The sequence below is a fragment of the Marmota flaviventris genome, chromosome 10 (assembly GCF_047511675.1).
Source record: "Marmota flaviventris isolate mMarFla1 chromosome 10, mMarFla1.hap1, whole genome shotgun sequence".
Classification (NCBI taxonomy): domain Eukaryota; kingdom Metazoa; phylum Chordata; class Mammalia; order Rodentia; family Sciuridae; genus Marmota; species Marmota flaviventris.
Window position 1 is genome coordinate 100,518,235 of NC_092507.1, and position 224,743 is coordinate 100,742,977.

The window sequence follows — 224,743 nt, forward strand, 5'->3', positions numbered from 1 at the left end:
GAATATATGTTAGGTATTGTCTCTTGGCATTTGGTATTAGGTCCCATACCTCCCACCAATGTGAAGCTTTGCAGACTTGTAGGTTCTGAAAAGTTTAGATTCTATCAATAATATACATTTGGTCAAGATTTGGAAGATAGAAAGGAGATAGAGGCCATCTTCTTCTGTGGCTGTGCAAGTGTAGACAGTTGTTTGTAGCAACCAGATTCCAGGTTAGTGTCTTGTCACCTGCTTCCTGGGTAAGAGGTAATGCTGTTGGTGGTGGCAGCAGCATTAGCTTTCTGAGTCACAGATGGTAGTATGACCTTGAGTCTCCAGTTTCTGCTCCTGCAACTTTTTTAGCAATTTAGTTAAAACCCAATTCTATTAAATCCCTTTCTACTTGAAGTATCTAGAGGGGTTTATTTCCTGCACAGAACCCTCACTCATGCAGAATTTAACACAGATCCAACTTTATTCCTTTCTAGGCAGATGTTGTACCACATTTTATTGGGTAATCTCTCTTTCCTCAACTAATCTGAAATACCATCTTTATCATAGAATAAATCTATTTCTGGATTTGTCTAAATTGACTTGTAGTTTGTGTTTCTTTTTCCCTATTTCAACATATTGTATGTTTTTTGTTGTTTTGTTTTGCTTTACTTTTTTTGTGTTGCTGGAGATTGAACCCCAAATCCAAGGCTTTGCACTTGCTAGGCAAATGGTCAACCATTGAGCTATATCTCCAGCCTTCATGATATATGTTTTAATACGTAGTGGTAGTAATCCTTAATATTTAAAAAAAAAAATTCTGTTTTTCTAGATGAATGTTAAATATCATTTTGTTGAGTTCCCCAAAATGTTATTTTGATATTTTCATTAAATTCATAGATTAACTTAGGAAAAATTGAAATCTTTGTTATATTTTAACTTTGATACAAATAATGTGGATGTTAGGACTGAGAATGTAGCTCAGAGCAAGGCATGCCTAGCATGTGCAAGGCCTGGGTTTAATCCCCAGCATTGCAAAAAAAAAAAAATGTAGAATGTCTTTAAATCTTTTTTTTTCTTACATTTTTTAACATTGGTGCATTACAGTTGTACATAAAGGTGGGATTCATTGTTATATATTCATATATAGGCACAATATTTTTGTCTAAATCTTTAAAAAATCAAAATTTTTCTTTATATAGGTACTGCACATAGTCTTATCTTTTTTGGTTCCATTGTGGGTTGGATCTTCTATTCTTTTTAAATAGGTTTTTAATATATAGAAATTTTTATTTATTTTTAAGTTTTTGAAAATTTTTTTGATATATTATTTTCCTAATTTGCTATTTAAGTACTGATAATAAAATAATATGTAAATGTTTACTTAGTGTTTTCTATATTCCAAACACTGTTGTTGTTGTTTTTAAAATTCTTATACAGTTCTAATATTTTTTCCTATTTCCATTTTTTTTTTTTTTTGATACTGGGGCTTGCACTTACGGACATTCAACCACTGAGCCACATCCCCAGCCCTATTTTTTATTTCATTTAGAGAAAGGGTCTCACTAATTGCTTACAGCCTATGCTTTTGCTGAAGCTGGCTTTGAACTGGATCATCCTGCCTCTGCCTCCTGAGCTGCTGGGATTACAGGCTAGGCACAGTAGGCAAGCACTCTACTACTGAGCTACAACTCCAGCCCATCATCTCCATTTTTAATTTGACAAAACTGAGGCACCAAGAGAGTTATGTAACTTGACAATAGATGTGAATATAGAGAGGAAAGTCTTGGCATTAATAAACAGCCCTTTTCTTTCAATATCTGTAATAAGAATAGTACTTTTCCAGTGAGAGAATTATTTCTGATGTTTTCATTTTACCTGAGAGTCTTGAATGCCTTGGTTACTCTCTGCCCAGAGTTGGAATCTGTGTGGAATATTTAGACTAACCTAATGCCCAGTGACAAATGGAATTGAAAATGTGATGCCAGCAAATACTGGCCTGTTTATATATACTTAAGTGTAGAATTAGAGAGATACTTTAATGATCTCATAAGCTTTTAATATTTAAGTTGACTTTTTTCCCCAGAGTATTAGCAATGATGGGTTCTGATATCAAGTCCATGAAAAAGACTTTTGTTACTGCAACTAACTGAAATTATTTATTCACTATCTCTTAACGCTATAATTTTTTATTATTTATTTATTTATTTTTAACATGAGCTCTCTTTTATACTTACTTCCTGTTGAAATTCACTTGGTAGTTTTGCTTCCTGTTGAAATTCATTTGGTTTATAAAATACAGTGAATTCACATTGTTCATACATATTGGCAAAAAACAAATAAGAAAAATATCTTCAGTAATTCTGTTCTTAGGCCCTTGGCATCTACTGCCCCAGGATCAAAGAAGTAATTCACAAGGGCACAAAATTCTTGGATTTGAGCCCTAGAGGAATTAATTCTAGCAGTTTATTGTATAAGATGCAATGCCTCCATAATTCAGTTCTGCACTAGATATTTTGTAACCTTTGTTGAGTCCTGTCAGGATATAAGGATTTCTTCTAAAACTGAAGGAGCAAAAAATGCCTTCCTCTTACAACAAAATTACTACCAAAATAATTGTGATTTTAAACATAAATATATATTCATAAGTATATATTCATATTTAGTGTAAATTAGGTCTATTTTATATAATTCATTAACAAGATTACAATAGAAAGGAATAACAGAAAGGTGAGTTTTCTTTTGCATGGTTTAATTATTAACTAAAGTAGATGGCCCTAACTTTTTCCTAGAAAAACTTTCTACAGATAATCTCTCCCTCTTGGCAGCCCAACAGGCAGAACACTGCTTACTCCGTGGAGTAAGTGCACAATGAAGACTGCCAGCTGTTTATATACAGCACCACTGCCCTTAGGCAATCCTGAGCCCCTTGGCTCACAGCAATAGGGATACAATTTTACTTAACAAGCTGGTTTTTCTGCTTTATTACTGGAACAGAATTAGAAGAAAGGTCTGTAAGAACTGACACACACATACATGAGAGAGGAGACAGCCAAGGTTACAGGATCAGTAAGTATAAAATTATCCTTATAAATCAAGGCCTGTAACTTTAACAGAACTCCTAAATGACATTGCCCTATTTCTTTATTTCTTGAATTAGCCACATTGCAGTGATTGCTGGTAATGATTCACAGTCATCAAAAAGCTGTAAAATGACATTTAGAATATGGTTTAATAGGCATAGATGAGCCATGTTTTTAAATAAAAATGATTACACTTGCAAGTTTCTATAAAGGTCGGTTTAAAGAATTAGGAATATTCATCAATGGTAGTTATTTCTAACCATAGTTCCATGGGTTTGTTTCAGTGTAACCATGAACTTTTAAAAATTGTGTATATGCACATATTTCTATGGGAGGGCAGAACATGGGGGAAGGGGAACTCCATATCTTTCATCAGATTCTCAGAGATGAACCCAAAAAAAGATAAAGGAGTAGCTGGATGCAGTGGCAAGCACCTGTAATCCCAGAGATCACAAATTTGAGGCCAATCTCAGCAATTTAGTGAGAACTTCAGCAAATTAGCAAGACCCTATTTGAAAAAAAATAAAAAGAACTGGGATGTAGCTCAGTGCCCCTGGATTCAATTCCCGATACCCCCCCACAAAACATTAAGGACTAATGAATCATCTAAGAACACTTCAACCAAACCAAATTTGGAGATAGTGATACTTAGTATATAAAACACTATCAAGTTATGATTAAGTTTAATTATGTTATGAAGCTAGAAGTCTGTTAGAGCTACTAGAAAACGAAATTCCAAGAAATTGAATTTATATACATTGCCGGTGGGACTGCAAATTGGTGCAGCCAATATGGAAAGCAATATGGAGATTCCTTAGAAAACTTGGACCAGAACCACAATTTGACCCAGCTATCCCACTCTTTGGTCTATACCCAGAGGACTTAAAAACAGTGTACTGTAATGACACTCCCCCATCAATGTTTATAGCAGAACAATTCAAAATAGTCAAACTGTGGAACCAACCTAGATGCCCTTCAAGAGATGAATGGATGAAGACACTGTGATTGATATATGTATATATAATGAAATATTTTTTAGCAATAGAAGAATAAAATTATGGCATTTGCAGTAAATGGATGAAGTTAAGAATATCATGCTAAGTAAAGTAAGCCAATCCCAAAAAAACCAAAGGTCGAATGTTTTCTGATAAGTGGATGCTAATCCATAATGGGTGGCAGGGCATGGGATGAGTGGAGGAATTTTGGATCAGCCAAAGTTCCCCATAAAACTGAGGAGAGGGGGGGACATGGGATAGTAAAGATAGTGGAATGAGACGAACATCATTATGCTAGGTACATGTATGATTGCACAAATGGTGTGACCCTACTTTGGGTTTAACCAGAGAAGTGAAAAATTGTGTTCCTTTTGTGTACAATGAATTGAAGAATATTCTGCTGTCATGTATAACTGGTTAGGATAGATAGATAGATAGATAGATAGATAGATAGATAGATAGATAGATAGATAGATAGTTGTACATTCTGCTATCATGTATAACTGGTTAGGATGGATGGATGGGTAGATAGATAGATAGATAGATAGATAGATAGATAGATAGATAGATAGATAGATAATTGAGTTTAATGATCCAGTTGGCTCCCCACCTCCTTTTATGTGGCACTAGGGATTGAACCTAGGGCCTCACACATGTTAGGCAAACACTGAGCTACCTCTCCTGTCCTATTTTTGTTTTGAGACAAGTTCTCAAGAGTTTCCCAAGGCTGGCCTGGAATTTGAGATCCTCCTGCCTGAGCCTCTGGAGTAGGTGGGAATACAGGCATACTCCACTGCACCTGGCTAGAAGGGACTGCTTTATGGTACCAGCTCATGTTGACTGGGCCCCTTCTGACTAGTTACTGTGAATCTTCTGGGGTATTTGTTTTTAAACTGAAAAAAGAGTTTTGGTTTTTTATGGGTGGGGGGGCGGGTATGTGCTGGGGATTGAACCTGGGGTCACTTTACCACTGAGCTACATTCCCAGTCTTTTTTTATTTTTTATTTTGAGACAGGGTCTCACTAAATTGCTGAGGCTGGACTTGAACTTCCAATCCTGCTGCCTCAGCCTTCAAGTCGCTGGGATTATAAGCATACATGTACCACCTTGCCCAACTAAACTATCGCATTTCGAAGTTTAGTCTGACTACATGGCATCTAGCAGGAGTGACTCCATTCTAGTTTGGTTTGGTCTACTACAGGAGCTTGAAACAAAAGGGAGCTATCACAAATTTTATGTAGTAGAATATATACAGCTTAAGCTCCCTTTTCTCTTTTACAATACTGCCTTAAGTCATTGCTGTCTTCTTATATTACCACAGCCAAAATTAAATTTAGCCACAAAGTCAGTTACTTTCCAGTTGGCCTTTTCATTATCTCTTCCATTGTATCCTAAACCAAGATCCAAGCCCCAAAGTTAAAAATAACCCATTGTCCAGCCTGCTAGACAAACAGCAACTGCCTTGGTTGGCACAAAACTTTAAAGTGGGAGTGCATTTAACTCCTTCCTCACTGCTGAACCAAATTCTAGGGGTTGGGAAACTTTTTGTTGAATGTTAAGAGTGCATGAAAATTTTCCTATGTTCATAAATGAATACATGGCCAGTGTAACTCCACACCATTACAACCACAAGAATGGGAAATTATACTCCTATATATATATAATATGTCAAAATACATTCTATTGTCATGTATAACTAAAAAGAACAAATTAAAAAATATAGAAAAAAATTTTAAAAAGAGTGTGTGGAGTTAGGAGACCTCAGGAATAATCTGCTGCTTTGTCATTAGGAGGTAATAAATCAACAGCTTGCTGTTGTTGGGTGCTGTGGTGCACACCTGCAATCCCAGCAGCTTGGGGGAGGCTGAGGCAGGAGGATTTCGAGTTCAAAGCCAGCCTCAGCTACTTAGCAAAGCTCTAAGCAGCTTAGTAAGACCCTGTCTCTAAATTAAAAAAAAAAAAAAAAAAGCTGGGGGATGTGGCTCAGTGGTTGAGTGCCCCTGGGTCCAATCCCCAGTACCAAAAAAAAAAAAAAAAAAAAAAAAAAGCTTGCCATAGCATTCTGTGGGGAATGTTATCAAATGTACTTAATTCCTGGTATGCAGTTTTGATTATCTTTTTCTAAAATTTCATTAATCTAGGACTTTTTTTGATTATTGACTTCAAAAAATTCTTAAACAGTAACTTTAATTCATAATATAAGCATATTGTAAGAATATCATACAGCATAGTAAATAAAGAAAAAGTGAAAATTCCTCTTCTCCCAAAACTCCCAGTTTTATTTCCTAGAGTCACTTAAGAATTGTGTGCATCTTTCCAGCAAATAGGTATATCCTGTAACAAAACATGCACAAATGTGGTCACACTAGATATACTGTTGGGTCACACTAGATATACTGTATATTTCTTCATTATCTGCCTTGCAGATAATCCACCTCTTTTCAGTGGCTGCAGAGTATCATTTGTTAATCATCATACAGAGTATTTAAGATTCGTTGTCCCTAAAGGTGCTACAATGATCCAGAGCCCTTCTTATACCTGTATGGTAACATATTGTGTGGATTATCTATAAATTCCAAGTCAAAAGATAAGTGCTTTTTGAATCTATAGATTTGGGTAGCTACAAACAGCCCCTGACTTGCAATTGTTGGATTGTTAATTCTTTCAACTTTATGATGGTGCAAAATTGATATGTATTCAGTAGAACTTGTACTTCAAATTTTGAATTTTGATCTGCATACCCTTTCTTACTAGTGATATGTGGCATAATACTCTGTTAATGCTCTTAGTGACAGCCAGCCACAGCTCCCAGTTAGCTGAACAGTCACAAGGGGAAACAAGTGATACTTTATCGTGTGTGTGTGTGTGTGTGTGTGTGTGTGTGTGTTGTTAAGCAATGGTTTTTTGGGTTTTGTTTTGGTATTGGTACCAGGGATTGAACCCAGGGACACTTAACCACTGAGCCACATCCCCAGCCCTTTTTTATATTTTATTAGAGACAGGATCCACTGAGTTGCTTAGGGCCTCACTAAGTTGCTGAGGCTGGGTTTGAACTTGCAATTCTCCTGCCTTGGCTTCCCAAGTCACTGGGATTACAGGTGTGAGCCACCACGCCTGGCTAGCAATGTTTGGTAGGTCAGGTGTTTCACATGCATTTTTAAAAAATATTTTTAGCTGTAGATGGACACAATATTTATTTTTTAATGTGGTGCCGAGATTCAAACCCAGCACCTCACACATGCTAGACAAGTGTTCTACCACTGAGCTACAACCCCAGTCTCTCACATGCATTTTTTACTTGGTATTTTCAGTTTACTATAGGTTTATCAGGATGTAAAATTTCCTTCATAATGGAGGATCATCTATATTAACAAACTGCTTTCCAAAAAAGCTTCACCAACTTATAATTCCATCAACGTTGTATAAGAACACCCATTTGTTTCCATCTTCACTGACAAAGTTTTTTCAAACTTTAATTTCTTCCATACTATTAATAGGTGAAAGTAGATTTTATTTCATTTTGTTTTCTTTATTATGAATTAGGAAGAACATAGATTTATTTAATATAAATATTTGTTGGTTGCTTTTGATTTTTAAGAATCAGAGGGTTTTGTTTTGTTTTGTTTTCATTAAACACTTTGTTGACCATTTCTTATGGTTTTGGTGCTTTCTGTAGAAAATAATCTTTCTCAATTGTGTAATAAGTGAAATACTTTTGGGGGCAGATCAAGTTTTCTTTATCTTTTTAACCCTTGGTTACTTTGTGTTGAACTAGTAGTATTTCAGTTGATTCCTCCATCTCTCTGCTTTGGCAAGATCTTCTGCAATAGCTTTAATCATTTGATCAGTAGTTTTTTTCAAAATGGTTGCTGTCTTTAGGGCATGATCCAAAGCCGAGTTTAAAATCTACAGAGGAAAAGTCCACATGTTTTAGTTACATAAACTTACTAATGTTTTTGGTAATTGGCTTCTTTCATTATTAAACATTGCAAGATGGAATTTTTGGAGCATTCTGTTTTCCACACAGTTTATTTCTGTTTTTGAGGGTTAGTTTCCTAGGAAACCAGTCAGATGGAATATATTTGTTAGGGAAAGGGAGAGAGAAAAGATCAACGTGTGACTGATGAGCATGAATCAGAGGGTGAGGTCAGCAACCTGCTGATCTGTTTCCCTGCTGCAGAGAAAGAAAAAAAGAAAAGTTCTTAGGGGGCATTAAAGGGGTCCCAATTAGGGGCCATACCACTGAGAGACCACCCAGGGAGACAGAGCACAAATGTGGAACATCTGAAAGTGGCCTGAGGATAAGTGTTACTGGCTTGAAAATAGGAAACTGCTGGCAATCCTAACCACAGTGTCACTGGAACACACTCCAGACCTTCAAGCCTGGGCCAGGGGAATCCTGCAGCATAGGCACCACCCACAAAACACTTTCTCCAGGAAATGTCCTTTGGAACCAATTTAGGAATGATACAAACCACATGGCAGGTCTCTAGGTTAGTACTGAGCACAAAATGCTTTTAACATAGCATTTTCTGAAAACCTATACTGTAATGACTTAAAAGCTAGTAGTTCTGTAGTTTTAAGATTAAACTTATGAGGTGCAAGAATCTAGAACCTTTTTTCTAAGTCCTCACCTTAGATTCTGTTTCTTCAGAGCCACATAAGGATTTGCTTCCAGGAATCCTGAAGGAGTGAAAAAGGAGTAAAGGTATTGCAAGTCTGAGCTGTAGGTCATGAAAGTCTTAAGATTTTAGATTTTTTTTCTAGAAGGCAAAAACACATTCATTGGTACTTGTGTAAAGTGCCACCCTCACGTATACCCTCCTGTTCCAGTCAGCACTGGTTTAGTAAAAGGCTCTTTGGGGGCTGGGGTTGTGGCTCAGTGGTAGAGCGCTGGCCTAGCACAGATGAGGCCCTGGGTTCAATCCTCAGCACCTCATAAAAATAAATAAATAAATAAATAAAATAAAGATATTGTGCACAACTATTATTAAATATTTTTTTAAAGGCTCTTTGGGGGCAAGAGGTTGGGACGATTCATACATGTGTGTACATACACACAGCCTTTCATAGCTCGTTTGTCCAGTGGACTTACCACCAACCACAGCTGACTTCGGAACAAGGTTGTTGCCATGATCAGGAGGGCACAATTCTTCTAGAATTGGCCTCCTTTTTCTTTGAAACAGACAGGCAAGACTCCAAAGGGATTTTTACCTCATTTTCATTCTTGGGGGGACCAGTCTTATACCCTGAATATTTATAAAACAAATACACATATAAAATTGCCAACCATAAGGCACCTTGGATAGAGTTTATCCTAGCACCAATGAGCTTACACAGTAAGGAAGCTGAGGCGGTAGAAAAATAAAAGAAGCATCTCTTTTAAGTCAATAGGCCCCCCTAGACTACTACACTATAATTATGGTTCTGTTGCTGAGGGATGGCCCTAAGTCTGCACTGGGTGACTGGAATGCCAGGGCCATTGTATTGTTCATTGTATTGTTCATAACTAGGGGGTTTATTCACATAGCATGTATGATGGGCAATGCAAGTAGTGATGCTTTTTTCAACCATGAGAAAGTAGCCCTGAGAGCTGCCATATAGACTTGCCTGTCCATCCTTGCTTCATCCCTCTACTAAGCCTTACTTTGGTACTTGCATTTATGAGCAATAACATCTCCAAAAAGACTTACTTCAGATACTTGTGACCTCAGAACCTCCCTTCATCCCTCTTTCCTTACCACATTAACATTAGTTGGTTCTGCTGTTTAGCACATTGGATCTGACCTCCACATAAGTGTTGTCCATTCTGCATCAGGGTCCCCTAGCTGATGAAAAATGGCTGGGGGTGGCAGTGGGCAGTGGTGCAGTGGGAAGAGCATGGGCTTTACCCTGTGTCCAGTTATCATTTTCAATAATATTAATAACAGCTGTCATTTGCTTAGTAATTTTTATGAACTGGGTACCATTCTCAATATTTAATGTATTGACTCAATCCTCAATGAATTTGCACTATTATTAATTTCCCTGTTTTACATATGGGGAAAGAGAGGCACCGAGAAGTCAAATAACCTGCCAAAGAGCACAACCAAAATGGAAACCCCAGAAGTCTTCAAAGACTACATTTTTAAGCCCAATGCTGTACTATGATAGTGGGTAGTAGATTCAGACTGAGTTAATCTGATCACAGAACTGAATTATTAGGCACCCTGCTTGCTATTGGTTCTGCCTCTTGAATGCACATACTTCTGTCTCCATGACTACTATTGTCCCACCTGGATCACTGCATTAGCCTCTTTATTTGGCCTCTTTGTTCCACCTTTGGCTCCTCGAGTCTATTTCAAAGTGAATTAATACATTACAAAACTCTCTTCCTTGGTTTCCCATCATTCCCAGATAAACACATTGTATGCATCTAACCAATGATAGCTAATTTTGTGACTTTTAGTAATAACAAAATGATACTTACTTTCCAGGTGTGGGCTCATGTTCACCTTGAAAGGATTTCGAATTCACTCTCTGGGAACAGATCCGTTTTGGTTTTGGACAAACTGAAAATGATTAGCTATGATTAAATTGAGAGGAAAAAAATGATCCCCCAAATTAAATAAACTTCATTTGAAAACAAAACAATTCCCGGATGATGATGTATATCATCTTCCTGAACTTTTCAATGTGAATAAAATATTTCATAAAATTTTAATAAATATGTAAATAAAGGAAACACAGAAAACAAGGAATTTTCTATCAAGTCTTCTGAATTCATGAAAAGAAGGGCAACTTTTAAAAGGAATTCTATTAACAGACAAGAGACCAAGAGTTAAGAATCTTAAGGTGTTTGCTGTTAACCAGGGCTTGTTGTCCAACTTCTGTGGCTCAAATACTTTATCTGATAAATGGAGAGATAATAGCTTCCAAGAGATTGGAAGTTCCTGAAATCCTCTCCAACTTCAGAGTGAGAAATCTAGGAGTCAAAAATTATCAATTATGTTAACACAATTCTGAGTTGGGCATGGTGGTACATGACTATAATCCCAACAACTCAGGAGGCCAATGTTCAAGGCCAGCCTTAGCAACTTACTGAGACCCTGCATCAAACTTAAAAAGGGCTGGGGATGTAGCTCAGGGGTAAAGTGCCCCTGGTTCAATCCCCAGCACGCACACACACACACACACACACCCACACACCCCAAAAAGATAATTTGAGACTAAACAGAAAAGAAGTATGTAGGGGGGCTGTGGTTGTGGCTCAGCAGTAGAGCGCTCGCCTTGCACGTGCGGGGCTCTGGGTTCAATCCTCAGCACCACATAAAAATAAATAAACGAAATAGAAGTATTGTGTTCAACTACAACTAAAAAATAAATATTTTTTTTTTAAAAAAGAAGTATGTAGGAAAGTCACCATGAAAGATAAGAAGAAAGAAAAAGGAAGAGGGACAAGCCATCAGCTAGCAAATCTGCTGAGGTCCCTTCTTCTCCATTCTTTCCCTGTTTTTCTCTTCCTCTTTTCTCTATCTTCCTGCTTTCTCAATCCTGGTCTCCTGCTGTATTCACTGGTGTTTAGTAGCCAGGCTTCACTTCCATCCAAAGGGTCCCACTGGACAAGGGAAACTGGAAGGGATTGTCCCTCAGACATGGAAGGCAGGACAGAAGCCAAAAAGTCCAGATTTTAGTCTTGCTGACCACCTGGCATTGGGTCATGATGAACGGAGGCACTAATGAGCTCAATCATAATTTTTTGGTAATCTCCAAATGTAACTTTGGATTTTGTTGGAAACATAGAAACTCAGAAAAGACCACAGGGTCATCAGATCCAGTTCTAGTCTAGTCCACAGATCTATAATATCGGACAACGTACATTGTCTCCCAGATGGGGCTCAAGGCTTGCAACAGCCCACTCCATTTTCTATCAGCTCCAATTACTGGAAGGTTCCTTTCCAACACTGGAAAAAAGCTGCCTCTACCCTCTTAGTCACTGTGACTTCTACCCTCTTAGCCACTGTGTTTACTAAGAGTTCAAGATCACATTTCAGTGGCTCAGGTGTATTCCTCATACATGTATTGGAATAACAGTTCCCAAGACTGAGGAGATGGTAAAGAAATCTGCTTCTGCAGGGTCTCAGTGACTTTCACTTTGAGAGAATACATCTCACTGGAGGATTTGGCAGCTGGCGGTGAGTAGGGGAGACACAGCTGAGGTCAGTCAGGTAAATGACATTGTTTAATTGGGCACTAGCAATAGGGAAAAATAAGAAAATTCTCCCTGGTCTCCTGTCCCCAGGGGAAGAGTTCTGAAGGGATGAAAGAAAGGATGTGGCCCATGTGGGAGAATTAAATGTGGCTGTCACTAGGGTAAAACAAGAAGTATTTTCTTCTGTCCTTCATGTTCCCATGGCGCACCACATTTTGCCTTGAACTTTCCTTATGTGCAGATAAGTTCCTTTCTGTAATTGGAAACCCCTTGAGAGGGAGGAGCCATGTCTTAGTCATCCTTATAAATAAATGTGGGATTTTAATTTTCTTGAAAGACAGCAAAATTTCACATTGAAAATGAGCTATATGATGTCTAAGAAATATAAAAATGTTCTATTTTTTTTTCTACATGCTTTTAGAAAGGATATATGTAAAGCTGTAACCACTCTGAATAGTGGTGATTATTCAGTCATTTGTTCAGCAAACATTTATGCTTTGTTACTGATTTGCACTGGTGTAACAATAACTTTCAAAGTCATTTATCGCTAGGATTTTATATTTCTCACCCCCCACTATCCTCTTGCCACCCAGGTGTAGGGCTGAATTTGGAAGTGTCAGGTGAGTGCAGGACACCTGGGCAGCAGACTGGAGAGGGCAAGGCTCTCCAGGGGGAAGCAGTGGCCAACGTCACAAGGGCAACCCACACAGACAGGATCCTGCAGGGGATGTACTTACGAGGTGAAGAATTTTTATTTTCATCTGAAGACTGGACAAAAGCACCTTTTCTGCTATGATTTAAGTAATTCTGTCCTGGGGTGTTATATCTATAATAAAATTCTAAGAAGAAAAGATTACAAATGCAATTCATTGCTTGGAAACAACTGCTCTCACTACTTAGCCTTGCAGAGGCCCCCAAGTTGGTCTCACCGTTCAGTGGTTCTTTACTGCAGACTTTTCGGTAGTTATGAATATTATTGCCACAGTCCTCGCATTTGTTCCTTTGCCACCCAGTGTCAGAACCAGAACAGAACCTGGGTTCTGTGTCGGAACCTAAGAAAAGCCCAAGTTACACAAAGGAGGTGTGAGTTTCTTGAGTATAGTCATTAAATGTGGTGTGGAGAGTAGGGTTGTAACACACAGGGTATGCATTAGACACCAAAGTGTTCACCTCCTCGGCTGTGTTTCCAAGGGATGTTGTCAGCAGGAGAGGAACATCTTGGATCCTCCTCTGACAACAGAGATATTTTGGTAAGTGACAGATCTGATAATGAAAGTCTCAAGATGTGCCTAGTACATATATAGATGCACGTCTGCTGAGTGAGTGGGTCTGTGGGAATTTGACCCAGTGAATTAGACAATGTTGCATTTGTAGGTTTTTTTTTTTTTTCCCCAGACTTACCCTGATACATCCATATTCTTAAACTCAGACTCTGCTATGGTCAAGAGCTTTTGTTTTGTCATCTACACAACTGAAAAGATCATTTTCCTGTATGTGGCATTCGTAAGTCCATGAGAATCTGAGTGATAACTTTACTCTCTTAGCTAAGAGGCTAGGTAGCAGCAGAGAGCTCCAGTGCCTGGTACAGATCTAGAACTTGCTGGGCGGTGGAATTCCCCAGGGAGGGCCAGAGCGTGAAAGCACAGGGCCAGACAGGGGAGTATGTAAGTATGAATCACCAATGGAATGAGTTTGAACGCCTGTGGTTAAACATGACTCTGGTACTTATTAGCTGTGATAGTTCAAAATATGTCCACAAATTCCTTGACACTCTCTTAAATGATGGATCCTGGGCTGAGGTGTAGCTCAATGGTAGAGCACTTGCCTAGCACTCAATCCCCAGCACCACAAGGGGAAATAAAGGAGCCTAATTCATCCCTGGGAGGGCTGGATTTAGTGACTCAATTCAAACAAATAAGTGATGATGGCTTATAGCATCCAAAACGAGACCATAAGAGACATCGAGGCTTCCACCCCTCTCCCCTCTCCCCTCTCCCCTCTCCCCTCTCCCCTCTCCCCTCTCCCCTCTCCCCTCTCCCCTCTCCCCTCTCCCCTCTCCCCTCTCCCCTCTCCCCTCTCCCCTCTCCCCTCCCTCTCCCCTCTCCCCTCTCCCCTCTCCCCTCTCCCCTCTCCCCTCCCTCTCCCCTCTCCCCTCCCCCTCCCCCTCCCCCTCCCCCTCTCCCTCTCCCTCTCCCTCTCCCTCTCCATCACTTGCTCCAGAGAAAGCTGGGCACCATGTCATGACCTGCAAGCAGCCTATTGCAGAAGCTCATTTGGCAAGGAGCTAAGACCTCCTGCCAATGACCACGTGTGTGAACCACCTTGGAAGCAGCTCCTCATGCTTCAGTTAATCCTTCAGATGACTGCAGCCCTGGTTTTTAGGTTTGAATGTAACCTTGTGTGAGCCTGAGCCAGCCAGCTGAGCCAGCTAAGCCGTTCCCAAATTCCTGATCCACAGAAACTGAGATATTTTAGATTCATTATTTTGAGTCATTAAATTCTGGGATACATGATTACACAATGATGGATAACCAATTACACTACTTCTTTGACCTTGATAAGCCACTTAATTTCCCTGAGCCTTCATTTCCTTATTAAAGATAATAATTCCTACCTTAAAGGAGAGTTGTAATCATTAAATGACACTATGTCAATGGCTCTCAAACTTTTGATTTCAGAATCTTTCACACTTTTACAATTGAGGACACTATACAACATGTGTTTATGTGGGGATTTTTAAAAATCTACCACATAATATATGCCAGTTTATATACCTGAAGTTAAATATATCCTTCTGATTTGGAGAAGAGCTATCATACAATATTCAGTCAACTGAGGATGAATTGGTAGAGATGTCTTTATATATAAATTGCAAATAATTTCTGTATTCAGATTTCCCAAGACTGAATGGACGCTTCTGGGGTTTTTGTTTAAAAGAATTTTAAACTGACACATTTTTTAAATTTTATTGTGTCATTTAAAAATAATAAGGGCTAAGACCAGGTATGGTGGCACATGCCTGTAATTCCAGCAGCTCGGGAAGCTGAGGCAGGAGAATCGCAAGTTCAAAGCCAGCCTCTGCAAAAGGGATGTGGAAAGCAACTCAGTGAGACCCTGTCTGTAAATAAAATACAGGGCTGGGGATGTGGCTCAGTGGTTGAGTACCCTGAGTTCAATCCCTAGTACCTGCCCCCCAAAATAATAATAATAATAAGGACTACTAGGGCTGAGGTTGTAGCTCAGTGGTAGAACTCTTGCCTAGCATGTGTGAGGTACTGGGTTTGATCCTCAGCACCACATAAAAATAAATAAAATAAGAGTATTGTGTCCTTCTACAGCTAAGAACAATTTAAAATGATAATAATAAGGGCTGAGGATGTAGCTCAGCATCACCAAAAATAACAATAAGCAGAGCTCTGTGGCTCGTGCCTATAGTCACAGCTATTTGGGAGGCTGAGGCAGGAAGACATCTGAGCCCAGCCATTCAAGGCCAGCCAGGGTAACACAGCAAGACTGTATCTCTAAAAAATAAATAAATAAAATAATAGGCTTATGTTAACAAAATAACATGTTTTTAATAAAAATAAACTATGTTCCAAATGTTTTAGAAATGAGAAGAGTGTTATTATTTTATATTTTGGCAAATTAAAGGTCTGGCTTAATAGAAGGCAGCTGAATTCCACAGCTGTATCTCCATCAATCTGTTACAATATTGGCCTTGCTGGAAAAGGGGTGGACCTCATGGCCTCTCTGAAAGGCCCTCTGACCACAGCTTGAAAACCCCTACTCTGTTGTAGCATCTGGTATTAAGTGTTAATCCATGAGACCTCTTAATTGAAAAATGTACCATCACAGAGAGCCCAGATCAGAACGGAAAGTGACCTAACAATACGGAGCTGAAGGCAAGGCTCTGGCAATAGGGTGTGTGATTGCAAGTCAGTCACACCAGCCATCTGGCCTCCAGCTTCCTCCAAGTTGGGCTCCAGCAGTGACGTTCAAGCTCAGGAGTGGCCTGAGCAGGCAGGCCTCTGGCCCCGCTTCTTCATTCACCAGGACAGTTCTGCCAGGGAATGCTTCTCTGCTTAAACTAGCCTGGGAGAAAGGGTCTTAAGACTAAAATCATTGAATTCCATGTACTTGTGCCCTCTGGGTCTCCTGCCAGTTCTAAACTTTATTTGCTTCTATGAAATATGTTTGAACAAGTCAGCAGCAACCCCCGTGATGCTGTTAACCTTCCCACGGACAGTTATGGGTCATGCTGGGCAAAAGATGGACAGATCGACCAGATTCCTCTGTGACTCTAGCTAGAAACAGGTGTTGGCACTTCATCCTACTTAACCACATCTTTTTTTCCACATTTTTTACTGATGCCTTATAGTTGTACATAATGTGGGATTTGCTGTTCATATTCATACATGCACATGATATAACAATATAATTGGGCCAATATGAATCCCCAGTATTTCCCTTTCCCTCTCCTCTTCCTTCTCCCTGGTCCCTTTCTTCTGCCCCACTATCTCCCTTTGATTTTCATGAGATCCCACCCCTCCACCTTCCTTTTCCTTTTTCCTCTCTAGCTTCCATATCCAAGAGAAAACATACAACTTTTGCTGAGTTTGACTTATTTCGCTTAACATAATGCTCTCAAGTTCCATTCATTTTCCTGCAAATACATGATTATCATTTTTCTTTATATTTGAATAAAACTCCATTGTGCACACATACCACATTTTAAAAATCCATTCATCCATGGAAGGACACTTAGACTGGTTTCATATTTGGCTATCGTGAATTGTGCTGCTATAAACATGTTAATCACATCTTTTTAAAAATCTACTCAATCATTCTTCACATTTTGGAAAAAAAAAAAAACACATACAACATCTTAGTGCAGAGCAATGTTATTTGAGTGGCAGACAGCAAGCTGTGGCCAGATGCCCCACAATGAAGAACCCCAAAGATTGAGCACCCACAGCCGCAGCCCCTCCACTCACCGAGAGTTGAACGTTGGCGCAGTGCCTTTTCATGAATGACAACTGAAAGCCTTCCACAGTGGATCTGTCTATGGCCTTTTTTCTCCATGTTTTGCTTCCTAAAAAAGGTGCATAATATCCCAGAAACTTTTAGTTTATTTCTCATAGAGAAAGGAAAAAGTACTAGTAAACTGAAATGTTAAATATATCAGAGCCTGGAATAATGTAGGAGAGGCCGGTCATCCTCAACACAGAGGTCCCCTCTGCCCTTCTGTTTGGGAACCTCCCTCTTAGAAATTGCACCCAGCACAATTTGGTCTGATAATAATATATTTACAAAACATTAAAAATGAATATTTTGTTCCATAAAGGATGATACCTAATCATCATATACACATATACAAAATAGAAAATTGAAGTATGGAAGTGTATAAATTGTTTTCCTCATAGTTATGCCTCAAAATCAATTCTTATCTGGGAAAGAAGCTATGCAATCCCTCAGCGCTGGGTCACATGGCTTTGGCTCTTAAGGACAAGCTGAATGTATCCAAGAAGTCCAGCAAAGTGGGATTTGTCAGTGTGTAGGGCTAAAGGCTGTGGCAGTGTGGAGTTCATTTTAGTTTTATAAGGCCACCAGGGGGCATCAGAAAAAAAGGAACTACAATTGGCATTTATCAGGAGACTTCTCTGACCTGTCTGTAGTGTGGGCCTCCCTCCTCCAAAGAAATTCTAACTAACTCCTCCAAAGGAAACAGTTTTTAACAAAGCTCTTGCTATGGCTGGGGATGTGGCTCAAGCGGTAGCGTGCTCACCTGGCGTGCGTGCGCCCTGGGTTCGATCCTCAACACCACATACAAAGATGTTGTGTCCGCCGAAAACTAAAAAACAAATATTAAAAAAAAAAAAAAAAACAAAGCTCTTGCTCAGCCTCTGGGATATAGTAGTAGTCCCCAGGGAACGGGAACGTTGCTCATTCTTGATGTGGCCTTTTGCCAAGGTGTCCTGGCACAACGGGAGGTCCAGGCCTGGGGTAGGAAGTGCGGGTGTTGCTGAGCCAAGTCACGAGTGTTGGAGAGTGTTGGACCGGCTGCTGGTAGAGCGGACACAGGGCTTGGGTCTGGGGCTGGTGGGGTTGGGCTGGGAAGCCAGGCCCCTTCCCTCCTCTTGGAAAACATGCTCTCCTCCTGAGTCACACATTTTCTCACACCTAATTTTTTTCTCTCCACCCTCTGCCTGTGGGGCATTTGAACATCTGCTCTCCAAAGTGGAAAACCTGGATCTCACTCAAGTGAGTGCAGTCTAACACATGACTTTTTCTACTTCTTTTAAACTCCTTTGTGCACTGAAGTCTTTTAAGTCAAACCTAATGGCCAAGGACAATTCTACAGGAGAAGGCAGTTTTTCAACAAGATAAAGTAACTAAAGTATTTTGTTAAATCCAGCGGCACTGTACCACTGAGCTGCATCCCCAGCCCCTTTTATTTTTTGAGACAGGCTCTTGCTATGTTGCTGATATCATAGCCATCCTCCTAGCAATCCTCCTGCCTCAACCTATACATTACAGATGAGCACCTCCAGCCTAACTTAAATCCAAATTTTTTTGCACCAGAAATAACATAAAGAGATATACATTTTACGTTTATTGGTATTTATATTTAGATGAATAATATGTATATAGAGAAATAAAATGTGTATATTTATCTACACATTTGTAACAAGTTAAAAATACCCTGAAAATAGTATTCACGTGAGCAAACTTCATAAAGAACACATCCCATCATAGAGCAATGTGATCTAACAACGAAGAGTGTACAGTGCTCCCTGCAATTAGTAACTCTGAGTATTGTATGATTTACCAAGATTTCATTTCATAGGTTATGCCTATCTCTTCATCACTCCCCAGCAGTGGATTCACTGGGTTTGATTTTACATTTGTTTGTGCTTTTCTTTCTATCTTGTCTGTTATAAATAAAAGAGCACATTTAGTCTGAAAATTGGTTCCTGTCTTGTTATTTACATGATTGTGTAGGATCTAGATGAAGAACTCAGAAGAGAAACAGTTAGTACCTTGAAAGCCTAATCAAAATGTTTTTTAAATGCCAAAATATTTTTATTATGCTTAAAACCTTTTTAAAAATAAAAAAAATCCAGACTTTGATTCAACAAGCAAAAATAGTAAGCTTGGGATGACTTGGTGAGCAAGCTTCATTAGTGTCCCTTGTATTTAAAGGAGCACTCAAAGCTGATGAGTGGCATGGTGGTTTGGAGTCATGGTCTGTACCAGATGACACATGGTAATTTTTAGTACAGACTCCGTGCTGTTTCTTTTTTTAGGTTTGGAAACTCAATGAAATACTCATGACAAGTGCCCATTCCCGTGGTGCAATGCTTTCTAACAGGAAACTTCAGTCTTTCAGACCTTGTCACCTGCTTCTATTAGAGTTCATTATGCACTTGTAATAGTTGTTGCTTAATAGCCGCTCCCTCCTTAACTCTTGACCTTTCAAAGGTAAATTAGCTAAACTTGGGCTGAGTGATAGTGAGCTGGGAAGTGGCACCCGTCACTAACTCATAGAGACACTACAAATGACAGAAGCCTTGTTTGTGATCGATACAATTGATGTTTAAACCATGAAGACCTCTCCTTAGTTTTGTTTGGGTTTTTGTTTTGCAGTGCTAGGGATGCAACCCAGGGCCTTGCATATGCTAGGCAAGTGCTCTACCACAAGGATTTCTCCTTAGGATTTTACATGATTTCCAGCTTGTTAGCTCTGGAAGAGTTCTCGCTTAGGAATGGAAAAAAGTCAGCCTGAGAAAAGTGGCTTGCTTCCAGTAGCCTGGGATGTGGTGGTGGGGACACAGGTGGGACCCTACAAGGAAGACTTTTGCTTATAAAGAGAGCAGTGAAAGGGAGCTTGTCTATGTGGGGAATGATCTCCCATATGACAATGTTCCAATAGTCCTCAGGACCACCCTTCTTGTTCTGTAGCTCTGATTCTTCACCAAGGGTGCCTTATCAGAATCACCTGGGGAGATTTGAACATGCTGTGCGTACCAGAGCTCCACTCCTGGAGATGTTGAGACTATGGGGGCTGGGTGTGCAGGGGCATGTGCATTACTTTAGAAACTCTCCAGGTATGTAGATGTTCTCTGGGTAAAGAGCCACTGCTAGAGGATTTGTAAGGTGCCCAGCCCTGAGATCCCTGCTTCTATAACTAACTGGCCAGTGACTTTGTAACAGGGACTTAGAAAGAATACCTTTGCTAAAAGCAGTAACTCTTTACCTAGATCTGCAGCTGCCCTGTGGGTAACTAAAAGCAGGATCAAGCCTGGCCTTTCTGCCTTTATTCTGCATCTATCTCCTTTGCTATCTAAAACTTTGAGTCAGGTCCCTGCTCGGCTCTATACGTAGGCATGTTAATCACTTAACGAGTGCCCATCCAAAATCTAGTAATACAAGGTTTCTTAACCCTAAATTTACCTAACCTATCTTGTACCCCCACTTCAAGACTGAGGCCAGATTTGCAGGGAGATTTGCAGCATCCTGTTTCAGACCCCTGAAGCAGTATCTGGAAGTCTCCTATCTTTGCCCCCATCCAGGATCACGGGTCTCATAAACATTCTGAGCAACAAGTGGAAATGTCCCCCTTGAGTGATAAAGACTTCTCTGGAGCCACTTCACAGAGAAGTGAGGTGGAATGATCAACCAGACCACAGTTTGGCCAAGATTGCTTAATTAAGCAGACCTCTCACCCACTGCCCTAGTTCTTCCTCTATTTAAACCTAAAGCCCCTGTCAGCACCTCGAAGGCAGTGCTGAGACATTGGATCTTGCTTTACCTTGCCAACATGGCAGTATTGATTAAAGTTACTTTTCCTGCTTTCCACTATAACCTTTTCTCAGTTTTGAGGGATGAGTAACAAGACCTGACCTGGTTAGTTGGGACCCCGAAGTCAGACCTCTGGCCTAGGATGCCAATAACAGCTTCAGTAAGCTGTCACCCACTGTTACTGGAGTTATTGTGCCAGGAACACCTCCAACCCATCCTGGGAAAGTAGCAGCAGGAAGCCCTCACCATTCAAGGAGCCGGCTGCAGAAGGCACAGCTTGGACTGGATGTCATCATCTCTGCACGTTTCTGCCTTCCCCGGGTGCTGCTGGGGTCCTCCTGCACCACAAAACACACACAGATGTGGTATGAGGGAGGATGTGACTCACCCCACCGCCGGGGACTGCAGCCCAGCCCAGTCTGCTGCTCAGACCCAGCTGAACTTGCCACATCAGGATGGGAGACATTCGCACACACATCACTGTACAGACTGAGAAGCAGAGGCCCAAGGAGATCAGGAAGGAAAAAAGAGCCCATCCTTAGTTCTGATGTCTGTCAGTGTGGTCTGAGCCTCTGAAGGCCAGGGTTTTTGAGAACGGAAGCTCTACCCTGGCTGGGCTTCTCTTCTTTAAAACAGGTTTTAAATCTAGGGTACAGATGCCTTTTTTTTTCCCCTCCTTTGTTTCAAATTATCTCACCCTCTACTAGAGAATGAAAGAATTTTGGAAGATAATTTTATTTTTGCAGCGCTGGGGATGGAACCCAGGGTGCAGGCCAGGCAAGCACACTATCACTGAGCCACACCCAGCCTGGAAGGTAATTTTAAAATCTTATCAATCTGATCACAGGTTAGTAGAGCTCTAAAAGCTTCTTCAAAGAAATCCATTTAACTATGAATTAAAACAAAAAAGGGTTTAGGGACTGTTCAGAGCCCTAAATGATTGATTTTATGTCTTCTATATCTTAACTTTTTTTTTTTTTATGGGGGTGGGTGCTTGGGATCTAACCCAGGGCCTCGCACATGCTAGGATGCTAGGCTGCTAGGCAAACACTCTACCACTGAGTTACATCCCCAGCCCTATACATCACTTTTTTGTTGTAGATAGATACAATATCTTTTTTGTTGTTGTTGTTTATTTATATGGTGCTGGGGATTGAACCCAGTGCCTCATGCATGCTAGGCAAGTGCTCTACCACTGAGCCACTACCCCAGCCCTATACATCGCTTTTTTGGGGTTGGGTGTTACCAGGGATTGAACTCAGGAGCACTCAACCACTGAGCCACATCCCCAGCCCTATTTTGTATTTTATTTAGAGACAGGGTCTCACTGAGTTGCTTAGCACCTTGCTTTTGCTGAGGCTGGCTTTGAACTCACTATCCTCCTTCCTAAACCTCCTGAGGTCCTAGGATTACAGGCGTGCGCCACAGTACCCAGCTTATACATCACTTTTTTTAAAAAAATTTTTTTTAGTTGTCAATGGACCTTTATTTTTTTACTTACTTATATGTGGTGCTGAGGATCGAACCCAGTGCCTCACACATTCAGGCAAGTGTGAGGCTACCACTGAGCCACAGCCTTAGCCCTATATATCACTTTTTAACACAAAACAATTGCACTACTGAACAGAAAGGGCTAACACCAGCCACTGTGTATTTTTGACTATGGCCTTATCCTTTGTGTAAACAGAAATCAATGTATTTTTTTCCACCATTACAAAGGATGCTTGCATAAGCATTATTATACACATATCTTTTTCCACATTTTGAATTACTTCCCGAGGAAACATCTGGGCCAAAGGTTGCGAACATGTTTGTGTGATGATACATTTTGCTGAACTGCTTTCCACAAAAGGTTCATGGATTACACAGCCACCAATAATGTGGATGGCCCAGTTGGACCACACCTTTCTCAGTACCAGGATTTATCTCTTGAAAATGTTTTCATTAATTTAAGCGGGGGGCAAAGAAGATGAGCATTTCCCCACATGCTTATTTATTGGTTGCATTTCCTGCTTGTGGCTTTTCAGTTCATATCTTTTGCCCACTGATTTTTTGGGAGGGCTTCATTATTTTTTTATTGATAGAAACAACTGCGGTATTTGTTGATTGTTCATTATGTGCCAGTGCTTCTCAGATAATCTTTATTACTTACCATCCTGGCATGTTGTGACAATTTAATGATGAATAATTTGAGGCTCAGAGAATTTAAGCAACTTGGCAAGATCACATAGAGAGTATCTGAGCTGGAATTGAACCTTTATTGTGTGACTCATTTGCTTGTGTTCTTAACCCCAATTCTGTTAAACTGTGCATTTGTCAGAGCACTTGATAGGATACCAATTTGAACAGTGAACATCCTTTTGTTTTTCATACATTCCCATTTTTCTGTCTTTAAAAATTTGACTGTAATTTGTTTTGCAAACATAAGTTAAAATTTTTGATATTGTCAGAGAGGAGGTACAAATGTCCAAGAAACAGATGAAAATGGGTTGAATTTCACAAATAGTTAAAAAAACAGATTGAGGCCAGGCCTGGTGGTGCACACCTGTAATCCCAACTGAGGCAGGAGGATTGCAGCCTCAGCAATTTAGTAAGGCCCTAAGCAATTTAGGGAGACCCTTTCTCAAAATAAAACATAAAGTAGAAAGGGCTGGGATGTGGTTTAGTGGTTAAGTGCCTCTGGGTTCAATCTCTGGTATTAAAAATATACATTGGTATAATAAGATACCCATTTTCACTTACCACTGTAGCAAAGCTTAGGAAAACATTGAGGTGAGCTCACGTCAGAGACCCTGATATTCCCAAGCACTAGCAAAGTGAAGGCTACAAATAGCCACTTTTCACAATGGTTTGAATCATTAACTGCAATGCTACGATTTTATTATCAGGAAATAATGGACAACAACAACAAAAAAGTTTGCACGTAATATGATGTTACCTGAAACCATGTTTATAATATCAAAGAACTGGGGAAAAACTAAATGTCCATCCATGAGATTGTTTAAATAAATCAGGGTACATCCATATAGTGAAATGCACCCATGGTGATGCTGATACAATAGGTGAGGTGGAGGCATATACATTATTTTAAAAGCTCATTAAAATGAAGCCATAGAGCTGAGCGTGGTAGTGCATGCCTGTAATCACAGCTACCTGGGAGGCTAGGCAGGAAGAAAAGTTGGAGATCAGCTAGGGCAACCCCAGATCCTCCCTCTCTCTCAAAAAGTAAAAGTCAGAAAAAATAGATCAGCGGTAGAGTGCTTGCCTAGCATGCTCAAGGCACTGGATTCAATTGAAAAAAAAAAAAAGTAGGTTTATTCTTAAGTGACGTGAAGAGATGTCCACAATATGTTAAATGAAAAAAAGTAGATCATAAAACAATACATATAGTAAGATTTCATTTTTGTAAAAATATATACGCAAGAGGTATCAGAGGTAGAGCACTTGCCTAGTATGTGTAAGGCACTGGGTTCTATCCTCATCACCACATAAAAATAAAAAAAAAATAATAATAAAGTTTTTAAAAAAGAGGGGAAAACTGGAAGGATATATACTAAAATGAATATACTAAAATATTAGCAAGGGCTGGGGGTTGTGGCTCAGTGGTAGAGCACTTGCTTAGCATGTGTGAGGCACTGGGTTCAATTCTCAGCACTGCATATAAGTAAATAAAGAAAATAAAGGTTCATCAACAATTTAAAAAAACTACTTAAAAAATTAGCCACAACTTGTCTAAGGAAAATTTTCTTCTTTACACTTCTCTATACTTTTTGATTTCTTTTGCAATAAATATTTATCACATTTATAACTTAAAAATGAAGGGTTTCCCCCCCTCCGATCTGTTCCCCATATTTTCTTTTATCACTACTAAGTTTACAGGGTTCCCCTGCACTTGACATTTCAAACAGATTTGCATTAGCAAAATGCAGTAGGTGTCCTTCCACTGAGTTGGAAGATAGAGGCTTTAATATCTTTTGCCCTGGGCAAGTTTCACCTTTCTAAGTTATTCCTCCTATGCAAAAAGTTTTTGCAAATTGTAAGGCTCTGAATCAACAGGGTTATCACTGCTTGTTATTACATCGATATCATTTTGGTCCCTTGGGCTTTTAATCCCAGTTTTTCCAATTTATTCATAATGAAATAATCTTTGGATTTTTGCTACTCTTTAAAAGGTGGTGTCCAGACCAAAACCAGCAACATTGGCATCACTTAGGAGCTTGTTAGAAATGCAGGATTGCAAATCACCCAGACCTACTGAATCAATTTAACAAGACATACTTGATGAACATAGATGCAAAATATTTTATTAAAATATTGGCAAATCACACATAAAAATACATTAAAAAAGAGAGTATACCATGATCAAGCAGGTTTCATCCCAGGCATACCAGGTTGGTTTAACATAAAGAAATCAATAAATGTAATTCATCACATAAATAGACTTAAAGACAAGAATCACATTATTGTCTCAATAGATGCAGAAAAAGCATTTGGCAAAATACAGCATTCATTCATGTTTAAAACACTAGAAAAAATAGGGATAGAAGGAATATACCTAAACATTGCAAACAAACACAAGGCTAACACCATTCTAAACTGAAAAGAATTGAAAGCATTCCCTCTAAAAATAGGAACACAGGATGCCCACTTTCACCACTTCTATTCAACATAGTCCTTGAAATTCTAGCCAGAGCAATTAGGCAAAGGAAAGAAATTAAAGGGATTCCAATAGGAAAAGAAGAGTTCAAACTATCTGTTTGCTAGTGACATGATTTATATTTAGAAGACCCAAGAACTTCACCAGAAAACTCTGAAAAATGAATTCAGCAAGTAGCAGGATACAAAATTAACATCCAGAAATCAATTGCATTCCTATACTATGAATCAGCTGAAAGAGAAATTAAGAAAACCATCCTATTCATAATAGCCTCAAAAACAAAACAAACAAACAAACAAAAAAACTTGGGAATCAATCTAACAAAAAAGGTGAAGGACTTCTGCAATGAAATCTACAGAAGAGAGCTGGGGTTGTGGCTCAGTGGTAGAGAGCTTGCACTGGGTTTGATCCCCAGCACCACATAAAATAAATTAATTAATTAATTAAATAAAGGTATTAAAAATGACACCATGTTTAAAAAAAAAACTACAGAACATTAAAGAAAGAAAGAGAGAAGACCTTAGAAGATGGAAAGACCATCAGTTGTTCTTGGATAGGGCAGAATTAATATTATCAAAATGGCCATACTACCAAAAGTGCTATACAGATTCAAAGCAATTCCCATCGAAATTCTAATCATGTTCTCCATAGAAATAGAAAAAGCAGTCATGAAATTCATCTGGAAAAATAAGAGACCCAGACTAGCCAAAGCAATCCTTAGCAAGAAAAGCAAAGCATCACAATCCCAGATCTTAAATTATACAACAGAGTTATAACAACAAAAACAGCATGGTATTGGCACCAAAACAGGCAAATCCCACCCATCATCTACATCCATAAGAATGGGGACCTAACTAGAATCAGATATATCCCATGCTTGGACAATTGTATCAAAATGAATTCTACTGTCAAGTGTCACAAAAGAACCAAGAAAAGAAAAAACAAAAACAAAACAAAAAAAAATACAAGATCTGCAGTTGATTTCTAGACACAGTGAAGTTGAAGAAGCCCTCATTTAGGTCCAGGTACCTCAATCAAGTTTCTCCTGAGAGCTGGAAGAATGGGAAACCCTTAGCAAGAGCCACAATCACCAGCCCTAACACCCAGCCTGCCAATTAGTCCAAGAGCTGGGGACTGGGGATGTAGCTCAGTGGTACAGCAGAAGCTTAGCAAGGGAGAAATTCTGGGTTCAATTCCCAGTAATGGGTGCACACACACAAAACCAGGTGAGGATTTGCATCTGCACTGCCAGCTCACAGAGCTCCTGGCTTGGGGCCTGCAGCAACCACCTCCCCACACCTCCACCGCCACCCTCACCCCCACCCCCATTCACCTTACTTCCCTGGGGGCCCAAAGGGCTCCAGAATGCTCCTTGGGAGCACACAGAAGGAATTGCCCTTAGGGCCAATTCAGATGTGACTCTAAATTAGGTCAGAATCCCCATTATCACTCCTAAGACACCATAATATGCCTCCAAGGGTCCCTTCCCAGACTCCTCACCAAGTAGCCTCCTTATCCCAGGACTCAACTCAAATGTTCCCTCTGACTATCTCTCCCTTAGTAATGCTGCCCTCTCACAGTTACCTTGGTCATGTCCCATTACTTAATAGTCTCAACAGCTAACACCGAAGTAATGCGCTGGTTTAAGTACTTTACATGTACTAACTCATTTAAACATCATAACAACCCGGTGAGACAGGCATTGATATCCCATTTTTCAGAGGAGGGAACTGAGACACAGGGAGGTTGCCTAACTTCCCCATGATCACAAAGCTGATAAGTAACACAGCCAGTATTTGAACCCAGGAAGTTTGGCCTCAGAGTCATGGGAGTGTTTTATCACTTCCTGCATAGTGCTTTTTACATTCTGTACTCCTATTCAATTCTCCCAGAAGTGCAAACATCTTGAGGGAGGGGGTGATTTGTCTGCCTTGTTTATGTTGAATCCCAAATACTTAGGAAAGTGCCTAGTAGAACAAATTAAAAAGAAAAAAATAGAAGGGAGACCGGTAGAATAGAAGAAGGGAATCAGGGGGAGGGTGCGGAGGCGAAAGGGGGGGTACTGGGGAATGAAATCGATCAAATGATACTGTTTTATTGTGTGCACGTATGAATATATTATAACAAATCCCATTGTTATGTATAATTATAATGCACCAATAAAAAGGAAAAAAAGTGCCTAGTATATAGCAATAAATATTGCTGAATGGATAAATGAATGAATGAATAATAAATACCAGCAGTAGATTTTTTCTTCAGTACTGATCATTACAAAGTGTGGAGTTTTCTTCATTTTACAACAGTTGCTGTAAACTTGGGACCTAGTAAAGCAGAGTGAATCCAGGCCTGAGGCAGCTGCTGCCGGATGGCTAGAAGAACCCTTAGGCTCCCTCACACCACCCCAGGCAAAGAATTCTGCCTGAGATGGGGGGCTGAGTATCCAGGATGCAGAAATTACCTGTGTCCAAAGTTGGGCCTGAGGGAATGAGGTTTTGTCAGGCAGCAAAGCGTTCTGAGGTGGTGAACACACTTCTTTGGAAGGTTAATATTTATATAAATCCTCTCATTCTTGTCCTTAGCTCGGACAAAAACCTCATTTGAATTTTGAATATCAGCCCTGGGGTTGTGTCTTCAAATACTGAATGACACCAGAGTCGACTTAAGGCAATTATTTAGATGATTCCATTTTTTCAAATTTTAATTTAGTCTGAGATGTTCTGACAGTTGAGGCAAAAAAGCCGTAGGAAGATAGTGGCGATTGATTTGAATTCCCAATCTGGTATATGCAGACAATCAAAAGAATTTAACTTGAGAGAAGGAAAATGCAGAAGTGGATTTAGAGGAAATAATTATTTCACTGAGTGTGCTAGTCTTTATTTAGAAGAAAGAGCACAAAACTATTGAAAAGAAAAATGTTCCCAGGCACGATCCACAAGTTTTGCTATTTATCCAGAAGAAATAGCTATTCTGTGGATCATCAGTTCACACTGAAATGTTGCATCCAAAATTAATGGGATGTTTCAAGACCAACACTTGAAATAGCATCCAATTTCTAAAAGCTGGTACCATTTTAAATATTATGATTCTTAGGGCTTTGGAAAGTTCAGTTTTCATTAAATATTAAAATAGAGTCCAGTGAATCCATGAGTTAGGAGTCCATACATGCATAAAAACCATTTTTCCTGGCACAAAATTAGGCTGTAGGTTGCTGCATGACCTCATTTGAGGACGAAGAGGCTGTGGATGCCAAGTCATCCAGGAAGATTGGAGAGCTCACAGGAAGACAGAGTGCTGAAGTACATTTGCTTTCGTCAATTTTCTCTCTAACATCTTCAAGTAGCACCTCCAACTTGAAGATTTTACCTTCCACTTTTCTGGGTAAACATAAACAGGCACCTCCTGGGCTACGTTCTCAGCCTCCTAACTGGTGACAACAGTAATTGAAAAGGGCACTGATCTACATTTTTAATGTGGCCTATCTATAGACGGAAAGGATAAGGGACCTCTGCCCTGATGCATTCTGTTTAGAGTTTCACTCCAAAGTCCTGGGCTCTGAGCCTTATTTGCTGTCTATTAGCTGTCTATCCTTTGGTAAATCATTTCATCTTTCTGAGCTTCCAGTATCTCAGCTCTACCTTGCTTTTCTGGATCTGATGACACCAGGATCCCTGACAGTTCTAAGAGCTGCAATGCCATGGAAATAATCATTATGCCAATTAAAAGAGAGGAGGAGCATAAAAGTATGAGAATAATTTAATGAATAAGCTCGTTATGATTACATGCACGTATATTTTAAAATATAGATTTTACCCAATTTTCTTTTCTTTTTTTTTTTAAATTTTAATATTTTATTTCTTAGTTTTCGGTAGACACAACATCTTTGTTTGTATGTGGTGCTGAGGTTCGAACCCGGGCAGCGCGCATGCCAGATGGGCGCGCTACCGCTTGAGCCACATCCCCAGCCCCCAATTTTCATCTAAATAATTTTGGGTTAAATATAAAATAGAAATGGGAGTGAGGAATAATTTATTAGCAGATGAAATTTGAGAGAAAAACATATGAAAATCAATCCAATGCAGTTAAAGCAGTAGTTTGAGGAAAATTTATACTTTTTTTTTTTTCTAAGAGACAAGTTTTCTGTGTTGCTCAGGCTGGTCCCAAATTCCTGGGCTCAAGTGATACTCTTGCCTTAACCTCTTGAGGAGCTGGAACTCCAGACTTAAACCACTACACCCAGTTTAGTTGAGTTGGGGGAGGGGGGGTTGGTATGTTTCTTTTTCATTCTGGATTGTTTTGTTTTGGTGCTGGGGATTGAGTCCAGGACCTTGTGTATGCTATGTTCCAAGATATGCCCCCTGCTTAGGGTCTTAAAGATGCATTATTAGAAGAAAAAGTTGAAAAAAAATCAATAAACTAAGTGTTCAAAACAGGAAGACAGAAAAAGAAAGTACATCTAGGAATTTTAAAAATTTTATCAATAAAATAAATTTCTGTTTCCAAAAAATCTGCAAAATAAACTGCTGGAAAGTAATGAGAAACATAAATAACATTAAGAAAAAGAAAGAAGCTGGGTGTGATGACTCCCAGTGACTCAGGAGGCTGAGGCAGGAGGATCATAAATTAAAGACCAGCCTCAGCAACTTAGTGAGACCCTGTCTCAAATAAATATTTTTTTAAAAAAATTTAGACGTGGCTCAGTGTGTGTGGCTCAGTGGTTAAGTGCTCCTGGGTTCAATTCCTGGTTACCCCCCACCCAAAAAAAGTTCTTTCACAAGTACTAATTATTCAATATTATTCTTGAAAACCTAGCAAATGAAATAAAGTAATAAAAAGAAATATATAAGAACTGGAAGGAAAAATAGAAATAAAGTATATAAATATTTAGGGAGGAAAAGCCTGTCATTGCTTTCAGATGCTACAATGTCATACCTTATAAATGAAGACAACCAAGTAAAAATCAACAAAATGCTAAGAACAGAAGTGCAGGACTGGTTGTAGCTCAGTGGTGGAGCTCTTGCCTTGCACTTGTGAGGCACTGGGTTCAATCCTCAGCACCACATAAAAATAAAGTAAAGGTATTGTGTCCACCTACAACTGAAAATATTTAAAAAAAAACATTTGGTTAATATAGAGACAGAAACAGATCAGTAGAATGAAATAGAAAAATGTCACAACTACATGCAGAGATTTTGTATTTGATAAAACGTCTTTTGCCATTGGGCACAGCGGTACACATCTATAATCCCAACTATTCAGGAGGCTGAGGCAGGAAGATTGCAAGTTGAAGGCCAGCCTAGACAATTTAGTAAGACTTTGTATCAAGACAAAAAATTTTAAAAGGCTGGGATGTACCTCAGGGGTAAAGCACTTGCCTAGCATATGCAGTTCTTAGTACTGAAAAGAAATTAATACATTTTTTAAAATGTCTTTTTCAACTAGTGGAGAAAGGCTGCTGTTTTTGATAAATGGCAGGACAAAGAAATGCTAAAGTGATAGTTGAATAAGATTGGAGAATATTTATAACGTAGAAGGCAGAAGAGAATGCAGCAGAGGACACTTAGAGGCTGCTGATTTACAAAAAAGGAGTGAAATGACCCAGCAAACTTCATGGCAGTCCAAAAGGAGGCGGGGCTCAAGGAGGTTGGAGGGTGAAGGAAGGAAGAAAAAAGAGGTGTCAGCATGGAGATTTGGAGATAGATAAGAGACATTTTTGAGGGAATTCATGATTTTTCCTGTAAAGCAAAGGACAAGATTGATGCTGAGAATATCAGAGATGATGGAGGTAGATCCCCATTTCTTTTTCTTCCTTCTTTTGGGTGGGGGCAGTACTGTAGATTGAACCCAGGGGCACTCTCCCTCCCTCCCTTTCTTTCTTTCTTTTGAGACAAGGTCTTGCTAAGTTGCCTAGGCTGACCTCGAACTTTCGATCTTCCTGACCCAGCCTCCCAGTTTCTGGGATTACCGGCATGTGCCTGGCAGTAGAATCCCATTTCTTGACTCGTTTTGGTTTCTGATGTTTGAAAGAATCAGACAACCATTGGGCATTCTGATGAACAAGAGAAATGAGATCCAAACAAATAATTCTGTATATTACCTTTTTGTGTATGTGGGAGGGGTCTGAGGTTTGAATACCTTACCACTGTGATAAAAAGCTTTTAATAAGAGCACAGCAGTCGATGGAAACAAGTGACTGCTCAATAAATCAGCAGAATTCTTGCCCCCACAGAAAGCTACCTATATCGGTTTTTGGACAAACACTTAGAAGGTTCTCAACACTTCAAGACCCTAAAGGTTATATGGGCTTCTGCCATTGCCTCGTTAGTCTATGTGAGAATAAGAGGACCAGTCTTGAGCTGATCAGCTTTGCTTGTCCTGAGGTGGCTCCAAGGGAGTTTTGGGAGAGGCTGGGTCCCTCCCTTTCCCCAGTGTTGAAAGTTTTTCCCGTATATGGGATATAATTGCAGTTAAAACCCTTTTGATTTATACTTGTGCCAGGCACAGTGTGGTTGCAACTAGGATATAAATAAGGCATTGCATAACTTCAGTCTCAATGCACACAGAGGCCTGTCTTGAAAATGACAGCTAAGAGATTCCTTGAAAATAAATATACTTACTCTATTAGTTTTTTAAAAAAGCAGAAGAATGTAGAGATGGTTCCCCCCCGCCAGGGAGAAAAAGCCATTGGGGAAAAAAAATCAATATTAAAACCTCATCCCTGCTGTTTAATTATACAGTATTGAAATAAAGGCAGACAGAGGTTCCATTCATTTTGAAAAAAAGTAAATTGTACCTCAGGGGGGAAAAAACATCTCAGGATGCTAGTTCTGAAACATAAATCATTAAAATATTTTGGCATCAAGAATGATTCCACATTAAAATGCTGTGAGTAGAAAGAGTTGAACTTCACAAATATTACTCAATGGTTTCTTTTAATTCGTACCAGGAAATTAAATAGAAACAATCTTAGCCTGGAGTTCTGGAATGGATCTTAAAATTATTTGGAGTGAAGCGAGAAGAGAATGATTCCATAAAAATGGCCAATTGGAAACTTCAAGAGGAGTGTGCGTCCAAGTTTCTAATGTGAATTAACTCAGGAATTGTTTTCCGTTATCAGGATTTTGAAGGTCCTTCACCTCCGCACAAATCAACTTTCCAATGATCCTCTCCTGCCACCGCCCTTCAGAACTGTCAGTGGATGGAAAAGGAAGGAGTAAAAAATGGACAGTAGGTAAGAACCAGCCAGAGATAGCAAAGTTAGAAGCAGAGAGAACTAGGAAAGAGCTGAGGAGGACAGGAGAGGAGAAGGCCCTCTGTCATGAGCACATGAGTTCTTCTGATATTTTCTTGTGCTCCTCTGAGTCTCAGAACCAATTAAAATAACCTCCAACAGAATATAAAGTTGTGGCATAGTATCTCTGTCCCAGGAGACAACTGGTCATTTGGGATCGATGCCCAGCATAGCACCTTACACATCACAGATGATCCATGCTACTTGTGACAAGAGAGAATGGTCACTTTTTTCCCTTTGGTGACACAGTTTTTGCTGACTCTAGACCAGTGGCTCTCCACATACTAAGCCAGTGGCTACTTCAGAATCCCACGTGAAAGAGGCCACCTTGGGCCCATGAACCTTGCACGGTAGGTGTGAACCTGACCTGTTGGGATCAAAGTCATCTACAGTTGGGCATTCATGCTTGTGGATTTGCTGCTGCAAGCCCAAATGTTTTTCCTTGGAGGCCAGCAACTCCTGTTCCAGCACTTCAAGGTGTTCCTGAAGTTTCTTCAGGACCTGTAGCAAGTGAAGTCATTGGAATCATCCACATGTAAGCTGTGTGTGTAGTTGTTTTCCCAAAAACGCAGAGTAGGTGACCCTACAGTAGTGTCAGAATCTGACATCTAAAATATAGACAACCCAAGAGTCATCTTGGCACTCGCAACCCCCTCACAGCACATGGCTGAAAAATACAGTCATTTCTGATTTCTCCCTCGGAACCCGCTTGGAGGCCTCTGAACTCCTAAATGGCATATTCATTATCCTGTATTTTGCAGAATGACTTTTACTTATAGAGCACTTTATCTTGTTTAATCTTCACATCAACGTTGTGAATTTGCAAAGGAGACTTCATTATCCTGGTTTTGTAGAGGAAGAAAACAGGAGCTCTAGAAATTATGTCTGAAGTCACATAGATCTTAAAAAGGATCTGAAGTTAGAGGTCCTGGGTTTCAGTCTATGGCAGCTGGAGGGTAAGATGGGGAAGGAATAGCAAAATTTAGCCAGAAAAGTGGGTGGGTCTTGCAGAAGTCACCTCGGGCTGCTTTGTATAAATGAATGTTTAAACTCTGCAGGTCAGGATCCTCTCTTGAAGATATGTAGAGGCTTCTGACCCAAATCCTCAGGTGCTAAACATTCCCTGAGTCCTGCTTATGTCTGACCCTGGGCCTGAGGCATGAGATTAAAAAACTATCTCAGGAACAGTCCTAGTCTAAATGATTTTATTCTGTTGAAAAGAGAGACTGTGTATTTGACTCCAAGACACAATGGAGGAAGTAAGTTTGAAGTCAGATTTAAAGGATGCTCAGGGAAGCCTAGACTAGGCAGTATTCATGAAAATGGAGATTAAAGGAGGAATTGAAGCTATGTTGCCAAGGGTGGGAATATTGCACAATGAGGTTACAATGCAGACAAAACAGGGTTCAAGTTCAGACTTTGTCCCTTACTAATTGAATTATTTGAGATAACTCAAACTCTTGAAACTTCAATTTTTCATCTGTAAAATTAATATAATAGCTCCCATCTTCTGAAAATTAAATAAGATAACCATGCCAGGAGCACAGTACCAGTGTTCCACTGCTCACAATGGGGCTACATCCTGAAAAAGTCATTGTAAATTGAAAATCGAAAATATCACATGTAGAAAAGCATTCATTACATCATAGCCTGGCCCAGCCTACCTTAAATGTGCTCAGAATCTTGCATCAGCCTACAGTTGGGACAAATCACCTAACACAAAAATCTATTTTATAAGGAAAGTGTTGAATAGCTCATGTGATTTGTTGAACACAGACCACTGTACAGTATTGGCTGTCTACTCTCATGATTGTAGGCTAACTCGGAGCTGTGTGGCTGGCTCTCGCTGCCCAGCATCTGAGAGAGTATCCTTACTGCATGTCCCTAGCCATGGAAAGATTCAGACTCAAAATCCAAAGCATGATTTCTACTGAATGGGTATTACCTGGCATCATCATAAAATTGAAATATTGTTAAACCATCCTAAGTCAGGTACTATCTATACATATACAAAAGATAATAGCTGCTAGTATTACGCATTCTTGTTAATATTAACAAATAGACAAGAGTTTAGAAACATATTGGCCATAGGGTTGAAAATGGCAAGTTTGGTGGCTGTTTTCCGTTTCCTCCCTGTATTCATCCTCTCTCTTTCTCTGTGCCCCAGTCAGGGGCTAACTTTGAGTCAACTGTATCAACAGGCTCTTTTCTACCCTGGCTTCAGTTGTTTCCAGCCAACAGTTGGCAGCAGCAGGAGAGAGGAGTTGGAGACAATGAGGTAGGAGTGAGAGTCATTATTTCCCTGATTTCCTTCTTCCTGCATAGATTGGCTAATGTCAGTCTATCAAAAGCCACAGAGCTTGTCCACTATTCCTACAGCTACAGCTCTCCCTGTAGGCTCCGGTGCCTGGTTTTCCTCTGCTCCTTTAAGCCTGCAGGTGAAGCAGCTCCCCACATTCCTTCCATGAGAGGCTTTCTCATCCTTTATTGGTTTTCCTTAATCTTACACTGTTGTAAAATAATGCCTTTATTAAACTCTCCTCGGTTACCCCATTTGAGCCAGCCATCTATTCCCTGCCAGGAAGAGATCCTGGTACTAAGAATCTAACAAACTAGAGAGTTTCTGGGTTGGGAGGTGGAAAGAATGTAATAGATTTGAGTAAAATGAGGAATTGGAGAAGGCTAGCAAGTTTGAGTGAAGATATCAAGGCTGAACTAGAGTTGCAGGGAGACCAGGAGACCCAGGAAGACACGCACCGGTGCTGGAACTATAGATGAAAAGCTAGGGGCTGGGGTTGTGGCTCAATGGTAGAGCACTTGCCTGGCGGGTATGAGGCACTGGGTTCAATCCTCAGCACCACATGAAAATAAATAAATAAAATAAAGGCATTGTGTCCACCTACAACTAAAAATATTAAAAAAAAAAAAAAAAAAAAAGCTAAGAACAGTGGTTTAGGAATTTGTAGCATGCAAATAAATGGCAATTAAAGCCATAAGAGGAAATCAAGTATTCAAAGGCCAGAGGATGAGAAGAAAAGAAAGCCAAGTATTAATTCTAATTTAGGATCTTGGAGTTATAAATCATGTTATATTCCAGAAGATAGGGCACAGTTTTCTAGACATAACTGTATCTCTTTTCATTCTCAGAACAATTCTGAGATGGGAGACGTGCCACAACATGTCTAAGCTGTATAACCAATAAGTAGAACTAGGATGTCTGCTCCAAAATCCAAATGCTTCCCATTATTGTGCTGCTCAAGTTGAGAAGGTTGGTTCCACCCTGTCTGGCCTTCTTCCAACACTGATCCAAATGGGCCTGGAACGCTCAGACCACAGGCTGAAACTTTCAGGAGCTAGTTTTCTGTTCTCCCTGTCTCAGCAGGAATTTCTACTTACCCTCTACCATCAGAAGGATCTTTCTGACTTGAGGCCTCTGAAGGCTATTGCCTTAAACCAGTTCTGCTTTGTTCTGCCCTCTAAAATTCTGTGTCCTGCAAGCTCCCCAAACTCTCGCCTTTGAGAGATCTCCTTTATCTCTCATTTAATCCTTAGCCTCTGCAATTTGCCTTCCCATCCACCACCTCAGTGAAACCAGGCTTGCCAAGTCCAATGCACTTTTTTTTTAATAGACGATTTTTCAACTTGTCTTTCTTTTTATTTTGTAGTGATGAGGATTGAACCCAGGACTTTGCACATGCTAGGCAAGTGATCTGCCACTGACCAATATACATCTTATTTTCCTTTGTTCCTTGAATGGTGTGGCCCAATTTCCTACATTTTTTTTTTTTTTTTTTTGTAGATGGACACAATGCCTTTATTTTATTTACTTATTTTTATGTGATGCTGAGGATCAAACCCAGTTCTTCACCCATGCTAGGCAAGCTTTACTTCTGAGCTACAACCCCAGCCCTAACTCCTTACTTCTTAAAAACCTCCTTCCTGGGGCTTCAATAGCTCTTCCTCTTCAGATCTGCTCCTGATCTTTTGGGTCTTTCCTCTTCAGTCTCCTTTTTGGGCCTCTCTGTTTTTTTTTTCCCCTGCCCTCTGCTTGCTGCTGACCAGTGACTCTCTCCTTGACCCTCTCCACTTCCCACTTGACCTGGACAACCTCAATCCCTCCATAGCTTCAACTCACGGCTATGCCAAATCTACATTTCTGGCCCAAATGCTTCTGAGGGCCAGACCCATCACACTAAGGGCCTACTGGACATCCTCATTTGAATGTCCCTAGGGACTTCATACTCAAAGGTGTCCAAACTATACTTGACATCTTGCCTTCTGCCTGCCTTCCACACCCCTTCTGAACTGGATCTTCCACTTTTGTTCCTGACCTTTGTGTCACCCAAGCCAGAAATCTGGAATTCATCCAAGCCGCCTCCTTTTCTTTATTCACTCCTTTAATCTGCCACCACTACCTTAAACACATAGATTTGTCTCCCTCTTCATCTTCCTCACACCAGCCTTCAAGTTCTCAAACTCGTCCTGCATTGGGTCTATGCCTACCATAGTGCTTGGTGCTTGCCATTTCTCAATTTTAAATCCTTCCATGTTGCCCCATCACTCAAACTCAGGGAAAAAATCTAAGCTCCTTAGCATTACTTAAAGGCCTTTCATGATGTACTGAGCTCCATCTGACAAATTACATGAGAGGCAGGTTTTGCCCTCACACTATTGAATCTGTGGTTTCCTTTCTTCCAGAAGACTTCTCTGCCTCCTATTCTGCTGAACTCACCCTTATTCCTCTTGAGATACACCAAGTTAAAAGTCACTTCCAGGAAGCTTTCCAAAGCATTCAATAGCCAGGAGGAGCTTCTCCTAGGCTGTCATGAGAATCATCTATAACCTTTCTCAAGATGCATTTTAACAATCTGTTCACCATCCTGTTTGTAGGAGACTATAAGCCATTTGAAAAGGAAGAATTTCTTCATTTCCAAATCCCTAAGGCCTGGTGCATGGTTTTTGAAGGAATGAATGATTTAATTAATATGATGAGTAAATGGATAATCCATGGTATCTTTTAGCATCTGGGTTCTCCTGGGTTTGGCCCATACTTTTAGGTTTCTACAGCACAGCCCGCCCTGGATCTTGCTTGTGCACACATCAGGACTCCCCACTACCTGCCTTGCTGCTGACTCGATGACCTGAACTACATCTTCCACTTCAGCCCATCTATGGTTCTCCCAGCCTCGGCCTGTTGCTTCATTGTCCACACGTTTCCCATAACCCTGTCACTGATAACAAGGCTGTTAGAGTGACAACATAAATGAGTGATTAAATATAACAACAAGCAAGGGTGTGAAAGTAAAAGATTTTGACCTGAAAAGCATTGCCTCAAGTTTGATCTTAAGTTTTCAAAGTCTTAAATGTTGAGTTGCCAGATACTAGCAATTTTTATAACCTAAATCCACCAGGACCCATCAACTAGGACAGGCACCCTCTTTATAATGGCTTCCATGTTCTTCTCTTGAGCATACCTCAGATTTATGAGTTGACTAGTGAGGTAAGCGATGTATCTATCCCCTGGAAAGGAAAGAGAGCTAAATTCTTATAGAAACAGAATTCTAAGCTCTTTTAGTCCCATAAACTAAGACAGTTTAATCTTCAGCCAAACATTTCCTACCAGAACATTCCACTCCCACCATTTTAGAGAAAACGGTGGTACCATGAAGTCATTTGTATTTACCCATGTCAAATTCTCTAATAAAGATTTTAAAAAACTAAATCAAATTCATTACCATTCTTTTTTCTTTCAAATGGCAGAAAGAGTCTTGTTTTATTTTTTTGGAAAATTCTTGTACCTGCAGTAAAAACACATGATATTTCATTAATAGTATGGTCTCCAGTGTTTAAATAATAAGTTTTAAAAAAATTTTTTAGATGTAGATGAACACACAGTATCTTTATTAATTTCTCTGTGGTGCTGAGGATCGAACCCAGTGCCTCACACATGCAAAGCAAGCGCTTTATCAATGAGCTACAGCCCGGCCCCTATATAATAAATTTTAAAAGTATCACCTTAGTCTTCAGTTGATCAGTCTGTTCTTTTAACTTTTGACACATCTGCTTGCCTTGGGATAGCTTTTGAAATATGTAAGTACTTGAGAAGGCCTCTTTCTGAGAGGCGGATGACAACTTCAACAAATGTGTCTCAGTTTTTATTTCTACATAAGAAAGAACAAGTTTTGGCATCCATGCGTTTCAACTCATCTCCGTCTTATTAAGTACTGAAAACAAAAATCTGTGGCAGTAATCAGCCTTGCTATTCTCTTCTAGAAATTTTCAAAACACATATCAAATCATATGATCATCTCAATAGATGCAGAAAAAGCATTTGATAAGATACAGCACCTCTTTATGTTCAAAATACTAGAAAAGCTAAGGACAGTAGAAACACACCTCAAGATTGTAAAAGCTATCTATGCTAAGCCAAGGCCAATATCATTCTAAATGGAGAAAAATTGAAAACATTCCCCCTAAAAACTGAAACAAGACAGGGATGCCCTCTTTCACCATTTCTATTCAACATAGTCTTTGAAACTCTAAATCAAAGAAGTTTTAAAACTCTATACCTGTAAGAAAGTCTTGATGTTTGTGTACTGTAGGCTCCATCTGCATAGTTAAAGAATAAGAAAACATTACTGTTGCAATTGACCAATTACACCATTATTCAGAATGATCAATGGGCTGCCTCCAGGACAACTGATGTGTTCTGGTCATCATGGAGGCAGCCCAGTTCTGTGGTCAAGAGCTGGGTCCATGGTGCTTGGGTTGGATTCCACTATGACACTAATTTGCTGGGTGACACAAGCAATTGCCTCATCACTGTAAGCATCAAATTTCTTGGTGGTGAAATGGAGATAGTAATAGAATCTACTATGAGAATTAAATGTTAAATATTTACCATAATATCAGGCATGTGCTAAGCATTCAGCAATACATCTTAGCTATCATTATGATCATGTTTGATACCAGAAGGTGGAATACCCAAACATTTCTCCTAAAATTATACTGTAAGCTCCATGACTCAGGAACCATTGTTGATCTTTCCAGCAGCTCTGTTGAGGTCCTTTCGCTAACACCAAACATGTTCTAGGAATTATAATGTGCCATGCACTCCAAAATATGTGTCAAGATAGTGGTTGTTTTATGCTCACCACAGGCTAACTGTTTTAATCCCACAATGAATCACCTTGAGGGTCTTCCCATTGCTCCCAGCATAAAGCTCAGAAATACACAGAGGCCAGAGAATGAAATGGCAGTGGTAAAAGTAGGCTGTGGTCATTAGGAATATCTCCAATATAGGCTGGATGTGAAACCTATAGCATTCAGTTCTCTAGCTTGAATTGACAGGCTGGGAAAACAAACAAACAAACAACAACAAAAAAAACCAGATGCCTGATCTCAAACTACCACTGCCAGAGAGAGATGAGCCTGATATCCATTCTCCTTCTACTAACACAGGAGACTGAGAACTGGGAACAATATTAATGTTATCCTCCTAGTAGAACAGGAACCCTGAGAAATGCAAATTAATCTACCTTGAAATTTCATCCCACTCCATTTAGAATGGCAATCATCAAGAATACAAATAACAATTGCTGGCAAGGATGTGTGGGAAAAATCGTACAATTATATTTTGTTGGTGGGGCTGAAAATGAGTACAACCACTTTGGAAAGCAGTGTGGCAATTCCTCAAAAGACTAGGAGTGGAACTACCATATGACCCAGCTATTCCACTCCTTTGTATTTTTTATTCAAAAGAAGTAAAATCAGCATACTATAGTGACACATGCCTACACATGTTTATAGCAGCACAATTCACAATAGGCAAGTTATGGAACAAGCCCAGATGTCCATCAATAGAGGAATGGATAAAACTGTGGTATATATACATAATGGAGTTTTACTCAGCCATAAAGAAGAATGAAATCATGGCATTTACTGGTAAATGGATGGAACTAAGTGACTAATCTCTACTCAGAAAGTCGAGGGTTGAATGTCTTCTCTTATATGTGGAAACTAGGGGGGGGGGAGCAAAAATAAATAAATAAATAGGATCTCACAAAAACAGAAGGGAGACCAGTAGAGTAGAGGAAGGGGTTAGAAGCAGGGGGTGGAAAGTATGGTAAGAGGAAATACTAGGGAACAAAATCTACCAAATTATGCTATATCCACATATAAACATACTATAATGAATCCCACCTTAGCTATATAATTATAATGCACTAATTCAAATAATAACAAAGGAAAGATCAGTAAAGTAGAGCAAGAAGATTGGGGGAGGGAGGAGGAAGGAAAAAGGAAAGTACTGGGGAATGAGATCGATCAAATTATGTGAATGTACAAATATAGCATAATGAATCCCACTATTATGTATAGTATAATGCACCAATTAAAAAAAAAAAAGAACAAGTAACCTTGAAACTTCCCAATACCATAAAGGTATAGATTTCTCCAAGACTTAGGGAAGCATTGCTGTCACCACCAGGTTGGCTGCTGGCTCCAGGTTGTGTCGGGAGGTTCCGGTTCAAATTTCCCAGTGCTGGGTTAAATGAGGGATGGAAATTGAAACAGGCAGACATTGCTATTCAGTCCAGGATGCCCTTCATAAAAGGCTGAAAAGAAATTTCATACTGTCCTGGCAAAGTGACAAAAGAACTAAAATGTTCACTTTGATCTTTTTATTTCTCCCAGTACTAAGGATTGAATCTAGGGCCTCACACATGCAAGGCAAGCACTCTACCACTTATCTATATCCATAATCCTTTTTATTTTTTATTTTGAGACAGGGTATTGCTAACTTTCCAAGGTTAGCCTTGAACTTGTGATCCTCCTGCCTCAGCCTCTCGGGTAACGGGGATTACAGTAGATGCCTCAGCACCCAGCCTACTTTAATTATTAATGTGAATTTGCCTTACTATTTATTCTCCCTCAAATGATGAGATCCTCAGCCTCATCACATTGGAAAGTTGGGTAAGGGATGAGAAGATGGGATGTGGGGCAGTGGGAAAAGGCATAGATTAAACATTAACAACGTTTTGTATTAAGTGGTTACCAATGTAACAGTTTGTATGGTTTGTTAGACAAAGTTTGTAAGGAAATTAGACAATGGAAAGAAGAAGATAATGTTGCTGCCCTCTGGAGTCTTAAACTCGAGTGGGAGAAACAGTTACCTCTAAATTATTTTGATCCAAATCAGGCTGAGATAAAAGCTCTGACAAAAGTACTAAATAAGCAAAGGACAGAAATAACTGTGATTTTGCAGATTTGAAAATTTACATGGTCCAGGGGAAATTGAAGGAAGCCATGAAAGGAGCAGGTCTTTGGCAAGTGGAGATGGGATGCTTCATGGAAGGTAGGAGGCTCAGAGAATTCAGAGGCTTAGAAGAGGTTTAGGCTGGCCAGGTAATGAAGCTGAGTTTAGAAGGTTAGGATGAAGTAAGATACTAAAGGGGATGCCCCGGCTTGAGGAATTTGGATTTCACCCTCTTGTATGCTGTTGTATATTTGGCCCATGATTCTTCTCATGAGAATACCACTGAGCTTCTGAAAGGTCAAGTCCCTCGCCCCCATGGTCCCAGGGAGCTGAATGAGACCTCAGAACCAGAACTAAGCCCCACTCACCCTCCAAAAACCCACCCTGACAGAGATGACCAGTAGTCCCAGTATATATTTACAGGAGACTCTTTTCATTTACCTGCATTTGTTGTGAAGGTTTTGTACTTTCCCTTTTCTGCTCCGGATGTTGTTTTTCAACATACTTTGACCTAAACATGGTTTCTAAAATATCTTGCATGATTGCTGATTTGTTTCTCAATTTAGGAGAAAAACTGGCTGGCTTAGTCATTGTAAGTGACTTATTCATTATGTGATTTTTAGGGATTTTCATTTTGAGAGCAACTTTAGAGAAATCTGGCAGCTGGCAATGAACTTCACCTTTTCTATATTTGAAGTCATTGCTTGAAGTTGCTTTTTCTGTCAACTGTTTCTGGGGTGTCTGCCGTTGGCAACTTTTTTGTTCATCCTGTGGACCCTTGATTTTAGTTAGAAAATTTAAATTTTCGTGATGGTTGCTATTTGCAGTCACAACTGGCTTTTCTAAATCACAGATATTTTCTTTTGTCATGATAGGAGAACCGGTGGGCTTACTGCTTTTTTTGACATCTCTTTTGGGGTTGAGTTGGTCAATGAATTCTGAGGTTTGTGCTTTTGGGAAAGAATTCTTAACATAACGTGAAATAATATTTTTAATAAAAGCTGTTTCATCAAAACAGTCACCATTACGTGCCTCTGGGAGAGTTTCAAAGTTAATACCTTGAACTCTTAGTAATTGCTCTTTAGAAAGATGATGGAGTAAAATATCAGAAACGTTTGACTTTGAAGCAGCTCCTTTAGTAGCTTGAACATGAAGAGTCATGGTGCGTTGATTCTCTTTATCACACTTTTTATTGGTAGCATTTTCAGTAACTTTATCCCACGTCATGGCCATGGCTGTATTTCTGTATGTTTCAACATGGGCAGCCTTTACTTTGGGGTCATCTCCTATTGGAATAACATCGAGGGTGTTAGTATTTCCGGTAAAATTGTAATCATTGCATATGTTCATTTGGGAGAGATCACCATCATAAGGTAAATCTTCCTGTTGCTTATAAGTTGTATCTTCTGAAAAATCGTTTTCGTCCATGATTGGGTAGCCTGATGTTTCTTGACCTCTGCTGCCTGGTCCTGCTGTCCTTGTCATGACAGTATATCTGGTTTTCATGGATTGTCTTCATTGTGCACCTTCTTCTATGGGAAATGAGAATAGCCACATTGTTAAATATATTAGAATAATGTACTATGATTAATTTGGTGTCTACGCTGAACGAAATGCATGCTTTTCATTTAGAGAAATTCAGTTATAAACATGAAGGCAGAAAACTCACCCAAGAGCTAACTCATCTTAAATATTCTATAATAGTAAAGGAAAACAATTTTCCCTCTTTTGTTTTTTTTCAGTGCTAGGGATCAAACCTAGGGCCTTGTGCTTGCTTTGCCACTGAGCTCCATCTCCCGTCCTCATTCATTAAATTTTGAAGGAGACATTGGTCTATAGTTAATGGCCAAATCTTTATTATTGTCCCTTAGGGAATATTATTTGTGTTTGTTCTCTCAAAATGAGAATTTTTTAAAATATTTTTTTTTAGTTGTCAATGGACTTTATTTATTTATATGCGGTGCTGAGAATTGAATTCAGTGTCTTATACATCTAGACAAGTGCCCCAAATAGGAATTTGGAATGCAAGGAAAGGAGGGATATTTTTTTCTTTTCTTTTCTTTTCTTTTTTTTTTTTGGAGTGGGGGAGACCAGAGGTGCTTTACCTCTGAGCCACATTCCCACATCCCCACCCTTTTTTATTTCTATTTTGAGTCAGCGTCGCACTAAGTTGATGAGGCTGGCTTTGAACTTTTGATCCTCCTGCTTCAGCTACCCCAGTTGCTGGTATTATCAGTGTGCACCACTATGCCCAGCTTAAAGGATGAATTTTACAATACCAAGGCCTTCATTTATCCACTCATTCCTGAGTAAGTCATGTGACATTGAAAGCCAGCTTAGCTTAAATATAACCACCCACCTTCTCTGTTCTGGTGGGATTTTTTTTTTTTTTAGTTGTAGATGAACACACATACTTATTTTTATGTGGTGCTGAGGATCGAACTCAGTGCCTCACACATGCGAGGCAAGTGCCTTACCACTGAGCTACAGCCTCAGCCCCTCTGGTGGGAGTTTTTTTTCTAAAGGTTTATTTTAAATTGACCCATAATAATTGTACAATATTTATGGGATACAATGTGATGTTTTGATATAAGTATATAAATGATCACTCCATTAGATGGAATGATCAAATGAGGCTAATTAGCATGTTTATTCCCTCAAACATTCACAACCATTTTGTGGGAGAACATTTAAAATCCTCTCTTCTAGTGATTTCAAAATATACAGTACGCCATTGTTAACCATAGTCACCCTACTATGCAAGAGAACACCTGGACATTCTTCCTATCCTAACTTTGCACCTATGACCAACCCCTACCTCCCCCTGCCATCCCAGACTCTTGGTAACAGCATTCTGCTTGCTACTTCTTGGGATCATTTTTTTTTTTTTAATTCCACAGTATAAGCAAGATGGTGCAGTACTGTTTTTTTCTCTATTTGGCTTATTTCACTTAACACAATGTCCTCCTCCAGTTCCATCCATGTTGCCCCTCATTCTGGTGCTTTTCCACTTGGGCTTCCAGACATTCTGGTCCCATCTCTCTGATTTTCCCTTGTATGTCTGAGAAGAGCAGAGATTGGGCAGAAATCTGACCAAGGGAGGACAAATAGGTTTTTTGAACTCCTGGAGGCCAGTCTGCAGCCAAATGTCCCTTTCTAATTAGAGACCAGGCAGGAGCCTGGTCAGAGGCCACCTTCCCCTGGGCAAGGCTGGCCGGCTGCCATAGCCCAGATGGCAGTGTCGTGGCAGCAGTGTCACGAGGATGCTCCTGAAAGTGGTCAGAGCTGTCAGCTCAGCTGCCATTTGGTATGAGTCCTTTTTTACTTACTTTCTTTCTTTTAAAAAAATTTTTTCTTTTTTTAGTTGTGGATGGACACAAAACCTTTATTTTATTTATTTTTATGTGGTGCTGAGGATCAAACCCAGTGCCTCATGCATGTTGGGCAAGTGTTCTACCACTGAGCCACAACCCCAGCCCCCCTTTTTTTCTTTTTTAAAAAGAAAATTTTAAACACCCATTTAAATATCTCTTCTTGATTTGTGGACTTTGTGTACAACTCCTTAGAAGTAGTAGAATTATATTCAGTTGTAGGTGGAGTGACTGAGGCTGTCTTGCCTGAGTACTTGCTAGGCTCTGAAGTTTTTCTAGCCCAGGATGACTATAGCCCCTGGCCACCCAATCTTGCCCGTCCAGTGATGGGTTTGGGAGAATGGATCTCCATGGTTCTTCCTCATCCAAATTTTTAGAAGTCTACCAACTTGTGATAGATTACTTACCCTCAAAAGCGAAAATAATATGTTTGAACAACAACAACAAAAATATTGAGCTGAGTTCTCCAAGAAAAATGAGTACAAACTAAATGTGGTAAAGGCATCTGCAAAACATTATACAGAGATCTTAGTTCATATGTAGATGCCAGTGTTGGAAAACTCAATTAAAAAAAAAAACACACTCTGTTTAGAGAGGGAGAAGGGGTGATTATCACTACTGAACTGCCTCAAATCACTTATAGAGGCTAATGTTTAAACTGAGGGAGGCATACCTTCATAACCAGAATTACAAGCTACTCCCACTCAAGTTGAAGATTAAGGGAAAATGCTCCCCAGGAAAGTCAAAGGCATAGCCTGAAAGTAGGAGTAGAGAGACCTGACTTGAATTTTGCCTTCTTCACTCATTAGTTGTATACCATCTGGCTGGCTTGTAGACTTTTCTTTTCTTTTTTTGGTACCAGGGGTTGAACCCAGGGGCACTTAACCACTGAGCCACATTCCCCAGCCCTTGATTTTATTTTTTATTTTTGAGACAGGGCCTCACTAAGTCTCTTAGGGCCTTGCTAAGTTTCTGAAGCTAGTGATCCTCCTGCCTCAGCCTCCCAAGTCACTGGGAATTCAGGCATGCACCACTATGCCCACCATCAGATTTTTAAACTTTTCTCAGTTTGCTCTTTGAAAAATTAGGGGAGAAAATAAAATAAAAACTCAATAGAAAAGAGAAAGAGAAAAAAGTATATAAGCAAGTGAAAAATAGAAACAATATTACCCAGTTCTCAGGATTACTAAATAATGAAATGAGATAATACATGTAAAGTACTTGGCATAGAGTGCTTGGCTCAGAGTGAGAATTCAGTCAATGGTAAGTTTCTGGTTTTGTTTTATTTTGGTACTGGGTATTGATCTCAAGGATACTCTACTTTTGAGCAACATTCCCAGTCCTTTTCGTTTTTTATTTTGAGACAGTTCTCTCTAAGTTGCTGAGGCTGGCCTCAACCTTGCAATCCTCCTTGCCTTAGCCTCCCCAAGTAGCTGGGATTACAAATGTGCAGCATCATATCCTGCTGTCAGTGGTAGTTTAAAAAGGAAAAAACAAAACCAGTCTTGGTTTTGCAATACTGAAGAACTCCCAGGTACAGAAAGCTGGGCATTCCTCATCAAGGTGATGTTTAAAGAATAAAGAAAGGAGCGGAGCGTGGTGGCACATGCCAATAATCCCAGGGCCTCGGAAGGCTGAGGCAGGAAGATTGCAATTGTAAAGCCAACCTCAGCAACTTAGATAGCCCCAAAACAACTCATCGAGACCGTCTCTAAATGAAATATAAAAAAGGACTGGAGATATGGCTAAATAGTTAAGCACCCTGGGGTTCAGTCCCCAGTACTCAAATAAATAAATAATAATACATTTTTTTTTTAAATAAAGGAAGGAGGGCCAGGATTGTGGCTCAGTGGTAGAGCACTTGCTTAGCACGCATGAAGCACTGGGTTCGATCCCCAGCACCACATAAAAATAAACAAATAAAATAAAGGCATTCTGTTTATCTAAAACTATAAAAAAAATTTTTAAAAATAAAATAAAGGAAGGAATTGCATTTATAGGACATAATCTCTATAAAGAGCCTGAAAACGATGTTTAAAATCTACTTATAAAATGGATATGTTGTTTGAAGGTTTAAAATATCACTAATTAATTTAAAACAAAACATTGTCTAATTTTTGAGGTTAAAAATACCCAGAATTTAAAAAATGCCTAGAGAAAAAACAGAAAAATAAGACAAGTTCTAGTTTTGCAGTGCTTTTAATGACCTAAGGTACAGGCCAAAGCCACCCTCCTGCTTTCTTTGTAGACTGAGGGCTTCATTGCTGGATGCTAAGCCCTTGTCATTAAGGAAAAAAGATCCTCTGGTGGCCAGATCAAAATTCCTAAAATATTGTTCCATTTAAACTGATAAAATTTGATTTCTGCTGTGACTTTTAAGAAAAAGAAAGGCACCCCACCAAGATGAGCCAGAAGCCTGATGAGCTCTCTCATTTCACGTAGAAAAACAGTTTCTGTTGTTATTATCACTACTATTATTATTAGTATTACTAGTATGTGTGTGTGTGTGTGTGTGTGTTTATACATTAAAAATATCAGGAGCTGGGCATGGTGGTGCAAACCTGTAATCCCCATGGCTCATGAGGCTGAGGCAGGGGGATGGCAAGTTCAAAGCCAACCTAAGCAAAAAGGGAGGTACTAGAATACAACAGACACTAGTATTGCTGTATGTATATACATGGCTGTATAACCAACGTGATCCTGCAATCTGTACACGTGGAAAAATGAGAATTCATACCCTATTTGAATCAAATGTATGATATGTCAAGATCATTGTATTGTCTTGAGCAACTAATAAAAAAAAAGGGAGGTACTAAACTCAGTGAAACCCTATTTCTACATAAAATTCAAAAGAAGGTTGGGGATGTGGTTCAGTGGTGAAGTGCCCCTGAGCTCAATCCCCGGTACCTCCCCCTAACCCACCCACCGCCCCCCCGCCCAAAAAAACAAGAGGATTATTTCTAGAAAAAGACAGTTCACATCCTTAGCATCATAATAGCCCCTTACAGATATTTGGAAAGAACAGGAACATCTTCCCACGTCAATACTCAGCTCAATCTTGGAATCCAAAGGCACCTCCAAAGAGATTCTGGGCGGAACCCAACAGAACCTTCTGTAGAACCCAATTTGATCTCCTGATGTTGGGGGGTCCATCTGGGGTCGTGACTGCTATGCAGCTGTACTGACCATTGTGTGCTCAGCAATAGCTCATAGTCACTCCTCTGAGCAGATGAGGTCAGGGCATTCCTGTGACGCAGGTTATGAAAACACTTCAGTCTGGGACCAAGGGGAGATGAACAACAAGGGGCTCACTATGTTGATGGCTCTTCCTTGTGTGGTTTACTTCATTATGAAGCCTAAATTTGGTGTTGAAGTGCTGACCTAAGCTCGATAACTAGCCTATTTAACACAAGAAGATAACCATGACTGAGAAGATTGGGGAACTGATGGAATCCATGAAGAATGTATATATAGATATGAAAAACAAAACTCCTTAAAGGTTAGGGGTGAAAGACGGTCAGCAAATCATTGTTTCTGGCTAGTAGGTGATATTTCTTTTATTCATTAGCCTGTTTAGTGGTGATACAATTTTGATTGGAGGACGGTTTTTATCACCAAAGAAAAATGGCAGGACCATGGGGGCTTGTAACCATCTTTCAACTTCATCCCCAATACCCTCTGTTCTGGTTTAGACTTCTGCTAGCCAGGTAAACCAGGAAGATGTCTACATCCTGCTGTGGAGAGAAATACAGACATTGTTCCTATCTGCTCCCACTCTCTCTGCTACTGTACGTACCAGTTAGCTCTGCCGCCTGACCCTTGGTGGTCCCAAACCCCACACTTCTGAGATCAGTCCTACTGGCTGTAAATGGCAGTGTATGTTGACTAATGGAAGCAATGATTTGACAATCCAAATTCTTCCTGCTCCTGTATGAATTTTTCACTTAGACTGTGACTATCTTATCATTAGGAGCTTTAAGGACATGATGGATCGCTGTTTTGTTCTGCACAAAGCAATCTGCTGCTGAGTCTCCAACCAATACAACATACAGGCAACACAAAGAGGTAACACAGTGGCAGCAACAATAGAAACTCACCTACATCTTGGGGTCTTGGCATCACTGGGTGAACAAGAGGAAGGGCCTCACAACACAGATGAGCCATCCTTTGACTCCGGTCTTTCTTTGTTGGTAGTCAGAAGTTGACTGCAATTGAATAATAGAACAAAAATGAAGCTTCAAAGTCATGGTGTGCTGCTGCTTCTGGGTCCCTTTAAGCAAGAAATAAGTGTTGAAGATTTTAATATGATCTAAAGTTTTATCCTTTTTTTTTTTTTTTTTTTTTTTGGTCTTTTAAGCGCATTCAAACACTCTTGGTTTGACTCTGTTGTCTTAATTTTCACATTCTCTCCCTCTGTTCCTACCTCTGGATTTCTATTAACCCACAAAGGAAAAAACAGGAGCTGGTTCAGAATCACACGTCCTAAGCCACACACAGGGGTCAGATACTCATGGATTTTGTATCCAGTGTATGGTGTCTCTAGATTAAATATTTTCAAAGGTAATGTGATGCAGGCTCCGATGCACAGGCTGTATTTGAGGATGCCTTGGTAATCCTATCAGCTAGCTTCATCTCCAAAATGCAGGCTGCCCACAGAAGTCGCGCCTGTAACTGTAACCAAATACCATTCGGTTTGGCAGCCTGGCTTCATTTTGTCATTGTGGAGTAACAGAAGGGAGACACTGCCATGGAACAACAAATCTATCCAATACTCCCTGGAGAGCCAGGTGGATGTATTATTTATAGTCAAGCTTAGGGTTGTGGTCCTTCCGGGAATGGGCATGAATTTGATGACCAGCTGTTACAAATTATTTATCCTGTAACTATTTTAAAAGCCAGTGGTGGGCGTCGGAGGTGTCTTTTTGAAAAACTGAGCAAACCAGTATCTGGAGAAGCACGGCTCAGTATTTTACCAGCAGCCTTCACTTGCTTTTCTTGCTGTTTGGTCAATGCTGTCTCTTTATCCACTGGTGGTCAGCAAATCCTTCTTTCAGCTGTGCTGATGTGGCCATGCCATCACCATCAAGGATGATCCAATTTGTGCTGTAAACCATGGACCTTGCTTGTGCTTTGGGAACACTAAGAAAACTCTTTTGTCAATTGGTCTTCTGAAAATAATTCTCATGATAAATTTTAAAACACCAATTTAAAGATATATAATTTAAAAAACAAGACTCACTGCTCAAACTTCCTCTTTTCCTAAACTTTCCATTTTTTATTATTAATTTTTAAAAATTTGTTCTGATTCATTAAACTTTCCAATTGAACTTTGACAACTTTTGCCCATCAATATGAAGGGCCAGAATATTTCATAGTATCAAATATTATCTACTTTTTCTAAAGACATGTCCTCCTCTCCCCTGTCCTCTACCCACTGCCAAAAGGAAGAATACTGATTTGAAAATATAATTTTTAAAAATAATAAGATTTTAAACCTGTGGTATATTGATACTTGATCTATGCTCTTCAAAATGATTTCTAAAAGTTATGATGTTGATAATAGTCTATCCACACATTAAGGAAAAAAATCAAGAATGAATTCCCCAAATCTCCACATGGTAGGATTACAGGTAAATTTTATTTTCAACTTAAAGTTGTTTCTTAAACTATTAAATATCTTTTGAGTATACCTACCAGGTGTAAGGCATTATGCTAGGTCCTGTAATCAAGGAGAAATAATGAAAATAACTAGGAGTGTGGACTTTAGTGCCAGGCTATTTTATAGGTGGGATCTACTACCCAGTAAACTGTCATCTTGGGCAAGTTCACTTAATTTCTCTGTTCCTCTGTAATATCCTCTATAAAATGAGGATACTAATAGCATTACCATATAGGATTGTTGTGAGCATTATCCAAGTTGATTTTTTTATATAAACACTTATAAACTGTATAAGTGTTTATATGGGGCACTTATTATGTGCTTAGTGCTGTTCTAATCACTTTACAAGAATTAATTGCAGAGAATCAAGAACACTGCATATTATTACGGTGATAAGTGCCTTGAAGGATAGGAAGAGACTACTGGGAGAAAGAAAGGAGGAAAGGGCTTTCTTGAGATAGGGTAGGCACGAAAGAGCTTTCTGAGGACTAGAATTTCAAGTTGAGCCCCAGTGATGCAAAGCCAGCCATGTCAAGAGTCAGGGCAGAGTGTTCTGGGCAGAGTGTTCTGGGCGGAGGGGACATGTGTGTGAGACCTGAGGCTGGGAAGGAACTTTGGGATTGGGGAAGTTGAAAATCTCCAGCATGGCGGTGGCAGTGGAGGTGAGAGAAACGGGGTGGGTGTTCCATACATATGACAATGGCAATGGACTTATGCTAGTGTGTGAAAGTAAGGAGGAATTAATCGTGATTCTTGGACATGCTTTCTGGTATTTTCCAAGTGTTTTAGAATAAAGATCACTCAATAATAAAATGACCCACAAAAAACAAAGGACGTGAATTAAATATACATATTACTTAAAAATATGAAAAGATGATTAGCTAAACATGAAAGGATGGTCGCCTCTGTTAGACTGTGCTGTTCTATGCTTTAAACACATTTGTGGTCAGCTAATGGTTATTGACTTTATGAACCACAGGTCATATTTGGCCACACCTCACACAGGAGCCTGTTCCTCCTGTGGCCCTAGGTCTAGAGAAAACCCAGAAAGTACAAAGGAGCAAAGACTCACTCAGATAACATGTATAGGAAGATACAGCTTCAGATTGGGCACCAAGACAACTGCTTTGTCTAGAAGATGCACTGTGCCCCCAAATTGAGCCTTGTCATAAATTTTTATATTTCATGCTATATGCATAGAAAAAGTCCCTAGTATGGTTCTAGTAAATGGAAAGATGCTCTGAAGTTTAGAACTGGGTGCAGAAGATGCCTGACTTTCATCCTCGTCTCTAGCGTGACCTCACCAGCTGTCTGCATGTGTGGGCTTGCAGATGTGCCTGTACACCAGTTTTTCAGAGTAACCCTAGAAAGGGAAGTCTTCTGGGCTTTGTACTTGGGAGAAGAGAAGCCTCCCACCACCACCACCACATCCTGAAGAGGTTGCATTCCCTTGCTTGTGGGAGAGAAAGTAGTCTTCAGCAATCTCTTGGCATCATTTAATAAGCACCTTAGAGCATAAATATAAGATTGGTTCATATTTGCTTGTCACAATTCTGTTTTTAAATAGTAACATCTCTGTATATTCTTTTATATAAAAAAGAAAATGAGCTGGGTGCAGTGGTGCACACCTGTAATCCCAGAGGCTCAAGAGGCTCAAGAGGCTGAGGCAGGAGGACCGCACGTTCAAAGCCAGACTCAGCAACAGCGAGGCCTTAAGCAACTCAGTGAGACCCTGTCTCTAAATGAAATACAAAAAAGGGCTGGAGATGTGCCCCAGTGTTAGTTAAGTACCCCTGAGCTCAATCCTCGATACCAAAAAAAAAAAAAAAACCAAAAAAGAAGAAAATGAAATGTCAATTGAAAGTTAATAAAACATCAAGCAGCAAAAGGCATGAGATCACCCAGACCAATACCCTCATTGCTGATTAAGTATTCTGGGGAGCAGAAGAAGGGAATGGCTTTCCCAAGAAGAAGGCAGTTCAATGTGTAGGGTAAAGCACATGACCTCACAGTCTTGGGGACAGCAGGACAAGAGTTTGAATCCTGGTACTGCCACTTTCTAGTTTCACAATCTGGGGCAAGTTACCTAACTTGTCTGATCCATATTTTTCTACTTTGTAAAATGTGAAATTTTTAAAAGATTGGTGTAAGAATAAAAAGAACGTTTTCTTAGTGCAGTATCTGTCATATCCAATAAATGGTACCCATTACTAAAGAACCTAAGTCCTGGGTCTATAAATCCTCCCCAACCCTCACCCCAATACAAACAATCCTGATGAATGAGTTACTTATATGGAAATTTATACAGTAGTGCTTTCTAATGTAGTAGCAGTGCTTTCTAATGTGATGTGGCTGGGCACAACAGTGCATGCCTTTAATACCAGCAGCTGGGGAGGCTGAGGCAGGAGGATCACAAGTTCAAAGCCAGCCTCAGCAACTAATAGGTAGAGCACTGGCCTAGCAAGCTAGCACAAGGCCCTGGGTTAATCCCTAGCACTGAAAAAAAATTACCTAAAGTCTCTCAGTATTTTAAAGATTGAGTATTTTTAGTTTTTTTTTTTTTTTGCTAGAGTTATTCAGCAGGATTTCTTTTTCTTTTTTTTTAATTAATTTATTTTTTTATTGGTTGCTCAAAACATTACAAAGCTCTTGATATATAATATTTCATACATTAGATTCAAGTGGGTTATGAACTCCCATTTTTACCCCAAATACAGATTGCAGAATCACATCGGTTACACATCCACATTTTTACATGATGCCATATTAGTGACTGTTATATTCTGCTACCTTTCCTATCCTCTACTATCCCCCCTCCCCTCCCCTCCCATCTTCTCTCTCTACCCCATCTACTGTAATTCATTTCTCTCCTTGTTTTTGTATCTTTTATCTCATATAGTTAAAAAATTGAAATGTAAGTGTGTTATAAGTTATCCCATGATAGAAAAATATTATTTATTAATACGTCCCTAACACCTTTCTTGTAAAAACCACCAAGCTCTTTAAATAGTATTAAATTAGACACCCCTACACACATGATTTTGAAGTAAATATTACTTAAGCTCATGCTGAAACGCCAACTTTCATTTGGCATTATGAATTGTGTTAAAATACCGGAAGTAACCATATGAAAGGTAAACAATCAACATTTAGACTTTTAAGATAGGCTTGGGTAGGCTTAATAAGCATTAATTATTTATGACTTGAAACACCTCAGTGAAGTATTTCTTTATCCTTTCAAGCAATGTCATCATCTCAGAGATGGAAACTCAGTACAACGCTAAACAATTTAGGACAGGAAACAATTACCTGCTTGAAAGATAACAGCACTTTGCATCTAATAACTCTTTTTCCACCAGGAGTACCTAGTCACATTACAAATTAATTAAGCACTCGGAGGGACATAATAAGTATCTCCCTTTAACTTTATGGAACAGATTGAGGAAGAGGAAGCCATTTAGATAAAATGACACAGCAGGTCACTGGCAGTGAGGATTTAGTCCCTTGAAATAGAATATTTGATGGGAAGTTAAGGAACATTTGTTGGAGACCTACTGTGTGCTAGGCACTTTGTATATATCACTTCTGCAATCCTCTCCACAGCTCCCAAGGGAAATAGCATTCCTTAGGGTAAGAAATGAACTTTTAGGAGCAGAGATAGGTTAGGTCAGTCTGATTCCAAAGCCACTGATTTCCACTCTGGTTAGACCATGCATTACAAAGAGGAAGAAGAAACAGAAGTCATGGGACTCATCAAAGTTATACTATTAAAAAAAAAAAAACTGGATTGGTTATTGTGTTAGTTTTTTATTGTTGCTGCAACAAATTGTTAAAGAACAAAATCAATAAGCTGAGTTTAAAGGTCTAATTGGCTTTTTTTTTTTCTTAACACCAAGATCCAACTGGATTTATTGTGCAAACAAGGGCAAATGAACAAAAGTCTCTTACCTTCAGATATTCTCCTTAAAAAAAAAAATGGCTGATCTCTATAAAAGGTACAGACAAAATGTTGATCTCTTGTTCTAATTGGCTTTTATTAGAGAGTCATCTGCAAAATACTGAGCTGGGTGGAACAGATGGGCTTTACAGGAAGAAAATACTAAAGAAAGTAGAAACAAGGAGCAAAAAATGGATTGGTCATTTCAAAGTTACTTTTCCTATCAGGTTAAAGCTGAGGTTGTTTGGGTCGCTTTGGATTAGTTCCTGTGAGTTTTCTGGCCCATTTCTAAAGTCACCTTGATGACATGGCACCTAGCATGAGTGACTCCATTCTGTTTTGGTGTGGTTTTCTGGAGCCCAACTGATGGAGCTCAGTACAAAATAATAGCCCCCCCATAAATTTTATTTAACAAAATTATTACAAATTGTGGCATAAAGCAACACAAATACATTGTCTTTCAGCACTGGTGACTAAAAGTCTAAAAATGGCTCAATGGACTAATATCAGGGTGTAGGCAGGGCTGTCTTCCTTCTGGAGGCTCCAGGGGGAATCCATTCCCTGTCTTCTCTCACTTCTAGAGACTGTCTGCATTCCCTTCCTCCATCTTTAACCTCTCTTCCTACCATATCCAAGCTCCACATTCACGCTGCGACAATCTCAAACTGCTGCTTCTTTTCTTTTTAGTTTTAGATGGGCACAATCACTTTTTAAAGTTATTTATTTTTATGTGGTCCTGAGGATAGAACCCAGTGCCTCACACATGCTGGACAAGCGCACTGCCACTGAGCTACAATCATAGCCCTAATCTTAGGCTTCTTATAGCTCCCCAGGCTCACCTGGTGTTTTATGTCCCCTTGTCTTTGAATATACTTCTGACTTCTCTACCTGGAGTGACCTTCCTCCCTGGCCTCCTTGACCTGGGGTAGCTATTGCTTCCTCCTCTGCCATGTCCCCACAATCTTGGAATTAATTGTTTCATATCTATGTTTGTCCTGAGCCTACCTATACTCCCAACCTCGGAATGTAGTGGGGATTCAACATTTATGTCACAGAATTGGAAATGTTCCTGAATGTATCATAGAGATGAACATTGGAGACATTAGAGGGTCCAGAGGGAAGGAGAATCCTCTAAAAGAGGAGTTTGGATGTCATTGAATGAAGGGAGGAAGCTGGTCATAAAGCTGGGGACCCTGACATTCCTCTAACCTGCACTAGGGCAGCTGAAGGGTGGAAACCACCCCCAGGGACTTCCAGAAATAAAGGGGGGAAAGGCTGCTGGCATTTAGGATGGCAGGTTGGGGAAGGAGTAAGGTAGAAAACAGTTCTGTTCAAAGAGAAATGATCTTGACAAAAATGTCAACAGGGTCCACATTAAGAAACACGGCTCTCTGAAATAAGCCAAACTCAGAAGGTCAAGGGTCAAATGTTTCCATTCATGTGTAAGCAAGAGAGGATAAAGGAAAAGAAAAGTGGAGGGAGAGAAGGGTCAGGGACTTCTGAAAATCAGAGGGAGATCAGTAGAGGAAAAGGGACCAGAGGATAGAAGGCAAGTGGTGCTGGCCAAGTTATATTGTTCTGTTGTGTGCATGGATGAATATGTAACAACAAATACCACCATTATGTACCACTGTAATGCACCAATAAAAAAAATGTGGAAAGAAAAAAAAAAACACTGCTCTAAAGATAGTTTGTTTTTTTTCTGAGAGATCACAAATAGTCTCTCTTTGGTGCCTCAGGTGAGTGTGAGGTACAGTCAGTGATGAGGACCAGCGTAGAATCCGCTCCCTGAAGCATTCACTGTACAAAATAGGGCTGGGTTGTGGCAGTGGTCGTGTGTTCCTGAGTTCAATTCCTGGTACCAAAAACAAAAACAAAGGGAAAAAAAACTGATATGGAACCAGGTGCCTTGGTGCATGCCTGTAATTCCAGAGACTCAGGAGGCTGAGGCAGGAGGATCACAAGTTCTAGGTCAGCCTTGGTAACTTAATGAGGCCCTAAGCAATTTAGTGAGAGACCCTGTCTCAAAATAAGAATTAAAAAGGGCTGGGGATGTAATTCAGCGGTAGAATGCCCCAGATTCAATTCCCAGTACCAAAAAACAACAAATTGAGTTGGACTTTTAGCTCTACTTCTTATTAATTGAGGACCTTGGATTAGTCATCTAAATGCCCTGAACCTCAGTTTCATCATCCACAAAATGGGGACAAAGGGTATTGTGGGAATTAAATGAGGTAAGTATATAAGCTTCCTGACTCATTCGTCTGACACAGAGTGGGAGCTCAATTTATGGTAAATCTTTTTTTCTTCTCTCCTTCTCTTCCCTTAATGAAAGGCATAAAACGGTGGATCTAAGAAATTTGAGAAAACTGACCTGAACAGAGCCTGTATACCTCAATTGATAGAGGGGAGACCATCTCTAATGCTTCCAGATGGTTTTACAAGGTGCTGAAGACAAAAATCTGTCTTAAAGAAAGCCTGTGGTCTGGGTGGAAGTCATATAGGTTGTAAGTACAGGAATGAATAGAATTATGACGTTGACATGTTAGTGCTGCTCAAATTCTCAAAAGTTCTACCCTTTTCTCCAGCATGTTAACAAGTATCTTTCAATAGCCACAAGTCCAAGGTCCTCTGCAGATACCAAAATCTACTGATGCTCAGGCCCCTTAGATAATGATATAGTGTTTGCATATATCCCATGCACATCCTCCTATAAATCACTTCTAGGTTACTTGTCACCAGCCGTCCATGAGTTGTGTGTGGGTCACTGCACATCAAAGCCTAATGGATAGAAACATCTGGTGTCTGGGAATGACCAGTGGACATTTTCTCTGATCAATTGCCCAGGGATATTGTGAACCTCTATCCTGCTCTGCCATGTCCCACACAGCACCTGAGATGGGCGTGACCTGCTAAGATGACAATCAGCCTGCTGACTGCAAGACCTCTGGAAGCAAGACACTGCCCTTGAAACCTTTTCCCTGCCTTTGATGTACCCCCTTAAATAAAACACATTTCCTTCGTCTAGTTCCAGTTCTTGTGTGGACTGGATGTATCAGGGGCTCTGCTTTTGTAAATATATTTCTGACTCTTTGTCTTTTGTTCTTCACTAATTATTTTAGACTTTAAGTTTTCAGGAGGCTTACACCCTCCTCGGCAGGAAGAAGAACCCCCCAATGAGACACTGCCCATCGACCCTCTTAGTTACTTATAATACCTAATGCAATGAACATACTATGTAAACAGTTGTCACACTATATTGTTTGGGGAATAATGACAAGAAAAAAAAGTCCATACATGTTTGGTAAAGACAAAAATTTCCCCTTGTAACATTTTCAATATATGATTAGTTGAATCTGGTTGATGCTGGATACAAATGCTGACAACATGCGTGGGATGACTATACCTGGCTTCTTGGGAGGAATTTGACCTGAGAAGTGAGTCAACTCTCAAAAGTTACTTAGTTCTTCATGTCTCTAAAACCAGAATCCTATCAAAGTCATATTGATAAAAAAAAATAAATAAATGGGAAGAGTCTTATCTGAGATGGTCTAGAGACTAAGGTAGAAAGAGTTCCATGGGATAACAATTTAGATTCGTATGATTTGCCTGTCCAAGGGAACCTCTGGGTACATTTGCAATCCCATAATTAAGACTGATAATAGCATCGTAAAACAGGGGCATAATCTTCAGAGATGAACACATCTGAGTAAGCATGCTATCCTAAAGGCAAACTGACTCTTAGAAATTAAGACACATGAAAGACTGCTAGCTAGTCATGAGAGGACCCAGCCTCCTTTCAAGCAATCCACCCCTAAGTGACCTTAGGAACAATAAGGTAGTAAAAAGGTTTAATTGGACAACTTGCAACTTCTTTTGCACATGTGAGTCAAGAGCACTTGATTGCTTTTGCTGACAGGTAGCCTCTAGATCTTCCCATTGATGTTTTAGTTTGTACTATTTAAATACTGTGAAGCTAAAGTTCGTATGTGGGCTCATCGGGGTCACTTGAAGTTCCATTGTATAGTGCTAATCCTTGGTTTTGTTTTGTTTTGTTTTTTTGAAAAGTTATTTTTAAATTTTGCAACTGTAAAAATATAAGCCAGAAGATTAATATCTTTCATGTGCTGAATGTAATGGAAATGTCTTTCAAAAATGAGAGTGAAATGAAAGCGACAGCCACCCCAGGTTAAGAAGGCCAGGGAGGAAGGTCACTCCAGGTAGAGAAGTCAGAAGTGTATTCAAAGACAAGGGGATATAAAACACCAGGTGAGCCTGGGGAGCTATAAGAAGCCTGAGATTAGGGCTATGGTTGTAGCTCAGTGGCAGTGCGCTTGTCCAGCATGTGTGAGGCACTGGGTTCTATCCTCAGGACCACATAAAAATAAATAATTTTAAAAAGTGATTGTGCCCATCTAAAACTAAAAAGAAAAGAAGCAGCAGTTTGAGATTGTCGCAGCGTGAATGTGGAGCTTGGACATGGTAGGAAGAGAGGTTAAAGATGGAGGAAGGGAATGTAGACAGTCTCTAGAAGTGAGAGAAGACAGGGAATGGATTCCCCCTGGAACCTCCAGAAGGAATTCAGCCCTGCCTACACCCTGATATTAGTCTACTGAGCCATTTTCAGACTTTTAGTCACCAGTGCTGAAAGACAATGTATTTGTGTTGCTTTATGCCACAATTTGTAATAATTTTGTTAAATAAAATTTATGGGGGGCTATTATTTTGTACTCTCTTTCTGCTTTTAAGATTGCCTCTTTGAGCCAGGCGTATGCCTATAATTCCAGCAGCTCTGGAGGCTGAGGCAGGAGGATCTAGGGTTCAAAACCAGCCTCAACACGTTATTGAGGCCCCAAACAACTCAGTGAGACCCTGTCTCTAAATAAAATATAAAAAAAGGGCTGGAGATGAGGCTCAGTGGTTAAGCACCCCTGGGTTCAATCTCCTGGTACCAAACAAAACAAAACAACCAAAAAACGATTGCCTCTTTGTCTTTTGTGTTTTGTATTTTCATTATCATAAATCTAGGTGCAAATTTCTTTTTCTTTAAAAAAATCCTGCTTAAAATATTGTTTGTTTCTCATCTTAGAATTTTGACTGGTTGTATGTTAGATCTTCTCAGTCTATATTTCTCTCTCATATGAAATTTTTTTTGAGTTCTGACTTACAGTTTACTACTTCTTTCTTTAGCCACATCTAGTTTGCTGTTAAGCATGTTCATTGAATTTCAAATTTCAACTATTATGTCTTTATTTCTTTTTTAAGTCTAGAAGTTCTATTGGGTACTCTTTTAAACCTGTTGGCTATTTTTTTCAGTACTTTATTCTTATATTTTTAATCTTTTATTTCTTTTTCTCTTTTGGTACTGGGTATTGAACCCAGAGTGCCTAACCACAGATCCACATCCATAGCTCTTTTTAAAAATTTTTATTTTGAGGTAAGTTCTCATTAAGTTGCCTAGGGCCTTGCGATCCTCCTGCCCTAGCCTCCTGAGTTCCTGGGATTCCAAGCTTGTGCCACTGTGCCCAGCAGATTTTTAAAAATATATTAAATATACTCATCAAAAATATATTAAACATACTTACCTTATAATCTGTGTTTGATAATTCAGTTACAAAGTCTTCATGGGCCTGATTCTGCCAGGTTTTTTATTTGTTTTTGTTGCCTGATGATTCTTGTTTATCATATCTTGTTGCTTTGCATGAATTGCAATTTGATTGATCAGTCACATTTTTTGGAACTTTTCCTGTGTAAATTTATTTGGTCCAAACAAACTGGGCTCCTCTAAGAGGTATTTGATTTACCTCTTACTTTCTAGCTCATTGACAAAATTTATAGTTTTTTTTTTTTTTTTTTTTTTTTAGTTTCTAAAGCATTTTAAGTTGTTTTCACTGTGAGAATTGGATGGGGCATATAATTAATTACTGTCAGAAATGGAAGCCTATGGGAGGATTTTCTTATTTTTCATCCTGAAAAATTCCACATTTCCAGAAAAGAGAAAATAATCATACACCAATAGTATATATAAGAATTATATACATCTCTCTCTCCATGTATCTTCACCCAGTCCCAGTTCTTAATATTTGGTTTGTATTTCTTATTCTCTCTCAGTTTTGTGCTGAATTGTCTGAATATAAGTTACAGAAGTCATGTTCTTTACCCTTAAATATTTAACCTGCATTTTCAAAATATTAATTCTCCTGTATAGCCATAATTCCATGTCAAACCTGAGATAATAACAGTATAGTAATTCTATAATATCATCTAATATATAGTATGTATTTAAATTTCTCAGTTATCTCTAATATGTATTTTATAGTCTTCCTGTCTTTCCCAAGACTCCATCAAGATTCATGTCCATTTTTTAATTTGTTTTTCGTGATATTGACTATTAAGAAGAGGCTGGCATAGATGTCTTAGAAAATGTCTCAAATTCTGGATTTATTACAGAGTGCTTTTTAAAAAGTATAAATCAGATGAAATTATTCTCATGTTTAAAACCTTTTGCTGACTTCCTTCAATGCTTAGAAAATAATGTCCAAACTCATTACCCTGCCTTATGAAGGCCTGCATGACCTCTTGCATGTTCTTCTCTTCTGCTCCAGTGGCCTTCCACAAAGCTTATCCTCACGGAACTTTGCATTAGCTGTTTCCTTTGCCTAACTTGCTTTTTCCCCCCGAAATTTGCAGAAGACTGGCTCCCTCTTGTAATTCAAATCTCAGTCTGGGTATCTCAGAGAGGCCTTGACCCTAAAATCTAAAGTAGTCTTTCACTCTGTTTTGCTCACAACTGTATTTTCAGTATCTAGACCATTTCTTCACCCACAGCAGAAACTCCATAAATGTTTGCCAAAAACCGTAATGCATAAGGAAAAGGCTGAGGAATGAATCCAAGCCAGTCTTTTAAAAGCTTGGGGAACAGCCTAAGTAGAGGGAGCTGCCAGGAAGGAGGTCCTAAGACCTTGAAGTTTGGTCTATTCCAGGGCCAGAGGAATGCCTTGTGTACTTGGAAAGAAGTCAGATATGAGGACAGGAGTAGAGAGGTAGGCAGGGCAAGATGGCTTAGGTTTTGTGATCCATGGTAGGCGTCTGGATTTTATTTAAAATCAAATGGGAAGTCACCAAAATTTTCAAGTAAGAGGATAACATCATCCGATTTATACGGCCTGAAAGATAATTTAAGAGATCAGGAAGATGGAGGTAACTAATATCAGAAATAGGAAGTCACGTCTGTAAGAAGGTTTGTGGTGGGGGTGGGGGAGGGGATAATGATTTTTTTGGACATGCAGAATTTGACATATTACACTTCCTTTGTGTCTTTCATAGTATCAATACCCTCAAAGAATTTATGAGTCAAAAGGAATATAATATATACCTCTGAAATAGTATAGCTAGTTAATTCAGCTATTGCTTTTAAGAACCTGATATTAAAGGTGGTTGTTGATATTAATGCTAATAGGTATCATGTATTGAGCAGTTTCTGTATCAGGCCCTAAGTCAACTACCTCATAAACCTTACCTCACTGAAGCATCATTAAAACTCTAACTAGAAGGGACCTTATCTGTGTTTTACAGGTGAAGAAACGAAGATTAAAGAAGGTATGTCACTTGTTCAAAGTCAATCTGCAGAGTTGGGCAGAGTTGAAATTCAAACCCAAGTCTAGTTTGAAGCCAATACTTTAAACAATTTGCCTAATAAGAAATGTTACTTGGATTACTAGATATGACCCATCATTCAGAAAGCTGTTTTTTTTTTCTTTTTAATATTTATTTTTTAGTTGTAGGTGGTGGACACAATATCTTTATTTCATTTTTATGTGATGCAGAGAATCCAACCCAGTGCCTCACACGTGCTAGGTGAGCACTCTACCACTGAGCCACAACCCCAGCCCCCCCCCCCCCTTTTAAGCATATCTCTAACCCTGTAAAACATTTCAATTTCATTTTAGTGCAGAAATACCCACTTGAGAAATAACGTAACATCAGATTCTTTACACCGGAGAGACTGTAGTGCCGAAGAATCTGAGACCTATTTTTTGGTCAATTCGATATGGAGAAGTGAATAGAAATAAAACGTATTCTTGGTGTATTTGGAATGCAGCTGCTGAAACTGACGCAAACTGCCAACCAATTTTCCTGGGAACCAGCGATCCTACAGCAAAAAGAAGTTTGCTTTTCCAACAGCTGGACACGCTAGAATTGTGACACAGAGAGTCAAGAACTGAGGATGCCTTGTTCAGACTTTCACACGGGTCCCTCTGTTCCTTTCACAGAAGTCCTTCTACATCCGGCATCTGCCACTTGGAATACTCTTTCTCTAGGGCGGGACCCAGACTTCAGGGAAGGAGGCACTTGCCTGGGGCTCCCATCCTTTAAAGGGGTCTAAGCTATACCCTATCTGAACTCCGCACGGTACTTATTGTTCCACTTTTCCGTGTCTAGAGAAGAACTAAGTGGAAAAGAAACTTCAATTTGGTGGTTGAGGAGAGGACCCCGGTCCGAGGGTACCGAGCCCCGCAAGTGCCGGTTCAGCCAGGCTCGCAGGTCCTGGGCTGGGGAGCCGGGAGCGGCGATCCGGGGGCCCGGGGCCAGGAGCTGGGAGCCGGGAGCGGGCGAAAGCCCCGCCCCACTCCGCCTCCGGCCATTGCCATTGGCTGGTCCGAAAGACGCGGGGCGTTGTCTGTTTGAATGGGAGCGCCTGAAGCTGGGGCGCAGGCGCAGAGGAGCGCCAGCGCCGAGGGCTGACGGCGTTGTGGGACCCCTGGGTGGCGGAGGGACGCACTGGGGAAGTGAGGGGCGTCCAGAACTCTGGCCCACGTGACCTTCCGGGGGCGGGCGCAGGGGGCGCGCGCCTGCCTCCCGCGGTGCCCCTGCCTGGCTCGCCCGCGGCGGCGCGCGGACCCGCCTGAGGGAGGGGCCCTAAGCCCCCGCCTGTCGCCCGGGGCAGCTGCTTCAGCTCCGCGGAGTGCTCCGCACAATAGTTACCTGCCGGCCGGCTGGAGGTGAGTTGTGCGGAGCTCTGGGACCGAGGCGTTGAGGGGCCCCACAGGGAGCGCGGGGTGGGGTGCGTGAGTGTGGGAGTTGGGGTAGGCTCCTGTGTCGGGAATCTGGGGGCGACCTTCTTTGTCCCTTGAGGGCCGAGCGCGGTGCGGGGCTGAGGGGGCGGGGTGGCTCTAATCTGTGGGCCCTGCGGGGGACAAGACGTCCCGAAAGCCATCTCCGGGTGCCGAGCCGCCCGCGCCAGTGCGGGAGCTCAGTTGCTTTCTTGTGTAAAAACTTTTTCCCCCCAATTTTAAAAAATTTGTTCTAATTAGTTAAACATGACAGTATTTTGACACATCATACACAAATGGAGTATGAATTCTCATTCGCCTGTATATAGAGTTACACAGGAAAACTTTTTAATGAGGGTAAGACTTGAAGAGCTTCGTTCCTTAGATTCTTTAAAATAAAAATTATGCCAGGGTACAGTGACTACTCGTGTATTCTGAGCGTAGTGGACAGTAGATTTGAAATACGAATCCCTTGGAATCTAATCGTAGGCGCGTCGCCGTCACTTGCAGTCGGGCGCTTGATAGCTAAACTCTTGAGCACCAACTGGTCAGTTTTCTGTTGAGAAAATGAAATTGGCAATTGCGGCAAACAAGTTTAAAATCTTAAGATAGCCTTTTCTTGAAATCTGCAGACTATCTTCAAAGGTTATGTTTTAAGGATAACCAGTTGGGTAATTTTAACTAGTATCACTTGAACTCTGTTAAAGAAAACGAGTGAGGGTGGAAATTGTATTTCCCTTAATGCATAATTTAACCGTGGTAGAATTAAGAGAAGTAGGTTCTTGGTTTTCCTCTCTGTTGGCTGGTGTTGGTGCCTCGCGTGTGTTGGAAGCGAACATGACCAGCCAAGCTGATTTTCAAATTGCCACTTTAGAACTATGCACCTAAGATTTCCGGACTGATAATAGCCAGTGTGTTGGCGTGGGTCCTCTCTATTGAGGAGCAGCTTTGGTTTATAAGTGAAATAGGGACCTACTGTTGGTCTTCTTGGTATGCGTTAAGGAAGGGTAGGAGTTTAGGGGTGAGGGAGGGTCTCAGACCTACTCTTCTTTACTCCTTTCCGTGGATTCCTTTCGGGAAGCAGTTTCTCAGGCTGTTGTTTATAATTTGAGGAGTGAACTGGTTGTGAAGTAAAGGATTGTGTGATATTCCCTTAGAGGCATATGCCTAAAATCCTCTTTGACAGTTTAGTCGTATTTTCTTCCTTTATTCGATCAGCCAAGTAGTGTTACAAACGTTTTAATTGAAATCTGAGACTTGGTAATAGGCTGAATTACAACAGTGATAGGATATACTAGTTTTCAAAGTTCTAGTTTTCAAAATGGCCTCTTCTTTAAGCATAAAATATTTCTAAGATTTACTTAAAAAGTGAAATTTGTAAATTTTTGCAGTTCTAAAGTTGAAAACTTGACATGGATTTAGACTATTCCAAATCTAATATATGTATACTATTTTATAATAATAACAACAGCTATTTCATTACTTTGTTCTTTATTGAGAATTTTTGTTATGTCCCAGAGCCAGGCACTGGGTCAGGTACTTTACAAATCCTATCTGTAGTCATCACAACACATTGTTAAGTATAATTATGCTCACTCCACCTCTGAGAATTTCACTTAAGATCATATAACTCTGTTCTGGGATTAAAACCATGGCTTGAACTCAAACATGTTGTAATGCTTGTATTTAAAGCTCAGCATGTGCCTGGATCCCATTTGTGGTACATAATTCTACTTAAAGATGTCTCTAGGTCTTGTGTTTTATTGTGAACGCTGCAGAAATATTTCCATCCTTCTTTTAGAACTACTGTCTTGCTTTCATTGTCATCTAAATTGCCTGACATTTTCAATATCCTTTTGTCATTTTTATTAAAAAAATTTATAAATTAAGAGTAAGACTTTTCTGAGTAATTTGCATGAATATGAATGTACTCTTTACCATAGAACAAGAAAGTATTAAAGTACAGTTTTCTGACTAGTATAGCATTCTTTGCTGCTTCATAGTTCCTATCTTTTTCCCAGACATGAAATCAATAAGTTCATTGGACGTGTGCAAAGCAGTGTGCTTGATGTTGTGCAGTGATAGGAGGCTTCCTCTTCAGTAATTGTTTTTAGTGTATATTTCTGCCTGTCTCCTCACCTGCTTTGTATGATGCTGCAGTTTATCTTCCTACTACAGATCCAATTTTCCTTTTTATTTGTTTAAAAAAAAAAAAAACTACAATGTTCCCCATTGTATAAATACAATGCCAAATATGTACTTCAGCCACATAGTCAGAGTCTTACAGTTTGGTACTGTTCTGTGTTTTCAGACATCACTTTGATTCCTCCTAACCCAGTATTCTTATCCTAAAACACAGTATATGTGTTCCTACCTTCTTGCTTTTGCTTGAGTTGTTTCCCTTGACTGGAATATTTGCCTTCCTTCATGGTGCAGTACAGATTTTCTTGCTTCCTAAAATCTTTCTCTGGTCCTTTTTCATTAGAATTTTTTGTTCCATATCATCATGTAACATTATTGAGCTGAATAGAAACATTTATTTTCTCACAGAATAATGATACTTTTTGAGAAGACAGGTATATTTTCCTATGAAGAATCTTTTTTTTGTATTGGGATTCTTTACCACTGAGCTATATCCCTTTGGAATGCATTATAATTCTTATTACATATATAGAGCACAATTTTTCATATCTTTTGTTGTCTATATAGTATATTCACACCAATTTGTATCTTTTAAAAAAAATTTGAAACAGGCTCTTGCTAAGTTGCTTAGGACCTCAATAAGTTATCGAGGCTGGCCTCAAACTTTTGATCCTTCTGCCTCAGCTTCCTGGGTTGCTGGTTGTGCACCACAGTGCCTGGATTCTATGAATGAATTCAAACTCTTTAGGGGCTCTTTTTTCAGCTTTTATAATTCTTTTGCATTTGAGATTGATTTCTGCTTAGAAATGTATTTGAAACCAGGTTTTACTTTTTAAAGCCCTTGTATTACAGAAACATATTTATGTCATTTACTGACTGAAAAACAATACTCAGTAGAAAGGACACTTCTATTCTATTTACCTATTTGGCTTTTAAATGATCATATCTGTGTATATTGAGTGATTGAAGCTGGTGGTTAACCAGTACAACAATCCCCAGTTGTCCATGGAGGATACTTCCAAGGCCTCTGTGTAGTGTTTGGTACTATCTGAGGTTTTAGGCATCTAAGGTGTGTGTGTGTAAATATGCTAATAAAAATCTTTATAAAACTATATTTTTTTCTGTATAGAAACATGTATGTAAACTTTAATTTATAAATTAGATGTAGTAAGAAATTAACATCAACAATAAAATACAACAATTATAACTATAATGAAATAAAATTGCCAACATCTCTACTCTTGCACTTTGGAACCAATATAAAGTAAAATAAGGGTTACTTGAAATCAAGGGGTGTAATACTGGGATAGTCAGTCTGATAACCAAGATAGCAGTTACTGAGTGATGGATGGGCAGGTAATATATACAGCATGGATACAGTAGACAAACTGATGATGATTCATAACCTGGGTGGAGCTAAAATATTTCATCATGCTACTCAAAATGGTGTTCAATTTAAACCTTATGAACTTCTGTTTTCTGGAGTTTTCCATTTAATGTTTTTGGGCTGTGGTTGATTGTTGGCAACTGAATCTAGGGAAAGTGAAATCACAGATAAGGGAGGACTATAGCAATAAAAGATCGTGGGTCAGTGGGGCACAGTGGTGCATGCTTGTAAACCCAGTGGCTCAAGAGACTGAGGCAGGAGGATCATGAGTTCAAAACTAGTCTCAGCAAAAGCGAGGCTCCAACAACTCAGGGAGAACCTGTCTCTAAATAAAATACAAAAGAGGATTGGGGATGTGGGTCAGTGGTTGAATGCCCCTGAGTTCAATCCCCAATACCCACTCCCTCCATAAAAAAGACTATGGGTCATGTTCTGTGGAGACTTGGTAACTAGTTTTTCTCAAAGTTGTATACTTCTCATTATTTACTAGTAGTTATTTCTCTTTTTTTCTGTTATAGTAATGTGTTCATAAGATTATTTATTTTGAATTTATTTTTTGAGCTGTTAATTGTATCATGTTTGTCCAATTTGTATAGGCCCTAAAAAGATAAAATTTCAATTCATTTTTATTTATTAACAAAATGATTATGGATAGGAAAATGGAATGACATAAATATGTATATATTTAGGTTGGTCTTTCTTTTTTGGTAGAAATTGGGCTTAGTTTGAATCCTTAGTATTTTTATAATCTTTTGTTTTTATACCAAATTGTCATTTTGATATTGACTATATAATCGGGGTTAACTAAAGTTTTGAATCTTTTTTAAAAAGTCATAGTATCTTTTTTTTTTTTTTTTTGTACCAGGGATTGAACCCAGGGACACTTAACTACTGAGCCACATATCTCTAGCCTCTTTTTGTATTTTATTTAGAAACAGGTTCTCACTGAGTTCCTTAAGGTCTTGCTAAATTGCTAAGGCTGGCTTTGAACTCTGGATCCTCCTGCCTCAGTCTCTTAAGCTGCTGGGAGTACAGGTATGAGCCACGGCACCCAGCTTCATTGTATCTTTTATAACTTTGATTTTCTAATACTTCTATGTATCCAATTTTATGTGCTAATAATTATCTAGAAATACGTGTGTGTGTGGGGGGCTTAAATCTACAATATTCTACCATTGAGTTACATTTCCAGTCATTTTTAAAAAAATTTTATTATGCATTCATTCACTGGCACTGTGGATTGAACTCAAGGCCCTCTACTACAGATCTAAAACCCTAGTTCCCCTTTGTTTTTTGTTTGTTTATGTTTTTTTGAGACAGTGTCTGATTAAGTTATCCAGGCTGGTATCTAATTTCCATCCTCCTGCCTCAGCTTCCCAAGTAGCTAGGATAATAGCACCTGTTTTAGAAATCATTTTTTTATTATGCAAGAGTCAAGTCAAAACTCTTTTCAAAAGATTATTCATTTTATTAATAGATTAAAAAGACTATTATCTATTTAAAATAGTTTTATAGGATATAAAATTAACACTGTTCTTACTCTGGAGTTCAGTTTGATGAGAAATAAAACCAAGGGAAAAAATATTGTTTACAAGTATAGTATAAGACCTTTCTCCTTTAGTTGAACATATGTGTATTATTTTTTTCTTTTTGCAGTACTGGTATCAAACCCAGAGCACATTAGGCTCTACAGCTGAGCTATGTCCAATATTAATATGTCCAAACATATTAATATTCCTTTTAAAAATATTTTTAGCTGTAGATGGACATAATTTATTATTTATTTATTTTTATGTGGTGCTGAGGATTGAACCCAGTGCCTCACATGTGCGAGGCAAGCACTCTGCTGCTGAGCCCCTTGAAGTACATTTTTTTAAAATATTTATTTTTTAGTTTTATGTGGACACAATATCTTTATTTTATTTTTATGTGGTGCTGAGAATCGAACCCAGTGCCTCATGCATGCTAGGCGAGTGCGCTACCACTTGAGCCACATCCCCAGCCCTTGAAGTACATTCTTTAGGATTATAAATTTGCTTAAGAATAACTTTAGTGATATAGTTTTTACAGCATAATATCTAGTAAATCTAGTTTTGCAGCATAATTTATAGGAAATCTCTATTTCTCCACAATGATGGAGAACAGGATGTTATATTTAAGTAAGCATTATGATTGCAGTTATTTTATTAATCGGGATTGTGTAAAGCAATGTATTTTTGGAATGTATGGTAGTTGTGAGTTAATACTAAAAATCATGCTCAACACTGCTAGATATAGATACATATATGTAATCTTTTTTTTTGGTACTGGGGATTAAACCCAAGAGTGCTTAACCACTGAGCCATAGTCCCAGCTGTTTTAATTTTTTTTTTTTTTTATTTTTTTTTATTTTGAGACAGGTGTTCACTAAGTTGCTAGGGCCTTGCTAAGTTGCTGAGGCAGGCCTCGAACTTGTGATCCTCCAGCCTCAGCCTCCTGAGTTGCTGGAATTACAGGTGTGTACTTGGCTACATATATATGATATCAAGTTCATCTTTAGTTCACAGTTTTTTTTTAATATTTATTTTTTAGTTTTAGATGGACACAATATCTTTATTTTGTTTTATTTTTTTATGTGGTGCTGAGGATCAAAGCCAGTGCCTCATGCAAGCCAGGCGAGCACGCTACCACTTGAGCCACATCCCAAGCCCCTAGTTCACAGTTTTAAAAAAAATTTTTTTAATTGTAGGTGGACAAAATACCTTTATTTATTTATTTTTGTGTGGTGCTGAGGATCAAATTCAGTGCCTCACATGGTAGACAAGTGCTCTACCATTGATCCCCAGCCCTATGTATTTTTGCCCCCCCCCATGGAATTTCTCTTTAAGTTTGCCAATTAATTACTGACATATTATATTTAGATCTTATTGGTGGTACTTTTTAAAATTTTAGTTTTAAAAGATGTGCAAAGATTCAGGAATATTACTTATTTATCTCCTTCCCCCCCAACCTTTTCCCATTTATCAAATTTTTATATCTGAAGCTTTATATCTTTATCTTTCTCTCAGCTGTTAACATATGAATATAGCACTTTACCAACTAGACGTTTGGTATAAGTATTCCATTGTTTTCTTTGTATAATAGCTCTCTTGTAATCCCGTTTGTCAATCACTGTGGGTATTGCTGCTGTTTTATCTCTTTGCTGGATTGGAAATCTTGAAAGCTCTCTGTTGCCAATTGATCTTTGCCTCTCCATTGATGGGTATTGTTTACATTTTTCTCTAGATATTCTTAGATTGCTTTATCAAGTGTCCAGCCATTCTTGGGCCCAACTGCCATTGCTTTAGGTGCTAGTTGCTCACATTAGTTACATATTCTAATGTTAAAATCGTTCTTTTTGCCTTTAGTTGCTTTATCAACATTCAGTTTAAATAAAGTCAAACTGAGTGTTTGTCTGTACATGTTTGCCTCATATTTTCCTATATTTCCTAGTCTTACCATCCTACTCTTAATTTTGCTTGTATCATTTCTTTTTTTTTTTTTTTTTGCCTTTATTTTTATGTGGTGCTGAGGATTGAACCCAGCGCATACTACACAAGCGCTCCACCACTGAGCCACAACCCCAGCCCCTGCTTGTGTCATTTCTTTTACTTGTCATCTTGTTTCTTCTCCTCCAGAGAAAATGTAGTCAGAAATAGAAATCTGGGGGGCTGGGAATCTATCTCAGTGGTAGAGTGCTTGAGTAGCTTGCTTGGGGCCCTGATTTCCATCCCTAGCACTGTGTGTGTTGGGGGTGGGCTGGATTAGGTGACAAGCCACCTTTAGTCCATCTAAAAATAAATTAGGGTTTACTAACAGATATGTGATAATTTGACAGAAAATAAACAGTTTACCTAAGATACGTTGAGTTCATTCTACAGGTGGATATTCTGGCATCCTAGTTTATTTACCCTATAATTTTTTTATACCTTAATTTTATTTATTTATTTATTTATGTGGTGCTGAGGATGGAACCCAGCGCCTGAGGCGCACTGCTAGGCGAGGGCTCTACAGCTGGGCCACAACCCCAGCTCCTCCCCCATGATTTTTATGTTTATTTGTTCCTATAACCTGTGCTCTGAAATTTAATATAGTAACTTTGTTTTAAATATATTCTTAGTTCTTCCTCATGTCTATCCCTACTCAGATTGATAAAAGACTGTGTATCTTACTTAAAACATTACAACTAAATGGTTTTGGAGAATTTGAATATTGTATCTTAGAGGGAATTATTCAGATATGAAAAGTTTAAAGGATTTAGATGATCTAACTTAGAGACAAGAAAAGTAAGTTATATTATATAATGGGTGTTGCCAGTTTATGTAAATCCTTGAATGAAAGAAGCAGACCAAAAGATATATTGTTTAAACTGCAATTAGGATCAGATGGTTTCAATAAATTCAAATAAGCACAATAGACATAAATGTAATTGTGTGTGCTTTGTTTTTCTTGGTCACTAGTTTGTTTGCAGACTTTTTTACTGCCAGCAGAGTAAAGCAGGGCTAGGATTTCTTGGATGAAGGGCCAGCCTTTCTTGCCCACTCTGATTGCATACTTTGTTCAGTGCTTAGAAGTCAGCCTAGCTATATAGTCTCCCGGGGCTGGGAGTGTGGCTCATTGGTAAAACACTTGCCTGGTTCTCATGAGTTCCTGGGTTCAGTCCTCCCAGTAGGTAGGTTATTATATGTGGGGTTCCTGGAAAGGGTTCTCTGAGAGCAGGGATGAGGATGGACTCAATAAATGCGAAACAGTGTACTAGTTATTTAATTGTTTGAGAGATGCTATTAAGGGATGAATTATGAAGTCTGGTTTATTATTAGGGATTAATAAATTGTGGGGACTAAAATTATTAGTGACTAATAATTCTTGTAAATAATTATTAGCTCTAACCCCTCCCCACCCCCATACTACGGTTTGAGCATAGAGGTGCTCTACCACTGAGCCACATCCCCAGCCCTTTTCATTTTTTTGAGAGAGGGTTTTGCTAAATTACCCAGATTGGCCTCAAACTTGTGATCCTCCTTGCCTCAGTCTCCCAAATCACTGAGATTACAGGCATGTACCATTCCCCTCCCCTAGCAGTTATAAATCTTAATGGAGGTCGGAGGTTAAACTTGATGAATTCTCAGTATTCTTTCAAACCTATAATTTCCATTACCAGTTCATGGTCCTGTCATTAAATTTTCTTATCCGAGTGAATCATTTTAAGATAAAAAATGCTACTGGGTTGGGGAATTGTGTAGCTCAGTGGTAAAGGGTTTGCCTAGCATGTGTGAGGCCTTGGGTTATTGATCCCCAGTGCAGTGGGGAGTAAAACACTACTTGATTGTTATAGATACTTTTTTTAAAATTATTTTTTTAGTTATTGATAGACCTTTATTTACTTATACATGGTGCTGAAAACCGAACCCAGTGCCTCACACATGCAAGTGCACTACCTACCACTGAGCCCCAGCCCCAGCCCTGTTATAGATACTTTTTGGTGTACTTTTTAGAATAGTATGACCATATATATATAATTTTTTTTTCTTTTGGTACCAGGGCTTGAACTCAGGGGCACTCAACCACTGAGCCACATTTCCAGCCCTATTTTGTATTTTATTTAGAGACAGGGTCTCACTGAGTTGCTTAGTGTCTCCATGTTGCTGAGGCTGGCTTTGAATTATGCGATCCTCCTGCCTTAGCTTCCTGAGCCTCTAGAATTACAGGCTTGTGCCACTGTGCCTGGCCAGTATAACCGTATTAAAAAGAGTGGTGACATAACTCAGTGAGAGTGTCCCTGGCTTTAAACAAACAAACAAACAAACAAAAACCCTGTCTGTAGTAAAATAGTGAATAGAATTCTCTGTCTTCTTGCTTTTTAAATTCATTTTAAGGCTGGGGATGTTGCTTGGCAGTAGAGTGCTTACCTAGCATGTACATGGGCCTGAATTTGATCTCTAGCATTAGGGGGGACAAATACATCAGAGTTAATTATTTTAAAAGTATCTCTCTATGTGGTTTTCATCAAGTAAGGTACTTTGCAACTTCTTTTTTATACATTTGTTAATTTGTTAAACATGTAAATGAATATATGTAAGCATTTAACATATTTACATTTTAATAAGTATGAAATTAACATTTTTTAAAAGATTTTATTTTTTTAGTTGTAGTTGGACACACCTTTATTTTATTTATTTATTTTTATGTGGTGCTGAGGATCAAACCCAGGTCCTCGCATGTGTTAGGTGAGTGCTGTACTGCTAAACAACAACCCCAACCCTGAAATTAACATTTTAAATGATTAGTAATATTTGAAATTTCATTATGATTTCATATATGAGAAAAATATTTAAATTAAACACAATTTAATTGAAGTAAAGTAAATTCTAGCACTTTTCCTTCTGCCCCATTTTATAAATAATAGGCTAAACCTCATAGTGGATAATGGAAGGCTGTTGAGTTGCCAATTTAGTTGCCAATCTAGGTGCACTTGGGAGCTGTTCTGAGTATCTATACCAATTCCTCTTACTAATGTTTTTTTATTAAGAAAAAAGAGGCCAGTAGAATTTGGAACAAAAGGAAATTTGTTGTATTAATCGTTGCCACCTGTCTTTATTGGATAAGAGAGGGACTAGAGGAATGATATTTGTGTGTTTCTTATCAAAACCTTATTTCCTCTAGGAGGCTTTGTCAGTATTCCCAAGGCTGGCCCTTTCCACCTTCCTCCCTCTTGCTTTACTGCTCTGTTCCCTGTTAACTGTACTTAATTAACCAAGCAATGGGTGTCAATTGTTTACATTCTGCTTTATGTTATAGCCAAAATATTTTTTTAATGTTATACGGAAGAAGAACTAGGCTTTCTTGAATATGGTGGCAGAAGGAAGAACCAGGACATGACTATTCAGAATTAGGATTAGCTATTTAAGACCTTTCCAGGAATGCTGTAGTAAAACGTTGGACTGACTGACCTGTAAGGGTTGTTTATAGCCTTCACTATTGTATATTTATTTATTTTTCCTCGTTTGTCTCTTTCAGCTGTTACCTTAAAGGTTATAGTTCATATCTGACATACTGTAGTTTCTGTGTTATATTTGGGAGTGAATTCATTTCTCTTTGTCCTGTTCAAGACAATGTGCTGCTTCAATCTGCTGCTTCAAGTCTTCAATTCTGAAAAACTCTGTCTTTATCAATAGAGATTTTGCCTTTATTCCTCTCTGTTTTTCCTTCCAGTGTTCCTGTTAGCTCTCTGTTGGAGCCTCTCATTTTGTCTTTCTTTTCTTTCAACTGCTTTTTAGTATTTTTTCTCTCTTTATCTGTTTTTCATTCCTGTATCTGCTTTGCTGCCTAACTAGTACTTTTAATAATAGAAACAAAACAAAACCCCCCAAAACTACAGTCCAAATGTCCATCAATACATGAATGAAAAATACATTTGGTATAATGGCATAGGATACAGCAAAAAAAAAAAAAAAGCTAATTGTAGCAATGTGTAACAACATTTGAGATGATTCTCAGAAAATAGTGGTAAGCAAAACTGTACAGAACTGAGTAATATGTTATTTAGAGCTATGCAGACATTTGTGGCCAAGTTGTGGAGACAAGCAAGGGAATAGTGAATAAAATTCATTTGGTGGCTACCTTAGAGAGGAAAGGAAGGTGATGGTTAAGTTGGGGTATCCAGGAGACTTCAAAGGCACTAGAAATGCTCTTTGTCTTGTACTGGGTCATGTTAAGTAAATGTTTTGTTGTGTCATTATTTTTAGCATACACATTTTATAATTTATTTTGTGCTTATTCAATATTAATAAAAACATTTTAAACATATGGGAGAGTTTAAATAGAATATACTTTGACAACAAATAAATACAACAGTTATCAGTATGATATCTTTTTAAAAAATATTTATTTTTTAGTTGTAGTTGGACACAACACCTTTATTTAACTTATTTATTTTTATGTGATGCTGAGGATCGAACCCAGGGCTTCGCCCGTGCTAGGCAAGTGCTCTACCGCTGAGCCACAACCCTAACCCCAGTATGATATCTTTGAAGAAATAAATTTACAGAATTTAGAATTAACTTATTATTGGGTTGTCATTTGATTTGTTAATAGTTTGAAGTATGATAATTTTGTTTTAAGATGTTAATTATGATGCATATTATTGTATTATTGTTTATAATAGAAAATATTACATAAAATTATTGTATTTTAGCCAGACGTGGAGGTGTACACCTGTAATCCTGGGTTTACAGAGAGACTGAGGCAAGAGATCACAAGTTCAAGGCCAGCCTGAACAATTTAGTGAGACTCTGTCTCAAAATAAAAAGGACTGGGGAGGTAGTTCGGTGGTGAAGCACCCCTGGATGCAGTCCACAGTACCATTAAAAAAAAAGTTGTACTTTAAACTAGTTTTAAAAACTAAATTGCAGTTTTCAAACAAATCTCTTATATTCATATCCTTATTTAGAATCTCCATGGTGACAGTTAAGCCCTCTGCTGTTTACTCTAGTGATTGACATTACAGCAGTCTGTGGAGTTAACTGTGTGATTATGTACAGCATAGGGTTACTTTAGGTTATTCTTTGAAAATGGGACTTCAAGCAAAGCATCTTGTATTCCTTTTGCAGAAATGTTGCTGAAGTGCTGCTGAAAGGGCCAGAGATACAAGGATTTGGGATATATTTTGAACCTTTAAGCTGTCTGACATTGACCTCCTTTCACTATTAATAAAGAAGAAGCAGGCGCTTAGGATGTATTAACACCAACTCATTAATATACTAACTGGACAATGTTCTGCGAACAATTCTACATTGTAAAGAACTGGATTGGCACAAAATAAAATAATTTTATATTTTACTCAGCTTATAATATGACTCGATGGAGGAAAATTTGATAAGCATGAGGGAAGACCATTCTTTTCATGTTCGTTACAGGTAAGACTATTCCTTTCTTAGTGGATGACTTTTAGTCCTTAAACATGAACTCTGAATTTATTTCAATTTGAAAATATTCAAAATATACCAGTAACAGTATCTTCTGTAAGCAATGTTTTCTTTTTGTTGGGATGGTTTCAAGTTTTTGTACATTTTCTATAGGAAAATGATAGCAGAGACCCATTATGTACTATAATTTGTTCATTAGTGTTCTCTGAAAGAGTTTATGAGTAGTTACTTTATATTTTATAATTTTTATGCAACACAAATATTAACATTGAGTATATTTTAAATATTCGGAGGATAAAAGATGGCTTTTTTATGTTGCCAGCTAAAGGACCAGTCTGTTGTGTTATAATTTTTAAATGGCAATCTCTCATAAATGCCTTTTTAAACAAATGAGTATTGAATGAAATTCGAAAGGGTGGGTATGTTCTAAACATGACCAATCTATAGACAGTTTAACATTTAGTGATAACATATTAGTGATGTTTCTGATATAATAGGAACAAAGTAAGCATATATGTACTATCATTATTGTTTAACATTTATTCTGGAAGTTCTGTCCAAACCATAAAATAAAAACAAACAATGATTTAGTAAGGTGATTGCATAATAGGTAATTCTTTTTTTAATATTTTATTTTTTAGTTGTAGATAGACACAATATCTTTATTTTTTATTTTTATGTGGTGCTGAGGATTGAACCCAGGGCCTCGCATATGCTAGGCGAGCACTCTACCGCTGAGCCACAAACCCAGCCCAATAGTTAATCGTTTATCAAAACTATTACAAGTTAATGAAACAGACACGGGAATTTTGTATCAATGAGTAAAATTCAGAATCTAGGAGTGAAGGTGTTTTGCTACGAAATCTTAGATTCCTTAACGTTATGTTTAGGAAGGAGTGAAGAGATCATCTTGTGGAGTAGATTGTTCATGTTAGGCCATCATGCCAAGGAAGTTTATATGGTCAAGGTAAAGACATTTCTGTTAAAAATTTTTAAAAATTCAAGTGAAGAATGGAAGATATTCAATATAAGATGAGCTTTTAATATCAAATGCCTTCACCCTTTCCTTTAGGACAATTTTCTTAAAACCTGAGCCTTCCTTCTCACTCTCTGTATCCATCATGAGGTGTTAACAGTTTTGACTGCCTTAAATGTTTGTCATGTTCATCTGTTCATCTGCATCCTCTCCACTATTGCTGTAGTTCAGGTCTCCAGGATCTTCCCTCCAGACTGCCTTGTTTTCCATTCTTATCCTCTTGGAAGAGGGCTCAGTCTAAAGAGCTAACCATGCATCCTCTCTGCTTAATGCCCAAGGTGACCTTAATCACCTGTAGGGCAGACCTAGGCTTACCATAATATACAAGATCTTCCATTACTTGACTTCTACCTGTTCCATAGACTTTATTTTCTGCCATTCTTCACCTTGTATTTGAGCTGTTTCTTTGCATGTTACACTGTCTCATGTTACACTATCTCAGGGCTTTGCTTTCATTTATGCTACACTCCATCACCTGAATTCCCTTCCCATTTCTTTCTTTAACTAATTCTACTGAATATCTAAGATTCAGCTCAGAGGTTATCTCCTCCTGGAAACCATTTCTAAATGCCATAGTTTGACCCTCCCTGTGCTCACATTTTGCCTTTGCACATCTGTTTGTTAGCACCAACTACATTAAAATTCAGTATGTTTTTACCTCTTTGCCGCTCTCTTTGACTGTTAGCTCCACAAGGCAACCTTTATGCTTAGCATATTGTCTGATACATGTCCATTGAACTTTATTGGACATAACTCATATGAACCACTAAGATGTTTTCTGCGTTTTGAACATTTCGAAGAATGGTGTGCTTAAGGAGGAATGGATTGTACCTCTTCCTATAGGAGGATCTTAGATTTGTCCTTTTGCCATGATACAGCACAGGTCATACATGGTTGCACATTGCTGCTATGGGACTTCATCAAGGGAAACTTAAAAATCTGTAACTTTTTTTTTTTAATTAGAAAGAATATCCCCAACAAATCCCTGGCTTCATCAGTGTTCTTAAGATCCAGCCATATATTGATTGCATTGTTGTATAATTGTGAATAATGATTTGAGCTCTTTATATTAGATCATGACCTAGTATAAGTTACCCTTCTACTCTAGCATAGTATGTTTTATCCATTGGTTCTTTCGTTGTAGAGGTCCTCATCTATCCCTGAAGGAGTTTCCATGGTATGATGAGTTTGTAATTTTGTAATTGAATATATCCTTGAACACTAAGAAACTTTCTGAGAGATACCAGAATGCTTTATGAAATATTTTGCACCTATTTGGGAAGGTAGATGCTGATAACTAATGGAATTCGTTTCTAAACTTTTCAAAAACTTATTGAAAGGGGGTGAACCCAGGGGCACTTTACCACCGAGCTATAGCCCCAACCCTTTTTATTTTGAGACAGCCTGGCTTCAAGTTTACTATCCTCCTGCCTCAGTCTGCCAAGTTTTTAGGGTTATAGGTGTGTGCCACCACATCCAGCAGATATTATTTTTATGATTATGATTATTAATATTTTTGTGGTGCTAGGGATCTAACCCAAGGCCTCTGTGATGCTCTCCTGCTGAGCTCTACTCCCAGCCCTATATGATTGATTTTAAGGAATTATTAATTATTTAGGTGTGATAATGGTATTATAGTATTTTTCTCCCCCAAAAAAGACTCATCTCTCTGGAATGTACTTCCAGATAATCTGGGTTGGAGGAATGAGGATGAAATTTATATTGATAGGGCTTGGGATGTGGCTCAAGTGGTAGCGCGCTCGCCTAGCATGAGTGCGGCCCGGGTTCGATCCTCAGCAGCACATACAAACAAAGATGTTGTGTCTGCTGAAAACTAAAAAATAAATATTTAAAAAAAAATTCTCCCTCCCTTCCTCCCTCCCTCCCTCCCTCCCTCCCTCTCTCTCTCTCTCTCTCTCTCTCTCTCTCTCTCTCCCTCTCCCTCCCTCTCCCTCTCCCTCTCCCCCCTCTTTCTTTAAAAAAAAAAAGAAATTTATATTGATAGTATGATACATGTTGGTAATTGCTGACCTTGAAAGATGGATACATCATTGGTTCATTATGCTAGCTTCTCCAGTTCTTTATTTATTTGGGACATGTCATACTTATTACTATGTATGATAATCATTTTAACACTTTAATGTTGTTGTAAAACTGAAATGGTTGCACAAAGCTTTTTGTGCAAAGGAAATATAATTGTAAAGAAGGTAAAATTTTGGTATTGAATTCTTTAACTTACTAGATAAATGTAGTTATCAGTTATATTATTTTCTGAAGAATAGTTTGAGATAATATTGTAGAAAGAGCACTGGATTCAGACACAAAGAAAAAAAATTTCATTTCTCAACTTTGCCATTACCAGATCTTAATCAGGTCACTTAACCTGTCTGAGCATCAATTTCCCCTTCTGTAATTATACCTATCTCAGAGCTATTTTGAAAATTAAATTTGATATGTGTTAAGATAACGTTTAAAACTCAGTTGCCATGTAAAATTTAAATCTAGATAATTTATGCTACTTTTTCTTTCACAAAATAAACTGGAATAGCTGGATATACATGGTAAATTGAATGGATGAAAATTGTTTATTGGAGTAAGGACTGGTGATGGAAAAGGCCTGTGCCCAGTTAGAACACATTGAAGATAGAGCTAAGGTTTATGAGAGGAGATTTCATATTGGGGAGATGGAGAGTACTCTTGTTTTGGATTTTAAGTCCTGAATCCTATCATTTATTCTGAAATAGCATGTATGTCTTTTGAGGGGAGAGTCATATTTGGACATAATTGCTGTTATTAACTCTTTTAAAGTGATGTAGCATCAGAATTTTAATCCTGTTTCTCTCCACTAATGGTGCTGTGAACACAAGAAACCAAAATTAAGGAGGTAAAGAAAGTTGTGAAGGTCAAATCTATTGTGGAATAAAAGTTTAAGAAAATATTTTTTAAAGAAATGGAAATAACAAGGACTTGTACAGAAACTTAGGAATCATACCTAAAATATTCAATCCATTATTAGCAAAAATGAAAACATTTCAATCAAGGATAGTAATATTTATAGATATTATAAATAGTTTCTTTGATTATACAGTTAGGCCATCAGATGAGTAGAAGAAACTTTGTATGTGATATATATTTTCATGGAGAGCTTGTCATGTGTGTGGTGCTGGGGATCAAACCTAGGGCTACACAAGTGGCCCACCACTGAGCTACATCCTTAGCCCTCCTAATTCGTCTTCCACATTTAGGTATGTTCTTTATTTTCAACCCAACTGGTAAATAAATTAAGTAATTCTATCATAGTTACAGAGAGGATATGAATTACTTTCTCCATTACTATTTAATGATGATCTAAAGAATTCATAAGCTAGCCTGCCCTATTTTGATTGAGTTGAGGATTTTGCCAGAATATTGACTTCTTTTCTAATAAAATGTACTAGAGTCATAATATATCTCAGAGTTAACAATAACTGAGGGAGTTTTAGACTGTTTCAGGCATTACTGAAATAACTTTTCGTCTTTTTAATTTTTCGTCTTTATCCATGGAGTTAGAGGACTGTGTGTAGCCAGTAGAGTTCTAGTTGGAATTTCTAATGACAAATATGTAAAAATGTGTAACTCTTGGTGGGGAGGTAGGTTGGTGGCAGAGTGCACGTGCAAGGTTCTAGGTTTAATCCTCTTCCCTGAAAAAAAAGAAAGTGAAAAACTACACACACTCCCAACCAAAAAAAAAAAAAAACAAAAAACCCAATCCCAAAAAACAAATGGAAAAGTCATAAAGATGCTGAAGAAACACAGTGACAACTTTGGTGAAGGTCACCATCTGAAGTTTAGAATTAGAATCAGAAGTATGGTGTTTTTTTCCTCACAGATATATTTACAGTAACTCAGCTTTTATGATGTTTTCAATTCAGGGATAGACTTTGGGGATTAGAATTTCTGCATATCATTAAATTATTGCTTTCAGACTAACAAATTTCTTAACACTTAGTTCTTTTGTGAAAGTGTGCCATAAAGATTAAGATATTTTGCTCCTCTATTTTTTTTAGAATATAGGTGGTTTTGTGTGATACAAAAAGGAAGGAGAGTGTATGTAAGACAGAAAGGGAGAGTATTTGGATGGACAGTGGGTGGGGTTGATGAGCAGATGAATGGGATATCTGGATAAAGTATGGTATTAATTATAGCCCCTCACCTTCTCAGGCACTCTGTATTCTTCCCAAACTCTCAAGAAGTCCATCGGTCTGCCACAATTCAGTAATTTAGGAAACACTGCTTTAGGTTCTTTCACTGGTAAAGAGTGGGTTGGTTCAGATTGGCCAATTAAAATGAGCTCCATATGAAGATATTTAGCTGTCCATTATAACAGACTGCTGAGCCTCAGAAATTTAAATAAACAAATAAGCTCTTGCTGTATAACTGCTGTTTTATCAGTAATGTCTATATGCTTCAATTAGGTAACTAGTTTGAGTAAGAGTAGTCGCATAGTCCATGTGTAAATTATATTACTGGAAGTTAAAAACACTGTGATGTAGTAGTTGTGTTGTAAATGACTGTCCTATATAATTTTGTAGAATGGAAGCTTCTTGCCTAGAGCTGGCCTTGGAAGGGGAACGGCTGTGTAAATCAGGAGACTGCCGTGCTGGTGTGTCATTTTTTGAAGCTGCAGTTCAAGTTGGAACTGAAGACCTTAAAACACTTAGTGCTATTTACAGCCAGCTGGGTAATGCTTATTTCTATTTGCATGATTATGCCAAAGCACTGGAATACCACCATCATGATTTAACTCTTGCAAGGTAATTAACTTAAGTTTCTTAATATTCTTCCTCCCTAAAATAACTGTCACTTTAAAAAATTTCCAGTCAATTAAAGAAAAACTAACAATACATTTAATAAATTCTAGTTTAATAGCATTGATTTTTGAAAACTAATGTTTAGGCTAAACACAGAGTTTAATTAAATGAATAAATAGTAATGAAATGACCCTAGAGTTTAGTTAAGTGAATGAAAATTAATTTAAATTGAGAAATGTTAAGTTTCAAATTTTTATTTAAAGTAGGTTTCAAGGCTAATAGCTTTTTCTTGCATGTCTGTTGTCCTCTAGGAAACCTGTACTCAGGCTGCTTTACATTTTAACACCATTTATATTAACACCATTTGCTTCTCTCTCTTCACTCCCAGGACTATTGGAGACCAGTTGGGAGAAGCCAAAGCTAGTGGCAATCTGGGAAACACCTTAAAAGTTCTTGGGAATTTTGATGAAGCTATAGTTTGTTGTCAGCGACATCTGGATATTTCCAGAGAGCTTAATGACAAGGTAATGAGAGAACAGTTGATAATAGGCCAAGTGCCAAAGAGTTTCAATGAAATTGCTTTGTGTCTTAATATTGTTTATACTGTAGTTTATGTAAAAAAGAAAATATTCAGCTAGGCATGGTGGTGCACACCTGTAATCCCAGTGAGGGGAGGCTGAAGCAGGAGGATCACGAGTTCAAAGCCAGCCTCAGCAAAAGCGAGGCACTAAGCAACTCAGTGAGATCCTGTCTCTAAATAAAGTACAAAAATAGGGCTGGGGATGTGGCTTAATGGTTGAGTGCTCCTGAGTTCAATCCCTGGCACACACACCCCCGCTCCCGCAAAAAAAAAAAAAAAAAAAAAAAAGAAAAAATATTCATAGACAAATAGAAGTGAAAAGAAGACAATAAAATTTTTTAAATAGAGTAAATAGAAAGCCTTTTCATAAGTAATTGTTTGATTTCATATGGATGATCAATGTAGAAATTTCTACCCAAGACTATTACAAATATATGTGGTAAGCATTATCAATACCCAGTCTCTGTTTAAATGTCAACTTTGCTGATGTCTTCATGTAGGTGGGAGAGGCAAGAGCACTTTACAATCTTGGAAATGTGTATCATGCCAAAGGGAAGAGTTTTGGTTGCCCTGGTCCCCAGGATGTTGGAGAATTTCCAGAAGAAGTAAGAAGTGCTCTGCAGGCAGCTGTGGATTTTTATGAGTGAGTATGGCTGATGCAGATAGGGCCCATCTTGGCCAGGGGTACACTACACGTTCTTTACCCAGTAGTAAGTTTTGGGCATTGGAGAAGATAATGCTAAGTGAAGTCAGCCAATCCCAAAATAACTAACAATACATTTAATGAATTCTAGTTTAATAGCATTAAAATTAAATGCCAAATGTTTTCTCTGATATAAGGAGGCTGACTCATAATGGGGTAGGGAGGAATAGATGAATTCTAGATAGGGCAGAGAGGTGGGAGGGAAAGGGAGGGGGCAGGGGATTATCAAGGATGGTGGAATGTGATGGACATCATTATCCAAAGTACATGTATGAAGACATTGGTGTCAACATACTTTATATACAATCAGAGATATGAAAAATTGTGCTGTAAACATGCAATAAGAATTGTAATGCATTCCGCTGTCATTTATTTTTTAAAAAAATCAACAAAAAATAAAAATAATAAAATAAAGATTTTAAAATTATGGACTAGCAAATAAAAATAAATCATCAAATCAATTGCTTAAATATGAGTGTTGTATTAGTAATCTGCAGTTTTCATTTAAACTGCAGACCAGTGCCCCTTAGTGGCAAAAACAAGAAATATCAATGGTTAGTCTAAATTGGAGTGTTTCCAGCTAACCCCTGTAATTATCCTCCATTATAAATGTATTAAAAATATCATAGCTATAAGCTTAAATTCTTCTTTTGATACAATTAGTTATATCTGTAAATTGAACAATAAGAACTTCTTTTCAAACTGATTTAAATTCTTCTTTTGACATAACTAGATTTGTAAATTGAACAATAAGAACTTCTTTCCAAACTGATTTTTTTTTTAAACCACTGTTTGTTATCACTTAGGGAAAACCTATCATTAGTAACTGCTTTGGGTGACCGAGCAGCCCAAGGACGAGCCTTTGGAAATCTTGGAAATACACATTATCTCCTTGGCAACTTCAGGGATGCAGTTATATCTCATGAGCAGGTATAAACAAAAGATCCTGGAGTCTGATCATTTCATCCATCAAAGTTCTAACTTGAGTTAGAATATTTTGCAGTTTTATTATGACTATATCTAATTAAACTTTTTTTTTTCAGCGCCTCCTTATTGCAAAAGAATTTGGAGATAAAGCTGCTGAAAGAAGAGCGTATAGTAACCTTGGAAATGCATATATTTTTCTTGGTGAATTTGAAACTGCTTCTGAATACTACAAGTTAGTCTAATATTTCTGCAGCTAAATATCAAATGAGTAGTTATGTAGTCCTTTAAATCATAGGCTTTGGGTTTTTTTTATCATTTATTTTTTATTATTGGTTGTTCAAAACATTACAAAGCTCTTGACGTATCATATTTCATACATTTGATTCAAGTGGGTTATGAACTCCCATTTTTACCCCGTTTACAGATTGCAGAATTACATCAGTTACACATCCACATTTTTACATATTGCCATACTAGTGACTGTTGTATTCTGCTGCCTTTCCTATCCTCTACTATCCCCCCTCTCCTCCCCTCCCATCTTCTCTCTCTACCCCATCTACTGTAATTCATTTCTCTCCCTTGTTTTTTTTTTCCCTTTCCCCTCACATCCACTTATATGTAATTTTGTATAACAATGAGGGTCTCCTTCCATTTCCATGCAATTTCCCTTCTCTCTCCCTTTCCCTCCCAAGGCTTTGGGTTTAAAGCTTCATTTAGCTACATACTAGCAGCAGGACCCTGGGCTTCCAAGCCTCAGTTCCTTCATGTGTAATAGAAGATGTCAATACTTTGATTTATGAATTGCTGAGGAGTGAATGAAAAATGTATTAAACTCTTAGCATGGTACCTGGCACACAGGGCTCAATAAATAATATTATACCTAAGATTTAGTAGTCCCAGTACGACCCCTTTTATTTTTATTAGATTTTATTTTTAAAACTAGTTTTTTTTAAGAGAGAGAGGGAGAGAGAATTTTTTAATATTTATTTTTTTAGTTTTTGTTTGTATGTGGTGCTGAGGATCGAACCCGGGCCGCACACATGCCAGGCGAGCGCGCTACCACTTGAGCCACATCCCCAGCCCCAAAACTAGTTATTTTTAAATGAAATTCTAAACTTCCAAGTCTTAAACCCATTTTACCATGTATGGTGAGTATATCTTATTTCACCCACTTATGTGTTGGAAGAGAGGCTGAAGAAGGCCTGGTAACAAAAATACCCCCTCATGCCCACCAGATCTCACTTAGTTTTCCCTCTCACCCCACCTTCTCAGCATTCTTCTTCCCACCTCTTTCTGCCCAATTTTGATTCTCAGTGGGCTGGGACCCCATTCATCTGCCTGGGGGTTGACAGTCCCAGCTTCTTCTGCAGCAGGGTCTTTCTAATCAGTCAGTAGGCTTGAAACATAGATGGCAGCAAAATTTAAATTGCTTCAAGTTGCCTAGTCTATGCCTTCTATATTGTTTGGGGTTTTCCTTAGTTGGGTTTGAAAGCTCATTCAGACCTCAGGCAGAATACAGTTTGCTGAACCAAAGACACAGTGATTGATTTGTATTGTATTTTTAAAGAATCCAGTGGGAGGAAATTGATACTCAGAGAGGTTGAGTGACTTGTCCTAAATTACACAGCTGGCAAAGGTAGGATTTGAACCTAGATAGTCTAATGGTAAGATCCATGCTTTTTTGGGGGGGCGGGGGTACCAGGGATTGAATCTAGGGGTGCTTAACTACTGAGCCACATCCTCCCAGCCCATTTCATGTTTTATTTTGAGATGGGGTTTCACCAAGTTGTTCAGGGCCTCACTAAGTTGCTGAGGCTGGCTTTGAACTCATAATCTTCCTGCCTCAGCCTCCCAAATCACTGGGATTACCGACACATGCTGCTGCAGCCAGCTAGGATCCGTGCTCTTGACTGCTTTATGTTAGCTTCTTGGTGACAATACCAGAATGTTAGGTACAATCTGGGTAAAGAAGGCCTGGTAAGGGCTGGGGATGTGGCTCAAGCGGTAACGCGCTCCCCTGATATGCACGGGGCACTGGGTTCGATCCTCAGCACCACATAAAAATAAAATAAAGATGTTGTGTCCACCAAAAACTGAAAAATAAATATTAAAAAATTCTCTCTCTCTTCCCCCTCCCCCCCCTCTTTCTCTTTAAAAAAAATTATTAAAAAAAAAAAGAAGGCCTGGTAACATAATCTGGGTAGTATTTAAGTGAAATATCCAGTATTTTTTATAAAACAGTGACAAATGACTTACACATACTAATTTTACCCAAATATTTAAAATTTTGACAAAATGTAAGGTCAGAAGTATGATTGAAAACAGATGTTATATGAAAAAAAAAAGTTTAAGTTATTGCCAGTATAAAGGGGAAAGATTTTTTCAATGTTAAAAGTACTGCCAGTCTTTAGCAGCACTTGATCTCATGTTTCATTACTCCTTTACTTTGGTGAATTGTGAGGAGTAAGTTTATTCTGAAAGTCTGAATCTGTTTTTTGTATTTCAAAAACATTTTAGTTTGTTTAAAAGTGATGAAAAGGTTTGAAATATTTGGCTCTAAAACAAATGTACTTGAAAAGCAGCAGAAAACAGTAGAGAGAAAAAATGAGTTTTGTTTTATTATAATAGCTAAAACTAAACATCATTAAGTGAAAATTAACTTCCTCTTTTAGGAAGACACTACTATTGGCTCGACAACTTAAAGACAGAGCTGTAGAAGCACAGTCCTGTTATAGCCTTGGAAACACATATACTTTACTTCAGGACTATGAGAAGGCCATTGATTATCATTTGAAGCATTTAGCAATTGCTCAAGAGCTAAAAGATAGGTAAGTTATTCACCCTTTTACTACAGTTAAGGCAAAATTTAGATGCATTATTGAATTCCAAGAATTTTTTTTCCATTTGTTTCCTGTTTTAAGGAATTTTCTATTTCATGTATCTTCTGTATTGAAGGCCAGCTTGTAAATTAGTCTGATTGCATGTGCCCCTGAGCAGGGTCAGTGACCTGCCTCCTGTGAAGTTCTCCTGACTAGATCAGTGTGGGAAGTTTGGTGAACTTGGATAAATGCCCACTGTCCAGGGGCAGCTGCTGCTCAACCCCAGCCAATCAGTACCAGACAGAAAGGAAGGTATCATGTCCAGATCCTCCCCTTTTTTTCAGAAGAAGCTGGAAGTCCTGTGTTGTATTTTCTGCTTTTTAAATGTTAGTGACTCTGTGTTAATGCAAATATCACAGACCAAAGGCCAACGACTTATCTGTGTTAGCCTTTTGTCTGTGATGTTTGCATTGAGAGATTTTTGCCTCTGTATTGGAAAGAACTTTTCATTACAGTTGTTCAGAGTGAAGTATGGTAGGTAGCTCAAGAGGTCATGGAGTTTACTTTCCTTGCTGCTCAAACATGTACTGAATGGTTACCTGGTAAGGCCACTAGAGAAAGAAAAGTGAGCAGTTGGACTAGAAGACTTAACTCTTGAGATTTTATTATTTTATAGTGCATTGCATGTTTAAAAAGCATGTTTTCCAGTATTCTTGACTGGAATAGTATTTGATTCTTGAGTTTTGTATTACCTGGGTATTCTAATATCTCAATAGTACATTCTTAATATGAAAGACAAAGCATTATTTATACTATTGCTAGATCATTTTTATTCTATACACAGACCTCTTTTCAGATAACTACATGTTGGCTTTGAATTGTTTTAGAATTGGTGAAGGAAGAGCATGTTGGAGCTTAGGAAATGCATACACAGCTCTAGGAAATCATGATCAAGCAATGCATTTTGCTGAAAAGCACTTGGAAATTTCAAGAGAGGTATGAAATAGAAAAAAAAATTCTATCTGTACTGTTGAAATTTACAAATCAGTGGCAGGGGGAGGGAATCTTATTATTTCTTCAGATTGCTCTATATGACTGAATAATAAGTTTGATTATACACTGTTTTCTTGGCATCCACAAAGCATTTTGAGATAGAGATCTGAGGTAGTTTGTGTTCACCTTGATGTAGGAAAACCGGAAGGTAAGGACAGGCATGGGGAAATAGGAGCACATTACTAAAATATGCTCCCTCCCTAGACCCATCTCTATTTAAGAAAAATAGGATGGTATTTAAGGAAAAGCAAGGTGTTTAAAATCAAGAACTGATTCCAGTTATACTTTTGCCACTAGCTGGCTAATTGACCTGGAAACCTTTTCTGAGCCTCATTTCTGTCATCTTAAAATAATAATAATACTACCTTGCAAATTGTTATTATTAGAGATAATATATATAAAAGTAACTAATAATATATAGTACTAGGTGAATAAAATTCACTATTGTAGTATAAAAATAAAATATTTTAAGGAAAATTTGTCATGTGATGCTAAGTTAATATGGCATAAATAACCTACATTATTTAATGTAATCCTAAAGAATTAGAGCAATCTAATATTTAGAGACCTAAAGAATAAATAGACTATAGTTAATTGTCCTATTGTGATATTTTTTAAATTTGCTGTTTTTTTCTACATTCTTTTAAAAAGCCAGGTGTGTTAGTACATGCCAGTAATTGCAGCAGCTTCGGAGGCAGAGGCAGGAGGATTGCAAGTTAAAAGCCAGTAATTCAGCAACTTAGCAAGGCCTTAAGCAACTTAGCAAGATCCTGTCTCAAAATAAAACATAAAAAGGGCTGGGGATGTGGCTCAATGGGTAAGCACCCCTGGTACCAAAAAACTCACAAAATGATTGAGATACCCATTGCATTCATTAATAGTCTCATAATTCTAATATAGCTATTTTCACTTCTTTATATTTTCTTCTAGTTTTAGGGTCACAACATTTTCAATTAGTCATCATTCTTTGTCTTTAAATAGTACTATAAAATATATGTGCTTGTGATTGTAGGTTGGAGATAAAAGTGGTGAACTAACAGCACGACTGAATCTCTCAGATCTTCAAATGGTTCTTGGTCTGAGTTATAGCACAAATAATTCCATAATGTCTGAAAATATTGAGATTGATAACAGTTTATATGGTAAGTAACAGGTCTTCCAAAACCCAGTTTCTTTATACTCAAAATTTACATTTAAATTACTTATCATACTTGTGTATTGTATCCAGAGAGAATATATAATCTAAGAAGTTCAACTTTTTACCCCTTTTTTGTTTTACATAGTTCTGCTCATTTGTCAGTACAAAATATTTTATAGTTTTTATCATGAATTTAAAAATGTTAAAAGTATAGTTATTTTTGATGGTATATGCCTGTAATCCCAGCAGCTCGGTAGGTTGAGGCAGGATGATCATGAGTTCAAAGCCAGCCTCAGCAACTTAGTGAAACCCTGTCTCAAAATTTTTAAAAAATATAAATAAAAAGGACTGAGGATGTTGCAGAGTGGCTAAGTGCCCCTGGGTTCAATCCCTGGTACCAAAAATAAAAATAAATAAATAAAATAGATTTAAATGTTGTATCTATAGAGTCATTCAAAAAATAATATGAAGATACCGAAACGGAAATGTTCTATTTTATTGTTTTTATTTCAAATAGTTTTATATATCAGATTTTTGTTTGGTTCTTTTTCCCCCATTTCAATTAAAAGGTGAAAGCTCTTGGAATTTTTTAATTCAGGAAACTTAATAAACTTTGTTGTTGGGATGGGGGGGGGTGTTGGTAGCAGCAAAACTTGTTTCTAGGAGACTATCTTTCGGTGCTGATTTGGTCAGATATTTCTACGGGGAGAAATGTGCCAGAATATCTCTATTTCTGAAAGAAAAAAATTTTTTTTAAAAATAGTATGCTTTAAAATATTTGTTTTTGTTAGTTATACATGATAGTAGAATGTATTTTGACATATTATACTATATGATACATACATATTATACATATTGTACATGTTATAAATATCGTATACGATGTAGAATTACATTGGTCATGTAATCAAATATGCACAAAGGCTAGTAATGTCCAATTCATTCTACTCTTTCATATTCCCATTCCCCCCCACCCCTGCCTTCATTCCCCCCCACCCCTGCCTTCATTCCCCCTTGTCTAATCAGAAGTACTTCTTTTCTTCCCTAACCCACCCCCTTATTGTGAATTTGCATCTGCATATCAGAGAAAACATTTGGCCTTTGATTTTTTGAGATTGGCTTATTTCACTTAGTATCTATTCTCTAGTTCTGTCCATTTACTGGCAAATGCCATACTTTCTTCTTTATGACCGAGTAATATTCCATTGTGTATATATACCACATTTTCTTTATCTGTTAATCTGTTGAAGGGCACCTAGACTGGTTCCATAGTTTAGCTATTGTGAATTGAGCTTCTATAAACATTGGGGTGACCATGTCACTGTAGTATGCTGATTTTAAGTCCTTTGGGTATAAACAGAGGAGCGGGATAATTGGGTCAAATGGTGATTCCATTCCAAGTTTTCTGAGGAATATCTATACTGCTTTCTGTAGTGTTTGCACCAATTTGCAGTCCCACCAGCAATGTATGAATGTACCTTTTTCCCTACATCCTCACCAACATTTATTGTTGCTTCTATTCTTAATAATTGTCATTTTGACTGGAGTGAGATAAAATCTCAGTGTAATTTTTTTTTTTGCGGTGCTGAGGGTTGAACCCAGGACCTTGTGCATGTGAGGCAAGCGCTCTACCAACTGAGCTATATTCCCAGCCCCTCAGTGTAGTTTTAATTAGCATTTTTCTAATTGCTAGAGATGTTGAACATTTTTCATATATTTTGTTGACCAATTGTATTTCTTCTGTGAAGTGTATATGTGGTTCTGAGAATTGAACCCAGTGCCTCATACATGCTAGGCAAGCACTCTAACACTGAGCTACAACCCCACCCCAACCCCCTTTTTTTATGGTACTGGGGAATGAACTCAGGACCTCATATATGCTGGGTAAACTCTCTATCACTGAGCCAATCCCCAAACCCAAAATCTACTTTTGATTACATAAATTAAAGGAGACAAGATGAGAATCACATTTTTAAATTTACCACATTTTTGTGACTGTGAAATACTTTTTAAAATATGGATTATAAGCTTGAAACATTTGCAATCTGAAAAAAAATCACTGACACAAATATCTAGCTTTTATCTTTCCAGTTTTTTTCTCTTAGTTCTACATAGAGAAAAGGATAAAAGGAAAAGAAATTAGTAGCTAGTCATCTGATTGGGACTTTCCAAAACCTTTGGTGAAAAATTCTGAAGTGTAAACCGTATAATAAATTAAAACTATGCTTTGTAATTGAATAATGTGCTAAAAGGTTTTCCTGTGTTTAACTTTCATTTAGGTTATGCTAGAAGAGCTCTTCTAAAATTATCACTTATTCTCATGGACTTATCTAGCTAGAGACCTATTCCTTTGTTTCCTTTTATAACAAAACTTGGAAAAGATCCCAGTGTTCCCTTTCTTTCTGGAACCCACTCCACTCAAACTCTGGCCTCATTCAAGGTTACCAGAAACCTCCATTTTACCAAATACATGCATCAGTTTTCAGATATCAGTTTACTTGATTCCTCAGCAGTTATTTCCTACAGCTGATCATTTCTACCTCAAAATAACTGTCTTTCTCTGGCCTCCATGATTATTCTACTTTTCTGGTTTTCTTTACTCATTCTCTCCCTTCATCTTTTCATCTTTTAAATTTGTAATGTTCAAGGTTTCAATTTTTGGACCTTTTCTCCCTCTTTCCTCTTTTCTTTCCCTCCCTATTATTCATCTATCTATGCTTCTTTCTGCTTTTATCCTTGTTTTTTCTATTCTATGCTCTAGGTTGGTGCTTCCAAGAAAACTTTTTTTGATGACAGAGAAGTTCTATATCTGTGCTGTCCAATATAATAGCCACTAGCCACATATAGCACTTGAGCATTCAAACTGTGGTTCATGCAAGTGAGGAAATCAGTTTACCTTTCCCTTCCTTTTTGGTAATGGGGATTTAATCTACGGATGCTTTATAACTGAGCTACAGCTCTTTTTATTTTGAGAAAGGGTCTCACTAAGATGCTAAGAGCTTCCCTAAATTGCTGAGACGGGCCTTGAACTTGGAATCCCCCTGCCTTACTGAGATTACAGGCATGCGCCACTGCACCTGGCTAATTGCTTAATATTATTCATCTTGAATTAGTTAAAATGGAAAAATCCATAAGTAGATCATTAAACAGCATAACCTCTAGATGATCTCATTCACTTGTTTCTCTTCTATATAGTTTATATGCTGATTTCATTTTTTTTTAGAGAAAGAGAGAGAATGAATTTTAATATTTATTTTTTAGTTTTCGGCAGACACAACATCTTTGTTTGTATGTGGTGCTGAGGATCGAACCTGAGCCGCACGCATGCCAGGCGATCGTGCTACCGCTTGAGCCACATCCCCAGCCCCAGTGCGCTGATTTCAAATTCATGTTTTCAGCCATAATTTCTCTCTTGAGTTTGATACCCATATAATTATAACATTTCCGCTTGAATGTTTATTTGGAATATAAAACTTAACATGTCCAAAATGTGTTCCCTCCACACACACTATCCTGTCTACTCCATCTGAGGCAATGGCACCACTATTCACTCCCATGTTCAGGACAAAAAAAGCATCCTTGTTCCCTAATTTCTACAGCCAACCTGTTAGAAACCCTGCCTTCAAGTGTATCTCTAATCAACCATGTGTACCGCAACAGTCTTAGTACATACTGCCAAAGTCTCCAGGAGAATTGTTTTTCTTACTTCCAGTTATAATCCCTCATGCCTAAATTTTCCAACACAATAGCTAAAATACTCCTTTAAAATGTAAATCACTGGAGCTGGGCATGGTGGCGCACGCCTGTAATCCCAGTGGCTCAGGAGACTGAAACAGTTCAAAGCCAGCCTCAGCAAAAGCGAGTTGCTAAGCAACTTGTGAGACCCTGTCTCTAAAAAAAAAATACAAAATAGGGCTGGGGATGTGGCTTAGTGGTTGAGTGCCCCTGAGTTCAATCCCCTGTACCCTCCCCACTCCCCAAATGTAAATCATTTCACATACAGTGGCACAGGGCTATAATCCCAGCTATTCAGGAGGTGGAAGCAGGAGGATCACAAATTCAAGGCCAGCCTGGGCAACTTAGTGAGACCCTGTCTGTCTTGAAAAATAAAAAGGGCTGAGATGTAGCTCAGTAATACTGGGTTTAATCCCCAGTATCACACACACACATAGTAAATTATGTCATTTGTTCCTCTGTTCTAAACCCTCCAGTGACTTCCCATTACATCCAGAACCAAGTCCTCAGTCCTCACAGTGATTAAAAGGCCTTCTATAATACCCTTCTGTAGATGAATGGATAGGGAAACTGTGGTATATATACACATAGGAATATTACTCACCATTAAAAGAGAACAAAATCATGGCATTTGCAGGTAAATGGATGGAGTTGGAGAATATTATGCTAAGTGAAGTAAGCCAGTCCCAAAAAACCAAAGGCCAAATGTTTCCTTTAATATGAAGATGCTGACTCATAATGGGAGCTTCGGAGGAATGGAGGAACTTTAGATAGGGCAAAGGGAAGGGAGGGGGGAGGAAGGAGACATGGGGGCAGGAAAGATGGTGGAATGAGGTGGACATCATTACCCTAAGTACATGTATGAAGACATGAATGGTGTGAAAATATTTTGTGTACAACCAGAGACTTGAAAAATTGCATTCTGTATGTGTAATGTGAATTAAATTGCATTCTGCTGTCATAGATAACAAATTAGAATAAATAAGTAATTAAAAATTAAAAGGCCTTCTGTAACCTGAACCAAGCCAACATCTTCACCTTCTTTTCCTACCACTTCCCTACTTGCTCAGTCAGGATTCTTGAGGATGGATTTTTAAAAATTTTGTTTTGTTTGGGGTTTGTCTCCTTTGTTTATTGTTGTATCCCCAGTACCACGGAAAGGAATCTGCAAGAAACCTTTCTTTATTTCTGGTGTCGGCTCTGAGTAGAAAAAGGAACCTTTCTAAGAATCTGAATTTATAAGCCTGCCTACATACTGGTTTGAAATTTGATTTACACACAATCTAAGAAACCCCATTCCATTAAAGTGCTTTTGGGTTTGAAGTGCTTAGCAAAAGTAGGACCGCATATTTTCTGGAGGAATGCATCCTTGATCCTGGGCCATGACTGAAAACAGAAAAATTACCAGACACACACAAAAAAATCAAGTCAACATAAGTAAGGGAAAAACAAACAAAACACCAGCAACAAATAAACCCTGCAAGATTAGGTCACCAAGATCTTTGGATAGTAGAATTATCAGATTCAGAAAATAAAATGACTGTGGTTAAATGTTTATAGAAATTCAGAAGGAGAGGCTGGCATACTGAATCTCCATGGTAGAGCAATTGCTTCGAATGCACTAGGCTCTAGGATCAATCCCCAGCATTGCCCAAAAAACAAAACAAAACCCAACAACAACAATAAAATAAATAAATAAATAAAAACAGGAGAATAATAAAAATAGTCACAGTTAATGTTTATTGGATGCTTTCTTTGTGCTAGGCACTGATTTCAGAGCTTTACATATTTTAACTCATCTGATCTTAATAATTCTAGGAGATAAGTTTCTGTTATCCTTAACAGATGATAGGAAATGGAAATGGAGGCAGGAGAGTTAAGTAAGTTTCCCAGGGTTGCCTGAGTAGTAAGTTATAGAGAAGAGAGTTTAACTTTGTCAGTCTAGTTTATCTGATATTTTTGTCTTTTTTTCGGGGGTTGGGGAGCTTACCTGGAATTGAACTCAGGGGCACTAGGCTGCTGAGCCACATCCCCAGCCCTATTTTGTATTTTGTTTAGAGACAGGGTCTCACTGAATTGCTTAGAGCCTTGCCATTGCTGAGGCTGGCTTTGAATTTGCAATCCTCCTGCCTCAGCCTTCTGTGCCGTTGCTATTATAGGTGTGTGCCACTGCACCCAGCTGATATTTGTGTCTTATGTGATTTTTAACATACCTCTCTTAATAATTAGATAAAAATCAGGAGTCAAATACTAGTAATGAAATAAAAGATTTGACCAACAATCGATTTCACAATAGCTTCATCTAATGCTATTTTTCTAACTGTGTTTTTATGTAAAATCAATATCATGGATTGCAACTAGTATTAAAAATGCATGTGCATCAGGGGCTGGGGCTGTAGCTCAATGGTAAAGCGCTTACCTCGCATGTGTGAGGCACTGGGTTCAATCCTCAGCACCACATAAAAATAAATAAAGATAGTGTGTGTCTATCTACAACTAAAAAATTTTTTTAAAATGCATGTGCATCAGTAGCTAAATTGTGGAACCAACCCAGATGCCCTTCAGTAGATGAATGGATAGGGAAACTGTGGTATATATACACAATGGAACATTACTCAGCTTTAAAAGAGAATAAAATCATGGCATTTGCAGGTAAATGGATGGAGTTGGAGAATATAATGCTAAGTGAAGTTAGTCAATCTCAAAAAACCAAAGGCCAAATGTTTTCTTTGATATGAGGATGCTGACTCATAATGGCGATGGGGGCCGGGGAGCATGGGAGGAATGGAAGAACTTTAGATAGGGCAAAAGGAAGGGAGGGGGCAAAGGGATAGGATTGGTGGTGGAACGAGTTAGACATCGTTACCGTAAGTACATGTATGAAGACATGAATGGTATGAAAATACTTTGTGTACAATCAGTGACCTGAAAAATTGTGCTCTACATGTGCACTATGAATTGAATTGTATTCTGCAATCACGTATAACAAATTAGAATAAATAATTTTTTAAGAAATGCACTTGCGTGTGCATGTGTGTGTATAAAACTGTTGTGTGAGGTTTTGTTATGCTTTGTACATGTGTGTTCAGGGGTATAACACGATATATTTCTTAATATGGATCACAATTAAAAAGTGCAAAACAGATTTAATGGAACATAGAATGCTGTACCTAGCAACTGGCCAATTCATGTTCTTTCTACCAAAATTTAACAATAAAGCTAACCCAATAGAACAAATAGCGCATTTTATAGAATCTATATTACATAAGTTTCATGCCCCAAATGTTATTAAGTTAGAAATTAATATCAAGTAAACAAAACATTGACTTGAAGACTTTAAACATACTTCTAAGGAATAGGTTGAAGAAAAATCTTGAAAATTAGAAAATGATTTGGGGTTGGGGTTGTGGCACAGTGGTAGAGTGCTTGCCTGGCATGCATGAGGCACTGGGTTCGATCTTCAGCACCACATAAAAACAAAATAATGTGTCCACCTAAAACTAAAAATACATAAATAAATATTTTTAAAAATTATAAAATAATTTAGGACTAAATCATGATGAAAATACTCTATTTCAAGGCTGGGGATTGTGGCTTAGTGATAGAGCGCTCGTTAGCATGTGCGAGGCCCTGGGTTCGATCCTCAGCACCACATAAAAGTAAATAAATAAATAAAGGTATTTAAAAAAATTACAGTATATCATTTAAAAATGCTCTATTTCAAATTCTGTGGCCATGTGACTTATACTGGCACTTAGAACAAAATTTGTATTTTAAAAATCCAAAAGGAAAAAAATCAGAATAAACTGAAAATAAGTGGAAGACATATTAAAGATAAGAGCAGATTTTTTTTTTTTTGGGGGGGGTACCTGATTGAACCCAGAGGCACTTAACCATTGAGCCACATCCCCAGCTCTTTTTAAATTTTTTTTAGTCTGAGATGGGGTCTCACTAAGTTTATTAGGGCCTTGCTAAATTGCGGAAGCTAGCCTTTGAAGATCAGAATTTAATAAAATAAAGATTTAATAGAGAGGAGTTTTAAAAGGTAAAATTTGGTTCTTTAAAAATATTAATAAATCTTCCAAGCATGGTGGCACACTCTTGTAATTCCAGCAACTTGCAAGGCTCAGGCAGGAGGATCTCAAGTTCAAGACCACCCTGGGCAATTAGCAAAACACAGTCTCAAAATTTAAAAAGGGGCTGGGGGATGTAGCTCAGTGGTAGAGCGCTCTGCCCCTTGGTTCAATCCGTGGTACCACATCAACAACAATAGATTAACAGATCTACAGCAAGACAATTTTTATAGTAATATAAATGTAATATAGAAATATAGTAATATAAAGGAATATAAATATAGTATACATATATAGTAATTATTAGTATAGTAAACCTGAAAATGAAAATAAAAATAAAAGGATAGAAAAAGACTATGACCATGTTATAACCCAAAAGGAGGCTGGTATGGACTGTATTAATACTTGATAAAAAGAACTTCAAGACAAAAAAGATCATTTCATAGGAGTGATTCCCAATGATCAACAGGTTCTGTTCACTAGGAAGATAAAACCATTACATGAGTGTGCTTAGTGGCCAGCAGTACTAGTGCTGATGTAATGTACTGTAGTGGAAACTCTTACACACTGTTGATGGGATGGAAATTGGTATACTCTGTAAATCAACCTGGCAGCATTCTGGTGAAGTTAAAGGTGTGTGTTCCAGCAATATCACTCCCAGTTACATACCTCTGATATCTAAACTGGAAGAAAATTCTTGATTTTGTACACCAAAAGACATTACCAAAAGTTTATCTAGTATTGTTTATAACGACAAAAAAAAAAAAAGGGAAGCAACCTAAATATCTGTAACCTGTAAAAAGGATAATTTCCTAGTCCTAAAATGATGATGAAAATTAATTAAGGGGTGGGGCTCAGTGGTAGAATGCTTTAAGCTACCATTGTGTGAGGCACTGAGTTCTATTCTCAGCACCACATATAAATTTTTAAAAATTGAATGAATCTCACAAAGAAAGTTGTAGAATATGTACAGTATGATGCCATTTATAAATGTTCAAAATAATGCAAATAATGCTGCATGGCCTAGAGATATATATAATGGAAATATATAAAATATATAAATATATAAGTATATTTATATATAAATATATAAAAGAAATTATGAAAGGAATCACACAAAGGGAGCTTAATATGTTGTTAATGTTTTATTTGTAAGCTGAGTATTAGATGTCAGTATTATACCTCTAAAAATACTACTTAATTTTAAAAAGATTGAGTAGATATGGAAATTCTCTGCATTTAATATTTACTAACTTTATTGAAAAAATATTTTGAGGACCTTAACCCATCATCTAATGAGCTCTTAAAATGGAAAGGAATTACTTAGAAAGGAGTAACAGTATAGTACTGGGGATGTTATTTTGATTTTTTTTTCCCCAAAATTGAAGCCCTAAAGCCTTTTCCTTATGTTTTTACTTAATTTAAACCACCCTGTAGTTTTTTTTTTTCTTGAGACTATGTGGATACTATAAAACCAGTTATTATAAAATGCCTTTTCTAAATTAAGAGGTAATTTTAGTAACCAGTGGTTAGTTTCTAACCAAAATGTAACTTCCTTACATCAAAGCATTTTAGAGGGAGTATATATTTTTATGTAGTTGGTGTGGAAAATAATTATTCTTTAAAAAAATGTATGTTTCCTCCTTTTGTAAGGATTTATGTATCAGACTTTAGAACTGAATGTGTAGTGAGGCTGAATTTGTACTCTTAAAAGATTCCTTGATTTATTTGAATTAAAAATTCTTTTACAAAGGTGCCCGCCCCAAGTTGGGACGCCGACACAGTATGGAAAATATGGAACTCATGAAGTTAACACCAGAAAAGGTTGGCCATTTTTATGTTTTAAATTTTATATACTGTTATGAAATATTTTAGTAACTTTTAATTTAAACAAAATAATCTGCATACACCTCGTCCTTTGTGGCTCTCACTTAAAATTTTGCCTTAAAAAGAATGGGAAAAAGTGCAGTACAAAATTAATATGTACGGCATGTTGTCACTTGTATAAGATAAATGCATATCCTTTGTGGATTCATAAAGCATTTCTGGAAAAGCATATCAGAAACTTGGCAACAATTGTGACTTCTGGGAAGAGGACTGGGTGTCACAGTTAGGCTGGAGATACTTTATATACCAGTTTGAACTGTTTGAATATTTTACCATGTAAATGTATTACTTTTTTTTTAATTAAAAGATCAGAAAGATCAATAAATAATCAGGAAGCTTTTTTTTTTTCTTTTCAACTACATGACGAGCAACTATAATCAAGAGGAAAGTGGTTTTTCTAGCTGCATTTTTTTTTTAACTGACAAAGTACTTTTTATTCAAGATGCATCCTCCTTAGGCTTTTTTTTTTGGGGGGGGGGTGCGTTACACAAGGAACTTCATAATTGGAAAAAGGTTATTGGAAAACAAATCAAGGTAGTTTCTTCCACCTCCATTTAACTTAGTTTTACATTGTTACAATAGGCTCTCATTCCCTCATGGTGTATTTTTAGAAATAAGTTTTTTATAAGATAGGTTCATTATAGCAACTTTAGAAAATTCCAGCAAGAAAATTGAAATAATCAGTAATCTCAACTCATAGTAACTAACTATAATATGTTGGTATCTTTTCATTTGGCATTTTCATTTGAATGTTATCACATTTTAGGTGCTATTTTATAATATATAGTCATGTGTTAAGAGCATTTTTCTATGTCATTATTCTTTTGCCCTATCATTATAATAACTAGCATATGATGTTTTAATATTAACTCTTTTTGTATGAATAGCCTTCAAAAATCCGACATCTAATTGTCTTGGTCTCATATCCAAGAGTTCTTATTCCCATCAGTTACACAGTTGTTTAAAAACTCTGGTAACTTCTGAAGGACCTTGAGATTCCTCCCAAATATCTAGCTCTTACCTTCTGAGTAGTTTTCAAATATAAATCTATTAAATCCACACTTTTTTTTTTTAAGTTAGGACAGTTTTAGTCTGCTTTCTTCTAGTTAGAAACCTTCTAATAGGTAGCAGATTAATTTGTTATCTTACGCCTACCTGTGTAGTGGTATAACTAGAATTCTTCTAAATTCTATAAGAAGTTTACTGGAGTCAATCTGGTAATTCTCCAAAAGCCAGGTTTTATCTCCATTTAAAAATATTTTAGTGGAGTTGATTCCTTTTTCCTCATAATAAATTTTCCAGAGTTCATTATTTTATTACTCTCAACAAAGAAGCACATGTAAGGAAAACAGAGAACTCTGGGTTCAAAGTTGCAGCTTGGGCGAGAGTGCAGTGAGAGGGGACTTTTGAGACTTGGATGTCTGAAAAGTTGTGAAAATGTCTTTTCCTGGTAATTTTGCTGACTATAGAATTCTTGGTTAAGGGGTGGTCAGACTGAATACTTAGCATGCATAAAGAAGTAGGTTCAGTCCTCAGCATACATGCAGGAAAAAAACTGGGGTTGGAAATAACTTGCCTTCACAATTAAAAAAAAATTTAAGTTTTTGATGAACCTTTATTTTATTTATTTGTATGTGGAGCTGAGAATCGAACTCAGTGCCTCATGCATGCTAGGCAAATGCTCTACCACTGAGCCACAACACAACCCCAGCCCCAGCCTTCATGATTTTTAAGATGTTAACTCCACTTTGGATTCTTACATTCAATGTTATGAGACTGAAAGTCCAAATAACTACATAAGAAATATTTTTCCAATTTCAACTTGAGTTTTAAGTACAGTTTTATGTTCTCACACCATTCAGTAGGCTATGAAATTGATTCTACAAAATAAGGGGAAATTACCCTTAGTAGTCTATATGTGAAAAGGAATAGATGGCTTGGCTCATTCCTGTATATGAGCCTCAGAGTAGGGGTTATTTTAATTCGTACCTCATAGGAGACTTTTCTGAGTAGAATGAAATGTTGTAATTGCTGGGTTTCTGTTCTTGCAACTAAAAGGCTTAAGGGTCACTCCAGTTGAACTGGGCTAACTGGGCTGTGCAAAATAACCACAGAAGAGACACAAAAACCTTTTTCTTTGGGGTTGCTGTGACGGCTACTTGACCTTAAGGGTCTTCAGAAAGGGGGGGGGGAGAGAGAGAGAGAGAGAGAGAGAGAGAGAGAGAGAGAGAGAGAGAGAGAGAGAACGTAATGAGGAAAAGCTATTCAAATGAGGCAAGGGGTCAGGTTTCAGGGGGCTGAGTCTATCTTCACGTTGTCCACTGTCAGCAGGTTGACTGACATCTGGGTAGGCCACACCCAAAGGCACAGTAAGAGAAGGGGACACACACAAGGCACTTCCATGGAAGATTCTATCCTAAACAGGGCAAGGGGTTATATTACAAAGGAACAGGTGAGTGTAGCTCCACCCATGGGGCTGTAACTAGACACACCCATGCACGGGACACCGCCCCTCGAACCCAAGAAGGGAGGGGAAAGCTCTGTCACATTTCTGTGACTGAGCGCTTCAGCACCCAGCTGGGGAGTGTGACTTAGTCACATGCAAGGTTGGTCTCCCATAGTATATCTCGATTGGGGTAGGAGTTTTATTGTATACTTGAAATTTGTACATTTTACCAACACATGAATTTCTTCTATGAAAAATGTGCTATGTGAAAATTGTCAATTGTTATATAAGCACAGACCTTTAAAATTATTTGCACTTAAGATGGAATGTTAAAGCTGCAAATGTCCTAGGGCTATTGTAAGTACTATATATTCTTCCTTCATACTGAATAAATTTGTTATTTTGAGTCTGTTAGAGATTGTCATGTGTATTTAAACCAGATCTAGATCTATATAAATTGGTTTTGCCTAGTGGAAATTTAGCATGTGTTAGTGAAAACAGTTTTTTATCATCAGAAAAATTGCCAGTACCATGGACATACTAAAGGTTAATTTTTATGGTAAAAAATTACACATGCACCCAGAATTTCCAGTTATAACAGATTTTTATGTAGCTCATATCCATACTACTTTGTATCTTTCTCCTAATACATTTGATATAAGCTCTTTAAAATACTGAAATACACTGAAAAGGGGGACTTACTAAGAGATCTGAAATTCTCCTCCCATCCCAATTGTCAGTGCATTAACATGTCAGGTTAATGATAAAAGAAACCAGAGTTGGGTTTTTTCATGTCTTGCTTTCCATCTGTAATTTTATAGGTACAGAACTGGAACAGTGAAATTCTTGCTAAACAAAAACCTCTCATTGCCAAACCTTCTGCAAAGCTACTCTTTGTCAACAGACTGAAAGGGAAAAAATTCAAAACCAATTCCTCTGCTAAAGTTCTCCAAGATGCCAGTAATTCTATTGACCACCGAAATCCGAATTCTCAGAGGGTATGTTTTTGAGTGTTGTGTTTTGAGTAGCAACTTACTTTAGTTTTCTTATATTCATCCTGAATTTTTGGTCAGATAGATGGCATAAAATATCTTTGTTATTTAGAAAACTTGTCCATGTTTTCCTATCTTTTCTATTTTTTTCACAGCCAGAACAGGAATTACTCCATTCATAAATAATTGCTCCATTGTTTTGGATAGTAATTATCACTTTGTGTTTCAGGTACTACTGTTTGCATAAATATTTTGTTTTGCAGTGCTGGGGATTGAATGCAGGGCCTGTTCAAGGACTTTTATTTTGAGGTACTGAGATGTTTGAACTCAGGAGTGCTTTATCACTGAGCTACATCCCCAGCCCTTTTTATTTTGAGAAAGGATCTCACTAAGTTGCTAAGGCTGGCCTTGAATTTAGAATCCTCCTCCATCAGTCTCCCAAGTAGCTGGGATTACAGGCATATTTTAGAATGAAAAGTATATGCTAGCTCCTCTTATTTCACATAAAATGGAGTCCAGTCCTGTTAGTACTACATACAAGGCCCCTATTTTGACTTCTTTCCTCCTCTTCCCCCACCTCTTGTTGTTCACTGACTACTACAAATCTTCAGAAATGCATATTAATCAGTATAAACCGTCTCTAAACTGAAAAAGCATATTCAGTCTTATGGACTCAACACAAATACAAGCTGTGTAATTTTCTCTAAGAATAAATCACTTCCTCCTTAGGCCTATTACATTTTGTATAAATATGCCTCTATTATATTACTTACATTATGGAAAAAATTTAACATTGTATTCATTTCAATTGAAGCCTTCTAAGTAAAAATATTGAGAGTCCCTTCTTCCCCATAATATTTAATTATTACAAGTTTGTTTTTTGAGGATCTTCAAATATTTAATAAAAAGACCTTGGAGGGACTTGAGATATAGCTCAATGGCAGAACACTTACTTTGCATACACAATGCCCTGGTTCTATTCTCAGTACTACCATCAAAAAAAGAAAAGCTGGGCGCAGTGGCACATGCCTGTAATCCCAGTGGCTAGGGAGGCTGAGACAGAAGGATTGAGAGTTCAAAGCCAGCCCCAGCAACTTAGCGAGGCCCAAAGCAACTCGAGAGACTTTGACTCTAAATAAAATACAAGAAAGGGCTGGGGATGTGGCTCAGTAGTAAAGCACCCCTGGGTTCAACCTTGGTACCAAAAAACCCCAAAACTTGTAAATACTATGATAGAAAAATATACTTGCTTTCTCACTTAACTAATCTTGAATTCTGTTTTTGTAGAATCTTAGAACTGAAATTTGAGTCTGAGGTATACATCCGCATCACACATACAGCCATGTGCCACATATGCAACGTCTCTACTTATATAACAGTATATACCACATGGCTTAGCTGTGTAGTAGGTTATACCTCCTAGGTTTGTTTTGAGTATATTGATGTTCACATGAGGAAACTGTTTTAACAATGTGTTTCTCAGAATGCATCTCCATCGTTAAGTGATGCATGGCTATTTACATAACTCATTCATATCTGTAGCAGGTACATTTCTTTGGTCTTAGAAATATAGAAATTAAAGGCTGGGCTCAGTGGCACATGCCTGTAATCCCAACAATTTGGATGCAGTAGGATTGCAAGTTTGAGGCCAGCCTCAGCAAATTAACAAAACCCTGTCTTAAGATAAAAAGATGTAGCTGGGGATGTAGCTCAGTGGTAAAGCACCCCTTGGTTCCATTTCTAGTACCACACACACACAAAAAAGAAATACAGGAATTAAAATTTTTTTGTTAGGGCTGGGGTTGTGGCTCAGAGGTAGAGTGCTTGCCCAGCACATGTGAGGCACTGGCTTGGATCCTCAATATTGCATAAAAATAAATAAATAAAGGTATATTGTGTCGGGCTGGGGATGTGGCTCAAGCCATAGCACGCTCTCCTGGCATGCGTGTGGCCCGGGTTGGATCCTCAGCACCACATACAAAGATGTTATGTCCGCCGAAAACTAAAAAATAAAATATTAAAATTCTCTCTCTCTCTCCCCCTCTCTCTCTTAAAAAAAAAAAAAAGGTATATTGTGTTCATCTACAACTAAAAAAAAAGAATTTTAAAAAAATTGAAAAAAAATTTGTTAGTTGGATTGAAATAAGTTTTTATCACCAAAATTGGTTCTTTAATTCTTTTTGAAAATTTATTTTTAATCTTAATCCTAATTACCTTTTGCATTCGAGTGTTGATTAATGACCTGAGGAAAATGGGAAATATTTTATATATTTTCTCCATTTTAGAAAATCAGCGCAGATACTGTTGGAGATGAAGGATTCTTTGACCTGTTAAGCCGATTTCAAAGCAACAGGATGGATGACCAGAGGTGCTGCTTACAAGAAAAGAACCGCCATGCAGCTTCTTCCACTCCCCCGAAAGGGACGCTAAAATGTAAGTCATCTGTACTGCTGTTCTGATTTTAATATTCTTGATATTCTGGTGCTTTATTTCTAAGAATTCAGTGCTCATCATAGGAGATAAAATAAATGAAACTGAATTCAGGTATGCTTGAAATGCTGGCATTTGTACAGTTCAAAACAAGGTTCTTTGAGTTCTCTTAAGTAGATCTGTGTTTTTAGTCCAGCGCTTTCCACTGTATCATTCTTACTCCCTAGTTTCTTTGGGGCTGGGGTTCAGTTCAATGGTGGTGCTTGCCTGGCATAGCCCTGGGTTTGAACCAACAAAAAAATGAGGGGAAAATGATAGTTGTACATAACTTATGATTGTATATAATTTGTAAATACTTCATATCTGGAATAAAAAATGAAAAGCCTGGACTGGAGTTGTAGCTCAGTGGTAGTACACTTGTCTCGCACGTATGAGGCACTGGGTTCCATCCATAGCATCACAGGAAAATAAATAAATAAAGACATTGTGTCTATCTACAACTAAAAGCTTACACAGAGTGAGGAGTCACCTATGGCTAAGGCCTGCCTAAGTCTTAGGCCTACAATAGGTTACTTAAAATTTCTTATTTTAGTTTACTAAAATATGACTTGTGCAGATCAAGACTTTCCAGCAGCACTTAACTCAGTTCACTAAAATTCCCATCCCAGGGATGGAAGGAAAAAAACTATCTCATTCCACCTAGTCTGAGAAATTATTGTAAGAAAAGCAGTTTATTCACCTTCTCAAGTCTACCCATACCTTATAGATTTGGAAAGTCGAGTCAATAAAGGAAAATATAGACAAATCTGAATAACCTCCAGGTGGATCATCTGAGGTACTATGGGGTTGTGCTTCCCTCCCTGCCAATGAAAGCTACCACCATCTTGTCAAAGCCTGCCAGACACAGCACTGAAAGGAGGAGGTCAGGACAGGTGTTAGGAAGGCAGAGAACTGTGTGATAAATATGTTTATGTATGAGTGTACCTTTTTCTGGAGGGAAAGGGAGGGGGCAGGGGATTATCAAGGATAGTGGAATGTGATGGATATCATTATCCAAAGTTCATGAATGAAGACACGAATTGGTGTCAACATACTTAATATACAACCAGAGATATAAAAAATTGTACTGTATACATGTAATAAGAATTGTAATGTATTCCGCTGTCACTTATTTTTTTTAAAAAATCAATATAAATATGTTTAAACATTTTTGTAAATTTTTTTGGACTTTTTTTCCCTATTCATAGCGCCATATGTTTCCGTGGTGTCCCCCAACACCGATGAGTTTTTAGATCTTCTTGCCAGCTCACAGAGCCGCCGTCTGGATGACCAGAGGGCCAGTTTCAGCAATTTGCCAGGACTTCGTCTGACAAAAAACAACAATCAGTCAGTACTTGACCGACTAATGACTAATGACAACAAAGAGCCTGATGAAGACTTCTTTGATATCCTTGTAAAATGTCAAGTAGGTCTGCATAGTCTTTTTTTTTTTTAGATGGGGGCAGGTACTGAAGATTGAACTCAGGGGCACTCAACTGCTGAGCCAACATCCTCAGCCCTTTTTTGTATTTTATTTAGAGACAGGGTCTCACTGAATTGCTTAGTGCCTTGCCATTGCTGGGGCTGGCTTTGAACTCATGATCCTCCCACCTCAGCCTCCCTAGCCGGATTACAGGCATGCACCACCACACCCGTCCTGCATAGTCTTTGAATTCTGTATATAGCTCAGGTTCTCATGTTACAGTGTATACTACATGTTATAGTGGTATACTACTATAGTTTTTATTCAGGAAGGGTTCATTTTGTATTCTAAAGTTATTATCTACTTACTCATGATTATGTTCTAGACATTGAATATATGTACTTTACCCCGCATTAGTGAGAGAAACAGTAAACAAATACACATATTCAAACATTTATGTGGTCAAGCAGTGATACTTGGTATGAAAAAAGTTGAAAAGGATGAAGGAGTTGGAGGACCCTCTACTTAGAGAACTTTCTGGATTTTTATTTGAACAGAGACTTGAATAAAGCGTGGCAAACAGCAAGTCCCCTATAGGATATAATAGCTGAGCAAGTTCAAGGAAGGGCACTGTGGCTAGTGTGGAAAAAGAGAAATGGAGAGTGGTATGAAATGTAGCCGGACAAGTAATTAAGGCCTTGTTCAAGTGGGTTCTTGTAGGCTGAGATGAAGTTTGTGTTCTAAATCTGTGAGGAACATAATAGAGTTCTGAAAAATCATCCTGGATACTGAGATGTAAATGTAAAGTAGCAAGTATATTAGTACAAAAACCAGCTGCAAAGCTAGCATGGTAAAATAGGCAAAAGAGATTGGTAATCTAGACTAGGGTGACAGTAGTAATGATAAGTAGAATAGAGATATTCTGGCTGATTGGCAAAACCTGTTAATAAATTGGATAAAGGTATGAGAGAAACTTAAGATGACTTCTTTTTGCTTTGAAATACAACTGGGTGAATGAATGATGGTGGTGAAGACTGGAGAAGCAGGTTTGGAGAGAAAAGTCCTGAGTTTTATTTTAGATATGTTAAACTGGAAGGAATCAACATATAGCTGGAACTAAAGCCCTGAGAAATGATTATACATACACAAAAGGTAAGGTGGAAACCAAGTGAAGAAAGTATCTTAAAGAACGTTCAAAATGTTGCCAAGATGCCAAATAAGATAATTAAAGATTTGGCAATGTGAAGCTCATTACCAATTTCAAAAGATTGTTACAAAGGGGAGAGAGTAAGTATAGAAAACTTTCAAGAGGTTTTGATTATAAAGAGAAGCAACAAAACCGATCATTAGCTTAAGGGAGACATAGGGTAAAGATACATTTTTCTTTGGATGATAATACATCATGTCTACAGATGGAAATGGTCAAGTAGGGAGGACAGCCACTATCACAGCAGGAAGGTAACATAGTTTTTGCGTAGGAAAAACTATGAGATGGAAAGCAGAATATTTGTGTACAGCTGGAGATGAGAAAAGTAGAAATTCTCTGACTTCTCTAGTTGCTTTTATTTTCTTGGTAAAAAGTAGGGCCATTAGGGCTGGGGTTGTGGCTCAGCAGTAGAGTGTTCATCTAGCATGTGTGAGGCCCTGGGTTCAATCCTTAGCACCACATACAGATAAATAAAAGTATTGTGTCCACCTACAACTAAATTAATTAATTAATTAATTAATTAATTATTTTTTTAAAGTAGGGTTTGGGGACATCACAAATATGAAGAGAAAAAGTGGAAAATAGCTGACTTCGTGAAACTAACTTGACTAGGTTAAAGTAATAAGATTACTGAGCTGAGGCCCCACATGAAGGTCACCAGAAGTAGGACCATTCAGTGCAGTTGTACTTAATCAAGGTTGGTATTTTGCCAGAGAAAGGTAGTTGAAGATATATTCCAGGGAGTTATTTTAATAGTGGACTTTGAAGTCTAGGCAGTAGGAAAGAAAGTAAGGAAATAAGGAAATGAAAGATACCTAATAACAAAGCATTAAAATATATGAAGTAAAAAATTGATAGAATTTAAGAGAAAATGAACTCTTGTACAATAACAATTGCAGACTTAAATACTCCATTATCAATAATAGATGTGACAGTCAGCAGATGAGTGGGGAAATAGAGAACTTGAACAACCAGTAAACCAGCTAGACTTAGCAGACATGTTACTACTCTGCCCAACAGTAAGAGCATGCACATTCTTCTCAAGTGCACATGGGATATTTTCTAGGATAGACCATTCTGAGTCTCAGCATATGTAAGATTTTGACCACAGAAGATGAATTTAGAAGCAATTACAGTAAGAAATTTACAAATTTGTGGAAATTAATGTTATTAACCAAAGAAATCAAAGGGAAACTGGAAAATACTTAGAGACAATTGCAAACATAATACCCTAGTTAAGGCATGAAGCAAAGGAGGCACCAAAGGGAAAAATATACAACTGTAAATGTTTACATTAGAAAGAGAAAATCTCAAATCAACAATCTAACTTTTTTTCTAGTTCCTTAAGTTATAAAGATTAGACAGAGGTAGAAAACAGAAAACCAATAGAAAATCAACAAAACTAAAAGTCATTCTTTGAAAAGATGAACAAAATTGGCAAACCCTTACCTAGTCTAATAAAAGGGAAAATTAAATTTCATTCATGTATAATTGTTAAAGTGAACCCAATTATTATATACAACTATAATGCATCAATTAAAAAAAACTTACTAAATCAAAATGAAAGTGGGATATTATTACTGATTCTACAGATACAAAAAGAAATAAGAGAAAATTATGAATGACTATTAACAAACTGTGTAATAGAGATGAAATGGACAGATTACTAGACAAAACCTACTAGGAACAAATCATGAAGAAATGGAAAATAAACCCATAACTAGTAAGGAGGTTGTACTAGTAATCAAAAACCTCCTGGCAAAGAAAAGCCCTAGACTTGACAGTGTTACTGGTAAATTCTACCAAACATGTAAATTTCTCAAAAAAAAAAAAAGAAAAGATCTTCTGAATTGATGCAAAGAAACCACCTGGCAGAATTCAGGATTCTCATGATAAAAACACTTAAGAAATTAAAAACAGTATGAGGGGCTAGGGATATAGCTCAGTTAGTAGAGTGCTTGCCTCACATGTACAAGGCCTGGAGTTCAATCCCTAGCACCACCCACACACACCCACACAAACACAAACAGTATTAAACCACTACAACATAAAGCCATATGAGAAACCCACAGCTAACATCACGCCCAATGGTAAAATAATAAAGCATTCTAAGATCAGGAACAAGAAAAAAATGCACACTTTTGCTGCTTCTATTCAACACAGTACTAGATTTTGTAGCCAGAGCAATTAGACAAGAAATAAGGCATTCAGATTTGATGAAGAAGTAAAATTATCTTTGTTCACAAGTGATATGATCTTATATGTAGAAAATCCTTGTCGGGCTGGGGTTGTAGTACAGTGGTTGAGCACTTGCCTAGCATGTGTGAGGCACTGGGTTCAATCCTCAGTACCACATAGAAATCAATGTCCATCAACAACTAAAAAAAAAAATTAAAAAAAGAAAACTCTGTCAGAGTGATGGGGCACTCCTGTAATCCCAGCAATTTAGGAGGCAGAAGCAGGAGGAAGGATCTCAAATTCAAGGTCAGCCTCAGTAACTTAGCAAGGCCCTATAAAAATAAGGGGGGGGGGGGCTGGGGATTTGGCTCAGTGGTTAAGCACCCCTGGGTTCAATCCTCAATGCCAAAATAAATAAATATCTTAAATATTTTACACACACACACACACACACACACACACACACAATTAGAACTAAGCAATGTATGAGGCTGGGGCTGTAGCTCAGTGGTAAAGCATCTGTTTTGCATGTGTGAGGCACTGGGTTCGATCCTCAGCACCACATAGAAATAAAGATACTGTGTGTTCATCTACAACTAAAAAAAAATTTTAAAAAAAGAACTAAGCAATGTAGCAGGATACAAAATCAACACAAATATCAGTTGCATTTCTATATTGACAATGAATTAGAAAGGGAAATTATAAAAATAATTCCATTTAAAATACTAAGAAATTAATCAAGGAGGCAAACTACTTGTGCAGTGAAAACTACAAAATATTGCTGAAAAAGATAATGGGAACACATTCCATGATCACGGATTGAAGACTTATTATTAAAATTCCCCTACTAATCTGCAGGCTAAAGATTCAGTGCATTCCCTGTAAAAATCCCAATAGCTTTAATTTGCAGAAATAGAAAAATCTGTCTTAAAATTAATACAAAATCTCAAAGCCCCAAATATCCAAAACAAGAGGAACAAGGTTGCTGGACTCAAATTTCCTGGTTTCAGAAGTTCTTGCTAAGCCACAGTGACCCAAACAGTAATGTACTAGCATAAAGTTAGACATAAAGACTAGAATAAAATGGAAAGCCCCAAAATAAACCCTTGCATATCTATCTATATATATATATATATATATTTTTTTTTTTTCTTCCTCAAATGATTTTTAGCAAGGGTGCTGATTTCTTCCTTTTATACTGCTACATAGGTACTGCAGACTGGGTATTAGTAATAAGAAATTTATTTGCTTCACAGTTCTGGAGCTTGGCTCTGGCATGGCAAAGGTAAGGGTCTTTGTGCTGTGTCATCCCATGGTGGAAGGGTAAAAGAGTACAAGAACAAAAAAGCAAGAGGCTTTTGGAGAGGTGAGGGTTGGGAGGGCAGTAGGGATCGAACTCAGGTTCTTGCACAGTTTAGGCAAGTAGTCTACCACTGGGCTATACTCTATCCCTGAACTCACTTTTATAGTAAGCCCACCCTCAAGGTAATTAACCCACTCCCAAAATAATGCCATTCAGTCAGAGCCCTGTGGACTATTCACCTCTTATTAGCCCTACCTCCCAAAACTGTAGTATTGGAGATTAAGTTTCCAAAAGATGAACTTTGGGGGACACATTCAAACCATAGCATGTGCCAAGGACATTCTATGGGGTAAAGAACAACCTTATAAAAATGGTCCTGAGAAAACCGGATGGTCATGCACAAAAGAATGAAATTGAACCCTTACCTAACACCATATGCACAAATTAACTCAAAATGGATCAAAGACATAAGCATCAGAACTGAAATTATAAACTTAGCAGAAAGAAGAAAGCTTCATGACATTGGATTAGGCAATGATTTCTTGGTTATGATACCAAAGGCACAGGAAACAACAACAACAAAAAAGACAAGTTTGATGTCATCAAAACTAAAAACCTCTGCATCAAGACACCAACACCAGTAAAATGGCAACCCACAGAAAACATTTAAAATCACATTATCTGACAAAGGATTTAATACTGAGAATATACAGAGTCCTAAAACTCAACAAAGAATCAACCTGACTTAAAAATGGGCAAAGAACCTAGATAGGCATTTTCTCCAAAGACAGCAAGGACCTGGCAGGCCTGTGGGAGCATCAGATAAGGAAGAGGTAAAGGACACACTGAAGTACAGGACTGTTGGATTAATTGGAGGCCGCTGTAATTATCAAGAATATGACAGGAGAAATGAAGAAGAGTGGTCCAGGTGTAATGTGGAGTGTGAAAGCAGAGCCTGCTGGGAGGCAGATAAACAACTGCACCCTCATAGAGTTAAGAGGTTAAATGTTAAGGCATGTAAATGCTTAGCACAGTGCCCAGCGATGTAGTGGGTACTCAGTTACTAGCCATCAACATTTTTTTTTTTTTTTTAGGGGGTGGGTACTGGGGACTGAACCCAGGGCCATTTTACCACTGAGCTGCATTCCCAACCCTTTCTGAGACAGTCTCACCAAGTTCCTTAGGCTGAGCTCAAACTTGTGATCCTTTTGCTTCAGCCTCCCAAGTTGCTGGAAATTATAGGTGTGTGCCACTGTGCCCTGTCAGTCTACTCTTATTGAGTTATAATACCAGAAATTGCACTGTAGACTTAAAAAAAATATTTGTTTTAGTTATAGGTGGACACAATATTTTTATGTGATGCTGAGAATTGAACTCCCAGTGCCTCACACATGCTAGACGAGGGCACTATCTCTGAGCCACAACCCCAGCCCCTGCATTGTAGACTTTTAAATTCTTTATTTGATCAATACTATTTCTAATATAAGTTATAATTGTAAGAGTAAAATTTGAAGGAAAAAATCAGTCTGGCCTATTTCTTTAACAGATTTTACTGCCTAAGACAAAGGCAGACAAACTTTAAAGGACCAGAGACAATATTTTAGGCTTTATAGACTACTTGGTCTCTGTTGCAGCTGCCCAACTCTGCCGTTACAGCAGAATAGCCAGATAGTAAGTACATAAACAAATTTTTGTGATAAAGTGAAGCTTTCAAAAGCACACATTGGGTTGATATTTGCTGGCCTAAGGATTTTTAAAGGTACTGCTTCAGGGCTTTTGTATGCAACATTTAATTTCTAAAGCTCTGCTTTGTTGTATTGTTGATGCAAACTGTGGTTAAGATTATAATCTTGAACCATCAGACACGGATGACCTTGCATTTTCAATTAATACTAGATTATTTCTTGTGACCAATTATAATTAAAATACTATGACTTAATATACTTACTAAACCCATGAAACTGTGGCTATAGTTTTACGTGATACTATATTCTGATTCTGTAAGTCATTTTAAAGGAAAAAACTGTTAGGTTTCAGGTGTTAATGTCTGAAAAGAAGCAAAGTAAATTTTTACAGCTCCACTTCTTATTATGACTAATGGACATAGCTTGGTGTTTTCCTTCCCTGAAGTATTTGTTTTAATCTTTCTTGTAAATTTTTAGGGGTCCAGATTAGATGATCAAAGATGTGCTCCACCACCTGCTGCCACAAAGGGTCCAACGGTACCAGATGAAGATTTTTTTAGCCTTATTTTACGGTCTCAGGCAAAAAGAATGGATGAACAGAGAGTTCTTTTACAAAGAGATCAAAACAGAGACACTGAATTTGGACTAAAGAACCTTTTGCAAAGCAATGCTTTGTTGGAACTTAAAAATTCAGGAAAATAATCAGCAAACTAATTGCTACGGATTTTTCTTTTTAAAGAAAAGACTTGTTTCCTTTCAGAACACTGCAGGAAAATCCAATCTTTTTTTTTTTCCCCTAAAGAGGATATATAGCACTGTAACATAGCTTGAAATGTTTTTAGAATGATGTACATATTTAATTCAGTAGTACAGTAGTAAGGAATGAATGTTGCTCTGGACACTCACTTGTGGGAGGGTGGAGATGTCCCAGAAGGTGCTTCATCCACTTCTGTGATTATTGCTTGGGATTCTGTTCTTTGGCAACTTATTAGATTCCTTTATTGGTATTTGTAAAATAGGAATTTAAATGACTCCTACAGTAGAATTTAATCCTCTTGCTGAGGTAATTTTTTAAGCTCTTTTTTATATATTTAACCATGGATATAATAGGAAATTATGTTGTTTAGTAAAAACAAAGTACTTGACCAATGTAAAAATGTTATGGACTTATTAAAAAAAAAAAACTTTCTCTAAGAAAACCTACTTTCAAAATATTTTTAGGCCAAAACTAATTAAAGGAAACTCTTAAGAAATAAACTTCTTTTAGCATGTTTTGGAGTACTTGTCTCTTGTGTTACATAACACTGCTATAAAAAACTAGTAGGAAAACATATAAAGAAAAACACAAAACATGTTATATCAAGAACCCAAGCTACATAAATAGAAAAGAAAAAAAGACAACAACTATGAAAATCAGTATAGAGGACCCTCAAAAGACTAGGCATGGAACTACCATATGACCCAGCTGTATCACTCCTCAGTATTTATCCTAAAGAATTAAAAGTCATCTTACTATAGTAATACATACATGCATACCCATATTACAGCAGCACAATTCACAAACTAGGGAACCAGCCTAGGTGCCTATCAACAGATGAATGGATAAAGAAATTGTGATATACATACATACATACACACTGGAATTATATTTAGCCATAAAGAAAAATGAAGTTATGTCATTTGTAGGAAGTGGATAGAACTAGAAAACCATGAGGTTAAGAAGGTCAAGAGTCATGTTTTCTCTCATACTCAGAAGCTGTAGAGGAAAGAGGAAAAAGGTGGAGGTGGATGTCCTGAAAATCAAAGGGAGAAGAGTAGAGGTAAGGGACCAAGGGGTGCAACACAGGGAGAAAGCGGGTGAGTGCTGGGGAGTGATGCTGGCCAAATTATGTTGTTATATTGTGTTCATGTACAAATATGTAACAACAAATCCCATCATTATGTACAACTATAATGCACCAATAAAAAAAAATGGAAGAGAAAAAAATGAAGCATGAAAGACATGAGTTAAGACCTTGGCTGTCCTCAAACACTGCCCTCAGCGCATAGACTGAATGTAGTTTATAAAGATACATAATAGATAAATAAGTGCAGCAAAGTCAAGGAAGCAACAGAGCACAGCCTGGACTGAGGAGGAATCACAGAATACGAACACCTACCCCTGGAACAAACTGATAGAACTTATTCAACTCTGGTTGCTTCTGATTCCACAAAAACAGATGGCACCTGGGTCTGTCTCTTTTCTCACAAAGTCAGATGATTCTGGTGGGCAAAAGTGAGACCCACTTCTCTAAAATGGCCATTGTTAAAATAAAAAAAAAGTTACACAGTCACAGCCTGGAATTATATTAAGAGCTCAAAAGAGAAGAACGATTTTCTTACCTTACAGTCACACAGGAATTTTGTCAAACACATTAGGTTAAAGCCAGGATTACATTAGTTTCATAAGTTATATATAAGGTATGATATCCTGAATACCATCATTTAAAAAACTGCAGATATGTTTTATGCAGGAGTTTTTTATTAAAGGAAAACTCATTTATTAAAGATGGCATGCCAAACCACAATAATGTAAAAATAAGTGTTTATTGTGTACACAGTGTTTCTTAGACCCTGTAAGCTTCATCAGCTATTCCATTTTTAAAACTGCTTTTAACAGCTATCTACTGCATTCTGATTTTCTTAAAAGCTTGCTACTTCAGACCCTAATTTCAATAACAAATATTGGCTAGTTAATAAAATAAACCTTGTCTCTCCTGTGGTGATAAACTGGCCTTCAATTTGCTTTAATAAAGTCTTCCCTGAACTTCTGTAATCAACAGCAGTAGCATGTTGCTTTGCTGTCAAAGTAGATTTCATCCCCAAATGGATATCTGTAATGAAAGAATGCAAAGATGAAATTGTAAATATTTTTTTAAAAAAAGTATTCCAAGTTTGGATTGATTGAAAGCAGTCAGGAGTGCAAGCACTTACAGTCTATAACCGGAGGTATTCACTTCTCTTCAGAATCAGATCACACTCACCAATCAGGTCTACTCCCCAGAGAGGACTACTTTTTATGCATAGATGTTCATAAATCTATTTGAAACGGCAGGTATTCTTTCACTACTTCACTTGTTACATGCTTGCTATGTTTTTTATTTTTGGCAATGCTAAGGATCAAACCCAGGGCATTATGTATAGTAGTCAAGTGCTCTACCACTGAGCTACAGCCCCACCCTCCTGTGTTAATATAAAATTCTTTTTGTTTTCTTGGGAAAAAAAAAGACTCCTTTCTGACCATTAGTACTAAAGATGCTTATAATGTTATCTAGAAAATATTAATATATAAAATTAAATTGTTTCATGCAATTTAATTTTTAACACTTTTAGGAGCCAAAAATGGGGTAGTCTGCATTACATGTAAAATTTATAGACTTCTTTGAATATATCTTTTTTCCTGAAATAAATTTTAAGATTTTTTTTTCCTGACTTACCATTTTTGGAAAGCAGCTGAATATAACTTACATGAATATGGTTAAAACAATGAATAGCTGAATATTTGGGAAACCAGAGACATGGACACACTTTATGAACAGCTTTTTAGAAAGATTTAAAAGGAAGAATGCTTTTTAAAATCAAGAAAACTAATTTTAGATGTTGACTGAAAAAAATGTTAATTTGAAATGTTGCTTAGAAACAAAATGTTGACTGACCTATCTGTGGTTAAGGAAAACACCCTATTCTACTTATCATAGTGCTCTCCTCTATGTAGAGATCTGTAAAAAATTAGAAATTCATATAACCAAGACAATATGGTTTGCTATAAAATAAACAGACTAGTGTACTATCTAAGAGTGACAAATGCTGGGATTCTGAATAAGGAAAATAGGTCTTATAAAGCTTATGCACTTCATTTGGTAGGAAAAGAATAAAGCCATTCTCAAAGACTGCTAATGGTATAAAACTGAGCTTACTGATACAGCAAGCTATGTTATCTAAATTCCCCTGACAATCTTCAGCTCTGTCTTAGTGAAGCATAAAGTCAAAGGTGTGAGGAGGAAGCAGGCCCAGTACTAGGTATAGGAGGGATGAACTCACAAAGTCATACTCATCTGTGGGTGACTTAGAGAAAAACTGAGGTGTCAGTAGGACTGACGCTGTTCATGCATACTCTGAGGCTGCATTAAGATGCTGGAGTGCAAAAAGGGTGAACATAAGTGGACTTCCCTTAAAAATAATCTTTAAAGAACCTATTATTTTGGAAACTCTAATGCAGAACTAATAAATTCTGCCAACGAAGTAATATTACAGAATTTCTACTCGGCCACATACACTTCAGTTAGCAGGTTCCTATAAATTCCTAAAACTCTTTAAGATTTCTCAATGTCCCCTAAGTCAGTCACCTTAATTATCTAGCACATACTCTTAGCTATAACATTCATTTAAAAATGTAAATTCTATGAGCCCTTGTCCCAAAATTAACACTTCAAAACTTCGTGAGATCTATCTTAACATCAAATAGACGTGGATGAAATTAAACAGAAGTTTATATATATGAATGTGTTAATTCTGATTGTCACTAAATGTATGAATGATTACACTGGCACTTTTGTTATAATCATCAGAATACTCAGGTGGGAAGAGTGAATACTCAGGTGGGAAGAGTTAAGAGCATACTTTACAAAATTCAAGACTTCAGAGCTGTGACCTGTGTCTGTGATCCTCTAGCCACACAGGCTACCAGAGGGATCCTTTCCACATGCTTCAGTCGCAGTTCTTTCTGGGCCACGTGTGCCACCTTCCTGGGGGCTATCTTCAGCTCCAGTCTTCAGCTGAGGCTTGGACACTGCGGGTGAGTCTTCTACAGTCTCTGATACCTCTTGGCCAGACACAGACTTAGCAGAATGACTGCTTCCTGTCAGAGTGCTTTCTCCTGGGATTCCACCAGTTTCTTTTGGTTTTGTATCCAAAATAGGTGATTTATGCTGTAAAGTACCATAGAATCACATTTTAACTTTTTAATTAATATAATGTGAAGTTTTAGTAACCAAACATACCAAACAAGTTCTTACTTAGAAACATGGTTTCAGAGCTGAATTCTAGTAATATAAAGGTTAAGTAAGCCTCACAGACTGGAAGACTGACATTTATAGGAGTTTAAGAGAATTGGTCACCAATATTGCTAACTCTTCTTATCTGATGAGAATCATTCATTCTAAAATATTTACTGAGCATGTATTAAGTTCTAGGTGCTAGAGATACAGTCAGAATAAGATACTGCTCACAAAAACTGTTCTTACTAGAATTTACCTTTAGGTTGGGGAGAGAATCAGGCAACAAATCAAAAGTATGATACATTATGAGAAACTAGCTATGTGCTAGAAGTGAGGTAGGACAGACAGTAGACTGCAGTTTAAATTTAGATGTTAAGCAGCATGTACAAGGACTTGAGGTTAAAGGAACAGTCAGGAGCTCTTGCGGCTAAGATAGTGTTGAGCATGGAAGGAGAACTGATAACCAGTGTGGCTGTGCATGTGGGGCAGGGCAGGGAGGCCCCTATGCCACTGGGGTAACTGGCTTTCCCTTTAAGTGAGAGGGAATGTCACTGAAGAATTCATTAACTATAAAAGCTGGAAGGAGCATCCTAGGTTTTCTAAATTCATGTAGATATGTATATTTTTATAAAGACCCCTATGGCAAAAGAGATTACAATTTTCTAGTTTCTACTTGGCTTAAAGCTCTCTCAAAGTTTACAACTACAACTTAAACTTTGCAAATAACAGTATCAATTCCTTTCTCAAAGAAATGGAAATGTCCTTTTAAATAACTACTAACAATCACCATTCTGCAGACCAAAAAAAAAGTCTAGCCAGCCACCGAAATCAAAGAGTTGGAAAAGTAAGCCTTTTGATTCCTCCCCAGCCTGTTCTTCCACCAGCCAGGCCTTCAGAGCTCTATTGCCAGTTCCCTAGTGCTCTAAGAGGCCTTCTCTTTGATTTCTTCAAAGGCAGAAATTTCAGTCATGCTCACTTGTTGGTTTCCTATGAATTTTCATATGAACTACCATCTGTCCTAATAAACTACCACTAAATAGTATTTAAGGTAAAAATTAAATCTTATTTATTCTGAGGAAGCTGGACTAACTTACGACCAAAAAAAGGAAGAGAAAGTGACTAATTATATCACTAATGCTATAATTTATAACAACGAAGGGTAAAAACACTACATCAAAAGCTCTATAAGAAGCATTTATGCCTAATATGAAGGGACAGCAAAATAAACAATCACTGACTTACACTCGGTACCACCTCGGGATGCTCTTGTGCCTCTGTGTCTGGTAAATCAAACGCCCGGAGCACTTCAGGGCTCTTGTTGTCAGTCTGAAATCTCAAGTCAACATCTCTCTCTCTCAAAACATCTCTTCTACCCTCATATGTTTTGTCATAAGGGCCTTTCTCAATGGAGCCAGCTTGGCCCCTATAATAGAAATCTCCATCACCTGCTGCTCCACCAGGATGTCTATAATCAATTTCCTTCTGCCATCTTCTATCACTTGGATGAAGTGCTCGCGGAGGTTCTCTCTCAGGACCACCTAAATGTCTCAGTACATTAACTGATTTTCCAACACCATAGCAAAAACTCTGTAAGGAAAAGAAATAAATTTTCCTGAGAACCTGATGACTGACTAATGAAGTTATGAGCTATTTTATTCAGGATGCTAACAAAATGATCTAACATTTATAGACATAAATATTCATTTCATGTTTTTATTACAGACTTCTTCTTTGTTACAGGCCAGATTAGCCAATAAAATTTCATGAATCATTCAACATTAAGCAGAAATTTTAATCAACTAGATACATTTTGATTGAATTTGTATCCTACAAGGACAAATTCAGGCCTATAATTTTAAAGAAAGTTCTATTTATCTGATAACTGCTCATGTGTCCATATTCAAATCTGTCACATGACATATGCTGAAAAATATTTAAAATTGTATGTCATTATGTAAACACTCTCTTGTAGGTTTAACATTTACAAATACAAACTCGACACCTAAAATTCAAAAGATTTTGATTTTCATTCCATGGGCAAAACTAGACAGTAGTTCGCAAAGTGTGGCACTTCCTCAGACTTTTTCCAGGGGATCTGTGAAGTCAAAACTTTTCATAATAAAAGGACATCATTTGTCTTTTCACTGTTCTCTCATGAATGTACAGTGAAGTCTTCTAGAGGAAATAAAATTGAGATAACTCACAGGATGTGGGCTTGTATTTTTTAAATTTCTCAATTTTATTTCCTAATAAAGGAAATATCAATAAACATAACCCTATAAACAGGAACTTTTTTCTCATCTTCTGCCTTTAAAAAAACGCAAAAGGAGTCCTGAGAACAAAGAATGTGAAAAATCTCTCTACTGGACCTACACTACTATTTGAAGATAGAAGCAATGAAAGTCAGTATAACTTTTCTCAGGGAGCAGATGAAAGAACAAGGAATGATGCATCTTTTCTCACAGTTTCAGTTTTAGAAACTAAATTACTACTACAGAATTAATGTCTCCTAACTAAACCACACCTATAACCCAAGGAATCCTATAATCACAAGGAAAAAACAAAACCAAAAGAAACAATTTCAAATTGAATATAGCATAGTAAATTTTGTGTCCTTAGGAATAAGAATTTCCCATGGCACTTCTGAACTCTTTTTTTTGTTCTATGTGATAAACGCATTTTGGGGGACAGTGGCTGAAAATCAACCACCAAAAAAACGGACAGACTGGATGAATGACAAGCAATAGTCTTAAACAAGTGCTCTTAGATTCCCCCAAACTGTTTTCCAGTACACCCGCTTTTTCCACATTCCTAATTTTGTTGCAAGCCCAATGCTCTTCCTTTCTCAATGCTGCAAAAACTCAGACTGAAATAAGGCGGCTCCCTTTCTCAAAGAGGAAATAATCAATTTCCTGTATACTAATTCAGACTTTAAAAAACAAAATTAAAGAGGTTCTTATTCTAAATCACTGCTATGACATTTATAAACCAGAAAACCACTTCCTTGTTTAGGGGAATATACATGAAATATTAATAAATATGTATTTAAAAATCACCTCTGATACTATTAAGCATGACTTAGCCTGATTTACATCAAGGATACCTAATAATTTTATAATTACCTTTTTTTCTGCAAATCCTGTTAAATACCAATAGTGCTAACATACTAACCAGGACAGCCAATGTCATAATTATCAACACGGGAATCTGAAGTATCACTGGAATTTCCTTCATGAGCGCTTTAATAAATTCACCAGTTCCTTTTCCAATGTGTTTTAATGGCTCTGTCACAAAGTTGGTGAATGTAACTGCCAATGCCTAAAATAAAAGATAAAAGCAATAAATTAACCTTTTCCTCAGAGGAATGAGACACATACAATAAGCCAAAATTTACTGTGTACTAAGGCTGACGTTATGTAAATTAAAATGCTGTTATATCCCACCTTTTATTTAATATTTATTTTTTGTAGTTGTACACAATAACTTTATTTTATTTATTTTTTGTGGTGCTAATCGAACCCAGGGCCTTGCACATGCAAGGCGAGTGCTCTACCACTGAGCCATAACCCCAGCCCCATATCCCGCCTTTAATGTGAAAATTACTATGTAATTGGAGTTTTTTTCAAGAACAAAGGCTTATTAACAAGAATGACTAAAAAATACAAATTTTTATAAATATAAGGGATTTTGACATACTTTGTACAAGTAATCTTTACAAAATATATTCTATACCTTTGTTGGTGGAACCAACCAAATAGGGTTGACTAATAAGATCTCATAGTATTTTTGGCATGGGTCATCCTTATAGGTCCATGAACTTCTAAACCATTCTATTTAGAGAAACAGACAAACACTAAATCACTAAAATAAATGAACAGTTGCATTCCATTCACAAATATTTTGGTTTTGATCCTCCTTGCCCACCAACCAGTCAATGTTCAATTATTTTAAATTGTAAATAAATACCCTATAATACTCATTTAAATTTTTTCATCTTATATCCAAAATCATATTAAGAAATCCATTCAAATTACACAAGTCTTATGGAGACAAAAAATTATACTTTATAAAATTTCTAAAAGGTAAATAACTAGATGGTTTTTATATATACAAATAAGTTCAAGTAATATTAAAGAAGTCTGAATAAGATGATGGACTGTATCAAAGTCAATATCCTGGCTCTGATATTGGATCAGATAATGTTACCATTGGGAGAAAATAGGTAAGGGGTACACAGGCTTTAGTCCTTACAACTACTTGTGAATCTACAATTATCTCAATAAGATTTCAATTTAAAAAGTCAGTTTTTGCTGTTTTTACAAAATAAAGCAGAATATTAGTTTTCCCAAAGCAATCTTAGATACACTTGGAAATGAGTCTGCCCTGGAGAAGGCATTTTCCTATCTCCTAAAGCAAGTAAAAGCAATTGAATTGGTTTAGATACCACAACATTTTGTTATCTAAACATTAACTGTGGAACCCACTGGTAGAATCTACTGAGATTCTATTCTCTGTCAGTCTTTATGGATTTGCACTTACAAAGTGCCTTTGAACATTAAACCATTCCAAGTGCTAGCTATAGACACCTAAAGGTGGTCAACATGATAAGTGAGAGTGTTTAGAAAAATCTGTAAGAATAAAAAATAATTTCCTATACTTAAATATCAGTAAAGCTATAATATAAGATTTTGTAAGTCAATATAAGGAGGTTAGAGCTAAGATGGATATAGTTTATATATACATTCATTCACTTATTCAACAGACTTCTGTTGAAAACCACCTCTTGAGGACCTAGAAAGTACTAGACACTGTGCTAAGGACAAGGGGATTTAGTGAACATAAGATCCTTCAGTTTAATGAAGGAAGTCAGATAATATCAGAACTAACATATATACAATTTCTATTCCTTCCCTGTGACCTATTACATGAGTCCCAAAGTCACTACATTTAAACCTAAAACCCTCTTGAATGTTTTTCTGGTATTAAAAATTCAGTCACAGAAAGCCTTCTCTGGCTTTTCATCATTTTCATTGTGATGTTTAGTATTTTCCTCTCATTCCCAGAAATTCTATTCAAAATAGGGACAAATGAACAAATACCATACCCCAGAGACTTCCAGTCCAATCCATCTTCTCTGCACACACATTGTTTAATGGCTCCATCTTGGCAACATCAGCCTGATGCTGTGCAAAAGCTACCTGAGCAACACCAAAGGGAACCATGAAAGGCTGCTGACAGTGAGTGCTATGCTTCCACACCCAATAAACCTTGGTTCAAGGTGTCTTCAACATTCTAAACCAGACTGTTAAAATTTTCTTATTAGGAAAAAAAATGTTATTTTAAACAACAGCCATTTTCAGCTCATGGAAAAGCAGTCTTAATAAGCAAGGATAAAGAACTACAGCGAGGGCCGGGGATGTGGCTCAAGTGGTAGCACGCTTGCCTGGCATGCGTGCGGCCCGGGTTCGATCCTCAGCACCACATACAAACAAAGATGTTGTGTCCACCGAAAACTAAAAAATAAATATTAAAAATTCTCTCTCTCTCTCTCTCTAGACTCTCTCTCTTTAAAAAAAAAAAAAAAAAAAAAAGAACTACAGCGAGTAGGAATGTAGTTCACTGGGATAACACTTGCATAGCATGCTCAAGACCCTGGGTTTGATCCCAGTACTATAAAATAAAACATTAAAAAAAAAAAAAAGATACCATTGCCTTCTTTGTATGTAAACATGAAGGAAAAAAACTTTATTTAAAAAAAAACTTTATTTAAAAAGATTGTTTTCCCATGCTTGTAATCCCAGTGGGCTCAGGAGGCAGAGGCAGGAGGATCACAAGTTCAAAGCCAGCCTTAGCAACTTAGCGAGGCCCTCCACAACTCAGCAAGACCCTGTCTCTAAATATAATATAAAAAAGGGATGGGCATGTAGCTCAGTGGTTGAGTGCCCCTGGGTTCAATCCCTGATACCAAAAGAAAAAAAGATTGTTTTAAAAATTAGTTTTAAAAATTAGATTGTTTTAAAAATTAATTTGCCATGTCTGAAAATAAAGCTATCCAAACTAAAAGATTACATCTCCTGTTCTTTTATATTTCATGATAAAAGATAAAATAATATTTTACTTTAAGGAATTTGATCATCTGCAAATTTTGTTATCTGTGGGGTGTTATAGACCCAACCCCCCACAGATACCTAGATACAGCTGTAGAACTTTCACAAATCAAAATCCATGGGAAATCACTGAAACAATAATACTAAACCCAACAATCTTTCTTGGTACTTAATTTGTAAATAATTAGTCCTTGGTATTTAATTTGTAAATAATTAGTTCTAGATGCTACAGAAATTAGAACAGTTAAGGCAATATATCACATGATTTCATTAGGCTAATTGACTAGAAGTACCTGTTTACCTGACTGATTCTTCCAGAAAGCTCTAAACTTTTCTCCAGTGATTATGCTATTTTAAAAAAAAAAATTTTTTTTAGTTGAAGATGGACACAATACCTTTATTTTATTTATTTATCTTTATGTGGTGCTGAGGATCGAACCTGGTGCTTCACACACAAAATGAGAGCTCTAGGGCTGGGGATGTGGCTCAAGCAGTAGTGCGCTCGCCTGGCATGCGTGGGGTGCGGGGTTCGAACCTCAGCACCACATAAAAATAAAACAAAGATGTTGTGTCCACCGAAAACTAAAAAATATTAAAAAATTCTCTCTTTAAAAAAAAAAAAAAGATGAGAGCTCTACCACTAAGCCACAACCCCAGCCCAATTATGCTGTTTTGATAGCCACAGTAGTGGTTCTTTTAAATTTATATAAATAGTATAATTCCAATTTTGAAATATTATTAAAATTTGAAACAGGATTGGAAATACCTGAAAATATTGAGAGGTTATTTTTAATTCACCTATAATTGTATATACTTATGAATAATTTATCTTTGTATTTTCTAAATTCTCTACCATGAACATTCTGAATACCAATTTTTAATACATATTTTTTAGTTGTAGTTGGACACAATACCTTTTATTTCATTTATTTATTTTTATGTGGTGCTGAGAATCGAACCCAACACCTTGCACATGCTAGGCAAGTGCTCTACTGCTGAACCACAGCCCCAGCCCCTGAATACTATTTTTATATTCAGAAAATAACCTAACTTTTTACAAATCATGATATTTTGGTATCATTTCTAACAAAGAATAAAAGGATTTACTCCAAATTACCTATATAAGAGTTTTTAAAATATGTTCACCTAGTTCTGTGCTGCTTACTTCTCCAGATGCTACCCAATAGTAACTGGGTTATCAAAATCAGGACTTTACTTTTTCTGCACTAACCCATCAAGGACCTTCCAAAAAAATAATAAATGCCTAAGAATTGCCAATATAATTCCTCCCATGGCTGACCAGGTCCAATCATTGCCTTTATCCCACATCTGAGGCAAGACTGCTCAAAGTGAATTATATTATGAATTTACACCCAAAAATGTTTAAACTCTCCGCCTATTTAGTACCTTATATAAGTACATCCAATTCCATCCCAAACTCAAGAGAAAACTGATGAAAAAAACACGTTTCAATTGGGTATACCAACGCACACGAGTCCACAGCTCAGTAGCTACTAATACCACGATGCAGAGCAGACACAGAAGTACCTTAAAAAAAGAGGAAGTGGAAATCAGAATCTGCCAAGCTGTCTTCCCCACCAGAAAATGCTAATATCAGTAAAAGCAAAAGACTTGGACTCAAAAATCACAAAATCCTATGTACAATTTTGGTGCTTGTTCATTTTCTGCAGCATGAGTGGCTAAGTATAGGTACTTCACATAATTACAGTGGCATTTTGAAGGTAATTTTAAAAAGGAAATGTAATTACATCACCCTAAATTCCATCTTACCATGAATACATTATATGGATCCACTCCAAAGGAATCTTCAAATCGCCACTTCCATGTTTCAAAATCATGAAACTTAAAATTAATTAAAATATCACTTAAGGCATCATCCAGCGCTCCTGGTTTCCATTCCTCCCCACTGAGAAACTTCTGTATTTCTAATAAGGTTTGTCTCTTAAGGATAATCTCAGCATCATAATGCATGTCATCTTTGTTTTCATCAGGCTGAATTAAACGTACCAAAAAAAAAAACAAACAATATGAGAATTTTACTATTATATAATATTATTACAGTACAACTTTAAGATGAATATCAATTTGGAACTAAACTTATAATCAATTTACTTTGATTCCCATCACTGCCAAAAAAAACTATAGTGTGCAATATTTCACATATATAAGAAAATAATATCCACTTGTCTGACTCCAAGCCAACAAAAAAACAAAGTTAATATATGTGTAAACTATTTAAAAATTACAGAACTCTATGTAAGAAAAACACTACGAATTTTATTAAAGTGCAGTTGATTCTTGTTACCTGCAGTACTTATGTTCTAAAAAGTCACCTTAAACACTAATCAATAATTAATGAACCACTACTCCTGTAAGAAATACAGGGCTAGGTGCAAACCTGTGGTCAAAACATTTTCATCAACCAATAAAATATGTTATAAAACTTTGTTTTATATGTTTCTGTGAAACCTCTCTTAATAAATACTACTGGATCATTACCACTGAACACAGTCAACACTCTATAACTCACACCTGAAGGAAACCTCTCCAACATTTTCTCTGTAAGGCATATCACAGCCTTCTTCCATTTAGAAACACTAGACAGCACTTTGACATTATTTTTGAGAGTACATTTTAAACAACAAAATTAACCTTCCATATAGCCATAAGAAGTGCAAAAATTATAGCAAAAAACAGACTACACTAAATATGGGAAGAAAAAAGACAGTGGTTTGCAGTATGAGCGCTAACTTTTGTTGCCTTGTCACCTCAGTGTGGGAACGAGCATAACAGACTTCTTGCTACTCTGCACATGTCCAAAAATGATCACAAAAACACCTCAAGTACTGATTTGGGGGTCACACATTTTAGTGAATAGGTAAATTAATAAATATGAAATATGCAAATAATGAGGATTGACTGTCTTATAATTCAGTTTATGACTTTCCATTTGTTGACAATTATCAGATAGCTTAAAATTTGCAATAGTTCAATAAGATAAATAAAAGGGATCTCAAAAAGTAGAAAAATAATAGGTTTCCTTGAATATTTATCACTATATTAATGTGAATTCAGCTTAGCAAAATCACTGTGAACAACATTTTACATTCATTAACCAATTATAATACATACTAGAGTTTGGATGCTAAATTCCTCTCTAAGGGTCCATGTGTGGAGGCTTGGTCTCTGGGGTAACTATAGGGAGAGGGTAGGTACCTTTAGGAGGTGGGGCCTAGTGGGAGGAAGTTAGATCACTGGAGATATATCCTTGATGGGGCTTGTGGGACTTGGCCCCTTCCTCTTTCCTTTGCTTTCTGGACATGAGGTGACAGATTACTTCACCACACTCTCCCAGTCATTATCATCTGGAACATCCACCAGAGCCCCAAATCAATAGATCTATTAGAACCTTCAAAACTATAAGCCAAAATAAATCCTTTCTCTTTATAAGCCAATTATCTTAGATATTTTATAATAAAAACAGAAAGCTAACAATAAGAGCAAATTCCCTTTTCTTTTACAAGAGTAAATACAGATAATAAAAAGTAAATATAAAAAAACCAAATGACATACTATCACAAATCATCAGAAAGTATGAAAAAGCTATCACTAGTTAAGATTAACATTTTTTTAAAATTAGGAACCTAGTATTTCCAAGTATCTCCATCTTAGGTATTTTTTGGCTCCATTTGTTTTCTCATTCTAGGCTGTTCCATAGGAAGGAGAATGGTTGCTCTTACACTTCCAAAATAAGGTATTTAAATTATTCATCTAATATTCTTTCCCTCTTAACCATTCCTGACTAAACCAGGAGGACAGTGTCTGGCAAGTTTGGTTAGTCTGTCCTATGTTGAAGCAAGAACCCTACATTTTTAGGTGTCTGCCTGTGACCACTTCTAGTGGTTGGAGATGATGGCCAGGCCAAAATAAAAGTCTGACCTACAACTTTCCAGACCAATTCTGATGGTATACACAGTAGGGAAAAATGTCTATGTGCTTGAAATTTAGGCTTGTAAGTGATATAAAAGAATTAAAAGTTTTGTTGATGTTTTCACTCCTCATTATAATTTGAATATAAGATGCCCCCCCAAAACACCTGTGTTAGTGCAGGATTATTAGGAGATATAGTGATTAGATTGTGAGAGCTGTACTCTAATGGGTGCATCATAGTTTGAATGGACTGAGTGGTAACTGTGGGCAAGTAGGTGTGGTTGGAGAAGGGAGGTCACTGGGTGCATGCCCTGGAAAGGTTAATCTCCCCACAGCCCCTTCTCCTCTCTGCTTCCCAGCTGCCATGAGCTGGATAGCTTTCCTCTGCAGTGCCCTTCTGCCTCACCTCAGGACACCAGCTGACCATGAATTGAACCTCTGAAATTGTCAGCACAAATAAATTTTTCCTCAACTAAGATGTTGTTCTCTGGTATTTTGGTCACAGCAATGAAAAGTGACATACTCTCCAAAGTAAAAAACAGTGATTCTAAAAACTGGAAATTTCTGGCTGAGGGTGTAGTTCAATGGCAACTCACTTGCCTTGCATGCACAAGGCCTTGCATTCAATCCCCACCACCACCACCACCAAACTCAAACAGTAAAAATCTTAACACTACAAATAATATGTGCATGTGCATGATACACAGTTCTACAAAGAAATAACTACTACCGTAAATATCAAGGAAAAAAACTACTTAAAATAGATTTTTTCATTTCCTCAATATATCTTACATTACTTCACTAAGAAAGCAGGGAAATGGTAGAAAACATTAAGTGGGTCGCTCCACCTCTCACCTCAACTGGTGATACAACAGAGCAGAGTTAGGAAATCCTTATGAGCTCAAAGAAAAATAAAAGTGGTTCTGCACAGCTTGCATTCCACCAAACCACTACAAAGCAGGAGTGTACTTTTAATTTTCTTAACAGTTTCTGAGAAAAGGTGAGTGAGGTCTTTATATTTTATGAAATAAATAACGTGTCTACTATGGTGAATTAGTAGTATCACACCATCAAATACTCACAAGTCCAAGCTTTCCAGCTTCAATTAAAATCTTATTTAAGTATCTCCTAAAGACAGGATTGCTTTGACTTTCATAGTCTTCCCTCTTTTTCTTTTCACACTCATCAATCTGTAATTATACAATAAATTCAATAATTAGCACTAAAATTTAACCTAAGGGTCAAGTTACTAGCCTGGAGATACCATCAAAATCCAAGGAGCTCATTATTTTTATCAAATTTGTATTAATTAGCTGCATTACAGTATAGAGATTGCCTACTTCCTGTGGGCTCTCTTTACAAATGGCAGTAAGCAACAAAGGCAGTTTTTTGCTGCCTTTCAGCAATTTTAAAAGCTGAAGATTATGGAATAAGGAAGCAGAGACCCACAAGCACAGTATCTGTACCAATCCACCTCCTTCTAATGTCAAAGAAATGATTTAATGAGAGAGAAGGAAGGAGCAGAGGAAGGATTACATACAAACATATAAATAAAGTGAGTGAGTGAGTAGGAGGGGATAAAGAGACACAAAGAGAGAAACAGGATGAAGCCAAATGAAATGAAGGACATAGCAAAAAATTTACTGAATATACTGGTCAGCAAGTGACCATCCCCATCCTACTACATGGGATATGAAGGAGACAGAAATCACGGCTTTTCCAGGGTATTCTATACATGTCAACCCTTTAGTACATAATTCTTCATTAGAACGGACTTCTAAATTTAGCTTAACATCACCACAGTGGATAAGTTGCTGAGTGAGGGTAGTGGATATTTTACATTTAACTTTGATAACCAATTTATGATTTTTAACTGAATGTGGACCATGAGTTCAGTAGCTTCAGCTGATAAACTTAATAACTGAGCAACACACACAGAGTTAGGATAGAAATCATGTGGCAGTTTCATCTGCTTTCAAGGCAAGGTTCATAAACCATTTTATTTTTTAGATCTTAACTTGTTTTTTGCTTAACAAAAACTCAATGGGGTTTGGAATATAGCTTAGTGTTTGAATGTCTGCCTAGCATGCACGAGGCCTTGGGTTTGATCCCCAATTCTACAAAACAAAAACAAAAATAACAAGGACAAAGACTTTATCAATGGTATTTTTACAATGTTTGAGACAAACTCACAAACAATGGAATAAAAATTTTCTTTAAAAAGGAATTTGCATTTCTTATAGTGCAACCAAGCTAGCTTACCACACCACAAAACATACCTAAACTGAAGCAAATTTTATCCAAGCACTCCTTCAGCAGCATTCAGAAGAGGCAATATTCACACTTGATAAGAACCACACCAGGTATTTATAGGTCTAAACTGTGATAAATCTGGATCTCAATTAACAAATGCCCCTGTTCTCAAGCTGGAAACTGTACTCTAGCTCCTCCCTGTTCCTTATTTTCCTTTTTCCCTGTTACCAACATTTATCTACTTTACCTCATAAGTTTCACACTTGTCTCATCTCTTCACCCTTGTCAATGTATCATTCTGAGTCTTTAGCAAACCCCCATGATCTCACAACCACCTTCTCCTTCTCCATCTCTATTCCAAGCCCTCTCCACACTGCCAGCTGTTCACTCTGCCTACACAACCAACAGAGGGTGGTTCCCACAGCAAATAATGTATACACTCAAACTCCTTAACAATCTTCTATTCTTTTGTATAAACCCCACTTGAAAAATAAAATCAAATAAACACCACTTCAGAAAGAATAGCTACCCTACACTAAATTATAACAAAATGTAACAAAAAAATTTTTTAATTTTTACTATGAGTAGTTGATTAAATCTATTAATATGTTTGATCAATTCTTGGGCTCACCATTGTTTTTATTCATACCTTTTCTTACTATAGTCAAACTTCTTTAACATTTGTAGTCCATGGGTTATAAATTATTTCAATCTTTTTATGTCTGAAGAAATCTGTATTAGTTTTCTAGGGTTGCCATAACAAAGTATATATATTTTTTTCTTTGCATTTCTGAGAGTAACTCTCTCGTTTATAAAATAGTAATAGGCCAGTTTCTACAACTGCTACATCTGTTGTGCATCTACTATGGCCTACCACTATGACAGGTGAAACAGAATTAAGATGGATAAAATGCATTCCTAGTGCCAACAAGTTTATAGTTTGGTGAAGAAATAATTACAACACAATAAATGTTATAATAAAAATTCAAAAATACTATTAGAAAAACTAAGACTAAAGGAAAATCTCATACACACAAATTGAAGAGCATAAAAAAAAAAACAAGAAACACAGGAAAATAGTGACTTAATAAAAATAATATAAAATTCATGAATAGGAAAAAATCTAACCTTATGAGTTAAATAATCGAGTCTGCGATAACATTCTGACATTTCATCAGCATATGACAAGTCAGGACTGATATCCTTTTTATCTGACATACTATTTTTCACCACCTAAAACCAAGTAGAAAGAGATTTTATTTATAATTCAGTTGTACAAAAAAACCTTCATTTAGTGAAGACTAAAATTTTTACTTCATCGTGACTTTGTTCCTCATATTCTTTATTTGTATTGAACTACCAAAAAAGTAAAGGTCTCAAATGTACACACTAAGAACTAAAATCAAATTGGCTTGTTGCTTAATGGGCTTTACAAAATTTTTTTCAAATTCAAAACAGAAATAAGGTAGGTTTGAAATAATCTTAGATTAAGAGTATGAGGAAGATATTCTGCATGGCTATTAATCATTGATACCCACCTCTAATGGCTCTGTGCAAAACAGCAATAAAAATGGACTATTTCCATCACAGGGCTGATAGCCCCCCCCCCCCCCACACACACACACACTTTTTTCATACCTGAGATTTTCTCATTGTTCCTGAAGCAGCATCATAGTTAAGCATGTCTGTAGGGTCAATCCAGTCGTCATCATGAGCATAACCAGTTATCAGCAACAGACATTCACAAAAGAGCAAAGGATACAGCATCTTGTATAAGACTAAAAAAAAAACTTGTAAAAAAAGATGTAATGAATATAATTATTTTAAAAGTAAATTGTTTTGTAATAAAAGCTACTTCTTTTTAATGTTTAAGATAACATTTTCTGGGGACTGGGGTTGTGGCTCAGCGGTAGAGCGCTCACCTAGCACATGTGAGACGCTGGATTGGATCCTCAGCACCATATAAAAATAAATAAATAAAATAAAGTTATTGTGTCCAACTACAACTAAAAATATATATATTTTTAAAAAGATAACATTTTCTGGATAGTAACCAAGGAAAGTACAAACATTCTCATTGGGCTAAGAAAATAGATATTTTCCATATGGCCCAGCAGTTCCACTCCTAGTAAATACCCAAGAGAAATGAAAAAAAAAGCCACATTTTCAAGATAGCCAAAAAGTGGAAACAACACAAACTTCCAGCAACCTGAATGGGTAAATAAAATGAGGAAGAACCATTCGGTAGAATATTGCTTAGCTATAAAAAGAAATGAAGTACTTCAATATGATTGAACAATATGCTACAATATGATTGAACCTTGAAAATGTCATGCTATATAAAAACCAGTCACAAAACCACATATTATTAATTCCATTTGTACAAAATGTCCAGAATAGGCAATTACATAGTGACAAAAAGTAGATTAATGGTTGCTTTGTTTTGCAGTGCTGGGGATCCAACTCAGGTGTCACAAGTGCTAGACAATGCTTGACAATGTAGCTCTACCACTGAGCTACATCCCCAACCCCAAGAGTAGAAAAATGTATGCTTAAGGCTGGGCATATGAGGTTATAGAGGAATCAGAAAGAAAGGGTATAAGCAATGAAAAAATGTTCTAACATTATGGTGATAGTTGGACATATCTGAATATACTGAAACAACCAACTGAATGGTAGGTTTAGAAGGCTAGAGAACACTTATTCTATGGAATGAAGTGTTGCCCAATTTTAGAATAAAAAATAAAGCCTATTAAATGAGTGAACTTTCCTTGGTTACTATTCAGAAAACGTTATCTTAAACATTAACTTAACTTACACAGCTCAAAACAGTTGCTAAAAAGTAAACCAAACCTCTCTCCCCAATTTTTTAAACAAATGATAAGTATGAAATAACCAGCCTCACCTAAGTCTCTGCATAAACAAATAATTTAAACAGTATCTCCTCTGTTTAATACTTCCCAGTAATCATCAGCCACATGTGCCTATAGAACAACTGAAATGTAGCTAGTGTGAATGAAGAAATGAATTTTTCATTTTCATTGCCACATTATATTAGACACTGAATATACAGAACATTTCCATCAGCAAATAAAATTCTATTGGACAGTCTATCTATATATCTGCTCTATGTAAGGTAAGGAACCCCAAGAAAGGCTTGGGCTCTGGCCATGAACAGCTTATAGACTAGTTATAAAAAATAAAAGTAATGCTAGCCTGAATTAAATACGCTCCTTTAAATAAAATAAACAAAAAAAACAATAAAATCTTGTTTATTCTTTTAGCATAAAAAAATGAATGAAATTATCCCTTTGTTGACCTGGTTTTTCCATTAGCACAGGTGTTCTCAACAATGGTTATACACTGGAATCACCTGAGGAGCTTCTAAAACTCCTAATGTTCTAGTCACATTCCAGACTAATTAAATAAGAATCTCTCAGGCTGGAGTCATACAACAAAATAAATTTTGAGACATATTTAAAACCCAAAAAGTGGGCTAGGGATGTAGCTCAGCAGGTAGAGTGCTTTCCAAGCAGGCATAAGGCCCTGGGTTCAATCCCTAGCACCAGAAAAACAAAAAATGATATAAAATCCAAAAAGTAAAATTATAAGCCATTTTCACACTAATATTCATTTCAAACCACATAGAAAATAGGATATATGATTCTTTAAAAATTCTCTATTTTTCATAGGTTTTTAACTCAGAAACAAAAAATAAAATATAAAAATTAAAAATGTTTACAAATTAGAAAAATTTAACAAACATTTCTTAAATAATATGAACAGTGTGCCTGGGTTAGAGGAAGGTAAAAAAATGAATAAAAATAAAGGAAACAAGATCTCTTTCTAGAGTTTTAAAATCAAGCAGAGGTAAGGCAGGAACAATGACACACATCTGTAATCCCAGCAGCTGGGGAGGCTGAGGGAGAAGGATTGAGAGTTCAAAGCCAGCCTCAGCAATGGGGAGGTGCTAAACAACTCAGTGAGACCCTTCTCTAAAAAAAATACAAAATAGGGCTGGGGATGTGGCTCAGTGGTCCAATGCCCCTGAGTTTAATCCCTGGCACACACACTCCCCTCCCCCCAAAATCTAGTAGATGTTTTCATGACTACCCATAAAAAGCCAGGCAAGTATAAGTTATTATAGTCCAGTATAAAGTTCTGAGCCTTAAAGGACTGGGAGAATTTTTACAGAAAAAGATGAAGGCAGAATAGCTTCAGTGAAAACAAGATACAGTAGGGAGCCTGCAGTAATCCTGCAATCCCAGTGACTTGGGAGGCTGTAGCAGGAGGATCACCAAATTCAAGCCTCAGCAACTTAACAAGAATCTGTCTTAAAATAAAAACATAAAAAAAAAAAAGGACTGGAGCTGTAGCTCTGTAATAAAGCACCCCTGGGTTCAATCTCCAGTACTATCTACTAAAAAAAAAAAAAAAAAAGGAAAGCCAGAGGAACCCACTAGAATTTGCTGGAAATTCAAGATTCTCTCCTGCCAGAATCCCATGGTCACTAATTTAGGGCTGGAAATTCTTTTTTTTTTTTTTAATATTTATTTTTTAGTTATCGGCAGACACACATCTTTGTTTGTATGTGGTGCTGAGGATTGAACCTGGGCCGCACCCATGCCAGGCGAGGGCGCTACCGCTTGAGCCACATCCCCAGCCCCGAAGGCTGGAAATTCTTGACAAATATTACAATTCAGCTCACACTTCCCCCCATGAAAGCTGCATCTAAACCCACTGAGGAACTTAGAGAGAGAGAGAGAGAGAGAGAGAGAGAGAGAGAGAGAGAGAGACTCTGATTCAGTAATACTGAGATGGGTTTGAGATTCTGCATTTCTAACAAGCTTCTGGTGATGCCACAGATCAGATGCTGACAGATCACTGTGAATAGCAAAGTATTCAGCAAAAGTAACCATCCTAAGTTGGTTTAGTTTAATGATGGCACCTGTGTCTTTCCATGGCTCCTTCCTTGCCTCCATTTTTACCATCTGCCTCAGGTTTTGGTATTAATATTAAAAGTACATACAAGTACAATATTACAAGTAGGTAATATTTTGTTAGTATCTGGTACATACATTCATTCATTTAATCCTCTATAAAACTCTGGGAAGTATTTGCTACCATCTTCATTTTATGGATTAGGAAAACACATAATTTGCCCAAAGTCACAGGGCTAGTTAAGTAGTCAGGACAAAAATGCTAGTGACCCTAAAAGGGTTTGTTTCTCAGAGAGGTTAGGATCTTGGGGTGGAGTGGAGGAACTGTTGGATCCACATTTCTTTTTTTTTTTTTTTTAATTTTTTATTGTTGGCTGTTCAAAACATTACATAGTTCTTGATATATCATATTTCACACTTTGATTCAAGTGGGTTATGAGCTCCCATTTTTACCCCATATACAGATTGCAGAATCACATCAGTTACACATCCATTGATTTACATATTGCCATACTAGTGTCTGTTGTGTTCTGTGTGGAACCAACCTAGATGCCCTTCAATAGATGAATGGATAAAAAAAAATGTGGCATTTATACACAATGGAGTATTACTCTGCATTAAAAAATGACAAAATCATAGAATTTACAGGGAAATGGATGGCATTAGAGCAGATTATGCTAAGTGAAGCTAGCCAATCCCTAAAAAACAAATGCCAAATGTCTTCTTTGATATAAGGAGAGTAACTAAGAACAGAGTAGGGACGAAGAGCATGAGAAGAAGATTAACACTAAACAGGGATGAGAGGTGGGAGGGAAAGGGAGAGAGAAGGGAAATTGCATGGAAATGGAAGGAGACCCTCAGAGTAATACAAAAGTACATACAAGAGGAAGTGAGGGGAAAGGGAAAAATAATACTAGGAATGGATCCACATTTCTACATCCCAGAAAACTTTAGGGCCGGCTTTAACAGGAGCCACTAGACTGAAGAGCTACAAGGAAAGCCAGTCACCAAGGGGAAATCTGCACAAGTCTTTAATTTCAACGAGTTTACAGGTGTAATGGGAAAGGCAGGGCCAACTTGGGTATATCCTAAGTACAGGCAAATTCTGTAATAGCCTAGAAATATCAAGGCATTAAAATCTGGGGATTGCAATTCACTTCGCGTGTGTTTTAGTTCCTTGGACTCAGGGCTCTCAAACTTGAGAAGCTGCCTTTCTAAGAAGTTTCCAAATGACAATGAAGCCAGTCTGGGGACCGCGCTTTCATAATCACTGCCAGAGAACACTTGAATTGCTCTTCACCACCCATAAACATTCAGGCTTATAGCATCTTTAAATTTTTATTCACGCTTGAGAGTCTTAAAATATTGACTACAACTAAATCCCAACTATTCTGCAGACAGTGTTGGTTCCAATTATGCTTCAAGCTTCCAGGAAAACAAAAAAACAGACGCCAACAACGTCTGCTCGGGTCTCGCTGGCACTGGCCGGTGCCTTTTGCCTAGGCCGCCCAGCACTCCCGAGCAGCCAGAGAGGGACGTGAGGCACCCCGCTGGCCCGGGAGGTGACAGGCAGGCACTCGCCCATCCGGGCAAACCCGGAGCTCGGAAGTCACCCCCAGGTCCCAGAGGCACAGCGGAGGGCGAGGGCCCCCGCCCCGGGGGATGCCTGCGGCCTCCCGGGCGTCCACGCCGCGAGCCCGCAGGACCCGCCAGGAGGAACCCGCAGCCCCGCCGGCCGTACAGACATACCCGACCGCGGGGACTCACGTCCGGGGAATCCCACCTGCCTCTCCAGCTTGACACCACCTGCCAGGCCAGCGAGGGAACGAGGATAACCTTCCCCGCCGCTAAGGGCTTCCGCGCGCCTCCTCATCGACTCACTCGGCCGGCGACTGGGCGTCCCTCCCGCGCGCGCCGCTGATTGGCCCCGCCGAGGGGGCGGGGCGGGCCTCTGCGCTTTGGTTTTAGGCCAGGACTTGGCTTTTACCTAGTCCCTTCAACAAATGAGATCCTGCCTGGAAACCCGATATAGAAAACGGACACCAAGCGTATTTTGTTACTATTAGCTTTTTAAAAAATAAGTTCGAATGTATAACATTTGCAATAAAACCGTAAATCAAGTTTGGAAAAAAAAAAAAAAAAATATATATATATATATATATATATATATATATATATATAATATATATATATAATATATTATATATATATATTTATATATATACTATATATATTTATATATATAATATATATATTATATATATATATTATAATGGGGGATAATAAATGATGATAGTTGTGAGACAAGTGGGAGGTTTGGAAATAAGTTTTGCCTTGAACTGCTGGCCTCACAACATCCGGAAACTCTCCAAAGAGGAGATGACGAGTTTTGAACAAAAAGTGTGTTAAAATCTGGTATGTGATTCACTACCTTTGCACATTGCTTACTATTATAATTTTCTAAATTAAAATTCACATAAAATTTACCGTCTTGGCCATTTTTAAGGGTACAGTTCAGTGGCACTAAGTATATTCACAGTTAACCCAGCCATCAACACCATCCTTCAGAACTCTTTTCAAATCTTGCAAAACCAACCATGTACCTGTTAAACAATAATTTCCCATTCCTCCCTTTCCCCAAACCCTGGAAACCATCATTCTTTGTCTCTATAAATCTAACTATTCTAGGTATCTCATATTGTAAGGGTCCCGCGAAACGTCGTAGAAAGAGACCACCAAGTGACCACTCATGCAATTGGCAGAAGGGGATTTATTGAACCAGCATGCTGGGGCTGCGTGCCCACTCAAGAAGGGAAAGCAGCCCAGAGCCCGAGCAGGGGCTGAGCACTGCTTAAGTACACTTTTTGGGGAGGGCGGAGGGCTTTGTATACATCAGAACAAATCATCATGAGGCGCAGGAAAATTGAACAACAACTCCTAAACATGATTAGTTCATTCATTGGCGGGAACAGGTCAGGCTGGAGTGATAGGTCATTTCTAAACGGGGTACACGTTCAAACTGATTGGTTTTAGGGCCTAGAGGACTACGTGACCAGTTACACAGAGCCCTTCAGTTATTAAATAACCAAGCAGTCAGGGGAAATATTTACTGGGCGGTTCTAAGCATTGTCTTAACAGCTACAGAAATTTCAGGTTTTGCAGGTAGCATAGAAACCTAACAATACCTCCTTTACATTTTAACTCAGACCTTGCAGCTTAGAAACTTTTACAACACCCGGTCTTTTACCCTTTAACTTTTACGCTTTAACTTCAATTTCTTTTACCCTTACAATATAAGTGGAATCATTCAGTGTTTGTCTTTGTGACTATCTTATTTCACTTAGCATAAATGTTCTCAAGATTCAAACCAGGTTGTAACATATCAGAATTTTCTTTTTGAAGGCTAAATAATATTCTATGCTATGTATATATCACACTTGTATTAGGGTTCTTCAGAGGAACAGAACCAATAGAATGCATATATGAGAGGGAAGTTATTAGACTGGCTTACACAATCAGAGGTTGGATAGTCCCACAATGGCTATTTGCAGTCTGGATAGTCAAGTAAATCAGTAGTTGCTGTTCAGTCCAAAAAGCTCAGAAGCTTCAGAACAAAAGGGACCAAAGATTCAGACTCTGTCTAAGGCTGCCTGGAAGCTCCCTAGAGTTCCCAGTGCAAATCCACACTCAAAGGCTGAAGATCCTGGAAACTGATGTCTGTGATGGCAGTAATAAAAAACACATATGCAAGAAGTGTTAAATGTGCATACAAATGTGAGCTCCACCCCCAGCCCCAACATCTTCCACCCACCTTTTTTTCCTGCCCTCAGGGATCCCAGCCTACTGATGGTACCACCCACATTCAGGGCAGATTTTCCTATTGGATGACCCATATGTTAATCCTCTCTGGAAATACCTTCACAAACAAACCCAGACGTTTACTTTACCAATTTTCCAAAAGCCTTTCAGTCAAGTTCACAACCAAGATTAATAATCACTCAGTTCATCAATTCATCTGCTGATGAACACTTGAGTTTCTTTCACCTTCTGGCAATTGTGGAATTATGCTGCTGTGAACAAGGGTGTACACACAAGTATCCCTTCATTTCCCTGCTTTCAATTCTTTTGGAGTATATACTAAGAAGTGGAATTGCTGGATCATATGGTAATTCTATTTTTTAGTTTTTTGAGGAACCTACCGCATGGTTTTCCTGAGAGATTGCACCATTTTACATTCCCAGCTGTAAGGGTTTCAATTTCTCCACATCGTCATTGACACTTTTTCTTAATTTTTGTTGTTCTTGTAGTTGGACACAACAACTTTATTTTTTTATTTTTATGTGGTGCTGAGGATCTAACCCAGTGCCTCGCACATGCTAGGCGAGTGTTCTATCCTAAGCCACAACCCCAGCCCGACACTTTTTCTTGATAGCAGGGGTTTTGATTTGCATCTTATGACTAGTGATGTTGAACTTTTTTTTTTTTTCATATGGGGGTCTTGCTATGTTGTCTAGATTGGCATTGAATTCTTGGGGCTGTCTTCTGAGAATACGGTGTGCACCCATGTCCAACAGGATCTTTTCATATGTTTATTGGCCAGTTTATAGATAGATAGATCTTCTTTGGAGAAATATTAAAGTCTTTTACTCATTTTTTAAAATTTTATTATTATTATTGGTACTGGCGATTGAACTCAGGGGCACTCAACCACTGAGCCACATCCCCAGCCCAATTTTTGTATTTTATTTAGAGACAGGGTCTCACTGAGTTGCTTAGTGCCTCGCTAAATTGCTGAGGCTGGCTTTGAACTCGTGACCCTCCTGCCTCCCCCTCCAAAGTCGCTGGGATTTTAGGCACATGCCACTGCGCCTGGCCCCTTTGCTCATTAAAAAAAAAAAAAATTATACTTGTAAATGGACAGAATGCTTTTATTTTTATGTGAACATGGATGGAGGATCCAACAGTGCCTCACGCATGCTAGGCAAGCGCTCTGCCATTAAGCTACAGCCCCAGCCCGCTTTGCTCATTTTTAATCATTAAAAATCTTTTGGAGGGCTGGGATTGTGGCTCAGCGGTAGAGCACTCGCCTAGCACTTGCGGGGGCGACACCCGGGTTGGATTCTCAGCACCACATAAAAATAAAGGCATTGTGTTGTGTCCATCTACACCTAAAAAATAAATATTAAAAAAAATCTTTTGGAGTGTGTGGAAAAATGGATCAATGCAAAACAGGAGGATCAATCCATGGAGAACCAGCAGCAGGGAGCACAGCTGACTGACAGTTGACATACTTTGGACTGTAATGTGTTCATGCTAGGCAATACTTGCCTTGGGATGCTCCCACACAATGACTGTTAAGAACTAGCCTATTTATGAACAAAAGAAGATTCCTTTAAATGTCAATTTTTCTTTTAGGAATTTCCTCTTGGCTTGGTACAAAGAAAAATGGAAACAACAAACCCTAGGTATCTCAAAGTCAATTGATAATGGGTCTAATTCATCTACATTATGTATCAACTTTTATATATCATGTGAGAAAATTCTGTATTCCTTGAATGTAATTATTTTGATTTCCTGAGATGCATTTTCACTTGGCTTTGGACAAAATCATTTGATTTTCATAAAGAACAACAAAACTAAGTTTGACTTGGAAAAAAAAAAAGCGGTATTATACTTCCTTGGCTTTTGTCAAAAATAAAACGAATTCAAATTTTTAAAAAATTATCCTTTATCCTAGTTTTAAACAACACAAATGACTAGTACCTAACATGTGTAAAATTAAGCATAAAAAGGAAATGAGACTGACCTATTTTCATCAGAATTCCCCCTTATGTTTGCTTAAAATTAAGAAAAACTCTACCTATTGAATACCCAAAAGCTAATTAGATTTCATTTCTTTCTATGTTGAAGTACAAATTCAACATATTCAGAGTCACAATTAGAATTTATACATTTTACTAAACTTTTATCAGTTAAAATTCACAATATACTCAGAGTAGAAAGTTCTCTAAATCTTGTATAACACAGAAGAGACACACAAAAGTTATGCTCTTTCCAAGGGTTAAAAAGTTCTAATTAGTAGAACTTCAGAAATAAATATAAGAAATTGATTATGGGGTTTATCTGTTCATCCAATGGACCCACTTCCTTCCAAGTAAACTGGAAAAATAACATTCTGAATTGAAAAAAAAAGACTCTGAGGAACAGAGAAAGTTTTAGGTGTCAAGATGTCTTTATTGAAATAATAGCACAGTTACACTTCTAATACCTTTTCCACTTGTGAACAATAGATTAAAATTGCTTGCTACATACAGTACACAGACAGTTCAATAATTAGAACCAATACAACTGCATTTAAAATAAATAAAATAGCCTATTTAATAATTTAAAGTAAAATTACTGTACAGTATGAAAATAAAGATACATAAATGTTAGGATCTACGATGCTGTAGAAATAAAATCATTATTCTGCATTACTCAAAACAGTGCAATAAAAAAATTCAAATAAGCTTTTGGAGTGCAAAGTTTAAATTCCCATTTTAAATTATCATGCAGACATAGCATTTCAAGCCATGCTATGGTCTATGGCAAAGTTTTTAATTTTTAAGAGGAAAAATGCTAGCCAGCACACTCACTGTACCATCAAGTGCTGCATCACATAACTGCTGCTGCTCTGCTTCTGCAGTACAGTTTAGAAGGGAGGTATCTTGTTGCATTCAAAAAGTTGAGATTAACAAGTTTCTGAAGCAAACACATTTACCTTTTTAGCCTGGATCAAAATTATGTGACAAAATAATAACCATATTCCTGGGTTTAAGAAAAAGGAAAAAACTACACCACATAATGAACTAAGAAGCAGCTTTCCAATCATCTTTAAACTCTGTAGTGATCCTTATGTGAACACAACTGTGTAAGTTTTGAGAGACATAAAATTCTGGTCTCTAGAAGACAAGTGATAAATGGGGCTGTGAGAAGAGCAAAGTAATTTCTGAACACCTATGTTTAAACTGGGTAGAACTCAGCTGCATTTGTATGTAATAATATATTTAAAGTATACTTTAATTTCAATGTGTATATAAAACTGTTATTTAGGCAAAGACCAAGGAATGCATTTAATACTAAACTGTAAACACATCATCCACCATGACTTGGAGTGCACACCAACAACATAAGAGCTCTTCCACAGACTTTGGCAAAGAGACTACACATAGCAGGTCACAGCAGCATGAGCCCACATGGAAGACTGAAAGCACTGCAGAATAACACTACCCAACATCTCCTATCAATGGGATACATGGTAATAAGGGGTCTCTTCGTGCCAAACCACTTTCTTAGACAGTCTATATTCTTCAGATTTGTAGTTTTCGTAATTCAGTAGTCTTAGTCTCTGTGCTTTCACTGCATAGACTGATACAGGGTGAACTCTAGCCATTGTAAGTCCAGAGGGTTACAGTTCTGTCTGCAGAGGATGACAGGAAGGAAAGATCTTGGGTGTGCCATCGACACTGAATCACTTTGTCCTTGTGCTCCCCTACCACCATAATAGGAAGCTGCTTAGTGAGGTCCCCTAAATTAAAAAAGAAAAAAAGATACTGATTTATAATGCAAAATAAATATATACATAATTCTAGGTTCCTGTTACTTTATAATATTATAGTATGAAAGGTATACACAGGGATAAATCACATTAGCAGAATTTTGCAACATACATACAGAAAACCTTTGGTAACAATTGACATAGATGCCATTCTCCAGGATATTCAACCCACTTGACTTCTACCTGACTTCGGTGCCACTCCACCTTGGTTTACTTTGCTGGTTTCTCTTCTCATCCTGAAGTTTGCTGAATCTCAAGGAATCAACCCCGTAGATTTCTTTTGTTCCCTCTGTACCTCATTTCCTCTGAAATTTCATATTGTACCTTGGCTATTTATATACTTACGATTCACACCCATTTTATCTCCAACCTTGACTTCTCACTGACCTAAGCTCCAGACTCATATCCAAATAGTGGTTTATCCAATGCCTCACTTGATTCCTCTAGTCATCTTAAATTCAACTCATCTAAAATCAAACTCTTGCTTTTCTTCCCAAACTGTTCCTTCCCCACCCATTTTCCTCATCTCAACTAATGGCACCATCTGGTTGCTTGTGCCAGAAACCTATGAATCATTAATTTCTTATTCCCTCACTCCTTAAATCTAACCAAACAAATTAAAAATATACCCCAAATTCTGTCAATTCTTACCACCTCCACCTCTCCTATCCTAGTCAAGCCATCATCATCTCTCACCTGAACTATTCCAATAGCCTCCTCACTGACACTTCTACTCTTGCCCTACTTATGGTTCACTTATGATACATTCAAAATTATCTGAAAATGTAATTCAGATCATATTATTCTTCTATTTAAAATCTTCCAAGGCTTCATGTCATACTTTTTCAACTGCCTCTGGCTCATCAACTGTAACAAGTGTATCATTCTGATGGGGGATGCTACTAATTGGGGAGCCCATGCATATGTGATTAGATGGGAAATCTCTTTATCTTCCTCTTAATTTTGCTATTAACTTAGAAGTACCCTTAAAAATAAAGCCTGATATTTTTTGGTTGGGGGGAGGTACCAGGAATTGAACTCAGGGGCACTTGGCCACTGAGCCCCATCCCCGTCCTATTTTGTATTTTATTTAGAGACAGAGTCTCTTAGGCAGACAGAATCTGCTAAGCACCTCACTGTTGCTGAAGCTGGCTTTGAACTCAAGATCCTCCTGTCTCAGCCTCCAGAGCTACCACACCTAGCTAAAGCCTGATTCTTTTTAAAGCCTGTAAATTCCTGCCTCTGACTTAGTCTTTTGTCTCTTTCTCCCTTAGCTGACTAGTTTCTAGCCACCTTGGATTCTAGCAGTGTCACAACTGTGCCAGGTTTATTCCTACCTTAACATCCTTATACTCATTATGCTCTTCTCCTAGGGTCCTGGCATGACTTGTTCCTTCTCATCATTCAGGTCTTTTGTACAAATGGCATTTCTCTGGAGAGACCTACTCTAATTATCCTATCTAAAACAGCCTTCCCTTTCACACCCCACAGTCACTGTCTCCTATCATGCTATAGCTTTTAATAGCACTGAACAATATTTAAAATTACATTGTCTATTGGTTTACTTTTTATTGACCTTTAAGTATAAGATCCATCAAGGTGAGAGCCATCTGCCTTCTTCATCTCTCTATCTCTAGTTGGTTCACAATAAATATTTGCTTAAGATTTAAAAAAAAAATAGGTATGAAAATATAATTACTTTCTCTCTCTCTCTCTCTTAAAAAAAATATATATAATTACAGATTATACAATAATTTTGACAGGAGGCAGTGGGGATTGAATCCAGGGGTGCTTAACCATTGAGCTACATCCCCAGTCCTTTCAATTTTTTGAGACAGGGTCTTGCTAAACTGCTGGGGCTGGCTTTGAAATTAAATCCTCCTGCCTCAGCCCCTGTCGCTGGGAGAAGGGGTGTATACCACCATGCCCAGATAAAATATTTTTTTAAAGAATCTAATAAAAATATATAAGTCTGTCATTTATCTCAGATTCACTGTAATAATTAAAACCATTTAACAAAAATAAGATTATTCACTGTTAATTTGCGGTAACATCTTAATGCAGTCTCAGTAATTTACTCAGTAAATACCATAAAATTAAAATTTAAAATGTTTTATAGTCAATCAGTCCAGACTACAAAAGAAAGACCTCAAACATAATAGGAGAGACTAAAGAAAAGAGAAAGGTTAATTTGAATCACCTTGTAGGTCTGTCACCTTTATTTTCATGTCATAAGAGCCTGTTAGCAAGTAGTGAGCTCCAGGGGAGAATCGAACAGAACGAACGTCACTGGAATGAGGATGATAACTTTGTACCATTCTTCCTCCTCTTATGTCATACAACATGCAGCTAGAATCTTCTTGACCAGTAGCTAAGAGACGACCACTGGGATCTACAGCTACAGATGCCACAGCACTGCCTGTAGAGGGGAGAATAAAAGAGAATAAAATCATGGTATTTGCAGGTAAATGGATGGAGTTGGAGAAGATATTGTTCAGTGAAGTTAGCCAATCTCCAAAAAACCAAATGCCAAATGTTTTCTCTGATATAAGGAGGCTGATTCATAGTGGGTTGGGAGGGGGAGCATAGAAGGAATAGATGAACTCTAGAGCAGAGGGGTGGGAGGGGAAGGGAGGGGACATGGGGGTAGAAAAGACGGTGAAATGAGATGGACATCATTACCTTAAGTACATGTATGAAAACATGAATGTGTGAATATACTTTGTATAACAAGAGATATGAAAAATTGTGCTCTATATGTGTAAAATGAATTGTAATGCATTCCGCTGTCACATATAACAAATTAGAATAAAAAATTTAAAATTTTTTTAAAAATCTGAATAAGAAAGTAAAAATACTCTGTAATCCCAATTCTTAGGGTTAATAAATACTAGTGACATCTTTAAAAAAAGTTTCAATATAGAAAATCAATATACCTAAATTGCAATGTTCACTTAACCATATATTAGTGACTTAATATAGTTTATCAATCCTGTTCAATCCTTGTGGAAAAATCCAAGTAAACACTCAACCAATAAACACTTGTATTCTTTATTAGGGCAAGGGATAAAGCAAGATTCTGTAAGGAATGAGAAAAACCATTTTTGTCATTTGAAAGAACTTCCAGAACAGTGTTATTAATAGCCTTGATGAACAAGGCTAAAGAAAACACTTTTTCTATCCAGTGTTTTCACTGCTGGGTAAGTGTCTGTAAATACTCTTATACTCAGTTTGGAGTCTAGTTGTGGTAACAAGAAATTTGATAACAAAATATATTTCAGGACATTAATGTAAGAAATGTCCTAAAGCAACCCATAATTTACTACCAACAGAAAGTAAGTTCAGAGTCTACAGGCTTGAGACCTAACTGTACCATGTATTCTCAATGGTGGCTGTAACACCTCCGATGGGATACATAATGGTTCTCAGGGGTGAAAAAATTATAAACATTAGCAATGATTTGTGAGCCCTCCAAAGCTTAACTTGTAAAAAAATATTACTCCTTAGTATTTATTTTTCTTGTTAGGAAAAGGAAGTCAATTATAAAAATAAGGCTAAAGAACACTGCTCTAGAGCAGACTAATGTGGTCTGGGACATAAGTTAAATCATATAAACCATATAAATAACAGTATATGTGTATATACACATATAAACACACATAATTTAAAATAATCTTCTCTTGAAATTTTGACAGAAGAAAGGTGATTATGGTGAGCAAGAATTACATGAGAAAATGTTCAGAAGAAAAGTATAAAAAAGGCAGGTAGCTTAGGTGGTCTGGCTCAAGTTCCTTGGTTTAAAAAAAGTTAACATAAAAGCTGAGATATAAAAGGTAGGTTAGAAGCCAGGTACAGGGTTTGCACACCTGTAACCTAGCAACTTGGAAGACTGAGGCAGAGGAGGCCAGACTTGACAATCTTCAGCACCAAAAAAGGAAAACCTACACATAAACAATACAAATTGATTTAATCAAATGTGATATCACTACAAATGAAAAGATGTAGAGATAGAATCTATGTGAAAGAGAGATCATAAGAATTGGAAACGGACATAAAATCCTCATTATACAAATTGGTGCAACCACTCTGGAAAGCAGTATGGAAATTCCTCAGAAAACTTGGAATGGAACCACCATTTGACCCAGCTATCCCACTCCTTGGTATATACCCAAAGGACTTAAAATCAGCATACTACAGTGACACAGCCACCTCAAGTTTATAGCAGCTCAATTCACAATAGCTAAGCTATGGAACCAACTAAAGGCCCTTCCCTTCAACAGATGAATAGATTAAGAAAATGTGATACACACACACACACACACACACACACACACACACAATGGAATATTACTCAATCATAAAGAAGAATGAAATTATGGCATTTGCTGGTAAATGGATGGAACTGGACATTATCATGCTAAGTGAAATAAGTCCATCTCCCAAACCAAAGATGGAATGTTCTAATATGTGAATGCTGACACAAAATAAGGGGGGTAGGGACAAAAGTTCATTGGAGTAGACAAAAGGGAAGGAAGGGAAGGTGGGATGGGAATAAAAAAGAATCAGACAGAACTTGCCTATGTGCATACATGAATACACGACCAGTGAAAATCCTCATCATGTACATCAGCAAGAATGAGATCCTAATTAGAATAAATTATACTTCATGTATGTATAATACATCAAAATACACTCTATTGTCATGTATATCTAAAAAGAGCAAATTAAAAAGAGAAATCCTCATTATAGGATTCATCATTAAAGGAAGTCGATAAATACCTTAAATCTATTAATATAAATATAGAAGTTAATAACAAAAACTGCTAAAAAAGTTAAAAATGAACCCAGCACTGTGGTGCGTGTCTATAGTCCCAGCTACTCAGGAGGCTGAAGTGGGAGGATCACTTGAGTCCAGGGGTCTGAGACCAGTCTGAGTGACATAACAAGACCTTGACTCAAAAAGAAAATTTAAAATAGTTGTCTCTAATAAATGGGAAATGAGGTAGACTGAATGGTAGAAGCCAATTCCCAGAGCAATGACATTTAAAAAAAAAATAAGCCTTATTGAATTGTTTGGTTCCTGAAACTACTATGTATACAACCAGAGATATAAAAAATTGTGCTCTATAGGTGTAATAAGAATTGTAATGCATTCTGCTATCATATATAAATAAAAAAATTTACATAATAAAAAAAGAAAACATGTAGCTGATAAGATTTTAATCTCTTAATGGCTTTAATTTCTTTTATTAACATTAAGGGGAACTTTAGAAAACAGTCTACATTATGATTTTAAAATCTATCATGACTTTAATAATTTTTAGTAATAATATGGACAAGGAACGAAATCTGAAGTTGAGAAATAAAGGTGATTGAAAATTTTTTTAAAAAAGCAAGATTGCATTATACGCTACCATCTGTGTATGTGTGCACACATGTGCATGTTTACAGGAGAAGAAAGTTATGACACTAAAAAACTTTCTGGATATATATCTACAGAATATTTCTAGAAGAATAAGTAAAACACTGATTTGTTAGAGAAAGAGAAGGAGGAATTGGTATGGAGAGAAAACAGTACACTTTTTAATTTAATTTCTGCCATGTGTATGCCATCTTATAAATCTTTCTAAAGGTCTGAATCCTAAAAGTTCCCTGATAACAGAATAATTTGAGACATGATATTTAGTATCCCTAGGCTTTGGTTTCCTGAACTAAATATTATTTCTACAAATAAGGTAAGCATTTTGAAACAATTGAAAATAACCAATAAAATACGAAGTATTTACTTCATGATCTTTTCTATTGCAAGGGGGAAGAAGTAGGCTAGTATGATTTACAGTTTCTTTCTCATGTAAGTTCATTTAAATTAATGGAAAACCCACCAGTTCCATGGAATGTTGTGCCAACAACACGAACACAGCTTGGTACTCGAAGATCCCAGAATCTCACAGTCTTATCTTGGGAACCCGATGCAATCATCCAGCCACTCCAGGTATAAAGTGCTAAGATATGCCCTATAAAAGACCATGTACTTAGTTATTACTGTAGGAGATTATCTTTCCATAACATGTGCAAAGTTAAGTACTCCTCATCATTGCACAAGTTATTATCTGGTTAATTAAAACTCACTATAGATGTAAAATGAACATCAACACTGAATATCAAAACCATACGGAAAAAGTCTTTCTTTAGTGACTCTATTAGTAGAGTAGGCTCTTTCTATATTTTAGGACGTCATAATTAGTACTGACAACAATTATTATTTGAAACCATGGCAATCTTTCCATGGAGGAAGCATAGGATGTCAGGCATGATGGCACACACTTAAACACCCAACAACTCAAGAAGTTCATAAGTCCAAGGCTAGCCTGGGCAACTTAGTGAAACCCTGCCTCAAATTAAATTTAAATGGAGCTATGGATATAACTCAGAGAGCACTTGCCTAGAATGTGCAAGGCCCTGAGTTCAACCCCTGGTCCCACTTCATTCCTGCCACCAAAAAAAAGCAAAGGAACCAGGCGTGGTGGCGCACATCCGCAATCCCATTGGCTCAGGGGGCTGAGACAGAAGAATCACAAGTTTAAAGCCAGCCTCAGCAAAAGCGAGGTACTAAGCAATTCAGTGAGACCCTGTCTCTAAATAAAATACAAAATAGGGCTGACAATGTTGCTCAGTGGTCAAGTGCTCCAGTACCCGCCCCCAAAAAAGCAAATGAAAAATGTTTTAAAGAGTTACTCAGCTTTGGAAGAGACAGAGCTGGGGTCATATTAGTTCTGCCACTTACTATCCTGTGATATGGGGCAAGGCGTCTTACCCTTTCAGCCTCACTTTCTTCAGGTATAAAATAGGGATAAAACTTCCTAAATCCTAAGGTTGTTATAAGGATTAAGTTAAGGAATCATAAGAAAATTACTTAGTACACAGGGAAATAGCAATGTTAGTTATCATTACTGTGTTGTTATCCAAAGTTCACAATTTAAAATTTAAAAAAATATATATATATTATATATTTAGTTATAAAGGGACACAATACCTTTATTTAATTAATTTATTTATTTTTGTGGTGCAGAGGATTGAACCCAGTGCCTCATGCGTGCTAGGCTAGTGCTGTACCCAAGCCACAACTCCAACCCGCAATTTAAAATTTGAAATAAAAATTTCCTGTCTTAAAAAGATCCATTTTGGGGCTGGGGTTGTGGCTCAGTGGTAGAGCACTCACCTAGTACATGCAAGGCCCTGGGTTCGATCCTTAGCACCACATAAAAATAAATAAATAAAATAAAGGTATGTGTCCAACTACAACAATAAATTTTTTTTAAATAAATATTTTTTAAAAATCCATTTTGATGAAATATACCCTATTACGAAAATGCAGAGAGGAAAAATTGCACATGTTGAACAAAAGGAAAAGCAGCTCTTGAGACTGACAGTACATACCAGTATGTCCACTTAAAGCATGGAGGCCTTGTCCTCTTTGACAATCTGTTGTATAAATGTTACAATCCCCTGCTCCAGCACTTATTAAAATAGCTCCACCACTTTCTGGGCCTTCCATGAATGCCAAGTCTCTAATTGTCCCATCATGCATACTAAATTCCAGATCTGGTCCTGAAACAGCAATAAGAATTTAAAAAAAAAGATGCTGCTCAACTTACTTTGAAAACTTGAGATTGCTAATGCCTAAAAACTGGCTAAGAACAATGGGGTACTAGTATGGTTTACATTTTAATATAGGAACTGACATTACAATAAATTTCACTTTACTAAGCAAAGAACCAAGAAATCAAAATACTGATTTAGTTATTATCATGCCTAAAACAGAGCTATAATAGATACTTTTTTGTCTTTTATTCCAAAGAAAAAGAGAAAACAAAATTTCTAGAAAATATCCATTTACACAATTCTTGCAGTTACTTATAAATTATGTTTCTGATAATAAAATAAGATCCGAAGTTCCGATATCACCTGGCTACCTGTAAGAATTTGCTAAAAAAAAAAAAAAAAACCTCATTAATTAAACACTTATATATATTAACATTATATTCTTAGATTTCATTTGAGACAGTAGATATACAACATAGGGAAAATATAAAGAATACTGGTAAGCTAGCTACTGCTTATATACTTGAGCCCTACCTGTTGCATTACAAGTCTCTGCATTGAAGGGCAACACTTTGACATATTTGTCATTTGATCCTGTTGCTAATAACTGTCCACAAGGACTCCAGGCCACGCAGTAAATGGATCCTTTATGATGTTTATTCCTTTTAAAACGCACCACTGGCTGCTTAGGAGTGTCATGTGCACTGAAAAGAAAAAATTACATTAAGATATTTCAGTTTCTTGCCTGCTAAAATTAGTTAATATGTAATAAATTAGTTAATTATGGTTATTCTTGAGGGAGGGAGCCAAGAGTATCAGCTAATATGTTATTAACAATTTTAAAAACCATAAAAAATAAAGAGTATTGAAAATCTAAAAGGTAAAATTACAAGCCATTATCATACTAATATATCATTTCAGATCACAGAGGGAATAGGATATAAGACTCTTAATCTTCACTTTTTTCTAGGAGTGGTGGCACACACCCATAATCCCAGCAACTTGGAAGAATGAAGCAGGAGGATTACAAGTTTGCAAGTTTAGGCCTCAGCAACTTAGCAAGGCCCTAAGCAACTCAGCCAGAGCCTGTCTCAAAATTTAAAAAAATATATAGAGGGCTAGGCAATTGCAGCTCAGTGGTTAAGCAAACACCCTTGGGTTCAAACCCTGGTACAAAAAAAAAAAAACAACCACCTAAAACTGCATTTTTCATATTTTTCAAGAATTTTTAATTTGAAACAAAAAAGGATACAAGAAAGCAAATAATGTTTTCAAATTAGAAAAATTCAATAAACATTTCTTAAGTAACATGAGCAATGTGCTGGGTAAAGGGAAGATGCAGAATGGATTAAAAATAAAGGAGGCAAGATCTCTTTCAGAGTTTAAAATTAGTAGGGGCTGATGTTTTCATAACTACCCATAAATATCTAGGCAAGTATAAGTTGTTACAATCCAGTATAAAGTTTGGGCCTAGGTTGGGGATGTAGCTCAGCAGTAGAATGTTTGCCTAACGTATGAGGATACACTGGGTTCAATCCTTGGCACCACATAAAAATAAGTAAATAAAATAAAGATCCATTGACAACTAAAAAATATTTTTAAAAATAAGATAAAAATAAAGTTTGGGACTAAAAGGACTGGGAGAATTTTTATAGAAAAAGATGAAGGCAGAACAGCTTCAGTGAAAATAAGATAAAGCGGGGAAAGTACTGGATAAGTATGCTGCATGGGACAGAGTCGGTAGGGCTAAAAGTAATAAAAATGAGGTATTCAAATTCAGGAGATGGAGATGGACAGATATAGTGGATGAGGTGCCACAGGTTCAGCCATGGAGGGTACTAAACGCCGCACTCCACAAGAAGTTAGCCTTTAATTGTAGTCAAACATTGGTTTAGTAAAGGAATAACTTCTGTACTCCAAAATGCAGACTAATATTATGTACTAAAGATTCTTTAATTAAGTATAATGATAAAAAAAATAGGCAAGCCTGGTGGCATTCACCTATAATTTCAGCTACTCCGGATGCTAACACAGGAGGATCACAAATTTGAGGCCAGACTGGTCAATTTAGCAAGACCATCTCAAAATAAAAAATGAAAATAAGATGTTGTTTAGTGATACAGCACCCCTGGCTTTAATCCCTACTAAAACACACACACACACATACACACACACAAAATTTTATGTTTCTGGAGATTTGTCCTGAAGAATGAAAGGGTAAAAACACATTATGTCTAGGATTTGCTTTAAAAAGGCAAACAAATAAAAAGGATGAATGACACAATATGACAAAAATCTTAACTATTACGTTTTAGTGTACTAATTTCTCCATTTTGGGGTATATGGGAATTCTCATAACTAATAAAATTTTTCAAAAAACAAGAAAGAAGGGGGCTGGGGACGTGGCTCAAGTGGTAGCGCGCTCGCCTGGCATGTGTGCGGCCCGGGTTCGATCCTCAGCACCACATACAAAGATGTTGTGTCCGCCGAAAACTAAAAAATAAATATTAAAAAAATTCTCTCTCTCTTTAAAAAAAACATGAAAGAATATTGATATATCTTCAATATCTATAAGGTGTTTAATATTGATCTAGAGGAAAAAGAGCAGGTCAGAAGATTCTCTTTCAGCTGCACAATTTATTACCAAGTCCTACTGATTCTTTCCTTAAATGGATTAAACTTCAAATCCACCCATTTTGCTACATCTCCAGTACTGTCACACCAGCTGTCAACTACAACACCTCCTTTTCTCCTAGGGCCTACTCTTTCTGTCATCCAATCCACAGTTAGAGTAATCATCTCAAAATATACTTAGATCATAACACTTGTTCTGCTAGGCAGCTTCCCACTACATTCAACACAAAATCTCAAATGGCTAGAAAGCTCTGTAAAATTTAGTTTATGTCTATTTCTGTAGCCATATCACACTCTAGGCTCACCAAACTCCAACTGAATTTGTTTCAGTTCCTCAAAAACTCAAGTTCTTTCTCATCTTGTTCTTTCTGTACTGCTCTCTTTTCCCTTCTCTTTTTATGGCTAGGTCTACTCATCCTCAGATTTCAGCTTTAATGCCTTTCCTTAAAGAGTCCTTTCTCTGACTTGCCAGTCTGTCCCTCACTCCATCCCCATTTAACTTTCTTATAGAACCCTGCAATTTTTCTTTATAATACTATCAACATGTATTCATAAGAGTATTTATCTGCATAATGACCCTCTTCCCAATAAACCACAAGTTCCATGAATTCAATAAACATGTTTGTTTTATGAACAACTAGTTCTGAAGCCTACCTAGCATAGTACCAAGCACATTGGAGCTCAAAACATATTTACCAGATATATTAATTTATTTTCATAAAAGTCAGTTCTTTTACAATCTATGAAACATCTGTGCTGGCATGAAAAAACAACAATGGGAAACAGTTAACTTAAGATCAGATTAACTCTACACAAATAAGTCTTTGGCTCTGCCTCCATAATTATTGCCATTTTCTACTCCCTGATCTACAATTCTGCCTTCTCTCTCTTTTTTTTCTCTCTCTCATATTTCTACTTAATGATACAGTGAGCACAAATAAATTTTACTATTCTGTCTTAACATGGGCCCTATTACTTCTTTTCTTTAAATTCCATCAAAGTCCAAGTCAAAATCATCAAAACCAGAGGGTATAGTGATACATGCCTGTAAGCTAGCAACTAAGGAGATTCAGGCAGGAAGATACCAAATTCTAGGTCAGCCTGGGCAACTCAGTGAGACCCTGTCTCAAATTTTTTAAAAAAGAGCTGGGGATGAAGTGTAGAGGTAGAGTACCACTAGGTTCAATCCTCAGTACCACCAAAAAAAAAAAAGGGTTTCAGACACAGAGATAGCCAAACTACTCAAATAAATAAAAACCTGAGATAAAGGGTATTTTAGTTCAGTGGTAGCGTGCTTGCATAGCATGTGCAAGGCTCTGGGTTAGATTCCCCAGCACAGCAAGTAGGGAAAAAAACCCACTGGTTTTCTTGTCTAAAAAATATCTAAAACATGCTATAATATGTATTGTTTTTACAATTAAAAAGGTTTATAGTTTGTTTTGTTTGGGTGCTTTTGTTTTGTTTGGTATGAAAACTACTCCTTTTGTGCCATTCATTTCCCTAACCAGAAAATCCATCAAATAGCTCATGATCTTTATAATGCTAGTTTGTTTTGATAGCATTTTATCAAATAAATGGACAAAAAGAGCAGTTAATTGAATAGTAAATAGTTTAAATTCAGATTTCTATAAGGTAACATCTAAGCTGTTCGTTTTCTTAGTAACATTAAAGAATTCATTTTACACCTAATAGATAAGGTAATGTATCCTTTTTAAATGACGTGTCTTTAAAGACGTATGTCTTATTTTCAAGTCCCATAATCTGTTAAAACAATAGGGTAAAACTATTGTTAGATTGATAAAATGAAATTTGAATTGTTGTAGGTTTAAAACAGTCAAATATGAGCAATTTCATATAGGTTAACCTAAGCCCCTTATAAGCTATTATAAGAAATGTGTATTTTCCCAGTGTGTAGCCAGTCTTACTTTATCTTTGGCAATTTGACTAGAATGTAAGAACTTTTCAGATAAAAAGCAAAATATAAAAATCATGGAAATAAAGAAAACTGGAGTAGTAAATGAATAATGGTCTAATCAAAAGCATTTTATGGAAAAGAAAATAATAATGATTTAAGTATATTTCCTAAACACTGAAAATCTAAAATAAAGCTTAAATACAAGGAAAGGAAGAAAGGATTGAAACACTACTAAACGGCAATTCTGAAAAAAGGACCAATATAGCTAAGTTAAAAACTAATGCAAGGGGTGGAGATGTAGCTCAGACGTAGAACACTTGCCTAACATGCATGAAGCCCTGGGTTTAATCACCAGCACCACCAAAGAAACCAAAAAACAAAACAAAATGAAAACCTAAGGCAAGAATGACAATACAAACCATCTATTCTTACCTTGGATCAATTACTTCTGGATAGGCACATACTCTCAGAGTTTTTGAATTTGAACCAACAGCATATAAACTACCACCTGGATGAAAAGCCACTGCTCTAACAGCTTGTGTATCTTCTAGAGTATTAATACAAACAAACTGCTTTTTTGATTTGTCATCCTACAGAAAGAATGAATATAAAAGTCATCCTGTGGAAAATATGAATTTGAAAGAATTCACCTTTATCAAATTTTAAATTCATTTGAACTATATTATTCCTGTTTGTTCACTTTGTGTTTAATACCTATAATTTTTTAAGTGAAAATTTCAAATTAGTCCTAATTTTTCTAGTTTTTGCTAATCATTACTAAATCAAAGTCAGTTCATAAACATTCAAGTTTTTCTTGGTGGTCAAGACAAAAGGTAAGATTAAAAATGTATTCCTAGCCAGGTGCAATGGTGCATGCCTATAATCCCAGAAGCTCTGGTGGCTGAGGCAAGAGGATTGCAAGTTCAAAGCCAGCCTCAGCAAAAGTGAGGCACTAAGCAATTCAGTGAGACCCTGTCTCTAAATAAAATACAAAATAGGGCTGGGAATGTGGCTCAGGGGTTGAGTGCCCCTGAGTTCAATCCCAGTTACCCACCTCCAGAAAAAAATGTATTTCCATATTAAGTTTTCTTTATTGTCAAGGAAAAAAATAGTTCACACATATAGAAATCTAACAGAAATCAGAGAGCATCAGTTGTGTTTCTGAAAGTAGGAAGGAATAAAGTGTTATGGCACATGCCTGCAAGCCCAGCTACTTAGTAAGCTGAGGCAGGAGGATCACCTGAGTCCTGAAGTTCAAGACCAGAGTGGGCAACATTGTGACTATTATTACTATTATTTCCAACAATGAGTATTTCACTAATTCAAAGTGAAATTGCAAAATGTCCTTTTAAATTATAAAAATGATTTTAATTGGAATGTTTAAGTTTCCTTTTTAACTTTAAACTGATAATCTCTCTCCACAGCTCTCTTATAAAGAGGCAAGTTAGAGACATTCTGAATAAAAGCTTTGGCAGCTCTTGTTACTGTTATCATTTGAAATCACACTATTACCCTGATTAAGACTGATTGGACCTGGGGACCTCTAGAGAGGGTGAGGTCAACAGACTCAACCAAATCCTGTCTTTGGGAAATATGAACATCAAGTGCACACATAAAGTCAATCACTCAACTCTGGTTGTATTCTCAAAGTACTAGGACCATAATAACTACTTAAGAGTTTATGCATCCATGAAACACATTCTCAACGGGGGAAGTGGGGACAAAACGGATATCACACTATGCTTCTCTTATATAACTGAATTCTGTTATACATATGAATTTCATTAAAAATGTTATGTTTTCCATTAATCCATGTGCAAGGAATGTAACATTTGCTAAGCGAATAGCATATGGAAGATGTAACATTTGCTAAGCGAATAGTATATGGAAGATAAGGAAAAAAAAATGACTAATTTATTAAATGGCCTATAGCACGTAAAACCTTAATTACTATGAGTTGTTTTATAGCAGTAGCTACACACAGATTTTATTTTCTTTCTTTCAAGGTGTTTGAATTTTTAAAAATTTGTGACCATTTATAAAATAGGAGGTTTCACATAAAAATCTAATTTCAAGCTTTTCTTGAAAATCAAAAGAACCAGAAACACTAGGATTATATATTTGTTTGTGCAAGGAACAAATATACCAATGTATTTATCATGAAAATGGCTGAGTTTATTAATTTGTTACCTGTTATACCCTTATAAGCATATTCATTGTGACATATCCATACATTTGCATAAAATAATTTGGTCAACATCATTCCCCAGTTAACTCCCTAGTATCTCTTCTCCCACTTCCTCCCTCCCTCTAATCCCCTTCCCTCTATTCTGCTGGTCTCCCTTCCATTTTCATGAAAATCTATGGAATTAAAATTTGAACTAAGGAAAATAGAGAGAAAATATATACTAGTTAGGAAAGAATGTCTGATCCAAATCTAAAAACAGAAATATGAATGAGAAGCCAATGAAGATGCCAATAATATCTCAACAAATAAACAAATAGTACAGAGTCCCAATTCATGTGCCAATTTAAGGTCACTACTGGCATTAATATGAATACTCCAAAATGTGCTAAGACAACCTCTCCACTTAGTCCACTAACAGCTCAACTATGTTGAGATGAATACCAACATTAACAATAATGAACATTTCTAAAAATGGGTTTCTGTGAATAGAGAATTCTTTAGCAATATTTGTAAGTGCATATGAAAAAACAAACCACCTTCCCAAAAGTATTACCTCTTCCCCTCTTGACCTTGATATATTCCCTGAAGAATCTCCAAGAGATGGCTTAATGACCGAATGTTCTGATGAGCTGTAGGAGTAGAAATTCAAATATATTTTACTCAGAATATCAAAACAGAAACTAAATTACCTATCTTTTCAATCTTTGATTTTTCTTTTTAGCAAATGACCTCACTGACCTATTCAAAGTTACTCTGTGAAGACATTTATTAAGAAGCTGTGGGTTCAGTAATACCAAGAATAGTTGTATGGTATGAAATGCCATCTGGAAAGATTAAGTCAAGTTCATACATTTTATAGTAAGATGTCAAGTACCTTTATTCTGTTTAGTTTCAAAATCCCGTCTATAATGTTTAAATACTACCCTAAGCAGAAACCTGGAGATTGCTCTTCAGGAAAATTACCTGGCCCAAAAGAAAAAACTAGCCAAAACTGACAGTTGAGAGTCCCTTAATGAAACAATACTTCTGTTAGTCACTTTTTTAAGGCCAAAGATAAACAAATCCATTTTGTAGCCTTTCCTTTCAATAAGCAAAACATGCTTATCCTTTCAATGCTTCACTCATTAAGACAGCCAAAGACTTCCTGAAAATTGAAGGAAGCCTCCCACATAAAAGACACTAAAACAAACAGAAAGGGAAGTCAAGAAGAGAGGCAATTCAGAGAACAAGTTAAAACCTATAATTATAATCCTTAAAAAGGTAAGAGGAAATAATGAATCTTGGGAAAAGAGCAAGAGATATTTTTTTAAAAGGGAAATTTTAGAGAATAAGAGCTCTTTGAAAATTACAGTATGATAGTAGGAAAAAAAAACAACAGAAAACAGAGGTGAAAAAAAATCACTAATTTATACTTTTTAAATTTCTCTAAATTTTGGTTTCCAGCTTAAGAAAGCAACAAAATGAAGGAAAATAGACTCACTCTGAAGTATATCAGCATGAAGTTTCAGAATATCAGAGAAGAACCTGAAAAATTCCAGAACTGAAAAAGCAATAGGCCTCTGAGAAAGGATCAAGAATCAAAATGGCACCAGATTTTTTAATAAGAACGCTAAAATTAGAAGATCCTAAGACAATGCCTTTTGAAATACAGGGTCTCACTGAGGAATGTTTCTACTCTAGAATCTGATACTAACAAATCAAGTGTGAAATACAATAAAAATATTTATACATGCAAAGTCTCAGAAACTTCACCTCTAATATATCCATTTCTAGGAAACTACATGAGATCTTGAAAACAGGGGGTCCAATACAGGAAAGAGACAAAGGAATCCCCAGAAAAATGGTGAAGAAAGTTCCAGAATTCACTAAGCCTATATAAAGTGGCCAAGAAAAAATGAATATAAAGTGAGGAACAAATGATCCTTGAGGAATATCTCCCAGGGGGAAAAATGGAATAAAGAATTTATCTGATATTTTTTGCTATCATAAAAGAAGTTTTATGGTTTTATATTTCTGTCAAAAACATTTGCCGAGTTTAGTGATAAATACTAAGACAACTAAGCATGTGTGCATGCATATTTGTACAACAAATTGGGGTAATTACATTTTCCTATGCCGTAGGAAAATAAAAAGTTGTATAAAAAAGATATGTAATCATCTTACACTATATGATCCAGTTGTAACATTCACAGGGTTATGTAATGTTAACACTGAATACTCATTTAAACAAAAGTATGTATAGGTGTGTGTATATATACATAAAAAGAAGAGGTAAACAAAGTGAGTGTGTTGTGGGTGGGAAAAATGATAGGGAATCAATGGATAATAAAAGCATGCTATTCATAAATGTGAAAATCTATAGCAAATTAAACATACAAATAAGTTGGAAAATGACAGCCTACAGGAAATAGAAATCATGGACAAAGATGCTAAGATAGGGCATTCTGTTTTATTTTTATTTATTTATTTTTGGTATCAGGGATTGAACCCAAGGATGCTTAATCACTGAACCATGTCCCCAATCCTTCTTTTTAAATTTTGAGACAAGGTCTCACTAAGTTGCTTAGGACTTCATTAAGTTGGTGAGGCTGGCTTTGACCTTGCAATCCTCCTGCCTCCAAATCGCTGGGATGGCAGTCATGTGTCACCAAGCCCAGCTCTGTTTTATTTTAAGCCTTGAAGTTATTATTTGTCTTTTCAAATCACACACACATATTACATTGATCAAAAAAATGAAAATTTGATACTGGAGAATGATATTGGCCAAATTATATTGTGCACATGTACAAATATGTAACAACAAATACCGATGTCATGTACAACTATAATACACCAATAAAAAATATGGAAAGAAAAAATGATTTAAAAATTAAATTAAAATTTAAAATATGTGGAGTAATCAAAACAAGCATTGGAGAATAATAACAAAGAAGCAAATATTAGACAGATACATGTTCTGAAATAAAAGAAGAGCTTGATACTAATTAGAAGGCCAATTTGTATAAGCATCCATGTGCCCAAAGTAAGTTGTACATTTTTAAATGAACCATTCTAAAAGTGTTTACATTAGTAAAATAAAATGTTCCATAACTATTCCCATTGCATAAATTAACACTAGTTTACTAATGATAGCAAAAAATTTTCTGAGTAGTGAGATAATATGCAAAGTCATCAATTGCTACAATTATCAGAACTGCCAACACTGTCTTCCTGCAATCATTCTACCATCTTATAAAGCATTTTCCTGTACCCTCAAAGACTGAGAATTTTAAGATTATTTGTAGAAAGATGACACAGGCAAGAAAAATGAAAATAAAGAAGATAAAACCTAAAACTATAGGATCTCTGAGTAAAGATGACTTAAACAGAACTGCACTGGTGGTGGAGAGGAAGCAAAAAGAACACCTGAAGGAAAATAAAGATGACAAAGAGTCTTATTCAAAAGTTGGTAGAAAAGGAGACAGAAAAATGAAGGCAGACTAGAAAAAACTGGTGAAGCAGTGAGCTCTAAAACTTTCTCTTGTAAGTCTCCAAAAAGAATTCAACTTTCTATGTTTCTATTCATTAGTATGAACTTAGTATTTCCCAGTTTTATAAAGAGAAGCACTTACATTTGGCTTCCACAAGAAGGTGATTCCTCGAGAAAAGGGATGTGATTTGTTGATCCAGGATTACGAGGAGTGCTTGTGTGAATATTTGAAGTATCATGTGTTAATCTCTGGCTAGAGTCTTGAGGTGGTGTAGCAAAACTAGTCACAGAAGAATTATTAGATCCATTAGCTTTGCTCCCGTTACATTGCTGGTTTAGCACTGATACCTCATTACCAAGGCTATCCATTCCAATATTTAATTCACCAAGTTTTTGAATAGACCTGTGAAATCAAAAAATGCGAGTAGTTTTTAATTACATTCATAATGTATCAAAGATTAGAGGAAAGTAAATATATGCACATGTAATTGATGGCAAATTTAGTGTTAAAAATTACTATCAATTTAAGACATAACTAAGGTACTAAAAGAAGATCCAAATTTTCCCAGTGCCACACTGTAAAGGAGATAGGCATAACGGGTATAATTGAGTCCTTAAAAGCACCTTTTACTGGGCATGGTGGCGCACACCTGTAATCCCAGTGGCTCAGGAGGCTAAGGCAGAAGGGATTGAGAGTTCAAAGCCATATTCAGCAAAAAAAGTGAGGCACTAAGCAAATTCAGTGAGACCCTATCTCTAAATAAAATACAAAATAGGGCTAGGGATGCAGGTCAGTGGCTGAGTGTCCCCGAGTTCAACTTGAATGTCTTAAGCTGGTTCCTTGTCTAGGTACTTTGTTAATCTGCATCCTGTCTGCATCCCAGGAACTTTGCTTCTCCTCTGTTGATTGTTTTTAATTAAATTTTACTTTTGGACAGAGTGAGGTACCAGTGAATTCCTTTTCTACTGGCAAAATAGTAGAACAGTTCAGTCAAATTAAAGGGGCAACGGAGAAAGATTGATGGGGGCATGATGTGATTCTCCAACACATGATAATATCATTTTAAAAATTTGTTTTAAATTTATTATAGGAGGTCTAGACTTTGATTTAAGCAATTTCAAATGTGCTAAATTTTAAAAAAGAAATTGTAAACAACTGTTTAATAATAAATATGCAGAAAACTGAACTTAAATTGTTTAAATTCTATTTATGATTGTCCTTGGAAAAAAAAAAAAAAAAAGATAGCTTAACTTAATTCTGAGGAAGCACAACCCTACCACTATTAGGGTCACAGAATCTTGACACTTCAACTTGTAATTAATTCCCTGCTAAACATCTTTTTTTCACAGAAAAATAAATTAGAAAGCCAAACTGCAACCACGCTCTTTTTATTTTCAGTGCTAGGGATGGAACCCAGGTCCTATAAATGATAGGCAAGTACTTTACCACTGAGCTATACCCCCCGACTTTAATGAATATAAAGAAAAATTCTAAAAATCAGAAGTGGCAATTCACCACACAAGAATATTTCTGACAAAGTACTGACTTCATCAGAAGTAGTAAGAAAATGATCCCCAGATTGAATGTTCAGAGAAGAATCTTAAAGTCACCCAGGGAGGCTAAGACAGAAGGATCTCAAGTTGAAAGTCAGCCTCAACAAGGGTGAGGTGCTAAGCAACTCAGTGAGACCCTGTCTCTAAAATACAAAATAGGGCTGGGGATGTGGCTCAGTGGTTGAGTGCCCCTAAGTTCAATCCCTGGTACTACTCCCCCACCCAGGAAAAAAAGAATCTTGAAGTCATTAATATAAAACACTCCCTGCATGAAGTTTTGGCGTGAGGATCCATTTCAGGTTCACAAGAGATGCAAGTCACTCAGAGTATCAAACAGACTGAACCAAGTGAGGATCTAAGGGTCACCACTGAAGTTGCCTAATCATAATCATGAAAGCCAACATTAATAGGACACTTTCTGTGTGTCAGAAATTGCTCTAAGTACTTTTACATATGTAATTCATTTAATCTCCAACAACCCTCGTTCACTTAAATACATATATTCATCATTGATTTTTTTAATATTTATTTTTTAGTTACAGTTGGACACAATACCTTTATTTCACTTATTTTTATGTGGTGTGGAGGATTGAACCCAGGGTCTCGCATGACCACTGAGCCACAACCCCAGCCCTCATCATTGATTTTTAAACACAGACATATGCACATATACCCACATAAATATATTCCTGATTAGCAACAATATATTTTATACTGTTTAGCCAAAAATTATAAGAAAAAAATCATTTAAATATGCTGAATCCAAAATAATCTATAGGTTTTTTGTTTTTGTTTTCTATTTGTTTGTTTGAGATGGCGTGTTGCTATGTTGCCAGGCCAGCCTCAAACTCCAGGGTTCAAGCCATCCTCTTGCCTCAGTTTCTCAAGTAGCTGGCCCACTACTGTGACCAGCTGAATCTGTAGGTTTAAGCACTCATTTTAAGTATAAAAATAATAGCTACCAATATTGTGCTTATAATGTGCTAGGTACTGTTCTAAGCACTTTACATTTAATCTTCATGGTAAACTTGAGAATTAGATGAGAGAATAGGCAAAAAGAAACTAAGTAATTTTTTTCTGGTCCTCTGCTACCCTAGGTCAGAGCTGGATCCATTTGGCAATCTGCTTCTAACCTATGGGCTGAACTACCACACTCTTCTCGAGTTGCTTAGGGAAGAAGGACAAAACTAGATGAACCCATAGAACTCTGTGACTGGAAGACATTATGTAACTCTTCATTACTTGAAACACTTAAAAATCCTGAAAAGTTCAAAGTGAATGGAAAGTAGCAGTTAGTGCTTGCTTTAAATAACTTTGAAATAATTCCTTATATTTTAAAAAAGTAATTAGGGCTGGAGTTGTAGCTTGGTGGTAGAGAACTTGCCCAGCACATGTGAGGCACTGGGTTTGATCCTCAGTATCACATAAAAATAATAAATAAAATAAAGGTATTTTAAAAAAAAGTAACTAGGGCTGGGGTTGTGGCTCAGTGGTACAGCACTTGCCTAGCATGTGAGAGGCACTGGGTTCGATTCTCAGCACCATATATAAATAAAGAAAACAAACGTCCAACAACAACAACAACAACAAAAGTAACTAGAAGACCAACCTATTAAGGAATTGCTCAGTAAGATTCTGCTGCTGATCAGGACCATCCTCCTGATTCACACCTCCTTCAAGCAACATTTGTTGGTATATCTGTCGCTGCTGTTCCTTCTGTTCTAAATGCTGTTGATAGCGTAATCTTTGCCTGTAATATTCTTGAAATTGTTCAGTGGAATCTCGAAGCTTAAAAATATTAGAAAAAACAATGATTTGAACATACTATGAATATGTGTCTTCCCTCAGCAGTATCCTCTACAATTGCTGAATAAAAGATTCAACTAAATTTAGCAATTACAAAACACCTAACATCATTGCTCTTTGAAAAAGAATATCCACGAGTCTTAATACTCAAAGATATTAATTCGTTTTATTCCACAGCAACAATCAAAATGGTTGTCCTTCCTTGACTAACCCAAAATAAAAATGCAAATTAAGGTTATAAGGGACATAGAGTAAGAGAATATGTAGATAAAGAATAAAACAAACTTTTGCATTACTTAAATAAAAGTACATATTGAAGAAATTCATTAATACTTAATAAATACAATCTTAACTTGTTATACATGTTTAATTTAAGCATGTAAATGGTCTAACGGGTTTCTACTGAGAGAAACAAAATTTCCTCCAAAAGTAGGTTTCAAGTGTTCTCTCATAAGGAAGAATAGTGGGCATTAAATTTAGCAGTCTCAATATTCCTACTTAATCCTTCTAAAAAACTTATATAGTACTCAAACTTATATGACTGAGATATTTAATGAATTCAAATATTGGCAAAGAAATACAGCCCTGCCAAGCTGAAATCGGTCATATTGTGTGGATCATGTGCACTGTGATTATCCTAGAATAAATCGATCATCTCCAAAATTGACCATCACTAACAATAATCTTTTTTTTTTTTAAAGAGAGAGAGAGAGAATTTTTAAATATTTATTTTTTAGTTATCGGCGGACACAACATCTTTGTTTGTATGTGGTGCTGAGGATCGAACCCGGGCCACACGCATGCCAGGTGAGCGTGCTACCGCTTGAGCCACATCCCCAGCCAACTAACAGTAATCTTAATGAAGAGTTATCTAAAGCCAAAACTGTCTCCCTTTTGGGAGAAACAGAAACAACCCTTCCCTATTTAATAACTTTAGCAATAACTCTTGTTAGAGTCTGTAAACAAGTCTGGATGGTGCCTGGCATTTTGCCAGAGGGAGTGGTTTGTGAAGTAACACCAGCGAGCCATTAAGTGTGGAGATTCCTTATTGGTTGACTGCTGTATCTAGTTTATGTTAATTAAGATAAGCTGTGTGGATGTATAAATACCCCTCCGGTCCTACAATAAACGGCTCCCACTCCTGCTGTATCAATGTACACAAGTTGCTCGTCACCCCCCCCCCCCCCCCCCCCCCGTTATTTTGCTGCAGCTGGACTCCGGCAACTCTGAGATAAAATTACCCATATGGTCTTAAATTCTTAGTATAGTAAAATATAACAAATGTGTCTTCTTAGTTATTTTAAGTGTATAATTCAATGGCATTAATTACATTCACAATGTTATGCAACCATTATCAATATGTCTAATATTTTTTTATCAGGCCAAACAGAAACTGTAACTATTAAGCTATAACTCCCCATTCTTCCCTCCCCTCAGTCCCTGGTAACCTCTATTCTATTTGACATATTTCATATAAATAGATTTACACAATATTTTTCATTTGTATCTGCTTATTTCACAAAGCATGAGGTTTTCAAGGTTCAGCCATGTTGTGGCATGTATCAGAATTTCCTTTTTATGGATAAATGATATTCCACCTTAATATATACCACATTTTATCTGTTCCTCTGTGGATGGACAAAAGAATTATTCTCATCTTGGATTACTATGAATAATGCTGTAATGAGCATGGGCATACAAACAGAGACTGTTCCAGTCTCTGCCCTCAATTTTTCAGAGTATACACCTAGGAGTGGAATCTATATGTATGTATGTATCTTTATATCTATTTATTTACTTACTTATTTATGAATTACTGGGGACCAAACCCAGGGCCTTATGCTTGCTAGGCAAGCAACTCTACCACTGAGCTACTTCCCACATCCACTTCAACTGTTTTCCACAGTGTCTGTACCATTTTACATTCCAACCAACAATGTACAAGGATTCAAATTTCTCTACATCCTCACTAGCACATATTTTCCACAGTTTTATTCTGATTTACATTTCCCTAATGATTAATGCCATTAGGTATATTTTTCATGTGCTTACTGGCTATTTGTAATATATTCTTTGAAGAAATATCTATTCAGGACCTTTGCCTATTTTTAAATTGGTTTGTTTTTTATTGCTAAGTTGTAGGAGTTCTTTATATACTCTGGATATCAAAGCTTAACAGATACAATTTGTTAATAGTTTTCTCATTCTGTAAATTGTCTTTTCACTTTCTTAACAGTGTACTTTCATGCACAAAAGTTTTTAATTTTGATGAAGTCAAATTTACATTTATTTATTTACTTATTTGGTACTAGAGATTGAACCAGGATTGTTTAACCACTGAGCTACATCCCTAGGCCTTTTTATTTTTTATCTTGAGAGAGGGTTGTGTTAAGTTGCTTAGAGCCTAAGTTGCTGAGGCTGGCTTTAACTTGCAATCCTGCTGCCTCAGCCTCCCCAGTCACTGGGTTATAGGCATGTGACACTGCCGCCCAGCTATATTTTTACTTTTGTTGTTCACACTTTTCATGTCATATTTAAGGATGCATTACAAAATCCCAAGGTCATAAAAATTTATATCTGTTTTTAAGAATTTTATGTTTTAGGGCTGGGGATGTGGCTCAAGTGGTAGCACGCTCGCCTGGCATGCATGTGGCCCGGGTTCGATCCTCAACACCACATACAAACAAAGACGTTGTGTCCGATGAAAACTAGAAAATATATATTTAAAAAATTCTCTCTCTCTCTCCCCCCCCCTCACACTCTCTCTTTAAAAAAAAAAGAATTTTATGTTTTAGTTCTTACAAGATTCATTTTGAGTTAATTTTTGTACACTAACTTCATTCTTTTACACATAGAAATACAGTTATCTCAGCACCATCTGTTAAACAGACTATTGTATCCCTATTAAATGGACTTGGAATCCTTGCTAAAAACCAGTTGGCCATAAATGAGTGAGATTTTTGTACTGTCAATTTTATTCTCCTGATCGATGTCTATTCTCATACAAATACCATAAGACTGTAGCTTTGTACCAAACTTTGAATCATGAAAGGTAAGTCCCACAAGTTTGTTCTTTTTCAAGACTGTTTTGGCTAGGTGCAGTGGTTCACATCTGTTCTCCCAGCTACTTACCAGGCTGAGGCAGGAGGATCATAAATTCAAGGCCAGCCTGGATAACATAATAAAACCTGTCCCAAAATAAAATTAAAAAGGGCTAGGCATACAGAACTTTGCCAAACATGTGTGAGCCCTGGGTTTAACCCCAAAGGGGGAAGGGGATTGTTGGTTATTTGGACCCCTTACAATTCAATATGAATTTGAGCATCAAGTTTGTCCACTATTGAAAAAGAAACTACAGAATTTTTATGAGGAATATATTGTACTTGCAGATTTCACTGGGTATTGAAGTCTTTGATTTGGGGTACTGGGGATTGAACCCAGGAGTGCATTTTTAATGAACTACATCCCAAAATTATTATTATTATTATTTTTCGAGACAGGGTCTAAGTTGCTGAGGCTGACCTTGAATTTAAAATCCTGTCTCAGCCTCTCAAATTGCTCGGATTACAGGGATTACCTGTAATCCACTGTGCAGCTGGTATTGACATCTTAACAATATTAAATCTTCCTGTCTATGAACATGGGATATCTCAGATCTTCTTAAATAGCTTTCAGCAATGTTTTGTTTCTTTGTTTTTGTGGTACAGGGGATTTAACCCAGGGGTGCTCTACCATTGAACTACAATCCCAGACCTTTTTTATTTTAATTTTTTAAAATTTTGAGACAGGGTCTTGCTAAATTGCCAAGCCTGGCCTTGAACTTGCAATCCACCTACCTTAGCCTTCTAAGTCACTGGGATTATAGGCAGGTGCCACCCATGGCTCAACAGTTTTATAGTTTTCAACATATAGGTCTTTAACCTCTTTGGTTTAACTTATTTCCAAGTATTTTATCTTTTTACATGTTTATATAAATAAATTGCTTGCTTTATTTGCTTTTCAAAAAATTCATAGCTTGTATGTAGAAATATAAATGATTTCTCTGTGTGGGTCTTCTACTATGCAACTTTGCTCAATTTATTAGCTTCCTTGCTAATTCCTTAGGATTTTTTTTAATATTTATTTTTTAGTTGTAGTTGGACACTATATCTTTATTTATTTTTATGTGGTGCTGAGGATGGAACCCAGGGCCTCAAACATGCTAGGCGAGTGCTCTACTGCTGAGCTACAACCTCAGTCCATCCTTAGGATTTTCTATGTATAGGAACATGTCATCAATGAATAGACATAGTTTTACCTCTTCTTTTCCAATATGGATGTGTTTTGTTTCTTTTCCTTGTCTAATTGTTCTGGCTAGAACTTCCAGTAATATATTTCCAATAGCAGCATCGAATAGCAGTGGTGAAAGAAGGCATTGTTGTTGTTGTTCCTGATCCTAGTGGGAAAGCCCTCAGTCTTTCACTACTAAGCACGTTAGTTGTGGGTATTTCATAAATACCCTTTACCATTCTGAGGAAATTCCCTCTAATCCTGGTTTCTTGAAAGTTTTTATCATGAGAAAGTGTTGAATTTTGCCAAATACATCAACTGAGATAATCATGTGGCTTTTTTCCTTAATTCTATTAGTATAATATATTACATTGATTTTCTTCAATTAGGATAGAAGATTATTATTTTTTTAAGAGAGAGAGAGAGAGAGAAAGAGAGAGAGAGAGAGAACTTTTTTAATATTTATTTTTTAGTTTTCGGCAGACACAACATGTTTGTTTGTATGTGGTACTGAGGATCGAACCCGGGCCGCGTGCATGCCAGGCGAGTGCGCTACCGCTACCGCTTGAGCCACATCCCCAGCTCAGAAGATTATTATTGATATGTAAATTTCTTTTTTTTTTTTTTTTTTTGGTACAGGGGATTGAACTCAGGAGTACTCAACCACTGATCCATACCCCCAGCCCCCCCCTTTTTTTAAATTTTTTTTAGTTGTTGATGGACCTTTATTTTTTTAAAATTTATTCATATGTGGTGAGGAGATCAAGCCCATATAATGCAAGCATTGTACCAATGAGCTACAACCCCAGGCCTACCAGCCCTTTTTTTGTATTTTATTTAGAGACAGGGTCTCACTGAGTTGCTTAGTGCCTTGCAGTTGCTGCGGCTGGCTTTGAACTCTCGATCCTCCTGCCTCAGCCTCAACTGGATTACAGGTGTGCCCCACTGCACCCAGCTTCTTATGATGTCTTTATCTGTCTTTATGGGAGCCTCATGAAATGAGTTAGAAGTGTTTCCTTCTTTTCTAAATTTTTGGAAGAATTTGAGAAATACTGGTGACACACATACATACACAAATGTCCAGCTCTTCCTTAAATGTCTAGTAGATCTTACCAGTAGAGCCATCTGAAATTATATTTTTATCTGTTGGGAGGATTTTAATTACTGATCCATCTCTTTACTAGTTATAGGTATGCTGAAATTTTCTATGTTTTTTTTCTCAAACCAGTTTAAGTAATTTAACCATTTCATATAGGTTATCTGATTGTTTTATATTAGTCAAAATAATTTATAATTATAATCACTTTTATTATTACATGGTCAGTTGTAATGTACATAGCTTCATTTCTGATTGTAGTTGTCTTCTCTTTTTTCTTTAGTCACTCTAGCTAAAGATTTGTCAGTTTTTTAAATTAATATTTTCAAAGAACTAACTTTTGGTTTTATTGATTCTATCTATGATTTTCTCTGCTTTCGTGTGTGTATGTGTGTGTGTGTGTATGTGGCTGGGGATTGAACCTAGGGCCTCATGCATGCTAGGCAAACACTACCACTGAGCTACATTCCCAGTCCTCTAACTTCATTCTTAACATTTAATAAAAAAAAATTATTCAACTTATTAAAATCAATTAACAACTGTTTCGATGTGGCATGCTGTATAAATTCTCTTCTCAAGCTTGGTGTGGTGGTGCGTGTCTATAACATCAGTGACTTGGGAGGCTGCTGGGATAGGAGGATCAAAAATTCGAGGCCACCCTCGGCTACTCAGGTAGATCCTGTCTCAAAAAATAAAAAGGGGTGGGAATATAGCTAACTGGTAAAGCATCTGTGGGTTCAATCCCCAGTGGCACAAAAAGACAAAAAAAGAAATAAAATTCACTTCAAATACAATTTCTTTTCAAAAACACCAAAGAAAAATAACCTGGAACCTTAGACTTAGGACCATGTCATCAATGAATAGAAATAGTTTTACCTCTTCTTTTCCAACTTGCATGTGTTTGTTTCTTTTCCTTAGACCTAGATAAAAGTATTATTCTGAATTATAAATATTTATTTTTTTGTTCATTAGATCTTATTTTTGACAGGCACAATGGCCCACAGCATGCAATCCCTGCAACTCAGGCTAAGACAGGAGGATTTGCAAATTCAAGGCCAGCTTTAGCAATTTAGTGAGGTCCTAAGCAATTCAGGAAGACCCTGTCTCAAAATGAATAATTAAAAAGGCTGGGGATATGGCCCAGTAGTTAAATGTTCCCCCACACCCCTGGTTCAATCCCTGGTACCAAATAAATAAATAAATGAGAATAGAAGAGCTGAGGGATGTAGCTCAGTGGTAAAGTGCCCCTGGGTTCAATTCCTAGTACAAAACAAAACAAAAATTTAGTAAGTAAAATGTAGAGTATATGCCGTTCAAGTGCAAACTAGTGACATTTAAGGTAAATTCAATTATTTGAGTCCTAAAATATTTAAGAATAATAGTGACTACAGTATTTTATATTTTTAATAAATTCATCTGTTAAAAAACATTATAAAATACACAATGGAAGCTAAATATACCATACATTCTTTGGGAAGAGGAAAGAAAATGAGCCAATAATATGTCTAGATCTCTCTCTCCTTTTCCCAAATAGCAGAAAATTATTTTAAAATTTATACAAAGAGAATAATTATTTGGTATAGTAAATATTACCTCAGAAATGATAGTTATTAGGTGTAATAAATATTACCTCATTTTTTTCTTGCTTAGCTGGTCCTGGATTCTGTGCTCCATTTGCAGGCTCTTTTTCTGAAACTGAACTCTGGCCCAAGACTTCACCACTGATAGGTTGCTGTGCCTCTACGGGTGTATCACTTCTTTCCAAAAAGATGCGGAGAGGGCGGTGGGGAGACACAGATGGGAGTGAAGAAACATAAATTTTAGAGAAATTTTAATTCTTAAAAAAATGAATATTTAATATAAGTGCTTATCAACTGCATAAAAGATAAATTTTTTATCTTACTTTCTTCCCTTAAGTAAACTACAAAAAAAAAAAAAAAAAAAAGGATTTTAAAAAAAGAATGTGTTTTTAGGGAGGAGTATTTTTCTTTTCTTTTTTAGATAGAGTCTCATTGTGTTGCCCAGCTCGTCTCAAATGCATAAGCTCAAGTGATCTTTCTGCCTTGGCTTCCTGAGTAACTGGAATGATAGGTGCACACCACTTGCTCTGGATAGAACATGTGTTTAATGAAGGAACCCCACTTCATTACACAAGGAGGATAATCAGTTGTATGGTCTTGGGAAAGTTACTTAGATTCTCTGTGGCTGAACTTCATCTCTAAACTGGATAAGATGGATGATCTAATGCCTATATTCTCTTCATGAAATATAAATCTGTGATTTTATTATCCAAGCACATACTCTTTTCCTAGTCTCTACAAAGTTTTAAAAATTTTATTAAAAGGCTTTCTTTGGTCTATTTATGCTTAACACAAAAACAAAACATATTTTTCAATATTTTTAATGTATACTAATCATAAACTTCATGTTAGGTTGTCTCTAATATTCTTCCAAAACATTAACAATTTTGAATTTTCATAGCTACTCTGTTTAAAAATTTTAATACTTCATCTAAGGATGAATACCAGTTATTTACACAGATTACCTATTGGTACAAAGCACCAGAGGAACAACTACAAAAGTAAAATTATCTCTGCCTTCAAGGAATTTGATTTTAAAGTAGTCTCATAATGGCCTATCCAGATGGAAGTATGTAAAACAATCAAAATACAGAGTGGGATTAAGAAAGCAAAGCTGGATGAGTCAACAGCACAAAGATGCTCTTTAGATAGGAGCCTGTACTCCTGAGTACCTGAACATACAGACAACACACCTCCAGAAAGACCTGGTAAGAATTTTCATTACCAGACTGTACTGTAAATTCCTAATGATCATAAGTCCCTTTTTAGGTCTATATAATAGAATTTATAAAGAGTTATTAGTTATAAAGAGGATAATTAATGAATCTTCATAAAGTAACACTTCATTTAATTTTCCAATTTATATATAACATCATCATCTTACTTAACTTGCATAATAACTGTGGCATAGGTTATAACTCTCACAAATTCAAAAAAACAAGTGATTTTTCCAAAAATTGCAAAGCTAGTAAATAGGACTAGAGCTTGAACTCAGTCTTCAGACTCTAAATCCAGTGCTAGCTCAAGCTGGAAAACACTTCAATTTTGAGACCATAACATTGAATAGCCAAAGCTTACATATTTCAACTGATTTTCTCTGTTTTGAGTTTATTTCTGTTCAAGTGAAAAGATATCCTTACAAAACACCACCGTTCCCTTAAAACCTTTCTTTGCTGTTTTATTTTCTTGTTTACCATAGTAGTTTAATCATCGTATTCCAGGTATGTAGTCTGGGATACGTACCTGGGATATGTAGTCTGGGTGTCAGCACATATTAAATCCTCAAAATAATTTTTAAATGGATACTAGCTTCAAACAAATATTAACAAAAGTAACACAAGTAGGAGTCTCTTCATGTGTCAGTTTTAACACAATAATCTAATCAAGTTTCCCAATATTTTAAAAATTATACCTTAGTTTTATAAATTAACTTGTTTCAAAGTAAATTTTTATACTTTATCCACAGCACAATAGCTCTCCCACATCATTTCATTAGCAGTACTTCTCACACACTGCCATAACAAGACTATGAGCTCTGAAAGGAAGACATTTATATTTATTGAGCACCACTCATATGCCTCCCCCTCTAGGAGGGGGATTTTTCTCATTTTACAAGTCCACATCCTATTATATAGAGGAAGTATTTGGAGACTCAGAGACTAAGTTTCTTCCCCAAGGTCACATAGCTAAATGGCAGAACTCAAACCCAAGTCTGACTTCAAAGGCCATGTTCTATTCGTTATTCCATACCATTTTTTCCTCACAAATTTCCAATTTCAGGGGCATGACAAATATTCTCTGAATTATTGCTACTATTTAGCTGATAACATGAATCACTTTTTGACATGTCACATTTTCTCTTTTTATAATGGTCTGGTAACTTATACACTATTTCTATCTTTATTCAGACATTCCTCCATTTCTACTACTTTCTTTATATAAGAAATATCACACATATAGTCAGATTTTGCTAGATTGTTGTGCATGCTTTCTCTCTATACAATCCTACTGATGCAAAAATCCAAACACGTCATTGCTTTTCTGACCAAGAAGCTTCTGTCACTTTAAGTACACAGAAGAATATCAGCAATTCCCTCAGAATTGAAGCCCAGCATTCCAGATGATGCAAGTTTTCTCTAAAAGGGAAGGCCAGGAAAAGTTTAAAATAATCTCTACAAATACTCAAGCCCCACATTCCTTTAGGATTTAAACAGAATATACAAATATAAAATTATTATCATCCATTTTCATCCCTAAATATCATCTTTATTTTTTTTAACTTTATTTTTTTTAATGTGGTGCCGAGTATCAAACCCAGGGCCTCACACGTGCTAGGCAAGCACTCTACCACTGAGCTACAATCCCAGCCTCATCTTTATCTTTCAAGTATGAAATACAGAGCAGTAAGTTACCAAATCACCCTGGAAATCAGGAAATCCCTCACTTAACTGATCCTAGGTAGATTACTCCTGCCTTTCTTTAAAAAACCATTAGAGAAAGTATCGCAACCCTTTCCTCTACAATTTCACAGCTATTAACAGAAAATGCTTTCCTATATATTTACCCTATATGTCTCATCCCTTACCTAAAGATCTCCACTTGCTCTAATAAAACCTTTTTGTTCCATTGTTCTAGATGTGGAACACCTATAAAAACTTAAATAGAACAACAAATATACCACTTAAGGTACATTTACTATGTTTACCAGAACTGAAAACTTTGGACTTACTGGGTTAAACAAATTCTGAGTCCAGTGCTCCTTTCTCCACAAAGAATGTTGCAACTATCCTATGTAATATAAAAAGATTTTTATGCTCTTTTGTGAAATAAATTTGTTGCAGTCAATACTAGTATTTCCACAGTACTAACACTGGGGTACAGAAAACCATCTACATGTTCCAGTAGGTTCCCAGTAAAAGCAAGACAGAAAGTTTCCTAAACCATGAACTAAATAATTGCTAATCAGGAGATGCTAATTCATGCTAGGTACACTGAGTGGTACCTTTAACATTTCTTTCATATGTATGAAGAATCACTAATAGAAAGGCAAAGGGAAATAATCAGAGTTCTATGTAGATAGTTATTCACTACAGTAACACTTACAGTAAACAACCAGATGCTCTACAATAAGGAATCAAGGGTTGGAGGTATAGTTCAGCAAGAGAGTATGCCTAGCATGTGTGTGAGGCCCTGGGTTCCATCCCCAGCACCTCCCCCCAAAAAAAACCCAATAAGCAATTGTTATGATGTAGTTTTACAATAGAATACTGCATACTTATTAATCATGGATCTCAAGAATGTTTAACAAGCCAGGTACAGTTGTGCAGCCTATAATCCCAGCAGTTCAGGAGGCTGAAGCAGGAGGATCACGAATTCAAAGCCAGCCTCAGCAATGAGGCACTGAGCAACTCAGTGAGACCCTGTCTCTAAATACAATACAAAACAGTGCCAGGGAATGTGGCTCAGTGGTTGAGTGCCCCTGAGTTCAATCTCCAATACCACTTCCCAAAAAAATGTTTAATAATATTAAAAAAAATTCATGATCTTTCAAATGAAAAAAGAATTAAATGAAAACATACATTATATTCCCAATCTAAAAAAAGCATTCATAGAAAAATTTAAAAAGAACTGGTCATCTAGAATTTTAATCTCAATACTATTACTTCACTGTAGTTTCCAAATTTTCTTCATAACACATATTGCCTTCATAGCCAGTAAAAGAGTAGGTTGAAAATAAAAATTTTTCTCTTATAAAAATTTTCTCTTCTTTTAATTATCTGAATTTTAAACCCTTTCTAAAGTTTTAAGGACTAACTTTCAAGGGACTTGCACATTAAGAAACACACACATGAACAAAAAACAATAACACTTACAGAGATTTCCTAATTTTTATGAATAATTGCTTACCGCTCAGGGGATTCCTCATAAATACTGTGACATTCTGTATTCTCAAGCATGAGACTTCTACTGAGGTTTTGTACCCCTGGATAATGGAAGTTAGCAAAGGAGTGTGACATTGGAGAAGTTTTGTTCCCAAGATCTGAGATCCTCTTATCATGACTAGTTAGTCCACAAGTGAGGCCATCTAAAGCAGGATTAAGAGAGCGGGTCATATAGGCATCAGCTGATTGAGGTCTTCTCATTGGGGATGATGGATATGGAGAAAGTTTGCTGATGAGAGGAGTCAAAAGATCAGCATATGCAGCTTTTGTAGGTTTCAGAAGTTTGTCAACATGAATATTAAGCATTTTCTGTTCAAAAGCACAAGAAAAGACAGAAGAAGGGAGATTCTGAAGCCATGACAATAAACTTAGATCCAAATCATCACAACCATTACCACATAGGAGGTCGATGCCAAGAAGTACTTCACTTTCTGTAATTTCTTCTCCAGTTGCTTTACTCTGACAAAATTCTACACAGCATTCATAAAGCAGGCCCTTCATCACAAGCTGAAATAAACGATTGTTACTTGCTTTAAAACCAGCCTCACTTAGCTTCCTGTCAGCAGGGATGAATTCTGCAACCATGACACAAGCCTCTTCGAAACAGTGAACTCGTGCAGTGCTAGGATTCCAATCCTTAAACTCAGCATGATTTGTCAGACGAGGCAAAGTCAAAAGTAAACAGAGCTTGCTATAGTCATCTTTAGAGGGACAGTACTCTTCTAGAGCATGTAAACACTGCACAGCTTCTTGCATGGTAAATTCCAACTGTAAAAAAAAAAAATATACAAATAATAACTATAAAAAGAGGAAATATATATGCATATATATAAAATCACCATAAAAAGTAAAATATGAAATCTGAAAAAGAATATAAAAGATAATTTCTGAGGTAATAGAATACACATACAATTTGTAGATGTGTAACCATTTTCAACTAAGGAAACAAAATGTGTTCACAACAAAAATAAAAAGAATAATTTGATTAATTAGCACATCAAACTTTTATCCATAAATTAGTGCTCTAATTCAGGTTTTAAATTATCATTTTCAGGCGGCTGGGGTGTGGCTCAGAGACAGAGCACTTGCCTCCCACATGTGAGGCACTGTGTTCAATCCTCAGCACCACATAAAAGTAAATAAATAAAGATACCGCATCCATGTATAACTAAAAATTGTTTAAAAAAATTGTCATTTTCAGATGTATAACTTTTTCAAGGTAAGAAAAACTGAGTTTTTTCAGAAGTGAAAACTAAAGCATGCTAATATTTGCTTGTTTAAAAAGTCTTTTATTTGGCTTATCTAAATAACAAAAGATAAAATAACCATTTTCTTAGTTCCAACTTGCCTTAGGGCAAATTTGCAAGGGGAAAGAAATCAAACCAGAAAAAGGAAACATTTAAACAGTTGATTTACTACAAAAAAATAGTAAAGATAGACTAAAAGGAAGCTTAGCTGAGGGATAAATTATGACAGGTATCTCAGAGCTTACCTAGTCCAGTCTCCCAATCTTACATATAGGAAAAATTAAGATGGAGATTTAATCAAGGTAATTCAGTTGATTAATGACAAAGAATAAAAGTTAGGTCTCCTTTATGCTATGTCCATGTATGAATATACCACAATGAATCATATATATATATAAAATATTATATACATGATTTATATTTTATATGTAAAATTATAATTTACAATTAAAATCCCACTATTAAGTACAGTGGGATAATGTATAATTATAATACACCAATTAATAATGTTAAAAAAAGAGGTCTCTGGGTTAATGTCTCAGTGTTTCTCCCCCACACACTTTTAAACATCATTATCTGGCAGACATTTTTCTATTATACATGAAACTTCCATTTTAATATTGTTTGATCTTTGCTTTGGTCTGAATGTCTGTGTCCCCACCAAATTCATTTCTTGAAATCCTAAACCCCAAGGTGATGATATTAAGAGGGTGGAGTCTTTGAGAAAGGATTAGGCCATGAAGGTTCATCCATTACTGATGAGATTAGTATCCTTATAAAAAAAAAGACCAAGACTAGGAGTGTAACTCTATGATTGAGAAGTACTGAATTCAAGCCCCAGCATTACAAGGAAATTGTTTAAAAAGAGCTAGAGAAACCCCAGGAAGAGCAAGTTAGTCTCTTCAACCATGTGAGAATACAGTTAGAAGGTGCTACCTATAAACCAGAGAGCAAGCCCTCAACATATGTTGAATTGCCAGCACCTTGATTTTGGAATTCCCAGCTTCCAGAACTGTGAAAAATAAATTTCTGTTGTACATAAGCCACTCAGTTGACTGTATTTTGTTTAGCAGCCCAAGTGGACTAAGACAGTTTAATTCAATGAATGCTTACTGGAACTTGATAAAAGTGTACTTGGCTTGGATGTGACAATACTAATATTAAAACTTCAAATTTTGTTTTTTTCTAGTCAAAATGAATTTAATACTGTTGAATTTAAATAGTGTCTCTCTCTCTCTCACACACACACACACACACACACACACACACAAACAACATTTTGAAAAAAACTACCTCGGGATCAAAGGAAATACTAAAAAGGCAGAAAAAGGAAGTAAACATAACCAATCCACTTCTATAAAAAGAAAAGAAGTGATGACAAGTTATCAAGTCAAACATCTACTGCTATCTAACTTACCTTAAACAAAAGAGGAACACAAGCTCCTCAACTAGTCAGTTGTTCACATATTATCTTGTCTTAAATCATGGAACACTTTAGAAGCACTACAGATTTAAAGTACAGCATTTGCAAAACAGCAAATCTTGCCCCATCCCATCTCATAAATACTCTGAAAACCTGTGATAATAATCTTGTTTTAGTAAATAAAATACTTATGACTGAAAACAAGACTATGGAGCAAACCTTCAGGAATAAAAATCTTACATGCTGGGGTTCATCTTCTGCTGACATTGCATTGTTAACACATAAAGCTTCTAAAAACTTCTGTTTTAGGATAATATAACGAAACCTGTGAAAAATAAAAAATGAAATATTAAAATGATTAAAAAGCTGAATGAAGCAATGTCAAAGACTAGGGAAAAAAAACCTCCAGTTTCTGAAGCAAAACAGGCCAAGTTTGATTGATTGATCCATGGATTGATCTCTCTATTTATGCATGCACATACGCATACAGTGCTGGAGATCAAATCCAGGACCTCCAGCAGGCTAGGCAACTGCTCTACCACTGGGCTACATCACCAGCCCCACTAAATTTGATTTAAAGGACAATTTTTTTTTTTTTTTCCAAACAGACTTCTTTGGGGCTGGGGTTTTGGCTCAGCAGTAGAGCACTTGCCTAGCACGTATGATGCCCTGGGTTCTATCCTCAGCACCACATAAAAATATATTGTGTCCAACTAAAAAATAAATATTTTTTTTAAAAAAACAGACTTCCTTAATTGGGTGCAGTGGCACACTCCTAAAAATCCCAGCTACTTGTGAGGTTGAGGGAGGGGCATTGCAAGTTTGAAGCCAGCCTGGGCAACTTAGCAAGATCATGTCTGAAAATAAAAAATTAGAAGGGCTGGGAATATAGCTGAATGGTAGAGTGTACCTGGATTCAATCCCCAAGACCATATATTTTTTTTAAAGAGACTTCTTTAAAAAATTAATTTACTAATGTCTGATAAGTCAATTTACTTTCAGGCTACCATAAGTAACTTTGACTTCAGAAAATTATTAAAATATTTTACTAAGCTTCTTATCCTCTTGAAGTCATAGTAACAAGTAATCAATTCAACAATGAGAGAAAGGACTTTTAAATCAAATATTAATTCTACACAAAAATCCAGTTTTATGGAAGATGTAAAATGTCACCTAATTAAAAATCAAAGTCCTTTATATTCAAAATGTTTTGTTTTCTTGAAACATTTCCCTTCATTGTAAATTTTTTAAACTTTATTAATTTTCACAAATGATAATTATAAATATTTATTATGGTACAGTGTTATGTTTTGACATATGTCTACACTGTAGTAAGACTAAATCAAGCTTTATTTTCCAGCACCAGAAATGTCTAATTAAAAATGAACCAGAAGGGTAGGAGGAAAAAATAACATTTCTGTAAAGTCACAAAGTAACTACAAGTCTAAAACTCTTTAACAAGGGATTTTTAGGGAAGGAAATGAGAAGCACTTTAAAGAAAACGTATTTTGAAGAGTTAAAAAAAAAAAATAATGAACTTTCATTCTTTCAGCCAGTGTTGTATCAGCAAATATCCAATAAAACAAAACGCCTAAGCTGGGTGTGGTGGCACACGCCTGTAATTCCAGTGGCTCTAGAGGCTAAGACAGGAGGATCACAAACAAGTTCAAAGTAAGCCTCAGCAACTCAGTAAGATCCTTTCTCTAAATAAAAAATACAACATACAAAATAGGGCTGGAGATGTGGCTCAATTGTCGAGTGCTCCTGAGTTCAATCCCTGGTTCCAAAAAACAAAACCCAAAACCCCTGCCTTCAAGAAGAGTTATCTAATAAATTGTATGTACAGGATTCAGCAAGGTATCAAGGCGTGCAAAAAAAAAAAAAAATTCTATCAGAGGGTGTGCAAAGTAAAAAATTGTAAGAACCGATTTTAAAAGGTTATCAGGAGTGTGTTAAGTAAAATAAGAGATGGTGAGATGAACAGTATTCCAAATAAATGAAGGTACAAAATCAAAGAGTTATCAAATAGCATTGTATAAATAGAGAATCAAAAAATAAAAGATTAACTTCCACTACTGGTAGAGTAACTTACACCTTACTAATATTTTTGCAAATAACAGTGCTAAATCCTAGATAAAACACACATACAAATGCACAATCTGAATGCATCAGAGAACAACTAAAAACTGGCACAACCAGAGGGAAGTCAGTTCTTGGAAAAATAGAACTTGAAGGGGTACAATTCAAGGGCATAAGGCATTCCAGCTGAAGGCATTCTCTAGTCCTTAAAGAGTAAGCCAGAATTCAAGCAGAAAGCTTCAGTTACACAGGCTTGAGTCAGCAAAAACTTTGGTACTACCAGACCAGATGAAAAGTGAGAATTCTTAAAGGAGGAAGATACAGTAAGAAATACACAAAATTCTACTGTGTAAACTCAGTTGCCCAAACCTTTGGTTATCCCCTAAACTATTAAGATGAAATGGAGGGCTGGAGCTGTGGCTCAGCAGTAGCGCACTTGCCAGGCATGTGTGAAGCATTGAGTTCGATTCTCAGCACCACATATAAATAAATAAAGACCTATTAACAACTAAAAAAATATTAAAAAAAAAAAAAAGATGCAATGGCCAAGTAACAGAAGGGTCAAACAGAGAAGACTTTTCAGCTGGGATCCATGAGAGGAGAGACAGAATTTGCTTTTTGAGGTTAATGATGTGTGTGCATAAAAATCAACAATTTTTAACAGAAGGCAAACAGAATTCATTTCTCAAGAATGAATATGCAATGGAAGAACACTTTCACAAAATGACTAATTTTTTTATTTAAAAAAAAAAAAAAGGTGACTTAGGAAAAAAGGCGATAATTAGAAACGGAGCCTGATATGACCAAAAGTTCATACTAGCAAATAAGAACTACACTAGCAAATATGCAGCTACTATAAATATGTTAAAGGAAAATATCACAATGGCCAGGCATGGTGGTGCATGCCTCCCAATGACTTGGGAGGCTGAGACAAAAGGAACATAAATTTGAGGCCAGTATGAGCAGCTTAGTAAGACACTGTCTCAAAAAATAAACAAATAAATAAAAAGAGCTGGGCAAGTAGCTCAGTGGATGTAGTTCAATGAATGAACAGACAGAAATATTTCAGCAGAAAAATTATAAAAGAAAAATTTGAAACTGAAAAATATAAAATCTGAAACAAAAAATTCACTATCATCAGATGGCTTAGAGAAGAATGAATCAGCAGGGAGAGGTGACACACACCTGTAATCCCAGTGAGTGGCTCAGGAGGCTGAGGCAGAAGGATCACAAGTTCAAAGCCAGCCTCTGCAATTTATTGGGGCCCTAAGCAACTCAATGAAACCTTGTCTCTAAATAAAATATAAAAAAGAGCTGAGGATTGTGGCTCAGTGGTTAAGTGCCTTGGTACAAAAAATAAAAAAAATCAGTGGATATTAAATCAATAAAAAACAATATAAAAACAATTCAGGCTAAAGAATACAGATAAAAAAATATTTAAAATAATAAAGGGTTGGAGATATAGTTCATTGGTAAGAGTGTTGCTTAGCATGTCTGAGACCCTATGTTTAATCCCCAGCATTGTGAAAGAATAAATAAATAAAAGCCTCAGTCCTGTGGGACAAAACTCATTTAAAAACCTACAGATTGGGGTTGGGGTTGGGGTTGTGGCTCAGTGGTAGAGCACTTGCCTAGTACGTGCGGGGCTCTGGGTTCGATCCTCAGCACCACATAAAAATAAAATAATTGTGTCCAACTACAACTAAAACAAAATACTAATACAACAACAACAACAAAAAAAAACCTACAGATCCAGAATGGGGTTGTAGCTCAGTGGTAGAGTGCTTGCATAGCATGTGTGAGGCACTGGGTTCCATTCTCAGCACCACATATAAATAAAATAAAGGTCTACTGACAACTAAAAAGAATTGTACAGGTTCAAAAGTTCAGCAAATCCCAAGCAGGAAAAATGCAAAACACATACACTTTTAAACATAACACAATTAAGTACATCATAATCCAATGATAAAGAGAAAAATGGAAGGAAGGAAGAAAGGAGGAAAAAAAGGAGGAGGAAAGAGGAAAGTAAGGAGGGATGGAGATAAAGATTACAAACAATAAAATGAGGATAAAAAGTACAGTAGACTACTCTTCAGAAACAATGGAGGCCAGGATATAATAGAAAGACATATTTGAAGTCTTTATACTATTATAAAAAAACAGTCCTCATGACCTTTGGCATATGGCCACTGTAGGCTAAGTAGATTTGCATATCAAATTTTCAAATACTTCAAGTACAAGTAACTAGTTCTATAGAAGTACTCTAACTCAATGGGATTGAGTGTACTCTGAGTCTTATTTTAAAATTTTTGTTTTATTGTTTCATTTTTTCATTTTCTACCCCTTTAAGACACTAAAAACTTCAAATGAAATCTTACCTTTTTTTGTCAAATTTTTCCATACATTCCAGAGGCTGAATGAATTGAAGAACTTCATCCCATTGACCATCAAGGATTAGCTGCCTACATAAAAACCCAAAATATTATCAAATTCGGGTTATACTAACAGATAACAGAATAAGTGACAAATTAGCATTAAAATTTCACAAAGCACATAGTGAGATTAACATTTGGTTCTTTAAACACTAAAATAAAACGAACTTTTTCACTTTTTTTTTTTGGTAATGAGGATTGAACCTCATTACCACTGAGCTACATTCCCAGCCCTTTTTACTTTGAGATATGCTGATTTGCCCAGCATAGCCTGGAACTTATGATCCTTCTCCCTCAGCTTCCCAAATTGCTAGGATTATAGGTATTCACCACCAAGCCTGGCTAGTTCACATTTTCAACAACATATGCTATATGATAAGATCTGTGAATCAGCAGCCATTCTTCATATTAATATATTTGTGGGGGTTTTTTAAATCTTTTTTTTAGTTGTTAATGGACCTTTATTTTATTTCTTTATATGCAGTGCTGAGAATCCAAACCAATGCCTCATCCGTGCTAGGCAAGCGCTCTGCCACTGAGCTACAACCCCAGCCCTATCTGTGATTTTTGACCTCTGCAAAAACACGAGACTAAGTTTAAATGTTCCTTTATTTCCCCATTCATCTTACGGTTTTAAGACTAGTGTGCATTAATTAAAGACCAGGAACTGTGGATATGGCTCAGTGGTAGAGTGTTTACTTAGCAAGCATGAAGCTCTGGGTTCAGTCCCAGTAATACATAAAAACAATCACCACCACCAGTGTGTAGGCATGTTCTGCTCTCACTAAATTAATGGTTCTCAACTGGGGGGTGATTCACCTCTTCCCCTGGGGGCATTTTTGGTTGTCACAACTGTTATCTAGTGGGTAGAGATCAGAGATGCTGCTAAACATCTTACAATGCACATGACATCTCCCTAAACAAAGATTTGTCTGGCCCAAATGTTAGTAGTGCCAACATTGTGAAATTCTGCTCCAAATTGTGAATTCCACATCTTTAAGGAACTTGAAACTAAAGGTTAGATTCTGAGAAAAAAAACAGCAAAGAGCCCAGGACTACAAAAACAAAACTAAAAGGCAGCAAAGAGTAAGAACAAGTTTTGTTCTACTCTAAATGGCCTATGGGAACTTACAAAAGTTACACGACATTATTCTCTCTGTTCTTTTACAATAACAATTTCCCAATTTTTGGATTTTTTATGACAGTAAAATTTAAAAAGGAAGGAGGAATGGGCAGGAGAACCTACACAAGACTGCCAACATTTTATTCTGCAAAGAATGACTATTAATAACCAATCACAATACACATCATAATCATTTTATAAAGGGATATTTTAATATTATAAAAGCAAAAATACACAATTTCCCAGGCCAGCCCTTCAAGATGAATACATTTAATGAAAAACTTGCTATTTTGGAATCTTTTGCATTTCACTTAAGATCAATAAAACTTCACTGCACACCAATAGGCTCCTGTAGGGTACTTATGAACCACTGTGAAATTTCATAAGTAGCAATATTTGAAAGACAGTCCCCCAACAAAAAACAAAACAGTGCCCTAGAACTAATTACTAGCTACATCACTAAACTCCCCGGGGCTGGATGATATTCATAACACAAAATATAGGGAAGCATAATGAGTAATTTATTATAAGTTCTTATAATGTGAGAAATCTTTTTAGTTTTAAAGTTCTTTTTTGCTGGAGTTAGGAACAGTTCATTTTTTCCAAGAATATGCACTCCTTGTCAAGGATATTGAGTATCATATAAAAATAGAATACATCTCTGCCTGAGAATTTGGGATTTTCTTTTTCCATCCAATTCAAGTGTTTAGCTTTCCATTTTGGCAAACATATTCATTTCCTTTACCTTGCAATCATTCCTCTAAAAATAATGTCCTAAGAAAATAATCCAAGATACAAAAAAAGTCTCATGCATAAAAGCTGTTCAGTAGAGCATTTAAGAAAGTTGGGTAAAATAATCTAAAATTAGAGGAATCATTAGGAAACTAAGTAAACTGAAATTTTTTAATATATAAATTTGAAAACACAGACAACCCTTGTGATATTAATGGGTGAAGCAGAATTCAAAAATAACAACAAAATTGCTATTATTTTTAAAATATACACAGGAATCATAAGTGCTTCTGGGTGGTAGGGTGACTATTTTTCTATACTTTTAAGGAATATATTTCTACAATGACTATGTTTTATTTTTTCCTATGGTTAAAATAATGGCATTTCAGAAATATTTTCCTTATCTTTCCAGAGTCTGATTTCTTAGTCAAGTAGATTTTATGTTGATTCCACAAAAACAATAGACTTGTGACTTTTTTTTTTAAGTGGTCTGGATCATACCTCTGAAAACACTCTACAGAAAATATTAGTGTTATGTAAATGTTCCAAGATAAAAACATTTTTAGAAATCATAATGACCCATCTTCTGTGACTATAAAGTTCTATCTATATTATAACATGTTACTTTCTTAGTATTTAATATTTCTTTAAAAGAGCTACAAACCTCACACTAATAATGAATCATACCTCAGGAAAAGCATATCATCTGAAAATAGGCCATTTATGACTCCACTTTCCTTCTCAAGGGCCAACATACTAATATGAAGTTTCTTTGAATTCAGGAAGTCCAAAATTAGCTTAATGATTTCAACCTCTTTTACATTCACTGTTTCTTCAGCCGTCATGTTGGTAGCCTAAATATTAAACAGAATGAAAATAACAAAAAAGTTAGTCCAACTGCTTTATATCTAAATTTATCTGCCTAGAAATGAAACATAACAGATTTCCTGAGAATACTTAGTAGAGGCGAAGTAAAATTAATTTATCAAAACCAACTTAATATTTATATTTATTTTAGTTGTAGATGGGCACAATACCCTTTATTTTATTTATTTTAATGAGATGCTGAGGATCAAACCCAGTGCCTCACACATGCCAGATAAGGGCTCTACCACTGAGCCACAACCCAGTCCCACCTTTTTTTGTTGTTTGTTGGTTGGTTTGTGGTTCTGGGGATCAAACTGAACTACATCCCCAGTCCTCAAGTCATCTTCAATGTGTGACAAAGGTATAGCTATAATTTTGTAAAGTACTTATCTTTGAGAGAAAGACATGGGAATAACTATACATTAAATGATGTAAGGTCACTGATTTGCTCCAAAATAATACAGGAGGACAGTGGGAAGAAATGAAGATGAGGGCTGGGGGAGTAGCTCAGTAGTAGAGTGCTTGCCTTGCATGCATGAGGCACTGGGTTCAATCCTCAACATCACATAAAAATAAATAAATAAAATAAAGATATTGTGTTCATCTACACCTGAAAAAAAAGAAAAGAAAAAGAAATGAAGATAAGAACAATAGTAACTATTGAAGTGGTCTGATGGGTAAATGGGATTCATTATATAATTTTTTTACTCTTGTACATAGTTAAAATATTTCATAATAAAAGTATTTTTAAAAGAGCTGGGGGTGTAGCTTAGTGATTGAGTGCTTGCCTAGCATGCATAAGACCTGGGTTCCATCCTCCTTACTGAAAAAAAAAAAAAAAAGAAGAAGAAGAATACTTTAAAAAGTCATTAATAACCAAATCATGTTTAGCTATGTCCTAAATGTATCATTTGAGGTATGCCCTAATATATTAATTTGATAAACACTTAACACTTTTGTGATACGCACTATCCTACACTCTGGAGACACTTTCCTTGTCCTTAAGAAGCATATAGTTGGGGCTGGGGTTGTGGCTCAGTAGTAGAATGCTCCCCTATCTTGTGCAGGGCCCTGGGTTCGATTCTCAGCACCACATAAAAATAAACAAAATAAAGGTGTTGTGTGTCCAACTACAAATAAAAAATAAATATTTTTTTTTAAAAAGAAGCATATAGTCTAGCAGCAACATCTAAATGACTCACATACACTGGAGTCAAACAAAATAAGGCTAAATTAAAATGTACAATTTTATTTATGTTGGCCATCTCAATGATTTTTTTGTGGGGAGGGGCACTGGGGATTGAACCTAAGGGCACTTAACCACTAAGCTACATCCCTAGGCCTTTTTGTTTGATTTTGAGACAATGTCTGGATAAATTGCTTAGGGTCTCACTAAATGCTGAGGCTGGCTTTGAACTTGTAATCCTCCTGCCTCAGCCTCCCCAGTTGCTAGGATTACAGGTATGAGCCCCCACCTCTAGTTTCAATGATATTTTAAAACTTTCTTAAATTCCTTTTAATTCTTATTTATAGGTCTGCAGTGATATAATCAGCACATAAGTTATAATACCATAAAGATTTATTTAGAATTAGGAGGACTGTGAAGATCATTCAGTCAACCTTCTCATTCTACAGATGAAACCATACAAGTTAAATGGCCCAAACTATTGTTTTCAAATGTTAAGACTGGGAGCAATGTAAAAGACTACTTATTATAGTGGACTAGCTGCAATGAAAACTCATCAGATAAAAAAGGACTATAAGTATTACCTCTTTCACAGGATCAACTTATTTTAACCTACCTCACAAAAACATAAACATACACATAGAATCACAGGTTACTTTTTTTCAAGTTGTTTACTTTTTATCAATTTATTTTTTTATAATGAGAATGCAAATATCTAACCAACTAGAATACTCTCCTTGGATAAGTACAATCTCTCATGAAGAGGTGCTATGTAAACAAGGAAACAAGGGGAAGAACCCTGTAAGACAATTATTTAACTCAAATATTTAATGACTAAACAAATATTCAATGACTAAGATAATCCCATTCCACAACAAGGACATATCAGAAAACAGATAAATCACAAACCTCTCCCCGAAAAACCAGCTGCCTAATTCCGTATGCTTTGGGATCCCTTTGCTTTCTTTTCTCCCACCCGCCCCTGCCACAGTCTGGCTGGGCACAAAATAACCAAGCCGCCACAAGGCACTTGTAGGTTCAAACAGGAACTCCTTTATTGCCCGAACTCCCCCGCATGCCACCCACTGGCACTTCCAGCAACACCACACACCAACCGGAACTCCCTCCCCCCAGCTTTCACCAACCAACAAGAACTCTCCAGGAATCCCCGCTGCGCTTCCAGAACTCAAAAGCAGCCAGCTCACGCCGGAGGCAGCAGGAGCCACCCTATTGCTGGACAGCAGGGTCCATATACAACTGAATACACAGCCTGTTTCAATCCAGCATCATCCAGTCACAGCAATTATACACAGCTTAATTTAATAGTCATCATCTTAATGGCTCGCTGGCATCACCTCTCAACCACTCCTTCTAGTAATATGCCAGGCGCCATTCCGACTAGGCTGTGGCTACCTACCCCCATTTTTTTTTTTTTTGTACTGGGAATTAAAGTCAGGGGTACTTTACCACCGAGTTTGTTTGTTTGTGAGAGGAGGCTTATTTTTTATTTTTTATTTTTTTTGGCGGTGTGCTGGGGATTGAACCTAGGACCCTGTGCATACTGGGCAAGCACTCTTCCAACTGAGCTAATATCCTTAGCCCCCTTATTTTTATTTTTGACAACTAAATTGTGCAGGGCCTAATTGTGCTGAGATTGGTCTTAGCCTTAGCCTTAGCCTTCCAAATTGCTGGGATTACAGCTGTGGGACATTGTGCACAGATTCTCTTTGCTATATTCTAAGTTGATCACTATTCCTTTTATAGACTTTATCCAAAGAGGGTACAACAAAATTAATGAGAGTTCTACTCACTAAATTTTGATCACATTTCTGAACTACCTCCCTGAGATTATTCCTAGAGTACACCAGTTAGCAATTTTAGCACTCTTTCAAATCTTCTGATAAGTCTAACAAACAAAAAAAATAGCTTTTACTAATTTAACTCTCAGAAAAACTATTATTCCATTCCTATAGTAGATCTTAGAGGATACTTCATTACATCATCATGAACCAACAAAATTTAGTGCAAAATTAAACCTACAATTTTCTTTTCTTTTATTGATACTGGGGACTGAACCCAGGGCACTAACAATGAGCTACAACCCTAACCCTAAAACTAAAATTTTCTAATGTAGTTCAATATAAATACATTACAGGCTTCATATTCAACATTTAATTTAAATATTAGTGAAAATATTAAGTAATTCTAGAGTGAAATTTACAGCAATAGTCTCATTTTAATTCAAATCAGAAGTCCTGGTCTTGCTATATTGCCCACACTAGCCTTGAACTCCTGCTACAAATGATCCTCCTGCTTTAGCCTCCCAAGAAGCTGGGACTACAGGTACACGCCCCTGTCCCTAAATGACTACAAATTGAATGCTGCATTCACTTCTGGTCAATAATTCTAAAAAAAGAAAACACATTATTAAAAATATGTTTTACACTGGCTTTACAGAAAATGTATGCTAATTAACTTAGAATTGGTTCAGGGTTTTTAAAAAATCTAATTAAAAAGACAAGTTTTAATTCTATATTGTGAAATTCCCACTGGAAAAGTATGGTATTTTAATCACTCGACTCAGAATTTTTTTTTTAGAACCTTTGTTGTTGGTGGACACAACATCAACATGGACATATGCTTGATAATTATACTAATCATTCTTTTCTAAATCTCCTTGTGTAACTGAAACATTTATAGAGGATCCCAAAATCCTAACTATGTAATTTAGAGATGGTATGTTATACACATATTTAAACATATGAACATATAATTCATGAATATTTCAAAATTGCCTCAAATTATGCATTGCTGAAAAGCTTGAATTCTTCTCCTATTCGGAAAATTCAATGATAAATAAAAACTCAGCAAGACTCTGTCTCTAAATAAAATATAAAATGGCTGGGGTGAGGTCTGGGGCTGGGACTCAGCAGTAGTGCACTTGCCTGGCATGTGTGAGGCACTGGGTTCAATTCTCAGCCTCACATATAAATAAATTAAATAAAGGTCTACCAACAACTAAAAAAAATATTTAAAAGGGAGGGTCGTGATGTGGCTCAGTGGTTAACCACCCCTAGGTTCAATCCCTGGTACACCCCCCCCCCCCAAAAAAAAAATATGTGTATATATATATATATATATATATATATATATATATATGGAAAAAGTTTCATGACAAAATATATCAGTGCTACCTTTATAATCAAATCTATATAATGACTTTTTTTATCATTTACCCCTTTAAAACCTTTTGAATTTTGTACTATGTACAATTTAATATTACCTATTCATAAAATTAAAAAAACAACAAAACATAAGTAACTAGTTACTTGCAAATTACTGGAAGAAATTAGTAATGTATGTAATGAAGTGATGTTTCAGAATTATTTGTATTTTTTCCATAACCCAACACCTCTTTTCAGAACTGATTTATATATTTTTATCAATCTAAAGATTTGTTTTCATGTACATACCAATAAATAAATGTGTGTGTGTGTGTGTACACACACAATTTTTTTATTGTTTTGGTACTGGGTATTGAATCCAGAGGGGTTTAACCACTTAGCCATACCCCCAACCCTTTTTATTTTTTTACTTTGAAGCAGGGTCTCACTAAGTTATTTAGAGACTCACTAAATGATGAGTCTGGCTTTGAACTTTGGTCCTCCTGTCTCAGCCTCCAAAGTCACTTACAGGAAGCCCAGTTGAACCCACATGTATTTTTAAAACAAACTAAAATTTCATAAGATAAACAAAATCTAGTTTTTGAATCAGACTGCTCAATTAAATCAATTACCCAGAAAAGGTAAAAAAGAAAACTGTCATCTTTGACAATGAACATAAAATGTTAACCTTCCATTCAATTAAACTTGCCACAACTTAAGTCAAGGTGGGGAGGGTAGGAAGGGAAAGAAGGATTAAATACAAACAGAGTTAAAATGTTATCACCTATAACCATTCAAATGGCACCTTCAAATCAAAACTACCACCACCAAAACAAACACACACAAAAAAACACCACCAACAACAAAAAACCCAGTTGAAAAGTGAACAAAGAATACAAACAATTCACAGAACTACAACCAAAAAATTTTTTTTAAAGTTCAATCTCAATGATACAGGGTTAAGCATCCCTAATCCAAAAATCTGAAAAACTCCCAATTTCAGTTTTGGATTTTGAAGAATTTTGAATTATCAGATTAGGAATGCTAAATCAGTAAAATCTATGCAAATATTCCAAAATCTAAAAAATTCCAAAATCTTAACTATATTTGGTCCCAAGCATTTCAAATAAGAGTTACTCAATCTATAATACTAAAATAAGGTACTATTTATGGTCTACCAATTTTGCAAAAATCAAATCTGATAAATAAGGCATGGTGGAACATAAGCCTATGATCCCAGGTACTAGGGAGGCTAAGACAGGAGAATTATTTAAGTCCAAGGAGTTCAAAGTCACCTGGACAACACAAGGAGTCTCAAAAAAAAAAAAAAAAAAAAAAAAGATAATATCCAGTATTGGCAAGAGTTTGGGTAAAATGCCTTTCGTAAACTGTTGTTAGTAATGTAAACTGGGCCAGGCGTGGTAGCACACGCCTGTAATCCCAGCGGCTCAAGAGGCTGAGGCAGGAGGATCCTGAGTTCAAAGCCAGCCTCAACAACTCAGCACAGCCCTAAGCAACTCAGCAAGACCCTGTCTCTAAATACAAAAATATAAAGGGCTGGGGATGTGGATCAATGGCCCAGTATACAAAAAAAAAAAATGTAAACTAGGATAGACTTTGTATGTGTGTGTGTGTATGTATTTGTGTGTATGTACACACATACACACACACAAATACATACACACATAATTTTAGTTGTAGGTGAACACAATACTTTTATTTTATTTTTATGTATTGCTGAGGATCAAACCCAGTGCCTCACACATGCCAGGTGAGCGCTCTACCACGGAACCACAGCCCTATCCCCCAGAACAAACTTTTTGAGAGAGAATTTGACAGTATGACATTTTTTTTTTACCTTTATTTATTTGTTTGTTTGTTTGGTTTTGGGGAATCAAAGAATCAAACCCAGAGCCTCAAACATGCTAGGCAAGCACCCTACCACTGTACCACAACCCCAGCCCGACAGCATGAAATTTTTACCTATAAAATATATATGCAGAAGCCCAACACGGTGGCACACGCCTGTAATTCCAGCAACTCAGAAGGCTGAGGCAGGATGATCATGGGTTCAAGTTCAAGACCAGTCTCAGCAATTTAGCGATGGCCTAAGCAATTCAGCAAGACCCTGTCTCAAAATAAAAAGTAAAAAAGCAGAGGATTTAGTTCAGTGGTTCAATTCCCTCTGTGAACAGGGCATAGGGGCACTCATCTGTAATCCAAGTAGCTCTGGAGGCTGAGGCAAGAGGATTATTATCACAAGTTCAAAGTTCAGTTTAGGAGGTTCTAAGCAATTTAGGGAGACCATCTAAAAATAAAAAAGGTTGGGGGATGTGGCTCAGTGGTTAAGTGCCCCTGAGTTCAATTTCTGGTACCAAAAAAAAAAAAAAAAGACATAAAAACTTTGACTCATGGGGCTGGGATTGTGGCTCAGTGGTAGAGTGCTCGCCTAGCATGTGTGAGGCCCTGGGTTCTATCCTCAGCACCACATAAAAATAAAATAAAGATATTGTGTCCAACTACAACTAAAAAAAAATAAATATTAAAAAAAAAACTTTGACTCACAAATTCCAATTCTATTTATAGGGAACTTAAATAAGCAAAAAAAAAAAAAAAAAAAGAAAAGAAAAAAGAAATTTTAGAATTACATCTCAAAGTTCCTATTTTATATCAAAGTACCAACTAGAAGAGAATCCAAAAACAAGATTAATTACTATGCTTACAATGCAAAAACACTGGGCACTATTCTCATATCTAATGTTGTTTAATGGATCCTTTCAAACACCAGCCTTCACAAAACATAGTTTCCACATCCCATACCATACTGATCATCCTCCACGGTATATTTGTAAATCTCCCTCTTCAAGCACCTAAAATAGAACACAATACTCAAGTGTGGCTGATCTGATCAACAACTATAATAGACTGAAACTAACATTTCTCATAATTTGGACATTTACTATGAACACACCTATAGTTGTTTTATATCATCATTTACTAGTGAAAATTTGTGGTTTTGCATTTTCCAGAATTTCATTTCCAAAGCTTCCCTTAAAGTTGGGGAAAAAAGCAATCTAATTCTGTTTTTAAGTTTTCAAAATACCATTAAAAATGTTAAGCCAAAAATGGACATTTAGGCTGTAACTATTCGTTCTATAAAACTTTCTCAAAGATTTTAGTCAGGTTGCACTTTCTTTATCAACAAATAACAAGAATCATAAAACATTGTACTTAGCCATAAAAAGACACATTTTTAATTAAATGAGTCAAGTATAAACAGTTTAAAAATTATGTCCTTTTTTCATGTAGTACTCTCTCTATATATAAAGTAGAATAGTGACTTGTAAAATGAGATAAATCTCCTAGTAGAGTAGTGAGAACGTGATTAGTGTTCAATAAATTTAAATTTCTTCCCTTCAAAACTCATAGGCTTGACTAAGTTGGATGATGTGTCAAAAGGACTACTAATGAATGCTATGGGAGAGCTACTGTGCTCTGGATAGCAAATATAAAAATTTATTTTGGAATAAGTTGACTTGTTTTTAAAAATATTTTAGGTGTGATTTTTTAAACATTGGGAAGATCAATTAGACCAATTATGTTAAAAATGATAGGTAAAGAGGAAATTTAAAGATTAAACAGATGGCATGAAGAAACTCCTACTTGTGGTAATACTTGTTTAAAGTTAGTATCCATTTTAAAAATATTTGAGTATTTCTTAGTTTCAACACACCTATGAACACACCTACAGTTACCAAGTACAATGTTTAAGCTACTATGCTAAACAAGAAGTCACAAAAGAAGGTTATAAGGAAGGTGTGAAGTATTTTATAAGGATATCTTTATCCTTGAATAGAAATTCAAAAGGAAAAAAATAGTTAAAATATGTAAGAGTTAACCATTTAATGTGGTGGTCTCAAAAGTGAAATATCCTTGGATGTGGGCCAGCAGGGGATTTAGAGTCTGAAGACCTGGGTTTGAGTCTTGCATATGAAAATAATGTACATAAAATATAAAGTACAGATTAACAAAAGAGAATTACATATAAAATGCCATTGAAAGTTAGGGGGTCGGTGGAATGTGATGGACATCATTATCCAAAGTACATGTATGAAGACTCAAATTGGGTGTCAACATACTTTATATATAAAGAGATATGAAAAATTGTGGTATATATGTGTAATAAGAATTGTTATGCAAAAAAAAGAAAAGGCATGAACTGGCGTGAACATACTCTATATACAAAGATATGAAAAATTGTACTCTATATGTGTAATAAGAATTGTAATGCATTCCGCTATTGTGTATTTAAAAAAATAAAACTAAAAAGAAAGAAAGAAAGTCCTAAAAAAAAAAAAAAGAAAGAAAGTTAGGGGGGTAACAAGATTTCCTGCTAAGAATGAGTTTAAAGGATTATTAGTATCCTAATATACAGAGATACATACCACATGCCAGACCTTGTGCTAAAAACTTTCAGATAGTATCTATGTAATTCTTATGACTCTATGATTGTCATTTTATGGATGATTACACTAACACTTAGAGATGTTAGGTATTTGCCTCTGAGGCAATTAAATGCAGAGCCAAGAATGGGATGACAGAATGTATCTGACTGAAATCCTATGACCTCTCTACTATAGCACTCTGACTTTAACAGGGATTAAAAAAGGGGAGGGGACATGATTAGGACTCAAGTGATGTTGAACCTAATATCAGCCAAAGTTTTAAAATTGCAATTCAGTTTATTTCTTGTGCTATGTAATGATATGCCATTCATTAGCTGAATTAGTCCAAGGTAAAGTTTCTTAGACTTTCCTTTGAGGACAGAAGAAACTAAACACATCCCCAGGGAGTTCTTAGCATGAAATTGCTTTTGAAGTCTCGGAATTTTACCTTAGATTAATGGAATATTGCTTTCTCCATATGATCTTTTTGCTTTAAAACAAAAATAATATTTTTACCCAAGTCTTCAAGTGAAACTGATAATTCCATAAATGTGTGCTATGTTATGTGAACAAAGGTTTATCTCTTAGCACAATGTTGCATGTTTCTAATGGTCCAAATACTCCAGTTTGAAAACCACAGGTCAACAGGATAAAGTTATTTCTTCATTAGTCAAGAACCAATGATCCACATTCAGGATTATTCAGCACCAAATATAAATTAGGTCAACTATTGATTACAGCTTTATTTGCAAGAAAGCAATTTTGACCTATATTTAGAAACACCCTTTGCTCCACATCACCACAAAAATAAAGAACCTCTGCCAAATGTTTAGGATGCACCTCAACAGTTCCTGTGAGCCCTTTAAAGTCACTGTAAAAAATCGGGCCCTAGACTTAGACATGTGAAATAGATCATGCAGAAATTTTTTTTATTATTCTTGCCAATGCTCCTTCTATTAAAAGGTAATCAACAAGCCGGGTGCAGGGTGAGGAACACCTGTAATCCCAGTTACTCGGGAGGCTGAAATAGGAGGATTGTAAATTCAAGGAAGCCTAGGCAATTTAGCATGACACTGTCTCAAAATTTAAAAATGGGCTAAGGATGTAGCCCAGTACAAGAGTCTTGGGTTCAAACTCCAGTACTACAGGGGACAGGGAATTAATCAACAGATGCCTTAAAATTTGTCCAAAGTGTTTTCTAATGCATTGTTATTCAACTTTAGAGCCCATTCACTGACTAAAACAATAATAAGTATTATACCATTTTATAGAACAAGAAACCAGAGTCAACAGTCCAGTAAATAGCTCTTACAAGATTATAATCAGCAGTAAAGAGAATTTTAAATACAGCAACCTGATTTCCAGCTTACTGATCTAAAGAAAACTGCACATATTTTTCATTTATCTTGAAGTGTTTTTCAAACTGCAGCATAAAACCTATCAATGGTATCCATCCAGTAATTGATAAATTCAATTTCAAAAACCCAAAAAGAGACTAAACATAATTATATAATTAGAAATACAGGATACTATTCTTGTCTCTTTTGATACATTCCTAGTACTGGTTTTTGTTTGTTTTGTCCTGGTTCTTGGGTTTGAACCCAGGGCCCCACCAATGCTGGGCAAATGCTCTGTATCCCAGTCCCCTACTACTCCTTTTTATTATAAGAAAACAGGGAGGTAAAAAGGTGGGAAATAAACACAGGTTAAAAATCCCCTCATAATAATAATAGACATCCAAATTCAAATGTTTATTTTTTGGTTTTTTACCTTAATATACTGTTATGGCTTTCTTCCTGTCTTTCCCATAATTGTACATTAATTTCTTTCCTGTTGGAAACAATCTACATCCTCCAAAAAACTATGGTAAAATAATTTGTAACATCTTCTTCCTAAATAGACCTAGAGAATGTGCCATATAAAGGGAAAATGGGCTTTGGGGCGGTTTTCCTGCCTAGTAAAATGTCAATGCAACACTTGCCAACACTAGAGACAAAAAAATTAAAAAAAAAAAATATTCTAACTAGATTTGCCGTGAAAAAAAGATTTATAACATTTTTTAAATCTACATGTTAATTTCTGCGGCACTAACTTTTTAAGCATTCTATGAACTTTACAACAAAGGAAAGAAAATAAGTGAGGATCACAGCCTATGAATCTGGGTGGAACAAAGACTTCTCCTTTCATTATGCAAAGAGAACCAAGTTGCCAAAAAAGCTCCTCTCAGAAACCGTGCGTGGTACCAACGACGTCTGGGTATAGAAAAGAAAAAAAAAAAAAAAAAATCTGGTCAAAAGCTCTACCTACCTTCGCCCCCGCCCCTTTTATTAAAGGCCTCGCCCCAGAGCTAGAGCCCCCGTCTTTTTCTCCCCAATACAGGGAAGGCTTAACCCTATGAATTCTATTCTACAACCTCCCCTTTCTTCTACGCAGGCGCCCTGAGTACAACCCCCCGTTCCAAATCCAGTCTCTGCACCACCCTGAGACCCCCCAAAGCCTACTCTTACTGACCACTGACGTCAGAAAGACCAAACCCGGCCCCGCTCGGCTGCCCCAGGCACCCGCCCGGCCCCCAGTACCGCCGCTCCCTCTCCGCCTCCAGGCCAAGGCGTGCCCAGAAAGGGACGCGAGCGCTCCCCTCAGTTCTGGCACCCGCTCCGCAGAGCGGCGAGGAAGGAAGCAGCAGCGCAGTCGGTCTGCTTCCCGCCCCTCAGCAGCAGCGTGGTGGCCAAGAACGCTGCGGTCGCTAGCTGCTCGTTCCAGCGCGGGGGGCGTCGCTCTGCCCCTAGAACCGCGCTGGCAATGTGGGAAAGGTGTGGTCCAGGAGCGGCGGCCTCGAATGGAGGCCTGGCAGTTCCCAGGTCCCCATCCTGCAGCGCCGGGGCCTCACCCACGATCCGTCTCCACCCAAGCACCACCCAAACCTACCCAAAGCCCCTTCTCATGGGCCTCGAAAGCTACTCTCTGGGCTGAGGGGTCAGAGCCCAGTCAGCGGGTGACAGGTGGCGACGGGTGACCATGGCAACAGAGGTGTGCAGCGGCCCGCCCCCGCCTCCCGTAGTCTCTCACCTGAGGGCTCAGAGATGAGCCCGCAGAAGTGGCGAAGGGAACGCAGCTGCGAGGCCGACGGCTGGGGCCCGAAGCTGCCGGCTCCGGGCTGGGGAAGGAGCGCAAGGGCGGCGGTAAGGGGTTGGCGTCGGTCCTCCCTCCAGCCACCCGCGCGTCAGTCCATCAGTTCGTCAGCCCGTCCTGCTCGCCTCCGCCCCTCCCGGGCCGGCGACCGCCCAGTTCAGTCTTTGGCAGACTGCGGTTGTCAAGCGCTGCTGGAGCCGAACTCCAGCCACAAGCTGCAACCAATCGCAGAGTTTCCCCGAGGCGCCTCAGGACCCCGCGCGGGGCGGCCAGGCAGGTGCCTGCACGGAAGAGAGAGCCGGAGAGGCGGGCCCAGGGGCGGGAAGGGGAGTGCTCAGGGGCGGGAAGGGGAGTGCTCAGGAGCGGGAGGGTGGGTCCAGGGGGCGGGGCGGGCCTGGAGGGCGCGCTCCAGCCGGCTTGGGGATTGCAGGAGAGGCCAGTATCTCGGGCACAGACCCATAGCTGGCGGGTGACCCTGTGTCCCGAAATAGCGAGGACAGGGTTATCATTTCCAAATAGAGATGTCTTCTGCGCCCAAGGATTGACTCTTACTACTTCTGCCGGATAATTTATTAATAAAAGCAATAAACAAGTCTTACCTCCTCTACTTCTCTGCTTTTCCAGGTTCCACTTCCTCGCTGAAAACTTTAGTGGCTTATTTGTCCCCTTCCTGGTTTCTCATTTTGTGAAACTGATCTGCCTTGAAGCAGTTTTCAGTTAAATGTGTTCACCATTTTTGCCTATGCCTTTATTCTCACTCCGTAAGTGCAGTGATATTCCACAAATATATGTGATGCTCAATCAAGCTGAATCAAATATTCAGGGAGTATAACCACATAGAACCACATCCAAAGGCATCAACATGGTAAGAACCTGATCCTCACGAAGTCTGAAAGCCAGAGTGAGCTGAGGCTCCCCCCAAGTGGGAAATGGGGTATAAAATATTGGTAAAGAGAATAATCATCAAAAACATTTCTGGAAAGGAAGAATTTTGTCCAATAAGATAAAAGAAGCCATAGCTTTGAGGGAAAGAGAAATAAGGGAAAACACAAAATCTTACCTGTGATCAATAACCCAGTTGGACTAAATCTTCCGAAAAAATCATTATGAACCCTCTCGAATGATGCGTAACAGGCAAATAAATACAAAAATTTAATGTTATTTAGGGTCTTGATATATTAAAAAAAAAAAAAAAAAAGCCAGCCTCAGCAACTTAAGGAGGCCCTGAGCAATTTAGTGAGATCTTGTCTCTAAATAAAAATAAAGGGAGCTGTGGTTGGTGATCAGTGGTAGAGCGCTTGCCTAGCACATGTGAGGCACTGAGTTTGATCCTCAGCACCACATAAAAATAAAATAAAGATGCTGTGTCCACCGAAAACTAAAAAATAAATTCTAAAAAATTCTCTCTCTCACAGAGTAGGGACAAAGAGCATGAGAAGAAGATTAACATTAAACAGAGATGAGAGGTGGGAAGGAAAGGAAGAGAAAAGGGAAATTGCATGGAAATGGAAGGAGACCCTCAGGGTTATACAAAAGAACATACAAGAGGAAATGAGGGGAAAGGGAAAAATAATACAAGGGGGAGAAATGAAGGTCAGTAGAGGGGGTAGAGAGAGAAGAGGGGAGGGGAGGGGAGGGGAGGGGGGATAGTAGAGGATAGGAAAGGTAGCAGAACACGACAGTCACTAGTATGGCAATATGTAAATCAATGGATGTGTAATTGATGTGATTCTGCAATCTGTATATGGGCTAAAAATGGGAGTTCATAACCCACTTGAAGCAAAGTGTGAAAGATGATATATCAAGAACTATGTAATGTTTTGAACAACCAACAATAAAAAAAAAAATTCTCTCTCTCAATAAATAAATAAATATATAAATAAATAAAGATATTGTGTCTATGTGTAAGTAAAAAAAATTAAAAATATAAAAATAAAAAAGGGCTGTAGATATGGCTCAGTGATCAAGTGCCCCTGGGTTCAATCCCTGGTACAAAAAGAAAGAAAGCAAACAAAAAGTGCTTTACCTGATGTTTAAATTGAAAAGTGAGCAGACACAATATATCCTTGAAATTATCTCTCCATTATTGTGCCAGTATAATTCACCTAAGAAACTCGCTCTTAATCTTGACTCTCCAACAATAGCAGTTGCAAAAACAAGCATCATTTAAATACATATATCTTCAGTGAAACCTAGAGATACTCATCAGAGACAATCAGACAAACATCTGAGCACCTACTGGAAGCAGAGGAGTGCTGGGGGGGGGGGCGGGAAGAACCTGATTTTCTGGTATTGGATTGGGTTTGGCATCCATTAAGCACCAAATGAAGTGCTTTGCCTATGTTCTCATTTAAGCCTCACAATCTCCCTTAAGACACTTACTAAATAATTCCCATATCAGAGATTAAGGAAAATAAATTGCCCAAGGTCACACAACTAATACACAGCAAGTCAGGATTTTAACCATTCTGATTCTTAAAATCATTTTCTTCCCACTCTACTTCACTGTATCAACTGGAAATCTTAGCTTTAAGAAAACAAATCTGTTTTAAATTTATGGGTTCTTCATCTCACTTTAACAATTCCTCTTTTTTGTTTTAGTTGTCTCTTTAAAGTTCCTCATGACATAAATTTTGTTGAGTAAATCCTCTTTAACATATTTTCTCCTATGTATTTTATATAAATTGGTAATTGAATCTAAAGACTTGATTGCATTCAGGTTCTTTTGGGGGGTATAGACTACCGTATAAGATGGAGTCTTCCATTAGGAGGCATGTGGTGGCTGTTTGTTTCTTCCTATAATTTACCAACTACTAAAGATATGTGTGATTTTTAAAGATCAGTTATTATTATAGATACACTGTCCAGTATGATAGCCACTAGCTCTTGTGGCTATTGAACATTTGATATGTATCTAATCTGAATCCAGATGTGCTATAAATATAAAAATACATGTTATGTTTCAAGTGCTTAGTACAAAACAGAAGAATGTAAAATTTCAGTAATTTGTTTATAAAGATTACATTTTCAATGATAATAGTTTGGACACATAGGATTAAATAAAACAATTTTTAGGGGCTGTGGCTGTGGCTTAGTGGCAGAGCACTTGCCTAACATGTGTGAGGCACCGAGTTTGATCCTTAGCACCACATAAAATTAAACAAATAGAATAAAGGCATCTACAACTGCAAAAAATTTTTTTAAATTTTAATTAATAAAAATAAATAAATCCTGGGCTGGAGTTGTGGCTCAATGGTAGAGCACTTGCTTAGCACGTGTGAGGCACTGGGTTTGATCCTCAGCACCACATTAAAAAAATAAATGAATAAAATAAAGTTTAAAAAAACTTAAAAAAAAAAAAAAAAAAGAAAATCTTATTCTGATGAGGTAGGGAAGGTTAGAGATCTTGTTTATACCCCTTACACTCTAGGACATAGTGTTATATACATCCAATTTTTTAATAAACAATAATCAGCCTTATATGAAGCAAATATATATCCTTTATATTTGGGGGTGGGGGTGGGTAAAAGGTAGGAAGGGAAGGAAACAGACACTGAAATATAGGACTTCTGGTACACTGTATCACTTGTACACTGACAAATGCATGGACTGTATTTGCTTCCTAATGTAACATCAAGTTTTACTCTACAACCTTAATAGCTAGCTGTTAGCCTACATATCACCTTTCCTTCTATACTCAGCCACACTGGTTAAGAATAGATCTTGTCTTTCACTCTAGTTGCTGCAATAGCAGCAAATTTTTCAGAAAGGACAAGGCTTTCTTAGATGAACTGTCCTTAGATCCCAAGGTACTGCCCCAATCATTCACCAAATATTTGCCAAATGCCTATGCTAGGTCAGAAACTAGGTTGAGTACCATTTAAAAATGCAGGTTCTAACATAACAGAATGATTCATGGTGCCTGTAACTTAAATGCCTGTAGGTTAAGGTGGACCCCTTTCATTAGGACTCTCAAGTGACATTTCTAAAAAAGGGAATTGAAAGTTTTGGTTTTCCCAAAATAGTAGAAAGAAATCCAAGCTAGGAAATCTTCCCTTGAGTTCGGGGGGGTTCACTGAGGATAAGAAACTTGCTTTTAAAAAATCCACTCTTGGGGCTGGGGATGTGGCTCAAGTGGTAGTGCGCTCGCCTGGCATGCATGCGTCCCGGTTTGAACCTCAGCCCCACATACAAAGATGTTGTGTCCGCTGAAAACTAAAAAAATAAAATATTAAAAAAATTATCTCTCTCTCTTTAAAAAAAAAAAAAAGAAAGAAATACTTCTTTATGAAAACATTCTCTGTCCTATCACCTGACTTAGACTTTCCTTTCTCCTTTAAAAAAAAAAAAAAAATCTACTCTCATTACTAAAACTTACACATATCAATGAATTTTGTGCTTCAGAGCCAGTAATGTCCTGGATTTGGGGGAAAAAAAAGTACCTCCCCTGCTATTTCTCGTTAATAGATTAAATGATAATGAAGTAGAATTACCTGTGTCTACCAGGGCTTCTATCTGGATTTCTAGACAAAGCATAAATTATACATTGGTGATTAAACCTGGTAGAGAAAAACACATTCTTGTCTCAACATAAAAGAGATGTTTTTATCTATGTCAAATAAATATCTGACACATAAATAAAGTGTTTTGTTTTGCAAAAAAAAAAAAATCTCATTTTAATCAAGTCATTGAAATGTTCTAAATTCACAAAAGGAAAATTAAATGTTAGAAATCTTTATATAAATGTATATCTTTAAAATAGATGTTTTACAATAGGTTAATAATTTCTAGTAACATGTTTGAGAACATTAGTAGAACTTGCTACGAAGATGAAAGAAATTCACCAAAATGAATTCAGATAGGTGTCTTTTTTTTTTTTAAAGAGAGAGAGAATTTTAATATTTATTTTTTAGTTTTTCGGCGGACACAACATCTTTGTTTGTATGTGGTGCTGAGGATCGAACCCCGGCCGCATGCATGCCAGGCAAGCGCGCTACTGCTTGAGCCACATCCCCAGCCCAGATAGGTGTCTTATAGTAAATTCATATGCTCCTAGCCAGATGTGGTGGCCCATGGCTGAGGAAGGAGGATCACAAGTTTCAGGACAGCCTGGATGACTTAGTGAGACTCTGTCTTGAAATAAAAAAATAAAAAAGCTTGGTGATGAAGCTCAGTGCCCTGAGTTCAACTTCCATATCAAAAGCAAAAGTTTACATTCCCCCAAAACTCAAAAAAAAAAAAAAAAAAAAAAATCCCATTTCAGAAAATTTAAGCATAGTATTAGCATTTTACAGATTAGTCAGTAAGTACACTCTTTCCTAAAAAACTTCAGTTCTCTGTAATAGTCATGCAAAGGCAAATAGCAAATGATATGTTAGCAACGGTTCTTCCTAGCTTAAAAACATACATATTCAGGATATAGCTCTCTATGCTTGCCTAGCACATGTGAAACTCTTTTGAGTTCCACCCTCAGCACCACAAACAAAAAAACACCCAAATATTTAGGGGCTGTTTACCAGACTTTCTGTGCAAATAGTGAAATAGAAATACCAGTACTACAAACAACATGCAGGATTTTGTAAAAAAGTTCAATTTAGGGGCTGGGTTGTGGCTCAGGGTAGAGCACTTGCCTAGCACGTGCAAGATGCTGGGTTCGATTCTTAGCACCACATAAAAAATAAATAAAAGTATTGTGTCCAGCTACAACTAAAAAAAAAAAAAAATTAAAATAAGTTCAATTTAAAATGCCAACCAATCTATTAGTAACATATAAGAACTATACTTTTCGGGGCTGGGGATGTGGCTCAAGCGGTAGCGCGCTCGCCTGGCATGTATGCGGCCCAGGTTCGATCCTCAGCACCACATACAAAGATGTTGTGTCCGCCAAAAACTAAAAAATAAATATTAAAATTCTCTCTCTTTAATAAAAAAATAAAAAAGCTAATCTTATTTAAAAAAGAAATATTCTTACTTCTATAACTTCATAATTCCATTTTTCCAGATACCATATGGAAAATTATATCTGGGCTATGCCTTAAATACAATAGATGACTAATAAGTACTTATCTGATACTATGTACCAAAACTTTCACCTCCATCCTATTCCATAATTTAAGTTTGAATAGCTCATGTAGTAATTTACTAGGACCTAGGAAATGAAGCAACCTTCAATAACACAGCTAACATTCTGCTCACAGATCATCCATTCATACCTTTAGTCTCTTCTGTGGTAAGAAGAAAAGCATGAGGCCTAGATAATTGGTAATGTTTGGGGATACCAGCAGAGCTTCAAAAAGTTCTTGATTTTTTTTTTTTTTTTAAAGAGAGAGTGAGAGAGGAGAGAGAGAGGGAGAGAATTTTTTAATATTTATTTTTTAGTTATCGGCTGATACAACATCTTTGTTTTGTATGTGGTGCTGAGGATCGAACCCAGGCCGCACGCATGCCAGGCAAGCGCGCTACCACTTGAGCCACATCCCCAGCCCAAGTTCTTGATTTTTGGGAACAATATTTAGTGTTGTCAGCTATTATGAGCAACTGAGTTTTCCCCATAGAACTAGGATGGAAAATTGCCCTTTTTGAATAACCTTTGAGATCAAAGTTCAAATGAACCAGAGATATGTAAAGTCACTTTAAAGTGACAACTGGGCATGGTAGTGAACACTTGTAGACTTAAGAGACTCAGGAGGCTGAGACAAGAAGGTAAGTTCAAAGCCAGGCTCAGCAACTTAGGGAAACCCTAAGCAACTCAGCAAGACCCTGACTCAAAATAAAAAATAAAAAGGGCTGGGGATGTGGCTCAGGGTTAAGCACTCCTGGGCTAAATCTGGATGCTAAAAAATAAAAGTAAATAAAGTGACAAACAGAGAAAATGCTTGGATGGGGATTAACACTGGTCGTGAAAATTCAAAAGTTTCCAGGGTCAATAACAAGACAATACTAAAGGTGGCTCCCTGGGCAACCCACCTTCTGTGTTACTCAGGCCCAGGTGATTTTCTGTTAACCCTATTCTATGTCACCTGGCACTCTAGATAATGAGGGGAATTACATAAATGCATTATGATTCACCCTCATAATTCTGTTTCAGGCCAGGTGCAGTGGTGCATACCTGTATTCCCAGAGACTCAGGAGGCTGAGGTAGGAGGATTGAAAATTCGAGGCCAGCTTGGGCAATTAAGCTATCTCAAAAAAAAAAAAAGACTGGGAATATAGTTCAGTGACAAAGCACCCTTGTGTTCAATCCCCAGTACAGGGGGAAAAGAAAATTCTGTTTCAGTTTCCTACATGTGTCTGCCTAGAGAAGAAAAGAATGCACTGGTCACATTGTTTAAGTTTTATTTATTTCTGTAAATTGATATCCATTTTCTTACATTGGTCTCATAAGCTTGGTTTCTATGAACCCATTCCAAGAGAGATGTGTTCTCCATTTGCTGATGAAATCAGTTTCTGGACCTGCAATGCTGCAAATCAAACTCTGGAGAGTACGTTCATCCAAGTAATGCCTCCTGAGGTCAAATGGCCAAATGAGTTTCCAGGTATCACCCTTCTCCACTGATGAAAGGACATGAAAGCTATTTCTCTCATTGTAAAATTTCTACACTTAGAATTAATGTTATAATTTTTACCCAAGAACACCAACTTAGAATAAAATCAACAATTTCAAGTGCAATCATAGATAATATTAGGCTCTCTGCTTAAGCAGCAAATAAACATGCTAAAATATAAAGGTATTTTTATTTATTTATTTTTTAATATTTATTTATTTTTTTTTAGTTTTCGGCGGACACAACATCTTTGTTTGTATGTGGTGCTGAGGATCGAACCCGGGCCGCACGCGTGCCAGGCGAGCGTGCTACCGCTTGAGCCACATCCCCAGCCCTAAAGGTATTTTTAAAAGAGCTTCACTTAAAACAAAGTGGGGAAGGAATTATAACAGATTTTTACAAATGCAGACATAGGAAACAAATATAGTTAGTGATATCATGTTTAAATCTTATTTCATAACAACTGTGGTAGGCAGAATAATAGCATCTCAAAAGACAACCACATCCTAATCCCCAGAACCTGTGTGAATGAATATATTACTTGATGTAAAAGACATTTTGCTGGTGTGATTAAGAACCTTGAAATGAGGAGAGTACCTTGAGTTATCCCAGGTGGGTCCAAAATTACAAAGAATCCTTCCCATCTGGCTTCAGAGTAGGCGTGACCACAGAAGAGTCAGAGATGTATCACTGCTAGGTTTGAAGAGCAAAGAAGGGGACCATGAGCTAAGAAATAAAGTCTCTAGAAGCTGGAAAAGGCAAGTAAACAGGTTCTTTTCTAGAATATCCAGAAAGGAAGATAACCCTGTCGGTTCCTTGATCTAAGGATAGGGGCCAGGGTCAGACTTCTGATCTAGAAAACTGGTAATATAATAAGTTTGTAATAAATGAGCAGTGATTTGTTACAGTAGCAAGAGAAAGCTAATATACAAACTCAAAAAAGCTATGTTGAGACAAATCAGGAAGATTTAAACATATATTGGGCATTAGGGGTAGAATATTAAAGAATTAATAATAATAGCATAAAATACTATTTGGTTACCCTTTTAAACTTTTATCTGTTAGAAATACATGCTGAAGAATTTACAGATGAAATAATACATCTGGGGTTTGCTTTTAATATTTGGCAAAAAATTTTTGGTTGTTGAAGCTGGCGGTTCATTATTATGTATATGCTTGAGATTTTCCAACGTTTTTTTTTTTTCTTTTTTTTTCAGTGAGTTAACTTAGGAGAACACCTGTATACTGTAGGTCAGCACTGTCCAAAAGAATTTTCTGTGATAATGAAAATGTTCTGTATCACCTCTGTCCAGTGCAGTAGTCACTGACCTTGGGGTTATTGAGTACTTGAAATATACCAAGTGCAACTGAGAAACTGAGTTTTATTTAACTTTAATTAGGCTTAAGGAGCTACATATGGCTACTGTCTACCATATTACACATTACAGCCCTAGATAATGGAAGACAGCCATGCTGCCTTCCTTCCAGAATTCAAAATTAACAAGTTCATCAATCAAATCAGTGGACATTTGGTATTTTTCTGTCCAGCCCCCCTGTCCCCTTTATGCTAATTACCAATATCCAGCTCCCACACCTACCCCAAGCCCTTTTTCACCACAGAAGTAAGGCTTGAGATCCAAGCTTTGGTACAACTTCTTGGACAGAATAATTTAGCCAAGAAAAATGACTAGAGCTGGGATGATCATAATCCTTGCTTGGAACTTTCTGTATTAGGAACAGCTTCCTCAATCTGGAGTTGTAAGAATGGAACCCTAGAACTGCTAGCCATCATGTTCCTAGACCACAGAGAGAATAAAACCAAAATTAGGATAAAAAATGGACAGAGCCGGACAAGGTGGCATATGCCGATAATCTCAACAGCTCGGAGGCTGAGGCAGAAGAATCACAAGTTCAAAGCCAGCCTCAGCAATGGCAAGGCATTAAGCAACTCAGTGAGACCCTGTCTCTAAATAAAATACAAATTAAGGCTGGGGATATGGCTCAGTGGTCGAGTGTCCCTGAGTCCAATCCCCAATATCAAAAAATAAATAAGTAAGTAAAAATAAAATGAGGAGACTATCTTAATTATCCTTAAGTACTTAGATCCAGTAAATCCTGAAGTCATTTCCATCCCTTCTTTCCTATGTTTCAGCTATGTAAGCCAATAAATTCCTTTTTTGCAATCTTTAAGTCTTACTTTTAAGGATCATTAACGGAATAGTAAGGCACTCAAAATTATTAGAGATATGATCTAATGCAGTGTATATATAGTATCCCTCTACACAAAGTAAATACAGCTAAGGACACTCCAGTAGTGCTGGTTGCTACCACTTCCTTCTTAAGGGTGGAGCAGGCCCTATTAGCAAAAATAGTAATGTAAGAATAGCTTATTATTCCATTCCTATTATTTATAGCTTAGACTGGGAAAGCTTTTCAGGTGTGCACTGAAGACCAGTATAAACTGTGATATATTTATTATAAAAAGATAGAAATTATTGAGCTAGAATTATCATATTACCAATAATAAACATAATATCCTGGGGATAAAAAGATTATAAATCACAGGCAAAATCAAACATTAATCTGTTTAATTTTTTATACTTTATTCCTTGTATCAATAGATTAAGAAAGTAAAATTTTCCCAGGTACTGATTTATAGATACTATTTATAAGTAGAATCAAAAAGCTCAGTTTCACAAACAGTAACATTCAGTGATCTCTTTAAATGCAATTTTAATCCTTATTTTAAGCTAAGGGCAATAATTTAATGCAGTAAGCTAAATTCACACAAAACCTGTATACTGTGAACTACAAAAGTGGTTTTTGTAGCTACATACAGTTTTAGTCAACTACACATTTCCACAAGTACTTACAAATATGTTAAAAAAACACTACCCCAAATGCTTATCCTACCATTAGCTCATTAAACATTGCCATTCCTGCTCCTGAAAATAGATGATTGGGAAAATGAGTTCTAAAACTTAAAAAGTAACTTTAAGTCCAAAAGGTTTTAAATCAAAAAAGTCTTTCAACATGGAAGCATCAACATGAAACTTTTAAGTTTCTAAAAAAATAAAAATAAAAAAATCACTCTTTAGAAAATATTAAAACAAATTATCATTTAAGACACATAAACATTCTTACAAAAAACTTGTAGTTTCAAATATCATCTCCTTAAAAGAAAACCAGTTCACTATCTTTAATAACATCTCAAGATCACTGTTGTCTAAAAACTTCAGAATATGTAAGGCATATGTCTCAGCTGTCATAGTCAAAATGACACTTAGATTTCACATATTAAACAGCTATAGTATAGCTTATAATGGCACAAATATACCTAACACATAAATACTACTTCATCCTTTAGATAGTCAAAAGTCAGAAGGAACTGCATAATTTGTAAGGTACTTTAACTTATGTGTAGTCATTAAACTCAGTAAGTAATTCAAGTATAGTCATGTAAAGGCAGGCAATTAAAGGCTCAAGGATCACTCTAAAATCAAAGACATGAAAATAAAGGCTGAAAACTTTGTTTCTCCATCTTTCATTTACATGCCTAGATATTAGGACATTACTGAACAAAATACACAATTATTATATATGATTTCCACAGAATATAATGAAATTTCATGAAGTACAAAAATTATCAAGATCCGTAGTTTGCTTCATCAAATGCTTTTCTAGCTCGTTTCAATTCTTCATTCATGGTAAGCAAGTCTTTAACCCTAGCAAACTTCCTTGGGTCCTTTCGAATCAAGAAGACGATATCTTCAACTTGTACTCGACCTTGTCTTCCAATTGACATTGCCTTGTGAGTCTATTACAAAGAAACATATTAAATTCAAAAATTTTAAATCTAATATTTTGTTGTTTCAATTTGTATTTACTGATTGCTGGAGAGGTTGAAAAATTCTAATTACTATGGCTATTCATTTGTGAATTGTCTTTCTATTCATCCCCCCCATCTTTTTTTTTTGTGTGTGTGGTGCTGGGGATTGAATCCAGGGCCTTGTGCACGCAAGGCAAACACTCTACCAAAAGAGCTATATATCCCAGCCCTCTATTCATTCCTTTTGTTAATTTATTACTGGGTAATTGGCAATATTTCTCTTTATGCTCCGCAGGTTCGTTCTTTATTTTTTTTTTTAAATTAAGGACAGTAAATCTACCAAAGTTATTAATATTCCCTTTTTGTTGTTTTCCCATTGTGGTGCTAGCAATTGAACCTAGGGTCTCACACATGCTAAACATACCCACTGAACTAACTTCAGCTTCGTATATGTAGTTTTTGTTTTCATTGTATAAAATCATTTCCTAATTTCTTTGTAACCACCGTTTATGCTTGAGTCCTCCTCCATTTTGATAGCCAATAAATATTGGTGGGATTTCTTAAAATCAAATAAACCTCATCCCTATCATTATATACTCATTCTGTACAAAAACAAAGGTTAATCACAGCATTACTTTTTTTTTTTTTTTGGTAGCAGGGATTGAATCATGGGGTGCTTAATCACTGAGTCACCTTCCTAGCCCTTTTAAAATTTTTACTTATTTATTTATTTTTGGTACCAGGGATTAAACCCAGAGGTGCTCAAACTCTGAACCACATACCCAGACCTTTTTATTTTGAGACAGGGTCTCACTGGGTTGCTTACAATTCTCACTAAGTTGCAGAGGCTGACTTTGAACCTGCAATCCTGCCTCAGCCTCCTGAGCTGCTTTGAACTTGCAATCCTGTTGCATCAGGCTTCCAAATTCCTGTGATTATAGGCATGCACCACCACTCCTGGCTCATAGCATTACTTCTGATGACTAGAAATGGAAATAAGAAAGCTAGGCTTGATGGCACACACCTGTAATCCCAGCAGCTCCGGAGGCTGAGGCAGGAAGATTGTGAATTCAAAGCCAGGCTCAGGAAAAGTGAGGCTCTAAGCAACTCAGTGATACCCTGTCTCTAAATAAAATACAAAATAAGGCTGGGGATGTGGCTCAGTGATTGAGTGACCCTGAGTTCAATCCCCAGTACCTGGCCCCCACCTCCCCAAAAAAAGCTGAGGCAGGAGGATCACAAGTTCAAGGACAGTCTTAGCAACTTAGACTGTCTCAAAATTAAAAAAAAAGAAATTTAATTATTTTAAAGGCTAGGGATGGAGTTCAGTGATAAAAGCACCCTGTAGCACATACACATACACAAACACACACACAAAAAAAAAAAAAAAAAAGAGAGAGAGAGAGAGAAACTAAATTTTACTAATAGGCACTGAGTATATTCAATTAGTAGAGTAATTAAAAATATGATGGAATATTATGTAATGACAAGGGGAAAGTCATTGCATAATTGTTCTAGACTTACCTAACGGAAAAAGCTGGTTCTAAGACTGTACATACCATACGATTCCAATTTTATAAAAAGCTTCAAAATACATACAAAAAGGTAAAATGATAATCACCAAAATGTCAGAACTAGTTGTCTCTAGGGAGAAGAGTTACAGGCTTTAATTTTCTTCTTGTGCTTTAATACATTCAAAATCATACTTGTTATTAATTACCTTTATAGATAGAAAAAAGTTCTTTTTAATGCATACTATTTGTGGGGTAGAGGGGAGATAGATATGGTGCAGGACCTTAAGCATTTTAGGCAAGTGCTTAGCCAGTGAGTTATATACCCAGACCTAAGTAATTTTAATTCTATTCTGTAGCAAGAAAATAATCCAAAACACAGCCATACTCAGTAATACCATCCCTGAGAATGTATTCCAAAAGATGGGGCAGACAGAGAATTGATCATTCAAAATGTTAGTTTCAGGAATGGGGATTTTGTTCAGTGGTAAACAGTTTTCCTAGCAAGCACAAGGCCCTGTTCAATCCCTAGCACAGGAAAAAAAAAATTTTTTTTTTTTTTTAGAGTGGGTGATGTACCAGGGATTGAACTTAGGGGCACTGGACCACTGAGCCACATCCCTAGCCCTATTTTGTATTTTATTAGAGACAGGGTCTCACTGAGTTGCTTAGTGCCTCGCTAAATTGCTGAGGCTGGCTTTTAACTCAAAATCCTCCTGCCTCTGTCTTCTGAGTCCCTGGGATTACAGGCATGTACCACCACACCCGGCCCAGAAAACTTTTTAAAAAGGTCAACCAGTCAGTTAAAAAGAAAACTTATAAATAACCTTTACAATAAGAGAATGGTTAAATAAATTAGAAAACAGGGCTGGGGATGTGGCTCAAGCGGTAGCGTGCTCGCCTGGCATGTGTGCGGCCTGGGTTCGATCCTCAGCACCACATACAAAGATGTTGTGTCCGCCGAAAACTAAAAAATAAATATTAAAAATTCTCTCTCTCTCTTTAAAAAAAAATAATAAATAAAAAAATTAGAAAACAATTCAAATAAATTTTATGTAGCTACTAAAGTAATTATTAAAACACAAAAAAATATGTATTACAAAATTTAGAGAACAAAAAATATTACCAAGCTCACTACAGTAAAAAACATTATATATCTTTATTTTTATTTTTAATTTGTTGTTTTTGTTTGGAGTGGGCATCCAGACAGGAACTATAAATTAGTATTTAAATAAACAGTAGAAAAGGCAATAAAAAAGATTATGTTGAATAATGAGATATATAATAGGCAATATTTTTATTTTATTCAAGGGTTTTTATGTCTTTATAAATAAAATTCAGGAGGAGGGCATGGAATATATTTATTTAATCTCCATCCATAATGATAATTAGAAACCAATAACTTTTGCAAAACAGGCACTCAATGGATAGTTTGTTTCAAAAGGATGCCATAAGTTTTAGATTTTCAAAAACACTTAGAATTTTTAACCTATTCTTCAATTAGCTCAGACTAGTTACAAAAACAAAACAAAAATTGCCAAAAACCTCTTAAAAGATCAGTTATAAAAGAATCTTACCATTTCAGTGATGAACTCTATGACAAGATCTTCAAGAATATCCACTGACTCAGTGTAAGGATTCTGGTCATCCCCAAACCCATACATCATACATCGTACTGCGAAAGAATAATAATTTTTATTTACTTGACAATTTCGCCAATACTTTTTCATATCAACTAGAAGTGAACAAAATTATACAAAATATTGGTCTAAAAACATATTTACACTGTATCTGTTGTCTCCATGTATGGATTTTGGTGTAAAAGATTTGACCATAAACTGGGAATGGTGGTGCATGCCTGTAATCCCTGCGGTTTAGGAGACCGAAGCAGGAGAATTGCAAATTCAAAGCCAGCCTAGGCCCCAAGCAACCTGGCATGACCCTGTTTCTAAATAAAATATAAAAAGGGCTGAGGATGTGGCTCAGTGGTTAAGCAACCCTACGTTCAATCCCCCATACCAAAAAAAAAAAAAAGATTTTACCAGTTTCATCACCATAATCTCCAACAAAACTCTGGCTCCCGTTCCTTCCTTAAACCACTACTAATGTGTACATTCTTTCCCTAATCTCTATCATCTACTCACCAGCGACCCCCAGAATGTCTCTAGGTGGGAGACTCTATGGTAGGCACAAGACAGCAATGGCTTAGTATTTTCTAGAAGTGTTTTCTGTGTGTGTGGGTGAGGCAGTGGAGCACTGGAAAAGACATAAGAATCTTTTCTGATATTACCATAGGGGAAAGAACCTGACAGAAAATACTCCAATTACCTTCTTATGGAAAGAAACAGGGTAATTAAAAGGAGAAGGCAGAGGGCTTCTACAAAGAATCCTGACATTTTATTTCCTAGATCAACACAACTGTCAGCAAAGCCCTTTCAGGAGTCATCTGAAGAAACTACAGAACATGCAAAAGAGAAGAAAAATCTAATGCAGAGTAACAAAAATAACTGCTAATAGCTAAAACGTATATAGCCCTTACTATATGCCAGGTACTTAAGGCTTTTATATATATAACACATCTAATCCTCACAATAATCATTTGATGTATATACTATTATTATATCCTATCTATGGATGAGAAAACTGAGACACCGAGCTAAGTGACTTACCCGAAGTCACACAGCTAGTAAGAGATAGCCTAAATCTGAACCTAGATGATCACGTTTCAGAGTCATTAATCTGACCCACAACAGTTCTATGCATCACAGTTTAGGACCAATGCGATTCATGCACATTTTTAACCTATATAGTCTATAAATCCCAACTAGTTCACAGACAAAGCTTCAAGAAGTCCTTGAATCTCCCTTGAAATCGTTCAGAAAAAAATTTTTTTTAAAGAGAGAGAGAGAGAGAATTTTTTAATATTTATTTTTTAGTTCTCGGTGGACACAACATCCCTGTTTTGTATGTGGTGCTGAGGATTGAACCTGGGCCGCATGCATGCCAGGAGAGCACGCTACCGCTTGAGCCACATCCCCGGCCCCCAGAAAAATTTTAACACCTGAATTTTTTAACATTTTTCTGAGAAGAATTATAACACCAGATTCTCAAAGAGGAATGTAAATGCTGTCAAATGCTGGAAATATATCTTAATCTGAGTGGTGATTCCAAGGATATACATGTAAAATTCATCAGACAGCTCACTAAGGACTTATACAACTGTTGATAAATTTTACTTTTTTTTTAAAGGAACACTGAAAACACTTCTAAATGAAGGAATAAGTACAAATAATTACTATTTAGGAGAAGCAAAAACTAGTAGAAATAAAAAGAGAAGAAAGCAGGCCCAGGGAAGAAATGAAAGGGGTGACTTAAAAGCTAGCTCAGGATAGAGGTATCATAGCATTTACACTAACAAGGTCCTTGAGTTCCTTTGAGCCACAGGAGCCAAGATTTTCTCTCTCTCTTTTTGGATTCTGTAATATTTTTTTGCCTTTTTTTTCAAATGATAATTTTAGACTTACAGATGATCTGTAAAAATAGTACAGAGCTCCCATATGTCCTATATCTGGCTTCCTTTTATCATAACATCTTATATAAACATATTTATCAAAACTAAGTACAAGTACAAACATTATTCAAATTGTACCAGTTTTCTACTAATGTCCTTCTTCCCAGGCTTTTTTTGCCTTTAGTGATCAGAATTGTACTCAGTGTCTTACACATGCATGGCAAATGCCCTACCACTGAGCTATAACCGCAGGTCATCAGTCCTAGGTTCCTATCAAAAATATACTCAGCTGTCATGCCTCCTTTGTTTTCTCTATTCAATCTGTGACAGCTCCTCAGCTTTTCCCTAACTTTCATGTCCTTGACACTTTTGAACAACATTGGTTAGTTATCTTGTAAAATGTCTCTCAATTTGGGTTGTCATTTTCTCATGATTAGAATGAAGTTACACACCATTTAATAGGACACCGAGATGATATGCCCTCACATCAGGGCTTTGTGATATCAATATAAATTACTGGTGATTGTTTTTTTTTTTTCTTTAATATTTTGAGGAAGATACTTCATCACTATCTTTTTTTTGTACTGAAGATTGAACCCAGGGGTACTTTACCACTGAGCTACATCTCCATCCCCTCTTTCTGTTTTTTAAATATTATTTTAGGTTTTTGATGAACCTATTTTTTTTAAATTTATTTTTATGCAGTGCTGAGAATCAAACCCGATGCCTCACACATGCTGGGCAAGAGCTCTACCACTGAGCTGTGACCCCAGTCCATCCTCACTCCTTTTTATTTTTTATTTAGAGACAGGGTCTCACTTAGAGCCTGGCTAAGTTGCTGAGGCTGGCCTTGAACCTGCCTTGGCCTTCAACTCCTGTCTCTGCCTTCCCATGTTGCTGGGATTACAAGCATGAGCCACTGCATCTGGCTATCACTAACACTTTGATGGGTAAAATTCTCCAGCAGGAAAACATATTTCACTGTGAAAGAGAAACCTAATAGGAAGTATACACATTTTGTTTGGTTAAAGGATATATAATGACATAAATGAATAGCAATGAATGCTTTGAAATTCTATGTTATACTAATAAGAAAAACATTTTAAAATTAGGGTTTAGGAAAACATTTTGGTCAGTAAGACATGTTAGATTCTGCTAACACAAAAAAAAAAGCTGTGAAGATTCCAGATTCTTATCACAAAGATACAGTGATCCAAGTAGAAACAAAGGTCTTCACTAACAACCAACTGTGCAAGAATCACACTGAGATGCTCTGGTATAGGGAGATTCCCTACATATGCTGACATAAGTTAAACCAGATATAAATTGAGTAATTAGCATCAGAGAGATGGAATAAGGAGTAGTCAGCTTTAAGTGAGAAATTGAGATATAGAAAATGATTTGAACGGTTAAAAAAAAGAGCATTTGAGGGCTGGGGCTGTGGCTCAGTAGTAGGGTGCCCGCCGTGCACATGAGGCCCTGGGTTCGATCCTCAGCACCACATAAAAATAAATAAAGATATTGTGTCCATCTACAACTAAAAAAATGTTAAAAAAAAAAAAAAAAGTATTTGAGAACTGCTCATGTCTAACGCAGCCTAATTAAACCAGATATTCATAAATCTGTATTGCTGCATCTCTCAGTACTCAACCATAACTATACATTAAGGACCCAAGACCTGGAGATGGAAAGCACATTCTTATGGTTTCTTTCAGGGGTTGGTCTACACCAACAGTAGCAGCAGTTCTCTTCTTGCTGCTGACAAAAAGGGTCAAATTTATCCACTGAGTGAGTAGGACATTATAATCTCTCAGTCACTGTAATGTCTCACACTGTTCAGCACCTTTCTGCCCTGTTTATTGCTTTTCTTTAAAATCCCAATTTTCAGCACCTGTTCCAGGTTACAGTCAAAGGAGTCCCTGCTTCTTCTCTTCAGAGGTAAGTTACATGAAAACTATGAAAGTATATTCTGCCCTGAATTAAAACACCACATTGCATCACTGTGTATGTGTGAGTATAAAAATAATGGGGTTAGGATGGTTACTATATATAATTCAAAAGTTATTTAAACAGAATTTGAGACAGATCTGAGAATACTATTCTTAAAGGGAAACACATTCAGAACAATGAATCTACTTTGAAAGGATAGTTTCAAAGGTTTTCACGATTTGTAAAAAAATCATTGTTAAATACGACTTACATTCTTTAGAAAAAAGTCTCTTTCTTTTTCCCTGTCCACCTTCTGCACCTCCTCCAATTTCTTCATTTTCCTCTTCAAACTAGAAATTAAAATGCATACATAGTAATGTCAAAGACTGCATTGCATTTGATAGACAAATAATTAGTATTTTCAACACTGACATCAGGCTAAAAAAATCTAAATTGGGCAGGAAAAAAAAATCATGAAATCTTAGCACCGAAGGTACTTAAAAATGAGTCCAATTTCCAAGTTATGCAGAAATAGTCTCTACAATGCACCTAACAATCCTATTGCCTTTACATGTACGAGTTCTAACGAGTGTAGATTGTTAAATAACAGAAAATAAATCACTACACAGCGTTACTGTTAAAGATTTGATACTGAGTCAGAGTCTACTCCCTACAGTAAAACTAACGTTTACTAAGCACTTGCTTATACAGTGCTAAAACTTTCCTCAAGTAACCCTTATTTTATGAAAAGAAAACGATGCTCAAAGTTAAGTAATTTGCTCAGAGAGAGAGAGAGAGAGAGAGAGAGAGAGAGAGAGAGAGAGAATATGAGATCTAGGCTTCCTGACTTCCAGTTCATTCTTTTTCCACTACTTCACAGTAAGTACAGTTTAGTTAGCAGTTTGACTGCCAGTTCATAATGAGTTTCAGCAAACAATAGCTGTGTCCTCTGATAATTCTCTAGTATTTCAAAGGGTATCTGGCAGATCCAGACCAAAACCAAAGGGAAAGAACCACCTTCTACTCTTCCTTCAAGTCTTGTCCCACGTACTAAAATGACAAATCCAATGAAAAGGGCAAGCAAAGCGAAGTCCCTGCATTCTCTCGGCTGAATTCGCTAAGGAAAACAGACTCGATTCTCAACTCTGCCTCTGCTAGGGAGCCTAAAGGAATGAGAAAAAGCAGAACGCTGAGACCGAGGCGTTCACTCACGGTCGGGTCTTCTTCCTCATCTGCCATCCCACTAGCCCGCCAGCCCACAGCGCCTCACCGGCTAGCTGCTGGCTGGTTTTACTATTTCCTCTACGTCATTTCCGGTGACGCGCGGGGCGGGGTGGCGCCAAATATGGTCTGCGCCTGCGCGATTAGGAGGAGTTTGTTCCCTAACGACCGCCTAGACAGTCCCCAGGAGAGGAGGGATGCTCTTTTGCGTCTAATCCCCAAGAAGTAATTTAAAACAGTGCAAAGAAAAGCGAGTGTGGACTCCGAGTCTGAGGCAGGAGCATCTCAAGTTCGAGGCCAGCCTCAGCAATTTAGCGAGACCTTGTCTCAAAATAAAAATTGAAAAGGAATGGGGATGTGGTTCAGTGTTAAGCGCCCCTGGATTCCATCCCCAGTACCAAAACGAAAAAGAGTGGGGCTAAGCGGCGTGTATCTCGCTGTCACCCTACATTTGCCCCTGCACATTCTGCGCTTCCCGATTGGGAACTGCGAAGTTGTGCATCCTAGAAAGACCAATCAGCGGTCCTTGGTCTGAAATGTCAACAACTTTAACTTTCCTCCATTTATATCCAAACACTATTTACCGAGAGCATATTATGTTTACCTACTAGTACTCAAGAGGGATGTATTCCTAGACCAACAGGATTCAAAATTGGGAAGTGTTTGGGGTCGGAAAAATAATCGGAAAAATCATGGGCATTATAAGGCTTAGAGCTAAGCATGTCGAATAGCCTACAATGTAAGAGAAGATGTCTCACAACCAAAAAATAATCTTTCTGAATGTCCTGCTGTCCTGCTGAACATTCAGTGAGTGAAAAAGATAATTATCTGAGACTAGAATCTGTTTTTGTTAACATAAATACAAAGCATCTGCCCGTACTTTAAATGTACACTCATTTTATAGGAATGTTGCTGCCCAAAATTTGGTATACAGTACTTTGTTTTGCTTGGATCTTACTAAGAGCTGAGAAAATAATGTCATCAAAAACAAGATGTAATTTGAATAGTCAATGCTCCCGCCCCAAACAGTCTGCATCTGTAAAGGTACTTCTACATAAGAAATCTATGCCAGGTGCAGTGGCACATTCCTGTAATTCCAGCAACTCAGGGGGCCCAGGCTGGAGGATCTCAAGTTCAAAACCAGCCTCAGCAATTAGTGAGGCCCTATTTTAAAAAAAATAAAGGAGATCGAGGATTGGGAATGTCACTCAGTGGTTAAGTACCTCAGGATTCAATCCCTGGTGCCAAAAAAAAAAAAAAAAAAAAACTAACTAAAATCATCCTACCACCCCTAATGTAATCCAAAACTTTAAAAAAGTAAATAAATAAACCTTTCCTCTTTTAAAGTTGCTTACCTCAGGTATTTTGCTACAATAGTGGAAAGATAACTAACATAGCATTAATCTCAGCTCAAGATCAAATACAAGCAGAGTTGAAGGATAAATCTCATAAAGTTGCAAAATCTCAGCCTCAGTGGCTCCAGAGGCTGAGGCAGGGGATCACAAGTTCAAAGCTAGCCCCAGCAATTTAGTGAGGCCCTAAGCAACTTAGCGAAACACTGTCTCAAAATAAAATAAAAAAGAAAGGGCTGGGAATGCCGCTCAGTGGTTAAGCACCCCTGGGTTCAATTCCCAGTACAAGAAGTAGAAAAAAAGAAATTAAGAGATTGAAGAATTTAGGAAAAGGGCCGGGCACAGTGGCACATGTCTGTAAGCCCAGTCATCAGGAGGGTGAAAGATCAGGTGAGGTGGGCAGTGACCAAAGGAGGCAGATTTAAAAAGGCCGCTGAACGAGGCTTTATTGAGATATCCCGCTCAGGCGGAACTATATCAGATCCACAGAATGGACAGGAGAAGGGTCTGAGGAGAAACCTCGTGGGAGCTGGACCAGACTGGGATTTTATGGGGTTTAGGCAGGAAGGGAAGGGCTTGGGACAGGAAAAGGTGTTTTTAGAGTACCTAATCCCGCTGGAGTTGGACTAGGGAACCGGCAGAACTCCAGGATTGGCCAGGGGGGGGGCCTGCTGATTGACAGGCGTTAGTCAGGAGATCCCACTGATTGACAGGCGTTTCCATTGGGCCTGATTGGTGTTTCTTTCCCACGTGTGCTGCTTTGTCCTAAGTGACCACCACCGGCCTGACAGAGGCTGGGACGGAGGATCGCGAGTTCAAAGCCAGCCTTAGCAAAAGTGAGGTGATAAGCAACTCAGTGAGACCCTGTCTCTAAATAAAATACAAAATAGAGCTAGGGATGTGGCTCAGTGGTCAAGTGCCCTTAAATTTAATCCCCAATATCCGCCTCAAAAAAGGTTACAGAATGTGTGTATTGTAAGGTCCTTGCTTAGCATCTGGATGGCCATCTTAAGTTACAGTGGCCATTTTAAGAAAAAGCTTCCCTTTTCCTCCCAAGGACCTTTCAGAAAAAGGTTCACCACTCCCTCATACTGTAATGCCAGATTTGTGGGACCCCAACAGACCTCCAGGAGCCGAATCCAATGCAATCTTACAAGAGTTTTTATTGCAAGCTCGAGCCTGGACTCACAACCGTACCCAATGCAGCGGTCCCAGGGAGTGAGTCCTGGTCCTTTGTTCAGTGAGATTTTATAGGTTTTGGGGGATACTCTATGCATCACAACATCACACAGCAAATCATTCCATACCGCGGGAAAGTCAAACAACAACTCTTAACATTGATTAGCACATTCACTGGCGGGAACAAGTTGGGTAGGGGTGATTGGTTAGTACAAGAGGGGGATTCCTTTGAACTGATTGGTTTAAGCCACCAAGGGTGTATGTGCTAAACTATATGGTTTCCCAACATGTTATCAACCACCATAAACTTGGGGGTCATCTGGTATCCCAGGTATTTTTCCTGTCTCATGCTGATTGGTGGTTGCTAGGGGGGTTGCTATGGGTCCTCACCTAGCCTAACTGAGTCAGGGACACCTGGCACTGCAGACCTCTCCCGTTACTTACAGATAAACAACTCAGCAGGGTGGGTAGGTGCTTAGGAGTGCTCTGTGGGTTTTTCCAAGGACAAGGGTCACGCCCCCTTCCTTGAACAGGCTTTGCTCTGAGTTAGAGGCTGGTTTCTCAAAAATGGAGTCACATTAGTTTCTCAATACCAACCTTATAGCTTTGTCTTCTGCTATTCCTTTCATGAACCCCACATTCCAGTTTCACAAAGCCACTTCCAATTATTCATGCAACAGAATTTATGCCTGCATTCTTTCCTGCAGAAGGGAGGGCTATCACCACTCCTTCATACCATCACTACCCTTAACCACAGGCATTAGAACCACCTTGCTCTGATCCCTGAGCCTGTCCCATAACAGTCACAGAACCCAAGCCTGTGTTGTCTCTCTCCACCTATGGAGAGATGTGCCTTTGTCAGCTCTGACAAATTCTCATGTGTATCTCTGCCTAGTGTCTGTCTTTCATTTCTCGTTAGCTCATTTCCCAGTTCCTTGCTTTCCTTTCAAGTACACACCAAATAAATGTTGTATACTGAAAGGTAGAAAAGCAAAGAGAGGAAAACATCCTTAAAAGGGAAGTAGGATCAAGGACAGTGTACTTACACTAAATGATTACTGAATGAATGTAGCTGTGAGTTGTGCCAGACACTTAGTTAACTGCTCAGAAAAGTCAGGTTTTTGTTATAACCAAAAATGGAGGACTGGGTTTGTGGCTCAGCAGTAGAGTGCTTGCCTAGCTTGTGTTCGTTCTTCAGCACCACATAAAAATAAATAAATAAAGGTGTTTGTGTCCAATGACAACTAAAAAAATAAATAAATATTAAAAAAAAAGTGGAGTGAGTTCTTAAAGAAAAGGTAATAGTAATGATGAGATTGTTTACAATAGGATTGAATCAGAGAAGCAGAAAAGGGTAATTGATGGGGAGAAGTGTAACTGAAACTATGTAAGAATAATTTGGAAGAGAAGACAGGGTAGGATTATCAGAAATGGGGAAAGAAGGGTTTTGGGTGATGGGTTTCAGACCTGTGTTGGTGATGGGATGGGGTAAGGCAGGAAGGTAGCATCAGACTACAAATCCAGGCAGTAGCTTTGTCCTCCTATCCCACCTCCATTCCTAACCCCACTCCTGGTATAGATCTCTGCAATGCTATTCTCTATTTTTAGGTTTAGTGAGGTAGTATTATTTTTTAAATGGCTTTCAAAATTTCCACAACAATCCTTTGCAGTCTTAAACATGTGTTTCTTAGATAGTATGCATACTCCTTGGTTAAATATGTGGGTTCTGAAGTCAGATGGGTTTGGTCTGAAATCCTAGCTATGTTACCTTCGGACAATTTACTTGACCTCTGATTACATCCATTTCTTCATCTGTCAGATAGGGATAATAATAGTTACTAAGCTTATAAGATTATTTTGAAACTTAGAGGTATTAATATCCATGTGGGGATTTTGACAGTATTTGGCTAAACCAAAAGCTGCTAGCTGTGCCCCGCCCCCCACCTCCTGGCAAGATCCTGCCTTATAGCTTTGTCTTCTGCTATTCCTTTCATGAACCCCACATTCCAGTTTCACAAAGCCATTTCCAATTATTCATGCAACAGAATTTATGAAGTTCCTGTAAAGTAATCAGCCCTTCCTATGGGACTGTGAATAAAGTGACAGACAATGCAAATGAACTCACAGTATACCAATGGGACATGAAATAGACATTGAATGCTTTGAGAGCTTATGTTGGAGAAAGAGGATCCAAGAATGTCAAAGAAGTTTTCCCTGAGCAAATAAGGTTTGAGTTGGGACTGAGCAATAGAGTATATTGTTCCCCACACGTACTTGTACTTTCCCTTTCCAGGCCTTGGATTACTGTTTCTTCCCCAGTGGAATATTTTTCTACCTATTGAGATGCAACATGCCTTTCAGGCTCGGCTAAAATGTCTGCTCCTTTATAAAGTCTTCCCTGAGCCTCCTGATTCAAAGTTTCTCCTTTATACTCCAAAAACACTTGGTTTTCATTTTTCTTTGACACTTCTTTTTTGTTTGTTTGTTTATTTAGTTGTAGATGAACATAATACCTTTATTTTATTTATTTATTTTAATGTGGTACTGAGGATCGAACCTAGTGCCTCATATGGGCAAGGCAAGCCCTCTGCTACTGAGCTACACTCCCAGCCCTCTTTGACATTTCTTTCTACCATATATATATATATATATTTGTTATTATTATACACAACTTATCTTTTTCTACTAAATCTTAAACTCTGTTTAACAGTAGACTCTTGTTTCTCATTCACTTTAGCAAACTCCTTAGATCTAAAAGTCCTGGAACAAATATTTGCAGCATAAATTAAGGCCTGCTAGACATCCCTTTTCAATTATGTTGTAATTCAAATGAAGCTATTGTTGGTGAGCTGTGCCTTTGCAATTGAACTTATTCTTTGGTTAAACCAGAATGCCATAGTCATAGTACCCAAGACTGATTATTGTTCACTACAATGACTGCAAAAACTCTAACAAACAGGCCACTGTTCTTTGACAGGCATTTGGCAACAACTGTCAGTTCTCCAGTGCAGGCTGAAATGAACTGAGGAAGAGCTGTCTGAATGGAGAGCCCCTCAGCCCTGTGGGGCTCTGTTTATTTCTTGCAGTTGGGCTGCTAGAGCCAGTGACCCAGGCTTTGGCCTCATGTGAGACATGCCTTCAGGGGATGGATGGCATTGAGGCTATGGGGTTTTCCAGGGTGACAGAAACATTAATGCTTAGAACAAAATCATCCAGACCAGTTAACAGTGGAAAGCATTGAAATTTGAGGCTGTGTGATAACAACTGAAAGAGAACTTTGAAGTTACACAGATTCAGGTTTGGTCATAACTAGTTACATGATTTCACCCATGTGCCTTTTTTGAACCTCTCATTTTTCTTTAAAGAATATTCTGCAAATATTTTAAAATAATGAAGATAATATATGTATACTATTAAAATTTGTTTATTCATATTATCTTACCTAATTTATTTTGTTCTGAGAGCAGGGACTTATTTTTTTCTCTCTGCAAATCTAGCAAGCACCCAGCACATAGCAGACATGAGTAAAAAATTTTAAACAAATTAACAACACCAATAATAGTTAACATTTATGGAGCAATACTTCATGCTAGAAATTGTTTTCATTTAATCCTCCAACAATCCTAGAAAGAAGCTACCATTATAACCCAATTTTACAGAGGAAAAAAAGTGAACATATTTTTAATTTTTTAAAACTAATGTATTTATTAAATTTTTTTAAATGCTGAGGATACAACAAAGGTGCTCTAGCACTGAACTGCATCCCCAACTCTATTGAACATATTTTTAAAACTGTACAGTTTTTATTTCTTGTCTGGTAGGATATTCAAATTATGAACTCCCTATAAAGGTGACAGTTGAAGCCATGGAGCCGAACTGGTCACCACAATTAATAATGAAAAGGAAAAAAAAAAGAACAGAACAATCAATCAGAAGGTCAGTGAGGATAGTGCAGTTTCATAGTAAGCAAGAAAGAATTTTTTGAGTTGAAGATGAACTTTATGATTCAGTCTCGATTAGTGAATGTGAATATGTTTAGGAGCTGGTTAGAATGATTTGGGATCTTTATCCAGTTGTGGTACAAAAACTAACTTCAGTTGCTAGTGATGATTCTAGTGCTGTTACTGTTTTAGACAAAAGTTGAAAGTTTTAAAGGCCTAGACAATATGGATTTCTGTTTTGGTTCAGTTTTGAGTGTTCCAGAACAGTTCTTTTGGGAAGGGGGTTTGTGTGTAGGTGCATGCCTATTTAATCTGAGTGGCTGTCTGGCCAGTCTTAAGTTTCTGTATATCTTCCATTTTTGTTGTTTTTGTATATTTTCCATCCCCACCACATCCCCACTTCTGTTTTCTCAAGTAGTCTATCCTGACTCAAGATTTTTTTGGCTTGCTTCTCTACTTCATCTTCTAGAAGGCCACTGTAGTGACTTTTTTCTTCTATATAACCAAGAAGGCTGTAGCCAGCAGATGGCACTGAAGCAGAGAGGGGCAGAATTCCTTTAGTTCCAGACAAACATTGTGGATCTTTAACCTTATAATTTCAGCTCTAGTATGGTACTTCTGACTGGATCCTAATAAAGTGGGCCGAGTTGTGCACAATTAAAAATTTTGATTTGTATAGTAGAATCTGTAATTTTGTCTCTTTACCCTACTTCCATCATTAGATGATGATGTCTTTCATCATGTTGTCAAAGTGTCTTCAGAGGAAAGCTGTCCAAATGTCCCCAATTTATGGTTACAGTGGCTGAGGTGTATTTCTAAATACAGGAAATAATTGAGACTCTCCTAATAGTTTAAGAAAAAGAAAATCCATTCACAAACATTAATCTGAATGTTTCCAACATGGCAGACCTTTAAGATCTGAAATATGTTATTTTTTGCTACAAAGTTCCTTAGTTCATTCCGGAGAATCAGATGCAACTCGACTAGATTTGCATCAGGAATCAGAAAGAGCCAGGCAATAAGGGCAGTTCCAGAGGCAGAGGGGCTGCTTCCCCAGCTCCTCCCCCAAAACCAAAGGCTTTACATATCTATTACTAAACCAGCTTACTAGTGCAGAGCATAGAAACAGAGAAAAATCATATTCCCAATCAAACATGTCCAACACCCAGATACTGGGGATATTTTCATTCAGCTTTTATGGTAAAATGTTAGTTACCTTGCTATAGCATACATTTCATGTGTGATTTTTATTGACCCACTTGGTTCTCCTCCAATGTCTT

At 37.1% G+C, this 224,743-nt stretch overlaps 5 protein-coding genes across 14 annotated transcripts; 1 reads left to right on the forward strand and 4 right to left on the reverse strand.

Annotated features, from left to right (window-relative positions):
* Positions 1–7,752: 7,752 nt before the first annotated feature.
* Aknad1 (AKNA domain containing 1) lies at positions 7,753–43,670 on the reverse strand. Its single transcript, XM_027922028.2, is given in 14 exon segments — positions 7,753–7,954; positions 8,683–8,765; positions 8,768–8,811; positions 10,518–10,599; positions 12,977–13,078; positions 13,169–13,291; positions 17,234–17,331; positions 21,288–21,379; positions 28,916–29,072; positions 33,354–33,487; positions 38,722–38,784; positions 39,002–39,147; positions 39,556–39,595; positions 42,684–43,670. Coding segments are annotated over 14 exon segments (2,286 nt in total). The 3' UTR covers positions 7,753–7,819.
* Positions 43,671–64,160: 20,490 nt separating this feature from the next.
* Positions 64,161–114,409, forward strand: Gpsm2 (G protein signaling modulator 2). 2 transcript variants are annotated; one of them, XM_027922036.2, is made up of 15 exons: positions 64,161–64,211; positions 76,419–76,724; positions 82,341–82,562; positions 82,948–83,083; positions 83,640–83,782; positions 84,649–84,772; positions 84,886–85,001; positions 87,442–87,597; positions 88,476–88,584; positions 89,654–89,783; positions 99,341–99,411; positions 102,742–102,918; positions 105,198–105,345; positions 106,590–106,807; positions 113,655–114,409. In XM_027922036.2, exons 2-15 carry the CDS (start codon positions 76,669–76,671, stop codon positions 113,877–113,879), a joined length of 2,031 nt encoding a protein of 676 aa, XP_027777837.2. In that variant the 5' UTR covers positions 64,161–64,211; positions 76,419–76,668; the 3' UTR covers positions 113,880–114,409. The 2 variants fall into 2 exon arrangements, with proteins under 2 accessions (XP_027777837.2, XP_071474237.1); XM_071618136.1 differs by having other exon boundaries at positions 106,590–106,811; positions 113,655–113,754.
* A 1,335-nt stretch (positions 114,410–115,744) lies between these two features.
* Positions 115,745–137,342, reverse strand: Clcc1 (chloride channel CLIC like 1). Of its 6 annotated transcripts, XM_027922062.3 has the most exons (12): positions 137,214–137,342; positions 132,163–132,314; positions 131,653–131,757; positions 129,354–129,461; positions 126,112–126,333; positions 125,728–125,868; positions 123,318–123,411; positions 121,946–122,043; positions 121,385–121,531; positions 119,456–119,800; positions 117,868–118,144; positions 115,745–116,050 (listed from the first exon to the last, which is right to left on the reverse strand). In XM_027922062.3, the coding sequence occupies exons 1-11, from the start codon at positions 137,335–137,337 to the stop codon at positions 117,884–117,886; spliced, it is 1,797 nt and encodes a 598-aa protein (XP_027777863.2). In that variant the 5' UTR covers positions 137,338–137,342; the 3' UTR covers positions 115,745–116,050; positions 117,868–117,883. The 6 variants fall into 6 exon arrangements, with proteins under 6 accessions (XP_027777863.2, XP_071474239.1, XP_071474238.1 ...); XM_071618138.1 differs by having other exon boundaries at positions 115,745–118,144; positions 132,163–132,302; XM_071618137.1 differs by having other exon boundaries at positions 115,745–118,144.
* Positions 137,343–141,690: 4,348 nt separating this feature from the next.
* Positions 141,691–197,633, reverse strand: Wdr47 (WD repeat domain 47). 4 transcript variants are annotated; one of them, XM_027922070.2, is made up of 16 exons: positions 197,384–197,633; positions 191,853–191,997; positions 185,340–185,506; positions 182,744–182,827; positions 178,527–178,611; positions 175,582–176,384; positions 171,225–171,348; positions 164,033–164,211; positions 161,012–161,272; positions 157,954–158,029; positions 155,645–155,802; positions 151,198–151,367; positions 150,499–150,669; positions 148,944–149,075; positions 145,262–145,480; positions 141,691–143,031 (listed from the first exon to the last, which is right to left on the reverse strand). In XM_027922070.2, exons 3-16 carry the CDS (start codon positions 185,495–185,497, stop codon positions 142,889–142,891), a joined length of 2,763 nt encoding a protein of 920 aa, XP_027777871.1. In that variant the 5' UTR covers positions 185,498–185,506; positions 191,853–191,997; positions 197,384–197,633; the 3' UTR covers positions 141,691–142,888. The 4 variants fall into 4 exon arrangements, with proteins under 4 accessions (XP_027777871.1, XP_071474243.1, XP_071474244.1 ...); XM_071618142.1 differs by having other exon boundaries at positions 171,225–171,351; XM_071618143.1 differs by lacking the exon at positions 191,853–191,997 and having other exon boundaries at positions 171,225–171,351.
* A 7,131-nt stretch (positions 197,634–204,764) lies between these two features.
* On the reverse strand, positions 204,765–217,071 carry Taf13 (TATA-box binding protein associated factor 13). The gene is made up of 4 exons (XM_027922035.3): positions 216,983–217,071; positions 216,042–216,120; positions 211,908–212,005; positions 204,765–208,807 (listed from the first exon to the last, which is right to left on the reverse strand). Exons 1-4 carry the CDS (start codon positions 217,007–217,009, stop codon positions 208,637–208,639), a joined length of 375 nt encoding a protein of 124 aa, XP_027777836.1. The 5' UTR covers positions 217,010–217,071; the 3' UTR covers positions 204,765–208,636.
* Between the last annotated feature and the right edge of the window lie 7,672 nt (positions 217,072–224,743).

Coding starts and splice junctions, on each gene's coding strand:
- Gpsm2 (XM_027922036.2), top strand. CDS start 76,669: ATGGAGGAAAATTTGATAAGCATGAGGGAAGACCATTCTTTTCATGTT. Junction 76,725..82,340: donor TCTTTTCATGTTCGTTACAG/GTAAGACTATTC, acceptor ATAATTTTGTAG/AATGGAAGCTTCTTGCCTAG. Junction 84,773..84,885: donor CAGTTATATCTCATGAGCAG/GTATAAACAAAA, acceptor TTTTTTTTTCAG/CGCCTCCTTATTGCAAAAGA.
- Clcc1 (XM_027922062.3), bottom strand. CDS start 137,337: ATGAGGAGGCGCGCGGAAGCCCTTAGCGGCGGGGAAGGTTATCCTCGT. Junction 132,315..137,213: donor ACGTGAGTCCCCGCGGTCGG/GTATGTCTGTAC, acceptor TTTTTTTACAAG/TTTTTTTTTTAGTCTTATAC. Junction 125,869..126,111: donor ATCCATATAATGTATTCATG/GTAAGATGGAAT, acceptor TCTTTTTTTAAG/GTACTTCTGTGTCTGCTCTG.
- Wdr47 (XM_071618143.1), bottom strand. CDS start 185,497: ATGACGGCTGAAGAAACAGTGAATGTAAAAGAGGTTGAAATCATTAAG. Junction 164,212..171,224: donor CTAAGCAAGAAAAAAATGAG/GTAATATTTATT, acceptor AATATTTTTAAG/CTTCGAGATTCCACTGAACA. Junction 149,076..150,498: donor TGCTTTAAGTGGACATACTG/GTATGTACTGTC, acceptor GGTCTTTTATAG/GGCATATCTTAGCACTTTAT.
- Taf13 (XM_027922035.3), bottom strand. CDS start 217,009: ATGGCAGATGAGGAAGAAGACCCGACC. Junction 216,121..216,982: donor ATGAGGAAGAAGACCCGACC/GTGAGTGAACGC, acceptor TTTAATTTCTAG/TTTGAAGAGGAAAATGAAGA. Junction 212,006..216,041: donor GAGACTTTTTTCTAAAGAAT/GTAAGTCGTATT, acceptor ATTCTTTCGCAG/TACGATGTATGATGTATGGG.